Source organism: Mya arenaria, chromosome 11 (genome assembly GCF_026914265.1).
Source record: "Mya arenaria isolate MELC-2E11 chromosome 11, ASM2691426v1".
Lineage (NCBI taxonomy): Eukaryota > Metazoa > Mollusca > Bivalvia > Myida > Myidae > Mya > Mya arenaria.
In genome coordinates this window covers 36866238-37154595 of record NC_069132.1, presented here as the reverse complement: position 1 = coordinate 37154595, position 288358 = coordinate 36866238, and the positions used below count along the sequence as shown (strand labels likewise).

Genomic DNA, 288358 nt, shown 5'->3' with positions numbered 1-288358 from the left:
AGGTTCCATGTACATGTATAGGCTGGACATGTGAGTTTGGTTGGTGGTCACCAGGCTGTACATTGCATTTGTTTGGTGGTCACAAAGATAGTCATATGAGTTTGGCTGGTGGTCACTGTAGTGACTGTACATACTATTTTGGTGCTTACTAAATTAAACATTGTGTGTTTGTGCTTGGGTGCACCAGGCTGGACATTTGAGTTTGGTAATCGGTCACAAGGCTGGACATGCGAGATTGGTTGGTTGTCAAAACAAGACAAATGAGTTTAATTGATGGTCAACAAGCAGCAGATATGTGGTCAACAAGCAGCAGATATGTGTTTGGTTGGTGGTCACTAAGCTGGACATGTAATGTTTCATTGGTGGTCATCATCCTGGAGATGTGACATTGGTAGGTGGTCATCAATTTGGAAATGTGAGTTTGGTTGGTGGTCACCGGGCTGGACATATAGGTTTTGCTGGTGGTCACCAAGCTTGACATATTAATTTGGTGTATGATCACCTGGCTGGAGATGGGAGTTACATTTGTGGTCATCACGCTGGACATGTGAGTTTGGTTGGTAGTCATCTAGCTGGACATGTAAGCTTGGTTGGTGTTTCAGCTAGGCTGAACACTAGAGTTAAGTTGGTGGTCACCAGGCTGACACTTGCGTTTGTTTTATGGTCACCAAGCTGGACACTCAAGTTTGGTTGGTGGTCACCAAGCGGGAGATGTGAATTTGGCTAATAACAACCATGATATAACATGTAACTTATGTTGATGGTCAACAGGCTGGACACTAGAGTTTGGTTGGTAGCCACCAGACTTGAAATCTAATTTTTGTCACTGGACATATAAGTTTCCTACATGTGTCCCATACTATATTTAGACTAATTGAATTATATCATGCCAATAAGATGATTTTTTCAATGCTGAAAATCTTGTTTTATAATCACAAAACAGAAAAAAGAAATAATGAGTGTTTCTTTTTGTTTTACTAAACCATTAATTCAGTTTGAGTAAGGGCAGTGGTTTAGCAGATGTTTTATTCAGAGGTTTTCTAAATGATTCAATCAGAATAAAGCCGGAGATCCCATTGGCAGAGAGATGAGCATTAGCAATATAATAGTAAAGAAGAACATATTCCCCTTAAAGGGGCTAGATACCAGATGAAACAATTGCAAGAAGAAAAGAAAATTGTCAAAATCTTACAGAAAATTGACATTGTTGTGTACAACGCATTGAATCTTACTTACTGATGTATAACATTGCTTATGCCACATGCATCTTTCACATTTTTTGAGCATCTTTCCAATAAGAAATTTATTAGGTTTGTCTACCACGTAAATTCAAGTAAGTTTAAAAATAGGGTCAGTATATTTATCTGTACTCATAAACAGATATGATTTAAACTGGGAAACCATTATGCACTACTTTAAAAAGGAAAACACAGATTGGACAGCAACATGATTGTTGAGTTTATTATTTTAACTATGTAAAGTTATGTATTGGCGTCCTTCTAGCTCCCATTGACAATTCTCGGCTTGTTTTGAGGAAAAACTGTATTTGCCGATTTTTGGACCATCTGGCGTCTAGCCCCTTTAAAATGTGAAAAATACATATGTTACAACACAAGACAACAAGTCTGTAAATTGCTGACAATCCATCGATCTTCATTATGAAAAGCTTGTAAGTGGAATTAAACTGGGCGAGACCAATAAATTACCCATTGATATTTCTAGTCACAAGACTTTCCCCTTTCATCATTGGTAATTCATTAAATATGCATTGCCTTTATATACCCAGGGGTGGACAATTAATTGTGATAATCAAGATTGTTATTGAATTGACACCACAGTTGAGACATCTTAAATTATTTCCAGGAAAAAGGGGAACATTAGTGGAATGGTTGTCGAACTGAAGTATGTCCTGATGGGACGATTACTAAACAAAAGTGCTGTGGCTTTTAGACAGTTGTATATCATTTTGGCATTGAAAAAATCTGGAACAATTTTTCCACTGATAGAGGATTTTCAACCTCAATATATAAAACAATTTAAAAATAAAAAAAAATCTTACAGCTTCATACTAAAAATTACAATGCCAATGCCAAAAATGTGAAAAAGATTGATGTTTTTTTCATAATTATGCACTTTGTTCTGCCTATATTTGAAAATACAGTTCCAGTGCAATTTTTCTCCAAACAACATACAAGAATTAACATGCTGAAGCTCAGTTTGTAAGGTCAGAGTGACTGCACTGCTAGGTGTGTAACACAGTGTTTGCAATAAGGGTTATGGGTTTAAGTACCATTGGTTAGTGTTGTGCCGTTGATCGATTATAATCGACAATTGATCGGAAAAGCCTATGTCGGCGACAATCGATAGTGCGACAATCGATAGTGAAATTTGAACAATCGATTTTAGATACAAGGGACGTTACTGCTACCAACTAATTTTCTTTTTCTTGTTAATGCTAGTTAATGTTGAAATGTTAAGGTGGTACTATGTTCAGTTATCTAAGTCATATTCTTATCAAGTCAGTATGTCACTACAGTACCTTTTTACAATTTTCTTTGTAATTTATCTGCTAAAGGATTTGTTCTCAACTTCTCAGGTTTGTGGTTTAATAGTGACTTTTAAAACATGTTACCGTTTACTTCTTACCATGTTAAAATTAAGTTTTCTCAGTTGTCTGAAAGAAAATGTTCTTGTAAACAAGATTTTTCAATTGTTGGTGTATTTGTTACTGACTGATTATTAAAAAGAAATTGATATCTTTCTTATCTTACACATGTATACAATACTAAATGTTAGACAGAAAATAGAGCATGTGGTCTCGTGTTCTGTAATTATAACTTGTAAACACTAAAAAATAGATGCGTTCAGAAAAAATAATGTAAATTATACAAAGAAATGTATAAACAATATTGTGACGGAACATTGGTGCTTAAAACTGATGCATATACTGTATCTGTATTGCTTAGATATGATGACCAAAGATAATTAAATAACGATTAAATCGATTAATAATCGATCATTTATCGGTTTCATAAACCGATTACTGATAGTATTTTTTCTATCCAATTCCCAACACTACCATTGGTGGCAAGACCAACAGCAAATATATATAACAAGAGCACCACAGTGGATGCCAATGCTTGGCCAACATCAAGACTCTAAAAATACCGTTGTCATGTGTCGTCAGCATGTGTGCAACAACTTGAATCGTAACACAAAAGCCATTCAAACCAATCAATGAAACTTGGTACACATGTTGCCAGCGAGAATCACCCTTTGTTTGAATGAAACAAAAACACTACAGACAAGCATTTGTTTTCGCTCTATGGCGCTCTTCGCAAATACCCTAATAATGAAAAAATACCGCTTTGTTGTCATTTAAAAAGATATTGATTTGCTTTGCCTTATTTGTATTTATATATCTTTTTCAGACTATCTTAATGAAGATGACTATTGTGTTGTGGACCATTATTGTTACCATGATGTATGCAGAGTTGACCATTTGTATGTCGAAGTCCAATTATGCTGAGGTTTGCTTTTACAGGTTTGTTAACTCTAACACCCAAGTTATGCTATTTTATTGTATATGATCAGGGCTTTTTTATATAGTACCCACGGGTCCGACTATCGGACCCATTCCCAAAGTAAAATATAAGAATTTTTTCCCAATCCTCAGAAAAAAATCCCAATCAAAAGTAAAAAATAAAAAAAAAGTTTTGGGGATAATTGAATTCAGAAATCATTCATTTACATCACATTCAGAGATCAGTATGAAATTATCTGTCATGATTTATTGCAATAGATATTTACACACCATGGATTGATATTACAGCCTATATGGGTCTTTTAAAAGGGGAAAGAAACTAATATTAAATAATTTCCTCACTTGCAGGAGACTAGGCAGCTTGTTCTTTTAAAAGTAAAATTTCCCAATTTCTGCATTTTCGTGATGCAAATTTTCCCAAAATGTCTAGGGTCTTTTTCCCAAAATGGGCAGAAAAAGCCCTTAGTTACAACCCTATACAATATAAAAGAAGAAACAAGGCACTAATTATTACGGTAATGTGAAACAAGTATGTTGTAATATTGACTGCTTACTAGCAGGATTGATACAAGTACATGTGTACATTATAATATTGATCCTTTATAATTACTTTAGTGGGTTCAAGTGTAAAAAGTAAGCTTGACTAGCGGGGGGGGGGGGGGGGGGGGGGGGCGGAGAAAGTGAGACAAGTACATTATAACATTGTCAATGACCTTTATTACCCTAGTGCCAGTCGGGTCAATTGGGGTCAAGTGTAAGAAGTATGTTACAAAGATGACCTGTATAACCCCAGTGGGGTCAAGTGTAAGAAGTATGTTATAATATTGACCCTTATTACCCTAGTGGGGTCAATTAAGTATAAGAAGTATGTAATGATATTGACCCTTTTTTTACCCTAGTGGGATCAAGTGTAAGAAGTATGTTATAATATTGACCCTTATTACCCTCAAGTGGGGTCAAGTATAACAAGATGTCATAATATTGACCCTTATTACCCTCAAGTGGGGTCAAGTATAACAAGATGTCATAATATTGACCCTTATTACCCTCAAGTGGGGTCAAGTATAACAAGATGTCATAATATTGACCCTTATTACCCTCAAGTGGGGTCAAGTATAACAAGATGTCATAATATTGACCTTTTACTTATAGTTTAGAAGTGAATTCATCATGATCTATCCTTGTCTGTAACCTTTAGTCAATGTTTAATGCCAACCTATATTGCATCATTAACTTACTATTTCTAAATGTTCTTGGGGCTATGAAGCATTATCATCAGCATTACAAATGCTTTCGAAAGAGACACATAGATGATGGAGTCTACATCGGAAAGGTCAGATAGAAATATCAAATTATTGATGTTAATATGAGACCATGTATACACTGTCTTTTTGCTACACTTACTGAAGGGTTGAGTTGTTTTAACAAAGTAAAATGATACAATGGTGGCACTAAAAAGTTCCTCACTAGCACACTATCATTGTACACTCTATTTCTCTTTTACACTAGGACTTATTTGCCATATATGGCTTGTCTGTTTTGATGTCCATCAACCAAACTCCTTGAGTGGGAATCAAACCTTGGACTCGATGGTGAGAAGGGAGTGCACTGTCAATGCAGTTGCTTGCCGAATAGCTCCAGGAGCTATAACAACTGCCATGAACTTAATGGCCAATGTGGACAAAAGGCATTTAAAGGTACTTAACAATCAATATATATATATATATACAAGTGTCCTTTGTCATACTTTTTGGACGCATTTTGGATTTTAAGAGTCCCAGTGACTGAGGTTTCAGAATTGAAGTGTCCTAGTGTCAGGGCGCTAAAGCGGCCCGGGGGTCAATCCTTAGCCCCCCAGATTCACTAATGTCTTAAGACTGAGTTTGAGATTCTAGACCCAGAAATTTTGTTTTACAAATGCCTCTATAAGAGTAAATATGCTTAAAAATGCTGTACCTGTTACAAATAATCAGTGAGTGTTCTACAATCAATCAAACATCTTTTGTCAAAAAAAGTTATATTAAAGATATTTTGAAAGACTAAAGAATTCAGTTTTCTGAGTATAAATCTCAAACTCAGACTTGAGATGTTAGTGCATACGAACCCTGGTATGGAACGCATGCCTTGGCATTCGTGTAAGGAATTTTATTTTTTTAGGGCAGCTCTTACCAAAAATATTATCTTACCTACCAGAATTTATATTTTTACAGATAAGCATTATATTTTTACAGATAAGCATTAATTTGCAATTTTCTGGTCTAGCTACTGTCTTGAATACAATAACCACAAATCAATATATAGTGAGTGATCAATATTTAAAGAAGTTCTGGTAAGTAGTTATAAAGATATGTCATGATAGTGTTAAATTTTCTGTTATCGTGGAGACATTAATCTGCCAATGTTGGCCCAATTATCCCTTGAGTTTATTCTCCCTGTCATCAAAGTGATAGGGAGGTATTTACCTGTTAATGGGAATTTTATCTGGAAGTAATATCACATGGATGTCTTTCATTTTCTGTAAAAAGTCACTTTTATGTCACTTAGTGCTTAGCTGCTCTGCGTGTGCTTAAACTAATCAAAACAATATCGGCTTATTATTTTGCATTTGTTGGTGCTCTAGTTAAAGCACAGAGCTGTTTGCGCGATCATTCTAAGAAGAAAGGAAAATCATTCTTTTTGTTTGTGGTGTAATGTAAAAAGGTATAATGACTTTTTTGTTAAAAAAAAAAATTACCGGTAAGTCAAAAGTCAATTCAAAATATTTTAGCTTATTTGGTTTTTCAAAAGAAAAGGTCATGGTTTTGTTAAAGCCTTGGTGTTAACGTTGACGATGGTATGGAAATATGTTGACCATGTGGCCATAACCTAAAACCCATACGAAATATTTACATTCGAAAATTTATGTTTTATGCCAAAAAACTCATTTTTCTTATAGTTTTAGTCACACTTTTAGCCACAAAACATTAATTTTCGAACATAATTTTAAAAACTGCAATATTTTGTCACCAGTCTTATATGACTGGTTTCCTGATATTTATGCAAAGATTAGTCCATTCCAAGACAAAAAATAAAAAAGTTGTCAAAATGGTCAATCTGTTAGAGTGTGGCTTTAAATAATTGTTTTGCCATTTTTGGAATGGAAAATAACAACAAATCATTGTTGGCCTTTGCTCTGCCACACTCAACATTTTTGTTGAGTGATATATATAAATAATCAATTAAAATAATATATTATCCAAAGAGAATAGGCTTCAACTTTTTGTTGAGTGATAACAATAAATAAATAGGTTAAATTCATATATTATCCAAAGAGAATAGGCGTTCAACTTTTTCGTTGGGTGATATGAATAAATAATATTTTTTTTAATATATTATCCAAAGAGAATAGGCGTTCAACTTTTTCGTTGGGTGATATAAATAATTAATAATTTTTTTAATATATTATCCAAAGAGAATGAAATATAATCACCTGGCACATTCCCATGATCAGACCGAAAACCTTTTTGTATGTTTAATAAAACAAATGTTGGGAAGTTTTTTGTCCTCCGAAAAACTTTGGCTGTCTGTGGTGTGAAAAGCTTTTCAGATAAGACAACATGTTTATCTAGGATTATCCTGGGATTATCAGAAGAGTTAGTTTCTAATAACCTGCTGCCTGACATGACAGAAGATAATCCCATGAAAGTTTGTAATATTCCAGAGATTTTCAAGCATTTAATCCTCTCAAGAATTATGTGAGAGAATGTTAATTAATTTCTGTTTCATTTTATGGATAAGGCCGCAGGAGTTTAATTATGTTTTTAGTGTCAGTTGCAATTTGAAGTCCTATTTACCAGGTGGGAAAAAACAAACATTTTTTAAGAAAAAAACAAAGACATTATCCTTAATATAGCTTCATTGAGACATTTATAAAAGGTGATCTGAAAAACTGATCACCAGCAATAAAAAAAACTTTCAGAATGAGCTTCACACTAATGCAGGTGCATCAATAACCGAAGGAATTTATTTTTGTTGTTTTTTTGTAAAAAAAATACTTGTTTCAACTTTTATGAGTATATTAGGCCACACCAAATTGATAACTTGTTATCATTTTAGCAAAAAAGAGGAGCGAGCGAAGAGCGAACAAATATATATAGTCATTTAACTCACTTTGCTCACATTTTATTCACTTATTAACTAAACAATGATATTGTAAACAGTAAAAGGATAACATCCAGAGAAAGAATGATAACACTAAAAGATAATTCTATACAAATATTAGTTTTGAGATCAAACAAATGCTATTTGAGATCAAGCAAATGTATTTCTTTAAACTATTTCATAAATGAGAGAACTCAAAACCAGTTTTTTAAACCTTTTTGAAAAGTTTTTTTTTTCAAAATACCCAATGCATGGCTAAGAAAGCCTTACAAGCGCCAAATGTCACAGCCACCTGCCTGCCCAATGGCATATTCAAATCTTTTAACTAGGTTTTCCACTTTTCCTTAGGAAAACTTGGTTAAAGTAATTCTCTATTAAAATACATTGTCATCTCATGCCATGGAAATGACTAGACAAGGTGACTTGAAAAATAACTCACAAAATGAATATAGGCATTTGCAATCAAATATAATCTACAGCAGGGCTTTTTCTATAGTACCCACGGGTCCGACTTTCGGACCCATTCCCAAAGCAAAATATAAGATAGTTTTCCCAATCTTCAGAAAAAAATCCCAATCCAAAAAACAAAAACAAAATTATTTATTTTTTTAGAAATTGTTTTTACCTGCACTGGTTCATTTTCAACATCCTAATAAATTATGTGATGTGAAGTTTTTTTTGGTAATTGAACTCAGAAATCATTGATTTTCATCACATTCAGAGATATGAAATATTATCTGTCATGATTTATTGTAGATATTTACACCCCAAGGATTGATATTTTAGCCATTGTGGGTCTTTAAAAGGGAAAATAAACTAATATTAAATCATTTCCTAATAAAAATAGCAGTTTTAAAGCTGCACTCTTACAGATTGACTGTTTTGACAACTTTTTTTATTTTGGTCAATTGCTGCATACATGTCTACAAACCATTGATATATGACTGCTGATCAAATATTAGATCACAGTTTTTCATATTTCCACTCGAAAATTGCTGTTTTATGGCTAAGAGCGTTACTTTTTTTTTGTGGCAGTTTTCCAAATATTCAAGATCTGTTCTATTGTCAATATCAGCTGATTCTAAGACAAAAAAAATAGGTCAAAACTGTTGATCTGTGAGAGTTGAGCTTTAATAGCTTTTTTTTTTTTGGAATTCTGATTTTTTGTTTGGAGGGCTTAAATATTTACTACCAGCCAGAAGATGATAAACATAGGAATGATTTGGTATGGCCTAATGTTGAATGAAATGAACTATTCCTGCTGATTTCTCTGTAATTTTCTCAGTAATTGTTTATACCAACTCAAGTGTTCAGCGGTAATTATTTTTTATGATGTTTTCAAATATGTTCGCCATATGTTTATAATTATTTTTAGAAAACCATTAATTCATTTTTTATACTTGATCCTTAAACTTAAGACTGGAATCAAAGACTAGATTTTAAAGCTTATGATGTCATGCCTTAGGGAATTCTTTTGTTTTGACATAAGTTTGTTTTTAATTCATGGGGAACTGCAATGTTTTTCAAAGACATGGTTAAAATATCTTCATTAATTATTAGAATATTTTCTAATTTTATTCAATAAATTATTTTAGATAATATATGACTTTGCCAGCATGGGAAAATATCATTATTTATCTTTTGACATATAACAACCGGTAGTGAAATATCTTTTGAAATGAAGTCATAAATAAAAAACAAATGTTAAAAATGTGCTTCCATACTGTACAGGGTGTTTTATGTGTTAAGTGCTGCAAATCATCAAATTAGTATTATTAATATAAACAGAATATTACGTTTGTGGTCATTCCATACAAATTTAATAAATTGTGTTGTTTAATTAAGCTACATTGAATGACCAATTGTATTATATCCACTTTAATACAAATCTTTTCATTTCTGCAGTTCTGTGGAAAAATATATCCATATATACAACAAGAAATGAAAATTATAAAAGAAAATGCATCATTTAATACAAAATTTTACCCAACTTTTTTATTTGATGTTGGATTGAATACTATTAAGCAAAAGTCTATGTGTTTCTAATTATGCATTTGAAAAATGTCTGCCTTCTTCTTATTTTGCTTTCTCCAATTTTCATTATTTGCTAATAATTACACCAATGTATATTTGTATAAGAAACGAAGGCTCAAACTCCTTTTTGAAGTAATCCATGTTAAAACCCTCTTCACCATTTCTTGTATACTTTGTAACAAGAAGCTACCAGAAAAACAGCTGGATATTCTCAATAGACAAAACTTTTATGCTTCACCAAAATTATCTTGAAAAATGGAAATTCAAGTCTGATGTGAAAAAAAATGTGTGTGTGTATTATTATATATGATCTTTGGTGATGATGATATCTTTGAGATCTGGTGCCTAGATTTCTACACTTGGAATCAGTAACTTAAGTCTTGGAGTACAATTTCTCTGATAAATATATTTTAGCTCATTCGTTTTTTAAACCAGAAAAAAAAGCGGTATGTGATAGACATGGTGTCATTGTCAGCATTGTCGATGTTGGCTACGGTGTTGTCGTTGGGAAGAACTTTAAGTGAATAATCTTAGCCATTACTTAAGAAGTAATAGATATTCAAATGAAACTTGTAGACATGTTGCCAAAGACAATATGCGCGATTTTATACATGCCATATTATTGAAAGGCTCACCAAGGGATTTTGTTCGGAATTCCAGGGGATTTGAGTCACATACCAGGGGATTTGAATCACATATCAGGGGATTTGAGTCACATACCAGGGGATTTGAGTCACATATCAGGTGATTTGAGTCACATACCAGGGGATTTGAGTCACATACCAGGGGATTTGAGTCATTGCCATTTAGCGCTTTGGTGCGGGTACCATTTCACCTTTTTAAAAAAAAATTGCAACTTATTGACACTTCTTTAAGTCAATTATATCTTTATGAGACACTGTCATATTGCATAATAAAATTACTCACTTGCATGACAAAATATTTCATAGACATAGGAACTATCAGACAGGGCCAGTTACTCTTGCTTGAATGATTTCTGAGCTATGCCAATTGTTTGACAAAAAAACCAATAACAGGCAAGCATTATGGCAGGCTTATTTGGGACAGGCTGATTATATTAACGTTCTTTGTTGCTTCTTGCTAATTGTTTTTGGACTTTTGGACAGATTTAGTTTCATTACTAGTAATTAACATCATAATGATTATTTAACTTTATCACTTGGAGAAAGTTTGTTTTCTTAAATGAACCTTGTTCAACTCCTTTTAAAAGATTTGCTCGCACAAAAAATGCCATGTTCTTTGCACAATTAAGAGATAATATTAACAACATCAACAATGTAATGTTTAATATGGCCATGGCAACGAAACAGCTCTCATTAAATAGTAAGATTTTAAGTAGACCTAATGTTTGCTTAAAAAACAACAGTACAGGGCTCATTAAATTTGTAGTAAGGCCATGCCAAATTGTTCTTATGTTTTAGCATCAACACAGGGCTGTGTATTGCCAGACAAAAGGCGATCTGGTTCAAATTGCAATCTTTGACTTGCGATTCACGAATCGATTAACGATTCACTTGGTATAAAGCAATACATATTTTGAAAGTAAATGAATAATAAAAGAATAATAAAAGCTTCAGTTTTTTTAGGGTTAACAACATGTAAACTTTCTTCCTGAACACAATACACGCTCAATTAGCTACACTCAATCTCAGCTGCTTAATCGGCTAAATTACATATAATGCAACATCACCTGCAGAAGTCTTTTTTTCATCGAACTCTTTGAATATATTGCGTTGGATTTGATGTTTTTGTTGACAGGGATGCCATGTTGACATTGAATTGCAGACAAAAATAAATGATAGCTGTACGTAAGTTTTGCATTTTATTTTATTATTGTAGATCTTCTCTTTATTATGTCTTTAATGCCCTTTGACTTTTCATTTCTTATTTCTTTATTTGTATTCATTTTAATACATTATATTCCCTTAAAACGTTGACAAGAAGCATTCTCCATTTGAACACCGTACACTGAATTGAATGCTAGCTCTGTATGAAATAACTTCCGGTTGCGTCAGTGTAACTTATTTCGCATATTTCGGATAAACAATGCGTTATGTTTTATTTATTTACAAGTACAATATTTGCTTAATTGAATTAAATAATTTTGTTTTATTCTTTTATTAAATTTTGCACTTGAAACGCGATCCAGCAATCTCAGCATTGGCAAGTATTGGTGTTGAATATTTTGCTTTGACTCACGATTACTCGGGTACTCGGGTAATCATTACAGCCCTAAACCGTTAGTACAAAAACTAGCTATCTTGAACAATAAAACAAACCCCTGAATTTTTGTTATACTAAATGAGTGACATCCAATGCAGAATATATATATATAGAGACACTAGAGCCTCCTTAGTAAATTCTGCTGCCTTTTTAATTGTTAGATAGATTTCTACTGCAAAAAAGAGTTCAAATAAAACTTATTAAAGTGTGTTAATCATGGAAATCACATTGAATGCATCATTTTCTGATATCAAATGCCAAGAATACTAGTACAAAATATGAAGCATGTTGTTTACACTTGTGCTCTGTATTCAGAATTATAGTAAAAAGAATTCTAAAAAAAATCAGCAAGATTGTTGATCATATTAAATGTTTTGCAGGGTTTTTGATTGGGAAGCCAAAAACCCATTCGCCTGTCCACGGATGCTTATCATATGAAGGATTTGATATGGCCTAATACCTGAGTTCTAGTACTATAAGACAGAGCTAGAAAAGCAACAACAAAAGTAAATGAAGCCATTCTCTTTGCCTTGTCAGACACGAGTGTCTTGATACCATAATTACTTGATTAATCTACCCGGTTACCCTTTTGAAAGCTCTGATTCTATCAGACAGCTGTACTATAGCAAAACACCTAAGTACTTGGTGCTTCATTTCATTGCTGTGGAAACAATAGGGAGAACAATTCCGTTCTATCAGGCAGCTGTAATATAGCAAAACACCTGAGTGCTTGGTGCTTCATAGCATTGCAGTGGAAACAATATGGAGAACAATTCCATTCTATCAGACAGCTGTAATATAGCAAAACACCTGAGTACTTGGTGCTTCATATCATTGCTGTGGAAACAATAGGGAGAACAATTCCATTCTATCAGACAGCTGTAATATAGCAAAACACCTGAGTACTTGGTGCTTCATATCATTGCAGTGGAAACAAAAGCTTGAACAATTCCATTCTATCAGACTGCTGTAATATAGCAAAACACCTGAGTGCTTGGTGCTTCATATAATTGCAGTGGAAACAAAAGCTTGAACAATTCCATTCTATCAGACAGCTGTAATTAAGCAAAACATCTGAGTGCTTGGTGCTTCATAGCATTGCGGTGGAAACAATAGGATGAACAATTCCATTCCTTCAGACAGCTTTAATTTAGCAAAACACCTGAATGCTTGGTGCTTCATAGCATTGCGGTGGAAACAATAGGATGAACAATTCCATTCTATCAGACAGCTGTAATATAGCAAAACACCTTAGTGCTTAGTGCTTCATATCATTGCGGTGGAAACAATAGGGAGAAAAATTCCATTCTATCAGACAGCTGTAATAAAGCAAAACACCGGAGTACTTGGTGCTTCATATCATTGCGGTGGAAACAATAGGGAGAACAATTCCATTCTATCAGACAGCTGTAATAAAGCAATACACCTTAGTACTTGATACTTTATTTCATTGCGGTGGAAACAATAGCTTGAACAATTCCATTTTATCAGACAGCTGTAAAATAGCAAAACACCTGAGTACTTGGTGCTTCATATCATTATGGTGGAAACAATAGGGAGAACAATTCCATTATATCAGACAGCTGTAATATAGCAAAACACCTAAGTGCTTGGTGCTCCATATCATTATGGTGGAAACAATAGGGAGAACAATTCCATTAACATCACATTGTAGTAGACTCAATGGCTACAATGGATACATGTTTTAAACTGTTTCATATAACTGCCATCTGCAATTATTATAGTAGAAAAATGATAAAATCAATAATCTTTTCTAACCAAAGAGAGAGCTTACAGTTGACACTTTGTCTGTCTGTCCTTCCATCGGTCTGTCTCTGGAGAATAACTTCAAAGCAACTGATCACATTGAAACATAGGCATAGTGCAATATTCATTGCAGTGCGCTAGAAATATTAACCCTAAGCTTCAGTCATAGCTAAATGATCTCCCCTTGGACTTTTACAGTATGCATTAATAATGAAGCTTGTCAAGACTATAACTCAAAAACAATTAAAGGGATTTAAATGAAACTTGGTATATAGATAGATAGCCATAAGAGAAAGTGCTGTGCACAATAACTCTAATCCTACCGTCCATATTGTTACACTGATCTCCCCTTAACCATATTTGTAGTATTATTTTAAGCACAGGAACCTTAACCCTGTATTTGGTATTTTTATAGTTATTGCCATGTATTTATTTTCTTACTTATTTTTTTTGTTTAAAGTAGTAAATGTCAAAATTTCATAAACATTGATCTATTTGAGGAGAAATGTAGTGCACAGGAACCATAACAATATTTACCTTTGTTCCTTTGAATGCTTTTTTTTTCGTCTTGACACAGTACTGGTTTCAGCCCAGGAAACAGACTTGAGAGTTATTCCTATAAGCGCAGCTTTCATCACAATCAAGCTTAAATAAATAAATATATACTAAATAATATGAATAATTTCAAGACTACTTGACACAAAAACTCTCAATATACATATCTTTGGTAGAAAACAGGGGCAAATGTTCTCACTTCTGTTCCCACAACAATATATTCTTACCTTGATAAATCTACTTGAATCAGATCTATTGTCTTGACAGAATCAAAGAAAAAAAGAACCTGTAGGTATGTGGTAACACTTATCATGATTTATATCAAGATCAGCATTTACATTGTGATAAAAACACACAAAAACTTGCATCTAGCTGTGAGGAGAAATTATTTTTGTGACATATTAATGCTATTATTTACTCATGAATATGTTGTAAGCGTGGGCTCAAGTTTGCTGTGTAAAAGTTCCCCAAAATACTGAGTTTTTTATGAAAATTAATGATTAAGATTATAATCCCTAGATGCCAACTTCTTCGCAATATTGTATGCAAATTGATTGAAAATAAATAATTAAATACTTGTATTGGACACTACATAAACAGATTTTAGAGAGCATCATCTATAATGCATATTGACTTTTTATTGAAAGTCAAGGTCAAAGGTAACAGCTGCTGAACATTGTAAATCTAGTCCTTTTAGTTACTTCAGTGACACCATTTATGGAAGTGACTTGAAATCCTGAGATATACTAAACACAAACTCAGGAATAGTGACCTCAATTTCAAGGTCAATGTAGCAATCACTGGAAATAGTAAAACTCAAGTTCAAGGTAGCAGTAACTGGAAATTGTGTAACTCAAGCTCAAGGTAGTAATTACTGGAAATAATATAATAACCAAAGCTCAAGGTAGCAATTACTGAAAATTGTATAAGTGAAGGTCAAGGTAGCAATCATTGGAAATAGTATAACTGAAGGTCAAGGTAGCAAACACTGGGAATAGTATAACTCAGGATAAAGGTAGCAATCACTGGAAATAGTATAATTGAAGGTCAAGGTAGCAAACACTGGGAATAGTATAACTCAGGATAAAGGTAGCAATCACTGGAAATAGTATAACTGAAGGTCAAGGTAGCAATCACTGGGAATAGTATAACTGAAGGTCAAGGTAGCAGTCACTGGGAATAGTATAACTGAAGGTCAAGGTAGCAAACACTGGGAATAGTATATCTGAAGGTCAACGTAGCAATCACTGGGAATAGTATAACTGAAGGTCAACGTAGCAATCACTGGGAATAGTATAACTGAAGGTCAAAGTAGCAATCACTGGGAATAGTATAACTGAAGGTCAAGGTAGCAATCACTGGGAATAGTATAACTGAAGGTCAAGGTAGCAATCACTGGGAATAGTATAACTGAAAGTCAAGGTAGCAAACACTGGGAATAGTATAACTGAAGGTCAAGGTAGCAATCACTGGGAATAGTATAACTGAAGGTCAACGTAGCAATCGCTGGGAATAGTATAACTGAAGGTCAAGGTAGCAAACACTGGGAATAGTATAACTGAAAGTCAAGGTAGCAATCACTGGGAATAGTATAACTGAAGGTCAAGGTAGCAAACACTGGGAATAGTATAACTGAAGGTCAAGTAGCAATCACTGGGAATAGTATAACTCAGGATAAAGGTAGCAAACACTGGGAATAGTATAACTGAAAGTCAAGGTAGCAATCACTGGGAATAGTATAACTGAAGGTCAAGGTAGCAAACACTGGGAATAGTATAACTGAAGGTCAAGGTAGCAATCACTGGGAATAGTATAACTGAAGGTCAACGTAGCAATCACTGGGAATAGTATAACTGAAGGTCAAGGTAGCAAACACTGGGAATAGTATAACTGAAAGTCAAGGTAGCAATCACTGGGAATAGTATAACTGAAGGTCAAGGTAGCAAACACTGGGAATAGTATAACTGAAGGTCAAGTAGCAATCACTGGGAATAGTATAACTCAGGATAAAGGTAGCAAACACTGGGAATAGTATAACTGAAAGTCAAGGTAGCAATCACTGGGAATAGTATAACTTAAGGTCAAGGTAGCAAACACTGGGAATAGTATAACTGAAGGTCAAGGTAGCAATCACTGGGAATAGTATAACTGAAGGTCAAGGTAGCAATCATTGGAAATAGTATAACTGAAGGTCAAGGTAGCAAACACTGGGAATAGTATAACTCAGGATAAAGGTAGCAAACACTGGGAATAGTATAATTGAAGGTCAACGTAGCAATCACTAGGAATAGTATAACTCAGGATAAAGGTAGCAATCACTGGAAATTGTATAACTCAAGGTCAAGGCAGCAATCATTGGAAATAGTATAACTGAAGGTCAAGGTAGCAATCACTGGAAAAAGTATAACTGAAGGTCAAGGTAGCAATCACTGGGAATAGTATAACCCAGGATAAAGGTAGCAATAACTGGAAATAGTATAACTGAAAGTCAAGGTAGCAATCATTGGAAATAGTATAACTGAAAGTCAAGGTAGCAATCACTGGAAATAGTATAACTCAAGGTCAAGGCAGCAATCATTGGAAATAGTATAACTGAAGGTCAAGGTAGCAATCACTGGAAAAAGTATAACTGAAGGTCAAGGTAGCAATCACTGGGAATAGTATAACCCAGGATAAAGGTAGCAATAACTGGAAATAGTATTACCAAAGTCCAAGTTAGCAATTACAGAAAACAGTATAACCCAAGGTCCAGGTAGCAACTACTGGAAATAGTAAAACCCAAGATAAAGGAAGCGATCACTGAAAGAAGTATAACTGAAGGTCAAGATAGCAGTTACTTGAAAGAGAAAAGCTGAAGGTCAAGGTAGCAATTACTGGAAATAGTATAACTTGAAGTCAAGGTAGGCATAACTGGAAAAATAAGACACATTTCAAGGAATCAATTACTGGAACTGGTATAACCAAAGGTCAAGGTAACAATTACTGGAAATAGAATAACCCAAGATAAAGGTAGCAATCACTGGAAATAGAATAGCTGAAGGTCAAGGTAGCAATTACTTGAAATAGTATAACTGAAGGTCAAGGTAGCAGTTACTGGTAAAAGTATAACTGAAGGTCATAGTAGCAATTACTGGAAATAGTACCACTGAAGGTCAATGTAGCAGTTAATTTAAATAGTAAAGCCCAAGATCAAGAATATAGCAATTATTTGAAATGTTATAACACAGTGGAAGGAATCCATTTCTGGAAATGGTATGAACCTTGGTTCAGTCACAGGAAAAAGTATAACTCAAGTTTAACGTAGCAATATCTGGCAATTGTTAACCAAAAGTCAAGGTAGCAATCACTGGAAATAGTATAACTAAAGGTCATTAATATATAGCAATTACTTGAAATGGTTTAACACAATTAAAGGAATCAAATTTCTGGAAATGGTATGAACCAAGGTATAAAAATAGTATATAAACTGAAGGTCAAGGTAGCAATAACTGGAAATTGTATAACTAAAGGTCAAGGCAGCAATAACTGGAAATTGTATAACTAAAGGTCAAGGCAGCAATAACTGGAAATTGTATAACTAAAGGTCAAGGCAGCAATAACTGGAAATTGTATAACTAAAGGTCAAGGCAGCAATAACTGGAAATTGTATCAGCTGATATGAGTTAATTTATTCATTAATATTTTGTTGGGTAACTTAAATCTTATATTCCCCCTTGTTTTTATTAGAGTTTATTTAAAGACATATTGCATGTAACTTAATTTCTGTTCCAAATTTAGATACACGGAAGGGAGTTATTACAAGCTTTAATTTTGTTCAAGATATCTTTGTACAATATTCTGAAGCCTACGCAGTTTACATGACATGAAAAGCGTGCTAACACTCCATGAAAATTTCAGAATCTCAATAATTGAAATGCATTGTTGATGGGTTAAATGCTTTTAAGAGGGAAATGAAATAAACTGAAATAAACTGTAAGCTTATATTACATTTTGAAATCGATGCGGAATCATAATGATGGTTAAAATGTCTAACTTTATTGTGGGAAAATTCTGTCTGTTTTACTTTTGACTGAAGATAACTGTACTTGTATTTATAATAAGTTTTTGTTTATTTTCAAAATAAATAAAATAAAATATAAGTGGCAATTAAAGATTTCCTCAGGTTAGGCACAGTATTTTTTCCGGTTATGCATCTGAAAACACTTAAATTAAATCTATTTTACTCTTTGATACTGAAATTTCTGAAAAAAGCATACACTTGTAGTATAAAAGCATATTTTGGTTTTAGTGGGGTGCAAATCCACACTGGAATTGTCAAGGAAAAGTAAGAAAACTAACAACAACACCTCACACCCACAAGAACTTATACACAAACATAAGGATAATTGAACCTTAAAGCCTTTTAATGAACGGCGTTACTAATGCTATTCAAAATTGTAGACTTCAAAAGACTGTTGGTGCCTCAACCAAATAGCCCTTAAAATCCTTGTGTTAGTCTTTTAAATTTGTTAAAAATTGGCTGTGCCAGGGGAATGGGGTAAGTTTTATGTATATTTATTTAAGGAAAATCTTTAAAAAATAATTTTCTCCAAAACCATAAGGCCCTATAGAGCTTAATTATTTGGGCATGTAGCATTACCTAGTGGTTCTCTGTCAAATTTGTTCAGACCATACCCCTAAAGGTCAATGTTGGCCTCTCTGGAGGTCACTTGTTTTACAAGGAAAACAATTAAGATTCTTTTCTCCAAAACCACAGTGCCTAGAGCAGACTTGAGTTATCTACTATGTGGTCCTTAACTACAAAAATCAAATTATTTCCATGGCAATGATAACTTCCCCTAGAAACCTTTAACCTCCATAGTAACCGCAAACATCCTTGGCAAATATCTTTTTTAAGTGATATATTCCTTTATTTAGCAGAAGCTTGCATCTATAGCAACCATTCCTTTTTTTATCAACCACAGCTTTTCTTAGTTACCAATGACAACATTGAGAATTGCATTTTCCCCTATAACAATCACATCCCTTAGTAACCATGGACCTCCTTAGCAACCACATACTTCCTTAGCAACCACATTTTGTATAAGCAACCAATTACTTCCTGCCAACCAATGACTAGTCAATAGCTTGCTTCCCTGGTTCATCCAGGTACTCAGGTGATTGATATAAGGCCATATTTGCCCTCTTGTTTTGAGATGTTGCAAATTTTGAGAAAGTTTTATTGGTATTTTTTTCTGTTATAGACTTTAAATGTTTATATATAATGTTAGAACTGTTCTATAATCTGAATCAAATAATTCCAAATAATGCCAGTACTATTGTAAGGTTTAAATGATCATCTCTTTAGGTCTTCGAGTGACATTAATATCAGAGATACGTCTACCTTAAATCTGATACACATTTCAGTAATCCATTTTTATGACAGGTTCCTTTGAGCTTTACTAATTCCTGTTCACATTTATCTTGTATATCATGACAATAAAAGAGTTATAATGGCTGGTCTAGGCTCCATGTTAATAATTAAAAGACTTAGGAATATTTTAGAATTGTGTTAAAAATCCTTTTTTGAAGAGGAAGGATTATAATGTCATATCTGCCAAGGTTGATTTATTTTTAAATCAAAGAATCTTATTTTAAGACTGTCTGTTTTTTCAAAGAAAACAGGTCAAGGTTTTGTCAAAGTCTTGTTCTTGCTGTCAGAATCTGTTTACTCAAAATAAACTCCACAAATATTATCAGAGACAATACATGCCTGTGTTATGCACCAGTCAATTGTAACCACGCCCCCCCCCCCCCAGGTCCGGGGGTATACGGGGGATAGCCGGGGAAATGGGCCGTGTTTTAACCTTTCAGGTGGCCCCGCAGTGCCGGGTAAATGCGGTGGTTTTGTCTTTACGCAAAATATAGCGGGGAATTTGCCTTACCTAGACTCCTTGGGGTGCAGGGGCATTTGGCGGGGATTTAACCATCAGTTCGTTCCCGCAGAGCGGGGATTTTACCTGGGGTTGGCTGGACTTTAAGTCAAAGTCCCCGCTATTCTCCGGACCTGGGGGGGTTGTGATTACAATTGGCTTAAAATAGCTATCAAGTTACACCCTTTTCTCACTTAATAAAAAAGCGTGTGTGAATTCGCACTGCAGTGCTCAAATTTCAGATAACGCCTTTACGCTTGCTTAGTCAAAATGTATAAAGTAATTTAGTGGACCCTTTGCTGGGCTTAACCTGCCCGATCATCCTCGTAGTCTACCGCAGTTCTGCTCTTGCCATTACTATCAAATATCTTTGAAGCCAATTGAGACTGCATTTATCATACTTTGCATATATTTTGTAATTCCGAAGGATCTCTTTTCAAGAATAGATATATTAAAAAAAAAAGTATAAAATAAATGTGAACAGATTAGTACTGTAAGTTTAAGACAATAATGATGATAAAATTAGAACTTGCAAGCCATTTTGACATGATGTCTAATTAGGGTGATATTCCTGCAATATTGTGACACATGATGATGAGGTTTCCGATAAGTGCAAAGATATTCCAACTAAAAGCATACAGCAACTGGTAGTTGCCATGGTAAACATTCCTTGTACAAATGTTGATTATTGCTCGGCAAAAGTATTCAAAAATAAATTGTATTAAGGAATGTGACTGTTATACGGAAACATGTCATTGTCATTATGTAGTCATTGGTAACTTAGAAAAGCTGGTACAGTGCTTGATAAAGCTCGGAAAATAGCTCATTGAGCAAATGTTTTCTTGTTACTTATATTCACCTGCTTTATATAAAAATTCTTGTATCTTGTATTTTGTAGCTTGTATGTTAAGAAAGTGCTTTTCAGAAAGAGTATGATTTGACATGAAATTACTCTAATTAATATACTATATATTTCTTTACAGGGCTGAGAGCCTGAAGTTACATCAATAGTAGACCCCTTGGCATTGGACTGGTTGTACAGGTTTTAGCAAGTAAGGACTGAAAATTGCTGGTCCCCTAGAAGTTGTCTGTTCTATGGTATGCAATAATATGATTAGTCAAAAACCCCTCTTGGCTCGGGAAGGCTTACATACAGTATTAAGAAATTGGTTCTTTCCATCACGCTCCTTGGAGCAAACTAGGAAATCGAGCCAAGGGAGTTTGAGCCAACAGGGTTTGACTTTTTAAAGGGGGCTTATAATTAATGCTCAGGGTCAATTATTTAAGGAAAATTTGTATCTGTTGTACAAATAAAGTTTTTATTTCATCTACCCATTTGAGCAATAATGTAAAATTTTGATTCCTTTTGACCCCATTATAATTTTGTTGGTATCATTTGAAAGTTCATTGCTGGCTGATCACTTATATATAAAATAAATGACTGAAAAGCATTGTAGATAATGTTATCAAAAAGCTTCATGAAAATAACGAAGATCTGTACATTTAAAAAAAATATATATATATTCATATAAAACCAAATTAGTATGGGATAACCAGCAGCCAATTGTAACAAAATTGGTTACTTCTTTTGTCAAAGTTAGCCAAAAAAAATATATTGATTGGTCAATCTTTATCCAAAAAGTAATATTAACCAATCAAATCATTTAAATGTGCAAACTAACCAAAAGGTAACCTGTGGACAACTTAACCAAGTTTTACACAATTTGGGGGAAACCAGAGTACCTAGGGGAAACCCGCTTATCCAGCTTGGTGACCACAAACCAATGTGCACAACCTGGGAATCGAACCCAGGTCACATGGGTGAGAAGCGAGTGCACTTACCATTGCACTAACTGGGCAGCCAATTCCATTGTATATGGCATAAAGTTGCATAGGGCATATGAAAATAAAAAAATATTGAAATTGGCAGAATATAATGAACTAACTAATCAAAATGGCTTCCCTTAAATTTGTCTAAATGAAATTTTCATGTCAGGACCAGGGAGTAAAATTATGCACAAATGACACCAAAAAGTACCATTTATCGACTTTAATTTGCCGATTATTTCTTCGAGGAGGATGCACAAGTTGCACTCCTAAAATACACCCAATCTTATTTCAAATCATACAAAGAAACCGCAACTGTTATGTTAATCTATATTTTAGTGTATGTTATAAGAACTCTGTTGCATTTAAAGGTAATAAAACATTTGTTTAGAATTTAAAAGCTATTAATAAACTATTGGATATTATCAAATGCACTTCAACATTTGTTGGCCATATGATACATTAATTATAACGATTTAGTTATTTTTAATTTCCAGAATTTTTTTTTTTTTAAAACAGCCCATGCATTAATTTAGGTATATCATAATTAATTATTTAAACCACCTTATAGTCAATTAAAAAAAGCCAAACAGACTTGATTCTAATTATATTAATTTCATGTGTATGCTTGCATTATAAACATGCATACCAAATATTCATTAATATGTCGGCCAATCTCGTATACATGCGCTAAAGGGTTAATCAACTAGACACCAGATAATACAATAAGTCCCTTTAAGGCTTGGTATATTCCTCTTCCTTCAAGAAAAGGAATATTTCTAGATTTCATCTACTGCCCAAGCAGTTTTTATTAAACAAAAAGCAATCTTTGTCAAAAAAATGGAAAAAAAAAATCAGGGATAGGAAGCTGATATTTAAACTAACATTAAGCTGGTTGTTTTTATTAAATCCTTCAAAATGTTTTATTTAAATAAAAGAAAGTCACAGTCAGTACGAAAGGCCTATATATATAATCCCGCCCATACTCTTTTAGCAAACAATAAACTTCCCTGAGAATGTTATTCTAAATATTATCATATTCAGCAGAAACAATAAAAGTCTTCAAGCAGTCAATAAAAATCATGTGGTACCAGTTACACCAGATTACATTTGAAAGTTTTAAACTTGTTTCCCCCTGATTCATTTTGTTTTTTATTGAAAACATTCAAACATCATTACCAAGCCAATTGAGCCAGATGGATTTATTGGAGTTTAAACCTTTTCATTGCATGGAATAAAAAACCGAACTTCCTGAAAACGGAGAAATGCAAACTCCCTTCGCAAAAGAACAGAAATATGAAGAAAGAAGTTGATTTGTTTAAATGGAAGCTTGTTCATAGCGGTGAAGATAAAACAGAAGCAATTCTATAGGTTTGAGTACTTGAAAAGTGGCAAGTTATTGATGATTTATGGGGAGAGATACTAAATTAATTTGTTTCATGTCTTTTTAGCTGTGATAGGCATGTGCTTCCTTCCGCCATGTCATGCTTTGATGTGTTTCATTTGGTGCCCCAGTCATAGACAGGTTGAAAGTTGTTTGAAAAGCCCGGAGTTTGATGTTTTGCCTACATCTCTCTCTTTAATATTTAGGCCATGGTCATTTGTCCATTCAGTCATTAGTATTGCTCAAATAACCACATCAATTTTTGTTCTTATTTTACCGCATCAATATTGTCCCTATTTTACTTCATTAATAATGTTCCAATTTAACCAAATCATCATTGTTCTAATTTTACTTCATCAATATTGTTCTTATTTAAATTTATAACCATTTTTCAAATTTTACTTCATTTTTTATTTATTTTTACCTCATTTGTATTGTTCGAATTTAACATAATTATTATTGCTCTTTTAGCCTGAATCAAGGATAAAGATATTCTCACACTAACACTGACTTAAGATAGAGAGGCACATAAAAACATGAGCAAGGAGATAAGTAAGAGGTCTACTGACACTAACACTGACTAAAATGGAAAGGCACATATAAACATGAGCAAGGAGATAAGTAAGAGGTCTTCTGACACTAACACTGACTAAGATGGAAAGGCACATATAAACATGAGCAAGGAGATAAGTAAGAGGTCTACTGACACTAACACTGACTAAAATGGAAAGGCACATATAAACATGAGCAAGGAGATAAGTAAGAGGTCTACTGACACTAACACTGACTAAAATGGAAAGGCACATATAAACATGAGCAAGGAGAAAAGTAAGAGGTCTTCTTACACTAACACTGACTAAGATGGAGAGGCACATATAAACATGAGCAAGGAGATAAGTAAGAAGTCTTTTGACACTAGCACTGACTGAGATTGAGAGGCACATATAAACATGAGCAAGGAGATGAGTAAGAAGTCTTCTAACACAATCACTGACTAAGATGGAGAGGCACATATAAACATGAGCAAGGAGATAAGTAAGAAGTCTTCCAGCACTAGCACTGACTGAGATTGAGAGGCACATATAAACATGAGCAAGGAGATAAGTAAGAGGTCTACTGACACTAACACTGACTTAAGATAGAGAGGCACATAAAAACATGAGGAAGCAGATAAGTAAGAAGTCTACTGACACTAACACTGACTTAAGATAGAGAGGCACATAAAAACATGAGCAAGGAGATAAGTAAGAGGTCTACTGACACTAACACTGACTAAGATGGAGAGGCACATAAAAACATGAGCAAGGAGATAAGTAAGAGGTCTACTGACACTAACACTGACTTAAGATAGAGAGGCACATAAAAACATGAGCAAGGAGATAAGTAAGAGGTCTACTGACACTAACACTGACTTAAGATAGAGAGGCACATAAAAACATGAGCAAGGAGATAAGTAAGAGGTCTACTGACACTAACACTGACTAAAATGGAAAGGCACATATAAACATGAGCAAGGAGATAAGTAAGAGGTCTACTGACACTAACACTGACTAAGATGGAGAGGCACATATAAACATGAGCAAGGAGATAAGTAAGAAGTCTTCTAACACTAGCACTGACTGAGATGGAGAGGCACATATAAACATGAGCAAGGAGATAAGTAAGAGGTCTACTGACACTAACACTGACTAAGATGGAGAGGCACATATAAACATGAGCAAGGAGATAAGTAAGAGGTCTACTGGCACTAACACTGACTGAGATGGAGAGGCACATATAAACATGAGCAAGGAGATGAGTAAGAAGTCTTCTAACCCAATCACTGACTAAGATGGAGAGGCACATATAAACATGAGCAAGGAGATAAGTAAGAGGTCTACTGACACTAACACTGACTAAGATGGAGAGGCACATATAAACATGAGCAAGGAGATAAGTAAGAGGTCTTCTTACACTAACACTTACTTAGATGGAGAGGCACATATAAACATGAGCAAGGAGATAGGTAAGAGGTCTTCTTACACTAACACTTACTTAGATGGAGAGGCACATATAAACATGAGCAAGGAGATAAGTAAGAGGTCTACTGACACTAACACTGACTAAGATGGAGAGGCACATATAAACATGAGCAAGGAGATAAGTAAGAGGTCTTCTTACACTAACACTGACTGAGATGGAGAGGCACATATAAACATGAGCAAGGAGATGAGTAAGAAGTCTACTGACACTAACACTGACTAAGATGGAGAGGCACATATAAACATGAGCAAGGAGATGAGTAAGAAGTCTACTGACACTAACACTGACTAAGATGGAGAGGCACATATAAACATGAGCAAGGAGATAAGTAAGAGGTCTACTGACACTAACACTGACTAAGATGGAAAGGCACATATAAACATGAGCAAGGAGATAAGTAAGAGGTCTACTGACACTAACACTGACTAAGATGGAGAGGCACATATAAACATGAGCAAGGAGATAAGTAAGAGGTCTTCTGACACTAACACTGACTAAGATGGAAAGGCACATATAAACATGAGCAAGGAGATAAGTAAGAGGTCTACTGACACTAACACTGACTAAAATGGAAAGGCACATATAAACATGAGCAAGGAGATAAGTAAGAGGTCTTCTGACACTAACACTGACTAAGATGGAAAGGCACATATAAACATGAGCAAGGAGATAAGTAAGAGGTCTTCTGACACTAACACTGACTAAGATGGAGAGGCACATAAAAACATGAGCAAGGAGATAAGTAAGAGGTCTACTGACACTAACACTGACTAAGATGGAAAGGCACATATAAACATGAGCAAGGAGATAAGTAAGAGGTCTACTGACACTAACACTGACTAAGATGGAGAGGCACATATAAACATGAGCAAGGAGATAAGTAAGAGGTCTACTGACACTAACACTGACTAAGATGGAGAGGCACATAAAAACATGAGCAAGGAGATAAGTAAGAGGTCTACTGACACTAACACTGACTAAAATGGAAAGGCACATATAAGCATGAGCAAGGAGATAAGTAAGAGGTCTACTGACACTAACACTGACTAAAATGGAAAGGCACATATAAACATGAGCAAGGAGATAAGTGAGAGGTCTACTGACACTAACACTGACTAAGATGGAGAGGCACATATAGAAATGAGCAAGGAGAAAAGGGACATAGGTGAAAGGTCTTCTAGCACTGACATCAACTAAGATGGTAAGGTGCCAGGTCATAAAAATACAAAAGTATAAGCAAACAGACATACCTTGCATTGCAATTTATTTCCTTTTTTCTCTCTGATTCAGATATAGTTTCATAATTAACTGCAGGAGACTGTATCTCACTTTCAGCATTTTCATGATATTTTATTGTTTTCTGAGTAAGTTATAGAATACTTCTAATCCCTATTGTCTTTCTCGTGCCAAAAGTGACTTACCTTCAATATAATAGAAGAGTTTATCACTTTTCCTAATCACATGTTTTTTCTAGGAAACAAAACTAAATACCACTCAGGTGTTTTATTGGTGTAATGATGAAGAAATTACCAAACAGGCAGATAGGATTTCTTAGAAACAGTGCGGTCTACTTGAACAAAGAGTTCTGCATAAAACAAAGCACAATAACGAAGCATTGAGGTTTTTGTAAGAGACGGTGCCATAAATATTATGTGCTTTTGGGTGGTTTATAGAGATTTATTAATTAAGCTCACTCGAGGTTCTAAATCGAACGTCAGCGTGCACAAGGCTATAACACAATTTCAACAACATCATTTCTGAAATGATGATGTGTGCATACAAATTGGCGCATCTTTCTTTCTAAGAAAATAAATTCAAATGATTTTAATTCCAATTTTAGGCATATAATAAAAAGAAAAATTGTTTGTTTCAGTGTAAGATAGCAATATATTTCACCAGTCCTCGTGAATACCAAAAGTGAATATTTCACTCATGGCTAAGCACACATGAAATATAAATTTTGGGGCTCACTCGGTGAATATATAACAATCTGACACTGACACAAATAATCATCCTCTATATATTTTGTATCTGTTTATTAGAATCTTTGAAATATTATTGCACGAAAATCAAATGCTTTATGAGATTGTATTTTTGCAAGCCTCCTTGTGTGTCTGCAGACAATTATAAGTAACAGAAATGTAATTGAGGGTGTTTAATGAAGTTGTCAAGCTTTTTGTGAAGGGTTCGGCATTTTTCCTGCATTTCTCCACGGTGATGATATGATTATGACAAAGGTCTATGCAAGACATGTCATCAGAGACAAATTGAAGCATTCTTCCATCATGGCTGCTATGTTTATTGTTTTCACATGGGAGTGTTTCCATGACTCGCAACATTCTATAGTTTCTTTATTTTGTGATAAAAAGTATTTTTTTGAGAAATTATTGGTGCTAAGATGTGAATTCTTGTAAATAATAACTTTGTTGTAGACACTTTGTAATTTGCAGCTCATAATTTTTATATTGCTCATTGTATACTTATTTCTTTATTACCACTTGCTGGGTGATGTTGGGGAGTGTTTATTTGCCTACAGAGGGAAATAGAAATGACTCTGTTCATATGTGGGTGTAAATAGATGAAATGCATACTGTATTTGTATTTTTTGTTGGTGCAATACATGCCCTAAAAAACGCACAGGGGGTATTTTCCTGGTCATTTTCACAAATTCTAGGATATTATGCATATTTAAAACATCAAAAGTTGAGCTTATTTTGCTGTCAGTGATAAATCAGTCAAAACTTAATTACATTGCATTATTCAGAACCCCTTAGCCATTTGTCATAAAAAACAAACTGGGACGTATGCTGGTACATCATTAGAAGTAGTTTGTAAAATCTTAAATAATAATATTAATTAGTTTATTGTAGGGTTTTAACATGTATTTTGTATTACTAAGTTTAAAATGATTGCTGGTAAAGTGTATTTTTTAATAAATATTTAAGATTCCCAAGAGTAAAGTCATGAAGTTTAACTGATATATTGAAATTATTACACGATCTACTTGCAGTGTAAGTTAAATGTAAAGATTTCTGACACCATAAACCGTCCATATACATCCGAGGTCATTTTCGATGGAAAATGGCCAAAGTGTTCTGAATGCCCAATTTACTACACTTAGGTTACACACCACCCTGACTTTTAGTGCAAGAGGGCTAGAAAAATTCAGATTAGCAGGATGGGGGTGGGAGCGGATGCAAATATTGTGGTGGGGGATCTTGGGATGACTGACTCTATTAGGATAAATATGGTATTTGCTTATGATAAAAACTTTCCAATTAAAGACCACATAAACATGGTATTTTTTGCACAAATCCTGTAAACAACTTAAAGAGTTAATGAATATGTCTGTAAACATTTATTGTCTGATTTCCCCAAACAGCCATTTAATATCCTATACATGATCATGACCATTTACTCTCGACAATTTAGATTTTAAAATAACTTACTACAAGACATTAAGAGAGTTTATTTTAGGATTGGTTACGAAGTCCATTTCCATAAATTGACAGTTACTGTATATAAATATCACATGGCTTCAAGTCTAAATAATAAACGTTCAAAATGGGATTCTTCTAATCTCTAAGGATTTGCCATATAAAAATATGTAAACAAAAATCTGTCCACGTTCAATTATATATAGACTATTTTTAGCTTCAAGTGTGACAGTATATATTGTCAACATGAGGGCAATACTGTTACTGGTAGACATGTAATTTTTATTTTATTATTCAGAACTCAACTACAAACAGACCTTTCACCATTACACAACTTTCAAGTTTTATCATTTTTTTCTGTGATTATTTCTGTAGCAATTGAAAGACCTCTTAAATGTAACAAATACAGAATTGATACACAAAAAATGTTTGGAAAAGTTACAAACACTGGGAGTTACTGATTTACAACAAATTTTAACAAGCGCTTTCCACCTCAGACTTGGGAAACCAAAAATGTATATTTATAGACGTGCGAGCTACGTGACAATATCATGTCAACTGGTCAAACCCGTGCTGTCATTGTGTATCAGTATAAAATTGCCCATGATGGGTAAATGAGAATTTAACATGGGCAGGCCACGTGAGGTATAATAATAAAATTTGTGTCCTCTGCATAGTATGGAAGACACAAAGGGTCATTTGCGTCATCATTATCTGTGACTACACAATTAAATTTCCATTCTCAAACAAAAGACATTATATTTCTCAAATCTTTACAAAACCTGCCAGTAAAACTTATTGGAATGATATATGAGTTTGATTACCAGCTAGATTACAATTATCATTCTAGAGTTATGTCCCTTGAATTATCAATGTGATGGGCACTTCCAACAGGCACTTACAACCAATTCCAAATTTGTAACACTCTGAGAAAAAAGTACTTCTACTGTCATTTTTGGTTGTCCGTTTAGTGCAATGGTCAGCATAGACGGTTCTCACCTAGGCGACCCGGGTTCGATTTCCAGCCTGGGCGCATGTGAGTTTGGTTTGTGGGACCATACCGGGCAAGTGGGTTTCCTCCGGGTACTCTGGTTTCCCCCACAACTCAAGACCACACCCTCGTGTAAACTCGTTCCAACGAGAGACATCATTATAATGTTGTAATAATTTGTTTTGCAATTTTTGTAAAATAAATATGTTTAAACTAAACTAAACTAACAGGCACTCGCAACTGATTCAAAATTTGTAACATTCGGAAAAAAAGTGCTTCTACTATCATGTCACTCAGATTAATTGGTTTAGGGCATTAATTATCACTTACTGTATGTAATGCAACAAAATAAATGTTATGGAATTTGGTATGAGCATTTTTTATTCATATAATTATGATATTGTAACAGTTGATTTATTGCTTTGAAGCAATGATATGATAACCTCTCATCTGATAAACTGAAGATGCAGTAATTTCAATACATTTATAGTGGTTTATCAGCCTGTTCACCACATTGACTTGCAGCTATATCAGAACACAATCACAATGGTTATTAGCTCATATTTTACACTGAGCAGGCTTATCAGAATACTGGCTGTTCTATGGGGAATCAGGAGAGAATGGTGATGATAGCATTATTCACTTGGGGTTTTAATAATCACTTATCACCATGATGATCAAATCTTTGATGTTAAGAATAATTTAGAAAGTATGATAAAATCTTTAGTGTAAAAATAAAGATAATTTCACCTTTATTTAATAAATAAATTTCTGGTATTTTGATATGATATTGCACTCGTTGAGTTCTTGAGCCTATAATAGGGTGACCAAAATACTCATTTAAATTCTCAGCCTAATATTTAAAGTTATTTTTATTCTTTAATCGCATACATATAACATGGTGATTTGAGGAAATTGAAATTCCAATTTGGGATTTTGCACCTTTGAGAATGCCAACAATTTGTTTCAGTTTAACTGTATGTCAATTCCATTAATTCAGTACAGTTAAATTGGTCCATGTTCCAAGTGCCTCCGAACCTCTCTGATTGCGTTCTCATTTCTGGGATAATTTGTTTCCAATTTGCAGGTGAAAACAATTCAACAAATGGTTATGGAATGGGTTAATTGAAGTGTAATGATACTATTGATTGACATTTTCGATCTTGAATGAAACTGAGCACTTACTGAAAGAACTAAATGGATTTCCAGCCAAAAATGAGAGGATTTAACACATGTTTCATTTTGCGTATCTGCAATATGTAATGAAAAATCTGCAAATGAGCCTAGCAATCACTTGCAGATTTAGGGGAAGGGAGGGGGACGGGTGTTGTGAATGATTCCAATTAAATCTATTACGTCAGTGAAAAAAATCAAAATGTATTCCATACATTTAAATTACATCAGAATACACGTTTTTTGAGTAAATAGACACAAACATTTTCAGAGTGATTTAAGAACTTTTTTTTTTGGTTCTGTAGAATGAAACATTCGTAACGCCCTCTCAAAGCGAAATCTCAGATTTGTAAAGAAACATTTAGACTATAATTACTACTAAATCTCTGTATTCAGATGAGCTACCGGGTAATGAAATGTTTGGTCCCTGATGAGGGGGTGGGGATGGGGTTGGTGAGTAAGGTTCTGTCTCAAGTAGCATAATTTATGTCTCTAATGCCACACCCTTGATCCCTTCGTAGGATTACACCTTTTTAGACAAATTATCACCAAAAAGTTCATGTCCATATAGGGCAATTATAAATTTGGCAATTTTTAGGGGGTGGTGGTACTGTGGTACTGGTGGCAGGGGCGGGGGAGGGGGGGTCCTAATGCCAAATACTGGATCAATTGCCGGCAATGTTGGATCCCTTGTGACAAGAAACAAAACTGAACTTATTATGTTTAGGGCTATTATAAATTTGCCAATTTTTAGAGGGTGTGAGTGGGGGTTAATTGGGGTTAATGTCCTCTGCCAAATACTTGATCAGTAGCCAGTTAATGTTGAATTCCTTGTGTAAGACAAACAAAACCCAATTTATCATGATTAGGGCTACTAAAAACTTGGCATTTTTAAGGGGGAATAGTGTGAGGGGTTGGTGGGTGTGGGGTAATGTCCTAATGCCAAATACTTGATCAGTATCTGGCAATATTGAATCCCCCTTGTGAGAAACAATTTTTTTTTACTGAAATGATCTTGTTTATAAATTTGACAATTTAAGGGAGTAGGGGATGGGGGGTAATGTCCTGATGCCAAATACTGGATCAGAAGCTGGCAATGTTGAGTCCCTTGTGACAAGGAACAGAACTGATCGCTCTCATGGGTAGTCATCCATTTCAATTGTTCAAAAGTGTCAGAAATATGATTTATTTTGTATGCCTTTCAACAGTATGGCTGGCTGAAAGCAGGAGAAATGGTTTTTGAATCAGCTAGATTACTTTTACACATGTAAATGAATGTTGAAACTGGTTTTCAAAGGCAGAAGTCAATTTTCTGCTGAAATTTTACCTGTAAAGTGAGTGTATTGTTAATTGACTTGATTGAAAGAGAAATGATTGTGCAAAGTGCTCTAACAGATATGGAAATTGTCATGTTTTGGTTGGGTGAGAAGGCAGATGGTGCAAATACTATTGTAGATTTCTGAGAGAAACTTAAGAATTAGTTTGATTAGCTATGGTTTTCATTTGCCAAGTGTTACACATGGTTGATTTTTTTTGTATTATGATTCATCGCTTCAAATTGGCCAATGAGAGTATTTCTTATACTCTTTTTTAGTTATTAGTGAATGTGTTTCAGTCACTTCATATATCGGTTGTCCGGTTAGTGCAGTGCTTAACACCCTTGGCTTTTCAACAAGCCAACGAGAGTGATTTAGTATAAGTTAATTATATAACTGTTTTCACAATTGTTGAAAAGTAAATAAAGCTTACACTTATTCATATATCGGGTCGTTACATCAAATTAAATGATCTTCTTACTCGAGTTTCTATGATAAACTAAAAGATGAGTATAGGATTATCACTATAGTTCATATTTTTCACATAAAACAAATTTATTCCAACATTGATTTTGCTTCCTTGGACTATGATTTTGCTTCCTTGAAATAAATTTGTTTAACTATAGCCCAAACAAAGTACAGATCAGAACATTTATTTACCAGAAGATTATAGACCCATGTGGTGGAATATCATTCTAAATGGCACAAGTACAAAACATGTGTACATATTCATTAATATATATGCAATTTCATACAATACAAACAACAAATAACTTACCAGTAACAAACAATTAGCTAACAGTTAAAACAATTTATATGAATAATATTAGAAGTGACTATAGTTTGTATACACAAATACATTTACACATACATATACATATATATATATAATGATTATGTTGGATATAATGTTATATTTCTAAGTTTGAAAGTCTTTATAATAATATAAATACACTCAGATTTTTTAAAAACAGTTTCATTTTCTGTACTGATCAATCAACCCAAATAATTCATACATACTAAGATTTTGTCTATACTAATTACCAAGGTATATGTCTTGCTCTTAGTTCATTGTACAATGTGCATTCCACAAGAATGCATGTCCTTCATAAGTTCTATCCACGGGAATGCATGTATTCTCTGCAGTAAATTATTGAGAACACGTATGAATCCATGCCATGAGGTAATTATGCAGTTGACTTCATAAAACAGTAACATATTTCAACATCAAATCATTAATACTCCTTACTGTCTGTTGCCATTAACTGACAGACATAAAAGGCCTTAATTAACCAAAAAAAGGAAGAGAAAGAATAACCAATCCTATTATTCAAACCATCTATTTTTTTCCTCAAATAGAACATGAAAGAAATACGTTGCATGCAGTCATTTTTGGTGGAGATCTTGGAGAGTTGGGAGGGGGAGACGTGGAACCCTGGGTTCGCCACATGTCCCAGGATTCATTGCCTCCATCCCAGTGCTTGTACATTATTGATACAACCACTGTATTTGGGCTGATTACATTGCCCAGGGGCTTTTTAGCGATGTCTGCTAATTTCATGATTACCTTGTTCAGTTCTATTGAACTTCTCATTCATAAGATTACTTCTGCTTTCTACAGGCAAGTAAAACCCCTGGGCTCATTTTTATGAGATATCTTAGTCGTAAAACTTACGCTCCTTAAGAGTGCTCATGGACTCAATGAGATATCTTAGTCGTAAACCTTACGCTCCTTAAGAGTGCTCATGGACTCAATGATGTATCTTAGTCGTAAACCTTACGCTCCTTAAGAGTGCTCATGGACTCAATGAGATATCTTAGTCGTAAACCTTACGCTCCTTAAGAGTGCTCATGGACTCAATGAGATATCTTAGTCGTAAACCTTACGCTCCTTAAGAGTGCTCATTGACTCAATGATGTATCTTAGTCGTAAACCTTACGCTCCTTAAGAGTGCTCATGGACTCAATGAGGTATCTAAGTCGTAAACTTTACGCTCCTTAAGAGTGCTCATTGACTCAATGAGATATCTTAGTCGTAAACCTTACGCTCCTTAAGAGTGCTCATGGACTCAATGATGTATCTTAGTCGTGAACCTTACGCTCCTTCAGAGTGCTCATGGACTCAATGAGGTATCTAAGTCGTGAACCTTACGCTCCTTAAGAGTGCTCATGGACTCAATGAGGTATCTTAGTCGTGAACCTTACGCTCCTTCAGAGTGCTCATGGACTTAATGAGGTATCTTAGTCGTAAACCTTACACTCGTTAAGAGTGCTCATGGACTCAATGAGGTATCTAAGTCGTAAACCTTACGCTCCTTAAGGGTGCTCATGGACTCAATGAGGTATCTTAGTCGTAAACCTTACGCTCCTTCAGAGTGCTCATGGACTCAATGAGGTATCTAAGTCGTAAACCTTACGCTCCTTAAGAGTGCTCATGGACTCAGTGAGATATCTTAGTCGTAAACCTTACACTCCTTAAGAGTGCTAATGGACTCAATGAGGTATCTTAGTCGTAAACCTTACACTCCTTAAGAGTGCTCATGGACTCAGTGAGGTATCTAAGTCGTAAACCTTACGCTCCTTAAGAGTGCATATGGACTCAATGAGATATTTTAGTCTTAAATTTACGCTCTTTAAGAGTGCTCATGGACTCAATGAGATATCTTAGTCGTAAACCTTACGCTCCTTAAGAGTGCTCATGGACTCAATGAGATATCTAAGTCGTAAACCTTACACTCCTTAAGAGTGCTCATGGACTCAATGAGATATCTAAGTCAAAACCTTACACTCCTTAAGAGTGCTCATGGATTCAATGAGGTATCTTAGTCGTAAACCTTACACTCCTTAAGAGTGCTCATGGACTCAATGAGGTATCTAAGTCGTAAACCTTACGCTCCTTAAGAGTGCTCATTGACTCAATGAGATATCTTAGTCATAAACCTTACGCTCTTTAAGAGTGCTCATGGACTCAATGAGATATCTTAGTCGTAAACCTTACACTCTTGTAGAGTGCTCATGGACTCAATGAGATATCTTAGTCGTTTTTATTTTTTACACTATTTTTGGATCAGGCCAAGGCCCCAATTCTAAGTCCATAAAAATATTACAGGATCAATCAAATCACACTCATTTCTTTTGGTATAACTTGTGTACTTATAACTTTCATTTTGGAAGAGTTCTAAGGCTTTAAACGGGGTTTTTATGATAATAACTACAAATTGTAATTTATTATGTCATATGGTAAATTTAAGTTTAAATAATTAATTTGGTTTAATTAAATAAAGCAATTAAGCTTCTTTGGCACCTAAGATTTTTCCAGAAATTGGAGCTTAGGTATTCCAACTAAGTTGTCTCGAATCAATATATCTAAAAATGTACAAAAAAATAAAAACAAATTAATAATGTACGAGTTGTTGTCAGCGAAAATGAGTCATATCAACTGTCATATTATCAATTATGGGGGAAAAACAGGATTTATCCATTATGAGATTGGACTGAATTAAAGATGCACTCTTACTCCCAAATAACATGTACCAAAATTAATACACTTGTTTTAATTTTCCTGAAAAGGATGAATTAGTTTTGAAAGCATTATTTATGGCTCTAATGAAGGAAACCATGTTAAATTTGAGAGAAAGGTGTAGAAAACACGGTATTTCTACCTTATGAGACAAAAGTTGATCACTGTAAATCTTTTGGGACCCACCAGTCATTTAATATTTGTGCTTTTTCAGCTTTTGGTTACAATCTGGTTATCAGTAATTCATATTTTCCATTAATTATTATTAGCATTATTAATTTATAATTATTATAGTAAGAAGCTAAAGATTTATCACTCAAAATTTATGTTTGTTATCCATAAAAAAATTATGTATGCATAGATTTTAAAAACGAGTGTCACTTTAAACAATTTATATATAATTATGCAGATTAAAAATAGGGATTATTAAAATATTCTAAAACTGGCAACAATTGCCTGCTTTTAGGACACAATACTTGACACAAAATATGAACTGCAATTTTTCCTCAAAGACCTATTTTTTTCAGTCCATGTCATAATGATAACAGATAGAAAATGGATAAAAAAAGTTTTTAAAGTGGCATGTATTAAGCTGAAATAAGTGGTTAGCAAACAAATCTGACTTTGGTATGCGACCAATAAATTGGCACCACCAGGAAATGTCAAAGATATTACAGTCGGTGTAAATTTGTATTAGAAATCGATTTTCAGCCTTAAAAACAGCATTAGAAATCAGCTAGTCTGATTTTCGAAAAATAATTAAATGGAGTTATTGGCATTACAGACTAAGCCTGGATGTCAGCCGCATCATTGTCTCTGTAAAAAGTATTGGCCATAACTCAAAACCATTCACTCACGATATATCCCTGACGCTTGGTACATATGTTTGCAAGAGGCAATACTCACTTTTACAGCAAGGTCCATAATTTTGGCTTGAATAATTATTGAGTTTATTATTATTATGACCTTTTTCCATAAAAAACAAGAAAAGAACAATGGCTTTTGCTCCGAGGCCCTCTTGCATAGGTAATGAAATTCGTTGGCTCGAACTGGATGTAAAGGACAGTTTTTTTCAGCTGAATGTCAAAATTCCAGCTTGGCTTTAATTTCCCGTAGCTCAAGGTATTTTCGTCAGTCTCTGGGAGATGAAGCCAACAGGGTTCAACTGTTTTACCGATTTAAAAAAAGTATATATGTACATTTTTAAACGTTGCCCAAGATGATTGTGCAATCAGGTTTAATCTAATTTTCAATAAAAATTGAAGTGTATTTTGGGTTTGGGTTTTTAGGACAAAAGTGAAGAAGGTTATATTAAAAATTGCTTTGTCACTCTCATTGGCACAATATTGTGCATGAGTGTTGAATTTCTTGTTTTGTAAGCGAAACTGGAGGAAAAACCCATATGTCCGTCTTCGTGACCACCAACCAAACTCACATATGCCCATACTGGGAATTGAATCTGTGTCACCTAGTATGAAGCGAGTGCGCTAACCACTGTACTAACAGGACAACCTTTAAAGGGGCTGTACTCCGTATGACAAAATAGCGGAAAAAAAGAGAAAATTGTCGAAAACTGATAAAAATTGGCATTAATGTGTACAATGCATTGAAACTTACTAACTGAAGTACCACATAGTTTACAATTTATTTAAGTTTAGCAGTTATTTCATATTTTTCCACTAAAAAAGATTACTGGGTATGTTTACCAGGTAGAATTCATTCCTTATGCGTGATTGGCTAGTCGGTGTTATCACGTGATATTACCGAGGAAGGTGTATAGCTTAATTATGTCATCCAATTAGAGTAAGCCGTAGTGGCTCAGTGGAAACAACGCTGGACTGCAATTTTGGCGACACTGGTTCGAACCTGGTCTCTGACACAATTTTTTTTACATTTTGTTAAGTTTTTTTACAATGATGATATCAAAGCTTAACATATTCTATTAGATAATTGTCCTGAGATTCGTTACCGAAAAAAGCTTTTTTTGGTGCCAATCTGGTGTATAGTCCCTTTAAAGTGTCTATTTCATGTGGACTGTCAAGTCAAAAATTGAATCCACCTACATAAAATCTTAGTCAACATCTAAATAGAAATTTAAAGAAGTTTTATCTCATAAATAAGTACTATGTCATAAATCTTAAATATAGCAGATCCTAACCTTTATTTAAATTGAAAATGTCATTTTTTTCAATTATGGGAAGTTATGGCTTTAGTGTTTTGCAATGTGACATTTCCATAAACTTTTAGTGTTAAATTGATTGCAAAAAAATGTTGATTACTTTTAGGTATACGAAAACACTTAGAACCCCTGGGAGGTAGACGCGGAAGGCCTGAAATTTATTAACTTCACAGTTTTCGCTACAGACTACAGTGAGAATGCATTTTATTTTAATTAAAACATTGAAAAAGACACATCATAGACATTTCAGGTCTAAGTACTCTTTGTTGCACAGACTGAGTAAGTTGTTTTAGAAATGTGGTCCATGGGGATTTTGAAGCCGTTACATAATTCAATTTGCGGCAAAAGTGTTTAAATGGCTTCTGAATGGTTTGGTGAAAAGCATTTATATTGTAGAAACATTCATAAATTATCTGAACATGTTACCAAACACTTCTTAGGCAATAACATTAAAGAACTTGTCTCCATTTAATTGAAAGGACAAGCTATTACGCCTATTAAATTGATTACTTGCAGTTTTGGTTAAGTTTTATAAGTTTTGGTCATTTTCACAAATAGTTAGATTATGGGAAGACAGCTGCATATATTTGTTATTAAACTTGCAAAAGTTGCCAGCCAAGTGTATTATACTTAAATAAATTGTCCACGGGTTATCTTTTGGATTGTGCAAATGATTTGATTGGTCAATAATTATTATTGGATCAATACTGACCAATCACTTATCATTTTTACTTTGAAAACAGCAATGGCTGCTGATGACTAAAAATACATGTATTGAGAACAAGGTTAAATCCATTCTTACCTGGAAGACAAATTGTTGCAGGTCCGTGGTCTAGTGGTAACACTCTTGACTGTTATTCCAGGGGTTGCAGGTTCGAATTCCTGCCCATTAGAAGCACGACTCAAAAATACGTCTTCTTAGAGGGGTCCCGTGTGACAGTGCTAAACAATGGTGTTAAAGAACCAGAGTAGCCTTTAACTAATATTACTTACAATTTTATCAGAGCACCCTCTGGGCCTTGCCCGAGTGCAAGTTTTAATAAACTCAAAACCCCAAGTATTGATTGGCTGCTGCAAGTTACCTTTGGCTTATTTGCACATATTAATAATTTTATTGGATAATAGCAATTTTTAAATAAATATTGACCAATCAATACTCATTAAATGGGCTAACTTTGACTAAATAAAAAAAACCAACCAGTTTTTATATACAAGGCTTCTGAGCGAGCGTAAGTGTTGTTCCTGGGTAGAAACAAATACTTAAATGTCCATTTTGAATGGCCATGAAAAAGTGCCTCTTGTGTATGGGTCATACATGTGATAACCTCCCGGACGTCCGGGATTATCCCGGAAATCGTATCACTGTCACCGAGTCACAGAGGGTGCATGTTTGTCCCGGAAAGTCATAAAAAAAAAACGAAAAAAAAATCTCGGAATCGATTATCTTAATTTTACCAATGTAAGTCAGGTATTTTGCCTGTCCGGGACACTGGTCGTAAAACACAGGACATGTTGACACTAATCCGTTAATTGGTGTATCGTCGAGGTCATCGTCAATCACCCAATAATTTATCTATTGGCCTATTGTTGTGCTTAACGAGTCGGGGAGGGTTCTTGTATACAAAGTCATTGTTTTCATATGGATTTGTTTGGTCTTATGAATGATAGCTTTTAATTGATGAATTGATATTTTTCACACATTTTACCGACAAACGAGCATGACGGTAAGTTCAAAGAAAGTGACAAAATGAGTTAAAAAAACAAAATTAAAACACGGAAAACATCCCATATTCCATTCAAATATCAAAGTCGATACGTCGTTATACTTTAAACAACTTGTTAGTGTATGTTCTTGTTATAAAATAAGACACGTTCGTGATTTTGTATTACTGTATTATTTATTCACATGAATTCATTTACGTTGATATGATTATAAAACGAAATAAAATTGAGACATGTGTGCGGAGGCTTGTAAAGTGTGTAGATGGTCCTGTTAGTGTATGTTCTTCAAATGAAAGACATATTACACATAGAAAATCTATTGTATTATTTATTCATTTTTATTAATTCATGCTGGTATGATTATAAAACGCAATAAAATTGAAATTTTTCAGTTGATCCCTTCTCAAAAAAGTGCGGAAAACGCGCGTTTAACGCGCGTTAAACGTGCAGAAAACGCGCATTAAACGCAGCGGTATTGGCACTGCGTTTTAAGCGTATTTTTGTTACCGAGTGCGTAAAAAGTGAATAAAATTGAGCAGAAAAGCGCACTTAAGCGTATTTTTTCTGCGCTTGAGTGTATTTTAAGTGCGTTTTTTTAACAAAAAAATACACTTAAAACGAACTTACACAAAAAAAACGCACTAAGTGTGTTTAAACCGCGTTTTTTATTGGATAAAATGCGCACTTAAAACGCAGTTGAGTGCGTCTTTTCTGAAAGTGCGTTTTTTACCTCCAAAAAGCGCAGTTAAAACGCACTTAAGTGCGTTTTTTTAGAAAGAATACGCACTTCTTGAAAGTGCGTTTTTAGTTCGCTTTTTGGAGGTAAAAACGCACTTCTAGAAAAGACACACTCAACTGCGTTTTAAGTGCGCATTTTTGGGTTAAAAACGCAGTTAAACGCACTTCAGTAAAGAAGTGCGTTTTGATCCCTAAAAAATGCGCTTAAAATGCACTTCCGTTTTTACTGATTAAAAGTGAATCTTTTGCACCCAAATTTTATGGAAAAAAAAATGCGTTAAAAGTGCATTTTTTCTGCATTAAAAGAGCATTTTTCTGTGTTAAAAAAGAGCACAAATTCACTCAGGTGCATTTTACTTGCATTAAAAGTGTCCATTTTTGTAAAATTAAAAAATGGACACTTTTAATATATTATTTATATATATATATATATATATATATATATATATATAGTTTTAAAACCTCTAAAATATTGGGGCCCTGTTTATATTTACACCCGAATTATTGGGTCCACGGTGTATTTATTGGGGCATACCTCAATATTGGGTCAAAGACCCAACATATAAGGACCCAACATAATTGTTTGTTTTAAATGTATCTGCAGGGTCAAATACGTGATTGCAACCTGTATTCCTAAACACATTTATTGGGTCGCAATTTCACTGTTGGGTCGCCAAATATACACGCACCGTGTTTCGTGTATATTTGTATATTATATGACCCAACAATTCTAAGGGTTTTGCAAGTAATATATATAACATTGTTGGGTCAACTGTTTCCATCTGGTCAGCACTGCACTGCCTGCTGCCTCATTAGTCCAGGTCTAAGATTAAAATGTCCCACCAGTCCTGGTTTGAGAGTTAATTGTCTTACAAGCCTTGGTCTGACAGTTCACTGTCTCACTGGTCAAGGTCTCTATGGTAACATCTGTATGAAAACAATTTATGACCCAACTGTTATTCAGAGTTCTAATGAAATATATAAACTAGAAGCTTCACACACAGAGGCCAACGCTCATCTGTTATTTCCCAAGTCCATAAAGGGGCATAAATTCTGATAAAAAGCATCAGAGTTATGGCCCTTGGTCAGATTGTAGCCCTTGTGATGGTGAACAACTGTGTGAAGTTTCATTGCAGTAGCTTTACTAATGAAGAAGTTATGGCCAAGGTTCAAGTTTTTCACACCTACAATAATGACGAAGACGACGACGACAACGACGACACCAGAGTCATCACAATACCTGGACTTTTTTTCTTCGAAAAACAGACAAGCTAAAAATGTATGATACATTGTTGGGTCACTAATCTCAAATACTAGTGGCAATCTTAGCTCTGAAGGTAACCTTAAGGAGCACACTGGCAACATTGTTTGATAATGGTTTAATTTGTGCCAAGTTGTATCAAAATTTACCTACCTTTGGGGGCAGGAGGTTATTTAACCAAAATAAACATATCAACTAGAAAATGTGTCCATAGGACACAGATGCCCCCACTAGTGTTTTGTCAAAAATGCAGATTTTTCACTAAATCAAGGCCCATAACTCCGTAAAAATACATTTTAGCTGGCTAAAAATACTCAGGTGCACAAGTTGAAACCCTAAATAATACATCCATGCAGTTTTAAGTCACTACCACAAACGCTTTTAGAGTTATGGACGACACAAACTAAAAATGCCGCTTTTTCACTAAATCAAGGCCCATAACTCTGTAAATATAAATTTTGGCCGGATGAAAATACCCAGGTGCACAATTTCATACCCTGAATAATACATCCATGAAGTTTCAAGTCTGTACTACAAACGCTTTTAGAGTTACGGATGACACAAACTAAAAATGCCATTTTTTCACTAAATCAAGGCCCATAACTCCGTAAATATCAATTTTGGCCGGATGAAAATACCCAGGTGCGCAAGTTCCCATCCTGAGTAATACATCCATGAAGTTTCAAGTCTGAACTACTAACGGTTTTTGAGATACACGCGACACAAACTTTTCGGGACGTACAGACGGAATGACGGACGGACAAAGGCAAATCTATATGCCCCCCACTTTTTAAGTGAGGGGGCATAAAAACAACAAACAAACAAATCAAACAAGAACAGAAACGTTGGTCTTAGCTTAAAAGCCTTCACAAACTAGGCAAATTTTCAATGTGGAATCCTTACATTGCACGTAGCACAGAATGTTCAACATCCTTGCATCGCCGCGATTGAGTTGTCCGCGTCCATCAAGATTTTATGTTGCCGCGATAAGTGTTTTCCTCATCGGAAAGTGAAATGCCTTGAAGGCATCACCGATCTGTAGAAAATTTGATAACCTCCGCAACCTTTGGCGGCCTTAATGCTGCATAGGTCTGCGCAATTGTGCAGACTATTGTTATCAATGCATGTACAAGTAAATAATTCAACGTTACAGACCAAAAAAAAGATACTGTATAACCTTCATGCAAATCTTTTAGTAATTTAATAATCGCATGTTCAAAATTTTGTTACGTCCTGTACAAGCATTATTGGGCATGTGTATTAACTATTCTTCATTTGGCGTATATATAAAGCCTTATACCATGACCCACAGGCGATGTGCATCGAAATAAATCGTGTATAATAAGGCCTGAAAATGCATGGGCAAAATTTATCCCTGTGCCTTTACAGAATAAGGATTAAATGGAACAAACCGGGTTTAACCCTCTGATTAGTTAAACTTTTAAAGCATGAATTTGGCATTTTTACTGATGTATCTTTTTTCTGATCTTCATTTAAATGTATTTAATGCATGACAATATAGAAGTTAAGAATTATTTTAATGACACACAAGTATTTTCAAGTCTATGTAAGCATCATGTGTGAGAAGGCCAGTACCAGCAAATGGGTGACCATAAAGCCAACTTCAACAAAGCTCAGATGAGCAAACAGCTAACAAACAATAGAATTTCAGTTTCACCTGGAACCTGATAAAGACTCTCTTCTACAGCTCCTTTCTACAAATAAATGAAGAATACTAAAGATGGCATTTATTCCATAAATTACCTTAGAGCTGTCAACAAAAAAATCATACAATAACCCATTAACCAATGTACCCGTATATGTTTTAATTATGTAGCAGGAAAAAAAATCACTAACCTACTAGCAAAGTAGACCCAGTTGAGACAGATTCAACTTTTGCTTGGACATCAAAGGCATCAGTTAAGAAATAACCTTCACTCCAACTAGGACTATTTTTAAGGATATATACCGGTTTTTAGTTCTGATGCACAGTAAATTAACCATGAGGGACTTGGCTTGAGTGGTTTATTTTCTATGCATCATAAGTCGAAACTGTTGTATATTCTCACAAAAAATTAACATCCCTATGTGGAGCAGATAAGTTTATTACAAGAGGAAAGAACTTATACCTACTTTATTTTTACAGGAAATAGTGATTTTCATGCATTGGTGCATTGCCCATGTTATTTTTTTTTTCAATGTGACATCATTACAAAACATCTATGTCATGCCAATTAATGCTGGAAAAGCTTAACTTGGCATTCATTGAAAAGAACCCATATCAGTTTAACGTTCTGTGGTATCTTTGATGATAAATCAAATTAATTTAAATGAGAGGTGATCTTGATTCTGTCAGAAAAAATAATGTGTTGATAGCATCAAAAACAAGCATGTCAGACTTCAAAAGCGTGGCTGTGTTTGTCCCAGCATATAAAACAATGACTTTACTATGTTTTTAATGTGATCACATCATGTCATGTTAAAATTCTGGTCATTTCACCAGAATATATTTATAATCACTGCAGCAGGCGTCAAGTGCTTGTGTGGCAGCCGTGAAAAGTCTCCCTGTACTTCGTCCTTAGTGCAGTTATACTTACTTTCTGGTCTTTTGGGACCATTCAGTGTAATTTGGTGAATTTGAAATCAGAGTTCCGCTTAACTAGGCTAGGGGGCGTTGGCAGTGTTGCACCTAACATTACTGTCAATGAACAGTCTCAATAAAACAGAGACTGGTGTTTTCACTCTTCCTTTGCATTGTTTGTTTCCGGAAGATCATTTCATATATTAATGGATTAAATTACGGGTACACTATTTTTACCAAAGTGAATATCAACGTCAGCAGGACTTTCCCAGAGAGTTAAAGTATATAATAAAATAAGGTTATATTATAAAGAAATTTTGCAAATTTAAATTGCCACTAAATCTTCAAGCAGAAAACTTAAAACTGTTTAAACAGGACACTTGATGCCACCTGTCTGCTATTAAGGAGAGCCGCGTCAAGGGAAATCCTACCTTATGGTCAAATTTGGTTGCCTTTGGATTTTTACACAGACGAATTCCCAATTTCTTCAGCTTTCAAAAAATGTATACGTGTGTATGTGTTAGAATGCAAAGAATGCTATTGTAGTAAACACAAGATCTGTAAAATAGAAAATAATATCCAATCAAATTATAGTATTATGAGGTTGAAGGTTATATAGGCAGTAAAACATATTCATTTGACGTTGCATTTTTTAAGCAAAATCATTTTTTGTGAAAATTTAAAAAATAAATGTTCAATGGTTCTTTTCTAAATGGGTTTATATAGACAATTGGTGTTGTTTTCAAAAACACCGAATTACAATAACTGATCCCGAAAGACCAGAAAGTAAGTATAACTGCACTGAGGACGATGCATGCATTGTGAAACAACTTGGTACAAATGTTCACCTCAACAAGACAACATGTCATGAAAAAGACCTAGGTTCCTATCTCAAACTTAAATGTCAAAAACAGGCACCTTTTGCAGTGTCTACTTTGTACATCAATACGTGGATTCTGAAATAACTGGATACAAATCATCACCTCATCAAGACAATGTGTTGGGAAAAAGAGACACAGGTTCCTTTCTGAAAGTTCAAGGTCACAACTTGGGGTAAAAGGTCAAAAACGAGCACTTTCTGTCATGTCTGCTCTGTAACTCGGGCATCATTGCATGGATTCTAAGGTAACATCATACTTAAAGGCGTTTGCGGTAGTTACAAATCTCGGCTCTCGCGAGAGTTCGTACTAATGCGTTGTAAATGCAGGTGGCTGCTTAATACAGGCTGAAAGTAATACAGAAAGCTCCTATAGGAGCTTTCTGTATTACTTTCAGTCTGCATTAAGCTGTAAATTGTCTTAAAAAACATTTTAATCATACTTCCGGTTTAGAGAGTGTCCGAGATTTCCCTGTAAATGGTACTAAACCATAGAAAAATGTGCATTTAAAGAGCCAATAAAATCTTAAAACTATCGGTGACCCCTATTTTTTATTTCATATTTCAACAAGTATTTGTATGGTCTTTCAAACTACAAAGTTTAAAAAAAATCTATGTTTTAGAAAAAAAATCGACCTTACTGTAGCAAACGCCTTTAAGTGTGAAAAAGTGCCTTCATGCTAGACCCAGTCCTTTTGGGGCATGTGTCATGTGACTGTGACAGCTCTTGTTAATCATTTCTTTTTATATGCACAAAGAAACTTTGGTTGTATTTTGTTATGGCGCATCTTCTGATTGTCCATCCCTCTGTCTGTTTGTCTGTTAGCCATTCTTGTCCGCTCAATAACTTTAATACTATTCAGCTTAGGGCAACCATGGATTAAAAATTAATGACCCAACAATTCTTACGGTTTTGCAAGTTATATATATACTCAGTTCCAAAAGAAAGTGTGCACTTCGGTTTTTGTTAATTTTATGTATTACTTTTAACAGAAATATTATGATGTTTGGCATCAAAATTGAAAGCAATTTATGCTCAATTGTCTGTGCATTGACAGTGCATTCAATCGACTGCAAAATTGTGTACATTATAAAGGAAGTGTTCGAAATTCGAGACCGATACGTTTAATCAAAATGGAAAAATAAAAAAGTGCACACTTTCTTTTGGAACTGAGTATATATTACATTGTTGGGTCAATTTTTTTATGACCCAACAATTATTCAGAGTTCTCATGGAATATATTAAAAAAAATGTATAATACATTGTCTTTTTGTCTGTTAACCATTCTTGTCCGCTCAATAACTTTAATACTATTCAGCTTAGGGCTACCATGGATTAAAAATTTATGACCCAACAATTCTTAGGGTTTTGCAAGTTATATATGGGCCGTTCCACGCGAAAACCCGCATTATTGACATTTTTGCAAAAACAGAACTAATAAATGGAAAAAGAGTTTTGACTGTTCTCTATAATTTCTGAAAATTTGAATGCATTATTGTGAATAATAAACTAGATAGCCGCTTCAGAACACATATACCCATGCCGTTTTAATAATGACGTTACGAACGTCATAATGTATGTTTTGACGTCACTTATATCTTATTTCTTTTTTTGACGTCAGTTACAGAAAAATGTTATAATTTTCAACACTAAAATATTTTCAGCAGAATTACAATGGTTTAATGATTCTATTCAACTAAAAACACAGAACAACCCGTTTTTTACAGTAATTACAGTGGTACAAAGTTACCAACAGTCAATTTTATAGAATATGGGTGGGTTTAGAACATGGGTAACCATGGCAACAAATATAATATTTAGTGATTTTTTCAAACATGACCAGTTTCTAATTTGATTATTCTGTATAGGACAATTTGTTTCCTGGACATATTAGGACATGAAAAAATTATCATTTTTTAACACTTTTGTGAGGCTATTTACTCAATTTTATTTCGATGTCACTAATGCTGGTTTTTGCATGGAACAGCACATATATATTACATTGTTGGGTCAATTGTTTTATGAACCAACAGTTATTCAGAGTTCTCATGGAATATATAAAAAAATGTATAATACATTGTTGGGTCACCAATCTCAAATACTACCAGTAGCTATCTTATTTCTGAAGGTTACGTTATCGGGCACCAGGGCAACACTTAATTAGGAACCAAATTAATGTCAAGGTCACAGTTATCTGAAATATAGAATGCCTGTGCACTCAAACATTTCTACTCAATAACTTGAATAACTTGATCAATAGGTCAAGGCCACTGATTTTTAATCTAGTCAGTGCCATTAATTGAAACCCATTAAGCTTAGGACTACCTTATGCGGTGTTATAGATGATCATGGTCTGTAGGTGATGCTTATTTTTATACCCCCAGAAACCAAGTTCGAGAAGGGGTATATAGGAGTCGGCACTGTCGTTGTTGTTGTCATCGTCATTATCGTCATGGTTGATGTAGGCATGAACAACTTTAACCTTTGTTCTTGAAGCTACTGCAATGAAACTTCACACAGTTGTTAACAATCACAAGGGCTACAATCTGACCAAGAGCCATAACTCTGTGATGCTTTGTTGTCAGAATTATGTTTATGGACTTAGGAAATAACAGACAAGAGTTGGCCTCTCGTTTTGAATTGTCTCTTCAAGACGATAATGGAGTAATAGCCCATGATAACAAAACCTTGTTGTGTCAGGAGCTGGGGCGGAGGTATTGATAGTTTTAGGGTTTTTTTTATCTGTAGGTTAAATGTCAAGGTCACTGTGTTAGGATTTTGATGAGAGGAAGTTTTCTGGCTAACTTGCGGAAGGTTGATTGTTCTACCCAGATGCTTGATTGATTCATACAATACTAATTAATAGAGTAAGGCAATTGCCATGCACCAGTGAGACCCATTCATAGTCAAATGTTTGACATTTTTAGCTCGTCTGTTTTTCGAAGAAAAAAAGTCGAGTTATTGTGATAGTCTTGGCGTCGTCTGCATCGTCGTTGTCGTCGTCCAAAAATTTTAACCTTACCTCATAACTCAAAAACCGTTCAACATTTTCAAATGAAACTTGGTACACATGTTCCTAGGAATAGTACGCACATCTATACAAGGTCACATAACTCTGGCCTTACTTATTACTCAGTTATTCCCATTTTCGGACATAAAAAACAGACGAGCGTTGGCACCCACTCTGCAGTGCTCTTGTTTATAATACAGTGTAATGCAATTTTCAGAGTTACCAGACATAAACCAGTTGTTAGATGAAAATGAGTCTGATAATGAAGCGTCGGAGGAAAGAGGTAAATAAAGTTTACTCTCCAGTGATTTTATTCATGTGAACTTTTGAGATTGTTCTTTGTCTGAACAATATCTCCACATGTTGGGTAAAGGTGATGAAAAAAGTAAAACGCACACAATTTTGATTTGGATTAGCCTAATCTAGTTACTCAACAAACAGTTATATTTAAAACATGCAAAAATGTTGAGTTTTTTTATAAATTTGATATTTGAAAGGTGCTGATTACATGGAGACCAGATGGAGATTAGAGACTATTTATTTACAACCTTCAGAACTGTTGGAATATGTGTTAAGATTGGTACTGTAGACAGAGACCTTCAACAGAACACTGTAGGGTCAATATGTTTTTTCATCCATTGTCATCTGCTGAAACCCAAAGGATGGGCTGAGCCGTACTCCAACAGATCCTGAGCGATTCAGCAGATGGTAATGGAAAACAACAAGTGTGTTGACCCTGATCGTGTATAAATAAATATAATCAAAATATTGCCAATTCATCATTTAACCTTATAATAGTAACCACTGTTTTCTGACATCATACATTTTGCAGGTTTGCAATGATATCTTTTATTAAAGCACCTTTTTATGCTCATTCAGGTGCAGATTTTTATGCATAACTGTGATTTTATTCAGGTCTTGTTCCCTTCGAGACTGAGACTAGCGAGGCAGTATATTCTCAGACGGAGACTAGCGAGGCAGTTGAAGGTCCTGATCCTATAGAAACTGAGAAAAGCAAGTCGGTTGTTGATCCTGATCCCATAGAGACCGTGGCAGTTGACTCTCAGACCGAGACTAGTGTTGAAACTGATCCTGCAACATCTAGTGGTAAATTGTCTTTATCATTGTCACTATATATTGTCGATCTAATTCCAAAAGGATGTAACTCATTCACAGTTGTAAAGAAGTTATGTCCTTTTGTAATTAGATCGACAAAAAAGAAATATACACTTAGACCCCCCTCCCTGTTCATTTGTTGACCTATATACATTGTATATAGACCTGTGACCTTGACCTACATAAATGAACACTTAAAAATGTGTGACTGTAAGATGCACATACATGCCAAGTACCAGTATGAAGCAGCTATTTTATTCACTCACAACTTAGGTTCACTGTGTAAAACATAATAAGATCAAAACAGGTGACAAATACAGGCTTTCCAGCGTTCCTCTTTTTTCCTACTATTTCTTTTTTTCCCTACCTTTTTGAGATGGCTCCTATTTTTTCCTGCTTTTTCAAAAAAGCTCCTATCCAATTTTTTAGCTCACCTGAGCAAAGCTCACCTAGATCAGAGGTCAAGGTTACATTTTCCTTAAAGGTCAAGCTCATTTGAGATCTATCAAAAAATATTTTTTTACATATAACTTAATATTGATCATAATTATGCAACCACATGCAACAGTAACTTGAAAATTAGAATGTGAGAGGTGTATAAGAATTACAAATTTTGTGTTGTGCGAAACTCTGAAATGGCCTGGGGTACAGCATCAAACTTGACAGAAATATTACCACCATTAGCTGTTGTGCACCTACTATTTTTATACCCCCATCAAACAAAGTTTGAGGGGGGTATACTGGAATCACCCTGTCGGTCGGGCGGACGGTTTGTTTGTCGGGCGGTTTGTTTGTCGGTTGGTCGGTTGGTCTGTCCACAGCTAACATATACAGTTTGTGGAGCGAACTCCTCCTTCAGTTTTTGACGGATTGTAATGATACTTGGTATATATCATCAACATGAATGGTAGATGTGCAAGACGTATTTTTGGTGCATATACCTCAAGACGTTTCAGAGTTATCTGCCCTTGAACTTAGGCTGTTTTCTTGCAACATTGTGCACAATTGTTCAATACGGTAGGTAGTTTGTGGAGCGAACTCCTCCTTCAGTTTTTGACGGATTGCAATGATACTTGGTAAACATCATCAACATGAATGGTAGAAGTGCAAGACATATTTTTGGTGCATATACCCCAAGCCGTTTGATAGTTATCTGCCCTTGAACTTAGGCTGTTTTCTTGCAACATTGTGCACAATTGTTAAATACGGTAGCTAGTTTGTGGAGCGAACTTCTCCTTCAGTTTTTGATGGATTGCAATGATACTTGGTATACATCATCAACATGAATGGTAGAAGTGCAAGACGTAGTTTTAGTGCATATACCCCAAGACGTTTTAGAGTTGTCTGCCCTTGTACTGAGGCATTTTATATAGTGCTTACTTATATGTATCAGATGGCATCTTGGTTTGTGACAAGGAGGCGGATGGGGTATTTGTCACATTCAGTGACTATTCTAGTTTGGATTGTCTCTTAAAGACGATTGCGGAGTTATTGCCAATTATAACTTAGAATTGTATAGGCTTTGTGTAGCCCATTACTCTGAAACAGATTGGGGTGCAGCCATCAAACTTGACGGGAATATTCCTCACCATGAGTTGTTGGTCTCTTAAAGACAATTACAGAGTTATTGACAATTATAACTTAGAATTGTGTATTAAGCTTTGTGTCTTGTGTTACTCCGAAATTGATTGGTGTACGTCAAACATTAAGTTCATTAAAATGTTTAAGACTAAAAAAAATATTGATTTATATTGTACCATGGATTTTCCTACAGTCTTCTGCTAATGATTATGGAGTTACTGCCCCTGATTATTAAATAAAGGAGAGGGGAACAGGGGAGACCTTTTTTAGTGACAGAAAACACCTCTAGTTAGAAACTGCACTGGCTTTGCAATTGCATCACTTGCTCTAATGCACTTCTACTATAAGGAGTAAAATATTTAATGTGTTTATGTGATATATTTATATCTTGCATTGATCAATGTGACAGATTAGTAATTTTTTTCAGGAAAACGGGGGGAAAAGAGACCTTGGACAAAAAGTGCTGAGGAATTTTTGAGAAGAGCTTTCAAAAGTTACCTCACCAGAAAAGCAGCTAGTGTCCACAATACAGACATAATCATGGCTCAAAACACATGTGCCGAATTATCTGAAAGATCAAAGGCTCAAATAAGGTCCAAGTTAAACAACATGAAGTTGGGGAAATCAAAATAATCTCCTGTGTTACAGAGGAACTGGAGAACATGACTGTTCCATCTTTAGATGATGTTTGTGCAACTTTAAAGTGTTGCTTTCTGACAATGAAGCGTAGCTTTAAACGATTTTTTATAGAAAATGATTTTCGTAAGGTGTTTATGTGGTCGTTAATTAATGCTGATGATTCGTGGTTCGATCTGTGAATCGTCATCTCTGACTCGTGGATCGAATCGGATCGCCACTTGACCGGCGATCCACAGCCCTACAAATTGGACAATCATTATGTAATAATTAAAATTGATAATAGAACTATCACTAAAATATTTTGATGCTCTTTTCTGACAATATTGTCAATATTGTCAAACATTCTATTTTATCTAGAAGTCGGAGGCAAAATTACCTATTTATATTTCAAAGTGATATAAACCTTCAAAGCAAATAAATAGGATCCTGATGAAACAACTACAGATGCTGTCTCGACGGGGTCCAAACTATTTACATATCAAATTGGTTACAGGGTTGATTGTTCATACTTCTTTATATCCAGAAGTTCTTTTTACAATATTCAGTTAAAAAAAACTAATGTCTTGCTGTCAGTTTTTGATTGCCTCCAACTGTCCCCACTTTCAGGAAACGACTTAAGCCTCTTGGTGGGCCAATTTGGAAATTGGTTCCTGATCCAATTTTGTTAACAGATCTGATCATCATGTCTACTAGAAGTAAGACATGTTATATCTAAATCCATACATTTTGAAATTTTAAATTCATTCAGCCCTAGTGTCAAAGATAAGCGTGGAATCATACCGATTCGACCCAATAGCTTAATGCATTTTATATATTATATATAACATATTGGGTCTAAAGCCCCAGTAAAATGATGGGTCTGACCCAAGAAGTTGGTGACACTAAAAAGGTACCTATGTCTCAAGATTTTCTGATGTATATTGATATACATAGCATTCCAACAGTCAATCTATACTGTATATAGGACAGTGACGCCTGTATCACTATTATATCTAGTAGGTCCCAATAAATATGGATAGGATTATAGTCCCAATAAGTTGGCGAGTTTAAGTATATATATATATATATATATATATATATATATATATATATATAAATATATTGAACCATAAAAAATAGAACACATTTGAATAAATAAATACTGATTTTGTTTCATTTAAATTTCCTAAACATGAGTTTGTGTTACATATATAAAAAAATATCTCATAATTAATTTAACATGACACCTTATAACTGGACATAATGTATTTACAGTCAGACAAACAAGTACATATTTGTCAAATTTAGCAATAATAAAATAACCTTTTACTTAGTGGCAAAAATAATTGATAGAAAATCATGAAACTGTAAGCTACAAATTGGAAAATGACAGTCTCAAGAATCTTTTGTTATATTTTTGTCAAATCTAGAGATTCCTGACAGCTCTGGAATAAAACAGGGTATCATATTTTAAATAAGTATGTAATGACTGTATTAGTACTTAAATTGATTGACCCAATTTGGCCAGTTTCCAATAACTGGTAAGCCATGTGGAAAATGACAGTTTTATGACCCCTCCAAAAACCAACACTGTAATCATTTGTATAACTTTAAAGGTGCTAGTGTGCATATTTATGGAAACATGGCAATTTCTGCTTAATATGTTAATATTATATTAACATATATAAGGATAAAAACAAGTGCATCCTCATTGAGTTTTAAAACTACATCTACTATCTGGGACCAATAATCCTACTTCCAGCTACTATCTACACCAGCATTGTTATTTATTAAAATATGTGCACTAGATTGAAAGTTGACAAACAAAAGTCTCACAAGTAGTCAAGTGTCATAACAGTGAAATTAACAACTGAAATAAAGAATACATACCATGACCTGAGTGCTTTCACATGTCAGTTTATCACAAATCATCCAATAGTGGTATTGTCATGTTTCTAATCATAGTTCATATTTACCTGATCTAATGATCATTATTTTATTTCACTAATCCCTTTAATATTAATTTGTTTTAATTGGTGTAAATCCATTTATTAATTAAAACATCATCAATATTCTTTTAATGAAATCCCAACAAAATGGCTACCAGTAGCTTTGATTTGAAATTGGCTCCCTAAATGCTGAGATTTAATTGGTCCTTGGTACAATCAGATAAGATCAGGCTTATCATGCATGTTGTAAAATTGGAAAGGAAATGACAAAGAATTTGGTAGCCATTACAAGAAACTTAAGGAATAATAATTCTATAAATGTTGTAATTACATGCAATTGATTCTTGCCTATAAGTAAAATGTGTTCTTTTGATTACACAATAGATAAGAAATTATAATATATTTTTGATTTTTTAAATAATCTTTCTTTTTATTTCATTATTTTATCTTTTTTATTTTGAAGGTATATTGATCAATAATAAAATGCTTATTTACTGGTTGATTTATTCATTCATTCATATTCTTGTATTTATGTGTGTATTTCATAAATGTTATTTTGAGAAGGGAATGATTCACATTAATATTAAAAAAAGTAAAAGATTCACTTCTTAACAAAAAGACGCACTTACAACGCACTTACTGGTGGTCAGAAAAATATCAAAATAAAAGACACACTAAAAACGCACTTATTGGTGGTAAAAAAAGAAACAAAATAAAAGACGCACTTTTCGCTTAAAAGATCCACTTAAAACGCACTCTGCTGAAAACAAAAACCTAAAAGATTCACTTTTAACGCACTTCTGTATAAAAAGCGCACTTATTGACAGAAAAAATACACTTAAACGCACTTCTGTTAGAAAAGACGCACTTATTCACACACAAAACGCACTTCAGTTAACAAAAGATGCAGAAAAAATACACTTATTTAGAAAAGATACACTTATTACGCAGTTATTCATAAAAATACGCAGAATAAATACACTTTTTCAGAAAAACGCAGGAAAAATACACTTTTTAGTGCGTTTTAAGCGCGTTTTGGTAAAAAGTGTATTTTTTTTTGAGAAGGGATGTTCTTGTTCAAACCCACAAATATCACGTCCTGCAGAAACCGCGTGTCTTTCTCCTGACCTGACAAACATGTCTCTATCAAAATTATATGCATCTCCAAACGGAAAAAAGCTCATTGACTGGAAAATCTTCTTGATCGTCTGGAAAATATTGTGTGTCATAAATTGCAAACGTTTTAAATGTGATGAAAAAATAAATATTTTGTAACGCATGTTCTCAAAAGCGCGGGAAAACAGGTGCCCCTATAGTGGTTTATTTCCTGTTTTGATGAAACCGAAAGTAGACTACATATCCTCCTGGTTAGCACTTCATTTAAAGCCTGGGAAAATATCTGGTGGTTTTATTTTTTCAAGTAAATGCAGAAAAAAAAAAAAACATGTCAAGTAAAAAATACGTCTTGACAGTCAAAATAGGTACGTTAAAAACGACTAAAATAGCCCCAGATATGCTCTAGAATGCACCCCAGACGTTCCCCATTTAAAAAAATTCCGGGGGGGGGGGGGGGGGGGGGGGGGGGGGGGAGCATGCCCCCGGACCCCCCTAGTGTGCGTTGACATTACGACGAGTGTCCCGGAATTTACCCAAGAAATTATCACATGTATAGTATGGGTATTGAACCCACAACATCTTGAGTGAGAGGTGGACACCAGTATCACTAAGATTACTCTCACTCACTCTCCAAATACGCAATATGAGAAGCCATTGCTTTAACAAACAGTTGACTACAACAATTTTTTTCTAGTCATTTTAAATTCTTAAGTTTACAAATTAAATTTTCTAGAATGTTGTACAATAATACACTTTTGCTCAAGAACACATTTAGATTGTGGTCATGCGAAAAAAGTTATTATATTGCAAGACCATGGTTCTATACTTAACAGTAAATCATATGATATCACTATTATGACCGGTGAATGATCTCCTCCATGCCCATGCACCACCCAGTTTTTAAAAAACAAACCAATTCTTTTAAACTTGATCTTATATGGTGTGAGTTTTGAAATGTTTAAAGGAAATACCTTCCTAATGGCAAGAACAGTTGAATATCATATTGGTTGGGGTGCAAGTGGGGGTGGGGTATTTGGTCATCCTATGCAAACATTGATTTTGGGGGGAATTTGTCATGCCAAAATAACTGCAGTGTCTTTTGGCATTGTTGCATTATCCAAATTTGTGATAATCAATCTCAATTATAAAGGCCAGATTTTTTCTTTTCAACGATAAATACTTACATGTAAAAAAAAGTACATTAATATCAAAACCTCATGTATCCCACACATCCTTATGTTATGTATATGTCAACGCCTTGCACCAGATCGGCATTGAGTAACGAGCTCGCTGACAGACGAAGATTTACAAATCATGTATGTAGCTGCCGTTGTAAATAGAGTACTAGATATTTAATGGATATGATAACCAGTTCTAAATGTTGAACACGGAAAAAAGTCTAATGGATCACTGCAGGATAGATTAAGATTTATTTTTTTGTGAGTTTTAAAGCATTTGATTGGCAGTTGTGAGAAAATGAGTGTAGAAAATAAACGAGTTCCCATGCATGCACATGAAAACATTCTTACAACATGATGCCTTGCTTGTCAGTTAAAGGCAAAGATCCCTGATTTTACAAGGAATGCGGACAGTCTTGTGGATAAGCTGTCTTTCATCCCATTAAAGCTGCACTCTCACAGATTTTTGTGTAAATATCTGAAGACCAGTGATATAAGACAGCTGACAAAAGATCAGATCGCAGTTTTACATGTTCATATGTTCAAAAATCGATGTTTGATGCATTTTTATTAAGTGTTTGTAATGCTTTTAGCCAAAAACCATTAATTTCCGAATGGATATATGAAAAACTGCGATCTGATCTTTTGTCAGCAGTCTTATATCACTAAAAATTTCCAAATTCCAAGACAATTTTTTTTTTTTTTAAGTTGTTGAAATAGTCAATCTGTGAGAGTGCAGCTTTAAAGGCCCTCATAGTTGATTAATCTAGATATTCTTTTTTAAACAATGATCACAGATTATTGCCATGTTATAAATAGATTTAAGCAGGGCCTAATGAAGTGTGCCACAATTTTGATTACGGAACTTGTGTATCCAACAGTGAAATCTATATCATAATGCACACTGTTAGAGAAATATTATATATAGAAGAAAACCCAGTCTCTGGAAGTATTGCCTTTCAAACTCTAAATGTAGAACTGGCAAGACAAATGGCTATGAAAATAACCAAATTATGTCCACTTTTATCCTGCTTAGCAAATGACACAGTGTGTCTCTTGTCCTTTCAGTTGGAAGCAATTTTTTTTTGTCTAATCCAAATATTTTAAATTTCAGGCTGAGGAAACATGTGACTTAAAAGGGGTTTTCACGTGGGTCACCATGGGTCACAACTGATGTAAACAAACAAGTAAGTGAATAGAAGACTATGCTGTTTTCTGCTTCTTCACATGTGAAATATTTTAGATTTGCTTGTATTTTAATGATGCAATCCTTGGCCAAAATTTCTTCTTGGAATTTTGGAGAACGATGCACCGCTGAAATTTTAGTCTCATGATCTTTCTTTTTTACGAAAGTATGAACAAAGTGTTTTTCTTCAGGGATACCCTTCAGCATTCATAGATGATTTATAAAGTTGAACGTGCCTCTTCTCATGATTTCAAAAACTTAACTAAGTAAAAACAATGTGTTTTTTTTATGGGTGTCCCTCTCATTACTTGTGGGTGTGCCAGACATGCCGTGCTGATGATTACACCCTCTCAGTTACATCACGTTCTGCCCCATTACAGAGACCTCTGTAGATTGCATTTAAAACTGCTCCATCACTTCAGTCATAAACTGTTCCCTGCTGCTGTGTCTTGTGAACCACCGGGTATTGTCAGGACTTTGGCTTTGGAGCCTAATGGAGAAAAAAATGCCATACAATTTTTAGGTTCTTGTCTGTTGTGGTTTTGTGTCGCCTGCAGAGTATGGCAGCATATAAGGATTAGGCCATACCAATTTGTTTTTATGTTAAGCATCAGCCCTATGTATGAAAACCTATCTAGCTATCTTGACCATTTTAACTGTAAGATAGATTTCCGCTGCAAAATGATTTGAAGTAAACCAAGCAAAGCAGTTTTCCTAGGACATGACTTTCTACACATAATGGAAAACCATTTTCGATATACATGTAACATTACTTCCTATACATCATGATAAAGCACTTTTCCTAGAATATGTCTTCTGATACATCATGACAAAGCACTTTTCCTAGAACATGACTACCTAAACATCATGACAAAGCACTTTTCCTATAACATTACTTCCTATACATCATGACAAAGCACTTTTCCTAGAACATGACTTCCTATACATCATGACAAAGCACTTTTCCTTTAACAAGGCTTCCTATCAATCATGACAGAGCACTTTTCATATTTATAACATGACTTCCTATACATCATAACAAAGCACTTTACCTGGAACAATTGACTTCCTTTACATCATGACAAAGCACTTTTCCTAGAAAATGACTTCCTATACATCATGACAAAGCACTTTTCCTAGAACATGACATCCTATACATCATGACAAAGCACTTTTTCTAGAACATGACTTCCTATATATCATGACAAAGCAAAATTCCTAAAAAACATAAAATATGACAAAGCACTTTCCCTATAACATATCTTTTTATGCATCATGACGAAGCACTTTTCCTGGAATGTGACATGACTGCATGGTTATTATGTATATGTAATTGTAATTTGAAGTAAAATATTAATGAAATAATGCACAACTTTTGTAAAACTTAAGCCAATATCATTCTTGTGCATAAATACTGCATTTTAAATGTCTCTTTGAGTGACAAGTGACACGGGAAACTCATTTTTGCATTGAAATGAAATAAGTGGCTCAAATTCCATTGTTAACGTTGCATTTGCTAATGTATTTTCCATGTCACCCTGTCTCGTTATTTACAAGAACTGTTAAGTCACTTTTTTGTACAGAATGCCGCAGTGTCACCAAAGAGTTCTGTGACTTGGCGTCATGGCTTAAAGCTAATCAATCATTGAACATACTGCACTATTCAACCAGAAAATGCTCTTTTATGACCATTTTTCACGATTAAGGAGCCTTGATTTGTTTATTGATGGAAAATTGAGTAGGTAATTCAAGTGGAATGCCATGTCAGTGTCTTTTATAAAGGTAAGATGAATATTTAAGTAGTGGAAGGGTGTATTGATTTATTGCGATGGAAACTTATGTGAGAATATTTGCTTGTCTTTCTTTCAATGAGAATAGATACAGGCAATGTTTTATGATGATGGTATAGTTGACAAAATGTTAGTTTATATTACCTGAAGAATCAATGAAAGATCGAAGTTTATATTACCTGAAGAATCAATGAAAGATCGAGGTCCATATGTATAATGCTTTCAATTGTGTTGCATCTAGACATTAAGGGATAATTTAATTGGAAATATTCTGATTTGCAAATTAGTATGCTGGTGACTTTGAAATATGGAATTGCTTTACTATTCCCCATTCTGTACTTCAACTACTAACGTTTAATACATCGACTTAAAATTATGTGATAAAAATAGATTTGTTCTGACAGATAACCGTTGGCATCATTCTGTATGCTTATATAGCTCATGTTTTTTTTCGGTGATTCATTATAGTATCAAAAGTAAGTTTCACAACATTATAAGATATTGGGCCGATTATTCAAAACAGACGTTGACAACACTGTTAACGTTATTATTGTTAACTTTCAAATCTTTCCTGCTCTGCAAGATTTATTGATAATCTTGTGATCTGCAGTATTTGAAACTTTGGTTTTGTGACCAATGTATCAGCAGTACTTGTTTAATTTAAATATATGAGCACATTATCAACTATTGGACATATAAATGTTAACAACGATTCATTTCTCACATGGTTAACTTTAACATAGTTCTGAACAATTGGCTGATTGTGTATTCTAACTCAACCACATTATGGCATTATAGTACCCACATACTTCTCACAGCACTGTTAAAGTATGACACTTTTGTTACAAATAATATTCTCAAATTTAATGTGAACGGCCACTATATTGTCAATCAAACAGTTAAATATGTCATGTAAAACTTTGATGAATATAATTTTTTTGAGAAATACTGTCATCCCATTGGTTCAAAAATTATTACAACCATAAAAGATCTATATCTTATAACGAATAAATCTGCTCATTTATATAATTGCGATATTTTATTCCAACACTGATCATAATATAGAACAAATTAAATGTTATAGCACATGAATATACAAACGAAGTCAAGGAACGGCTGATAAGAGCTATAATTATAGACAGAGGATTTCATGTGATTCAAATATAGTCACAAAAATTGTTTAAATAATTGCCAGTATTATGTTTTTGTATGTATTAAATTTGGTTTTCTGAGAAAAGGAAGAAACTTTTCGACTTAAATAGACCTTTACAAAGTATACCTGTGTTTAGGGCAACCAGACCCAACCTGGCTTAAACCCTAATCGACCCTAAAAAAAGCATATTTTATTACTTTATGTCTTCACTGTTAACATATAAAGTAGACTTGGACAAGTTGGGGTGGGGGGGGGGGGGGCGTGCTGGTGCCCGGTGTTTAATTACCTCCCTTTAATATATTCATATCGTGATAGCATCATCATTATGGTGTTATTTAAAAAAATGTTATCCATCCAAAAATAATATAATGGTTAATGAGTATAAATTAAACTTTGAAATCATTTCTACCTTGATATCGAACGTGCACTTACACTTAATTGCATCCTTATGATTAATGGCTTAGCTTAACTTATAATTATAAATATCAAAATTATGGCTTCTTCGTGAAGGATGCATTTTCAAAGGCCTTCTGATCTCAAAGCCTGTAAAAAAACAAGTTAAACTACCATCATAGAAGCGGGTGCATCTAAGGCAGTTCCAATCATTCAGATTTCAAAGCAAGGTTTAACTCCTATCATAGGATTCTTTGATTTCATGGGGGCATCTAAGGCTCCTATCATGTGGAGTAAAAGTTAGCTCTATCTATTTCTTAGAGTCCTGCAGTGAGCTGATAAGCATAAATTGATATCAAGTGATAAAGTGCACATAAGTGGTGATACAGCAGGGAAACTGCAGAATGAATGTCCAGGACAATTATTTATTGTTTACAGCCGGAGATAAGGAAGCATTTCATGACTTCTGTGGAGAGGCGTTTCTGATTCTAGCTTGGTCCCGTCCCTTGTGGGTGTTATGATTAAATGTTAATATTAATATGATGGAATGAAAAAAGATTTATCTAAAAGTTTCTCTCACTTTATTTAAGATTAGCATTTGTAGGAATGTTCAAAATTAATGTTCATTCTTGTTTAATAATGGTTCAATTGTGCAGAAACTAAGGATTAAATGCACACAAAAAAATCGAAATTCTTAATACTCTCTTTCGTTTAATTCATGGGTCGTAAAAATGATAATTAAAACCGGTATACAAAAATAACTGTTTTTGACCCTTCGTCACCATAGTCGAAATGCTGCATTATTGTGACAAAGACTTATTCAGTATGCATGTTAAATGATACTGGTATATTTGGTACTGTAAGGGTAAACATCATTATTATAATTATATGAATAATGAAAAATTATAAGAGATTTAAGTTCATAGGAATGGCAATTTACAGCTTGGTCTTCTGACAAAGTGGACAAAATAAGAAAAGATGATCAGCCTGATATAATTCTGAGGGTCAGCCCTGGGTGGTACTCAATGGTTTTAATAGAATTCTGAGATTTGGCACTTTTACTGTAAGGGAACAAAGTAGCTGCCACTTGTGCCCACTTGGGAGTGTTAGACTGTAATCAAAACACGCCAGATTTAATTATTCCATTTAATGATAGAGGAAATGAAATAAAAAAATTGAATAGCAGAATTAAAGATGCCATGTATTATTAGCAAGTACATTTTCTAAAAATCTTTAAATAATTACATATGTAACAAATCACATTTAAATAAACTCTCGGCACAGTGACAACTTTTTAAATGAAAGCTTAATTCAATTTTGTTTTATTTATTTTGAGACTTACAAAAAAATGTACAATTATCTCTGCTCTTCCAACAAAGATGCCTGAAAAAATAGTCTAAGCAACTTCCTATTAAGGAATGAATCTATTTTAGTATTAATTAACTTATTTCCAAAAATGGTTTACCAATTTCTCCATATTCCAGCAGCCTAATTATCAAGTGAGGGAGAGGAGATTTTTTCCCCTCGTAAGCGGGTAAAAGCCATTCTGCGAGCAAGTAACAATTTATCTTCTTTTGTACCTATGGTCACATGCATGTTTTCAGAAGTCGTAAGCAGTAGCAGTAGATGAACGTGCATGCGTACCGTCGCGTTGGCTACCCGGAATATATCACATTATCTACCTAGGTGACACAATCCCTCATGCGTGGGCAACGATGTTTTTTGCCAACAACACGTGGTTGGTAATGTACATGTAGGTCACAAGAGATGGACACAACTTTATACTAAACCATTATTCATTTAGCATTAGCCAGATGCAGTGCCCTTTAGCAGATTATAAAGTTTATTAAAGCAAAATTACACAATAACAATCTTAGATGACGCAAATTATCTCCATACTAGCATAAAGCGAAGCATGCGTGAACCACTGTTTAACCCACTATATAGAACCAATTAATTACTAAATGTGACTTCAGCAGTTGGTTTTATCGGATGAATTCTAAATAATTAAAAAAGCATCCATCCCATGCACAATCCTATTTGGGGAGACATAAGCATTAACACTAATACACCAAAGAAAGTTAAAGTGCAAGTCAGTCAATGTTTCCAGCAGCCTAAAATATTTAAGCTGGCTATATTTTGAAGTAGATGTCTTTAGACTGCAACACCTTACATCACCAAAGAAATTATGTGCCAGTCAAGCAGCATAAAATATTAAAGCTGGCTTAGATTTTTTTAAGTAGACATCTTTAGACTGCAACGGCTGAAATGTCACTTTGTTTTAATGTTTTAAAGAGGTTCTGATGAAGCAATCAACAGTTCCAGACTAATACATTATTCCCTGCTTTTAAAGATGGTTATGGTGCAATTAGGGGCTTTTTGGAGGATTGAAATATGTTCTTTGATGTCAATGTTAAGGATGATATTCCCATAAAATATCTGAACATTATGCTGTCTGTATGTAAAACAATACTTGATTGGTGTTTATTGTGTGCGAGACTTAGTTTTATTTCCAAATCTTGAAGGTTATATTTTCACTTTTGCAGAAAGCACTGTCTCTGTTTAATTAATTAGCAATAGAAGGTTTAGACAAAATTGAAATTTATGGAAACATTTTCACAGAATGAGCTGTATTGCAGCTTATGGGATTTTTTAAGGATTTAAGAATGTTGAAACATTAGGATAAAACATTGGAAATGTAAAGGGGGAACAATAGTCCTGTGCAGCAAGAAAAAAACTGTAACAAACCAGTATTAACTAATAAAGCCATCCAGAAAATCAACAAAAGACACATTAGTTCCTCCTCCCAGGCTCTTCTTTCTCCTCCTCCTCCCCCTCCTTCTCCTTCTCCTTCTCTCCTCCACTTCTCTTCCTCCTCCCCCCTCCCTCTCCTCCTTCCCTCCTTTTCCTCCTCCTCCCCCTCCTTCTCCTCCTCCCCTCCTCTTCCTCCTTCTCCTCCTTCCTCATCATTCTATTTTGTCATTTTTATGGTATTTGCCATTTTTCTTTTTTTGCCAATATGCATAATTTATCATCATCTTTATTTTCTTCTCCTTCTTTTTTGCTGTACTTCTTCTTCACCATTCTTCTTCTTCTTCTTCTTCTTCTTCTTCTTCTTCTTCTTCACACAAAAAACAACTTTGAAGCATTTTGAAGCCAGATTTCTGTGGAAGCAGGGCGCTTTTCAAGTGCTTTTCAAGCATCATGACTAACACAAGTCAACAAACACCTTATTCATGAAAACCCTGGCATTCAATTATATTTTATCAATAAGAGTTGGGGTGACCACCTTCAATCAGTCAGCGTTAACAGGAAGCCATCAAATGTTAATTATGTCGGACAGGAGAAAAGATCATGAAAAGTTACAAAACCTTCAACTTTGCAAAAGAATTGTAGATTCATTCCATTGTTTGCAAAATTATGAAAACACTAGGTTGTTGAACCTTAACTTATGAACAAACAAAATACCAAGAAACACTCGAGCAAGGATTGGGTAGAAGATCGTCTTTCATTCACCGGTAGTAAAATTAAGGATGTTTTGATACAACTCATGAAAGAGTAAGTGTGAAGAGATAAACACTAGATTATGATACAGGTGTGGTGATTCTCAACCATCTGGTTAATGCGGGGCTAAGGGCATGTATACATTTACTAGACAGTTATGTTTAGTCTGGAACCTCCTTTCTGAGGAGCATCATGGATGTGATGTGCAGCAGCAGCACCCCTCGAAGACAAAGGAGTTCCACCTTACATGTAATTAGAATTTCTTGAATATTATTTTTATTATTATTATTATTATTATTATTTATTAATACTCATGTGTAAAACTACAGAAACAAGCTCAGTAGCCAAATGTTTAAACATAAAGCCCTTTATAAATGTTTAAACATAAAGCCCTTTATAATGGCACAGGGTTAACGCCAACGACATACGGAACACAAAAACAAAAAATCGCAAATAAGATTGAGCCTAATCTATTTTTGAAATAATTTTGTTTTTTCTGTACAAATGAAAACAAAATTGGTTTCAGTTTCTTAACATTATGATGAACATAAATATTATTTCTTTTTCACAAATGCAAGTCATTGTGATTGCCAAAAAAATGGAAGGCGACCAGAAACGGAATAGAATAAAAGTTCTCTTCCACCAGGATGGTCATGGTGGTTTGGTTTCAAGATAAGGGGTCATTTTTAGCTCCACTGGCCGAAGGCCATGGAGCTTATGTCATCACAGGTTGTCCGTCGTGAGTGCGTGCGTGCGTGCGTGCGTGCGTAAACTTTTACTTTAAACGACATCTCCTCTGAAACTGATAAGCGGATTTTGACAAAACTTCACAGGAATGTTCCTTTGGTGGTCCTTTACCAAAATTGCTCAAATGGTTCCGGTCCATTGCACAATATGGCCGCCAGAGATAAAAATAGCAAAATCTTTAAACGACATCTCCTCTGAAACGGTTCAGCAGATTTTGATGAAACTTGACAGCGATGTTCCTTCGGTGGTCCTTTATTAAAATTGCTCAAATGGTTCTGGTCCATTGCACAATATGGCCGCCACAGCTAAAAATAGCAAAATCTTTAAACGACATCTCCTCTGAAACGGATAGGCAGATTTTGATGAAACTTGACAGAATTGTTCCTTGGGTGGTCCTTAACCAAAATTGCTCAAATGGTTCCGGTCCGCTGCACAACATGGCTGCCAGGGCAAAAAAATAGAAAAACCTTTAAAGAACATCTTCTCAGAAACCGATGATCAGATTTTGATGAAACTTAATAGAAATGTTCCTTGGATGGTCCTTTATCAAATTTGCTTCAATGGTTTCGGTCCACTGCACAAGATGGCCCCCAGAGGTAAAAATAGAAAAACCTTTAAACGACTTCTCCTCAGAAACCGATGATCGTATTGCAATGAAACTTGACAGAAATGTTACTTGGGTAGTCCTTAACCAAAATAGCCCAAACAGTTCTGGTCTGCTGCACAACATGGGCACCAGAGCTAAGAATAGAAAAAAAACGTTAAACTACATCTTCTCAGAAACCGATTATCAGATTTTGATGAAACTTTATATAAATGTTCATCGGGATGCCCTTTAACCAAAATTACCCAAATGGTTCCGGTCCGCTGCACAACATGGCTGCGAGAGTTAAAAATAGAAAAACCTTTAAGGACTTCTCGTCCGCAGTCTTCACGAAAAACATTTTAACCTAGCATAATGGCATATTTTACTAGTCTGAATGACAATCTAGTAGTCCGACTATTTTGCCACATTATAAAACTGTATGCTTGAGGTAAATACCTATTTCAATTGAGCAGCTTGCAGTTTGAGTAAACATTTCTTTATTATGATGCTCATGCAGTGATAGGGAGTGACATCCTTCTGTTGGGAATAGTGCTCCTTGTTTTTCAGAACCTATGGGTACTATGTAAAAACAAAAGGCATCTTGCTTGAATAGACTGTAATAATATCAACATGGTTAGAAAAGAAATGCCATGCTTTAATAGCTTTGATTACATTTTACTACTGAATTACCTCCCTTTAATAGAAAAAAAAATAATGTCTTAATTTTTCACGTATAGCATCTTTAAATAATTTTTAAACAATAATAATTTATGAGTAAACATATAAGCATAAAGTTCTCACAAAAAGATCAATTTAAAAACCTTACATTTATACATGTTTGGTGCTCCTTTACTCAAATTGCCCAAATCATTTCGGTCCACTGCACAACATGGCAGCCAGAGCTATTAAAGTAAAAAAAATAAATAAATAACTTCTCCTCAAAATTTGATGATTGTATTTCTATGAAACTTGACGAAAATGTTCGTTAGGTGGTCTTTGCTTGAACCTTTTGGCCAGTGGAGCACAGGCACTGATGTGCCTCTTGTTTATACTTGTATCACAAAAAGTAAAAGAAAATCCACATGCATGCAAGGGACAACCCTATTCAATTGCTCAAGTTTCATATTTAGTCACCTTTAATTCGTCGGAAACTTGCTATCTGAAGTCTACAAACTTACTAGTCAAGCTATACAAATGTTCAAGTTTAATATATTATGCTTTTTAAGTCGTCGGAAACTTGCTATCCACTCTACAAACTTTATATGTCAAGCTGTACAAATGCTCAAGTTGGTAAAATATAGCAGGTATTCAGAAACTTGCTATCCACTACAAACTTTATATGTCAAGCTGTACAAATGCTCAAGTTGGTAAAATATGGCAGGTATTCAGAAACTTGCTATCCACTCTACAAACTTTATATGTCAAGCTGTACAAATGCTCAAGTTGGTAAAATATAGCAGGTATTCAGAAACTTGCTATCCACTCTACAAACTTTATATATCAAGCTGTACAAATGCTCAAGTTGGTAAAATATAGCAGGTATTCAGAAACTTGCTATCCACTCTACAAACTTTATATATCAAGCTGTACAAATGCTCAAGTTGGTAAAATATAGCAGGTATTCAGAAACTTGCTATCCACTCTACAAACTTTATATGTCAAGCTGTTCAAATGCTCAAGTTGGTAAAATATAGCAGGTATTCAGAAACTTACTATCCACTCTACAAACTTTATATGTCAAGCTGTACAAATGCTCAAGTTGGTAAAATATAGCAGGTATTCAGAAACTTGCTATCCACTACAAACTTTATATGTCAAGCTGTACAAATGCTCAAGTTGGTAAAATATAGCAGGTATTCAGAAACTTGCTATCCACTACAAACTTTATATGTCAAGCTGTACAAATGCTCAAGTTGGTAAAATATAGCTGGTATTCAGAAACTTGCTATCCAATCTACAAACTTTATATGTCAAGCTGTACAAATGCTCAAGTTGGTAAAATATAGCAGGTATTCAGAAACTTGCTATCCACTACAAACTTTATATGTCAAGCTGTACAAATGCTCAAGTTGGTAAAATATAGCAGGTATTCAGAAACTTACTATCCACTCTACAAACTTTATATGTCAAGCTGTACAAATGCTCAAGTTGGTAAAATATAGCAGGTATTCAGAAACTTGCTATCCACTACAAACTTTATATGTCAAGCTGTACAAATGCTCAAGTTGGTAAAATATAGCAGGTATTCAGAAACTTGCTATCCACTACAAACTTTATATGTCAAGCTGTACAAATGCTCAAGTTGGTAAAATATAGCAGGTATTCAGAAACTTACTATCCACTCTACAAACTTTATATGTCAAGCTGTACAAATGCTCAAGTTGGTAAAATATAGCTGGTATTCAGAAACTTGCTATCCACTCTACAAACTTTATATATCAAGCTGTACAAATGCTCAAGTTGGTAAAATATAGCTGGTATTCAGAAACTTGCTATCCACTCTACAAACTTTATATGTCAAGCTGTACAAATGCTCAAGTTGGTAAAATATAGCAGGTATTCATAAACTTGCTATCCACTCTACAAACTTTATATATCAAGCTGTACAAATGCTCAAGTTGGTAAAATATAGCAGGTATTCAGAAACTTGCTATCCACTACAAACTTTATATATCAAGCTGTACAAATGCTCAAGTTGGTAAAATATAGCAGGTATTCAGAAACTTACTATCCACTACAAACTTTATATATCAAGCTGTACAAATGCTCAAGTTGGTAAAATATAGCAGGTATTCAGAAACTTGCTATCCACTACAAACTTTATATATCAAGCTGTACAAATGCTCAAGTTGGTAAAATATAGCAGGTATTCAGAAACTTACTATCCACTACAAACTTTATATATCAAGCTGTACAAATGCTCAAGTTGGTAAAATATAGCTGGTATTCAGAAACTTGCTATCCACTACAAACTTTATATATCAAGCTGTACAAATGCTCAAGTTGGTAAAATATAGCAGGTATTCAGAAACTTGCTATCCACTCTACAAACTTTATATATCAAGCTGTACAAATGCTCAAGTTGGTAAAATATAGCAGGTATTCATAAACTTGCTATCCACTCTACAAACTTTATATGTCAAGCTGTACAAATGCTTAAGTTGGTAAAATATAGCAGGTATTCAGAAACTTGCTATCCACTCTACAAACTTTATATGTCAAGCTGTACAAATGCTTAAGTTGGTAAAATATAGCAGGTATTCAGAAACTTGCTATCCACTACAAACTTTATATGTCAAGCTGTACAAATGCTCAAGTTGGTAAAATATAGCAGGTATTCAAAAACTTGCTATCCACTCTACAAACTTTATATATCAAGCTGTACAAATGCTCAAGTTGGTAAAATATAGCAGGTATTCAGAAACTTGCTATCCACTCTACAAACTTTATATATCAAGCTGTACCAATGCTCAAGTTGGTAAAATATAGCAGGTATTCAGAAACTTGCTATCCACTCTACAAACTTTATATATCAAGCTGTTCAAATGCTCAAGTTGGTAAAATATAGCAGGTATTCAGAAACTTGCTATCCACTCTACAAACTTTATATATCAAGCTGTACAAATGCTCAAGTTGGTAAAATATAGCAGGTATTCAGAAACTTGCTATCCACTCTACAAACTTTATATATCAAGCTGTTCAAATGCTCAAGTTGGTAAAATATAGCAGGTATTCAGAAACTTGCTATCCACTCTACAAACTTTATATATCAAGCTGTACAAATGCTCAAGTTGGTAAAATATAGCAGGTATTCAGAAACTTGCTATCCACTCTACAAACTTTATATATCAAGCTGTACAAATGCTCAAGTTGGTAAAATATAGCAGGTATTCAGAAACTTGCTATCCACTACAAACTTTATATGTCAAGCTGTACAAATGCTCAAGTTGGTAAAATATAGCAGGTATTCAGAAACTTGCTATCCACTACAAACTTTATATGTCAAGCTGTACAAATGCTCAAGTTCCATATATAGTCACCTTTAAGTCTTCAGAAACTTACAACGTCAAACTTTACAGTTCCTCAAGTTGGTAAAATAAAGCAGATATTCATAAACTTGCTATTCACTCTACAAACTTAAAACATTCAGCTATACAATTGCTCAAGTTGGATAATTGTCAATGTCAGAAACTAAATGCTATCAAGTCTACAAACTTACTAGTCATGCAATACATTATTTATGCTCAAGTTCAATACAAGAAGTGAGAAACTTGCTATCAACTTGCTGCAAACTTAATGCTACTTCAATCTATACAGTTGCTCAAGTTTGATGTAGTATGCCCTTTAAAGCTGCAATCTCACAGATATACCAGTTTTACAACTTTTTTATTTTTTGTCTGGGAAAGAGCAAATTTTTGCGTAAGTATCTGCAAACCAATGAGAAAAGATTGCTGACAAAAGATCAGATTGCAAATTTTCATATTTCCGTTTGAAAATTAATGTGTTATGGCTTAAACCGTTACTAACGGTGTAAGAAAAATGCATAAAACATCAATTTTTGAACTTAAATATAAAAATCTGCACTCTGTGTTTTTTTGTCAGCAATCTTATTTAACTGGTTTCCATCGATTTTCGCAAAAAATGGCTCGTTCCAAGACAAAAATATAAAAAGTTGTCAAAACGTTAAATCTGTGAGAGTGCAGCTTTAAGCTAGCATAATACCTATTTTTTAAGCACTAATGTTTATACACTTGTTCTTTTACAGAACTCAATTGGACTGTTTTGAATGATGAAGCAGGAACAAGCTTGACTTAATTGACAACAAAAAGAGGTGCCGTACTTTCAAGCGCATAACAGTAAGTTCAAGGATAGATGTATGTATTATAACGATATATGTGCTAAAAAAGACTAAACTTATTAAACTACAGCAGAACATTTTAGGACATGAATGTTGCTTTGACTTACTGGTAAGTAATCTTTTTAGACAGCTATTAGCTTCCTGTGTATAAACCCCATACTTGTTTTCTCTTCGCTTCAAGAGGCCAAGACATTATACTGTCATGGTCGAAAGGGCTTAAACCTACATATTCTTGGTGCGTACCACTAGACCACTCTTACTCTCTTTGTGAAGACTTCATACTTCAAAAGTGTGATAGTAATATGCTTTCTGCGAAAAGCTTTGCAATGAAAGCTTTTCTATACAACCATTCACTTCCAAGCAAGCAAAGGTGAATCTGTTGCAGATAAAGTGCTGGAAAATGCATGTGATACAGTCTGCTGACTTTCATTTCTGATATGTGAAATTTGAATTGTTTCCTTATCGTAACAGGCTCGTAATGTTTTAACCAGACACGAAACAGCCTTTCCTTAATTTGTGTGTTGTATTTTTATGTTTTTCTATGAGATTTATATTTATGATAATTGTTTTCCATGTTGTATGTGAAATTTAATTAGGATGTATTTGTTTTGTCATTAAAATAGTGCTATATTCAAATAGTGTATGTGAAATTTGTGAAGAAAGCAGGAAATCTCCATTCCGGGATGGAAACACTCACTCGACACATATGGGAAGATGCCTTGAAGCTGCCTGAGGGCTTATGCTTAGAGACTTTTCTGCTTCAAGTCAAACCCTGTTGGCTCGAATCTGCTTTGCTCGAATTCCTCGTTGGCTCGAACTGATTGTTCAGGACATATTTTGTTTCCACTGAATGTAACCATTCACGCTTTGCTCAAATTTCCCCGAGGGTCAAGGTAAGGACTTTAAATGATATTACAAACAAAACTTTATGACCCATATATATATTAAAAGCATCATTTAAAAATTAAAGGCCACCATGATCATGGAGAGCCATCATAAGTAAAAACTGACTCAGATACAATAGTTGGTGGAATAGCAACATATATGGATTCCACCAATAACATTGATATACGACCATTGATTCATGCTTATTCAAATTGCTTGCCATATTTCATGTTAAATTTGTGAAATTAAAATATCAATGGAAGCAAAAAAAATGTTTGGCACGATAACATTTACAACAGTTTCACTGTTCACCTAGGTTTAGCGTTGCTATCAGTTGTTCGCAGCTAAATTTGTGTTTTATCTTCACCGAAATTTTGACAGTTTGAAGATGCATCATTCTAAGCCTGTACAAAAATACAGATTAACAAGAACATTAATTCTGTAATTGAACAGGAAGCAATGGATTATAGCTGGGGTAATGGAAGATGGAAGCCATCAGGCCTTCAGCGCGAGGAAAAACAAGATGCAACTGCAACATGCCAGAAACGGCATTTCATATCAATGGGTTCATGTTATTGGATACAGAATACAAATATAATGATCGTCTAAAAGTATAACAGTTTTACGTAATTAATTACCGGTACCTGTGCCCTGTGAAGCTCTGGTTGATATCGTTTGGATTTGAGAAAATGACTCATTATTGAATTTGGAATCGTAAAAAGAATTTAGATTATATAAGTGGATGGAAGTTTGTTTAATTATGAGAAAGTTAGTGTTTAAAGAACAAAAATCTAAGCTTCCGTATTCTATTTAATTATCAAATTATCAAAATGAAATTAAGTGGTCTCAATTATCTATCAGAAAGCGGAATTTATGCAGACAAAATTAAGTGCATTTTAATACCGAAGAACCATCATATTCTTACTCAAAAAAGAAAATCTACCAGTACATAGTAATTATCCTAAACCCCCTCTTGATGTTAATATACGAAATTCAAGTTTAATGTATATATATTATAATAGTCATTGGTCTAATGGCAGAATGTACCAAAACCTTCTATATTTAAATGTCACTTGGTACCTTCTTGTGTAAACCAGACTAATTAATTACAGTTTAATTTGATTTCAATGACTGTAAATGTATTTTTACCAACTCTGTGACTCTCAGCATTATCAATATAGAGAGAGGCCAATATTTCCAGGTATTGGAGAGAAACATTGAAATCAGGGGAAGAAAAAGCTACAGATAGTTTAGCCGGTGGAGTCCAGGAAAGTTACATTACATGGAGAATTAACTCACAGCGCGGAGCCCGGGAGAAATATTGGAGAAAGACTGAAGAGCACTGTAGAGAGGAAAAAGCAATGAGAAACTATCTGAGAGAGATGGCGAGTCCTACTAGCCTTCCCGCAGTCGTTCACCATGACTCGGGACTCTGATAGGCCGATCAAGGGATTCATTCATTGCTTGTCGAGGCAAGGTCTTTGGCTGTATGGGTTTTGGTGCTTGTATCAATTTCTCTGAATGATTTGCCTTCATGTAGTGCTGGTATTCAATGCTGTGCCGTTATAAGTGACATTAAATTTTTTGGTGAGTGACAGGAAAAAGTGATATCATATTTATGAAATTTTGTTCAATTGGTGCCGTGGCTGACACCAATTTATTTAATAAATATAATATGAAGTTGAAAATTAATAACTGAAATATTAGTATTGGATTTACAACTTTCTTTTGTACAGTTCAAAGGATACGTTTATTAACGTTGGAAGCAATCCTGTAGTTCAACATTCTTATAGACTGATGCCAATGACAGTGCTGGCTATATGTACAAATGACATTTCTCAGAGGATATTTTGATTGAGTGATGTGAATTAAAATGGTGTAATTAGAAGATAAGGAATGCTACTGGACTACTGTTTTAAATGGTAAGATTAATAGACTCGGAAATTTATTTAATATTTATGTAAATGATAATGTGTGGAAGATTAAAATTTTTACCTTAATAATTTGTCAATAAAATACATTATTTGTAAAATTAATCATACCGAATTAAAACATAATTAATAACAACTACTTCTACTACTAATAAGAACCATAATAATATTTATTATTGTTATTATTATTATTATTAAAAAAATGTATATTAATTATTAAAAATAACAATAAATTAACAAATATCAATAATGACTACTAATAATAATCATCATAATAATAATCATTATTATTATTATCAAAAACTACGGTAAATTTTAGAAATAATAATAGATATGTTACAGAAAATTACAAAAAATGATTAAGATAATGATGTTATGAATAAAAACATCAATAGCTGTATCATGTTTTATTATAGAATTAATGTTAATATCTGTACAAAAATATGTTCCGGCAAAAAATGCTTTGTTTTATGTTTACACTTGAAATAAATCTCTAACGACTTTGATATTTAATTTTTTACTCAGCTAAAATTATCACCGGATTGATGCGCTTGATAAAAATATACAAATCCAGAATAAATTCTTCACATTCAGTAGACAAAAAATTATTTTCAGGGCAAAAATTGTAGATAATCTAATTTTATGCACAATTAAAGGAGAGAAAAAACCCTCACACTCTTGAATTGGTGCAATGAAGGTTATGCTGGGTTTCAATTTTATAACAAATGTCTCTAGAAAAGATAGCAATGTATTTATTCATAAATTAGAAAGGGCTAAGAACAATGTAATTATTTACATGTCAGGGGTAGTTTGCTAGTTTAACAACCATTGCCTCTTGAAAATAAATGTGTTCTTTGAAGTGGGTACAGAAAATAAATCAGAAAATGTGAAAAGAAATGTTAACCCCGTTACAACATCATTATAGCTGTTTGTATTTTAGCATTTTTAGCATTTTTTCTGTTGTACTTTTAAAGAAAAAAATGTTGAAGCATATTTGTCATAGCTTCTATATGCCTTATAGTGCAACACTTTTCTAGTCACTTGAAAAAAACAACCTTGGTATATGTGTGTTCTATTACTCACATATGCATCGATATTTATGTATAAAATGAGTAGATGCAGTCCCATAAAAATTGCTTCAATATTGTTAGAGTTATGCCCCTTGATGGACTTCGAAAAACAGAAGAGCATTGACATCAGCTCATGGTAATAATGCTATCCTTTCTTTTCCATAACAAGTTTCCTTAAGTTTAGTATTGAATGGCAATGAATGTGAATTTCACAAAACACATTTTTCGCTCAAAATAAATATCTTATTCATTTTTTTGTAAAACGTTTGATGCATAATTAATCAGTAGGGCGAAATGACCACAATGGCCTGGTTGTTCATACATACGATGATTCGTCAAATAACGACAATTTAGTAATTTATCGATCAATATTAAAAAAAATAGCAAATGGATGAACAACGGGGCCTGGAATGCCAAGTTGTGAAATATAAAAAAAATGGTAATGGTCTTATTTCTCTTGATTGTAAGCTACACCATGTGATAAATTATGATCTAGGATTAATGTTTTTAAGATTTCCCTTTCTTATGTAGCTGCAATGTAATTATGCTTATAGCACACACACCATAAAACATGTATTATTAAAACATATCTGTGTTTTAGAGGTTTGGGCCTCCATTAGTGTGAATTATTTATCTGAAATTAATTAAATATCAAAGTGATTTTACTGGGTGATGAATTAAATAGATAGTAATATTGACATAGTCGTAAAGCTGAAATAAATGATTAATTATGCAAAGATTATGGTGGAATATAACCTTATCTTTATTGTCATTATTTTGGCTGCATTTTTTCTCTGAATTACCCTTCTCGTTTCTATTAATAATATTACATAAACAAGTGATACACGAATCCAAGCCTGGTTTGCCTATCAAGATAAGTTATAATCTTGAAATCTTGAAATAATTTTCTGCTATACCAAAGATTTAGTGACAGCTAGAAAACCAATTTTTAGGAATCTGTTTGAATCCTGATAAAAGGTCTCAGAGTGTTTTTTTGAACATGAATATGCCTGAGAAAATTCAAATAAAAAAACAAGCAAGAATTATGTATTTATGAAAAGTGAAATTCAATCGTGAAACTAATCTATGTTTATATTAACGTTCTGCCAAGAATCTGGGTGAATAACACTAAGTATTTATATTTCAACAAAAATGCACCATTTAATGGCATGATGTTTATGAATGTAATATTTGTGTGGCAAAAAAATCAGTTCTCTATTCATTTTTATCTTCTCAGACTAGTTTAAACATGGCCAGCAGTTAGGTATGATCGTAAATAACTTAAATGTTAATTGATTGGCTGCTTTTTATGCCATTACAATTATTGACCAATCAAATCATTTTACTTTCAAGATAACTGAAATGATAGTCAAGGAGTGAATATTTTATCCAGTTAAATGGCACTGGCTGCTGGACTATTCAGAGTGTCATTTTTTTATATACTATTCATTGTTTTTTTTATGTCTATGATCAATATTACCAATCAACGCCTAAACAGAATAATTAATGAAATTACTTTTGTTAAATAGATGATGAAGTAAATTGATAGAGATACCAACGCTACAAAGAATTACAGGGTTTTTACTCATTTCTCAGTTTAAAGCCAACATTTTCAAGGTATTGGTATGATTTACACTATGACTGATAATTTGATTAAGAAACAAAGAAGAAGGAATGATAATAAAAGAAATAACGTAACAATAGATTTATTGCTTTGTCAGTTTTCCAAGAACGTTTCTCACAAAGAATTTTGTGTATTACTTAACAAAAACATCAGCTAAGATATAGGGCATAACAAAACAAATGTTTTTTTTCTGATTTTCCGACCTACCCTTATTTTTCCACCCACCCCTATTTATTTTTTAATGCCATTCAAACATTTTTTTCTGACTATTTTTTCCTACTTTTGGATACATGTATTCGGTAGTTTCTTGCTTCGATAAGACACATAAATGTATTGTTTTTTTTATAGAGCAATCTAGTTAATGTTTATTCAGATCAAATGGCAACTATTTTAAAACTGCACTCTCACATATTTACCGTATTGATAATTTTTGTTTAAATTTTTTTGGGGGATGAACCAATTTTTACGTAAATATCTAAAACCAGTGCTGTGACAAAAGATCAGATTGCAGGTTTTCATATTTCCATTTGAAAACTACAGTTTAATGGCTAAATGTGTTACTAAAGCTTTAAGAAAAATGCATAAAACATCTATTTTTTAACATAAATATGAAAACCTACGATCTTATTTCTTGACAGCAGTCTTATATCACTGGTTTCCATGCATTTTCTCAAAAATTTGCTTGTTCCAAGACAAACTCCAAAATAGTTGTCAAAATGTTTTATCTGTGAGAGTGCATCTTTAAGTGTATCAAAGATATTTTGACACAACTAATTTTTTTTTTTTTAAATATATATAACAACCCACTTTCTCTATGTTTCGAAGGCAGTAAGATTGGAACAAAAAAAATTATCTATTTTTTTGCCTAAGTTGTAATATAAACAAGCATTGTAAAAGAAAAACAATACATATTGTATGTCGTTTTTAGTACATTCCATTAGAAAAATAATCTATCATGCAAAATGCATCCTAATAAAAAGTATAAGAACAATTTGGGTTTTACATTAACTAATGATGGGAAACATTATGTGAAGAAAATGAGTTCTTATGCAGATAAAATAATAATGGGGGAAATGTCGGATTGTTAAATTTATATTGTCTTAGCCCCAAGGCTTGGAATTATTATCCCCCCCTCGGCAATAGGCAAAGGGGGAAAATTTATGGTGGGGGTGTGTGTGTTTGTCTGTGTGAGTGCCTGCGTGCGTGCATGTGTGTGTGTGTGAGTGCAGGCAATCTTGTTCAGAGCATTAAACTTGCAAAGTCTTTGAGGTATTGATTCAAACTTAAATTATATACATAAACAGATAGATTGCAATGAGGAGAAGTGCAGTGCACAGGAACCATAACTCTGAGTGTTGCAAAAAAATATTCTGTTATTGCCCTTAAATAACGTCATTCTTTGTTGTTAGGCAAAGTTACTACTGTTCTTGAGTCGGCAGGGGAAATGGCGGTTTGTACTTCTCTTGTTTATTTAATTTAAGTAAGGCAGTTTGTACTTCTTGTTTATTTAATTTAAGTAAACCATTATTCACCATAATCTCATCAAAAAAGCTGTTCTTAGTGACATTGCTTTCAGATAAATGAACCCAAGTCTAAGACACAAAGTACTCCGATTTAGCCTAGCTATTCATGATCTCTTATTTACGCAATTTAATTACATTAGACTGCTTCGTTGTTCTTCGCTATGTATCTTTCCCTCATTGACAACATTTACCATTTGTTTTATTTCTAGTCGTTAACGAGAGAACTGAAAATTCATTGTTAAAAGGTGACAGTGCTACGGGGAACCGTATTAAGGCTGTCTCGTAAACTTGTTTTAGGCTGTAAGAAATTATTTCACTGGTTCCCGCTCTCCTGACCTCAATGATTTGTTAACCCAGACTTTATTTTTAATCCTTTTAGAGTCTTGTGAAAATTTCTCTCTTTCAATGTTTTACAGCCAACCTCAGTGACATTGTACCTAAAATAGTAAATCTGTAATCAGATTTAAGATAACAGGATGAAACCTTATGTGGCGCTGGTAATGTCAATTGTTTAAAGCTGCACTCTTACAGATTGGACATTTTTTTAGTTTTTGTCTAAGAATCAGCTGATTTTGGTATGAATGCATTCAATTCATTCATATAGGATAAATCACCGGAGAACAGATCTCAATTGTTTGGGAAAATGCCAAAAAATTCATTTTTTTTTAAAGCGTTAGTAATGCGTTTTAGCCATAAAACATCAACTTTCAAACGTTATATGACAAACTGCAATCTGATCTTTTGTCAGCAACCTTGCATCACTGGTTTCCAGACATTTACCCAAAATTGGCCCATTCGAAGACAAAAAAAAGAGTTGACAAAACGTTGAATCTGTGAGAGTGCAACTTTAATATTTGTCACTAGAAAAGGCTTCTTGACTTAATTTAGTTCATTTGTACAGAATAAAACACAATCAATCTTTGTTTTTGTGGACATGAAGGCGAAAATCAAATTATTATTATTTAGGCCTTATTGAGACATTATCAGGATATTTTCATTCCCGTTTTAATGGTATTGTGTGCTTGAAATTCTCATGTGTTTAAACTTAATGAAAGAGCCGAACAATTAATGAGTGAGTATGGAAACAAAAAAAATTGTTTGTTTGTTTCTTCAGTTGCAATACATTAATAACAAAATTGTCATGGATGTCGTAATCGGAGGCCAGTACAGAATTTGATGTGTGATGGGTAAATTTAACTTAAGGGGCGCACCTTGGGCCTTGCGCCCCCTTTTCCAGGAACCTGCAAAACAGGCTCTAAGCAGGAGGGCAAGCTGGGTTAAGGGGCTTTCTCCACAAGTATTTCTGCTAATTTTAATCTAAAATGGTGCATTTTGGTGTAATTTATGCATAATTACTCTATCCTATTGACTCGTAATGTTCAGTTCAACAATTTTAAGGGGGCCGTGCTGGGTGTGGCCCCCCCCCGTGGAACTGCTTATGAAAATGGAGATTCGTTTTTATCCGAAGCTTTCTAAATGATTGAATGAGAATCTGTCTGGCGATTGCATTGTCCGAGACATGAGCGTAAACACTAAGCCTTCTAAGATCAACTTATATTAAGATCTAGGAAAAAAAGTGCTAATGTACTCTGATAGGCAGACAATGGTTGACATTCTGTGAGCTGTGAATGATGTTTGTGGAGATTTATTGTCTGAACAAACTCCTTTGTGACCAGTCTGACAAAAAGTTAAGACCAAGGGATTATTGTCACTTACGTTTTTATTGAGTTGTTGAACACAGTTGGCAGGATTTACCTATTAATTCCGCTCGGAACCTTAACTGTCAGAGCCTGATGCAGTCGCTTTTTTGGCTAGGTTAGGAATGTCTAGAGAGATTTTGGTCAGACTTGATGCTGTAAGTGACATAGTTATGTGTCATTAATGTCTGCCGTCAGCCGAGTTTTATTAGACATCAACAAAAGAAAAAGACTTTTGCTATAATCCGAATGCAAGGATGTGAGTGATTGATGAAATGGAATTGTGTTCATATAATGATTTCAAACATTTAAAAAACATTACTTCTGGAATAGGCTTTCTTACTTGTAACACATTTCTCACTTATTAAAGTTCTTGAGCGCTGCAGTGAAGACTTGAAAGTTTACAACGATGACATTTTTTACGACGTTGTTAACTTAAATGAAGTTCTAAACAATTTTCCCATCATCAGCAATTATTTGGCCATAATTGTAATATTCTTGACTTACATCTACGAGAAGTCGATATAACGTCGGCAAAGAACAAAAAAACATATCCATTATTCGCAATCATATAGCTAGCCACCCACCCATAGTGCCGTTAAGGTGTTCAGTGCCATAATTAATGAATGCCTGGAGCTGGATGCACTGCCATACCTAATAAAACCAAGAAATTCAAGATTAATGCAAACATTGCATGACAAACTATCTTAAAGTTGAATGGGGTAGAAAGAGCCACGCTGTTTTGATCAGGAATTGATTGAAGACGGGCATGAGATTACCTGCCTGGGCTCGCCCAATGGAGCCAAGGGTACAATTGTAACTCTTGATGAAAAAGGGCATAGGTCCATGTGACTATTTCAGAACATTCATTAAGGTGGAGAATGAGCTAATTTGTTTGAAAAGTACAAGAAAAGCTACAGAGGGACTCAACCTGTTAACAAATTAATAATGAGCTTCTTTGAAGACTTCAGTGAAGTCATATCAAGAACAGCATCCAATTTCTTGAAACATCTTATGTCCGTTATAACAGGATCAAGCTTAGCACGCTATTTTTGATTTGGTATGAATTGTGTTATATTCTCCTTTTTAAAGAGTTTTTAGGCTTTTAATAAGTAAATCATATTTGAGATAAATATGATAAATTATTTATTGTTTCATAAAAGCATATTTATGTAAGTAATTGCTCAATGGAATAAGATACTTAAGTAAGTTACGATTAAAAAAATTCGAGAAATTGGGGCAGGGGTTCTAGAATTTAGGATTAAAACCTAAAATGCGGATTTAGAGCTTTTAACTGCAGACTTTTTTAATTGTGTTTTGCTCGGACATAAGCATCAAAGCCAGTAGAAAATATGACTTTGGATACTATTTCAAAATGGGGTCTAATAGCCCCTTTAATACCTTGCTTTGATTGACAATGAAACTGCAGCAGCTTATTTAATGAGTACCATGCAGATCAATTTTTTGGAAACCATTTCAAAAGGGGTCCAAGCCCCTTCACCCTGCTTTTATTGACCATGAAAGTGAAGCAGACACTTATTTAGTACCTTGCAGATCAATTTTCAGTCATATTAATTTCAAAATTAACGTATGATATTCTTTGGTTGAATGAAAATGGTGGGTTTCTTTAATAAGTGTAAAAACTGTAGTCAGAATGTTTCTGTGTTTCAAATAGGATAGTTAATAAAGTTCTCCTTGTAGTCAAGTAGCAGTACTTAAAGAAAGTAATTCCGATGAAGTGGCTGATATTGTGGATTGGTCAAACATTTGAAAGAGACTGTCTTCTCTTCTGTGGTCAATTATTAGAAAGTGGCTTTAATCTCTTTCGTTTCTTCATTTGATGTGTTCAGTATAGCTTTGTCACATTTAATTCTGAAAGATGCATTCTTACTCCAAATAAGCAGTACCACAATTAACCCTTTAGCGCATGTATACGAGATAGGCCGACATAGCTCATTACCAGATGTATACGCATTTGGCCGACCGTATCCATTACTGGATGTAAACGCATGGCCCGCATATTTCAATAGGGTCATTTCAATATTTCAATTTTGCATCTTTCTTTTTGTAAACAATATCCCGGATGTTTATAAAATTAAAGTTTAACCTTTTGTGTATTGATTTTCCCTTGAAAATATCGTCTGCTAAATTGAGAAGGTGTTTATACTCCCAATCGCAGGTGTGATATCCCATTGTGACGTAATAAGACCACGAGCTAAGTACTGTATGGAATTTCCCCCAAATTCATTGATGCGTAAATCATTAAATATATTACGTCAGTTCAGTTTACCATTAAAATCAATTGAGATTATATTTACTTAAAGGTAATATTTTGTTTACAAACAAAAGAAACAATTAGTAAATGAGAAAATGATGGGTAAATTTTCTGTGAAGCTTATATAATGTCCATCATAGTTTTGGCTGTAAAATAGGTCATGTGCAAGCGTTTTGTTTGATCTAGATCTTTTTATTCATACCGGAAAATCATTTATCGGCTTTCTTTTTTTGTAAACAATTTTATGAGGGGGTAATAAAGTTAAACAGACACCTTGGACTGGATCTCTCAGCTGGATGACACCGGATATTCCTGACATATGTCTGTGTATTAATACACAAGAACATAAATTGTCGGCTTTTTAATCCAGATGGGTCTTTTTTATGATAGGGGTAATAAAAATTAGATCGATCCCAGCATTTTATTACCCTTTGATTTAATGCAATTATGACATTTCAAAGAAATGTTACAAATCCATCTTGAAAATACATTCACAGCTGAAATAAAATATTTTAATATTTCATCATTGACACCATTTATTAGATAATTTAATTATCTATAAAAAATGAATTCACATAAAAAAGATTTGGACACAATTATTTGGAGTAACATTGATTTTAAGGTCATACTGCTGTATTCATTTTCTCATTTTCAAATATCCAGAAAAGTGCCTATGCAGATGAGGACTGCTTATCAGTAAGATGGCTATTGACTGGGAGGTGTAATCTGGCCACTTGTCTATGTGCTAAAGGGTTAAATCAATAGTTTTAATTTACCTAAAAGGATGAATAAATATTGAAAACAATGGTTCTTATGAAGGATACTGTGTTTAATTTGAAAAAAATGTGCATAAAACAGTATTTCTACCTTATGAGAAGTTAGTAACGGTTTAAGCCATAAAACATTAATTTTCGAACGGAAATATGAAAATCTGCGATCTGATCTTTTGTCAGCAATCGTTTTTCATTGGTTTGCAGATATTTACGCAAAAAATTGCTCTTTCCAAGACCAAAAATAAAGAAGTTGTAAAAATGGTAAATCTGTGAGAGTGCAGCTTTAACCTTTGGTCTTAGTTTTGAAGAACATTTATTCCAGTTCTTGTGTTCTTCATGTTGTCTTTTTGAAACTACTGCTACTTATAACCTGTAAATGTGTTGTTTCTGTAATCCCACCAAGAGATTTTAATGGCAGTCTTAATGTGAGAGAAAACCAAGAATGACAAGAAAAAAGTTGATGCATAGCATCAAGTCAGCGCAATGAAATTAGAAGAAAAACGTGCATGCAGATAACCAAAAATGGTTATTATTTCAATGATAATATTTTGTTTTATGTTGGGTGTACATATGCTCGAAGGACATTATGGTTAATAATATTGTTACAATAGTTTAAGCCCGGAATTAAAGATATTCTGTTTTTTCCCCAAGCTAATCCTCCGTTAAAACTAAATTATAACAAAAATATTAGGGATGCAAACGAATATTCGAATATTCGATCGAACGTTTGGTAGTCGAATGTCAAAATCGGTATTCCAATATTCGACTTTTTTAATTAATTAAAAAATAAACCTTTTTGCTACCACTGTCATGTTGTGTATAATTTTAGTTTCTCTTGAGGTTTACAAACATAAAGGATATTTTAATAGTACCGTGTAACCTTCAACTATTTGATATCAATCGGAACACCTCGGCCTGTATCTATCTCGGAGATGGCCGAGTCGTTATGATTGAGTTGGTATTTAAAATCAAAATTTTTAAAATAATAAGCAGGGCTGTTATAATTTAAGGTTTCATTATCAATTAAAGTGTAAAGTTTTATAAAACAAACTAAACTTCATATTTAATCATGCAACGTGGAAACTATTGAAAGCATTGTTCTGTAATTTATGAACTAGTCCCTAAGTTGGAATATTTCTAAAGTAATATCAAATATAGTCGGCGCCCTTCTGGGCGCCGACTAATGAATTGTCGCCCTCCTGGTGATGCAGAAAACGCAATACTTGGTAACAGTGTAAATCGTCATGGAGACAGATGGCTGTCAGAGATGAAGGGAGAAGTATATTATGAGTCTATATTCAAATTGTTGCACCATTCCCAATATCTTTTATCAAAAGGTTGCCAAAATCCCCAATGTCAATTTCCAACATCTTTCATCAAAAGGTTGCCAAAATCCCCAATGTCGAGCATCAAAGAGCATCAAACGGTTAACCAACTCCCATTGTCTATTGTTAAACGGTTTGTCCCGCACTTAGTCTGTTGCAACTGCAAAACCTCATAAAATAAGGCATTAATAACTTGTTAACAGTATGTCTGATAACAAAAAAACATTAATGTTTTCTCCATTTCCATTTGGTGTGAATTGTTAACAGTCATCAAACAATGCATTAATGTTGTCTAGTCTAAAGCAACTCATGGGTTCAATTTATATTGACCTTGAACTTGGTAGCCCGGTTGTCAATAAGTTTTGGTTGCACCGTCTCAAATACTTAAGGATAGAAATAGAAAAATAGTCAAGTGCCTTGCCACTTTACCACCTTACCCAATGCTTGGCTAGAAAATTTGTTTGTTTTTCATTAAACAACTAGCTGAAATTTCAAGAGCAAAACAATTTTGCCACAGTAATCTTTGCATGTTTTCTTTGGAAATCCTGCCTTAAATAAGTTTTCTTTGAAGCCTTGAACCATCCAGCCATGTGCTGACATTCTAAGGTTTTCACATACACTTATGTGTGACTTGCGTCTCCAGGGACATGAAAGGGCGACAATCTTTTGTCATGACTTGTCAACGTTATGGTGATCTTTCTAGGCAGTTCCGATAAATTATTTACAAATTATGCAACATCAAGGGGGCAAAAAATCTGAGGATTTGGGAGTAGAAGATGAGAAGTATTTCATGGGGAAGAGATTAATAAAATAGGATGCCTTGAAATGCATTATTCATTGTTGAAGAAATTAAAGATCAGCAAAAATGCATGTCTGAATTTTCATTGCCTTAAAATTTCATGACAATCAATTCAATTCAATTTCCTAAATTCTAAAAAATAGATTAGAAATGCAGAGAAGAAATTTTCCAGGACAAAAATAAATTGTGCTATTTCATTATGGCTTGGGAAAATTTGAGTTAATGTATGTATTCTGTGCATAAGTATTTGATTTATTTTACGCGCTTAATTTGTAGAGTGCTAGAGCTCCACTGCCTCCTGACACATTTTTATATTTTCTTCTTGATAAACTATCACATGCAAATGCAGCAATGTTGGCATTATTTGCAGTTGAATGTCAACATCAAAATTATAACAATGTTATCAGGAGAAATGTTAATGTTGCCCAACATGTTGCCAGGAGAAATGCAGGCTATGCCAACAGAAAAAATGCCAACATTGTCTAAAATGCTGATGGAATATGGCAAGAGAATGCTAACATGCTGACAGGAGAATGTCAATATGGACCAAGTCTGACAGGGAAAAAAATGTCAATGTTGCCAAACATTTGTTGACAGAAGAAACGCCAGCAATGCCAACAAGAGAAATGCCAACATTGCCTAACATGCGGCTAGGAGAATGCCAATTTGGACCAAGTGTGACAGGAGACATCCAAGGGTAGTCCAGCAATGCCAACTGGAGAAGTGCCATTTTTGCTCAAGGTGCTGATGGAAGGAATGCCATACTGGCAACAAAAAATACTTACATTTTCCAACATACTGATAGGAGAATGCTAACATGTCCCAAGCTTTGCAGGAACAATGCCACCATTGCACAACATGTCAACAGCAGCAATGCCAAACTGGTAGGATAATGCTAACATTACCAAAACATGAGTTCATGAAAATGCTGACATTACCCACACATGATAACAGAATAATGCTAACATTACCCAAACAGTCCAACAGGATAATACTACCATGGCCCAAACAAGATGACAGGATAATGCTAACATTACCGAAACATGACGACAGGATACTGCTAACATAACCCAAACATGATGACAGAATAATGCTAACATTACTTAACATGATGACATGATAATGCTAACATTATGCAAACATGATACTGCTAGCATTACCCAAACATGCTGACATGATAATGTTAACATTACCTAACATGATGACATGATAATGCTAACATTACTTAAACATGATGACAGAATAATGCTAACATTACCCAAACATGCTGACATGGTAATGCTAACATTACCTAACATGATGACAGTAGATTGCTAACATTGCCTAACATGATAATGCTATGATTACCCAAACATGCTGACATGGTTATGCTACCATGGCCCAAACACGCTGACAGGATAATGCTAACGTTACTTAACATGAAGACATGATAATGCTAACATTACCTAACATGATACTGCTTGCATTACCCAAACATGCTGACATGATAATGTTAACATTACCTAACATGATGACATGATAATGCTAACATTACTTAAACATGATGACAGAATAATGCTTACATTACCCAAACATGCTGACATGATAATGCTTACATTACCTAACATGATGACAGGAGAATACTACCATGGCCCAAACATGCTGACAGGATAATACTTACTTTACCCAAACAGGATTTCATGATAATGTTACATTACCCACAAATGATTACAAAATAATGCTAACATTACCCAAACATGCTGACATGATAATGCTAACATTACCCAAACATTCTAACAGGATAATGCTACTAAGGCCCAAACATGCTTACAGAAAAATGCTAACAATACCCAAACAGGATGACAGGATAATGCTAACATTACCCAAACAGGATGACAGGATAATGCTTACATTACCCAAACATGCTAAGAGGATAATGCTACCAAGGCCCAAACATGCTGACAGAATAATGCTAACATTACCCAAACAGGATGACAGGATAATACTTACATTACCCAAACAGGATGACAGGATAAGGCTTACATTACCCAAACATGCTTAGAGGATAATGCTACCAAGGCCCAAACATGCTGACAGAATAATGCTAACATTACCCAAACAGGATGACAGGATAATGCTTACATTACCCAAACAGAATGACAGAATAATGCTTACATTACCCAAACATGCTGAGAGACTTATGCTACCAAGGCCCAAACACGCTGACAGGATAATGCTAACATTACCCAAACAGGATGACAGGAAAATGCTAACATAGGTTACCCAAACATGCCACAAAAGAACAACAATGGCTTAAGTAGAGACAGGAGAATTTCCAAGGATAGCCCAACATGCATGCTGACTGGAGGAATGGCAACCGAAGGAATGCCAACAATGACCTATCATGCTGGTCTGTTCTCAATGATTGATTTAACATGTTATGCATCACTGCAAAAACCCACCTCCATTATGCCTCACCTTGCCAAAACCATCTAAATAATGACCACTGAACTGGCATTGTTCCTGTCCGCTCAGAGAATTCTTGGCATGAGGATTTGTTCATAATTACTTGTACTCTTCTCCAAAGGAGATGGTCATTATTTCTTATTGTGACTTTCCTTTGAAAATACTATTTGTGTGAAGATGGCCATTAACATTTCTGGTAGTCTAAGAAGGCATCATGATTTATTTTGTTTGAGTAAATAGGATTTGTGGGAATGTTTTTTTTAAATATCTTTGTTAAGAAAAAACAATACAAGTGTATATTGGTGCAGTGCCCACTGTTCTGTCAGTTAATATTTGTCAATAAGTATGAGTTTTACAGCAAAATAAATATGGTTTGCTGTTTCTTGACCATTCTCTGCGGTTCCATTATTATTGCATCAACATGTGGACTATTTTCATGACCCTGGAACCAAAGGCTTTACTTATGTCTCTACAGATTGTAAGGCCAGGCTCCATGATCACAAGTCAAATCTCAATCTCTATCTCAACTCATTTTACCACATCAAAGCATAGTATTTTTCAAAATCTTGAATGTTTTTATACTTTTTGAAAACATATTTTCTAGGGATGCAAACGAATATTCGAATATTCGAATATTCGATCAAACGTTTGGTATTCGAATGGCAAAATCGGTATTCGAATATTCGAAAAAAATGTTGAATAAATAAAATAAAAAAAAACTTTGACCTACAAGGCTGCAATTGTGTATTTAGTTCTTTTGTCATGTTTTTACAATGATTGGCCCCTAATGCTAGAGGTGTGAATGTGATGACAATACATTTAGGGACATATCGCCGGGTACTATAAAAAGTCCCCGTAATTTTACAACTTGCTATTGGACAAGTGACACCAATGCCTTTGCCAATTAAGGATTTAAGGAAACGGCCTTCACACTAATGTGCTGTCTTGGTTGCAGATTAAGCTATGCAACATTGCTCAAATTGCCGTGATACTATGTATGGCATTTGCTACAATAATGCAGATGTATGTGCTGTTAACTGTTTTCCATGTTTCGATGCACTGTTCTTGCTTTGAAATGTTACTGTATAGTATAGCGTTTTAGGATATATTGCCTCTATTGATGTAGAAGAATCAAATTCATAAATGTTTCGTTTTATCATTTTACTAGTTCCCGAGTTGGTTTGGTATATAATGTAGAGGTCTATCCCAGAACGAGACTGCTCGTCCTACGAAAAGACCGTCCATTGGCTCATTACGCCATATGATTAGGAATCCATCTAATTTCACATTGTTTCACAATATGAAGGCAGCGGAATTATTCGATTTTGATTTTTGATTGTTCATAATGAATTACCGTTTTCTATATAAAAATGGGGAATTTCAGAGGCTCATATGGGGAAATCAGGGTCCGCCGCGCGTAGTTGCTACGACAAAGAAGGATCAAAATGAATTGGCTATTACTTAAGCGAATGATAATAATAGTTTAATACAACTTCGAAAAGATGTATTTTGGTTATCGAATATTCGAATATTCGATCGAAAGAATTACCGAATATTCGAATATCAATTTTGCCATTCGTTTGCATCCCTAATATTTTCTCATAGAATGTGTTTTTGAAAGATTTTGATAATATTTCAATGAAAACTTATTCTAGAACGAACAATTTACATGAGTAATTGTTAAAAGGCAATGAATTGTACTCTAGTACATTTTTGGCTGTAGAATATTTTTCCGTTAGAATCTAGACCAAAGGTTTCAATCAACATATTCAATGATAGAATGCAGTTTAAAATGTTTAAAAACATATATATTTTTTCCAAACAATGATGTTATATTGTAAATTGAGTTGAGATGGAGTTTGATATTTGACTTAAGTATTTACATGATATATGGGCCAGGGGTCATGATTTTATATTACTGTTTAAACTTGTTTTTCATTGTTGTGTCATCTGAACCACTTGGCCAACTGAATGACGGATGGCATATTTCATGGTCGAAAGTAAATGTCTTTGGTGCAGTTGTTGTCAACTCGAAATCAGGAGATCACTCGGCAACTGTGTACAACGAAGTGCAAGTTTACAAAACTACTGGTCTCAATGAAACAGGAATACCATCTAATTATTTAATTAAGAGATATTTAAACGCCCTCAAAAACAGATGATAATGTCACAAAACAGACACAGCTTACATAAAATATTTGAAATACGGTGATATATTTATATTGGTGCTACCTTTTTGAACAGGGAGTGAAAATGGAGTTTACAAGGGAGGGAGGGGAGTTCGTCAGAGCGAGGGAGGGTTGGGAATTAGTGTGTGAGAAAGTGGGGAGTTATTCAGAATGAGGGTGGGGAATTTTTCCGAGGGAAGGTGGGGAATTAGTTCGAGTGAGGGTGGGGAGTTAGTCTGTGCAAAAGTGGGGAGTTATTCCAAGTGGGGAAGGGGAGATAGTCTGAGTGAGGGTGGAGAATTAGTTTGTGGGAAAGTGGGGAGTTATTCTGGAAGGGGGAGGATGCTAGTCCAAGTGAGGGTGGGTAGTTAGTCTGAGTGAGGGCTGTGAATTAGCCAAAGTTAGGGTTGGGAATTAGTCCAAGGTAAGGTGGAGAATTAGTCTGAGGGAATGTGGGATTTTAGTCTGAGACTGGGTGGGGAGATAGTCCAAGTGAGGGTGGGGAGTTTATCCGAGGGGGGGGGGGGTAGTCAAGCTTACAAGATTTTAACCTCTTTACTGGTCCTAACATTCATCAATCAGGAAAAGTTTAATATATAGGCCTCACAAGACAAGCACTGTTCAAACTTTGACTCATCTGAAGCACTTGGCTGTATGATGGATGGCATATTTCATGCTCTGGTACAAGTCACATTTCTCTGTTATCTTCTACCATTCCATATGTTTCTGTTTGCCTAGATTCTTCAACAATGCTTGAATTCTCAAAAATCCATTATCAAATCCAGCTGAAGTATAAACAATACTTGAATTTTCCACATAATACTAAAAAACTTCAATATCAAATACATTAAAATCTGTTTTTTAGGAAATGTTTAAACTATGAGCTGTTTTATTCATTATCTTTCCTTTCTATTTAAACAGTCTTTAAAATTGCAAGATGACATACATTGGATGGGGATACATTTATTAGTATTTTGCATTTTTATCTAGCAGATTGTATTCTGCAAAAATCCAGGAGACTTTCTGGATAAAAAAAATCCATACAACATTCCAGATCAAAACACATGACGATATACTCTTTTTATTACATGTATAAAATTACATTGCTGGTTCAAATCACTAAAAAGAGACATTATTTCAAAATAAAAGTTGTTTAAAAGAAAATGTTATTTATTGTTGTTAGTTGTATGTCATAATTTTAACATTGCACAATGATACTTAGTATGACGTGACATTAGCACAGTGGAATACAGCTGTGAGGTGGAATATGGACTACCATCCAAACTCGTTGGGTCGAACTCGCTTTGCTTGAATTCCTCATTTGGCTTAAATTCCTCATTGGCTCAAAATTTATGTAAAGGACTGATTTCTTTATATGAAGGTAAACATTCCCGCTTGACACAAATGTTCCAAGGCAGAAGCTATTTATGCTGATCCCTGGGAGTTCCAGCCAACAGGGTTTGATTGTACTGTGTTACGCGATATTTAATGCGTGTGGATTTATGATGGGTACATAATAAAAGGAGTTAAATATGTCTTGTGCTAAGTAAGCCCTTGTTAAATATTTAAGCAATAATTGCAATTCACTGCCTGTCATATGATAATTTGTTCGGTAGGGACGCCATTCTTACTGTTAATGTCATGTTTCTTTATGTCATGAGAACAATCTGTTAATTATTTATTTTTATGGTCCAATATCGTCTCAATTGAAGCAGCCATGGATATACGGGTTCTTTATGAATTCATCATTTATATAAAAATATAAGGCATAAAATAATAGATCTGTTGAATTATATCTGAAGTGAAAGGTTAATTCATCATGCTAATGTCTGGTTTGGGAATTCACAATCCAGGAATTGTATGTGCTATCTGCCTCTGGTCTCAGGGGCAGTGATAAAATGGCAAAATAAAAAAGGTTTACCGAAAGGTAGAAATGTCCAGCTCTCTAGAATGGAACAATATAAAGAATTTATGTTTTGTTTATCAAGTGATTCTGGCATTTTGAGTGCTTTTCATTGTAGCTTTACTGTGATCAGAGACAGTTTTAGGTTCTAGTTCATTTTTAGCAGTTTGTTGTTGAGTGCGAAGCATTGTAATATTGCAAGTGGTCGGCAGAGTCAGGGTCAGAAAAACAAGATCAACCACTATAAACAATGTAGAATTAGTTTTGAATGGCTTCCAAAGGTATTGTAACTGTATTTAGTAAAAAAAGAGACTTTTGAGTTCATTTTACATTCCAAAGTGTTCAGTTGTTATTGTTGACACTATGGCCGAAAACAACAACAACACTAAAAAGACTTTAAACACACACATAACATAAGTTGAAGGTTAAGGATTATACGAGCTATAATTGTACAATAATAAAACTACAAATAAGGTATTGTAAAAAAAATGATTGTACTATCGATAATCGGTTTCTTGGGTTGAACCGATTATCGATAATCAAACTGGAACCGATTCCCAACACTAATAATTATAACTCTTTTAATGAGTTTTTCAAGTATTGATAATAATCTTGTACTTTTATACTTAAAACAGATTGTTCAAACATTCTAAAATGTCTAGTTTATTTTTCTAAGAAAAAAGGATATGATGAAAGATTTTGGAAGAACTGGATTTATACATTTATCTAATTGTTTGCCATTGTTTATTTGTTATCTCTAAGATCATCTTTAAAAGCATCCTTTAGTATTTCATCCACTTGTTTGAATTGATTAGTTTGCGATATGATATTTTTGTTATTGTAATCCATATGTATGATGTGGTCCCCAATTTCTTGGTCTTGATCAAATGTTCCTATTCTACTAATGATTTATTTTTCCTTACATAAGATGATATAAAACATTTCTTGTCCATTTTCTCAGATGTGTTGATAGAGGGTTGATATAATCCGACATCTAATGTAGGGAAGAGTGTTTTAGAGGAAATCCTGCACCCTACCCTGTAGACATAGTAGGGCATAGTTTCTGGTGCCAGTGATTTGCCTCTGATCAAATGATCAGTTTATTTCTCCTTGTCAGACAAAACATTTAGCAGAGATGGAGAAACAGATATCAGTTTTTGAGCCTTTTAGTGTTTACATCAACATGATTTCTTGATTGATAATGTGGTCTTATTTTGTAATTCCTGAATTATTTGCATTCCCTAAGAAGTTCTTTCCATTTGTTCTCTTTCTTTGATCTGGTTCTCAAATCGTTTCATTTGGATGTGCTGAAATGCCAAAACTTTGTTAATGTCCTGGACCATAAGCATTTAAGAGGTTTTGATTCACATGGAACTTGGTAGGTATGTTAACAATGACAATGTGCTGAAGTCAATTATATAAAACTTGGATAAGTTATCCAGAGGTTTATCTGTCGGCTAGTTTGCACATTAAAATGATTTTATTTGTTGATATTAATTTTTAGATAAATATTGACCAAACAATGAATATTTTGAACAACTTTAACCGAACCAAGGACTTAATTAAAGGTACTCACTCATGTTTTTGGACCAAACATTAGCTTTCCCAATGATGCATCTGAAAACACTTTTTTATCATTATTTTTCCTCTATGATATTGAAATTGCAGAAAAGAAGTATTTTGGATTTAGTGGGATACGAGCCCATGCAGGTAAAGACAAGAAAATTTAGAAAAACAGGCTTTAACCATAAGGCCACCGGGACTTAAACAAAGGTGGTAGATATTTTGACCTCTTAACAATACATAGATAACATCATGTGATAATGTCAGTCAACCAATTACTCAACAACAAAGCTGTAATTAAGTGATTATAAGCGTTGATTACACGCGGTCTTCAAATATGATATATGCGCAAATATCAACATTTGCTGAAGGGTTCCAGCTTATGGTATCATACTAAAAAAGTGCATTTTACAAAAACATGAGTGAGTACCTTTAATAAGATTTATGCAATTGCCTGCATGTTTATAGCTACTCCTATCACTCTGGCTAAACTAGTTATGGAGTTATTACCCTTGATAGGTTGACTGGGACAAAGAGGACAAGCACTCGGCTAGACATCCATGTGCTACGTGCTCTTGTTTTTATCAGGTGTGTTGGTCTTAAATTCTTGTACGTAATTGGAAGTTATTTTAATTCAAGAAATATAAAAATTGTTTTAATTATGATTGCTTCATTTTGATCATGATCTTGAAATTATTTTGAAATGGTTTCAAATCATATAAAAAATGGGTAATCATTTGAGTAAATTTTGGGCGGATAAACCATAAATTTCAATTATTTTAGTAATTTTATCTTGACAAGTGCAAGACCTCTTATTCCTAAGATATCTTCATGTATGTCTGTCAGTGGAAGCAGTAGGAAATTACTGGGAAAAGTGAAAGTTATGCCACAATTTCTAGTAGATCTCGGAGACCCTTTTTTTATACATTTTTGCTTGTCATGTTTACAAAACATTTTCTGTCACATTTAATGGGGGCACAAGAAGTTAACATAAGATAAATTGCTGGTAATTGCTATCATAGTTAGAATCAAGAGAACCGGTGATAAGCCTTGTAAAAACTGCAGCGTTATGTTCCTACTATCGTTCGGGAGTCATGATGTATTTCAGTGATATTGCTAAGCAATGAAAAAAATAACTTCTCCTGGTAAAAGTATTTTTTTCTCCACTTGGAAAATATTTTGGGCATTTGTAAGGCAACTTTAATAACGTTGCATGGGTGTAGCCAGGGGTTTCATTAAATAATAGACAAATGAAAAACTTCATAAAAAACTTGACAATCATGTAAACTTAAGTGAAGGGCTTGAATAAGAAGCCCCTTTGCACAGCTACCAGTGAGTGTGTATAATATTTGTCACATGTGAGCGCCTGGTTACTGTTTAATTTTAAGCAAAGGCAAGTCTTGATACAGTATATAAAATCTCTAGAAAAAGGGGGCAAATCAAATGTTAAGGGTCTTTGGGATATTTCTTTGCCCAAAGAGTAATTATGAAATAGGTCACATGTATTATGTGGGTCTTGTTACTCAAGGTTCAGTGGTTTTGAGGCCCCAATCAGGGGCACTCTTGCTGCGGTTGAGGTAGTTAAGTGGTATATGTGTGAATCTCCTTAATCAAGGTTCAGTGGTTTTGAGGCCCCAATCAGGGGCACTCTTGCTGCGGTTCAGTTAGTTAAGTGGTATATGTGTGAATCTCCTTAATCAAGGTTCAGTGGTTTTGAGGCCCCAATCAGGGGCACTTTTCCTGTGGTGGAGATTGTTAAGTGGTATATGTGTGCGTCTCCTAACTTAAAAGGCAATTCATGTTTGTAGCCCTCATTAGGGGAACTTATTCATGGCTTTTTGAAATGGATGCCTGTGTACTTGTTTTTACCCAGGAAATAGAACTGGGACCGATTCCTATCAGCGTAATTAGCTGTCATCACAATCAGGCTTAAATAAATTAGTATAAACTAAATGAAACAAATGTGCTTAAAAAACACCAGCTTAGCTTTGAGAAAAATATGTTTGGAGCATCTGTGGTGTATTAGAATTTCTATCCTGGCTTATCTATCTTAGATCTAATGGTAGTTTGGCTTATCAAGTCCAATCCACGTTCTTTCTATAAACAATCTGCTCCCAAAGATATGCCACTCTCACCAAATGTAAATTGCATAATTTGATTATATTCACGTAAATTTGTGCACAAAATGAAGATTTATTCAATACAGTGTTTGCTATGAGTTTTATCAAAAACTTGCAACGCTTTAATCTATGCTGGTTTTTGTGTCTTTGATGATTCTTGGAATCTGATCCTTTGAATTATTATATTTTCCAATTATAATTTGTTTAATTAAATGGATTTTGTAAAAAAAGGGCAATATTTTGAGAAAATCGCTTTTAAAGATTAGCTGATTTTCCGAGACCAAACTTGAGATGATATTTTAATGAAAAAGGATTAGATGAATGACATTTTGTCATTTACCAAGGATCAAACATACTTTTCCTTAATTGAAATAAATTACAGCTGTACTCATTAATTATTTTTCCAAGAAAAGTTGGGTTTCTCCCTAATTTGTAATCAAAAGGCTAAGCTTACTTAGTTATTTCCTCTTTAGTGAAAAATACTCTCCGCTGCTAGCATGCTGTTGCTGTTTAATAAATTTACCATCAAGTACTATTGAGCAATAAGATAAAGAAAGATAAAAGAAAATAATATATATTTATTTTTATTTTTTATGGATGCAATTTTGTAGGAATATCTGGATCATTACAGCTTACAGCTTACAGCTGCACTCTCATGGATTGACAGTTTTGACTTTTATGAAAAAAATGTTTCAGAATCAGCTTATTTTGGCATCACTGCCTTCAATTTAGTCATGTAAGATAACTCACAATAGAACAGATCTCAATTGTTTGGAAAACTGCCGAAAATTTCAGTTTTCTTAGAGACTTTAGTAACACTTCTAGCCATAAAACCTTATTTTTTTTTGAAAAACAGCTATCTGATCTTTTGTCAACAGCCTCTGATCTTGTTGGCTTCCACACATGTATGCAAAAACAGGCTTATCCAAGACAAAAATAAAAAAAATCTCAAAACGGCTTATCTGTGAGAGTGCAGCTTTAACTTTTGAATAGTATTCATCAACGGATTCACTTTTGCAACTAAGCATATTTTGCCTTCATTTCATTAGGCAACTCCAGGGTTCTTGAATGCCAAAAATGGTGTCATTTGTTTTAACAATAAAAAATGCACATTTAGCAGATTCAAGTCTTAGACAAGCTTTTTCCATTTACAGCAATAAAAAAAACATTGGCTTACTGGAAAATAGGGGGATCGTATACATCTTTAATGGAAGTCTGACTGGGGATTTAATTAAAGCTGTTTCTCTAATTGTTACTGAAGAGTTTTGGAGTCTTGATAAACTTTCTGCTGAGAATTTCTGAAAGACTGTGGTTTAAATGTTAGTTAGTGTTGACAGTAATTGTATCCTATGTTTGCAGATGTTTTTGGCTGTAAGAAGGGATCGATATATGATTTGATTATGTTGTACCCATATGTATGTGTTGGTGGAGGTGGGATATGGGGGTGGTACTACTTTAAATGCCGAAAATTTTGTCTAAAAATATAAACCCTGTGTTTTGAGAGAGCTGTATTAATAAAATATTCAAAAAAAATAAATATCATTATCCTGTACGTGTGTGTGTGGGGGCAGAGGGAGGGGATTGGGGATGGTACCACTTTAAATGCCTAAAATTTTGTCTAAGATTAATAAACACTGTGTTTTGAGAGAACTGTAATATTCAACTTTCAGCACCAGTTTTACTAAAAAAAAATTCTCCTTGTGTTTATTTATATTTCAAACAAATGAGGACATTATTTGTCAATCTATAATTAATACCATTTCATTTATTGTGTAATATATAACTGTATTAATTAAATATTCAACTTTCAGCACCAATTTTACAAAAAAAAAATCTTCTTGCGTTTATTTATATTTCAAACAAATGAGGAAATTAGTTGTCAATCTATAATTAATTCCATTACATTTATGAGGTATATATATTTTATTCTCTATATTGCATGCATACTAAATTGTGACCTTCATCCTTATATGTCCCTAATGTGATCTGTCCATCCCTGAGGCGCTGACTAATTAATTTAAATTGGGTATGGCATCGCTGTTACATGTGTATGTGCATTAATATGCCCATTACTCGGATCTGGGAATAATTTACTTGGTATATCTGTTTAATTATGTATGTTAGTAGGTTGATCAGCAGTGATGGTGGCTATATTCTGGTAAATTGAGGCAGGAGATGATTACCAGTAACATGCAGTGCTCAGAATCACCATTGCCGTTGTTTTCCTGAGAATTGTACCCAAATTCTCAAACAATAGGACTGTTTATTTTTTTAAGCATTGTAGCAAAGATTTCTTAGAACAGCACCATTGTTTTCTTGAGTATTAAAGGTACCAAAATTTCTTAGAACAGGACTGTTGGTTTCTTGAAAATTGTACCTAAGCAATCTTAGAACAGTGTGTACTCATGTTTTCCTGAAAATTGTAATTACTCACTACCAAAAAAACAGGATCTGAATATTAATGTCAAAGGCAATAACTAAAACATGTTAAAGTTTTAGGATATTGTGGCAATTCTTGTTTTGCATAAAATTAATTTGTAATATAAAATATTAATACAAATATTGCTCCTTTTATGAAGCATACAAATAAGTATTATTCTGATGATCAATTAAACAATTATAATGAAAATTCAATGGAAAAGGTCATCATTGGTGATTATGGATAGTGATTTGGGTAAAATTGATTATTGAAAGTTTATTTTTTGAGCTACCTTTTTAGCCTCATTTCTCTACTTCCAAAACTTGCACCCAATTCCCCACCAATATTGATCGTTCCTTTACGAAACTTTAACTTGTAACTAATTTGATATATCAAAGCTAGATAAATGGGAATAGCACAGCAGACAAATCAGAAAACAAATAAATGATTTGTAGCTTTAAAATATTGAAACTAAAATGAATTGTTATATTATATGGAAATGCATGGTCATATTATTTGGAAATTCATGGTCAAATTATTTGGAAATTCATCCATTGTCAAATTATTTGGAAACTCATGGTCAAATTATATATATAAGAATGGTAAAATTGTATTTAAAAAAAGCAAGGTCAGAAATTATATAGAAAACCATGGTCAAATTACATAGAAAACTATGGTCATACTGAATTTAAATATTTTATTATTAATTGATCATTGATCTGTTCTCAATCTACGATCATGGATCGGATTGAATCCCTGATAGTCAATACTATAATTTGATTTGCTTCCAAAATTACTGATAGATAAATAATTCAAGTTATTTACTTAGAATTTTTTAGAATATACTTAACAGAAACTTCAATTGGACACCTTAACTAAACAGAAAAGTGAATTCCTTACATAAGTTTTCGAGCAAAGCAAATTAACGGCACTTCGAAAAAAGTATCTCTGAATGCCAGTTGATAGTAAAAGCAACACAAATTCATAAGTAAGTTGGTACCATGACTCTAATGCAGTTGGGGAAAGGCCAAGGGCAAGTAATTACCTGTACATAATGGGGAAACAATCAGTGATTAGTGGCCAGCAATTAGCACCAGGCCAGTACCAACAGCCACCAGACAGCCTGACCACTGGGCAGTAATATGATTATCTCTCTAGATGGACTGCATCTCTGCAAGATGTTTTACATGTTTTCTTACATGATAGTATCATTATGTAGGTGTTAATGATATGTTGGAGATTATGGTCTAGAAAAATAGATGGTAAATGCATGAAAGAGGCATAATATGAAGAACAATTTATATTTGTTACTAGTCAGTGTATGTAAGGGGAAAATATAGTGCCATGTAATTTTGAGTGTAAGTTCGGAATTAATTTAAGGCAGAATTTTTTTTTGGAAACTATTAAATAAGCTGTTTTTACCAAGAAAAGTATCTATGCTTCAATACTAACACTTTTTTGGAACAAAAATATGATTTCAAAAATGAATTATAATTGATGTACTGGTATTTCAATAAGAATTCTTCAAATATGAAGATGAAAAATTTTTTAGAAAAAAAAAATCATCTGTGTTAATTAGAATTTTTTGTAACATTTAATTCAATCAAAGACATTGTATGTTTTCAGGCCCATGAATATGTCAGGATGAGAGGGCTTTGACACTAGGATGATGTTTCCACACCAAACGAGCATGTCGTCAACGGCCACCATTCTCTCGGTACTGTTCGTGCTCCTCGTGTACAGTCAGGGCTCAATGCATGTGCCGCAAGGTCACCCAAGTGCATGGCACAGACGACGCGCTCTACTTGTGGATTACGAATTTGAACAACAGCAATTCGAAGATAACGTGAATGCTATTTGTGAAAAGCAAGTTTTGAGTTCGGAGAATACCGCGGACAATTCTACCATTTTCACAATTGATCTCCCTGTAAAAACTAATTTTAAAACTTACAGCAATAAACAGTATAGTTTGCCTCATCCAAGGATTGAGTATGATAATCATACAAAGTTGAATGTGGTGATTGTGCCTCACTCCCATGTTGATGCAGGGTGGCTGCAAACTGTGGAGGAATATTATGTTCACCATGTGAAAGGGATTTTAAATAATATGGTGATCAAACTCGGGAAATATGAGGATATGAGGTTTGTTTGGGCGGAGACTGTGTTTCTTTCAATGTGGTGGAACGATTTGGACGATGATGTTAAACACAAAGTTCGGAAGCTGATAAAACGCGGCCAACTAGAGATCGCTCTTGGAGGATGGGTAATGTCCGATGAAGCGTCAACTCATTACGTGTCCGTGATTGACCAACTGACCGAGGGTCATCAATGGGTCATTGAAAATCTACATGTCACGCCCACAAACAGCTGGGCGATTGACCCCTTTGGTCACTCAGCAACAATGCCGTATCTATGGAAACAGGCTGGTATGGAGAATATGGTCATCCAAAGGGTCCATCAGGCAATAAAGGCCACACTGGCTGGACAAAAGGCACTGGAATTCCACTGGAGGCAGATGTGGGACTATAAGGGTGATACAGATATTTTATGCCATATTATGCCCTACATCTACTATGGTGCCCAGCATAGCTGTGGTCCTAACAGACAAATTTGTGCTATGTATGATTATGGAATACCAAAATCTATCTTTGAACAGACCACTGGGAGAAAAGTGACAGAACAAAATATTGAAACTCAGGCACGATATTTATATGAGCAATATAGATTAAAAGCTGGGTTGTTCAAATATGATACAGTGTTGGTTCCCCTGGGAGATGATTTTAGGTTCGACACAGCCGAGGAATGGGATCTACATTATGTGAATTATAAGAAGATAATGGAGTACATTAATAATAGACCAGACTGGAATATGAATGTTCAGTTCGGGACGCTAAACAATTACTTTAATATTGTGAAAAATAAACAGTTACAAAGTGTAATTTCACATGACAAGAATAGTGCTTTTCCAGTATTGAAAGGTGACTTTTTTCCATATTCTGATTTGGATTCAGAATATTGGACTGGCTATTACTCAACAAGACCTTTTCAGAAGCAGCTTTCGAGGGACGTTGAATCAAGCTTACGTTCAGCAGATATTTTGAGTACGCTTGCTTACACCCAGTGCAAAAAGTTGAAGGTGGAGTTTGAGAGTTATCTCGAAACAATGAGCCAGTTGCAAGAAGTTCGTAGAAGCCTTGGGTTGTTCCTACATCATGATGCAATAACTGGAACCTCAAAACCCCACGTTGTGCAGGATTATGAAAACAAACTCCTGCATGCTTTTAATACTTCACAGGAAGTAATGAATCGAGCAACTCAAAATATTTTAACGAAGTGCAATAATGATGATCCGTATGTTATAAGTACCCACAATTTGCGCAAGGACGCTCATTCTTCACCTAAGCAGTATAAAACTACGATTACCAAGTCAGGCAGTAAAGTCATCTTTTTCAATCCAGTTGCTCAACAGAGAAGTGAACTTGTCAAATTAAGGGTAGACACTGTCAATATTGATATCAGAAATTCCCAGGACCTTAACATTCCATTTCAGATAAATCCAATTTTTCAATCTGCAACGAGAATTCAGAGTTCTGAATTTGAGATAGTTTTCTTGGTGGAACTCCCACCTTTTGCCATTGAATCATACACATTATACAGAGTCGATGCCCCTCAGTACAGCTTTTGGTCCACGGTTGAGACATTCGGAAGTGAAAAACTCTCTTTTTCTAGTGATTTGAAATTTCAGTCAAAAAATTATGCCACCTCAAAAAGTATTTATAAGATTGAAAATGAACTGTTTCAAGCTAATTTTAATGAAAAGGGAATGTTGTCAAGCCTTTATGACAGAGTTCATGAGAAAGAAGTGGAAATGCAAGTTGACTTTCTATCCTATACATCTCAAGCCAGTGGGGCCTACTTATTTTACCCATCAGGAGAGGCTAAGTCGACCTTGAGTGACCTTTCACCTAAGGTCAGGCTAATTAAAGGTCCCTTCATGGAGCAAATACAAGTTGTATATAAACATTTATTCCATGCTGTCACTCTGTTTGACACGCCCACAGTCCAAGGTCAGGGTTTACACGTGCATAACGAGTTAAACATGGCCGCCAAGTCAATGACCAATGAGGAGGTGATAATGAGGATAAGCAGTGGCATTAAAAATGAGCATGGGAGTTTCTACACTGACGAGAATGGATACCAGCTGATCGGCAGACAGACCAGGTTTGATGCTCGTGTAGAAACAAACTATTACCCGGTAACTTCAATGGCTGTTATTGAAGACAGGGAGCGAAGGTTCACAGTTCATTCACAACAGAGCCATGGGGTTGCCAGTCTTAAGCAGGGCTGGATGGAATTCATGCTGGATAGAAATGTGGAGAATGATGATAATCGAGGTTTGGGGGAGGGAGTTACAGACAATAGACCAACAGTCAGTCATTTCATCATACAGCTAGAACAAAAACAAATTAACTCTGGGCAAAAGGAGAATTATAAGTACACCCATCCATCATTATCCGGCCAAGTGATAAACGGCCATCTACAGCAGCCCATTCAGACATTATTCTCAACTGTGAGAAATGATGTGTTCCTTTCTCATTTCTATCCCATCAACGGGTCTTTGCCTTGTGACCACACTGTAGTTAGCTTTAAAACCCTCATCACTTCAGATTTAGACTACAATGGCACAAGCGTGATTCTGCATAGGAAAGGCTTTAGCTGTGATTTTCCCACTGTGGGGCTTCAGTGCCCAGCACAAGGCCATAAGGTCACATTACAAACTCTTTTCCCAGAATTCTCTGTAATTGATGCAAGGGAGACCACTCTAACACATCTTCATACAAAGAGTTATCTATCACTTGATAAATCCATTGACATTCAGTCTAATGAAATTAAATCTTTTGTTGTTACTTTATGACAGTAAGTTGTTGCCAAATTGTTTTAAATGTACCCATTTATTACATATACTTTTTTCTCCTTTTTTGGTATTTATTTGTATTTGTGAAACAAAGCTGATACTTTTCCTCTTTTTTAAGCTAAAGGATCGTTTTACATTATTCTTGTTTTAAATTTTCTTTTAATTCTCTTATTGTTTTGCTTTCTCATTTTACCTTCAAAAGGATTTCTACATGCTTTCAATTAATGTGTATCATTTGTTAACATATTTCAGTTAGAGTTATTTAAATGTATATTAAGTCACATTTAAGTGTATGTATATTGTCCTTTATAAGATTGTACATTTTCTGCCAAATTCCCATAGTCATCTAACTCTATTTGAATTGTTAGATTATTGCTTTTTCTTTTCTTATTTCTTACACAACTGGCAATAATGTAATAATTTAGTGATATATTTACTTGTATATATATTAATATAATCAACAATGCACATGTGTATTTTAACATTTGTGGTTTTACTTTTATTCTAAATATTGACCACAAAATATTCTTAAAGGGGTTCATTCACAGATAAAACATTTTACCTCAAAAAGTGTTTAAATTGGTTTATTATACTTACTTTTATAAACAAAACAAAACAGCAACAGGTAGATCCACATTTGAACATTACTAACATTTTTAAATGAAATTTTAAGGCCAATATTTTATATATTTTTTTCTCAAAAGCTGTAGATTTCTTCGGGAGAGTGGTATAATGTAAGGCTCATCTTAAAAGCAGTAGATTTTAACTACCGCTGGTAGAGTTCACATATCTGGCTTTTCAAAAAAAGGGCATCTTCTGTTACATTTTTCAATAATTACTATCAATAGCAGCATTTTTTTCACATTTCACGACCAATAATAACTATCAATGTATGACCCTATAAAAGGTGAACAAGTCCCTTTAATGTGCTAATATCTTTGTCTGTGTGTGTGTGTGTTGCTGTTACTATCTCGGACATATAAACCACTATAGGTCCATGTTACTATGTACAAACAAATATTTCTATTTCTTGTTAACTGTTCAAGTGTTATCAAGTTGTCTGCCCTTGAAAATCAATGGAAGAAATTTGTGTTGAAGATTATGCTGACTTGGCACTTTGCTCCTCTTAATAGCTAATGCAGTTTTTGTATTGCATGTAGAGAATGGCAGGCGCAGCTTTGACAAGTGCTGTTGACTGCTTTGTTGGTGTCACACCTCAGTTTCTGATCAATAACTTTTGAATAACTGGTGTGAGTCTTCAAACTTGGTATGTACATTAGCCATTGTCAGTACATGCCCTCTATTTTAAGGTCAGTTGGTCAAATGTAATGTTGAGTCCTTTTCTAGAAAAATGATAGGCTGTCTTAACAGGCATCTGATCTGATTCAAGGAATTTTAATTTATTTAATAGAACATAATAATTAAAAAATGGGCTTTGTAAACTTTATGATAAAAATTGGAATGCAAGCGCTTATTTTTAATGATTTATCATGGTACTAATAAACTTATTAGCGATTCGTTTATTGAAACTGTAGTTCAGATGTTTGAATAATGATAGAATTGGGAGCTTTCATCCTAAAATGAATTTTTACCATTTTTGTAGTCAGGTGATTGATGTATACATCATGTGTGTGTATTCCCATGGTACCCAACCATTCCATTTGTGTTATGTCTCGTTAAGGGGATTGTTCGTTTTATGAATTTTCCTGAATTAAAATTCTTGAAAATTATAAATTACAAATAAGCAACATTGAGTGAATGACTCACATTTGTGCATGTTTTAATGAAGGTGTGAATCGCTGTCATTACTTTCTAATCTTTTTATCTCTATCAATTTAACTGTGACATAAGCAGAGATGGGTCTTATGATAGCAATTTTGTAATTATCCTTTTTGCCATCAAATTCATGAGACTATGAGACCCATATCTGCCTGACACATTTCAAATAAAACGCACGGTATGTTTGAGTGCACATGTACTAGGTGAGGAGCAATTCTCTTGTTGAAGTTGTTTCAGTAAAATTAGATGTTTGCATACTTGCGCGGCAATATTTTTCTTCTGGATTCAGAATGTGAATGTTATTTGTACATGTTACTTTGCTACAATGTACATATATGATGTGAATTGTATTGTTGTTTTTGATTTAATTTTATGAAGCATTATTATATGTTGCTTTTTTGATTTTCGAAGATTAATTGAGGTATTGTTATATATTATTGTGTTGTCATAGTTACAGGCGTGCAAATAATCTTCAATATTGGCATTAATTAAAAAGCAGTCAAATATTTATAGTTGACTATTTATACAGTCAAATATTTATACAGTCAGATATTTATACAGTCAAATATTTATTACTGAATTTATGTGATGAAGTTTCACAATTATTATAACGGATTATATATAAAAGTGAGAGTGTGAAATATATGTGAAGCCTGTCTCATCACTCTGACAAATTGTTGTTGAATTATGTCCCTTGGTTAATTGAGAAAAGTTGACAAGCATTGACATGATCTTGCAATATTCCGGCAAATTGTGATTAGTAATGACCCTTGGTTAATTGAGAAAAGTTAACAAGCATTGGTATCCTCGAGCAATGTTCTTGCAAATTGTTGTTAGTAATGTCCCTTGGTTAATTGAGAACAGTTGACAAGCATTAACATCCACTTGCAATATTCTGGCATAATTATTATAAGTTATGCCCCTTGGTAAATTGAGAAAAGTTGACAAGCATTGCCATGCACTTGCAATTGTCGGGCAAATTGTTTTTAAATTATGCCCCTTGGTAAATTGAGAAAAGTTCACTAGCATTGCCATGCCTTTTTTATTTGATGGTATTAAAAATAACAGAAAATAGCCACCCTATAACAGTCAAGTATAAAAAGAAAATATTAGTTCCACTAATATTTTGATAAACTTTATATTAAGTTCTACTAGTCCACCATTTGGTTAAAAAAAAGAAACAAAAAAATCATAAAAATCTGGATGAAAATAAATCAATTTTCACTGAAACAGCACTTAAATAGGTTTTTATGCACATGTCCCACAATCATTAATTGCCAAACACTTTTTGAGGCCCAAATGAAACTCCTTTATTTAAAATAAAACTATTGATTACATTAATCCATTGACAAATTAGACAAAGCTGGATAAAACAATTCATAAGGCTTTGAAAAAGAATTAGTTAATGAGAAATAAATTTTTACAACCAATCCATGGGGACAACATTGCGATTTCACTTTACAAAAATGTTCCAATCCATTCACCTAGCCTTATAGGCATTTAATGTTGTTGTTTATTTTCTTCAAAGAATTAAAGTGACTCTCTTTATTTAATATTATTGTAAACAAATGTCTAACAAACATTAATTTTGAGTGATAAACCTTTAACTACTTACTAAATAATGGATTTATGGAAAATACTAATTACTGATAACAAGATTGTAACCGTGTATTTCATAGCAGAAAACGCTCAAAATTTAATATTAAATGACTGGTGAGTGCTAAAAGATTTACATAATCAACTATCCTCTCATAAGGTAGAAAACGTGTTTTCTGCACCTTTCTTTCAAAATCGACACAGTTTCCTCCATAAGAACCATTGTTTTCGATATTTATTAATCCTTTTCGGTAAATTAAAACAATTGTATAAATTGTGGTAAATCTTATTTGGGAGTAAGAGTGCATCTTTAACCAGTCAGTTTATTGAGGTGTATGAATGTATTGCCTCTCCATGTACTTACGTACAGTGTGTGTATACCACGTGATAAATTGCCTCATAAATACAATAAATTGTTCACTTCCCGGTTAATTGAATTCAACAGACTTCATAGCGCATTCTGATATTTTCATGACATCAATAGACGTAATTGTTCGGTGGTACATATTGTGTTTGGCTTTAATTTGTATATTGCTTTGTTTTACCAATGTGTGACATTTCATGTATGAATAATAAATAAAAATGATGAAACGGAACTCTCTTATGTCATTTTTGAGCTTTGTGATGAATTATGGCTTGCTTTCATCATATTTTCTCCGACGAAAATGGCTTTAGACATGGAAGAACAATATGCCAAACCAACTACCAGTATGGGAATAAAGATGAATTGGATCAGTTAGTTGAATGACATATTTCTCAAATTGAATGCAGACATTTGTGAATACTTTCACAGGTTTTATTTTGGAAACTTTCTATTCAATCAGCCTTTTAAAGTCTTAACAAAAGTTAAAATAAGAAGTAGGTAAGAAGTTAGAGGTACGGTATCAACGAAAATCAAGAAAAAATAAATGTTTCATTAATTTAAGACTTATTATAAGCAGAACTGTAAAAGGAACAAAAATAATACCTTGCAATGCAAATTCATGAACCTAATTGATAATTGTGGCTTGTTGCTATAAAGTTTATGTAGGTTTGCATGCGCCCCCTGGCTGAATTATAACCAAAACTTTATGTTCTTAAATGCTGCAAGGGACTGAATCATTTAATGAATGGAACGCACATCTTTTATCCATAGGTAAAACTTATTTGATGTGTATTTGGCTTGTTTGTACATTTGTGCGTCTCGTTCAGTGTTGTTTCGGCCTTTACCTTATGCCTTGAAGCAGGGTTTGTATTTGTTGTTTGTTTCACTACTGAGCTTGTCCCTGTAGTTTTCATATATTTATTATAAATGACTGCACTTCCAAGGCACAGACTACCCTCATACATATTTTACAACTATAGCTCTAGTTCCACTGGAGTTAATTGATCTCAACATGTGGGTTTATAATACACTCACACTAACATGTTTTTAGTTTCCCTGTGTGGTCTTTAAACTATATGAAATGAAGTAAACCTAGCCAGGGGCGTACCTGCAGCATTTTTAATTGTTTGCATATACCCAAGAGTGGGATTTCGAGATGTGAAAGGTCTTTCATTAGTTTAGACTCAATATGTAATACGAGGGATGAAGCAGGAGGGGTGTCCCCTCATGTAGGATTTTTTTTGAGGAGTACAAACATTATGGAACTATTTTAGGCATTCTCAGCTTAACTACAGATCGCTTTTCTGTAAAAACCCTTGTCTTCCCCATAGTGTGATTGTAATTGAGAAATAATCATTAATTGCCATTAAATTAGGACTGGAGATGAACGTACATAGGGCCATCTACGGGTCATGACCAAGCTGCATACCAAGTATAATGTTCCTGGGTCAAGTATGAAGTTACTGGGTCAAAGCCTAATTTAGTTATTGCAGGGAAAGTGTGACGTAAAAACTGGTGACTGTCAAATTGTTTTTCGCCTGAAGCTCACTGTGACCTTGACCTCATAATGAATAGGGGTCATCTACTAATGAAGACCAACAAGGAAACAAGGTATGAATTTCCTGGGCCCAAGTGTTCTTTAGTTACTCAGTTTAAACGTTTTTTTCACCTTAAGGTCAACCAACCTTGACCTTTGACCTGATCTCAAAATAAATAGGGGCAAGTGTTCTTGCAGTTATTCAGCGAAAACTTTTTTCTCCTCTAGGTCACTGTGACCTTGACCTTTGATCTCAACATCAATAATGGTTATGATCAACCTGCATACCAAGTATAAAATTCCTGGGTCTTATGTGTTCTCAAGTTAATAAACAGAAACAAAGTGTGATGTACAGACTGATGAACTGACTGACCGGGCAAAAACAATGTCTCCCTCATTAATTGGGAGAGACATAATTCTTCATTCATGTGTAATAACAACTTGAACCGGTCAAGTTCCATGTATATTTTACCCTTAGTCTCCTGTTTTGTTCCTGAACCCTGGTACTTGAACTATTGCCATTTTGAAGGGAAAAAAAATATATGTATGCACAGGTGTACTAAAATATGTCTAGGTATGCTCAAGCAGTTATTTTGAGGTTGGATCATTGCAAACCAAATTACCCATACAAAACAATTGTCTAGCTGGGTGACTATAAACAAAACTCACATGTGTCCAGGCCAGGAATCAAACGTGGGGCATCTCGCAGAAAAGCAAGTGCGCTTACCAGGCAAGTATTTAAATGCCAAATTATTTTTAAACTTTATTAAAGGTCTGGCATGATCAAGCGGTTCTATGTTGGAACCAAGGACATTTAAACAAAATACTTGTAGCAGAATTATGTCTCTTGCATATTCTCTTCATGTAATGAACATTTGCATAAAAATGCAATCCCCAGGCTTTCAAGTGACCAATAACAAAAAAGTAGGGATAAAAGTAGGAGGATATTTCTGAAAAAGTAGAGTTAAATAGGGATATTTAGAGAAAAAAAGTAGGTCTAGTAGGGCTCTTTATTTACTATTTTGGATGCAAATAAAGACAACTAAAGCTATTCATCAATTGTGATGTACATGTAGTTGTCGTTGCTTTAAGTGCTTCAAGAGGGATTCAGCCACAGGATGAGGATATGAACCTGGAATGGGTGTCTCTGACTTGTCAATATGCATCACTCATTCTGATCATAGAACGCCTCTTGCAGCACTGGAGATCTACTGCATCAAACTAATTAAACAAAAATACTAGAAATGGCTTCTTATTAAAATAAAGATATAGATTATATCAATCAAGGCATTTAGTAAATACTTTCTATTATTTCTCGAACTATTTTTACAAAAAAGTAGGGATAGTAGGACTTTTTCATGAAAAAGTAGGAGCCTAACAAAAAAATAAGGAAAAGTAGGAAAAGAAGGGCCTGCCTGAAAGCCTGTATCCCTAGAGTAAGCCAAAATGGAAGACTAGAAAGTTTGACAGCGTAATTATTGGCTTGAAATTTTGTCAAAGTTACGATATTAACATCGACAGCAGCTGTTTCAACATAAAACACAATATATTTGCATGAGATTTATTCCCTATTTCAATACAAGCAAAAACAAAAAGTACATTGTATATTGCACATAAATAAATACCGTACACCATACAAAAATCATAGTCCACTTTATAAATCTGCAGTCTAAGCATTTAATTGTTAATTATAAATTGTTACTTAATATGCCAGTCAGACTGGGCTATGTCCCATGGTTGTCAAGTAGGACCAGTATTCATATATCTTTTAAAATTTCTTTTCGCTCAAATTTTGACAGCAATTATCATGCTAGGTACATGAAATAACTACTTCATACTTTCTACAAGAATATTTCGCCTTGTAATTTATTTTAAAAAAACAACTTAGGCCTAAAAAAAAATTATGTCCGTTTCGGGTAACCCGACCCTACCTATAAAAATGCGCCGACCCTAACAATTTTTTTTCAGTTTCTGAGCAAAAAAAATATTCGTTAGCGAATAGAGAGTTACGAAGGGCGGATAAATGCAGATTTTAATCAGAATTATTGTTTATATGATAAAACAAAGTCAGTAATGACAGTAATGTAGGAAAGACTGCCAAGTGCAAGAAAACACTCTGAACTTGCGACAGATTTTGAAAAAAAAAATAATAAAATCCCTACCTACCCTACCTAGAAATTTTGGGAAGGTTACCCTAAACAAACATTTTTTTTTTTTTTGGCCTTATGAGAGTTGAAAATTTGTTGAAATTGACAAGAATTTAAATTCAAAAGTCCAATGACTATAGTTAGGAAACAACAGGGTTTTTATGAATACCGTCCTAGCTATAACAAGATTGACAGGCTAATTTTCAGCATGACTGGTTTTATGTCTAAGTGACCGGTCTCTCTCTGTATGAGTGGACATCTCAGGAGGCCTGTGTATCGAGGGAGCACCAGTCCGATATTTTGCCTGTCTCTATATACTGGTCCCGGCTTACACTCTTACTTGGCAACGTCTCTAGGCTGCCGAACATTGCTCCTGGAAAAAAGAATAAAGATATCTCGTAACACTGTTTAATACAAATTACGTCACTAATGAAAAATGCTCTCATTTTATAATTATACAAAAGGGGACTTAACAAGCAAGTAGAAATGGAGGGCAAGTAGGTTTTAGCTTGGTTTACACTAATTTCGTTTGGCTTGATCATGAAGACAGCTGAAATCTTAGGTGAATCACTCGTGTGTTACATTTCCTGGATAGAAACCAGTATTGTTATCCTTAGTTTCCCTGGTCATACTCCAACCATCAACTGCATGGATGAGAGGTGGATACCTATACCACTAGACCACATCGCTGTGTCATATAATAGGTGTTCATCTCTCACAGAACAGGACCTTTGTTCAATCAAGCTAGTAGAAATAGAAAGCGAGTAGGTTTTAGCTTAGTTTATATGGATTTATTTTAGCTCGATTGTAATGACGACTGAAAGCTTATATGAATCCCGTTTCCTGGGTAGAATCCAGGGCTGGTATTCTTTTAATTTCTAAAACTTTTACGTAATTTCTTTAATTACCGGTAAGTCAATTTCCGTTGTAAAAGTGTTTTGTACATTCATGGAAATGACATATTTTGGATATTATTACGATAAGTTATTATATCATATGATAAGAGAGATACTTAAGTTAGGAAATGACTTAAGAAGTTTTATGAATATCAGCTCAATATTGGCTCTAGTGAGAGGAGGACACTTATACCACTAGACCACCATGATGTGTAGTGGTGAAGTTGCTTGCCTCTCACAAAAGAGGATCTCTGTTTAATCTCCAGCATGAAATCTTTTTCATGACCTTTCAAATAGACTTCAGCTAAGATTATCACATTTTTTACATGTATTGTTTAATGATTTCCATTTAAAGAGCATTAACAATAGTAAGCAAAATTACCAAAACTATCATTTTAACCATCTTAATAATATTCTTTTCAGATTTTTTGAGAATCTAACCATCATACCAGCTGCTACACTGAAAATGGGTTTGAAATTATTTCATCACTTCAAGATCCAATCAATTTCACTTGAAATTAAATTTGGAGTAAATTATACCACATCACACCAAATCATACCTCCCAACCATGCTGTATAATTAGCCTTGCAGGGTGGGACATGGTACTTGAACTTTTTCACAGCCAGGATGTTGGAGTATCTTGGTTCCCGTAACAGCTTTTGTAGCTCCAACTGGACTCTATGCAGGAAACCAGGCAGCTGGCTTGTACCACCAGTAATCACAATATTCTGGGATAATTTCACCCGTGTATCAATTGGACACTGGAAATATTGATGGACATGTGTTTTAAAGTACACAGATGAATATGTGTTTAAAGTCCTTACTTTTTGGTATAATCTAAAGGGTTTATAAGCTTAACAACACCTCCCACAAATCCCTTCATTTGCATGGAGAATGTAATAAACCTTTTTGATTATTGAATAATCATCACATGCTCAACCATAACTAAGATCATCTGAAAAATTTACGGATCTTAAATCCATTTTGCTCTCAATAATTTATGTGCCAAAATTCTTTCAACGTGCCAAACAAAATGCTTCCTTTGTCAATAAACTGTCTCCCCCTCCACAACATCAGACAATTTCTTGCCTTAAACTAATCTAGGAGATATATTAATACAAATTTCATTGCAAACAATTATCAATTGAAACTTCTACTGATAAGTTTGTGTAGGAACAGTGCTATTTTAAATTTTAATCATACAAACATGTTATGTTTTGGTATTACACTTTCATACAAAAATAAACAATCATTGAAAGGAAATGACCACAACGTCATAAATTGTTTAATGAGGGCAGGCAATTTCGTCAGAAGTGACTTAAACATCATACACTGTTTAATCACTTCACTTTGATTCGCCTTTTCGGTATGAGTGCACACACCAACACTAGCTTAAACATATCCTAACTTAGCACAAGGTGTGAGTGCCTAATTTGAATAATTATCCAAGTATTTTTTTCATAAAAAGAGCAAAAGAAGCGGATGCCACTGCTCGTTTTGTGTTTTTCTCAGGGGATTACATGACAGAACAGGGTGATGGGATTATCTACTCATTTGCCCTTTTTCATGTTTCATGTGAATATCTTATATGATTATTACATAAAGGCCAAGATATTTGTTTTGGTACGAGGTCAACACCAAGCCTTTGACATTTCTTAAGGTTTAAGCCAGGTTTTAAAAAAGGGCAGGGTGAGGCAGAAAAGGGACTGGGTGCTGAGGAAGAAAAATGCACATTGTATAGCGCTGTAAATAATTTAAATGTTATGAATATGAATGTTATGAATTTGAAGTGTTAGGAATTGTTGCTTATTGAAGTCATATTAGGTCAACCGCTAAATATGTCAAGTTTATATGCATTTATAATCAGATTATAAGTTTTAATTAAAAAAAAAGAAATACCGGACAGTCTTAAGCATTTAAATCTATGAAGGCAGAAGGGTGCTACCAAAAATGGACAGGGTGCAGCATCATTCCATAACTCTTAAACATACTAACAACAAGTAATATAGTACAAACCTGCACTATAGCATCCAATAGAAGTGTTGAAATGGACTGTAGCTCATTGTCCTGTTCAAACATCACCTCACAAGCGTGTTCCCGCACCTTGCCACTCACATGTAGCGAACTATCTCCATCGAGGGGGTACCACACATCAGGAGGTGGGGCCGGTAACTGCGACAATACAATGTAATATTAATGTATGATTGATCAAACCTCACACATGTTCTCACAGCCAGCCACTAAACATTAAGTGAACTGTTTTCATCGAAGGGGTACCACACGTCTGGGGGTGGGGCAAGGTAACTACAGAACAATACAATGTAATATACATGTTTGATGGATCAAACCTTACACACAGCCTGCCACTAAACATTTAGTGAACTGTCTTTGTCGAGAGGATACCACACGTCTGGGGGTGCATGGGGCATGATAACATAAGGAATAATGCAATGTTATATACATGTTTGATGGATCAAACCTCACAGCCTGCCACTTCACATGTAGCGATCTTTCTCTGTCAAGGGGGTACCACACGTCAGGGGGTGGGACCAATATTTATGTAAACATGTATGATGGATCAAACAACAACATACACTCATGTTAGACCCATTTGAACAATCATTATCATTTATTATTATTATCATAATGACTGACTTTCACCATGTTCACTTATTTGTAGTCTTTACAAATATTGCTCTCATTACCCTTCGAACCCTGCCACTTACATGTAGCAAACTGTCTCTGCTAAGATTGTACCACACTTAGTACCCAGGGCACAATCTTGTTGTCATGAAGTCTGATTGTTGTACTTTAAAGTTGAAATCAAAATTAAGGTCCATTGTCAAACATCTGCAGTGATTTTATGTCTGTAGAAAATTTCATTATCATTTCTCGCCAACAATTTAAATTTGTTACACTCTTTCTTGTTCAAGGGAGCAAATTTTATTTTGGACCTGAAAAAGCTTAAAGATGCACTCTTACTCCGACAAAAGATTTACCACAATTAATACGATTGTTTTAATATTCCAAAACGGATCAATGAATGTCGAAAACAATGGTTCTTATGAGGTAACAAGTTGAATTTGACAGAAATGTGCATAAAACACAGTATTTCGACCTTATGAGACTAGAGTCAATCACAGTTATTCTTTTAGCATTCACCAATCGTTTAATATTTTTGCATTTTCAGCCATGAAGTACACGGGTACAATCTTATTACCAGTATCAGTTATTAATATATTCCACAAATGCATTAAATACATAGTTAAAGGTTTAGCAGTTAAATTTTATGTTTGTTATATATGTGTATGTATTGATTTTGAATAAGAGTGTCACTTTAAGTTATTGATAAACTTATTAAAACTTCTCAATTTCTTAATTAAATTTAAAGAAAAATGTTGTTTTTTTCAATCAATAAAATGATATTCAAATATTATGAAGTTATTATATTGCATGATAAGGAATGAAACCTAATTTAAGAAAATAAATTCAGTTAAGAAAGTTAGATGTTTTAAGAACACAGACCCTGGATCGTACATGTTATTCAAATGTGATAAGTCTGTGCACTTCCATCAAGTCCGCGATTTACTTTCAAATCTACTTGAAAGCGTCCCCCTTGAGACTCACAAATTTCACAATCATGCAAAACATCTGAGAGTCCCAAGTCTATTTTAATGCACATATAACTTCAAAACTATGCATTCCGCTGATTCGCATGTTTAAGAGTAATGGGTCCTCGCGAAAAATTATGTGTCTACGACTCCGGATGCAGAGTAAGATGAATCGCTGTATACTAAATCAATTGTCTGTCTGCAACTTTTAAGTTTTTTTAATAAACAGACGCTGGAAACTTACACTGCTTTCATCCTCCCCTCTCATGGTGACGGCGTGGATTTTCCCAGCCCGATTCAGCTTTGTGACAAAACAACACCGCACTGCAATATTAAAAAGGTAGAGGTTTAGCCTGGTTTTAAAAAGGGCAGGCTGCTTCTAAAAAGGGACAGGATGCCAGGGGAGAAGAATATAGCACGTTGTATAGACTGTGAAGATATTGAACAGTATGAATTTGACAGAAACTGTAAATGAATTGAGTGGAATTTAAAGTAAAATTAGGTTTCAACTGCCAAATATGTAAAATTTGTATGTATTTATAATGTTATTATGTTATTATATGTTTTCATCAAAACGAAAGAAATATTTGACAGTCTCCAGCATTTCATTGAAGGCAGAAGGGTACACATGCTGGTCTCCTTGAGGGCAGAAGGGTGCTACCAAAAAAGGCCAGGTTGCAGCACCCTTCCATTACTCTTCAGTTAAAACTCTAAACTAAAGGTAACATTTAGCCAAATGAAAATACCGAAACACCAAATAAGGTAGTGATGTATACTGTATAGGAACATTTAGTTTATTGATCCTCTAACAGGGATATGCTTGAACTGTGGTGGGGGGGGGGGGTATGTTACTGCACTAATAAGTTATTCAAATCTGTATCTGATGAGCAATGTGCCTGGTGTGTTAATGGGATTTGCAGAGAATTTCTTTGTTTTCCTCTAAACATTAACTTCCAAGATCTGATCTGAGACAAGTAGGCAGAGTTAAACCATGCCATTAGTAGGGTGTTCATATATTACAAGCCATTCACTTATACACTTGCTAGTTATTGAACAATGTCCTTGAAAAAAATGGTATAAAAATATTATTTCATCCATAACCCTCTTGATTGAAATTATACCTGTATAATAATGGTACAGTCAAACCCCATTGGCTCGAACTCGCTTGGCTCGAATCCCTTGTTGGCTCAAACTGGATGTAAAGCACCGACTTCTTTATACTGTAGGTAAGCATTCCCGCTTGGCTGGAATTTTTCAAAGCTTAAGGTATTTTCGCCGATCGCTGGGAGTTCGAGCCAACGCAGTTCAACTGTATACCAATACTCGTGTTGAATTTCAATAACTCAGGTTGTAGGTGCAGTAACTATTTTTTGTATACATTCAAATTTACCTACTGGTATAACAAAAGCATAAAAAAGCTACTAACAGTAACAAATGAAATGAAAACAAAAAACACACAGCAATCAATTTTTGTTCTTCACCATAAATGTACCACATAAATGTGCCTCTTTACTGCTGTATTTTAAATACCTTTTATGTCCTCTAAAATTTCTTCTGTCAATAGCTCTGAAAAGAAAATATAATTAACGTCAGTTTTATCAAAAATTTACATGATTTAATATAAAGAAGGATTGAATTCAAAGGAGGTTTTTCAAAGTAAAACAAGAGTGATACAGAGAGAATCTTCAATGCCCCTGGGCTTTTTTTCTTTTGAAGAAAAGGGCTTTACTCAACAAGTTTTAAAGTCATAGTTATGGACCTTTTTATTCACGTGCGTATTCTTTCTGGCTACATGTGAACAAAGTTTAATTTGAATGCATTCAGTAATGGCCAAGGATCATGTTTTTGCCCGAAGACGCTGACAAGAACACTAAAGCTATCACATTACCTCACCCCTTTTTTATTGGAAAACAGACCAACGTAAAATCTGCAATGTATTTTGTAGTATTGGTTTATCCTTATCATTATAACATAATGTAAGTTGTAATCCTATAAGTATTAACCTGTGTTCACAGCCTTTGAATTATCTTTAAGGTACCGTATTTGCCTGTTTTACCGTATTTGTCTGTTAATGCCAAAAAATATGTTCTTTATGTGATCATTTCTTTTTCTAATTTTTTACTTTAAACAATGCTTAACCAAACTAAAAACATTTTTGGTTTATAGCAAGTGAACAGGGGATTATATTTGACACATACCTTGCAAATCTTTTAAGACAAATACGGTATCTCTAACACAACTAAACCAACTCCAATACTATGGAAATATCTTCACTTTCAGTTTCTCTGAACTAGAATTCGGCCAATCAGATATGTCAACTGTGTGATCATTTGGATATATTAAGAGCTATTACTCTATCTAACTGGTAATCAAACTCAGTCGAAATGCCAATAAATATAGTGCCAAGTAAGAGAGCAGAAAAGATAGTGTGACATCGTGGACGCAGACATTGCCAGACAACTCTGTGATTCACTATGTGTGAGCCCTGGCCCCGATTTCTCGAAACTTCTTAAGCTTAACAGGCTTAAGACGCTTATTTCAATTAGCCAAAATACATACTGAAAATAGATAAGTGAAAAATGGTTTATTCTGATAATCATACAGATTATTCCAAAATAATTTCTAAAAGTTCTTAAAGAAGTGAATATAACACATTTCAAAGAACAACAAAAATAGTGAGATTAGCTTAATCCTGCTATAAGGTACATGTACATAAGAAGTTTCGAGAAATTGGGGCCTGCTAGGCAGGCAACACAAAAAAGACGACTTTGAATATAATTTTTAAGTAGCTTGCTTGCCTACCGGGCTTATCAGTCAGCGGAAACTCCTGTTGACCACACTTCACTCTTCCGTCCTTTAGTAACATCTCCTTGATGCGCCTGCAAGAAACACATTGAGGTCATTTTAATGACACTGTTACTAAGTGGCTTCATGCCACATTAGAGCAAAAAATAAATTACTGGTATTGAAATTAATTCAGAAATATATCATTGTATGGAATATAAATCTTGATCATGTGACCACTCTTAACCAATCAGATTTTATAATTGATGTACAAGGGGAAGTATTAGTTCAAATATCATAGACCAATTATACAGTTATATTATCATACAGAATAAGTTCACTAAGCTGTATTGTTAATATTCTTATCGGTTTTCCCGTTATGGCCAAAATTAAAGTTTGACAATAGCGACAACATCATGACACAAAGCCTATGATAGTATCTAGACTTTTGTTTCACAAAAAATGAATAATAAGCAGCAATATAATTTGCAAGGCGAAAGCGATAAGTTCTATTTAATTTCCATTTAAACAATATGTTTTCATATTTCTTACAAATGCACTCTTACTCCCAAATACCACAACTAATACCGTACATCTTTTTAATTTACCAAAAAGTATGAATAAATATCGAAAACAATGGTTCTTATAAAGGACAACATGTTGAATTTGAAAGAAAGATGCAGAAAACATGACATTTCTACCTCATGAGACAATAGTTGATCACTGTAAATCTTCTAGCATTCACCAGTCATTTAATATTTTTGTGTATTTAGCTATTAAATACACTATTACAATCTTGTTATCAGTAATTAATATTTTCCATTCAAATGCATTATTTAGTAAGTTGCTTGTTTTTCACTCAAAATTTTATTTGTTATAAATGTATATGCATTGATTTTAAATACGAGTGTCACTTTAATACGCTATGAGATATTTATTTATTTGTTTAAAACTTTAGGATTGAACACAAACATACTTGTGGATTGCGCGTCCAGCGAGCGGCAAGGACTGAATGGCCTTCAACACGGGAATTCCTTCATACACCTTTCAATTGGAGGTCAAGGAAGTGAACAAGAGACTCATTGAATAATATAATAATACGTTTTAAGCTCATGAATGTATTCTAATAGAGATACATTTAAGGTTCTTATTATCTTTCATCAATTTATTAGCTACTATTCTCAGCCCCATTGGTAATTATAATCATAAAAAGAAAATGAATTCCGACACTTAAATAAGGCTCTTTAGATATTCCAAATTCTGGGCTAACAGTCATAAACATCAGGTAGCCCAATTGGCCATGAGGAAAATAAATAAATGTTACATGTAATAACATCCTAGACTTAAACAAAGGATACAGGAACAACCAGGGTCTCTGTGTAGCCGACATCCATTACTAGACCGGAGTACACGCCCAGGGTCAGCAGGGACGTTAGATGTCCTGGGGTAAACATCACAGAACCAACCTACAAAACACATGTACATGTTCGTTATGAAATGAAAAAGTAACAGGAAAGACTGCTTTAATTACACTAATATTTGTGATTCTGTAATATCATAAATCTATGAAAAACCTATCACTCCAGTAAGCTGCAAAGATTATTATCTAGATGGCATGGCAAATACAAAACCTCAAGATAATACCGGGTAGTCAAGATTATTTTTAAGGAAAAATGCTCAAAAGCTTACCTCAAAGTGTTTGAAGAGGACTCTGGCAAGAGTTTCCCTGAACACAGCGGGACAAAGCAAAGACTCACATACCACCACACGCCGGTCCTTGGCATTCATCAACAGGTGTCTGTGAAATTAATGTCAAAAGCAATTTTAAAATAACTTATTTATTTAAATTTTAATTCAAGTTAAAAGAGCTGTTTAACAACAAAATAGAGATCTTTTTATCTAGCATTTAAACTTTGAAGCATATGGGTCATAATTTAGAAAAGATTCCTGACTACATTAAAAAAATCATACTTTCTCATTACCTGAAGTAAAGCTGGAAGAGGAAGTCTTTCAAGTTCTCAAACAGTTCATCCTCCTTCTTAAACTCCCACAACGGTCGAATCTGCACAGTAGAATTCAAATAATATAACATGATAACAAATTATGCTAAATTGTCTTGATTCAGCTGGCATTTTATGCTTATTCTTTCTATCAAGCTTGCACATTGTCTGATATTTACAACAACTAACCCATTCTGTTATACTCCATTTATTAGATGAATGGAAGAGAACGCTAGAAATGTGCCAATTGGATATGTCATTTGTTAGAAGCGCTCCCAATTTTTCAACTAAAAGTTGCCTATACCTGGTTTTTACCCAAGTTCCACAAATGTGGCATATTTGAGATACATAATTTTGGAAATTCACTAAAAGGAAATTTCTCACGTTTAAAAAAACATGATCAGACATCAATAATTTCATTTTTGTGTGTAATGTGGACTAACTGCTTGTAACAATGGCAAGATGTCATAAGAAGTTTAAATATGAGTACTTTTGTTCATAAATATGTGAAAATATGACAGCAAATGCTTCATTTTCTGCAGGGCACTCGTAATGCTTGTGAAAATTGGAGAAGTTTAGGTTTAATTTATACATTTCCGTTAAAACAGTATCAGTCAGTTCCTACTTGTTGTTTGTTCATTGTATAAATGAATAAAGTAACTCAATTTAAGCAGAGCTTTTAAAAAAATATGTTCCCTACAAAAATCTGTTTGAGAGACCCTTTAAAAATATGCTCCTAAGTCCTAAAATTTACCTGTCCAGTCTTGTCATCTTTCAGTTGAGATGGAATGATACACCGAGGGCAACTCTCACCAGCTAAACCACATCTGAAAGAAATCAATTATATACTGAAAGCGTAAATGCCAATATGTTAAGCCATAGACTTCTTTGTTGTGATATGGCGAAGAGCAAGGACCTTTATGGGTGTTCGTCCAACATTCTTGGATGCCTTGTGTGTTTTCGCACAATGCTGTAGCCTGAAGTCTCCCTGTGAGTCTAAGACTAAAGCTCATTCTCTTCCAACAAGGTTTATTTTATATCTTATGTTGGAACATCTCTTACTCACATGATTGGCAATGAACGTGTGAATGAAAACCCAGTATTTAAATATCCTGTCTGACGCCAACACCTTGAGAAACTTGTGAAAGGGATTCACAATATTTGTAATGTGTGTGAGTAAGAACCAGCCGCCTGGTTAGCTCATTAGGTTAGAGAGCCGTATTAGTGATGCCCCAGTGGTGGATTTGAGCCCCACACTGGGAGCACTTTTCTCCCCAGGTTTACTTTAATAGTGGCAGTGGTAAAGGGCAGAAGTCAGTGCCCCTATCGGCCTTAAAGGTTAATTATGTATTTCTTTAGACCTTGTGGTCAAGGATAACCTGTGAAAGTGCAAGCACGTATTTCCAATGGGGTCCTTTGTTTATGCTGAAGGGACAGCACGCTGAAGAGTCAGTGGTGGCATACAAGGAAGTCCGGGTGCTATACCCTAGCTCTTTTTCAAAAAGACCCCTTCGTTCTTTTACATGCTAGGTGTAAAGCACCGATACACAGGGTACAACTTTCCTAGGTTAAACCAGTACTGAGTATACAAATTTTCCAAGCACTACCCTTTTAAAGTCGAGCGCCAGGCAAGGCAGCTACTTCTACAAACTTTTAACATCTTTTGGTACAACCTGGCCAGGGATCGAACCCCTGACCTCCCATAGGCCACTAGGCCACGGAGACGGTTATTTGGGGGAGGGGGAGGAGTGTAGTGTGTGTGTGTGTGTGTGTGTGTGTGTAAGAACCAGCCACCCTGTTAGCTCAGTTGGTTTTAGCGCAGTGCTAATGTTCCAGCGGTCGTTGGTTCGAGCCCCACACCGGGCGTACTTTCCCTCCAAGTTTAACTTAATATTTGTCAATTTTGTGCAATGATGTCAGAAATGTCAAATTAGTCATTGTTAAATTGCTGGGATACACCGTTACTTACTTTGTGTATGCAGCACCTATATCAAGAATAACAACATTTTTGTCACTAGAATAGCTAATCCCCTCGTAGAGAGGCATCGTTTTTTGAAAATCAGTAAATTCTGATAAAATGTTGTTTCTTTAATTATTAAGAGTACTCCAGATTGACTAGAAAAAGAAATTGGTAAACCGGTTTTGTTACATTTAGACATGGCTACAACGCAGTGATCTCCCCTGTCAACTCAACTTATAAGTTGTGTAACAGTAGGGATAAATAGTAAAGCTTAATCAATATGTAAACAATAATAATAAAGATCATTCATGATATTTCAAATAATATTCACTGAAACACTTTTTTTTTAATCAGAAATCATTTAAGCCTTTGACAATGTACATGTATATTGAGATTGACACCAGAGAGGAGGATTAAATGTTATTGGTCTAAGATTGACAGTACAGAAATAGTAGTCTATTGCTCACAATCTTCTGCCTTATTCTGTCAAATACAGATCTCGCATGGTGCATTTCTTTATTATGTCATTCAATCAGTCTGTCTGATATATTATGAAGTACATTCAAGCTACATTCTAATGTTTAAGCTATCTTATCATATATTTTGTACCGTGTGTATAATGAGTGTATTTGGGCCTGAATAAACATTTATCAATTCAGTCTCTTGTGTCGATAAAAGTCTGCCGGTGGCTGACCCCAGTCACAGTCATGTGATATTTGATTTTTTTTTTCTTTTTCAAAGGGAGGCAATTAGCCTATCGACCAGCTGGGTATATATGCAAAAAAATATTGCTGTGTATTCATGACCAACACTGGGAACTACATAGAACCGGCAATAAAGGAGGAATTATTTCTAGAGTCATTCTACTTCAATTAAGTAATGTTACCTACGAAGGGAGTCAGTCCTTTTCCCAAACTACATGGGAAGTCATAAGTTCTATAAAAAGATAAATCCATTTATTAAAAAAACAAGTTTAAGAAGCTGAATGATAAAAACAAGCAGAAACATTAATTCAACATTTAATGATAGATCAAAAGGAGACTGTATAACAACTTTATATCATACGACGAGCATTGCACGATGTGGATCAAACAATTGTACGCACACATGCAATTTAATCACAGTGAATGTTGTATGTATATGTTTATAACAAATAATTATTTTCTGTATGAATAGATAATACTTGTAACAATAAATTATCACATTGCAAAATAAAATGAAATTACACAACAAAGTAATTTTAATGGCCTTCTTAACTAAACGTATATAGGATTAAAATGACACTGTGGGGTACTTCAATTTAGATTAGTAATAATAATGATTCCGGAACAAAGTTCAACTTCAAAGTTTATAGGCTTAAGCGGAATATTAATGCCTAAATATGGCCGTTACAGTCATGGTGACAACAATAACATAAATATTTATCTCATTTACCGATATGTGTCATACAGAGTACTTCAAAATATCTACTTATTTATTTCAAAATAAGGGATAATAACAATTAAATAAACATAAATAACACAGAAAGTAGTCATGATTTCTGAACGATTCAAGTACATATTAATAATGAATGATTAAAACAATCAGACAATTCCCATGCCAATGTAAAAGTACTTGCAAAACAAAATAATTTATTATATAAATATAATTTATTATAATTAGACCAATATATTTATAGAATACTAGATTGACACAATAATGAATGAAGAATTTCAATTGAATATATTTTATATTATACGATTCAAAATTTATTTATTAATTTACATGTATATAACAAACATCAATATAATACCATTATTTTCAACAAAAGTCTGAAAGGGGCTGTACACCAGATTGGCACCAAAAAAGGTTTTTTTCTGTAACAAATTTCAGGACAATTATTTAATAGAATGTGTTACGCTTTGATATCATAATTGTAAAACTAGAACTCCGGGAGTCGGATGTGTCGCCTGACGAATTATTTACTGTCAACATTATAGCTGTTAGATTGGCATTTTATTGATTTATAGACAATGATATGTTGCCATTTAACTTTCAAGTGTAGGTGGCATTTGAACTGAAGGTAACAAAGTTAAGCCATAGCTCACCTTGAGCACTTCGTGCTCTGGTGAGCTAAAAAAGTGTGCAAGGTAAAGTTAAACATGAAAATTTACAAAGGGCAATAACTCTAATATGGAAGCAAGAGATACAGTTTTTGTGCACTGCGATCCCCTTCAATAAGATCTATCTATCTCTATAAAGTTTCAAGTTGATAACTCTTATAGTTTTCGAGAAATGCCCCGGACAAAATTTAAGCTTGAAAATTAACAAAGGGCAATAACTCTAAACATATAGATGCAAGAGTTAAAGTTTTTGTCCACTGCACTTTCCCTCAATCAGATATACCTACGGAAATAAGTTTCAGGTTGATAACTCCTATAGTTTACAAGATATGCCACGGACAAAACCTAAGCATGAAAATTAACAAAGGGCAATAACTCTAAAAATATGGCAGCAAGAGTTACGGTTCTTGTGCACTGCACTTGCCCTCAATGAGATCTATCTAGCTATGAAGTTTCAAGTTGATACCTCTTATATTCTTCAAGATATGCCCCGGACAAAACTTGAAGCATGAAAATTAACAAAGGGCAATAACTCTAAACGTATAGATGCAAGAGTTACGGTTTTAGTGCACTGCACTTTCCCTCAATCAGATATATCTACGGAATAAGTTTCAGGTTGATAACTCCTATAGTTTACGAGATATGCCACGGACAAAACCTAAGCAAGAAAATTAACAAAGGGCAATAACTCTAAAAATATGGCAGCAAGAGTAACAGTTCTTGTGCACTGCACTTGCCCTCAATGAGATCTATCTAGCTATGAAGTTTCAAGTTGATACCTCTTATATTCTTCAAGATATGCCCCGGACAAAACTTGAAGCATGAAAATTAACAAAGGGCAATAACTCTAAACGTATAGATGCAAGAGTTACGGTTTTAGTGCACTGCACTTTCCCTCAATCAGATATATCTACGGAATAAGTTTCAGGTTGATAACTCCTATAGTTTACGAGATATGCCACGGACAAAACCTAAGCAAGAAAATTAACAAAGGGCAATAACTCTAAAAATATGGCAGCAAGAGTAACAGTTCTTGTGCACTGCACTTGCCCTCAATGAGATCTATCTAGCTATGAAGTTTCAAGTTGATACCTCTTATATTCTTCAAGATATGCCCCGGACAAAACTTTAAGCATGAAAATTAAGAAAGGGCAATATCTTTAAAACTAAGAAAGCATGAGTTACTGTTATTGTGCACTGCACTTGCCCTCCATGAGATCTATCTACATATGAAGTTTCAAGTTGATAACTCTTATATTCTACAAGATATGCCCCGGACAAAACATTAAGCATGAAAAATAACAAAGGGCAATCACTCTAAAAATATGGAAGCAAAAGTAACAGTTCTTGTGCACTTAGCTATACACCTAACTCGGTAATATCACGTGATAACACCGACTAGCAAATCACGCATAGGGAATGAATTCTACCAGGTAGACATACCCAGTAATCTTTTTTAATGGAAAAATACGAAATAACTGCTAAACTTAAATAAATTGTAAACTAAGTGGTACCAACTTTATGACAGTTTTCGACAATTTTCTTTTTTTCTTGCAAATTGATCATCTGGTGCACAGTTGCTTTGCATGTATCTTGTATATTGTTGAGTGAGTCATGAAAATTTACAAATTTTTAATCAGCAAAATGGATTTCATGTCACAGAATTCTTCATACAGTCACAAGTAAATAATATGAATTTTTTGGTTTAAAACGTATTTCACATAACTCACATAAAAAAACGACAAAAAAAGTGCACAAGTACCCATCACACTGATCACACATTAAAGCCATTATTAAGAAAATGAATCACAACACTTATAGGAACAAGTGCATGTTCAACAACTACAATGACTTTTTATGCTCATAGTTCATATGTTTTTCATCTGAAATGTATATACATTTATAGCAAAAAGTCATCAATTACAAATTTGGGCAACTCCATGTAAATACATAATGCACCAAAATAATAAAAATCTTAACATTATCAAGTTATAAATGAAAACAAGAAAAGAAGTTCAGCAAAATGAGTAATTTCCAATGAAATTACATACCATTCATATCCTTGCTGATAATTTTAGAAGCTGCAAATTTCTGCGAAGTTGAGAAAAAGCTCATAAATAAAATCCCTGATATATGTTGCCAGCAAAATCATATAGGATCAACCTTTGAGGTTAAACAGGGATATTATCAACCTGGCAATTGAAGGGCTGAAACCATAAGGGGTTTGCATGCCCGTCTTGGCCTCTATTGCCATTTGGGGTAAAAAAGTATGAAGCCCTCTGTCCCGGAAGTAAAACTGGAATTTTAGAAACCATTTGAGGGCTCTCATGACTCTCAAATTTGAAGCAAACTGGAGTGTCAATAACTAACCATATACAAACTAAAAACTATATATTTTTTTTTTTAAATATATGATTTTTGTTGAAAATCCGCAAAGTTTTCCGATAAATCACATACCTGTTTAAGCACCTAAGATTTATAACTAAACAATAAATGACATGCAGAATGAATGTGAATACAATGAGTCAATGACAATAGACTAAATGCAAAAAGACATTTATTTTACATAGATTTCCAGTTAATTTATATACCTGTATATTTATTTGACTACCAGTAATTAATAGTGAATGATATATATAATGTATCATCATTGTGAATTTAACAAATGGGAGCCTCACTGTCTGGTCTCTTGTCGGAGGTTGCTTGCAAGAGGCAGTCATCCATTCGTCCATACAACCCTGTGCCCTTACCTATTAACAGCTGCATGTATAATCCCTTTATTAGTCAATTAAAAGGTTAAATAAGCAACCAACTTTGTGATAATTGCTGCAATATTTGACGTTTCATAACACTTACAAACATAAAATGTTTTCATTAATCACCATCAGCATCACCCTCGTCATCATAGTAATCATCTTGGTTTTCCTCATTTCCTTTCAGAACTGCAATTATATAAATGATGTCTTCCAAATAATCAAAACTAGGTAAATCAGGCAACAACTAAATATATAAAACTAGATTGTCCTTAATTTTACCTGGAGTTGGCTGAAAAGCTAAAAGCTACAAGTATCTATAAATAGCATTGTTAACAGTCAGAGTCAGCTTCTAAATGTGACGCTTTTATGTAAGTGAAATAAAATTGTGTTTAACCATTAAGGAAATTATGGAAAAGGGTAAGAGATAAAATTTAAATAAATCTTACTGTTATCTACAAGACTGCTGAGGTCAATGTCCATGTTGTTAAGGTCAAGGTCGGGATGATTCTCAAAATATTCGGATGACGCCTCTTCTGCAGCTTTCATCATCTCTTTCCGGTGGAGGGCTCGCATGTTTGAGTCATCATTGCACCTAATCACACGAGTAAAATAGGAAACAGTTATTATTAATTCAAGGACAAGGTTGTGTTGGTTCTCATGATAGCTTGCCATCAGCACTTCTACCGCTTTCATCATCTCCTGTCGATGGAGTGCAAACATGTTTAAGTCATCATTGCATCTAATCACACATGTCACCACATGTTAATAGGAAACCATTATTATTCATTGAAGGTCAAGGTTGGGCTGGCTCTTAAAATAGCTTGCCTTTGCTCTTCTGCAGCTTCCATCATCTCCTGCCCCTGGAGTGCTAACATGATTGTTTAATAACTGCTCCTAAACACATATGTTAAAAAGGAAACCATTTTTATTCATTGAAGGCTAAGGTTTGGGTGGCTCTCAACTTCTCAAGATAGCTAGCTGTCGGCTTTTCTGTAGCTTCCATCACTTCCTGCCTGTGGACTGCTAACATGTTTCTTTCATCATGGCAACTTAACACACATATTAAATAGGACACTTATTTATTATTCATTAAAGGTCAAGGTTGGGTCGGATCTCAAGATGGCCTGTTTTGGGGGGATTTGTTTTTTGTGTGTGGAGGGACCGATTGTTACTTCAAAATTTTAGCAGTCCGGTCAAGGCCAGGGCAAAACACTTTCAGTCCATGAAGGACTCATATGTTCGTACCATGTTAACCAACAGAAAACATTTAATTTCATACATAATTATCTACTTAATACTTGAGAAGAATATATTTTTATTCCAGGCACATTTGCGGACGGGACCATTTTCTCAGTACAAGTATATTGTTTTAGTTTGAAAAACAATGAATATCTTTATGGTAAATCATAGTGTTGGGAATCGGTTGCAATTTTACTATCGATGATCGGTTCCACTCAAGTAACCGATTATCGATAGTACAATCGGTTTTTAAAATACTGAGTTGTAGTTTTATTCATGTACAGTATTAAACCCTTAATCATTATATGCATATACCTTATGTCTATGATTGAAGTTATTAAGTGTTGTTGTATAAAAAATAGTTCATTTTCTTGCTCATTGAGGCTTTCATCAGCAATTTTGTTAAAGATAACATCTGAACACTTACTAATATTTAAAAAAAAAAAAATTTGATAATGAATTATACCTAAATACTATTGATTGTCGCCAATTTCAGGCTCAACCAATCGATTTTCGATTATAATCGATCATCGGAACATCACTAGGAAAATCATAAGGGAAAGTAGAACGAAACTTACATGGTGCATGTTAAACTGGTACCATGTTGTAGATTGTTTCCTTTGTTTTTATGTATAGATAAACTCGCATATCGGAACAGTTTCAAATAGCTTACCCATGCAATTTTTATTGTGACAATGAATTGCAATGCTATTCACTTATTCGTGTGATAGTTATTGAACGCTCTTGACAACATGGTACAAAACAGTTACTTGATCCAATACCCTACAGATTGGAATTATACAATTCCTGTAACAAGCTTGCATATGTTTTCAAAAACTCTAGTTGTGGATGCACTATTAGTTAATGAAAGAATTAATCTATGTAATGTCGACAATTATTTATGAGGACATACCCCGGACTGTCACTGAAGTGTTCGTAGTCAATGTGAGGTTCCCGACACACGTAGCACATGGTTGTTCCACACTGGCACGTCATCTTGTTACATCCATCCAACTTGTAAAACCTGCAAATTGTCACATTTTGCAGCAATTATTACAACTGCTTCAAGTCATGTCATTCCATTACTTCTTTGTACTTGAAAATACTCCCAAAGTTCATAAAAGATCTTTTAATCTTTAAAGCTGCACTCTCACAGATTTAACGTTTTGACAATTTTTTTATTTTTTGTCTTGGAACGAGCCAATTTTTGCGAAAATCCATGAAAGGCAGTTATATAAGGCTGATGACAAAAAATTAGAACGCAGATTTTTATATACATGTTCAAAAATTTATGTTTTATGCCTATTTCTTAAACCGTTAGTAACGGTTTAAGCCATAAAACATTAATTTTCGAACGGAAATATGAAAATCTGCTATCTGATCTTTTGTCAGCAATATTATATCATTGGTTTGCAGATATTTACGCAAAAATTTGCTCTTTTCAAGACAAAAAATAAAAAAGCTGTAAAAACGGTAAAACTGTGAGAGTGCAGCTTTAAAGGGTACAGGAATTATAGCAAACATTTAAAAATAATGCCCATGCTCCATGAAAAGGCAGCAATTGTAATACACATATATCAGAAGAAGTCAAAAGGTTGAAGCATTATTACCAACAGGTTTAAACATTTTATAACATGCAAAAGTATGGGCAAACTTGGGCTGTTTACTACGATACTTTCGTTAAAATCCTATCTGTGGCTTTCAAGTTATCCTCAAGATGAAGACATAAAGGAGTCCATTACATATTATAGCTCAGACAAGCAGCTATCAAAAAAAAAAATGCAACTAAAATAGTTAAAACACAGTTATGGTTCTTGAACACTGCACTCTTCCTCTATAAGATCTATCTGAAAATGAAGTTTGAAGTAACTTCTTCATATTTTTTTCAGTTATGCTCCGGACATAAATGAGCATAAAAATGGTACCAATGACAGAGTTATGGTTTCTGTGCTCTGCACTTCCACTCAATAAGGTATGTCTGTAAATGAAGTTTAAAGTCAACAACTCATAGACTTTTGAATTTATGCTCTGGACAAAATTTAAGTAAAGAAATGAAAGGTCAATAACATTATAAATACTAAAAACAATGTTATGGTTCTGGTGCACTGCACTTCTCCTCAATAAGATATATTGGTATATGAAGTTTGATGTCATTATCTCATAAACTTTTGGAGTTATGCTCCAGACAAAATGTATTTCTCAAAATGAACGAAGGGCAATAATTTTAAAATACCAAGACAGAGTTATGGTTCATGTGCACTGCACTTCTCTTCAATTACATGCATCTGAATATGCAGTTGAAACTAAATATCTCAAATACTTTTGGAGTAACATTCCTGGCAAAAAAAGTTTGAAAATAAGGCAAAGGGGAGATAATTCATTACATTTGGAAAGTAGGATTAAAGACTTTTAGTGCCGAACTTCCTCTCATTGTCATCTGTCTATACCATATTTCATTTAAATCCCCCAAGTTCTTTCTGAGTTATGTTCTGGACAAGCAGTTTCTTTATTTATGCATACAGTAAAAGTCAAAGGAGGAGATAATTCAGCAATGAAAATGGTAAGATTATGATTTATGTGCACTGCACATGCGCATACTGCCCTCTGTTTATATTTAAAGTTTCACTGAATTCCAATCAAAATACTAAGTTTTTAAGTTACTCTTTAGACAAGTCATTTTGTAACTTAACTTTAAACAATTTGTAACACCCTAACATCACCTTCAAAATATGTTTCACCTTGGAAGCTATTAATAGCTTATTTTCAGCGCAAAAATGATTTACAGTCATATTGTCCTGAAAGCTGCACTCTCACAGATTGATCGTTTTGACAACTTTTTATTCTTTTAAATTGGAATCTGCCAATTTTTGCATTAATGTCTGGAATCCTGTGATTTAAGACTGCTTATAAAATAATGCTTTTAGCCATAAAACACTAGATTTTGAATGTAAATATAAAAACTGCAATCTGATCTTTTGACAGCAGTCTTTTTATCACTGGTTTCCAGACATTGGTCCATTCAAAGACAAAAACAAAAAAAGTTGCCAAATGGTCAATCTGCGAGAGTGCAGCTTTTACATCATTTTCACATATTTCTATTCATAAAGGTTCAGATTAATTAGATTAACATCATTCCAAATTACCTCTTGTGACATTTGGGACAGACACGAAGCATGGACTCGGACACCTTCATCTCAATGAACGTGCGAATACCGGTAACCCCCTGCTTTTCCACCTCGTTACATCGCAGTGGGATGTGGTTTGGTTCCTGGCATAGTCTGGGATAAATAAAAAAACAACACACATGTATACATGACTTCATTACATATTTGCAAAATAACCATTATTGGTTGCAAATGGTAAGACTTCAGCATACAAAACAGGGGTGAGTTAGCTAAAAAAAGCTCAGCTTTTTAAAAGCATAGCTTAAGATAAGCTATATAACTGCCCTTTTCAGAAAGCTGCGCTTATTTTTGGAACGGGTATGTAGGCATAGCGCTTTTGCATAGTTCCACGGTTGGCCTTATTTATCTAAGCAATCACCTGAATCAAAATAGTGCTAGCCACTAATTAATAGAAAAGTTAACCAATTGCAAAGTTGGAGTTGGAAAGCTTGAGATGCTATACGGTAGCACCAATTGTAACCATAGAACTCAATTTATCTAACCGTCTGCTTTTTAAATGCACCTTTGGTTATAAATGGAATAAGTTTTCAGTTTATTTCCAACATTCTTAAAGTTATATTTCTATTTTAAGCCATATAATTTTATTATGTTGGATTGCCATGAATATGCAAAACATAGTTAAACAATAATTAAGGGTCATTAATAATAATAATAATCACCTCCCAAAGTCATCACTCAGGTGCCTTTCTGTGCGAGCCAATTACCCACAGAAAGTCCATGTGATTTTTAACGTTAAAATTTTCTATGCCACAACCTAAATTGTCTTAGCGCTATCTGTGAGGCAGCAACATTCTTGCCTCAGGACCTAGAAAGCGCTCCATGCTAACCTACACTTGCATATGATTTGGTTGTAAAGCGCTTGATGAGAAAAGGGAATAACATGGGGAACAGTTATGGGACTTGCTACACAAGATATCACATGACATGTGAAATGTGTAAGCCAGCATGAAGTTTCTTGTGAATACTTTAAAACTGTTCAAATGTTAAGAGAAACATTGAAGTTTTTACAAACAAAGTCCAAGCACTGAGCAGCAAATTTTATAAAACATTCATATGTTGACCACCGATTTTCATTTGTTTAACTTGCACATCTAAATTATTTGATTGGTTAATAATAATTTAAATTGATGAATATCACCCAATCAACAACCATTTAGGTTAACTTTGACCAAACCAAAGAATTAACCAGTTTTTATATAAATGGCTGTGAATGACTAAAAATAAATGTATTGAAAACAAGGGACAATCCCATATCTTACCTGCAAGACTCTTTAAGGCACTCTGGGTTCAGGCATCTGAACAGTTTATCTTCTGGGTCAGCCATGATTGTTGCGAAGGAGCAGAAGGGGCAGGCAACAAGGTCTGGAATTCCCGCCTGTCGAATCTCTTCCTCCTGAAGCTTGCGAAGGGCCATGGAAAACACAGCGGGGCTTAATACGGACTGTAGCGTACTTAAGGGGAAATCTCCATCACAGGTACCTGAATTGGAAATAATTCCTTGGAACTGATTCATTATTTACAATATTATTTCTTTATTTTTGCGTTATAATTTTTTTCCTTTTATTAAATAAATATACATTTATGGTAAGCTCTTATATGTAGATAATAACACTCATTTATCAAAAATTTACTACCAGTTATAACATTTCATGCCTTTATGCCTCTTTCTTATTGTTAATAAAAAATTTAAAACAATATAAACAGAATTTTATATTTGTTTGTTTTCAAAGGGTTAAGTAAGAATAAAAGACCCTTTTTTACTAGCCTTTTAAACCAAAAAAAAACATCTTTAGATTCTTATCTCATCTGCCCATCTAGTCTGATTCACTTTCCCTGCATATTGTCTCTGACGAAATGTATACCAGGTTCTATTTTAATATCTTAAAACCGATTTTGAGTTATGGCGATGGTAAAAGTTTTTGCACATGACATCAAAACCAACAATGCTGTCAAGGCTATTACAATAACTGAACAATTTTCTTTGAAAAACAGACAAACTAAAATTTATTGTTCTCTGTTGGTACCTGTCAGGCAGACAAATTTCGTCTTGCCCTCTCCTAGAGTAGACTCTGCTGATCTGCGCACACACTCTTGACAAAATATGTGTCCGTCTGCGCATGCTGCCATGTCTTCAAACAAACATTCATCGTCATAGCAACAGCCACATTCTAGCAGCTCCCCGGCTTGTCTGGCTGCGTCAATCTTCATGTTTTTCTGTTCACGAACCTCCCTCAGATGATCTAGAAAAGGAAAAGATGCTGTCTGATAAAGACCTTCACTCAACAAACATTAAACCATTGTGATGCTAATCGTCATTTTTCTTAATATTAGTAACAATTTCCATGTGCATATCTTAATGATTTCTGCACATTAAAGCTGCACTCTAACAGATTGACTGATATGTCAACTTCATCATTTTTTGCATCAGAATCAACTGATTTTGACCTCAGTGTTTTCCAATCAGTCATATAGGATAACACACAATAGAACAGATTTCAATTGATTGAAAAACTGCTGAAAGATTCTTTTTCCTTAATCTTTTCTTAATTTTCTTTTAGCCATACAACATAAATTTTCAAGCCTAGATATTTACAAACTGTGATCTGATCTTATTATCATATAAGTATTATATCACTGGCAAAATTTGGCATCACTGGCAAAATTTGGCTCATTCCAAGACTAAAAATTAAAACATACATGTAGTAAAAACCGGTCAATCTGTGAGAGTGCAGCTTTAAAGCACCTTTGAGGCATCTCCATGTTTGCCTAAATATATTTATCTTGATATTTTCTTCAGTACAACATATTGGGGGGAAGGACATTAGTCAAAGATATTCCGATGATTGATTTTAATCGAAAATTGATGGGTTGGGCCTGAAATCAGTGACAATCGATTGTAAATGGTCATCATCTAACATCGATTCAACCAGCATGTTGGTTTTCGTCCTAAGTCTTGTTATTCGCGTTTGGTTAATGTCTGTCAGTTTTCCCTTTGAGTTCATTTATACTTTTGGAAGTGTTCAGTTGTTATCGTTAACAATACGGCCACAAGCAACAACAACACTAAATAACTTCAAACATACATAACATAAGCATAGAAACTAATCGATAATTATCGATAGTCAAACTTGAACCGATGCCCAACACTACATTCGTCAGAAGGTGAGTTCACTTCAGACAGGATTTTGTTAGGTCCATTAAGACCGCAAAATGACTTAAGATACCAAGAACACCTCAGACCACATAGTTTGAGACAAATATCAATGCTCCGGAGGGTAGAATTAGACAAAATGCAGTTTATCCCATTTGTATGGCAGCCCTGCAACGAACAACCAACCTAGCCACCTCTGTGAGGCAAACACTGATGGATTGAATTATATAACTTACCTTTGATATGCCTCTTGTTTTGACAGAAGAGTACTTCCTGAAAGAATGGTTCGTCCGGGGTGTCTGGGTAGTTCAGGTGCTCCCGTATTGTCATTCGCTGCTTCTTTGACCGACGACCTGGATAATGGTAACAAGGCGTAATATTGTGTTTTTTTAAGAATGAATTGCAAATCTTCAGAGGAGTAGAAAGACTGCAGACAAATATATTTAGAAATCAAACTGGAACCTGAATGAAAGAGCTCTATTTAGAAGGGTTATTATCAATTTCCAAGTTAAATACAACTCAAATTTAAATGATTTTTCATACTTCATATATTTTGATAATAAAGCCAAGAAAACTTTTTTCATCTTAAGCAGAGGGTAGTGGCAAATGTTTAATTCACACAAATATAAAGCAAAATACCACAAATGTGTGTTTTTCGACACGAAGAGAATTTCAACTTTAATAGTCCTAATATCTATAATAAAGATGGGGTCATAATACTAGATTGCCCATAATTTTACCAGGAGTTGGCTGAAAAGCTATATCTATCTCTGCAACGACCGGAGCCAGATGGTGATTTTTCTCTTTCACGACCTTCTTGATGTACCCAGCCTTTAACTGAGGGTACATATTCTTCAGGTAAACCATAACATGATCCTTGTAGTTGTCGGAAACTGGCCTGTCTAGATTTTCAAAGTATGTAAATGGGTCTGAAAATTTAGACAGAAAATCTTGCAAGTCAAACTTCATTTCTGTAATACGTTTCTTTTCTGCATTTTGTCTTTCATGTTCAAGAACATCTTTAAGCTTTGGGTAATCACGTTTTTCCAGTAGCTCTGCTGCAATTTTATGAACTCTTTCCTTATCACTATCCATTGTCACCAGCTTCTCGAACAGAAAGTTTGGATCACAATCTCGGATTATATCTTTTAGTGCTTTGAAATCAAGTTGAAGCCTATCTTCTGCTGTCTGAGGAGCTTTACCTCTGTCATCTGTAACTGTTTCCTTTTCGGAATGCACTGATTCTTGACTATCAGATTTCGTTAACTCATCAATTACAATTTGCACCCTGTTTGGCTCGTAAAAATGTGCTTCAAGGTATGCATACAGTTCATTCTGGTTAACATCAGGTAAAACCTTACGCAGTGTTCTTAAATCTCTGTACAAGGGATTTTTCTTAAAGTCTGGGTCACTTAACAGATCAATTCCATTAACACTTGCACTAACGCTTGAATCTGAAACACTGTTTGAAACGGAATGCTCTGGTGATCTGTTTAGTATTTCTTTCGGTGTAATTGTTTTTAACAACTCTTTCAATACAATATCAATTCTGTCTTTCTTGTCATTTTCTTTCTCAAGCATGTCGTACACATAACTTGGGTCAACATCAGGATGCTTGATAAGTATTTCAGCTACATCTTTAAAAAGTTCATCGCTAGAGCTACTCACAGCTTGGTTTTCCACTGATTCAGAAGTACCTCCCTGCTTAACAATAGTTTCTTCTAAAACTTCATTTGTGACAATGTCGATCCTGTTCTTTGCAGCTCTTCTTTGAAGAATTTTATTATAAACATCATCTTCATCAACATCAGGTATTACACTAGTTATTGTTTTAGCATCTCTTACAACCGATTCAACTTTCGATAAAGATGTACCAGCTGATGTGTCAGCTATATTATTTTCAGCTGAATCATCATTGACTGTATCATGATTAATAGTCACTGATTCAGAGCTGGAAACCTCATTTAGTTGGTCCCCATTTAAACCAATGTCAAGGTCATACTCTAGTGTTCCATTTTCCTGACTTTCAAAACTGTTCTGACAACTGTCAGGCTCTGTTGAATTACTATTATTTTTGGAAAAACGCAACTTTTTTTGAACAGGTTCATCCATTTCTTTTCTCAATAAATGCCTTTTCCTGCAATGACAAAAATTTATTTTATGTAACCAAACAAAGCACTAACAAAAACAAGAGCTGTCATAAGACAGCACACTTGTCTTCACCGCTTTGACTTTGAGGTGAATTCAATAATGATATATGTGCCTGTCAAAAGCAATAAAAACAATCAAACCAGATACTGACACTTGGGAGAGAAGTATAGCCCTCCTTATACTTCGAATAGTTAACAAGGACAATTCTTTCATACAAAACTGAAATTGACAACAGAGAAGATTTCTAAGCTTGTAATATACGTGTACACGAATCGTTTAAAATGATTTATAAAATATATTATGTAAAAGTATATATTAAAATAATCATTACAATAGTTTGCGACTGGGCACATCAAAGCATGTATTTGGATAGGTACTTATTTATGTACATACAGAGTTAAGGATGAATGACCTTAAGTTGTCTTTCACCTTTAAGGGATGTGTGACCATAAAATGTATGACAAATGTTTGAACAACTAATATAAAACTTGACTTCAAGACTTTTAACAGGTTAAACCTATGATAAGTGTACACTGTAAACAGTTTCAAACATTGGTAATAAAATGTTTAACATCGGTCATACAGTCGACTTCCGTTGGCTCGGCCTCGCCTGGCTCGAATTCCTCGTTCGCGCGAACTGGTTGTAAAGGACCGATTTATTTATACTGAAGGTAAGCATTCCCGCTTGGGTGAAATTTTTCGAGGCTCAAGGTATTTTCGCCGGTCGCTGGGAGTTTGAGCCAATAAGGTTCGACTGTACATGTTAAATATGTGGTCTATTATAAGCCAAAATGGCCAAGATATAACCCCGGATATGGACCCAGATTAAAAGATATGGCTCTAATAGACAGACATTACAGTTCAGAAGGAATACCATATGTCTTGACTAGCGGACTTTATGCCTGAGAACTGAGGATCCAATACGGCCCAGAGCGGCTGAGCTGCAAAGACAGATAGTTGTACATCATTTGATTAGTTGTGTCATGGACATTTAAACCATAGGCCTGTAGTTGTATCCATGTATTAATCTGGCTGTACCATAGTCCATATAATGCACCAGTCAAATGTAACCATGGCCCCCAAGGTCCGGGGGTATACCGGGGAAAGCAGGGGAAATGGGCCGTGTTTTTACCTTCCAGGTGGCCCTGTAGTGTCAAGTGAATGCAATGGTTTTCTTTTTCGGCCGAAGATGGGGGGAATGGGCCGTGGCTTTGTAATATTGTTCTTTTAACGGGATTTGTCCGCGTTTAAAGAGATATCGCAAGATAATTAAAAAAAACACAAACACCAAACGTATGCTTTAAATATGTACATTATAATAGGCTTTACCTAGGATGTCCCCGGGTGCAGGGTCATCTGGCAGAGATTTTACCAGCAGTTTGTCGCCGCAAGAAGGGGATTCTACCTGGGATTGGCTTGACCGAAAGTCAAAGTCGCAGGTATTCCCATACCTTGGGGTCCAAGGTTACAATTGACAGGTGCTTAAACAGCCACTTCAGAATCTTTGACAATTTTTTTTGGGGCGACCCTACGCGTTAAGAGAACAAAATGAATGTCCAAATGTTAAAAAATTCCTAAATGCGCATTATTGTGGCTAGCTGTACCAGAGTATTTGCAATGATTCATACTGCCCACTACAATTGAATGTCACACATCACAAATAGGTGACAGATAACTAAGGGGGCGGGTCATTCACATCATTGTCTATACATGTTAAGAGTTTGTGCATATTCCTTCATTGGCTTCAACCTTACCTGCGTTCTCAACTTGTCAAATTACTGTATATATACAATACAGAACTGTACAGATGCAATTGAACAATGTTTCAATGTCAAATGGCATCAAAAGTTGTTCCTGTGGGTGCAAACATGTTATACAATGAGCAAAATTTTGTAAACATTATATTTATAACAGTTTTGATGAGTTTTCACATTTGTTTACAAGTCATTGTGAAACAGAAAACTGCAGGGTTACGAACCAATAATAATTGTACGACAACCCATGTATCTATTAGTGACATTTAACCAGAAGTAATCGATTATTAAAAGTAAAATCGAGTACAGGAATGGCAGCTTCTGCTATGTAAAAGTGAAACTGTTTCTCATAATTTTACGCTAAATATATCAAAATGAGTCTGATTCCAGACATAACTACTGACCAAATTGATGACTGGTTTAAAATTGGTAAGAAGACACCAAAAGTTGTAGGTGTCAGGGCCACAACAGTAGGAGGTAGGAGCCTAGATCCAGAGACTTTACAACCCAAAGAACCGGTTCATCAACATGTTCCTCACTACAAAAGGTAATGTTGAAATAATGACTTAACAGGCTTTGACTTTGCTTTAGTTGTTCAATTGTTTCAGGGATAAAGTTCTATATACCACTGCCCAATTACACTTTCGCATCAAACCGATTAAGAACCAACAAATTGGGTTTCTTGACTAAATAAATATAAAGTATAAAGTATAATATTGATCCTGTAATGCCAGGGATTTTTCTTCCCATTTTGGGAAAAAGACCCTAAGACATTTTGGACAAAAATGTGTCGTGAAAATGCCCAAATTGGGATATTTTACAGTTAAAAGAACAAGCTGTCGAGTCTCCTACAAATGAGGAAATTATTTTATGTTAGTTCTATTTTCCCTTTTACTGATCTCTGAATGTGATAAAAATGATTTCTGAATTCAAATATCCCCAAAACTTTACATCACATAGTTTATAAGGATGTTGAAAATGGTTGAAATTTTCTGAAGATTGGGAAATATATCTTACATTTTGCTTTGATGATGGGTCCAATAGTTGGACCCGTGAGTACTATAGAAAAAGCCCTAAATGCACCAGTCAATTGCAACCACAGCCACACTAGGTCAGGGGTGGGACAGGGGATAGAGGGGGAAATGGGCCGTGTTTTTACCTTTCAGGTGGCCCCGCAGTGCTGAGTGAATGTGTAGGTTTTGTTTTCGCTCCAAAAGTAGCTGGAAATGGTCCTTACCTAGGTTTCCTGGGGTGCGGGGCATTTTTACAATAGGTTGTTTCCGCAGGGCGGGAATTTTACCCGGAACTGTCTGGACCGAAAGTGAAAGTCCTCGCTATACCCAGGACCTGGGGGGGGCTGTGGTTACAATTGACAGTCAGGGTTCTCAACAAGTTTCGATTGAACCGTTTCAAATAGTGAAGTAACCGAACAGCTACTACTTATTGTATATAAAATTCACTTATTTTACGAAATTTGAACCAGCCCAATGGCCATTTGAACCGTCTATGTTGGCCGGCAGTCGGTTCTTATTGACAACACAGATTGACTGGTGCATTATAATGAGCAGTGTTTGGTAAGAACAAGACACCCGTTTTGCTCAATCAGTTATTTAAACATAAAAATTAAATAAGTCCTATGGTTATTTTAAATTAAGTTAAACAGTATATAAAGCCAAACAAAATAGTGAAGGAAGTAATGAATTTATTAATCAAATTGATAATTAAGGTGTTTAAATTTGTCTGAAATATTCGTAAGAAATAATTTCTTACACAGCTGAAATGTTTAAAAGATGTTATGGGCTGACATGTTTTCGAACTTTGTTCAAATGAGTTATTCCATTTCTTTTTCATTACACACATTAAAAAAATTATGTCTGACATAATGTTGGGAAATCGTACCAAATTTTACAATTGATAATTGGAGTTCAAAGACCAATCAGTCAACGACAGTGATCCATACATAATAACATATGTTCAAACACTAAACATTTTGCATTTTGATCTCATCATTTTATTTACCACACAATTCTTTTGCATTTTTGACATGTCTGTTATGTTATTTTAGTTCTGGCATATAGCTAGGAATAAATATATTAATTACTTGTGCTCTGATTATCATATGATAGGATGATAGTGGAGCTGTTTGAAAATCCTTTAGGGGCGGATTCAACATAACCAAGGTGACGCACATAGAGATTGGTCAGTCCTTTATTGGCACCCTTGTTAGCTATATATCTTATAAGATTTGTACATTGATGCTCTTTTCTTCTTGACAGAAAACCAGATTTTCACGGGGGCAGCGGTTATGCCACAGCTTACAGGGAAGCGGAGGAACGAAAACTGATGGGCAGGAAACATTTGGTAAAACAGCTTCATCCCCGTGTTGAGAAAGCTTAACATGTTGTACATACAGAGATCAATGCTTATTCAGTACATGGCCCACATGAATGTTTTTGCTTTCAGTTTAGCTGTTAGCTTAACAAGTTAATGAATCCTTACATACATAAATCAATACTAATTCAGTGAAGTACATGACCCACATGGATGTTGTTGTTTTTTCATTTCATTAAATTGTATTTTCAGGATTGTCTGATAGCCCACATGTTCTTCCTAATGCTATTGCTATTGGACTTACTTATTTCTTGACCTTGGTTCATGTTGTATTTGTATATATTTTTTTATTGTCTGTTATTCAAGGGATAAAAAATGCCGAAGCCTAGTAGTTGGTTTCAAGGGGTTGTCATAGCCTTGTTGTTGTCTTGGGGCTTAAATTGTTTTGTTTTTGTTGATAGGGTGCACCTAGTGACACAATGTCCATGATGTCGTATGACACGATGTCCGTGGTCAGTACACATCTGGAAGACCTGGAGCTTGACACCATCGCAGGGAGTGACCTTCACACGAAGCCTGGGGACCTAGCTCCTGAGAACGCCAATCATGTGTATGGCTCATACAACTTCACCCACGCGTATGATCAGCGCCTTCCTATCACCAAGTTTAAAGAGCAGGTAATGCTGTAATGTTCATGTATAATTGTGTACATGTATTATTTGCTGAAGCGTGGTATGAAACCGAGAGTTTGAGGGTCACATAGCTACTTACAGTGTACTGTAACGATTATACCTCACTGACTTCCCTTTTGTATTTCCTAGTCAACCTCACACTTTAACAATTTTTTTATCATTAATCATATTTTAGTATTTAGGTAAAACTCAAACCAAAATGTTTAAATGTAACTTCTGGTTTAAGATCGCTGGATTTTTGTAGGCAATTTGTGGATCAATTTTTTATGAAGACTAAGTTTTTTAAGAGCTTGTTTGCATTGTAAAATATTCATAAATGATCCACTTTGATTCTAGAATGTGTTTTGGGAGTTTCATCTTTATTAATTTGGATAAATTTAGGGTTTTGAAATAAACTATTTTCTAGTTCAGATAATCGAGAAATATATTTCATGTTTTTGGTCGCTATTGCATATGTTGAGGAGAAATACAGTGGTATTTGATTGATAGTTACATAGCTGCATAAGCTTTTGTTGGCAAACATCATAAGTCGTTCCTTAATTATAAACATATTTGTGAACTGAACTAAATGATAGGGTAAGATGAAGGGGACTCCGATGATGATATGGAGTATTCAGAGTCTGCCGTTGATAGACTTCTTTTTCTGTACAGATGAGAATAAATTGGTACAGAATGATGTCTGTAAAACAAAATGTTTTATGCAAATTTAGATATTTTATGGTCTTTTAGTTTTGGCTAGTGAAATTGGGGTCGGGTTTGTAAAATTTTCTATCTTGTAGCCGGAAGAGACTAGTGAATTCAAATCAAAATTTCATACACTGCTATAGTTTGAGTCTGCATTAGTGAATTCTATTCAAGGAGAAAAACTAAATAAAAAGTTCTGTCATTTATTCATTTTATCATAAATCATTCAATGAAGAAAATGTATCAAAACAACACAGTTCCAATATACGCATAGCCCTTAAAATACATGTATGTTTGTGTCAGTTACATATACATTTGCGGAACCATGTCTCCATTGGCTTTTTACTTTAAAAACTAGTGTAGAGTGGAGGGTTTTCTATTTGACTTAACTTTGACAGAATTTTTTTCAAGTTCATCTTCCGCTCTAACTAAATCCTGAGAAAGATCACTCCAGTCCTTACTCATGCAGTACATTTTCAATTAAAACAAACACTTAAGCGCATCCTGGTGATTGTTTATCAAACATGACTCAGTAGCCTCACAGTCATCATCATTGTAATTATCATCAACATCACCATTGCTTGCATCATCACCTGAACACTTATCCTTTATAGACTGTACAAGGTTCATTTCCCAGTTATGGTCAATGTCATCTTGAACATCAACGTCCAATCATAAGTCTCCCCGAAAATCCAATAAAGAGCATTAACTTAATTAAAACCCCATCATGTATCAAACACTTCCAGGTTTTTCACTCTAACCATGACCTCTATCATAAAGTGGCTAATTAGTTGTTGTAAAGTGGAAGGTGATTATCCTTAAACTGGAAAGGTGTTACAGTGTTTTCAATAAGAACCGGCTGCCAGCCAAAATGGACGGTTCAAATGGCAATAGGGCCGGTTCAAATTTGGAAAACTAAATGAATTTTCAGTAAAATAAGTAGAAGCTGGTCATTTACTTTACTATTTGAGATGGTTCAACCAAAACTTATTGAAAACCCTGGTGTTGTTACCTTCTTTATATTGCGTGTCAGTAGAGGTGTTAACACAATAATGTATACCTGTCATCAAATTGCCTACAGTCCCATTAACGGATCAATTTCACATGTTATTAATTAAAAGGGACTGGATTAAGTGGTCTATTACTGAATAACAGGGTGCTCATTTTTGGGGGGTTTACAATTATTTGATTATAGAGGGAAAAGATTGGTTCTGAAAAAAATCTGTCTCTTGAGCGGGGTGGTCGTGAAAACTGGGTATGGTCACATTTAGGGTTTTTACGGTGCTAATGATAAGACGCTGATTTTTTTTTAAGGGGGGTGGGGTCACTTAATTGAAGATACCCTGAAAGCATGCAAATAGTTCATGCATTTGTAGGAAGTTGTATTTTGTGGACAGAAAGCCATTACTTGTGCCATCTGATTGAAAATAATTGCACATGATGTGTATAATTGAAGCAGTGGTAATTGCCGGCTTATCAGGTGCACAATGCTTGGCCAAAAAAGGGTGAATTGTCGTTGATGTTTTCTCTATATGACCTATGTCTTTAGCTAGTATTGTGGTGTAGTGTCATAGAGTGGTCAAGGCCCTTGTTTCAAAAGTTCAAATTACACAACTTTCAAACAATTTATTTATAAACATGTACAATCATTTACACTCATGCATTAAAAGAGCAAGCAAACCAAACATTTAGATTAGTCAAAGGAAAAAACATTATTGGAAAGTCCAAAATTACAAAAAACAATCAGGTATTAACATTTCATATGTCATGTCTCATGGGTCTAAGGCCTTCTGGTTTATTATAAATAAACTTGGAACTTGAAACTTATGTCAAAAACCTAGCCAGTGATAACAAGTCATATCACAAGAGTGCCGTATGATAACAAATCATATCACAAGAATGCCAGGTGATAACAAATGACATCACAAGTATTACAGGCAATGAATCATCATTTCACAAGCATAGCAGATGATTATATAAGCTAAACATAACAGGTTTTAACATATCATATCACAATAATAATACGTAATAACATTATTATTACAAATTTAATGTAGACAAGAACACATCACAAACATAACAAACAAGCATTACAGAGGCAAATCACAGATATAACAGGTATTTCAAACAACAGTATAACAGGTAATTATGTCTCCCCCTCTCTGGGGGAGACATATTGTTTTTGCCCTGTCCGGTAGTCCGTCAGTCCGTCCGTACGTCACACTTCGTTTCCGATCGATAACTGGAAAACCAGGATCTAGGATCACCAAACTTGGTAGGGAGGTTGGTCGTGAGGTGTAGAGGATCCCTATTGTTTTTGGGGTCACTAGGTCAAAGGTCAAGGTCGCGGCGACCCCCAATATAAAAAACATTTCTGCTCAAAATCTTGAGAACGGTTTGACCTAGGTTCACCAAACTTGGTAGGGAGGTTGGTCATGAGGTGTAGAAGATCCCTATTGTTTTTGGGGTCACTAGGTCAAAGGTCAAGGTCGCGGCGACCCCCAATGTAAAAAACATTTCCGCTCAATATCTTGAGAATGGTTTGACCTAGGTTCACCAAACTTGGTAGGGAGGTTGATCATGAGGTTTAGAAAACTCCTATATTTTGGGGGGTCACAAGGTCAAAGGTCAACGTCGCTGTGACCTCTAATGTAAAAAAATATTTCCGTGCAATATCAGGAGAATGCTTTGATCTAGTTACATTTTATACCAGTTTGATTGATTGGAAGAACTGATAAGATGTCATAGTATAGCCATGGACAGGATTCTGTGTTTATAAAAAAAGGTCTCCTTAAAGCTTCAACTGAATTTATTATGTCTCCCCAATTAATGGGGAGACATATTGTTTTTGCCCTGTCCGTCAGTACATCCGTCACACTTCGTTTCTGCTCAATAACTAAAGAACGCTTGCACTCAGGAACTTTATACTTGGTATGCTAGTTGGTCATGACTAGTAGATGACCCCTATTGATTTTGAGATCAATAGGTCAAAGGTCAAGGTCGCAGTAGATATTCACTATTTAATACAGGTGAATAAACCAAACTTCACTGTTGGTTTGTCTCCTGTCCATAATTACAAATTTCATGTCCATCTTTTTTTTTCTCAGATACGACCACACAATAGGGGAGACAAGCGCTTTTTCAAAAAAGTAATCTCTAGTTACATATCATATCACAAGCATAACAGGTAATTATGTATCCTATCACAAGCATAACAGGTAATTACATATCCTATCACAAGCATAACAGGTAATTACTTATCATATCACAAGCATAACAGGTAATTACTTATCATATCACAAGCATAACAGGTAATTACTTATCATATCACAAGCGTAACAGGTAATTACTTATCATATCACAAGCATAACAGGTAATTACATATTCTATCACAAGCATAACAGGTAATTACTTATCATATCACAAGCATAACAGGTAATTATGTATCCTATCACAAGCATAACAGGTAATTATGTAACCTATCACAAGCATAACAGGTAATTACATATCCTATCACAAGCATAACAGGTAATTACATATCCTATCACAAGCATAACAGGTAATTACATATCCTATCACAAGCATAACAGGTGTTAACAAAACCTATCACAAGCATAACAAGTAATTACATATCCTATCACAAGCATAACAGATAATTACATATCCTATCACAAGCATAACAGGTAATTACATATCCTATCACAAGCATAACAGGTGTTAACAAAACCTATCACAAGCATAACAAGTAATTACATATCCTATCACAAGCATAACAGATAATTACATATCCTATCACAAGCATAACAGATAATTACATATCCTATCACAAGCATAACAGATAATTACATATCATATCACATGCATAACAGATGTGAACATATCTACTAGAGGCCCACAAGCTCGCATTGACAATTTTTGGCCTTCTGAGGAAATACTATATTTAACAATTTTTGGACCATCTGGTGTCTAGCCCCTTTAATGATGTTTTAGCAAAATAGATCTTTGAAGTTGTACGAAACTAGTGTATCAAACTTGAATCAAAGGCGCTTTGTCTGCGAACTGTCATTTGTCCCTACTGCAACTTTTGCTGTTGATGCTGGCATAGCATGACCATTGTTTGACAGAAATCTCCAAAATTTCCGTTTTGCCCTTGCCTAATTGCTTCTGCATATTCTTTCAACCTCTCTTCAGCTTTCTTTTTTAGTCCAATCAAAATAAAATTGTCAATTTCCTCACGCTGTATTCTTTCCTTGGTTTGGGTATGTTTGATCCAGTGTAATGGAAGCTCAACAATTTCCATAAAGTCCTTCCAGTCATTCGGTCCATTGAATGTTTTCAGCTGTACTTCTGGGGTGGAAAGTAGTTTTATCAAACCCTCACTATTATCATCTGGGAAATCGACAAAATCGTAAATCCTGTGGAATGTCCCAATATGGATTGTAAGATTCACAGATATGTTTTTATATCTCATGTCCATTATGGCATCTCTGATATTATTTGCGCATCGGCTACATGGGGAATAACTTAGAAATAACTCTACAGATACTGTCACTGATTGGGTATCATTTGTATGGTTCATTGAAAGATATTCTGCTAGATGCAGAAGAAAAATATACTCAGCATGGCTGAAAATACTCTGAAATGTTCTTACATCTGTTGGGGCAATTATTCGATGCTTTTTCATTATGTCCACTTTGCTGACCAGATATGTTTCGTGAGGCCATGCCACACTGCGATCTCCATAGCTATTGCTGTTTGCAAAATTAGTCTTAAATTTCATTTCTGAAATGTCCTGATTAGCCATTATAAGTTATTATGATACTATTCTCTGTGACTTTGTTTACACTCGTTTTTTGTAGTTTCACATTGAAATATCTTTAATTATAAAACTGGAGTGAATCACTGTTGAGATCCCCACATCGGGCTTGAGCCCACCTGAGAGGCAGACACTATTGAGAGTCGGGCTTGAGCCCACGACTTCTTTGTTGCAAGCTTTGCCTTTAGACCTCTCTAATCCTTACTGAGATCCCCTGAGTCGGGCTTGAGCCCAAGACCTCTTTGTTGCAAGCTTTGCCTTTAGACCTCTCTAATCCTTACTGAGATCCCCTGAGTCGGGCTTGAGCCCAAGACTTCTTTGTTGCAAGCTTTGCCTTTAGACCTCTCTAATCCTTACTGAGATCCCCTGAGTCGGGCTTGAGCCCACGACTTCTTTGTTGCAAGCTTTGCCTTTAGACCTCTCTAATCCTTACTGAGATCCCCTGAGTCGGGCTTGAGCCCAAGACCTCTTTGTTGCAAGCTTTGCCTTTAGACCTCTCTAATCCTTACTGAGATCCCCTGAGTCGGGCTTGAGCCCAAGACTTCTTTGTTGCAAGCTTTGCCTTTAGACCTCTCTAATCCTTAATGAGATCCCCTGAGTCGGGCTTGAGCCCAAGACCTCTTTGTTGCCAGCTTTGCCTTTAGACCTCTCTAATCCTTAATGAGATCCCCTGAGTCGGGCTTGAGCCCAAGACTTCTTTGTTGCGAGCTTTGCCTTTAGACCTCTCTAATCCTTAATGAGATCCCCTGAGTCGGGCTTGAGCCCAAGACTTCTTTGTTGCGAGCTTTGCCTCTAGACCTCTCTAATCCTTAATGAGATCCCCTGAGTCGGGCTTGAGCCCAAGACTTCTTTGTTGCGAGCTTTGCCTCTAGACCTCTCTAATCCTTAATGAGATCCCCTGAGTCGGGCTTGAGCCCACACCTTCTTTGTTGCGAGCTTTGCCTTTAGACCTTTCATTTCCTTATCTTTAACATGAATTATATAATATATATATATTAACATAGAGTTATTAAATGTCCATTGTATAATGATATTCGAAACTCTTTATTGCCATCCTATTATTTACGACATCCTAGCATGCACAAATTTATAGAGTTAATTAACACTAAAAATGAAGGAACATTGAAGAATTTGAGTGGTTTTGTTTACAAAGCTTTTCACATTATGTCAAATAGACATTTTGTAACAGTCTAGTATAAAAGGCACATGTACATATTACTTCCTGGTTTATTATAAATAAAACTTGAAACTTGAAACATATAACTTACAATCCAGTCTCATCTTATATCACATTTCACTGAATATGAATAGTTTCATTTTCAGTTTAAATAAATTCAAGCTTATTCCTCTCGCGTTTATTACTCTCTTGTTTGCAAAGTATGTTATAATATCCTGCTTTCAAAATAAGAGCAAAACATATATCACCAAACAGCAGCTACTCATTTGAACAGAATTTTGTGAATCCAAGCCGAAATTCATTCAGTTTTCAATAGTGTAACTTAAATATTGCTTTTAAGCAAAAAAACAACATGTATTTAAATAGTTGTTAACAATAGCGCTCATTTAAATTTATGATGATGTATAATTATTGTAAAAACCATTTTGTTCTCATTGTGCATGGAACTATATTTGTCTACCACTATGATAATTATGTCTGAAATGTGAACAAATCCTTTGAAGAGAACAACACACCACTATTCCATAATGCTCACTACGCCATTCAGAACTTTAATGAATAATTGTCCTAGGATTTTGAAATAACTTTTAATTTCATGTTATTAAATTCTCAATTTGCAATTAATGACATTCAGATTGAAAAGTCATTAAATATCTGGTTTATAAATTTTTGTTACTGAGATATTGGTGTTTTATCTACGCCTTATCAGAAGTATTTATCTTTAACTGTGTTAGGGCATGTTAGAATTGCACTGTATAGCTTATCACCTTAAAATTATAGCATTTATTGTTTCATCAAACAGGTGATCTAAAAATGCGTACCATTACCATAGTGGTTAAAGGTTATACCTATACAGTCATCTACCATGATAAATAGCCCTGGACACTGAGTATTCAGTAAATTCATACCAAAAACATTCAGTTTACAAGGCTTTTTCTGCCCATTTTGGGTTAAATACTGTAGACACTCTGGGAAAATTTGCATTGCGAATATGCCTTAATTGGAAATTTTAACTGTTAAAAGAACAAGCTTTTCAGACTCCTGCGAATGTGGAAATGAATGTGATGAAAATCAATGATTAATGAATTCAATTATTCCCAAAACTTTACATCACATTGGACCCGTGGGTACTATGGAAAAGGCCCTGTAGTAAAAATTAAAGGTTGACAGTATGTACTTATGAAAATAAAAGGTTTGATAAGGCATCACCATTTACTTTGTGCATGTACAAACTTATAATTGTAATCTTTTTTAGTGGTCTATAAACTATCCACATACACTGTTTATATCTACCGTGTCACCTGATTACATTGAAAATCTTCTAACTGCTGTTTTACTGAAATATATATTTCCAAGGTTGTGGTATATTGCCTTCTTATTGAACAAAATTTAATGTTGACTTATAAACCAGCTAATTGTTTTAAGCTAATATTTTATCTAATGTCCCAGCCTCTGTTTAAATCTGCTGAATCACATGATTAAAGCTTACCAAAGCTGACTGCTGATTTCAAAATTCCTGACACTATCTTATTAGACGAAACATTATTTGGAACACTCAGTCTCATATGCAGTAAGTAAGTATTGTTGGCTGGTTAATATATTCAGTATTATATTATTAAGAAAAAGTTAAGGTGAACTTTTATATCACCCTTTGTGGTCCATTATTAATACCAGATGTACGTAGCCCTGTACAGTTAATGAAATTGTGATTTCCTTGAGCAAACCTGAATACTATATGTTCATATAATTTTAATATTTTCTTTAGCTAGCCTGAATTATATAAATACAAACAGAACAAAGTAGCAGGGTAGGGATATGCTACCTTCTGTCATTGAAATAACCATTCTGATAGTTTTTGCTCACATATTACATGGGGAATAAGGCAGAAGTATTTTCACACATATTGTCAGTACCATTGACCTTGTTGGCTCAAACTCTCAGGGACCAGCAAAAATACCTTGAGCCTTGAAAAATTTGACCTTGGAAGCGAGAATGATTACATTCAGTGTAAAGCAATCTGCCCTTTACCTCCAGTTTGAGCCACGGGTAATTCAAGCCAAGCGAATTTGAGCGAACAAGGTAAGACTGTATATCATATGACTGATTTGTTGAAGTACAGTCAAACCCTGTTGGCTTGAACTTGCTTGGCTTATTTTCCTTGTTGGCTCTTACTTGATGTAAAGGACTCATTTCTTAATATATTGAAGGTAAGCAATCCTGCTTGGCCTGAATTTTCCGAGGCTCAAAGTATTTTCACCGGTCCCTGGGACTTCGAGCCAACGGGGTATGACTGTATGTTGCTCTTGATACTGGAGAAAATACTGTTCTGCATCATTTTTTTGTAAACTAGTCTTTCAAATGGTTTATAATAATGGGAATGTTGTTGGGTTGGCAGGCAGTGATCAAACTGGTGCTTTCTGCTCATTAACTTTAGTTTGGATTAGCATATAATGATGAAACTTGAACTTTGTATGTAGCAAGCACCTGTAGAGACAAACTTTGGGATTGCATATTTGGGTCAAGGTAAATGTTACTGTTACTAAAAATAGAAATGTTAAATAAATACATTTAGTTGAAATTGTGATGTGATGAACCTTGGTATTTGGGAACATTTTATCGGATTGCATTTTGGTTGAGTTGGGACAAGGTCAAGGTCATTGTTTATGTAAAAGCTTTAAAGATCAATATTTTTAGTTAAGAATGGCATATAGTGTAAAAGGGAAGTTCAGAAATAAGCTTATGCAGATGAGGTGGCATTTGTGGTTGTACCAAGAAAGTGAGCGTCAAAGTTCTTTTTATATTTCTGAAGACACCAAAAAACTTCCAGGTGCCATTATTTTGTAATTGCCAAAATGGAAACCTAGTTTTGTTGCATAACATTTCAAGTTAGAATGATGTTACAGGAAAAAAATACTAATATAATAATATCTTCTTTCCCAAGGTGACATTAACCATTGAAAGCAGTCAGGTGACGGTGATTCAAGGCGCGACTGGTTCTGGGAAGACAACACAGGTGGCCCAATACATCCTCGACTACCATGCGCGCCTCAACAAATACTGCAATATCATTGTAACACAGCCTCGTAGGATCGCTGCCATCAGCATCGCGCGTAGGGTGTGCCAGGAACGTGGCTGGGAGCTGGGTACTATTTGTGGTTACCAGGTAAGCTGTAATTTCTGTGTGTTCTTGCTGGTTTTAATTTTGTCTGCTCTCTTTTTAATTCAGTAAAAAAAGTCATAATATTGTCATAGCTTTGAAAAGAATTATTATCCAGATCGTTGTGCAAATACTTCAACATCAGCCAAACATTAGAAATTGCTTAAGAGGCAATTAACATATATATACAGCAAGGCCCATTACTCTAGTATTAGGAACTGTTAAGTTATGTCCCTTTTTCGACTGAAAAAGCAGCAGATGAGTGCTGGCGTTTGGTCTACAACACTTCTGTTTCAGTTTTTGTGGGGTTTAAAATCTGGTTCTACAACACTCTTGTTTCAGTTGTTTGAGGTTTAAAATTTGTGACACCATTACTAAAGGTAGTTTTGATTCCAGGTGGGGTTAAATCGAGTTGCTGGTGATGACACCCGTATCCTCTACTGTACAACTGGAATCCTGCTGAACAAACTCATCAATGATAAAAACATGCAGAAATACACACATGTCATCCTAGATGAGGTATTGACATACATACTGAATGCTCTTATTTTCTGTTCAACGCCAAAAATGAATTGTAACATATACACAGAAAAAGACACAGTTACTTATTCCATTAGTTATTCCATTCATATTTGGTCTGTTCTTTTTAGAAAAAGTAATTTTATTGTTATATTTTAGTTATTATAGTGTTTGTGGTATTGTCAACATCAAAATGGGTCAGTTGTTCAGAATTTCGTTAAAGTTAATAACAAGTTGAACGACACCGTTGTTAACTTCAAAAGGTGAAATATTCTATGATCTGCTCATACTTTTCAATAAGACACGTACAGCTAAAAGATATTCTCAAATCTGGTAAGGAAATCTGCAGATAATAACTGTATCCAGGAAACTCCTAGAGCAATAATGATTTGAACGTTAACAACGATGACTTTAACAATGTTGTTAACTTTATGTTCTGAACGATCGGGCCAATGTGCATGAGCATTAATTAATCGTGGCGATAACTCAAAAACTGTTTGAAAAATTATCATGAAACTTATCACACAAATGAGTTATAGACAGTGCAAAGATGTGTTGCAAGTTTTATAGCAATGGCTAACATATTTGAGGAATGATTTCTGTTAATAAGCTGTGTTAAATTGACAGGCGTCAACATGCGTACTGTTTGTTAATGGTTAAACACCTTTCAAAAATTTGACGCTCTAGATTTTAAGGAAGATTTTCTTTCAAAGGTACATGAAAGAGACCAAGACACAGACTTTTCACTGCTAGTGGTGCGTAAACTACTCCGGACCAACTCGCGTCACACAAGGGTCGTCCTGATGTCAGCCACGTTCGACTCAATGATGTTTGCACAGTACTTTGCCTTGCCCGTTTTGGACAAGCTTGAGCAGGCCCCTGTGGTCGACGTGGAGGGTAAACCATTCAAGGTCCTAGAGTTCTACGCTGATGATCTCAGCACACTGGGTCCTGTGAGTACAGCCACTTGATTTATATTTTCATATCACAATTGACCCAAAGTCAGAATCCACTATTTTGAAACAAAAGTTACTGTTCAGCATTCAGACTTCATTAATGTATAATATCAAATTCAATATTTCAATAACTAACTTATTTTCACCCATAGACCAACATTTGCATTCAAAGTATATTGGTTGTCCATTAAGCACAGTGATTTGCACACATGGATCTCACTAAGGTGTCCTGGTTTTGATTTCGAGGTACATGTGAATTTGGTTTGTGTTCACCGAGCTGTATGATACTATTTTCTTAATGTACTCAAGTTTCCCATACAACACAAGACTGCACTCTATCACAACATCAAGCTATTATCTGAACGTTCTATGGTTTGACTCATCTTCACATTAAGTTAAAGATTTGATTTCAATCTTTGATTTGCCAACCAATACATACAGCATGCTTAATTAGTAACAGTGTGTGTATGTGATAATTGTGTCATAAATGCTACGTCGGAAAGCAATATTTTGCTGTGAATGATGACTTTAAGGAAGATAACTGAAACTACTTCAAGAAACCTTTTCACAAAACGGCCGCCAGATGGAGTACTGTCAAAACATAAGTTTGGAAACAGGTTTGTCGAAGTGTTTGAGGGAACTAATCACCTAATCAAACTCTGGTAAAACTAGAAATGTGTCCATAGGACACGGATGCCCCCACTTCGATTTTTTGTCACAGAAAATAAGCCATAATGATTATTCAGGATAATCTGAGGGCCCTAACTCCTAAATGATTAAAGCGATTTCCATGGCTATCGAACTTGATCAAGATATTATGGTCACAAACATGTGTTAAAAGTTTGGTGAGGATTGGACAAACAGTTTTCAAGAATTAGATCGGAAACAATCTTCGGGACGTATTTTTCAAGTCTTTTTTTGCAAATAAAGGGCCGTAACTCCTAAATGACAAAAGCGATTTCCATGGCTATCGAACTTGATCAAGATATTATGGTCACAATCATGTATGTAAAGTTTGGTGAGGATTGGACACATACTTTTCAAGAATTAGATTGGAAACATATATTTTTGAAGTATTTTTGGCAAAAAAGGGCCGTAACTCCTAAATGACTAAAGCGATTTCCATGACTATCGAACTTGATCAAGATATTATGGTCACAAACATGTGTTTAAAGTTTGGTGAGGATTGGACAAACGGTTTTCAAGAATTAGATCGGAAACAATCTTCGGGAATTTTTGGCAAAAAAGGGCCGTAACTCCTAAATGACCAAAGCGATTTCCATGACTATCGAACTTGATCAAGATATTATGGTCACAAACATGTGTTTAAAGTTTGGTGAGGATTGGACAAACAGTTTTCAAGAATTAGATCGGAAACAATCTTCGGGACGTACGTACGTACGTACGTACGTACGGACAAGGGCAACCCTATATGCCGCCACTTTGTGGGGGCATAAAAACGAAGGTGGGGCTTTTTAAGCAGCATGTACTGCCCTTTGTTTCATTTAGAATGGTGAAGAAAAAGAAAGGTTATCTTTGTTTAAAGACTTCATTTTAAGCAAAATTTTGCCTTCCGACGTAGCATATATGACATAATTTATTATGTGGTATACACACACTGTGTAATAATGTCAAGAGAGTTTGAGGCCAAGTACCTTTAGACTTAGATTCTATTAGAATAGAATAGTTTGGCCATATATCATGGTCTTAATGAACTGATTGTAGAATGATTCATGAGTTTATAGATTTAACCCTTTCCCAAATTAAACAAATCTGCAGCTACAATTGACATTTAAGCTAAAACATGACAAAGCTCAATTACTAAAAATTGATTTCTTGAAAAGAGCTTAAAACATAGTGGCAAAAGGAGTCTCGATTGCTCATTTTGAGCATTTTGAGCAATTTCACCTTTGGTCACAATGTTTGCAAAAGTCAGCTGCTGTAAAGGCATCAGAAAGCATCTATATGTAGGAAATGCTTAATTAAATAACAAGATATCACTGTATTGTGCATCTGGCCCCAATATCTTAATAGTTCTTAAGCCTAACTCACTTTAGTATCTTATTTCATTTTGCAAAATTACTTAAATATTTTGACTTTGTAAAACATTTTGTTTTTCTTATTTATCTTAAATATTATTTCCTTTAAAAGCCTCAAAACTCTTTATCAAGAGAATATAACACAATTCATATACAATCAAAAACAGTGTGCTGAGCGTGATCCTGTTATAAGGGACTTAAGAAGTGAAGAGAAATTTGGGCCTCGATTATGCATATTTATTCCAAAAGAACATGTTAGTATGCAAGACATGTATGTATTCGGAGGTAAAAAAGTATGGCTTGTTTTATATTCATAGTTGCCTGTTCTGGAGGAGAGTGACCCCTCGATGTCGATTGAAGCGAAGAACCTGGCTGTTAAGCTCATTGAACAGTTTGACAAGTTAGAGGAAAAGGAACAGGGGTAGGTGGACTGTGTGTATACAAAGGAGCGGGTTGCTAAATAAAAATTGGACAGAAAGTGTTAGTGGACAAACCCTTAAACAACCAACACATAATTGACTAATGGAGTCGTTTTTCAATCTCAGCTGCCATTTTAACACTTAGTTACTTTCTTTTTTTTAAACATGCTAATTTATTAGTTCTTTTATTTTTTCTGTCAGTTTAAAAAGTGTTGATAAAAATAAAACAATTTTACCCTAAAAAACATGTCATTTTGTGTTTGCCTGTGGCCTGTTTTCGCAGATTGTGTTGGATATATGTGTTTGGTTTTGAAATTTTTTGTTTTGTAGCCTGTCTGTCTTGTTGCTGCCTGACATTACTTCATTAATTTTATTCAGGTTTCTTAAATGTTGACCATTATCAAAACAGGCTTCTCCATGTTTCAGACTCGGAGAAAATGGGTTTGCCCCAATCAGAGGAACAGTTCTGGTGTTCCTCCCTGGTGAGTTTTCGGCCTTGTTTACTCTAATCATAAACCATTTTATGGGCTAGTCTAGTTATGGAAGAAGCAAAGTTGATTTATTGATACAGATTTAATGTTCTTGTTGTCTGTGTAGCATGAGAACAGCACTTCAACATTGGCCATAACTCAAAAGCGTTCAAGATATTCCAATGCAACTTGGTACACAGGTTGCCAGAGATTATACACATTGTAAGGCATAGGAAGGCCCATAACACTGACTTTAATAATTGTTGAGTTATGCTCAGATATGCGTATGAAATAACAGGACAAGCCTTGGTGATCACTCCACTACACTCCTGTTAATAGTCACTCACTAACTGCTGATTTCTATTCTATTTGAGTCCATTTGGTTGATAACATTGTGGGTTGTGGGTACAAACCCCAGCAGGAATGTTCTCTTGACACCAGCTCTACCATAGAAACTGCCTTGAGAGTGATTTAGATCAGTTTTCAGCTGTCTTTATAACAATGGTCAAAATTAGCAGAAACCCGCAAGGTCGTCTGCATTGGTAAAATGAATTCCGGGATTGTTCTCACTCTAGATTTCCTAAAGGAGGGCTTGTTCAATTAATTTCATGCCAGACTTGTAAGGAATCCAACTCATTCATCCAAAAATCTCATTTTGATGACTCGTCATGATGTAGCTGAAATAAATGCGTAAAACTATGCTGTGCACCCTCGTTTTACAGGTCTGGGGGAAATACAAGATATCGAGGAGCTGTTACGGCCTTTGACCTTGAAACACAAGTATGTACAGTTTGGAATTTACCTTTACTACCTATATCAGGCAGTGTTTCTTTCTGGTCAATTTGAGGACGACTTTTGGCCCCATTTCTTATGCAAATTATTTTTTTAACCCAGATATTTAATGAAAAGAAATAACCAATTTGACTACCAAGTACTTTATAAAGAACCAAAATTAGTTGAAACTGCATTTTAGCAAAAAAATAAAAGAAACCCCCAAGAACAAAGTTTTTCACAGAACAATCTTTTTCTATTTCTATAAGCACAGTTTTGTTCATCTTTAGGATGAATGGGAAGTCCTAAATGTTGTCAAAACAACACATTTTCCCCATTGAGAAAGGCTCTGACCCACTTACCAGAATGGTGGAAAAAAAACAGTGACAGGAATTGCCATAGCCCTTGGTTTTGTCATTTTTGTTTTGTTCAGACATATATTCACAAAATCAGTTTGAAACCCCATTACTCTGGCGAAATATTTGTCTTTTAGTAAACTGAAAAACTCAAGTATATGCCTTTTACCGTACGCTGAAAAATAACATGATAACATGAGCATTGGTATCTGCTTTCCAAAAAGTTTGTTTAGCAAATTCATCTGATTCACAAATAGTGAAAATGAAATACAGCTTATACTATAGCTTACCTTTACATCTAGTATATTACTGCTGCCCTTACATATGCCAAACACCCAGCTGTCATTGTAAAAAGAATCAGCTTAAAATGAGTAAAACAGTATAAGCTTGCCTTTACCACGGGTTTAACCTTTACATTCAGTTTGCGACTGCTACCCCTTCACTCCACCATCACCCAGGACGAGCAGACACAGGTGTTTAACAAGCCTGGCGAGGGAATGAGAAAGGTCATCCTCTCTACAAACATTGCCGAGAGCTCTATTACTGTCCCCGACATCAAATATGGTACGCTTTCTTGGTCAAACATTGGTTTACCGTAAATGACTGGGTATAAGACGATAGGGGGTATTAGACGCAGGGAAAAAATCTGTGGAAAGTCCGAGAAAAAAACTTTTAATCTATGTTTTTGGTTAAAAGACGCATAGAAAAAATGTCAAAATCGTCCGGCATTTTCAGCCACCATGTTTGTTGACAGTGACAAAAAAATTTTTTTCGTGAAAATGGCGAAGGTTATCTTTAAAACCATACAACCATACTGTCGAGAATGAAGTTATGTTATGCAAAAAAATATTTTGACAGTGCCCAACTTTGCTTTTTTATATGTAAGTTTGATTATTGTTTAATTCAATTTATTATTTAAAATAATATTGAATACCGTAATTCACGAGAGTTCGGACACCATAAATTAATTATTTTTTTCGCTCTCCGAATACATAGAAAATTATCATTTTTACATTTTATTTACATGTTTGTTTAACCTGCCTTATTTCTTCATGGTTGCTTTTTACCACTTATTAATTTATCCGTAGTAATCAATGGTCATAAACTTATTTATTACGCCTATAAGTGTAAATCCTTCATCAAGTTAATTAAAACACCATTTTATACATGCACTGAACTGAATAAACACATTCTTTCGGCTTCAGATCAAAGAGTCACACTGTGTGACGTCACATAACTTACAGTTATACCCACGAGGATCTCGTGGAGAGCATGGACATTGCTATGCAGGATTAATGTATAACTGTACGATTATTGCTTCATATAGTCTATAAGTGTGGTACAAGTTTGAACATTTATTGGCAGGTCATTTAACAAACATGTCGATGTTTTCTTAATCCCTTGATTGCCCTTGTTGTTTGTTTAATCCTCAAATAAATATATCACACTTCCTTTTAAACAGGCAATAAATCGTTTAGGATGGGTAGTTACTAATTAAATTGTCACAGTGGTGTATACGGTTAATCTAGCCAGGCATTGAAAAGATAAAAATCAATAATCTTCGTCTGTGAAACTTGGTAACTATGAAAGTTAATATTGATGTCCTTTGGGTGTCCGAAAATTAGGTACGCAAAATAAATTATTTTGGGAAATAATTATGGGTGTCCAAATATTTAGAGTGTCCAAACTCTTAGGTGAATTACGGTAACTTTAATCGAAAAACATTTTTGTTGAAATTATAAACGTCTTACGATATACCATATCCCGATCTTCAACTGCCGTTTTAACCCGTATATACTCGATCAATATGACGCGAGTAACATCCCTTTCTACATAAATCTAAACAAACTCTCGGCTTGAAATTGATCTCAGAAAAAAAGTTCAAAAAATTGTTACTGTGTATTATACGCAGGCATTTTTTTGCATCAAAATCTGAGGGAAAAAAGTGCGTCTAATACCCAGTCATTTACGGTAATGATTAATATCAAATCATCAATTTTTTAAAGTACCAGGTAGGGTGTGTGGCTTGGCTTTTTGTCAATTGTGATATGTATTGCAAAGAATTTATAATAGAGGCAGGTACTTGTTAACAAATGTAACCAATCAAAGCAGTATAACTTGGTGAAAACATAGAATGCTTTACCCGGTACTTATGTTGACTACCTATGTATTTCAGTGATTGACTTCTGCCTGACCAAGAACCTGGTCTGTGACTTTGAGACAAACTATACCAGCCTGCAGGTCCACTGGGCCTCCAAGGCCAACTGTACACAGAGGAAAGGTAAATACAGCTATACCAGCCTGCAGGTCCACTGGGCCTCCAAGGCCAACTGTACACAGAGGAAAGGTAAATACAGCTATACCAGCCTGCAGGTCCACTGGGCCTCCAAGGCCAACTGTACACAGAGGAAAGGTAAATACAGCTTGGCTTGACTTGGTAGATACGTTATTTCCACTGGGCCTCCAAGGCCAACTGTACACAGAGGAAAGGTAAATACAGCTTGGCTTGACTTGGTAGATACGTTATTTCCATTGGGCCTCCAAGGCCAACTGTACACAGAGGAAAGGTAAATACAGCTTGGCTTGACTTGGTAGATACGTTATTTCTCAATAATGTATATTGCTGAAAGGTATGTAACTTTGAGACGAGCTACACAAGTCTGAAGGTCCATTGGGCCTCCAAGGTACTCAGAGAAAAGGTAAATAACACAGCATGATTTGGTGAATAAGATGGTTTCAAAAGTGAGCAAGTGTAGAATTGTTATGCTATATTAGCTTGAATATTTTAAAAAAGGGCACCCACATGTAGAAGCTTGGCGGTGTAATGAATGATATCAGACAATCAAGTTACAAAACTCTTGGTTTAATATAAGCCAAATGATAGCCTTTTTTGGAATTAGACATTTTAGTTAAGCTTTTGACACTAGCACCTATAAAACATATCTCTCAGAGGGAAATTGAACGTTTGGTTTAATGTACCATTATATTCAGTTTGATTGATATACTATACTTGTTGCACCTAGGACGAGCTGGTCGTGTCTCCAATGGTCGTGTGTACAGACTTGTGACAAGACACTTCTATGATAACTACTTGCAAGATTATGGCCTTCCTGAGATGCAGGTAAGTAATCTGTGGTTCCAGGGTTTGTATTTAATGTTCTTCAGCATAGGTTTTATTTTTTACATAACTTGTATGCAAAGTCTACGAGAGTGGTAATTGTCTTGGTATCATGTTAAGAGCTGTTTCAATAACGATCTGTATCATGTTTAGGGGCCGTTTCAATGATCATCTTTGTAATGTTAGGGGCCATTTCAATGATGATCTTTATTATGCGTTACTTACGCTTTCAGAAATATGAATTTTTCTGCAGTTTATCAAAAAAATGAAATCTGTTTTATTGTTAATTATCTAATGTGACTGAATTGAAGGCATTGATACCAAAATCAGCCGATTCTGAGACAAATAGTTTAACAAGTGTCAAAACTGACAATCTGGGAGAGTGCAGCTTTAAATTGTCAAGCTGATTACTAAACCTAGTGTTTTTACACCCCAGAGGCAAGCTAATTCTAGTAGTTATGGTTCTCGACCTTGGACAGTCTAAGTCTATTATTTCCTTATCAAACATATCTGTACCTGTGATATCTCATACATTTTTATGGCATACTTGAATCCCACCCATGTTTTTTTATAGAGGTGCCCCATTGACAAGCTGATTCTGCAAGTGAAAGTACTTGACCTAGGAGAGCCCAAGGCAATCCTCGCCCTCGCTCTGTCTCCGCCCAACCTGGACGACATTGAGAGGAATGTTCTCATGCTGAAAGAGGTAGGACGGTTCATTTAGAAAAAGAGGATATCTGGAATTTAGCAGTGCTCAAAATTAGTATAGGCCCGCAAGCCCAGCATGCACTGGTTATAGAATTGTCAGGACAGTTTAGAATCAAGTATCTTTGGAGTCGGTCTTTCACAATATTTGGGCCATATGGTAAGTAAAGAAACTCTGTATGCTTTTTAACACTACAGGTAGAAGCATGGACATGCAATGGGACCCAGATAGGTTAATGTTCATTAGGAGCATGTTAGTGAATCAGATCCATTTTCAATTGAACAATGACTATTAACCCTTTCCCTGATAGATAAGTGACCATATAAGCTACCACTAGTGCATGCCCTTATCTGTAAAATGCTTATCAGTACCTAAAAGGGAGCTGGCCCCTTTCAGTACCCTATCTCCATAGAGGTATTGGAAAATTCAGTAAGAAATTGATACCTGCTCTGCTAAGATCATAATTAGAAGTAGAAGGAATCATTTTATCATTTTGATGTGAGTGTATGATTTTTTGAGCATAAAATTATCTTTGTTATGATATAAATTTTATTTCTGTCAGATGTATAGTTCCATAATATCATTTGTTCAAACATATTTTTTAGCCAATTTCTATCACAAATCTGCACTTACAGGCATGTTTGGCTGTATATAACTGCATATTTGATGAATAATTCCGCCTAATAAGACTGTAAATATTGCTTTTAAAACATTTTAAAAAACAACTGAGCTGTATTATTTTTGGGGTTTCTTACATAATTGACCATGGGTGAAAAAGAAGGAACAAGACTTTAAAACTATAAAAACGTTTACTACAAGTAAATTCACTGCAGATGCATATTGTCATATCACATATAAGTTTATTATTATCCGTGTATTCACAACAAAATACTAACTTTGATTAACAGACGTAAGGGGACATTTTTATTACCGGATTAACATTCCATTTTTGGAAACAGAAGTGACAAATGACATGTGTTTATTCAAGCCAGACTCTTGTTTACTACATCGTAAATCAGCCATTTTGACACATTTCTAAACCATGACAGGTGACGTCATTAGCGCGTGATCAATAGGATATATTTATATGATATTAATTATTGGTAGTTTTAAATAGCTAGTGACGTGTATGGGTATTTTCCATTAAAAAAACGAGACAAGCATGCGTCAAGCATGCGCTGTGAACTTTTAAGGCGTGTTTGACCTCTGTCTCTTTTAGTCGCGACTTTCCGAAAATCTTGAATAGTAACATCATCTTTTTTCATTATTTATATGATTAATTACTGTACGTGCTAACATAAATGTATCAGATTCTATCAGAATAACAAACAATTAACGGCTTTATCAAGAATAGAAGTTGCCAGCGTATTTTTTTCATTTAGGTCGCTTCTGAAACCCAAAGCAGACTACCTGTGTCATTATGACCTCGCCACGTGATATATGGTTTCAGCGAATTTTATTGGTCATTATAAATACGAACAATCTCTTGTACATTATGTTGGTCAAAAATGGGTCAACCATGCGGAAAAGGCACGAGACTGAAAGAAAACATCGATGTTTTAGTGCTGTTGTATGGATTTTACTCATGTCGCGAATGGATTAATTTATTCAACAAGTTTACATAATGACAAGGTTATTTTATTGCATAATTCACTTTATTCTGTATCATTAGTGATATAAGTAACATTTAATAGGCGTTTTTGATCGTTGATGATGTTTATTTTGACAATTGAAAATGAGAGTCGTAGAATCGCGTATCTATCGGGTTATCGATAGAGCGTAGAATAGCGTATGTATGAGGCTATCGATAGAGGAGTAGAAAAGCGTATCTATCAGGCTATCGATAGAGGAGTAGAATGGCGTATGTATCAGGGAAAGGGTTAAATTGCAGATACAAGAGACATTAAAGTGACACTCTTATTAAAAATCAATACATACACATGTATAACAAACATACATTTGGAGTGATTAATCTTTAACTACTTACTAAATAATGGATCTATGGAAAATATTATTTACTGATAAACAGATTGTAACCATGTATTTAATAGCTAAAAACACAAAAAATATTAAATGATTGGTGAATGCTAAAAGATTTACTGTGATTTACTATCCTTTCATAAGATAGAAATACCCTGTTTTCTGCATCTTTCTTTCAAATTTAACTTGGTATCCTTCATAAGAATCATTGTTTTTGATATTTATTCATCCTTTTTGGTACTTGAAAACAATTTTAATAATTGTGGTAAATCTTATTTGGGAGTAAGAGTGCATCTTTAACTTTACCTTTTTCCTTGCTTAAACTCCAGGTTGGAGCATTAACATGCAAGGGTAACCCTCATGACGGTGATCTAACCTTTGTCGGGCGTGTGTTGGCTGAGCTCCCAGTTGACACGCATGTGGGCAAGCTGCTCATGCTGGGTCACGTGTTCGGGCTCCTGGAGGAGTGCCTCATCATTGGGGCCGCTATGTCCCTCAAGAACATCTTCTCCCAGCCATTCAAACTCAGACTAGATGCGTACAAGTAAGGATTAATGGCGGAAAGCGAAACTGTTCTAAATCCTGCCTTTAGTTAGTGTCACTTAAAACCTTTTCACTTTTACTCTCAAGGATAAATATACCTTTATTTATCATATGTTGAGTATACTTCATTAAGTGGAGAACTGCATTTTTACAAACATAAATGCTTTAGCTATTTTACTAAAAATTTAACTTTAACCCTTTCAATAATGTTCTAGGTTGATACTTATAGTATCTGCTTGATAATTGATAGCTATTTTATGATTCATACACTCACCATACATCCTCTTAATTTCTCATATATGTCAGATGAAACTACATTTTCCTTTGCAATTATTTAATTGAAACTATAATGTATATTTTGCAGACATAAGCTGGAGTGGGCAGATGGAAGCCTCAGTGACTCTATCGCCATTGTCAATGCTTTCAAGGTATGTTTTGATTGATCTAGAGGGCCTTTATATTTCTTTCTTAATAAAGATTATGATTATTTAGATTAAATTTTGATTAAAAACAAAATAATATGTAAATAAAACGAATAAATTCGCTGTGAGCTGCACGTCCAGCAGGGCTCCGGTCCTAAAATAGGTCAGTAAACGAACAGGTACCCTGTCTTTTGGCAAATTTGCAAGCATCTGAATGACCCAGCGGGATTATTCATATCGTAGATATTAGTCATTGGCTTCTTTATCAGTAAGGGGTGCATTTAATGAGGGGGTCATAAAGAAAAACATACACCCTGGACTCGATCAATTTACTGGTTTACTTGGAATATATCTGCCATATTTCTGTGTAATATACACTGGAACATCATTCTACGGCTTTTTAGTCCAGAAATAGTCATTTAATGATATGGGGGTTATAAAATTTAGATTGATTCAAGCATTTTTTTTAACCAATTGATTAAATGAAATTATGAAATTTCAAAGTAATGGTCCAAGTCCATCTTCGAAATGCATTCTCGGATGAAATAAAATCATTTAATATTTTATCATTGACACTTATAATTCATTAGATACTTTAATTATCTGTAAAAATATAATCACAAAAAAGATTTGACTACAATTAATACAAGTTATATTGATCGAAAGGTCATACTGGTATATAAATTTGCACTTTTCCAATTTCCCTAAAAAGGGCATAATTACAAATAAGGACTGCGTATCAGAAAACTGACATTTGACTGGGAGGTGTTATCTGGCCTCTTGGCCTTTTTGCTAAAGGGTAAAGTAAGGAATTTGTCTTGATGACACTTAAGAACTTCAGAGAAAACTTGGCAGGGGCTGTTTCCAATAAGCAACTTAGAATGAACTTAAACATTAAGATTAGAAACTAAGAGTTTTGATTGGCCTGTATGTTTAGCTGACCAATAGGCTGAATGAAATCACTGAGGCATGTCAAAGGTAGTATAAGATCAATATTGAATACTAGCCCAGGACTCGATATTCATAAGAAATTATTGCTGTTTTCACAATCAATCTAAACCAAACTTGTATGATATGAAGTGTTTATAATCTTATAAAACAACCTAACGCTTTTGCAGCTGTGGGAGAAGAAGCGTGAGAGGGGTGAGTTCCGGCGAGTTGGTGGCGGGGGGGAGAAGGGCTGGTGTAAGAACCACTTCCTCCAGATCAGCAGGCTTAAGGAGGTAGGATCATGTCAAAGATTAAACTCATGTGCATTCACTTTTAATATACAGTCAAATTCCATTGGCTCGATATCCCAGGGACTAAAGCACATTTCTTTTTTTTATCCAAAAAACAAGACAAAAGGTTATGCACATAATTGGTAAGTATTTTCATTATTTTACATATAATATGTGTAATGTGATATAACATTATTTCATACCCAAAGGAACAATAAACACAATTGCTAAAACCTTAATAATATCCGCCATCTTGTTGTATGAAAATCAAAGTGATATTGAGCCAACAAGCTTCGACTGTACATTTAGCCATTTGCTAAAATAAAAAACTATGTTAACAACATTGTTATAAACTTTAAGAGGTTAACTTTTTTAACATGCTCATTTTTTTAGATAAAACATGTACAATAAAACAGATGTTTTAAACCTTGTTAGAAATAATGCCGATCACAAATGTGTCCAGGTCAATTATGCTTTTAATGTTATCAATGATGTAGTTAACAACATTGTTAACATTAACAAAAATCTGAACATTTGGCCTGAGGGTCTTGTCTTAATGTTAATACTTGGAAATACTTGTATAATGTAAAATTGGTTTTATTGTTCAATTTAATGATTTAATTGTTAGCGTAGTATATACATTTAACTGCTAATAGTTGTGATTTCCCCCCAATGTACAGGTGAGCGAGCTTATCAGAGAGGTTGAAAAGAGACTGAGCAAGTTCAACATCTTAAAGCCCCGACATGAGCCGTACTACAAGGCCAATTTCAGTGATGACCAGGAGAAACTCCTCCTCAAGGTATGTACTCTAGACTGAACAAGTTCAACATCAGTCTTACTACAAGGCCAAGTTTAGTGAAGACCAAAAGAAACTTCTCCTCAAGACCAATATAATTTTGAGCCAATTTAAAAAAAAACATGCTTACTGACAAAGACATGTGGCAAGCTTGCAGGGATCATCAGTAAGGCGGGCATATAGGACACAGCTGTCATATTACATATATAGTATCAGCTAAATGCACCACAGATATGATATCAATTTATTCTATTTTGATGAATAACAATAATTCAGTGTAATATTCATTGTAGGTGGTGTTAGCTGGAGCATTCTACCCGCACTACTTTATCCGCGGAGAAATTGACGAGATGGACTCCCTGAAATCATTGTCAGGACGGGACCCCCTCAACACAGTCATGGTGAGTCCATAAAGTAGTTCTCTACACAGGCATAGTGATCCATGTTGCCTTGGTAAGAGAGTTCTATCCAGACTTCTTTGACCGCAGTGATATTGATGAGATGGACTTCCTAAAATCACTGTTAGGACGTGACCCCCTTAGCACAGTCATGTTGAGTCCATAAAGTAGTTCTCTACACAGGCGTAGTGATCCAGGTTGCCTTGGTAAGAGAGTTCTATCCAGACTTCTTTGACTGCAGTGATATTGATGAAATAGACTCCCTGAAATCTCTGTCGGGTCATGACCCCCTTAACACGGTCATGGTTAGTCCAAAAAGTAGTTCTCTAGGTATGTGTAGTGATCCAGGTTGCCTTGGAAAGAGCTTTTTATCTGCACTTTCTTGACCCCAGTGATATTGATGAAATGGACTCCATGAACTCATTGTCGAAATGTGATTCCCGCAACACAGTCATAATGAGTCAATAAAGTATTTCTCTAGACAGGCGTATTGATCCAGGTTGCTTTGGCGAGAGTGTCTAATCTGCACTACTTTGTCTGGGGAGAGATTGATCAAATGGACTCCCTGAAATCACTGTCTAAAATATGATAAACTCAGCTTAGTCATCGGGAGTCAATAAAGTAGTTCTCTAGATAGGTGTATCCAGGATTGTTGGTAGATGTGTTTAATTCGCACTACTTTTTCCACGGATGGATTGATGATAGACTGGCTAAAATAACTTTCCACATATGCTCCACTCAGCACAGTCATTGTTTGTCAATAAAGAAGTTCTCTAGATATTAGCGTAGTGATCCAGATTGTGTTGATGAGAACCATCTCACTGAAAGACTTTATCCCCTGAGAGATTAACTTCTGCCTGGATGCAACCCCCTGAATGCAGTCATGTAGTGTTGTACCTTCTAAAGCCAAGAAACCACACGTCAATGTTTACATGAAGAAAAATATAAAAATAGTTACGAAAATGAATCGCCACCACCAAAAACCAAGGTGGTCTCTGAAATGATCCACTATGCTAATCACACACAAAAAGAGGGAGCACTTTTACATCTGATATTCACTTAATATCAATTTCTTGAAATTACATATTGTATATCAAGATTAAATCTCTAACTTGATCATGAAAAGCTTCTGTCAGTAATGTTTGTTCATCTTTTCCCTTCTGTATATCCATTGTAAATGTCACTTCTCGTGTAAGGCCTTTCACGAGATTGCTTACCTCCACTCTGGTAAGCCTCTGCAGTCATGTATGGAGTCGCCCTCTCACCAGATGTTGGATAATTGTTGTCTGACAAGCTCTGTTTAGCTATAGGGGATCTCATATAGTTCTCGGAAGGGATATGTTGTGTACCATCTCCCGCGTGTTTTGTTTGGTAGGCAGTATTAGAATCCATGTACCCATTTCCAACAATGCCAGACCCATCATGGTGTGTTAAAACAGCCGAGGTTTGGTAGACATCAGAACTGGTATAAGGCCTATCAGCACTACAGATAGCTTTGTCTGTATATATTTCTGAACCTTTATACACTGGAGTATCCGATGTATATGTAGGATATTCTCCAGGATATTGGTCGGAAGTTGGTGATGTTGGGTAAATATTTGTGTCTGTCTCAACTTGCTCTGCCATAGGTTCTTGATGTGCTGTTTTCCCATTCCTGGTCGTTGTTACTGGGGTTTGGCTTTTATAAGCATGTGATTTCGGGTAAGTTGTGTCACTGGAACTGTCTGACATTCTGCTTCTATACACCGCAGACTGGCAATATTTTCCGCTGTTGGAGTATACTTTGTCCTCAGTGTAAGTTTTTGTGTATGAATTTTTTTGTGCATAGCTGTCAGATTTTGTGTATGAATTATCTTGTGCATAGCTGTCAGAATTTGTGTATGAATTCTCCACTCTATAGTTGTCAGATTTTGTGTATGAATTTCCTTGTCCATATACGTCAGAATTTGTGTATGGATCTCCTCGTCCGTAACTTGCATTGTAAGATCCAGAATTCACATAGTTACCGGGAGTTTGACAGTCAGCCATACCTGGGTACATACATTTTGTAAGTCCATAGCCACCCTGATAACTGCTTGTGTTTTTCATCGCCATGTTTGAGGGCTGGTCCTGTTTGGTACGTTGGAATGGGGAACAGTAAGGCTGTGTTGTGCTTGTATGCTGAGGATACACCTCAGCTCCAGTGTATGGGAAATTTGCTGAACTCCCATTGTATAAGTCCGAACTGACATAAGCCCCGTCACTCATATATTGAATATTTGGCAATTCTTGGAAATCCATTGTTTATTTTATATCCATATGTTTTACTATTTAGATCTGTTAGTTTAACACAATCAACACAAGCCTGCAAGCCCTGCACTGGTAAAATATCTTCAGAGCTTGCTAAAAGTCTGAATTTTATATAGCACTGTTTGTTCAAAATTTTGATGCCAAGCGATAGTATAAGAAATCAGGCTTATTCATCCAAAAGTCTAATTACGATGGCTGCATCATTATGACGTTAGAATAATATCCTGTTTATTTTTCCTGAATCTTTTTAAAGGAGTTTACTCAAAAATCAGGTTTGTTTTTGAATACTTGTTCATTTCTATTTACATCAAAGTTAATTATGCTGTTATTATTCTTTCAAATCCAATGAATGCCCAGGATAATGATAAATATAGCAATAAATGAACTGCTTACAAAACAGTCGCAGTTTGAAATGTACACAACATTTGGTAAATTTGTTTTAAGAGACTGAATAAATATTGAACAATGTTAGCAACTTCATTATTCAAACTAAGTAATCAGGTAGTCTGATAATATTCAATAGGATATGTTACAAACCACTGGATAATGCAGTAGAATAATAGAATATTGGTTGACTTTAAGGTCAAAAGACTGAAGCGGAATGCTTGAATATTGTTGATGAATAATTGACTAGTTTTTAACATTAGACATTCAGATACACAATCTCATCATTACATCAATGTTTGTGATGCACAGGTTTGTATAATTTGATTTCATTGTTTACAGCTAAGTATTGATTCATTTGAAGCTTGGTTAACAATATTGTAATTAATTAAGCTTTGTGGAGTAACATGCTTTTCAACATTTCATAATTTGGACTGAGGATGCAGTTTGTCTGTCTCAGTGGGTAATGCAATTAAAACAAACTTGTATGACACCTTTTAAAGCTCTGCTCTCACAGATTGACAGTTTTGACATCTTTTTTAATATTTGTCTCAGAATCAGCTGATTTTGGCATCAATGCCTTCAAATTCAGTCATATAAGATAACTAATATAAGACCAGATCTCAATTGTTTGGAATTAAAATTGCCAAAAAAAATGCTTTTAGCCATAAAACATAAAGTTTTGGACATAAATTTGAAAAATGGCGATCGGATCCTTTGTAAGCATTCTTAATTCACTGGTTTCCAAACATTTACTCAAAAAATGGTTTATTCCAGGACAAAAAATAAAACACGTTGTTTTTTTTTTGAAGAATAAAGGTCATGTTATTAGCCTTGGTTTTGTTGCCCTGTGCTGTGTTTTTTAAGGTAAGGGACTGCCCCTGAGTCAGGTAGCCCTTTACAAGCAGGTGTTGGAGGATAGATAAATAATATATTGATCAGTAGTTTCATCTAAAGGGATGGCAGGGAACTCAATGAGAGTGTGCTGATAAGTCCTGTGCTGTGTTTTCCAGGTGAAGGGACTGCCCCTTGAACAGGGAGCCCTTTACAACCAGGTGTTGGAGGATAGATACATTACATATTGTACAGTACTTTAATCGAAAGGGATGGCAGGGGACTCAATGATTGTGTACTGATTAACCCTGTGCTGTGTTTTTCAGGTTAAGGGACTGCCCCAGAACCAGGGGGCTCTTTACAAGCAGGTGGTGGAGGATCTCTTCCGCAAGTGTGACCCCAACCCTAGAGCTTACTTCGAGGAAACAAGGTACTGTGTTCTCATTATTATCTCATCCATTATGTGAAGAAAAAAGTTGAGGAATTGTCATAGACATAGCATCGTTGTCATTCGGGCAGTATACAAAGTGTTTAACTTTGTCCATAACTCAAAAACTGTTGAAGATATTCAAACTTGGTACACATAATGCCAGAGACAACATATGCATGTTTTGCAAGACCTATAACTCTGGCTTTAGTTATTGTTGAGTTATGCCCCTTTTTCCTTTTTAAGTTGGCAACCTGGCCAATGTTATTAGTATTATGTCCATATATTGGTTAGAAAGTTTTACCTGCTTTAAGATAATTATAAAGTATACTTTAATATTTAAAGTTGCACTCTCACCGATTGTTTGTCTTGACAACTTTTTTATTTTTTGTCTTTGAATAAGCCAATTATTGTGCAAATGTCTGGAAATTGGTGATATTAGAATGCTGACAAAAGATCAGATGACAGTTTTTCATATTCAAGTTCAAAAATTGATACGTACGCTTTATGAAAAATGAGTTTCAGCAGTTTTTCCTAGAAATTGAGCTTTGTTCTTTTTTTAAATACATAGCATGACTGAATGGAAGTTATTGATGTCGAAATAAGCTAATTCTAAATAATAAAAAAAAACAGCGTAAACTTGTCAAAACTGTCTATCATTGAGATTGCAGCTTTAAAGCATGTGATTTGTGTGAATATTTGGTCCTGTAGTAATGATTATGGTGACATTTCAGGGCCTATATTGAGTTCCACAGGCGAGCAAACAGCCGGTCCAAGGTTCACCCGGGGGTTTACCTGGCACTCAAAATGAAGTAAGTTAATGTGTTTGCTTGAATTTGGCAAAATTATATTTGTGCCATTTTCTAATGCTTATCAAATAAAGCTTCAATAACTTGTCCACAGATTATCTGTTTGGCCTAATTTGCACATTTGTATGATTTGAACTGTGTATTTAATAGCTGAAAACGCACAAATGTTAAATGACTGGTGGGTCCTAAAAGATTGACATTAATAAACTATCATCTCATAAGGTAGAAATACCATGTTTTCTGTACCTTTTTTTCAAATTAAAGACGGTATCTTTTAAAAGAACCATTGTTTTCAATATTTATTCATCCTTTTCTGTAAATTAATTACAAATTGTATTAATTGTGGTACATCTTATTTGTCAAATTGTTCAAACCAAAGAATAAACAGCTTTTTGTACAATAGGCTGCAGTACTATTGTGCTTTTTGAGAGACCAAAACAATGTGTTCCTGGTTCAGCTCAAACCCATTACTCCTTGGGTGAAAGGCAGTACCTATACCACTAGCCCACTTTTACCTCAACTTGTATATAATCTAAACAAGAGGAAGGTGTCTTTGTTTTGTGGCACAAAAAATTGAATTGCATGTAGTATAGAAATCATATTAACTTAATTACTGTATTGTTAGCAATAATTGATGTATTGACATTATTGAATATTTATAGTTTAGGGAATGTTTTAAAAACTTTTGATGATTTTGTCTCGGCTGGGAAGTCCTGATAATTTGGTTTCCTTCAGGCAGCTGCGTATGCCCCTGTTTGTGGACCTGTATAGTAGCGAGGAAGCCCATGCCATGTTAGAGAGACTGGAAGCTGCCCAGGGCCGTGTCGCCCTCCCAGGGTCACTACGTACAAACAGGTACTGGGAAGTCGTTGATTTTCTAGGGGGCTTAATCAAACTGATATTTTCATTGTTTGAAACAGTGAAATATCAATTTTATTTTACTGTTAATCTCTTGAAACCATGGGAAAGCGTATAATAAATGTGATTAGTTATACATTTTTGAATAGTTATAAAATGCAGCAAATTTCATCATAAAAATTCAACTAGAAAGAAAGTTACAATTTGCAGTTTTGATGTTTAAGTTTGAATTCAGACATGAGATTGTAGTTACCATGGCCCCTGGGCCCACTAGCAAAAACAGTCTCAAGTCCAAGTCTAGTCTCAGACTCAGCAAAGCACTTTAGTTATTTAACAAAGATCATCTTTAGTTCATTTGCTTTACAAAAAAAAAAATGTTCATAACTGTACAATTTCAAATAGAAATTCAATCTTAGCAAATTTCATCATCAAACTCAACTAGTAGAAAAGTTACAATGAAATGAATATTTGCAATATTTGCCACTTGAGTCTGAACTCAGACTTGAGACTGTTTATAATCATTAACTCAGACTTGAGACTGTTTGTCATCATGAACTCAGACTTGAGACTGTTTGTAATCATTAACTCAAGACTTGAGACTGTTTGTCATCATGAACTCAGACTTGAGACTGTTTATAATCATTAACTCAGACTTGAGACTGTTTGTCATCATGAACTCAGACTTGAGACTGTTTATAATCATTAACTCAGACTTGAGACTGTTTGTCATCATGAACTCAGACTTAAGACTGTTTGTAATCATTAACTCAAGACTTGAGACTGTTTGTCATCATGAACTCAGACTTGAGACTGTTTATAATCATTAACTCAGACTTGAGACTGTTTGTCATCATGAACTCAGACTTGAGACTGTTTGTAATCATTAACTTAAGACTTGAGACTGTTTGTCATCATGAACTCAGACTTGAGACTGTTTATAATCATTAACTCAGACTTGAGACTGTTTGTTATTATGAACTCAGACTTAAGACTGTTTGTAATCATTAACTCAAGACTTGAGACTGTTTGTAATCATGGTCGATGATACCTTAATTGTGATCCAAGATTGTGAAATGAGCTTTAAAAGAACTCAGTATAATGCCTGACTTATACTCAGTTACCTCAATCCAGACTGACAGGAGCCAATCAGGTTACCCATGAGACGGGCAGTAGCCGGGAAGCGAGCCACGTGCCTCCCCCAGACCCGGAAAAAGAGGTGGTGAGCATCTGTATCACGGAGGTGGTCGAATGTGGGCATTTCTGGGCCCAGTATGGCGCGGACCAGAACTGCATGGCCCTGCACATGGTGCAAAGTTCTCTCAATAGGGACGGCGGGAGCCACCTGAAGGTTGGTCTCGTTCGGCAGAGTTATATAACGCGGATATTACATTGATAGTCATTCAGTATGGAATTTATTATACCCGAAAGGTGGGCATATTAAAATTGCATAGTATGTCTGTCCTTTCTTTATCCATATATTTCTTTGCTTTTACTTCTCTATCTATATGACCTTTGAAACACACTTGAGTACCACTTTCTGGGCATTTGTCACTTACAGTGACCGCTCATGTTTTTATCAATTTTAGCCAACAGGATAACAAGATTTTATATTTAAGGACCATGAATGTGATATAATTTTTATATAAAAAATACTTATGTGATTGTTTACGGCAATACTAAAATTAAGATACGTAAAATGTTGCTATACATGTATATTGTGCACATTTCACCGCTATTCATTTATGATGTAATGTGTCTTCAAATGGAACTGTGAATCCCAGTTATAGCATGGCTGTAAAATAATACATCTTTATATCAGTTACTTTAACTCAAGTTATGTCTTGAAAGTGAAACAGTCACTAATCATTGAGTCGCAACCAAATGTACAAAGCATGAACATCACATTAAGTTTTGTCTCTTATTGCTGTCTACCTATGTTTCAGCCAATGGCAGGAGTTGTGCGTGTTGGCCAGTTTTGCGTGGCCCCATATGCAGACGAAGCTGTGGAGTACTATCGTGCACGTATACAGTCTGTGGAAAACAAGATCGACCCCACGATTGGCTCGTACAGGAGTATGGTTGAGGTAGGATTGAATAGGAGTCATCACACTCACATTTATTACATATAAGGCCTAAAAAAAAAAAATGTCCGTTTTGGGTAACCCGACCCTGCCTATAAAAATGCGCCGACCCTAACTATTTTAACTATTTTTTTCCGTTTCTGAGCAAAAAAAATATTTGTTAGCGAATAGAGAGTTACGAAGGGCGGATAAATGCAGATTTTAATCAGAATTATTGTTTATATGATAAAACAAAGTCAGGCAATGACAGGTAGGAAAGACTGCCATGTGCAGGCAAACACTCTGAACTTACGACAGATTTTGAAAAAAAAAATCACTACCTACCCTACCTAGAAATTTTGGGAAGGTTACCCTAAACAAACAATTTTTTTTTTTGGCCTAATGCATAAAACTGTGTATTTCCAATTACCTTCCTGTTTCATCAAAATGAAGAAATGAGAAAAGTATGTAATGATTCTGCTTTTTCTCAAATATTTGCAAACCTAAATTCCTTCTGAAACTGCAATATAATTATGAAGCTTCCGAATTGGTAGGACACTATTAGACTATTGTCTATAATAGGAAATAACTCCTGTTCAATCAACTGAAATGTGATACAATGTATATGTAAGTGTTCTTTGTTGACTACGGCAACATAATTGATGTCTGGCAACACTTTTGAGGTTGCCATGGAGTGTCAACACTTTTGAGGTTGCCATGGAGTGTCAACACTTTGGAGGTTGCCATGGAGTGTCAACACTTTTGAGGTTGCCATAGAGTGTCAACACTTTGGAGGTTGCCATGGAGTGTCAACACTTTGGAGGTTGCCATAGAGTGTCAACACTTTGGAGGTTGCCATGGAGTGTCAACACTTTTGAGGTTGCCATAGAGTGTCAACACTTTGGAGGTTGCCATGGAGTGTCAACACTTTGGAGGTTGCCATAGAGTGTCAACACTTTGGAGGTTGCCATGGAGTGTCAACACTTTGGAGGTTGCCATGGAGTGTCAACACTTTGGAGGTTGCCATGGTGTGTCAACACTTTGGAGGTTGCCATGGAGTGTCAACACTTTTGAGGTTGCCATAGAGTGTCAACACTTTGGAGGTTGCCATGGAGTGTCAACACTTTGGAGGTTTCCATAGAGTGTCAACACTTTGGAGGTTGCCATGAAGTGTCAACACTTTGGAGGTTTCCATAGAGTGTCAACACTTTGGAGGTTGCCATGGAGTGTCAACACTTTGGAGGTTGCCATGGAGTGTCAACACTTTGGAGGTTGCCATGGAGTGTCAACACTTTGGAGGTTGCCATGGAGTGTCAACACTTTGGAGGTTGCCATAGAGTGTCAACACTTTGGAGGTTGCCATGGTGTGTCAACACTTTGGAGGTTGCCAAGGAGTGGCAACACTTTTGAGGTTGCCAAGGAGTTGAGTTTGCCAAAATGTGGCAACATTATCAAGGTTGCCAAGAAAGAGCTGCTAGAAGTGGCGTTTTTGCTCCTTTAAACACCTCAAAAAGGCTTAAGTAATGTTCAGAATAACTAAATTTATCTTACACTGTACTTGCAGGTATTCTTTGTTGACTATGGCAACTCTATCGAGCTTGCCAAGGAGGAACTGCGAGAATTGCCATCTCCACTCCTTAAAACACCGTTCCAGGTAACACATGGTCTTTCTCTGTCTTTTGTTTCTAGTCTCTTGTTCATTCATGTTGAACATGAAACTTCAGGGACTCATTCACTTTTTTGGACCAAAAAATGTTTTGCAAGGTAATGCCACTGAAAACACTTATATTATAATGTTTTACTCTTTGATACTGAAACTGCAGAAAAAGCATATAATTTAAGTGTGATTAAAAACCTGGCTGTAATGGAAAGTAAACCCACGCTGGTATTGTTAAAAAAAAATGGAAAACTGACACAAAGCACTCGCTTACAAGGACTCATAAATAAGCTGAGGGATAATTTATCTTTAAGCCCTTTCTTGAATCATGTTACCAATGCTATTCAAAATCGTGGTCTTCAAAAACAATATTTGAGCATATATCAACATTTGTTTAAGGGTTCCAGCCTTCAGTGTCTTAGGATTAACACTCGTAATGATTTGCCACACTTTATTTCGTCATAAAAAAATGCATTTTCAAAAATATGAGCAAGTCCCTTTAAAGCAAGATAATGGTGACAATTGTTTCTATGCACAATTCTAATATCTAATAATGCTATATGCCGGCACATAAAATTCTTATTAAAAGTGCCACCTAGATTACCATGCAGGGTGCATGTGCACTTTGTGATTTATTTTCTCGAAAGTGACCAGCTACCATTAGACAAGGTTAAAATCAGATTAAATGTTTAGCCAACATGTTTGATGATAGGTTTTATATTTTGTCATTGTGAATGTAATTAACAAAAGGTAATGATATGGAAGTTGAAGTAATGTGCAAGAAGTATGGTCCATTAACTTCCAAAAAAACTTGATTGTTTGCAGGGGAATACTTCAAATGATTTGTTTCATTTGTTAATGAATATGGTCCAAACTGGCTTAAAAACTTTTAATTGTTTTTTATTTGTTACACTTATATAGGCCTTTGAGTGTAAGTTGGTGCGAGTTCGGCCCTCGGCTGTCCTTTGTCCTGATGGAAAGTGGACGGAAGCAGCCAATCTGTTCTTCAAGAAGCTGGTTCTTAACCAAAGACTCATTGCAAGGGTAAGGGAAAACAAATTCTGTAATTGTATGGCTAAGTGTGAGTATAATTGCTTTTGTTTAAGCTTGTCATGGTGTTGTCGTAGTCTTGGTATTGTTGTCAGCATGCACAAACTTTTAAGATGTTTAAATGAAACTTGGTACACATGTTGCCAGTGGCAATACGCACATATACCGCAGGGCCCATAACTCTGGTTTGAATAATTGTTGAGTTATTCCCCCTAGACATAGCACATACATGAAGCTGTAAGCTACTGGATTTCTCAAAAAGATATTTAAAGAAAGCAAAGCTGGGGCTGTATTCATAAAGCTTCCTAAGTCATTTATTAAGTCAAGTTGATTTCCTAAGATTTTTAAAACCATATTAAAAGAAAAATATAAGTGTTTTTAACATAAAAGTTTGAATATTCAATTAAATCAATGAAAATAAATTATTTTAGACATTATTAGGTTATAGTATAAAATATGACCAGGGAGATAAATGACTTAAGATGTTTTATGAATACCTCAACTTAAGAAAATGACTTAAGATGTTTTATGAATACCTCAACTTAAGAAAATGACTTAAGATGTTTTATGAATACCTCAACTTAAGAAAATGACTTAAGATGTTTTATGAATACCTCAACTTAAGAAAATGACTAAAGATGTTTTATGAATACCTCAACTTAAGAAAATGACTTAAGATGTTTTATGAATACCTCAACTTAAGAAATTGACTTAAGATGTTTTATGAATACCTCAACTTAAGAAAATGACTTAAGATGTTTTATGAATACCTCAACTTAAGAAAATGACTTAAGATGTTTTATGAATACCTGCCCAGGGGATGTATTCATGTCGGTCTTAATTGGATAAAAAGGTGATGTAGCTAATAGGATTGTGTAATAAATATCAGATCTATACAGTGCTAAAGTCAATGACGTATGACCATAAGATTGACATAAGTTGCATATTGTATACCACCCCAGAACTTTTATGCACCAGTCATTTGCAACCACGGCCCCCCCAGGTCCGGGGGTATACTGGGGAAATGGGCCGTGTTTTTACCTTTCAGGTGGCCTCGCAGTGCCAGGTGCAGTGGTTTTGTCGCGCAAAATATATCGGGGGAATAGGCCATACCTAGGCTCCCTGGGGTGCGGGGGCATTTGGCGGGGATTTTACCTTCAGTTCGTGCCCGCAGGGTGGGGATTTTACCCGGGATTGGCTTGACAGAAAGTCAAAGTCCCCGCTATACCCCGGACCTGGGGGGCCGTGGTTACAATTGACTGGTGCATTATTGACTACATTTTAATTTAACAATTGATACATGTACATCAAATATCCAAACTAACAAATGTTACATGATACAAGCTTATTTGTAAGTAGCAAAAAAGTTTCTTACTGGGGACCAACTTATTTCCATGCCTTAACATGAGTTTCTAATCAGATAGTATTGACCTTTCAGCCTTACTCCAGTGTACACAATGTGCTCCGTGTTCAACTGATCCACGTTTTACCCGGAGGGGCACAGTTCCTCACAGGGGAAAGGCTTATCTCTGAAGGGTTTGCTGACGAGGCTGAAGAATCTGCTCTCTCAAAGGTTTGTTGGCTTCTACTGATATATTTATGCTTGATTGTAAAGACAGCTGAAAGCTGATATCATTAAAAAAAAAACGTGTTTACCGTGTTATATTGTGTATATGGACACTTTTATGTCCTGGAATTCAATTTAAAAACCATGCCTGCATCCTACCATCTGAAGTCTTCTGACGTAATGGTATTTCAGCAATTGTATTAAGTTTTGATTTTTTCTTTTAACATACTTTTTGCCCTGCGATCTGTCTATGCTAGCGTCTCGTACACAGTAAAAAATCGTATGAAATAGTTCAATATATGGCCATGCAGTGAAATTTATGATTCTATCTGAAGCAGTAAATAATCCCATTATTGGCCTGCCTGGGATATTGTCACTCAGTGGCATTGTGCTTTTTAAAAATATACAGTGTAGACAGTTCTTACTGTTATAAATAAGATAAAAACGGTTCTCATTGTTCAGTTTAACTTACCATAGGCTTTATTTATCAACAGCAAAGCAATGAGCAGCGTGTAGCAGCATATGTTGAGAGCAAGAATGATTTCAAGAGGGCCGCCACCGGCGGGATGGAGGAGTTCCAGTCAAAACCGACAGAAGGAAACACCCCAGACTGGCTACATCTGCCCCTGGGAGCCACAGGGGGTGGAGACCGGGCGAGGCAGAGAGGGGGACGGGTAAGTGATGTTTTTATTTAATATTAGCTTCTCTGTTATCAGGTCCTGGTAAGCCATTGAGTTGGTGTCAAAAACCAGCAAAAATAACACCTAGGGCAATGATTATGAACAGTCTCAAGTCGAAGTTTAGACTCAGATTCAGAAAAGGACATTTACTTATTTACAAAAAATCATCTTTATTCCTTTTGTTTTACACAAAAACATGCAAATTATTTTACTCTTTCAAATAGTCACAACATTCAGCACATTTTATCATCAAAACTCAACTAGAAAGAATATTTAATACAATAAAATTCAGATTCACAGTTTTGCCATTTGAGTCTGAACTCAGACTTGAGACTTTTCGTAATCATTGCCCCTGGCCATAACTCGAGTTATAAATAAGTGTTATCTGAACACATGAAACTTAGGATACATGTTACTAGTGATGATACACACTTTTATAGCAAGGGCCCTAATTCTTGTTGTAAATATTGTTGAGTTATATTCCTTGATCAAATTAGAAAAAGAAAGACAAGTGAAATTGGCATCTGCTGGCAGTGCAGTTGTATGTTACTGATAACTGCTGTCTGTTAGGAGATGAAGATTTTGTTTTAAATAAAGTCATGATTGACTTCTGTCAGTTAAAATTAGTGGTCTAAATTCTTTCAAGAAATCATGATAAGCGGTAATGGCACTGTATGGTAGATACAATAATTGTATCGTTACCTGAACAAATTCTTTTAGTTTAAAACTTTTATATTTTACAACAATTGTGAAAGAAGTTATTAAAACATTATATAAATTACTTTCATTGGCACAATGTAACGCGAGTGTGTCTTAGTTTTGTGGTGAAAACCGGAGTACAAGAAGGAAACGCAATTGGCCGGGTTGGCTTGGTGACCAAAATACAAACTCACTTGCGCCTAGGTGAGAAACGATTGCACTAACCGGACAACTAAATTGGCTATTTTATGTTCTCAGGTGAATTTGAATGGGCCAGACAATCCATATGCCATGAGGTTCTACAGTCTTAACAATGTCGGCCGACTCAGGTTGGTGTTCATGTTTTATGGAGATTTTAATGGAATTTAATTGTGCTATAGACTTCTAAAATCATCATTGAAAAAGATCAAGCAGTTATGATGTTGCTCGAATCTTAATATATATTTTAAGGAAACTGCGGGGCTGTATTCATAAAAGCATCTTAAGTAATTTCCTCTCTTAAGTCGATTTTGAAATTTTCATAGTCAAATTTTAAGAAACTTATCAGCGTTTTTAACATAAAAGTGTGTGTTTTTTTTCAATAAAGTCAATGAAAATAATATATTGTGGTAATTCTTTAATTTTTTTATTTCATATGACTAATTTTAAAGATATACTAAAATTAAGAAAAATCAGACCTGAAATGGCCTCGTTTACAATGCATTCAAGGCAAAATAGCTTGTTTTTAGCTCTATTGGCCAAAGGCCAGAAGAGCTTATGCGATGGTAATGTGTACGTAGTATGTGCATCCGTGTGGTCGTGCGTTCGTGCGTCTGTAAACAATTGCTTGTGAACACGATACAGTCTTCAGTTTTGATTGTATCTCGATGAAACTTGTACAGTATCTAGATATCCATTAGAGCTGGGTTCCTTTCGAAAACCAGCCAGATCCGCCCATGCATGCCTAGATTATGGCCCTTGATAGTATAAAAAAATGCTATTGTGTATACAATTGGTTGTGAACACGATACAGTCTTCAGTTTTGATTGTATCTCCATGAAACTTGCACAGTATCTAGATATCCATTAGAGCTTGGTTCCTTTCAAAAACCAGCAAGATCCGCCTATGAATGCCTTGATTATGGGCCATGAAAGTTTTAAAGAAATGCTTTCTATTTTTAGCCAGGTCTGCATGAGCGAATTCTATTTTTAGCCGAGACAATTTGCAACTCTAGGATTTTGAGAGACAATTTGCTTTTTGCTTCTGCAGTTGATTTTGTGAATTACTCTGCCTTGTTCTTGTGCCCAAAGACCATTTTTTACCTTTAAGTTCTGTAGTTTGCGCATTCATCTTAACAAAATTGGTTGTGAATGTTTAAGTTATGCACCTGTTGTCATTACTGGCCACACCCAGGGTTCACAGGTTTGGTAAACATAAATCTGGAAAGGTTTGAAAATCTTTTTGTGTGTTCGTGCATCCATCTCAGCACAACCGATTGTGAATGTTTGTTCAAATTGATCAATGTTGTCCTAGGATGCCCTTGACTTTGACCTTTTGACCAACTTTTTTTAACTTTTAAAACTACAGAAATTTTTACTATGAGTACAGTTTTGAAAGCATTTTTTTTTTTTGTCAGATGACTTTTACTTGGCACATATTAAAATAGTTCATGCAACTAATCTGCTTACAATACTTTCTGGGCTCAGATGTTGAACGTGCTACGTTTTCAGGTAACCCAAACACAAAACATAAACTATATGTCTGTTGCCTTTTACCCATACATACATGCTCTGGATTGATATGACCACAAAAGCCATGCCAGTAGAGTATAGGTCCTTTTGGGCCTCTTGTTTGTTAGGTATTTTCTGGGGGCTTATATTTTCTTTTTCTGCATAAAAAATCCTCATGGATTCACCAGGCTGCCAAAATTCTCATATTTGTATATCAGACTCCTTTAAAAAAAATCATTTCAGGATTGACATGCCAACCACTATGAATATTTGATTTTACAAAGGTATTCAGAAAAAGATAATTGAAATTTAACCATAGCCTTTTAGTAGCCTCACAAAAGTGAACATAAAATGAAACCAGCAGGATGAAACACAATATTAAAGATAAAAAAGAAAGACAATATTGAAAGGCTATATTTAATTTGTACCCATAACAGGCCATTTATCATTGATTGTACTAAAATTCATGTTCGGCTTTAATTTTTAACTGAAGACAAAGACGTTTTTTTCATCCTGAGCTATTATCACTAGTGTTGATATATGTTTGCAAAGATCTTTATTGTTCAAACTTTTCACATGGATTGCATATGTGTTAAGCATCTTTTTGTAACATGTGAACAAGAAGAGTTTCAATCTATTATAAAGAGTTTTTTCGTCCTTGTTACCAGGACAACAAAGGTTGAACAGAACAGTGTGAACTCTGTTGCAATTGATGACGAGCCCCATGACCAGCACCAGCGTATGATGATAGCGGGATTTGTCGGACTCAACCCCAATGGTTCAACAGTGGTTGCCCGGGATACGACTATCATGCCCCTCATTCCAGGCCTTCCCGCCATCATCACTCTGATCTTCACCCCTGTGGCCGAGTTAAGGTAAGCTAGAAAATTGAGGCTCTTGATAAGTGATATAAAACCACAAAAATAAAGTAAATCTGGGCAAACAGCTGAAATTGCAGTAATAGTCATTGGAAATCACTGTGTGTGAGATTGTGCAGTATGTTGGGTTATGGGAATGTGAAACTTGCTCTACACTTCTGATAGGGGCCATATATGGTCTTTGGTATGGGACAGATACAGGGGAGTCCCTTCTACCGGACCATGACCTTGAACTTACTTTGGTCATCACTTTCAATCCCAAGAAATGGGCCTGATAGGGGCAATATGTGGGCTAGGGAACAAGGCTGATACAGAAAAACCCCTTCTTCCGAATCATGACCTTGAATTGCCCTTTAACATCACCTTTGACTTATTCTATTGCAGGCCCAACCCCAAGAAAACGCGGATGATAGGGGCCATATGTGGCCTAGGTTTTGAGGCAGATTCAGGGGAGGCACTTCTACCAGACCATGACATTGAATTGCCCTTCGATGTCACCTTCACCAATGAGGACATTTCAGATGTAATGGATACACAATGTTACTTTTCGCCTCTTCCATTCACAACATTTAATTTTAAATTTGTTACCCGAGTGATTCAACATTTTTCTTAGAAAATTAAATTTTTGTAAAATTAAAAAAGTTTATAGAGTGAAAGGACACCTTACTTTAAAAGCAGTGTTGCAATTACTAAGTTTCAAAGGTATCAAACCAGATTCCCTTCACATATTGTATGTAATACTTATCTATGAAATTGTGAACTGCAGATCAATGGTGTGAGATTGGCGATTAACTTTGCGATTGGGAACCAAGACACGGTGTCTTCCTGGGGACTGGAAGCCGTCTTCAATATCCAGGAGAAGGCCAGGTGTCAGATCCTCAAGTGAGTATACATGCATACATGCCATATCCCCCAGCAGGGGGAAAAAATCCCCAGAATTCTGACCTATCCTCAGGTCCCCCGCCAGGGGATCCATATCCCCTGGAATAAAAACTAGCATGAGGTTGACAGTGGAAATTGCCTATAATATTATGAGTGTGAAATTCCATGAAGGACCATGATGACTTAGTCCAAAAGTTATTGTAATTAGAGTGTGTTTCTGTATTATTCTTATATTATAAATGTAGATATTGCTCTAAATTTGGCTGGGTAAAAAAACCCTGGTTTAATATCAAAATCCCTGGAATTCAGACCGAAATCCCCTGGGAAGCCTCTCAGAAATATGGCATGTATATGTACATGGTGTTCATGATTTAGGCTTTCTATCTGTATCTCTATATTTCTTGCCTGCCCTTCAACTAAAGTAGTATGGTATAACTTATATCTAACTTTCAGTAGACCAATAATGCGGTTATATTTTATAAATAAATAAGATGGTTGAATTGTTGAACTGATTAACTGGAAAAACATGCCAAATGATCTTGACAAGTTGTAGTAATTGTTTTGGCGACTACTTAATTACATTAGTTTTAGATGTCTCTAAAGTGATACTTGTATTTAAAAATCAGTGCATACACATGTAGAACAAGCGTAAACTACTAACTAAATAATGCATTTATGTAATTTTTTAATCACTGATAACAAGATTGTAATCGTGTACTTAATAGCTGAAAACTCAAAAATATTAAATGATTGGTGGGTCCTAAAAGATTTACAGTGACTAACTATCATCTCATAAGGTAGAAATACCAAGTTTTCTGCACCTTCCTTACAAACTAAACATCGTAACCATTGTTTTTTTACATTTATTCATCTATTCCTGTAAATAGAAATAATTGTATTAATAGTTGTAAATCCTGTTTGTTAGTTAGAGTGCATCTTTTAAAGCTGCACTCTCACAGATTTAACGTTTTGACAACTTTTTTATTTTTGTCTTGGAACGAGCCAATTTTTGCGAAAATCCATGGAAACTAGTTTTATAATATTGATGACAAAAATTTAGATTGCAGATTTTTTTATTTAAGTTCAAAAATTGATGTTTTATGCATTTTTCTTAAACCGTTGGTAACGGTTTAAGCCATAAAACATTAATTTTCAAACGGAAATATGACAAACTACGATCTGATTTTTTGTCAGCAATCCTATATCATTGGTTTGAAAATGCTTTCGCAAAAATTTGCTTTTTCCAAGACAAAAAAAAAGTTGTAAAAACGGTAAATCTGTGAGAGTGCAGCTTTAAGTAATATGTTTTAACGTCAAGGTTGCTCCAGAGGCGTCGTAAATCATGTGAGGTTGAAATGCCCCAACGCTTGTACTGCTGGAACCAGGTGGACCCAGAGGATGTGTTATCCCACAACATAGACATCGGGGATTGTAACCCTCTACTGCCCCTACACAGCTGCCTTAACATCCTCACGGATGACGATGACAACGACCACTTTATTAGACATATTGAAATGCTTCGAGAAACCGTCAGGAAGTAAGTGGAATATTTATGCTGTTCATTTTAATGGTTATGAATTTGTAATTACAAGTTAACATTTCAGACCTTTGATCAAAGCTTCCTGTTACATAAATGTATATTCTTTGCAATCTCTTGAAAACTTTCAAATATTTTGTTTTTAAGTTTTGATTAATATGTACAGATAGCATATTTTGTCAATCTAGAATGGTTGGAGAAAGATCATGTTAGAATCTTTATGATGTTATTTTTTCTCATGTGTTGTTTTTTTGTGTATTTCCCTAGGAACATCCGAGGGACGTTTATCGACTGCGAACTGTGTCAAGTGCGGTGTCCCAACCCCCAGCTACTGGCCCTACACATGGAGACACAGAAACACAAAACCATGGAACAGAAAATTCTCAGCAGCAGGAAGACTTGAGCATACCTCTTTCGCTTACTGGGGCTGCGTTACCACACTCTGTTCCTACAGCCTTGGCTGAAAAGTCTTCTCTTGGCTTAAAAGTCTTGTGTTACCTGGAAAGAGTCATTATGACCAGAACGTCTTGTTTGACTTTGCTGAATGGTAAATATAAGTTGTGAGAAGGAGCCTATGGAAGACAACAAATTTATGTTTGTTGGGAGAAGAGATTTGAGCAAATTGTATGACCAGTGTTAGTTGTTCAAGTGTTCAGTTGGTTACTAACAAACAGCAGAGAGCTGTTTCTGTTTAGTTCTTCGCCTTAACATTGATTTCACTATCAGCTCTCAATAAGAGCAGTTCTCTTCAAGGAGTTGAAAGGGGCAGCATCACAGATTATGTGTTGGCTAGGATGTTTTTAATCCTCGGCTTTGTTAAATATGAGTTATTCTATACACTATTATGAACAAAAATCAAAGAGATACTTGCAGATTCTTGTTTACACAGAATTTTGTATTTCCAATGTTTAAAACATTTCAAATTTAAACTGCATTACTAATGCTTTTAGGAAAAATACAGCGTTTTTAAAAAGTTGTGGTCTGATTTTAAAGCATTTTGGTCACATTTCACACATTTTCGATGGTTAGCTGTACGAAGCAAGAATGAGGCCCTATAATAAATATATGCTCAAATAATAGGATAAAATTATCTTAAGGAATAATACTATCAATCAATGACTCTCCATCGACGCTCGAGCCGATTGATCCGAGTTGTATTTTTGCACAATTGCACGGGTCGACTCGCTACCCCGCAACAGGGACGAAGGCCCGCGCCCGTACTATTATTTCTGATGGTTTATTTTGGTACATGTACAGTCTGAAATTTCTCCACATGCAGTATTTTTTCACGAGTTTTTTAATTATTGTTTTATGGAGCTGGTTTTAATGTCCAAATTTAGTTTTTTTTAGAAATGTTTGGAAAGTTATATATTTTCCACATCAGTTGCCAAGCGATCTGGCCCCAATTTCATTGCGGCAAATTACTTGCTTAGACTTGATTTTTTTACCAAAACATGGTAATCATAATTTGATTTTATAAATTGCTTTCCGCGCAAAGTCTCAACATTGTCTTCAAAAGGGGTGAATACTTGACTTATATAAAAAAAAAAAGTGAGCTTAGCTTGATTATGTTAAAAAAGGACTTGTTTTCGATGATTTGAGAAATTGGGTATTTGTTCTCTTTGTTTAACTAATAGTGCTATTAGGCTGGCCATATTGTTTTGTTATGTTTTTTTTATCATGTACATATCTTTCATAAAAAAACACATACATACACATGTTTATAAGATATAATCATACCATATTAAAATCATGATCATTAGCATCTCAGGTTTTAAAATCAGTTACCTGTCACTGATGTTTTCAATGCCTCACATTTCAGGGATGTGATTTGTTCACAGATTTCCCCAGATTCTATGGCTCCTGGGACTAAAATTATTAGACATCTGGTTGCTTTTGGTGGTTACTTTGTTTGTTCTTAATATTGGCATTACTAAAATACCAGTTTTGCTTATGCGGAAGGCCGCCTCACCCCCTGAAGTGGGCCTAAACCCATTGCCAACTGGTCAATCACATCCCTGCTAATCAAATCATCCTCATTTGAAGCTGCAACTTCACAGATTGCTTGTTTTTGACAACTGTTTTGGGGGGTTTTTTTGGCTTGAAAACTGCCAATTTTTGGGTAAATGTCTGACAACAAGTGATATTAGAAGGCTGTCTAAAGATTAAATTGCAGTTTTTCTGATTATTTGTCGAAAATTGAAGTTTTATGGCTAATAGCGTTACTAACACTTTATGAAAAAATTTTGGTGGTTTATTGAATACTTGGCATTTGTTTTGGTGTGTGTTATCTTATATTACTACATTGAAGGCATTGATGCCAAAAATCAGCTGATTCTGAGATAAAAAAAAATAAAAATAAAGTCAAACCTGTCAATCTGTGAGAGTGTAGCTTTAAGGATGTACCAGCATCTCAGGTCTTAAAGACAGTTTTATTGCGGGTATGTATCCATATAAAATCACCCTCATTGTACTTATCCATTCATCAATACTTGAATCTAGAGATTTACATGTTTTTCATTTTTTATCCTTTTTTTCATTACATTTTATATCATTGCAAATACATACGTCAGTTAATAAAACTGGATATTTTTGTTTGTTTTTGTTCACAATTTTATTGTTATATTTCTTAATAAATTGTCTTACTTATTTGCAGTTCTTATACTCATTCGAGAAAAAATGAGTGTCATATTCTCAAGAGGTTTGATGGTAATTGCTGGTCTGAACATACATGTATCGGAACACATGCAGGGTATCATATAATATTTGCCATATAACTTTGGAATAGACATTATTTGACTACGTACATTTTGGGATCTTATCCGCATCTGCCTAATCACACTTTTATTTGCTCTCTTAGACTTTTTTTTTAATCCAATCTTAACCAACTTAGTCATAAAGCTCATTTGCAAGACATCTAGACTGATCAAGTCAAATCAACAGCCACATCGCAATATTAACTGCAGATTTATGGCTCTTGAATTATAAAAACTGGCTAACTTGGGCATCTCTTATCCAATCTTTATTTACGAAACTTGGGTACAAAGTTTATGAGCATCCTCAACTTCAACTGTCAGATCACACTATTATCTATCAAAATTTTACCAATTTCACTGTCTTACTTGAGCATTTTTTATCCAATTGTAACCAAACTTGGTGACATTGTTTATGGGAATTATATCTCGACTGAATTCAGGCATCAGCTGGATCACAATATTAACTCTGGAGTCCAAGTTCACTAGTTTAAACGTTATATATTTTACAACAATTGTGAAGAAAGCTATGATAGCACGATGTTGCGCGAAAGTGTTCTACCAGGGGTAAGCATGTGTCGACATGTATAACAGTGGTTTTACTAGGGATAAGCATGTGTCGACATGTATAACAGTGGTTTTACCAGGGGTATGCATGTGTTGACATCGTAAGCATGTGTCAACATGTATAAAGGTGGTTCTACCAGGCATAAGCATGTGTCGACATGTCTAATGGTGGTTCAACCAGGTGTAAGCATGTGTTGACATGTATAACGGTGGTTCTACCAGGCATAAGCATGTGTCAACATGTAGAACGGTGGTTCTACCAGGCATAAGCATGTGTTGACATGTATAACAGTGGTTCTACCAGGCGTTAGTATATGTCGACATCGTAAGCATGTGTCGACATGTATAACCGTGGTTCTACCAGGCGTAAGCACGTGCCGACATGTATAACGGCGGTTCTACCAGGCGTAAGCACGTGCCGACATGTATAACGGCGGTTCTACCAGGCGTAAGAACGTGCCGACATGTATAACGGCGGTTCTACCAGGCGTAAGCACGTGCCTACATGAATAACGGCGGTTCTACCAGGCGTAAGCATGTGCCTACATGAATAACGGCGGTTCTACCAGGCGTAAGCACGTGCCTACATGAATAACGGCGGTTCTACCAGGCGTAAGCACTTGCCTACATGTATAACCGCGGTTCTACCAGGCGTAAGCACGTGTTGACATGTATAACAGTAGTTCTACCAGGCGTAAGCATGTGTCGACATGAACAACAGTGGTTCTTCCAGGCATAAGCATGTGTTGACATGTATAACCGGCCTTAGCAAAGTTGACATATAAACAGTGTTTCTACCAGACATAAGCATGTGGTTACATGTTTAATTGTAGTTCTACAAGTGTAAACATATTAAAATTTGTAAGGCAGGAAACTGACTCAATATTTAAGCTTAAAATTTAAAAAAACAATAGTAATCGGTTTTATGTTTTATTATAGATCCAATTCCTAACAGGTTACTGAAATAAATAAAGAATAAAGCTCTACCAATAAATTGTTTAAAATACATCATGATTACATGTAAACAAAAAAGTACACAAAAAATAATGCAAAAGTTTAACATTTTGCACCAAAAAAACAACAAACAAAACACTAGAAAGTCATGTAAAATATGTAAATGCTCATCACACACCAAAGGCATGCATAATTTATAATGCAATTCAAGACACAAACACCAATATCGGATTACACCATGGCATAATAGTAAACGTTTATCACTGGGTGCTCTAGGCATTAAAAGACAAACAACTGTTGAAGCTAAGGATTTACCAGGGATTTTTGATAACATATATATGTAAATAGGATCTCTGGGTCTTCGTTCAATAACTCACTTATATTTAACTTAATCTAAGAGTAAAATTTGTGTGTTTGGATTAGACTGTATACAGAATTAATAGGCTGAAGTGAATCATGCACTTTAAAGACATGTCTATGGATAAGTTTTATATTGAATACGACCCCTGGCATTACTTATGAATTATTCAAAGATAATGAAACAAAACAAAATTAAAAAACAAAAAACATTTTCAGCTATCATCTCATCTAAGATCCACCTAATGACCTCACTGAACAAAACTATTTTTAAAAGTTTGGTTCAAAGGACTGCTAAGACTTTTTATTTGTAATATCTGACAGTGACTTAATTTCAATCTCTTTAAGATCTTTAATCACTTTACTCGTAGTTGACGAATACATAGTTTTGCTAGTTAACAATTTTTCTAACTCTTTTAATCTCACTGCTTGCTCTTCAAGCTCCACACTTTGTTGGTAAACAGCTTTCTTTAACACGTCCATTTCTTCTTTTTTCCTCTCCGCCTCAGCACGTTGGCTAGGATTTGGAATAGACTCGATGAAAAGATAAATACTTAAAGCACAACAAATCACTACAAGATCATTGATCATTTCTGCTCCAAGTTCTATGGCAGCTTGTTCTGAGAGAGGCTGCACATCCTTAACTTTGCCAAATCCCAGGTTGGCTAGGGAAGATCGGACTGATACTCCATGGTACCCTGAAAAAAAGCAAACCCTTAGATACAGGTCACATGCCAGATTTATTATTTTCCGTTGATTTTTATGTACTCATGATGTGGTAATGTGCTCCAAAAATTGATGTTGAAATGGATTTATGAATGATCCACTGGTAAATATCAAGGTCAGAAAATATCCGGACTTAGCATGGATCGGGTTACACAAAACTAAGTCCGAATATATTCGGACCCCGCATGATTAGGGCTCAAGCTGCACTCTCACAGATTTACCGTTCTGTCAACTTTTTTTATTTTTTGGTTTGGAATGAGCCAGTTTTTGTGTAAATACATGCAAACCAGTGAGAAAAGACTGCTGAGATCAGATAGCAGTTTTTCATATTTCCATCCGAAAATCAATGTTTTATGGCATAAAGCATCAATCTTTGAACTTAAATATAAAAATCTGCAATCTAATTTTTTGTCAGCAGTCTTATAGGACTGGTTTACATGAATGTTCGCATAAATTGGCTCGTTCAAAGACAACAAAGTAAAAAGTTGTCAAAACGTTCAATCTGTGAGAGTGCAGCTTTAATAAGTGATTAGTAATTGTTTCGTGTTGGCACTTTCAATAATTAAATTCATCAAAGTTTTCATGTATCAAAATACTATAAAAATACAAGATTGCATGTAAACTTATGAGTAAGGAATTAAAGCCAAGTAATGAATGAGTTCAATAATCAAGATCAATTAATGAACAGAATGATTTGAATTACCATCTAATTTCTTTTTTATTGCATATAAAATGTAATTGTAAAGTGATATAAATTATTGTTATTTATACAGCTCTCAAATTTTTGAAGCTTTGATTACATCAATTTTTGAACATTTCTTTGCATTTCACCGGCTGACTCAGTCTGACAAGTTAATTAATGCTCATTAGAATATGAAACAAGATTAATCCTTTTAGACTTACAGCCAGCAGACCTAACTAGAATGCTCCGAAATGTCTCATTTTCCTTTGCTTTCGTCTTCACAAAGGCCGCAACATGTCTGCTCATCTGCCTGAGTCCTAAGGCCAACAATTTTGCCAGTGGAAAGGGCATTTTTCTTTGCCCTCATTTGTTTACATTTTAGGAAGAAAACTGAAGTCCTCCAATTGAAAGGAGACAAAATGCACCTTCATTAGAAGAGTACTTTGAGCATTTCTAATTGTGGTTGTCTCCCTTACCCAAAATAATTGAAATAATGCTGATCATCAGAGAATATATCCCAGAACAGTTAAGTGAAAATAGAAAACCTGGCCCAAGCAATATTTTGCTGATAATGCAAGCCTATAGAGACAGTAGATTCCCATTTAGGTGCCATTATTGGTTCTGATGGTGACTGACCGAGGCTGAGGCCGTGAAGGAGGTAATGGAGATGAAGGGATGTTGGGGGAATTCATGGAAAATCAATGGCAGTGCTTGTAGAATTATACTCTAATCAATATCAATCCTGAGCTCCATCACTCTTACGTATTTCTTGTTATCCTCTCAGTGCGTTTTTCAGATTTTCAATCTTTTAAGAATTTTTCCCCATTTCTCTGATAATGCTAATTTCTTCGGAATAATATTTACTTTTTGGCCAGAGATTTTTAGTGACTTTAATTAAAAGAAATGGGATAGCTCCTGAAAACTTTTGTGTTTCTGGAGAAAAGCCGCTGGATTGTCATCGCCATGGCTTTCTTCATATGTAAGTATGATTTAAGAGTTCAATGATTTACGATTGTTATAAATTCTTAATGCTTTCATATAAATTCAGTACTTTAAATTCCTTTGAGAATACATAGCTGTTAGAGAGTTGAGTTCAATAGTGAGCATAAATAATTTCACCATTGCTTGACGATGTGCATGGTTTTCAGTAGCATAGCCAATAAAGTTGATGTTAGAATTTTTAAAATAAAGTTGATGTTAGAATTTTTAATAATTCATCACAAATGACTTTGTTTGAAAGCATGAAATATTGGTAGCAGTCGGTTGGTGGGAGTGTTCAATGTCGGAGTTTAGTTCATAAAAATTCTAGTTCCCTGAAGCAAAGCAAATGAAGACCTTATTAGAATTTTAATTATTGATAGCAAATGTCTTTTTTTGAAAGCTTGAAGTATAAGTAGCAATCGAGTGGTGGGAGTTTAATTAAGCTATCATAAGTGTTCTGCAGGTCAATGAACTATTATTACTTTAATGTTTGCTTCTGATAATTATTTAAGTTTTCAGTTTTATTCCTCTGTTAACCGGGGCCATTTCAATAAATAGAGGATAATTGTTTATTTTAGTGTAAGATCGTAATTTATTTCACCTAGGGAGCACCAAAATTGATGTTTCTCGAGTGGCACAGCCACGAGTGAAATATTCATTTAATGTGTTCACAGGGGAAATTTATTATGATTTTAAACTGAAATAAATAATTTATCTTTTTGTTATATGCATAAAACCATATTCCAAATTTATATTCATTTTCAGAAAAGCACTCCAAATTGTATGCAAAGTAACGTCATTTTGGAAATGACGTGTTTGAAATGTGTCCCCGCGATGTGCCCGCTGTAGCTTTATTTTTACATAAAAACGGGTTTTAATTTCCCAACAGCGAAAATGATCAAATTGATATTATTACTTTTTAAATCAGTTAAATTTCAATTTTATTTCACTGATGAATCTCTTTAAACCACCATATTAAATAAGCATATAGTAAAAGATTTAGTTAGAACTTAGATGATCTTTAATCTGTATAATGTCAAAATAGCAACACATCTATTTTGTTTTTATTTGCTCAATTTTGTCTAATTTATAATACTGACCTAAGTTCAATTCACTGAAATATGTAACAAAACAATTGAACTGTGACACTAAGTTCATTTAAAGTTAAACTAAAAATTGTCTAAGATCTTTTTTGAAACAGAACCCTAAACCTGTTTAAAAAAAATTCAATTAACATTTTTTTTAATAACTGAATAATTTGAGTGATAAATCACTGATGATGAAAAATTCTTGTTTTTTTCCATTTTCAATAAAATTGGGGATTCAAATTTTGCCTAGAAATTCTTTAAGAATTGATAGAAAAGATGGATGTCGTAAACTTTGTTTCTCAAAGATTGCTAAATTTACAACTCTTCCATCAAAAACTGACTGAGGTCCAATTTCTAAAACCTTTTTTTTTTCAAACTTTAAATTTGTGAAATTTATTTTCACATTTGGAAAAAAATGTACATCACAGTTTTAGCATTGGGAAGGCCCCAGTCAGAAAAAAAAATTATACTAATAATTGTCATCATTGTGTATAATGTCACGATGGTTTGAAAGCTATTCATGAAATTATATACGAGTATTTTACTGAATTTGAAAAGAATATCGCAGCGGTATATTTAGGTACAATTATCAACAGTCTATTATTTGAATGCCTCTATACATTGTGAAAACATCTATTGTACACCAGCAATGAATGCACCGCGGTGTATTAAGCTAAAATACCATTGTAAGACCTTACGAAAAAAATTGCTGTCATTAATACGAAAGTTGTATGTTAAATCTAAAACTTTGCTCAAATTTTATGGACTTAAATAGATTTACTTTCTTGGTTAGCTCTTATGTTTGTTTTATAGAAGTAAACATGAAACAGTATGTTTGTAGAGTTAACATCAAAAAGTGTGAAATTTAAGTCAAAATTAGGATACTTTTTTTAAATGACGTGGAGGAAAGACATACATGTAATTTGTCATTATCTTGGAATTAATCGTGACTAGTGATGCACTTGAATGCTACTAGAGTTAGCCGCTCGGGAATAATAATTCTATAAATGATCTCTGTGATAAAATATTAATGAATTCAGTTAAAACAGAAGTTTTCATTTGATAAAGTGGTTTTTTGAATCAATTTAGTTATTGAGTTTGCTATATATAGGCTCATGTTGGTCATGAAGAAGAATTAGTTACCAGAATATGTAAAGCTATCTGTTGATGATTATGACGTAATTTATTTCTAGAGTGAATTATTGTTAATTCCAGGAAAAAAATGGAGTACGATTTCAAAATATTATTGATGAAAGTATTTGTTTACATTTTGTGATGAAGCGAAGATTTTCTGACTATGAAGGTATTATACATGAACATATATTATGAGAACTAATGATAATAAAATTTCATCTTAAGTGAGTGTTCTTAATAAATAGTTATGTCAACAATAAATAATATATTTCTTAGTGTTGGCTTGAATGTCTCAGACGCATGCATGGACCGCAATTTACCCACTTAATGAAACTATTTAATGATTTTATTGAAATTCAGAGGATGTTTTTGTCAGAACCGTTCTAAATGATTAAATCAGAATCTGTCTGGTAATTAGGGGAGACATGGGTGGAAACACTAAGGAAGAATATATCGAAGAAGAGATCATTAATTTACATAACATGTATGAACTAAATTAATGTACGAAACTGTTGTTGGTTAAAATATCATAAAATAGGAATGATTTTACATTGTTTTACATGAGAAAAATACCAGTAACTTAAAAATATAATAGCTTGCATTAAGTGCAAGTTGTTTTGTAAAGAAAAACTTATTTGAAAAACCATAACTTAAATACACATTTTGGTACATTTTGCTAATGATGTTTAATTGGCGTCGGCATCATGCAGTGTTCAAAAACTTTAAACCTTGTTTAAAATCTGGTCAAGTTATTCAAATGAAACTTGGTACACATGTTGCCAGAGACATTAGAAATACACATGTGTATATCAAGGACTTAAATGATGAGTTGAAGTTATTCCTCTTATTTGACAGAAATAAAAACAGAGGAGCATTGGCATTAATATACAGTAGAGCTCTTGTTTTATTTAATTGTTATAGGCAAGACCAAAAAAATTCCAATCAACATTTTTCAAGATGTGCCAGTTAACTATTTCCATTCGACTAAGATGATCGTCGTTTTGTTATTTAATGTATTGTTGTATAAACGTTAAAATATTTGAAAAAGTAATTAAAAATATTCCAAAAATCGCTGCGCCCAACTGGACAATCGAATGAAAGTTATCATTATGATACTGTTTTTTGTTGGAATTTAAAAAAAAATAATAAAAAAATATGAATAAATGTAAGTTATGATTCTGTTTTATTGGAATTTAAAAAAAAATTAAAAAAAATTAAAATAACAAAATAAATTCGAAGTCCAAGTAACAAAAAATCATAAAAACTCTTGCCTTTAAATGTCATTTAGAATAATTTTGTCTTTACCCTTTGCATTAATTTTCAGGGAAAGACTGCATATTCAATATATATATATATATATGTTTCGTTGATTTGTCTGTAAATTGTACGTCTGCATCCGACTTGAGATTGATGCGTTCAAGGAACATCACGACTGCCTCATTAGTACTCATGCAACCACAATTATATAGTTGTTGCTGTGATTTTTTTACTGTTAATGACAGACAAAGTTTGCAGCTTCTGATGTAGAATTCTGTCTCGGCGTAAATAGTTCTCAGGAATGTAGAATTAATCGGTAATAATTATAGGTAGCAGGAGCATGTCTTAGAAATTGCCATCACATGAACTACCCGTACAAAGAGTCCTTATAATACAGTAGTTTGCCATAATATTGCTATATTGCAATTACTATGTTTGATTGAGGCATTGGATTGATTGTTCAGACCTTTGTTAAAGTTAACAATGTTGTTAACATCATCATTGTTAACTTTAAAACCGTTACTGCACTGGAAAATTTAACAGAAACTGTTGTAATCAGCTGTTTTTTTAACAAAATTTGAGACAACTGTTTCAGCTGTGTTTGCTTTTGAAAATATATGAGCAAGCATAAAATATTTCACCTTTTAAAGTTTACAACCATGTTGTTAACAGCGTTGTTAACTTTAACAAAATTTTGAACAATCAACCTAATACTAGTTGTCATTCATCCAATTAAGGGAATATATTTCTTCAATTAAGGAATGAATTGCGGGGTTGATGTCATTATCGGGGTATGAACGCAATTTGGCTGGTCTTAGTGTGTGGAGTCCGAAGGACTCCACGCATACTTTGACCAATCCAATTGTGTTCATATCCCCGATAATTACATCAACCCCGCAATTCATTCCTTATATTTACACCAATAGTTTATTATTTTATTCAAGAAACGTTAAAAAAATACTTCATTTCATTTTGGATTACCTTTCAGTAATCCTTTCTTTCCCATTCTGTAAATAGGATGACCCGACTGTTGCCGGAAACATTTTTTTTTAAAATGACGTCACAATAACGCAGGAAAAGATCAACCACTTGAAATCACTTTTAAATGTAAAATTGAAACACTTTTTGGGAACAAAATGTTTAAAATATATTAACTTAGCACTTTCTAAAATGTTGATTTATATTTTACAGGACCTGTGCTGACACAATACAAACAATAACAAATCAATAGTTTTCATGTAAATTGTTATGCGATGAATTGCGATCCGAAGATGTTGCGTTCATCGATTGATGAACGCAATTGCTGAAAGGCAGTTCATTTAAGGAATGGAAGTTGAGGTGTAAATATTTAATGATATCATATGGTTGAAGAAATCAATGTATTTTCTAAGATATTGAGCTGATTCTTCAGAACTTTGTTAAAGTTAGCAAAATTATATACTACATTGTTGTTAACTTTCAAATGTGAAATATTTGATGATGGGAAACTACAATTAAAGCTGCTCTCTCACAGATTGAACGTTTTGACCTTAAAAATGTTTTTTCTCTTTGAACGAGCCATTATATGCAAAAATTCATGTAAACCAGTGATATAAGACTGCTGACAAAAATAAGATCAGTTCAAAATATGATGTTTTACGCATTTTTCTCAAACCGTAAGTAATGCTTTAAGCAACGCTTTAAGCCATAAAACACGATCTGATCTTTTGTCAGCAGTCTTATATCACTGGTGTGCAGATATGAACGCAAAAATTGGCTCATTCCAAGACAATTTTATTTTTTGTCAAAACAGTCAATCTGTGAGAACTTTATATATGACCAAGCCTTTATCTGAAACAGTTGTCTCAAATATTGCTAGAAATACTGCAAATAACAAGTGCTTCCATTAAACTTCCAGAGCAGTAACGATTTGAAACTTAACGACAATGAAATTAACAATGTTGTTAACTTTAAAAAAGTCCTCAACAATCGGCCCATGCATCTCCTGTAATCCTGTAATGGAATATCTACTATTGCATAAGCATAGATTTCTACGGTGAAATGTCAGAGAACACGCCTCAAACTAAATATTTCATAGAGTCTGTATTGAATATATTGATTCCCTGTCAGACATACTGAAAAACAAACGGTGCTTCCTGTTGTAATTACTGGAGCTTCAATCAATGTAAATAGTTTTAAGAGAACTTATTATTCACCTTACTATTGAGATGATGTAATGAGCAGTCCTGATTTAAATATTAATAAGTAAAGGCAGCTAAAATTCAAAGTCCTAATATTTATATTCGCATTCTATTTTCTGTATTATAAAATTTGCCAACCTTTCATGACCTTTGTAGGCAGAGTTTCGAAAGAAAGACCTGGGTAATGCATATGTAAAACACAAATTTAAAAATCTTGATAATATTTTTGTTAAATGCGAAAATTATTACAACTGAAATCATTATTCCCACAAGAAATAAAAAAAATGAAAAGGGTAAATTGTAAGTATAAGGCTAGCGCGCTTCATGAATTTGCACAACCACGGCAAGCGTTCATACTGCAGGAAAAATAAGAACAAACTCTTAGATATTCATTTGCTGCACATCTCAACAGAGGAAATTAAAGAATCTGTTTTATATGTTGTACTTAAAGCATATTCAAGGTCAAGGCTACTCTACAAGATTTGTGCCTCAATTACACAAATTTGCAGAATTACAAACACCTCAGCAATAATTGTGAATTGTTGAATAATAAAAAAAGGAAAATATAAATAAAATATAAGGTGATACATGACTGTATTTGTAGATTAAAGGTCAAGGTCAAACTATAAAATATCTCCCTAGGCTGTGACTCCTCAACCATGACTGTGTACATGATGCCTCTGAACATTATTTAATAGAATAAGAGAAGCATTTAACTCATACATATTTCATAAGGTTAGTGTATATTTAAGGTCAAGGTCTCAATACAGGACAAAGAAAGGTGTATCAGAAGCCTCATTTACATAAAATAATGAAAGTGTTGAATGTTAGTTGAAGTGATAGAGAAAACAGACCGATTTCAGCTTGGTGCAGGTCAAGGTAACTGGACAAGATTTGTGTCTATGATAATATTGCTGCTTAACTGTGTCTTTGGTTTTGAATCTGTTTAACTGTCTGTTCATATATTAATGTAACTGTTCTGAGATGCCCTAAAAAATTATGATAGTTGCTATAAGGTGTCTTGCGCAAAGGTGGCTGGTAGATCTCTAAACCCAAGGTCAATTTCAGGTGAATAAGATGTTTTTTTGCTGAGTGACTTCAAAACTCAGCCCAACCCTCCAGGTATCATTGTGCGCAAAAACAATGTATACCTAAACCAAAGAAACTACAGACACAAGCCCAGTAGCATGAAACCCTAATTGTCGGCTTAGTGTAAGGCCGTTGTAACTCAATAAGGAAATAAAAGGCATTACTACAAGGTTTGGTTAAACCCTCATCATATATTTAGGATCAAATTAGTAGATTAGTATGTTATGTTATGGCTTGGTGAAATTAGTGTTTAAACATGTTTTCTCCCACCTCATAAGTAGATCCATTAATTTAACCATGCTAGAAATTCTTATCTTGCCCACGGGCGAAGATAAAATGCCCGGATGGAACTTCTTTTAATGGTCACCACAGTGTAATTACCTCCCTTGTTGAAGACTGTTGCCTGTAGCGCATCATGGAAACCTTGTCTTGTGGCAATATTTAGAACGCTAGTTAATTATTTCTTGCTTCAAATGTCACCAGAAAACAGTTTTCACGCACCTTTCAAGAAATAATGCGTCACTCTTTTTAGAACTATTTAAAGACCGATCAGACCATTTACATACTCTGAATCACTGCGCGAATATCCATGACAACCACGAATTATCACATATCTGTACGCAATTATTTTCACTAAGCACAAAAGAGTTCTAGCAAAAAAATACATTTTTACTTAATTTTGTTTTGTATAAGTATCTTCCATGGCCGAGAGTGTAAGATAGGTTCATCCCGACCCTCGCGCAGGGTGTTTCGCGGAAACTTGGTAAACCTCGTTTCCTCAAAACACCCTACGCTCGGGTCGGAATGAACCTATCTTACACTTTCGACCATGGAAGATACTTATAATCTTTTACTTCTTAGAACTTTAATGGTCTTAAATTTCTGCAACAAGAAACTGCTTTGACACTCAATTTTTGTCTGCATGTTGTGCAATTTCCGATTATAGCACATTCATAGGCTTTGCCAATGTGACAGCTTAGCAATGTTTGAGCTAATTTGTCAGAATGTACTTAAACTGATTCCGTGCTTCACGTTTCCTTCCTATTTCCTCATAACAAATTGTTTACTTTTCTAAGAAAAATAGAGATCATGTCATAGCCTTTTTGCTGTTGTCATTGAGGATGGCATCATAATGCAATTTTTGTAACCTTAAACCTTGGGTGTATTGACTCAAATAATTATCAATGATATTCAACTGAAACTTGGTAAACATGCTGTTGCTAAAGACAATATGCATACCGTATGACTTTTTATTATGCCCCCGAAGGTGGGCATATTAAAATTGCACCGTCCGTCCGTCCGTCCGTCCGTCCGTCCGTCCGGCTCTGTAACTTTCCCTTGTATGGACAGATTTTAAAATAACTTGCCACATGTGTTCCACATACCAAGACGACGTGTGGCGTGCAAGACTCGTGTCCCTACCTCAAAGGTCAAGGTCACACTTGGTGTTTATTCACAATGGAGTGCTGCATATAAGGACATAGAGTATAGGTTGTTGTGTCCGGGCTGTAACTTTCTCTTGTATGGACAGATTTTAAAATAACTTGCCATATGTGTACCACATACCAAGATGACGTGTCGCGTGCAAGACCCGTGTCCCTACCTCAAAGGTCAAGGTCACACTTAGTGTTTATTCACAATGGAGTGTTGCATATAAGGACATAGAGTATAGGTTGTCGTGTCCGGGCTGTAACTTTCCCTTGTATGGACAGATTTTAAAATAACTTGCCACATGTGTTCCACATACCAAGACGACGTGTCGCGTGCAAGACCCGTGTCCCTGCCTCAAAGGTCAAGGTCACACATAGTGTTTATTCACAATGGAGTGCTGCATATAATGACATAGAGTATAGGTTGTCGTGTCCGGGCTGTAACTTTCCCTTGTATGGACAGATTTTAAAATAACTTGCCACATGTGTTCCACATACCAAGACGACGTGTCGCGTGCAAGACCCGTGTCCCTACCTCAAAGGTCAAGGTCACACTTAGTGTTTATTCACAATGGAGTGCTACATATAAGGACATAGAGTATAGGTTGTCGTGTCCGGGCTGTAACTTTCCCTTGTATGGACAGATTTTAAAATAACTTGCCAAATGTGTTCCACATACCAAGACGATGTGTCGCGTGCAAGACCCGTGTCTCTACCTCAAAGGTCAAGGTCACACTTAGTGTTTATTCACAATGGAGTGCTGCATATAAGGACATAGAGTATAGGTTGTCGTGTCCGGGCTGTAACTTTCCCTTGTATGGACAGATTTTAAAATAACTTGCCAAATGTGTTCCACATACCAAGACGACGTGTCGCGTGCAAAACCCGTGTCCCTACCTCAAAGGTCAAGGTCACACTTAGTGTTTATTCACAATGGAGTGCTGCATATAAGGACATAGAGTATAGGTTGTCGTGTCCGGGCTGTAACTTTCTCTTGTATGGACAGATTTTAAAATAACTTGCCACATGTGTTCCACGTACCAAGACGACGTGTCGTGTGCAAGAACCGTGTCCCTACCTGAAAGGTCAAGGTCACACTTAGTGTTTATTTACAATGGAGTGCTGCATATAAGGACATAGAGTATAGGTTGTCGTGTCCGGGCTGTAACTTTCCCTTGTATACACGTGTTCCACATACCAAGATGACGTGTCGCGTGCAAGACCCGTGTCCCTACTTTAAAAGTCAAGGTCACACATAGTGTTTATTCACAATGGAGTGCTGCATATAAGGACATAGAGTATAGGTTGTCGTGTCCGGGCTGTAACTTTCTCTTGTATGGACAGATTTTAAAATAACTTGCCACATGTGTTCCACATACCAAGACGACGTGTCGCGTGCAAGACCCGTGTCCCTGCCTCAAAGGTCAAGGTCACACATAGTGTTTATTCCCAATGGAGTGTTGCATATAAGGACATAGAGTATAAGTTGTCGTGTCCGGGCTGTAACTTTCCCTTGTATGGACAGATTTTAAAATAACTTGCCACATGTGTTCCAAATACCAAGACGACGTGTCGCGTGCAAGACCCGTGTCCCTACCTCAAAGGTCAAGGTCACACTTAGTGTTTATTCACAATGGAGTGCTGCATACAAGGACATAGGGTATAGGTTGTCGTGTCCGGGCTGTAACTTTCTCTTGTATGGACAGATTTTAAAATAAGTTGCTACATGTGTTCCACATACTAAGACGACGTGTCCTGTGCAAGACCCGTGTCCCTACCTCTAAGGTGAAAGATACACTAAGTGTTTATTCACAAGGGAATTCTGAATATAAGGACATAACAGTGTAGGTTGTCAAGTATGGGTGGTATTTTTTTATGTTCAGAGGCAATTTAAAATAACTTGCCATATATATTTGACACATAAAGGCAAGATCAACTTTTCATGTACTGACCTTGTTCGTAGGTCAATGTCACATTCGGGGGCATTCGTCACATACTGTGACAGCTCTTGTTTGTATAGCAAGGCCCATAACTCTGGTTTTAACAATTGTAGAATTAAGCCCCTTGTTCTCAATGTTGTAACAACAGAAAAGCTGACTGTACAATGTATATACCTTCTTAACCCTTTACTTCATGTAAACCTAAGCCATTTCAGGCTGCCAGTGTATGGCTTATCAGTTCATATCAGTACCCCTACTTCATAGGAGATTATTGATATTATTGGAATTTTAACCCTCATGTATTACAAACCTATTTTCTTAGTATTTCTTTTGGTTTAATCAATAAGTCATCAATGTAAAGTTTATAGAGAATTAAATTTCCAATCCAGTCATATAAATTTTATTTTGTTATCTAAATTATTTCCGCATGATATTCATAAATAAAAAGAAAAATATGTCAAATTTGATGAAAATTAATTTTTATTACACTTTTATTTATCAAACATAACACAAAATATTATATAAACAACATATTTTTATAATTCATTTAATGCAACCTGAATTGAAACAAAGATGGACAGAATTAAAAAATAATTAACAACAAAGAAGCACGGTATATTTATATATATGAACAAGAAAAAAAAATTGATAAACAGTCACAGTATGTATAACTTTCGGTTATTAAACACTACAATGAACAAATAAAGTTATTATTCAACTACTAAATGAGGCCTGCATGTTGTTGTTTACTAAATTTATATCGTTTATTGCATGTCCAGGTATTGTCATTTGGGTTTGATTTTAAAAATCCTCATTTCTCGTATCCTTGTGTGCGTGACGCCGAGGTCCGAATTCGCCATCTCGATGTCGTACTCAAACTCATTCTAATGGAAGCCAGAATGTTCCGATTCGTCAGACAAACACTGAAATATAAATGACATTATTCAGGAATGTTGTTTTAAACTGAAGTTAACAAGGGCAGAAATTAGCTCTACATTGCATTCTTGTGTATTCGAAAACACGTGTTTCAACAGCTGATCGATGTTAAATTGGGTCATGTCAAAGTTTAACAATAGGGATAGTCCGTATTTTATAACACATTTGTACTTACTTTCAATTTGTAGAAGCAGATGCGCATTTTTATGACCGGATTAGCGAAACAGAAGTGACACATATGTCCCATATAATGATTTATGGCCTTTGTTTATACAAGCCAGATGATTTTTTGTTTATCCAACATGGCCGACATTTTGACACGTTTTCGAACCATGACCTGTGACGTCAGGCGCGTGATCAATAAAATATAGTTGTATTATTGGTAGTTAATTATAACTTGCAGTATTGTGTAAATTTCCACGAGGAAAACGAGACAGGAATGCCCACAAACCTGCGCAGTCAATGTTTTTCGCATCTTTGATACCAGTGACCTTATTTCGCGATTTTCCGAAATTCTTTAAATAGTAACATAGTTTTTTTTTAATGCATTGTATTTATCGATGTTTATACTTCATGAATATGAATTTATAGCGAATAAAAAAGCATCAGGTATGAAAATAAATGCCCCTACATTACTAATACGTAGGATTACGTATCTATGAAGCTATGGATAAAACGTTAAGATCCGTATCTATGAAGCTATGGATAGATAAGTAAAATTGCGTATCTATGAAGTAAAGGGTTAACCAAACACAATCATTAAACAAGAAATCCATATGGTAATGTTAAATGAAGCTTTAAATCATAAGGTCTCAGACAATCTTTTAAACAAGCGTCTCTGTAATCCTGAACGAAAATGTTACAGTAATCAGATTTACTGTAAGATAAGTTTCAGATAAAAGAGTACATCCTGTCTGGTGATGAAAAACCTAATCCCACCATTAAGGGAATGACAGCTAAAGTGAAGAATGTGTTTTTTATGTGACTGCTAATACAAAAGCAAGCTCAAAGCTGAAAAATTATTATTTATGTATTTATAACGTTTTTTTTTCTGAAGGTAAAGCTTTTGTCAAAGCCTTATTACTGTTTCCGTTGGTATGAAAAACCTTTAATCTTGGCCATAACTCAAATTTGTTCGAGGTATTAAAAAAAAACTTTGTTAACATGTTTCCAGCAACACCAAGGACATATTCAGCAAGGACCATTACTCTGGCTTTAATAATTGTTGAGTTCTGTCCCTTGGCAACTAAAAAGTAACACAGAAGCATAATGTGGCATTATATCTGACTATTTTTAAGAGCACAAAAGTCCAGTCGTTAAACAATTATATGTTTAATTTTATTTGAATTTCCCTTAATCCACTAGCTGATTAAGAGGGGGCGCACTCAGCACTCGCCACCTCAGCTGATTTACTTAAGTGTTATTTTAGTGTTCTTGTTATTTTAAATATTAACATCACACTGTTGAATATCACAATTCGTGTGTCTTAAAAGGGCTGGTTTAAACATGTTCATCTCTTACTTCATAGAAATTCGTTCTGGTCTTAGACTTGTGCAACAAGAAACTGCTTTGACAGTCAGTTTTTGTCTGCATGTTGTGTTATTTCCGATTATTGCACATCCAATCTCTCATAGGCTTTGCCAATGTGACAGCTTAGCAATGTTTTACCCTGTTTATCAGTACTCGAACTGATTCTGTGCTGCACGTTTCCTTTTGATTCCCTTATTACAATCTGGTGATGTCAAGTATTTTTCAGAAGTTATTCTATTTTCTTGATCATAATAAGCATTGATTGGCAGTAGATCAGGAAACCATAGATTACTTTATGAATTAGTTATCATTCATATGTTGAATTTTATGAATTGTATCACAAGCTGGCTTAGTTAGCGCTCTGATTAAGTTTCATAAAGTTCAAAATATGAACAATAACAAATTTGCAGTTTGACCTATTTTGTCACATATGCAAATGAGTTTGATCATGTAGACCACAAACAGGAAATATAACAGACTTACAGTATTTTCTTCATATCAGGCATCTGGGCATTTAATGAAAAATATTTTCAAATTTCAAAAGCAAAACAGTGATTACTTTGTTGAAGAAAGAAGGGCAAACTGTTATTATTACTGCATGGCCTGATTACCAGCCAGGGTATATGTCAACAGTCAATTGTAATCATGGCCCACCCTGGTCTATGGGTAAACCGGGGATAGCCGGGGAAATGGGCCGTGTTTTTACCTTCATGGTGGCCCTGCAGTGCCGGGTGAATGGGGTGGGTTTGTCGTCAAGCCAAATATAGCGGGGAATGGGCCTTACAAAGGGTCTTTAGGGTCCCTGGGATGTGCGGGCATTTGGCGGGGATTTTAACATCAGTTTGTTCCCGCAGGGTGGGAATTTTACCAGGGCTTGGCTGGAGCGTGAGTCAAAGTCCCCGCTATCCCCCGGACCTGGTGGGGCCGCAGTTATAATTGACTGGTGCATAAGCATTTAAATAAAACAATAACATCTGAGGTTTTCAATTTTCTCCTAGAATATCAAAGTAATAAAATATAAGGCTTATGATCTCTCTTCTTTGTAATTTAGTTATATCAAAGCTGTCTTTGCAGTTTATTCAAAGCGCCTTTGGAGAAAACATTTTATGTCGTAATTTTTAGAATAATATTTACAGCTTTTATTTCTTGAGAGTTATCAGGATAATAGTCGTAACATCAATTACATTAGATCTGTATAAACGTCTTTTATTATTATTATTTCCTCAAGTCCAATGTTACTTAAAGCTGCACTCTCACAGATATACGATTTTTACAACTTTTTTTATTTTTTGTCTTGGAAAGAGCAAATTTTTGCGTAAATTATCTGCAAACCAATAATAAAAGATAGCTTACAAAAAAATCAGATCACAGATTTTGATATTTCTGTTCGAAAATTAATGTTTTATGGCTTAAACCATTACTAACCGTTACTAACGGTTTAAGAAAAATGCGTAAAACATCAATTTTTGAACTTTATAGAAAAATCTGCCATCTAATTTTTGTCAGCAGTCTGGTTCCCATGGATTTTCGCAAAAATTGGCTCGTTCCAAGACAAAAAATAAAAAAAATTGTCAAAACGTTCAATATGTGAGAGTGCAGCTTTAAAGGTCAATTCATACAAATATGTAGCAAAAAAATGAAACTATGGCACTAAGATAATTTCAAAATTTATGATTTAAATCCAATAACAAATCCGTAAAATCATCGTACTTTACTTTTTATACCAATATTTGAGTAAAAAAAGTAATGATATATGCTCAAATCCACCATTCAGGCTAGAAATTGTTAAAATTTTCTTGGGAGAGTAACCCCCAACACCCCCTGCCAACATTTTAAACTAGTTACCGGTAAGTTTCGGTTCTGAGGAAGGGGCGAATGTTTAAAGGTTGTGACTCTAAGTAACACCCCCTATTATGTCAATTACTGACCTGCCCCTGAAATGGACTTAAAGCTTAATTGGAACAGCCCCCAGACTTTTGGTAATGGTTATTTAAGTCTTGGGTTTAACACTGAGTTTATAAGTTAACAATATCTAGACAAGAGAAAGGGGATTTATGGAAAAGAAAATATTTCCTCACTTAAAATATAGGTCAATATATAGTTTGAATAAGGGCATTTTCAGTAGTGTTGTTTGTTCCAATAATTGATTGTCATAAAAAAAATCAATCATAAGAGGCCAACATAGACGATTATCGAAAATGATTTTGTGAAGTTGTTTATTGAAAGTATATACTTTAAAAGTGTCATTTGATAATTTAAGACCCTTCGACCCCATTTTGGACTTCTTTCAGAATTCAACTTTTGACAAAAAATAACTTTCCCTTTAAAATTTATGAATTTGTTATTAATTTAGATGAATGGCAGTTTACTTGTGTGAAATTATTCATTATCATTCAGGTTTTCAGTCTTTGATAATTGATAGTTAAATTCCCAACACTAATTTTCAGTGAGTCAGGTGAGCTATGGGAAACAAATAGTTTTTGAGGATGGACTCATATTATGATCCTTTTATTACCAGGTATTGCATGGTTTCGTTGCATCAGATCAATTGAAAACTTCTGTTTTTGCTGCATATATATATCCTTACCTGCTGTTTCATTTAGTGACGGTCATGATATAATTTTGTTCTTTAGGAATTGACTGGTCACCAGTTTTCATTCAAACAATTTTGTTGACCAATAAAAGGATTATATTTTGTATTTTGTAAATAAAGATAAGCACATCTGTGCATTATCTAATGGATTAACTGGGAAACCTCCGTGATATAATCTCAACATGTCACAACATTATCCAGTGGATTAACTGGCAAACCTCCAAAATGATCTTGACATGTGGCAATAATTGCTTTGGCCATTTGTCAATTGTTGGACAGTTGTGGAAATATTAAAAACTGCAATAAAAGATGTGCCAAAGTTATCTTAGGAACTAGCATATTTATTCACCAGAATTTCAATATGACAAGGACTTTCGAGTATATGCCAAGTAAGTAAATTAAATATGAGATTCTGTCTTACCTATAATAATTATACATGTGTTACTACTAACTACCTTACTTACTAATTCTTAGTCTAATTTTCAAAAAAAAAATGAGATGATGTCATAGCCTTGGTGCTGTTGTCGTTGCTGTTGACATCATCATGCAAAAAAAATCTGTAACTTTGTAACCAATTCGGTTACAAGATATGCATTTGAAACTTGGTAATAAAGGAAAAAAGTTATAAAATACACCCAAAATGTACCATTTTCAACTAGAAATTGTTTAACCCTATGCATGCTGGGTAAATTGTCGTCTGCTCAAAAATGTCGTCTGGTTTATTCTAAATTTCTTTCAATTTACTTAAAACTTTGGGGATATATTGACTGAGTGGCAAACAGCTTGGAACCTGACCAGGCGCCGAGTTACTCGGCGTCTGGTCTGGTTCCAAGCTGTTTGCAAAGCCTTTAAAATCGCCATCAGCAGCTTAAGGGTTAACCTTTCTGGGGTGAGTACCCCCAAAACGTCCTGCCAACACTTTAAACCAAATAATAATAATCTCAATTCTGAGGGAGGGATGCATTCCAAAAGATTATGCTCCCTCTTATGACAATCCCTGGATCCGCCCCTGAATTTGATATGAACATTTTCACTATTTATAAGTAATTTTGAACTATTTCAGTGCGTAAAAAACAATGTCCTTGGACAAATGACAACGAAAGCAATATAGACTGTACAGTGTAAATACTTTTACAAAACAAAACTACCAAACAGTAAATTCATTTCGTGATGTAAGACAAAACTTATGAATGCATCTCAAACTTTGCAACATAAGTCAGTCCGTAATCCTGAAAGAAATGTTAGAATAATCGGATTTCTATTGACTGAAAGACCAGTAGTTTCAGAGAAGAATATGTCCTGTCTGGTGATAAAAAACCTAATTCCCATCTAAATTGAATGACAGTCGGGAGTGATGAACGTGTTTTATGGGACTGCTTGTACTTTCAAATGGGAAATAACACTGGGAAGCATAAATCCAATTTTTTGTATTCTTATTCTCATCTTAAATGCAAAGCCCGTCTCGTAGGCATATAAAAAAAATGTTTCAGCTTTCCCAACTTTCGTATTTTTTTTCATCCAACTCAAATGTTTTTATAGCCAGAAACCCATTTTTTTACCTTAAAATATGTTGGTTTATATTTTGGTAGATTCTTGCGCAGGATAGACGTGTGTATGTACTGTTTGTTATTAGAGCGGTCTTGTTAACGTTGACACCAACAAACCAGTGACAGTTTTAAGTGTGAAAAATGTTTTTCATAGAATCTCTGTAATTATAAAAGTTGTTATTCCCCAATGAGTTATGTGAATGGGATAAAAAAAACAAGGAAGGTTTTGTTTTACCAAATACTCTGTGAACATGACATATTTTTGTACAAAATTGCATATGAAGTTGTTGTTTTTCTGGCACATGAATTATAGAATAGAACTCGAGTAAAACAGGTTCAACTGACCACAGATGAAACACAAGGTAATGCAAGAATGAACCATAGCCTTATATAGTTTGTATTTTTAATATGACATGAACATTAAATATATAAATCGCCCATTCAAATAGTAGCCTGAAACAAAGCTCACCACAGCAGGAATACATTTTCAACAACAATAGCCTGAAACAAAGCTCACCTGAGCAGGAATATATTTTCAACAACAGTAGCCTGAAACAAAGCTCACCACAGCAGGAATACATTTTCAACAACAGTAGCCTGAAACAAAGCCCACCACAGCAGGAATACATTTTCAAAAACAGTAGCCTGAAACAAAGCTCACCACAGAAGGAATACATTTTCAAAAACAGTAGCCTGAAACAAAGCTCACCACAGAAGGAATACATTTTCAACAACAGTATCCTGAAACAAAGCTTACCACAGCAGGAATACATTTTCAACAACAGTAGCCTGAAACAAAGCTCACCTGAGCAGGAATACATTTTCAAAAACAGTAGCCTGAAACAAAGCTCACCACAGAAGGAATACATTTTCAAAAACAGTAGCCTGAAACAAAGCTCACCACAGAAGGAATACATTTTCAAAAACAGTAGCCTGAAACAAAGCTCACCACAGCAGGAATACATTTTCAAAAACAGTAGCCTGAAACAAAGCTCACCTGAGCAGGAATACATTTTCAAAAACAGTAGCCTGAAACAAAGCTCACCACAGAAGGAATACATTTTCAAAAACAGTAGCCTGAAACAAAGCTCACCACAGCAGGAATACATTTTCAACAACAGTAACCTGAAACAAAGCCCACCAAAGCAGGAATACATTTTCAAAAACAGTAGCCTGAAACAAAGCTCACCTGGGCAGGAATACATTTTCAAAAACAGTAGCCTGAAACAAAGCTCACCACAGAAGGAATACATTTTCAAAAACAGTAGCCTGAAACAAAGCTCACCACAGCAGGAATACATTTTCAACAACAGTAGCCTGAAAAAGCCCACCAAAGCAGGAATACATTTTCAACAACAGTAGCCTGAAACAAAGCTCACCACAGCAGGAATACAATTTCAACAACAGTAGCCTGAAACAAAGCTTACCACAGCAGGAATACATTTCAACAACAGTAGCCTGAAACAAAGCCCACCTAAGCAGGAATACATTTTCAACAACAGTAGCCTGAAACAAAGCTTACCACAGCAGGAATACATTTTCAACAACAGTAGCCTGAAACAAAGCTCACCACAGAAGGAATACATTTTCAACAACAGTAGCCTGAAACAAAGCTCACCTAAGCAGGAATACATTTTCAACAATAGTAGCCTGAAACAAAGCTCACCACAGCAGGAATACATTTTCAAAAAGAGTAGCCTGAAACAAAGCTCACCTGAGCAGGAATAAATTTTCAAAAACAGTAGCCTGAAACAAAGCTCACCACAGAAGGAATACATTTTCAAAAACAGTAGCCTGAAACAAAGCTCACCACAGCAGGAATACATTTTCAACAACAGTAACCTGAAACAAAGCCCACCAAAGCAGGAATACATTTTCAAAAACAGTAGCCTGAAACAAAGCTCACCTGGGCAGGAATACATTTTCAAAAACAGTAGCCTGAAACAAAGCTCACCACAGAAGGAATACATTTTCAAAAACAGTAGCCTGAAACAAAGCTCACCACAGCAGGAATACATTTTCAACAACAGTAGCCTGAAAAAAGCCCACCAAAGCAGGAATACATTTTCAACAACAGTAGCCTGAAACAAAGCTCACCACAGCAGGAATACAATTTCAACAACAGTAGCCTGAAACAAAGCTTACCACAGCAGGAATACATTTCAACAACAGTAGCCTGAAACAAAGCCCACCTAAGCAGGAATACATTTTCAACAACAGTAGCCTGAAACAAAGCTTACCACAGAAGGAATACATTTTCAACAACAGTAGCCTGAAACAAAGCTTACCACAGCAGGAATACATTTTCAACAACAGTAGCCTGAAACAAAGCTCACCTGAGCAGGAATACATTTTCAAAAACAGTAGCCTGAAACAAAGCTCACCACAGAAGGAATACATTTTCAAAAACAGTAGCCTGAAACAAAGCTCACCACAGAAGGAATACATTTTCAAAAACAGTAGCCTGAAACAAAGCTCACCACAGCAGGAATACATTTTCAACAACAGTAACCTGAAACAAAGCCCACCAAAGCAGGAATACATTTTCAAAAACAGTAGCCTGAAACAAAGCTCACCTGAGCAGGAATACATTTTCAAAAACAGTAGCCTGAAACAAAGCTCACCACAGAAGGAATACATTTTCAAAAACAGTAGCCTGAAACAAAGCTCACCACAGCAGGAATACATTTTCAACAACAGTAGCCTGAAACAAAGCCCACCAAAGCAGGAATACATTTTCAACAACAGTAGCCTGAAACAAAGCTCACCACAGCAGGAATACATTTTCAACAACAGTAGCCTGAAACAAAGCTTACCACAGCAGGAATACATTTTCAACAACAGTAGCCTGAAACAAAGCTCACCACAGCAGGAATACATTTTCAACAACAGTAGCCTGAAACAAAGCTCACCACAGCAGGAATACAATTTCAACAACAGTAGCCTGAAACAAAGCTCACCACAGCAGGAATACATTTTCAACAACAGTAGCCTGAAACAAAGCCCACCTGAGCAGGAATTCATTTTCAACAACAGTAGCCTGAAACAAAGCCCACCTGAGCAGGAATTCATTTTCAACAACAGTAGCCTGAAACAAAGCTCATCTGAGCAGGAATTCATTTTCAACAACAGTAGCCTGAAACAAAGCTCACCACAGCAGGAATACATTTTCAAAAAGAGTAGCCTGAAACAAAGCTCACCTGAGCAGGAATTCATTTTCAACAACAGTAGCCTGAAACAAAGCTCATCTGAGCAGGAATTCATTTTCCAAAACAGTAGCCTGAAACAAAGCAAAATTTTATTACAGAATTTGTACATTTTCTGTATATTTCAGAACCACTTACCAAGATTGTAGCCTTCCTGTTAGATGTGAGATGCCAGTTGGTATATATATATCTCTGTGTAACCCATGCTCTGGACACCCACAACAACACAAACAATTCAGGAAACATAGTTTTTATCAGAGATTCCCTGTATATTTCAGTACCCTCCGAGGCTGTTGCGTTCCTTGGTGCTGTTGCAGGATTTCTCCTCGTGTTGCTCATATTCTTCCTTTACCTAAACAAGCAGCTGTGTTTCTCCTCATGTGGCGGGTTCCCATGTGTTGATCAACCGCCTCGGAAAAAGGAGTCCCGGACCAAAGCACTTGGTAAGTGGGAGTAGGGATATTTACGCCATATATTTTTTGTAGAACTGTCCTGCTTTTTAGAGGGGCAAGGGTCTAATTCCCTGTTGACATATAATGGGCACATTTTAGCACTTTCAGTGTAAGAAAATCTAACAGTAATTGCTACCTTAGAGATTTTGTTGAGAAAAGGTGTTGAAACTTTGATGAACAGTATAGAAATAAGATTTTAGATGAAGTTTTAAAGAAAAAAAGCTGCCCGAATGGGTTAATTTTCAAGGTTTTCATGGTTTTGGGTGATAAACACACAAATAATTTAGCGAAGTATCCATTTTAATAGCTTCTCAAATATACAAATATGGAGCAAAATGATTATTGCAAAATATACTATTACATGTAAGACATCCTTGAGCAGTTTGGAAGGTGTACACGTAAAATAGTTTTATTTTGCTGTGAAAAAAAAGTCAATACAGGATATAATTTTTTTTAACTTTTCTGTTCATCACCTTGGAGTGATAATTATGAGATATAAAGGAATTATTTCATGATTGTTATCCAAATTTTTATAACGGTTGCATGGGATTTTTTGAGATAATACATGTTTTTGAAATTGTGAGAAGAGTTTTGGATTTGGCAGACTTGTCTCCCTTGAAAATGTGCAATTCACATATTGCTTACAAATGCTTACAAATGTAACGTGCGAGTTCAAAGACGCAACAGATCCCTTCAGAGAAAAGCATGATAGACCCTTAAGGTTCAGGTCTTATAAATATATATATATCAATGTAATTCGAAAAGAAATATATTGAATTCTAGTAAGATCATTGTTCATATATTTTCGAAGAAAGAAAAACTGAAAGTTTAGATCTAGTTCTAAAATGAACCCGAACTTGGTTGTCCGGTTAGCGCAGTGGTTAGCGCACTCGCTTCTCACCAAGGCGACCCGGGTTCGATTCCGGGCCTGGGCGCATGTGAGTTTGGTTAGTGGTCACCAAGCCGGACAAGTGGGTTTTCTCCGGGTTCTCCGGTTTCCCCCACAACACAAATTAAATAAAGTTTAAACTAACCCGATAATGTTAAAATACTTATGAAAAAGAGGTAATGTTTGTGTAGAAAATCTTTAAAAACTTGCCAGTCATGTATATATTTTTACAATAAGCAGTAGAATGTTCTCACTGTCCAGTGTCCCTGCACTGGACCAGTTCTTTTAACAGCTGGTAAAATTACAATTATGTTTATTTTAATAATATTTTACCTGTATGAAAAAGTGTGCTGAGTGTGGAGATCGAACCTGACAAGCCCATATTAAGAGCAAAAAGCCTTACTTTCAACTGAGCTATCTCGTCAACTAAATGGTGATTTCATCACTAACTACAGTTGTTAACCCATGGCCACTAAACACCAGCTCCACCACTTTACGGTGGCACAAAGAAAATTGGTGCATTTTAAGTACACTTCTTTGCTTACACACACCCTAAGAACATTCTGGCATATGCAAATATAACACTTATGTTTAGTGCTTATGCCAGAACACAACAAACCAAATGAGCACTTCTTAAATAGAAAATATGCATAGAATAATAAAAGAGGTGGGGGCTGTTGCTCTAGTGATGGAGCTGTCGAGTAGTGGTGGCTCTGTAGAGCATGTTTTGCACCCGAAGTAATTAATACTTAAAAGTGGCCGTGTAATCTCGGGTTCTAAAGGAACATGACAAAACATGTGTGTGATTTTAACAACAATTGATGTAGCATTTACATAAATAATTTTGAATTTGTGCAGGCATGATTATGTGGCATCTTCTTGGAACTACCCCCATGATTATTGTTGACAAATTAATTCTTATTGAAAAACACAGGGCAGTGCCAAAAAATACAGAAGCACCTGCCATTTAGTAAGATTTATGCCAGACAGTCAACACCTACTTGCAGAGTAATTTTGCAATGTCTCAGTGGTTGTTTGTTGTTTTATTTGAGTTTATCAAGTTCTGCCTGAGAGCCTATCGGCTGTATTATGGCTTGACGCTGCTGTGACGCCATTATGACTTAAATTGTGTTTAAATGCCATAAGTGACACAAGATAGAAGTGACAGCAATTCGCAGTCAAATCCAGACATTGGAAGACTTGAAGAAATAGAATGAGATGCAAGAGATATAGGTCTCAACCGCTTAAAATGCTACAAACATAGAATATGGGAAATATTTTCCATGCTCTAGATTCTCAATTTGGTTTGCAATTTGATCTAAAATTTCACACTGAATTAAAGCCTTTCTTGAATGGCGCTTCTCTAGAACGTTTGACATAAAACACAACTAATTAATTTGTGTCACTAGGCAATGTTTGGTATTATATGAGACAGATTTGTCTGATCTGGAAATTTAACTCTGAGAACGTTATTAATCCAGAAATAAGTGTTGTAGATTTGTACATGAAAGAAATGAGAAATGCATGCACACAGCGAAATAAATCGTAAGACAAAGTTTAGTTGTAAAAGTGATTTAAGTAAATAAAATAATCACCTTCACAAATTTATGTTCATAAACTGTCGATAGAGAAATGCATATCTATAAAAAAAAAATTCTATATATACTCCCATATCCATCATGATTACTTTGTGAACTTGATGATCGCATGAATGTAGTAAGCATTCCCTGTCAAACCAAAGGTCTTTTTGGCGAGGGATATTGTTTTGGCGTTGGACATGCGTCCTTCATTCCATTCGTCTGTCTGTATGTCAATCTAGAACAATATCTTGGTAGGGATGAGTCGTGAACCACTAAACACTATGAGTGTAATTTTCGCTTAAAAATTGGACAATTCCCTGTTGAATATATAGGAAATTAATTAGTGGTCTGAAACCTCTTTAGTGTATCTTTAAGTAAATACCCCACAAAATATTAATTTTTGTAAACCTGTCAAATAATATAGCACCAGACCAAACACATTTGAGTCTGAATTAAGTCGGATTTTTACATCCACAATATTGAATCGGTCTTGTAATATATTTCTGTTGTGAAAACAGTAAACTTATTAAAGTTTACTGAAAATGTTAAATTTAATTATTTGTGTCAATTTCATTTAATTCACATTTATTGATTACACAAATATTTGAAACAAACACATACATGGTTTAATAGACAATGATATAGCATATAATATTCTGACAGCAACGGTATATAGCACTCTGATGAAGTCTTCATACTTCTCATTGTATGACTTTGAAGGCAATTTTCATTTTGAACCCTTACTCGCTATGGCCAATGTAGTTATCCTCCCAGATTTTATACCAGGTCCTCCACAGAATTGGTTGACTGGAGGAGTGGAACTTTTTAAACATCCGACATTATGAAGTTTATTTTTCTGTGCACAATTTTGGATTGTCATAAAATCAATAAAATCTCCATGTGTTTTACATAAAAAAATCACTTCTGTGAGCAATAAATGTCTCTTTATTCAAGATATAAACAAACAACTTTAATTATTCACACTTATCAATGTCAACCAAAGTATAACAGTTTGTTATTTTGCTAATTAAGCAACATACTGCAAACCATCATAAATTTTTGCACCTTTAGTTTGATCTGAAGTTTGACCTAAAGGACACAGAAAATGTGCGAAATTTGACCAGAGGGACTGAAATATGGTTTCAATATGGTGAAAAATCAAGATGAAAATAGACATCAGTGGAATTTTTTATATAGAAACAGAAGGAATAAATTCGGGACTGGGGATTTTTTTCGACACAACCAGAAAATCGACGTATCAGAGATCAGCATAGTGAGTTTGGACTGTATTAAATATAACATAATTTGCATTGCTTTATGCAACACAGTTTCACTAAAAAGTAGGGATGCAAACGAATATTCGAATATTTGAATATTCGATCGAACGATTAGTATTCAAATGTTAAAATCGGTATTCGAATATTCGATTATTTTTTTCAAAAAATGATGAAATAAACCTTGAGTCTTCAGCGCAGTTGTTGTGTTTAAAATTATACTGTCTTGTTTTTACAACAATACGCATATTAGATGCCCGAGGCGATAACGAGATGACAATCGAGTGTGCGTCATGTGTCAATTAGGGACCGATCATAGGGTACTATAAACAGTGTCCATAATTGTAAAATAACTGGCTATTAGGATGTGACATCAAACAGGTCTAATTGATTTTCTGTTCTTTTAAATGACCATGCCAATTAAGAATTTAAGGACGCGGCCTTCACACCCTTTTGTCAGTTTGCCTGCCAATTAAGCTGAGCAATATTGCTCAAATCGGTGATTGATATAATACGCTGAATGTAGATACCACTTCATTCCTTCAAAATATATGTTCGTAAAACATTCTAAGTTAAATTTATTAGTATTATATATTAGATTTGTATTTCTTAACAACGTAAAAGATGCCAGCCACATCTGAAGTATGTACTTATTTCACGCGCTCTGTTGACAAGAAATCTGTCACGTGCAAACAATGCAGTGTGAGGTTGTCGAACATGGGCACGACGACTAATCTTTGGAATCACGTGAAGGCTAAGCATCTGAGTTCTCAAAGTGAAAGCAGCAAACAGCAATCAATGAAAAAGTTTGCCGTTTCTGGTCTTAAACATGATTTGTGTTCAGAGGAAATTACTAAGAAAGTGGTGAATATGGTGGTGACGGATTACTTGCCCATAAGCATGTCAACGGAGAAGAACGTGTCATACAGTTTATCCTATCGTGACAAGTCTTCTCGACAACACACTCCGTGCATGCGAGGCTGATTCCCATGTCGTCAAGGAAGTTAAGGGTGTTATTGCTGCTGAGCTTCGTCGCCGCTTCCGGCCTTCGAACGAGGCCACCGCCACATCCACCCCAGTCCTTGCGGCTGTATTGGACCCCCGCTACAAGGACCTGGACTTCCTGTCAACGGAACAGCGGGGCTACACGGAAGACGCACTCTAACTATCACTTTTTAAAGATTAAATTGTTATCGAATATTCGATCGAAAGAATTACCGAATATTCGAATATCGGTTTTGCCATTCGTTTGCATCCCTACTAAAAAGCGTTGTTTGACTACCAATCATTTGGGTGAGAATAGGAAAAATACATGCAGATGGGGTAAATCCATAGAACAAAGCATCAATTTAGTTTGGCCTCAAGCTTAATTCCAAAAATAATTGCTTTACAAAGCATTTCTGGCATATTGGACTGAAACAGACATGCAAGAATGTATTTGGAAAACCAATATCATCTTGTTTTTCTTTCATTTTTACATTCGATACTGCACTAGTAGATCCACAGGGTTTGTGGGAGGGGGCGCACCCAGCACAAGCCCCACCCCCCACCCCCAACATAAAATATGCCCAATATGCACCATTTCAGACTAGAAATTGTTAAAAAATTAAGGGGGAATACCTCCAAACATTTTAATCTAATTGAATATCGACTCTGTTGGAAGGGCACAAGTCAAAATATTACGCCCCTAAGTTATGCCCCCTCTTATTTCAAAACCTCAACCCGTCCCTGTAATGGAACAATAGGCTGTAATCGTTTATTGAAATTGAATGCAACTAGGGCAAAAATGGGGCTAGTTTTGTTCAGATCTATTGATTGGTCTTGGTTGTTTGTACAGCTTGGAATTGAACCTGTCATAAACAGTTGTTTTTACAGAGGCGTTTTGAGAGGGTAATGCGTGTTATGTAGAATCTGCTAGAGCCGATGTGACAAGAAAAGTCATGTCTTCTTGGAAGGAATATTCCTTCCTCTAGATATAATTGACTGTCATTTATAATCCATTTAAAAAAAATCATCTTCTCCAGGACATCTCGATGTCGAGAAAATTGTAAATGGCAGATAAGTTAATTATTGGCATCATATTTTGTTAATCATCAAACTTCCTAATCAATTGACATAATACCCTTAAAAAACTAAAAATTTCCTGGAAATTGTTAAAGAGAGATAATTTCATTTTCATTTTGATGCTCTTACGGTCTCTGTGCATTGAAAGTTCCAATATTCTAAGTTGCAGAAAGATGAAATCACGATAAATGATGCAGCAGTTATATGGAATTGGCTATTTGCTATCAATACCAATTTAATTTTGTGCAATTGATCGCAACAGAAGCTTTTAGAATTTAGAATTATTTGTACATCTGTTTTCAGAGCAAGCAGGCTATCAGAAAATATTGATTATTGTCGAAAAAAGATTGCTATCAATTAAAGCCTATGGTTGCTGTTGCGATTCACAATCATCTAGTGTTGCTATTCACAATCGTCTAGTTGTTGTTATTGTTGGAGAAATTACCATAGGTGCCCTTATTTGAGCCCAAAAGATATGCTTTGGATTTGTTGCATACCGTAAATGACTGGTTATAAGACCCACTTTTTTCCCTCAGATTTCGATGTTAAAAAATGCCTGCGTCTTACAAACAGTAACAAGCTTTTGACATTTTCTTTTGAGGTTGATTTAAGACCAAAATTGGCTCTTCAGAGAAATTAGCTAAAGAACATCAAATCACATTATAAATTACCTTTTGGGGCGTGTTAAAGTAAACATAAAAAAATATCTACTTTAAAGTTATGGAAGCCAGAACTGCAGAGAAATAAATGGTGAAAAAACAAGTTTGTGTAGATTTATGCAGAACTTAGGGATGTCACTCCCGTCATATCAATCAAGCTCATACGGGTTAAAACGGAAGTTGTGCACTGTTGAAATATTTTTTGTCAGTGGAATGATAAGGAGCGAAAAACTTGCACTGCCTTTAAGCAGGTTAACAACTGTTTGTTGCATACCTGGTATTTAGTCATCAAATAATGCTGATTCAATGCTTCACTGTGGTCAATAACACTGGGTGTGTAAGATATTTGGACTCCCATTCGGACCTTGCCCATTCAGCGACTGCTTTGATAAGATTGTTAGTGATTTTAGGTTTTTGGAGCTTAGTGCACAGACAGAATGTAACCCAAGAGCTACCCTGGTTCTTAAAAGTGCACCAGTGCATAGCGCTGTCACACAGGTACCTATTTAACATCCCTCGTGGCCTAAGTTTATGTTCTTACTAGTTTGGCTATTTCCGCACTGTACTTTTGTATCCCCGCATTTTATTTCTAACAGAATATAACTGTTTTTAGATCGCTATATTTATCAGATTATAGTGTGGGTCAAAATAATGGAGGCTCTGGATGAAAAGTGATTTAATTATATTCACTCCAGATTTTATCCCAAGAATTTCCATAAATGATTATCAAGCACCAGTGTCCCATCTCCTAATTGAAAGCTCAGCAGGGTTTGTTATCATAATTTGGCATTACCCTGAAGCACCCCTAATTTTTACAATGTATTTTTTATATCACTTTTATGAGATAGGAAACCAAACACTTCAAATACTATGATTTGCATGCTGATCTGTGGGGTATCTATGAATTCTATGACTTAAAGCTGCACTCTCACAGATTGAACGTTTTGACAACTTTCTTATTTTTTGTTTTGGAACAAGCAAATTTATGCGAAAATGCATGTAAACCAGTCATATAAGACTGCTAACCAAAAATTAGATCACAGATTTTTATATTTAAGTTAAAAAATTGATGTTTTATGCATTTTTCTTAAACTGTTAGTAATGCTTTTAGACATAAAACATAATTTTTCGTATGGAAATATGAAATCTGCGATCTGACCTTTTGTCAGCACTCTTTTATCACAGGTTTGTAGATATTTACGCAAAAATTTGCTCATTCCAAGTCAAAAAAATAAAAAGGTTGTAAAAATGGTAATTCTGCTAGAGTGCAACTTTAAATGTGAACTGCCTTAAATTGCAGGATAATGAGATGTTTTTGTTGTAGAATAGATCATTAGAGATATTAACACAGAAAATGGTAATGTGTTGACTAAAACACATTGACTTTAATTATGACTTAAGTTACCTAGACTACCAATAATCAAAACATCCTTAGCCAATATCGGGTTTCATTTAATGAACCTTACATAAGAAATGAACTTGCGAGATGAAAGAAATGTTCATATATCTTAGTATAAATACCGTAAATGACTGGTTATAAGACGATAGGGGGTATTAGACGCAGGGAAAAAAATCTGTGAAAAATCCGAGAAAAAAACTTTTAATCTATGTTTTTGGTTAAAAGACGCATAGAAAAAATGTCAAAATCGTCCGGCACTTTCAGCCACCATGTTTGTTGACAGTGACAAAAAAAAAAAAATTCGTGAAAATGGCGATGGTTATCTTTAAAACCATACAGTCGAGAATGAAGTTATGTTATGCAAAAAATATTTTGACAGTGCCCAACTTTGCTTTTTTATATGTAAGTTTGATTATTGTTTAATTCAATTTATTATTCAAAATAATATTGAATACCGTAATTCACAAGAGTTCGGACACCATAATTATTTTTTTTTTTGCTCTCCGAATACATAGAAAATTATCATTTTTACATCTTATTTACATGTTTGTTTAACCTGCCTTTTTTCTTCATGTTTGCTTTTTACCACTTATTAATTTATCCGTAGTAATCAATGGTCATAAACTTATTTATTACGCCTATAAGTGTAAATCCTTCATGAAGTTAATTAAAACACCATTTTATACATGCACTGAACTGAATAAACACATTCTATCGGCTTCAGATCAAAGAGTCACACTGTGTGACGTAACATAACTTACAGTTATACCCACGAGGATCTCGTGGAGAGCATGGACATTGCTATGCAGGATTAATGTATAACTGTACGATTATTGCTTCATATAGTCTATAAGTGTGGTACAAGTTTGAAAGCTTATTGGCAGATCGTTTTACAAACATGCCATGTCGATGTTTTCTTAATCCCTTGATTGCCCTTGTTGTTTGTTTAATCCTCAAATAAATATATCACACTTCCTTTTCAACAGGCAATAAATCGTTTAGGATGGGTAGTAACTAATTAAATTGTCACAGTGGTGTATACGGTTAGGTAATCTAGCCAGGCATTGTAAAGATAAAAATCAATAATCTTCGTCTGTGAAACTTGGTAACTATGAAAGTTATGATTGATGTCCTTTTGGTGTCTGAAAATTAGGTACGCAAAATAAATTATTTTGGGAAATAATTATGGGTGTCCAAATATTTAGAGTGTCCGAACTCTTAGGTGAATTACGGTAACTTTAATCGAAAAATATTTTTGTTGAAATTATAAACGTCTTACGATATACCGTATCCCGATCTTCAACTGCCGTTTTAAACCGTATATACTCGATCAATATGACGCGAGTAACATCCCTTTCTACATAAATCTAAACAAACTCTCGGCTTGAAATTGACCTCAGAAAAAAAGTTCAAAAAATTGTTACTGGGTATTATACGCAGGCATTTTTTTGCATCAAAATCTGAGGGGAAAAAGTGCGTCTAATACCCAGTCATTTACGGTAGGTCTGACAGTTACTGTTATAAAACTAGCTTAGTGTATTAAAAATTTATCAATTTGCATGACTTATTCTTAGGTAATGACAGACAATTACCGGATACAGTTTGGGGCCACTTAAAATACTTTTTGGATTCAATTTTTATTGCCTGTGTACAGAATTATAAAAAAAATAAAATCATGCTTGTGGTGCCTACAGCCTTTCAACACTTTCAGCGCTTTTATTAATATCTGCCTTAATCAATATATATATCATCCTATGCAAGTGCATTACAGTATGCCATGACACGTGTATCATAAAAATATGATAAATCATGACATAAAATAATTCTGTATAATAAAAAGTTAAGAGGTTTTCAAAGCAAACTATATGTGAATACATTTTTTCATACTTGCGTCTAAAAATACTTTAAAATTTCGCCAACTTAGACCGGCTAAAAAAATCCCCCTGAATACAACCAAAATCCCCCTGAATTTTCAGCCTTTTGAACAAATCCCCCTGAATGGTCTCCAGAAAATATGGCATGTATGCTATGTTAAGGATGCGTTTCGAGGTAGTTGCATCCCTCCTGTGATAGCTCTAGTTAGTAGCAAAAGCTATAATCAAGTTATCTCTGCCATCAGCAATTATAAAGTTTATCAAACAAAGAATCTATTAAAAAATCAAAGCCCACATGCATTTGTTTTCTGGTTCTATATCTTTTTATTGTTCAATTAGTACCAGCGTTTTGATCACGGCAGCTTTTGGAGGCATGCCAATTAGGGGAATATAATTCTAGACCGGTTTTATTTTCTTATTATATAATTTACCTCCCTTGTGTAAGATCTTGCAGAAAATAATGTGTGTGTGTTTTTTTTAATGCTATAAAACATAAAATATTTGTCTAATGTGTTTTTATTTCATAAAAAAAACAGTTAAAAATATGCAAGGTCAGTTTCAAGACATATATGAATTTTTAACCTGATGCCAATGTTCCTGTATGCTGTAACTTTTTTCTCACAATGATTTTGGCAAGAATAACTCTTGACTGGTTTTCTTTACCTTTATCCACAGTGACCTCCCTTGTTAATCTATTTTGTATTTTCTGTCATTTGGTTCCCCCGTATAATATGTCACATACAGACAATAATTTACGTAGAAGTCTCCCATTTTAATAGCGGTAACTACAAGTAATTGCATTGATTTTTGTGAAAATCTGCTTCATATGTCCTATGGCCTCGCCGTTAAACAGTTCCATAATAGATAATGATACGGTGGCACTCAGTGGCACTAGTCCTCGTCAAATACTTTGTCTTGTTTTAATGCCTTTGTGATTTGGAATAACCAATGCTGAAAGCTGGACCAGGTATATTGAGTTGTTTAGCATTATAATATTATATGAAATATTCTGTATGAATTTATTCTTTTAAGTTTAATGTACTTTTTAATATTATTTTCGAAATAGGCACTTACTCAAAAACTGCATGAAGCAATTGATTGAAACTTGGTACATAGATAAATTGCAATGTGACGTTGTGTAACCTGCAAGAATTATAACTTTAGGGCACTTTATTTTAGAGTTATCTCCCCTAATGTTTCATCATGGACCTTGAGAATTAAGCAAATTCAATAAACTTGGTTTCTGTGATTTCTTAATAGTATTATAATAGCTTTTTATAAAAATTTCACCAAATGTATCAACTTTCAAGCCTGCGTTTCATAATGTATAGATCATTGAATACAGTAGAATGTAAAGTTCTTTAGATCTATTTTACTTTAAAGGACATCTTTATATTTGTAGCATTTAAGCTATTGCAGGATGGTTCCAAGTTACCCCCATATATGTCTCCCTAGGGTAATAGGCACAAATATGACTGCCAGAAATGGTCTCATTTTATGGTGGAAATGTCCATTATTCATAACATGTGAATAAAAACGTTTGATGATTCTTGCCTGCACAGTGTTTTTGTCGAGCATTTGTTCATTTCAAGCCTGTCAAAATCTTTTTTGCATTGTACCAGGAGCCCCTAGAGGAATTATTGTTATTAGAGGGGGCACACTGTGTTGGTGCAACTAAAGGTGTGACCCCTCCTTTCCCTGAAGCAGAAAAGAATAGGCCATACAGTCATAAAACACTTATCTTTCCAGGAGCATTTATCTTGCATTCTGCTGACACTTATCCTGCATTTTATCTCAGTGACAATTATCTTTCAGTGACAATTCCTTTGTATTTCTCAGATGAAATATATCTTGTATTTCTCAGATGATTTGCATTTTCCCCCAGAAGCAGTTGTCTTGCATTTCCTGCAGCTGCTGTTAATTTGCATTTTTTCCAGTGACAATTATCTTACATTTTCCTCAGTAGTCTTGCAATTTCATCTGTGTCATTTGCTTGCAATTTCCAAGATGACACCTATCTGGAATTTTATTCAGTGGCAATTATCTTGCTTAATCAACTTAATCAGTGGTTGTTATGTTCTATTTTTTTGGCAGTTATTTTACATTGTATGCAGTGGCAGACATCTTGCATTTGGCTCAGTGGCAGTTATCTTTCTTTTCCTCTCATGATAATAATCTTTAACTTTTCCTGTGGCAGATATTTCGCAATATATATTCAGTTTTAGTAATCTTGAATATTATCCTGTGGCAGTTATCTTGCATGTGTGTCAGTTATCTTGTAAATCCCCCATTGCCAGTTATCTTGTGATGGCAGTTATCTTGCATATCATACAGTTGATGTTACATTGCATGTTCTTCAGTGTCAGTTATCTTATATCTTCTTAAGTTTGCTATGATTTGTATGTTCTCCTGCATAGTGTCCAGTGGCAGTTATCAAGAAGTGGCAGTTATCTTTTGTGTTTTTCAGTGGCAGTTATATTGCATGTTCTCTTATATAGTGACAGGTATCATACATGTTCAGTGGTGGTTTTCTCCTACCTCAGATAAGTAGATCCAATTATTTAACCATGCTAGAAATTCTTATCTTGCCCACGGGCGACGATAAAATGCCCGTATGGAACTCCTTTAAATGGTCACCACATTGTAATTACCTCCCTTGTTGAAGACTGTCGTCTGTAGCATCTTGGAAACCTTGTCTTGTGGCAATATTTAGGACGCTAATTAATTATTTCTCGCTTCAAATGTCACCATAAAACTGTTTGCACGCACCTTTCAAGAAATAATGCTTCATTCTCCTTAGAACCATTTAAAGACCGATTTGACTATTAACATAATCTGAATCACTGTGCGCATATCCATGACAACCACGAATTATCGCATATTCATACGCAATTATTTTTACTAAGCGCAAAAGAGTTCCAGCAAAAAATACATTTTTACTTAATTTTGTTTAATTGAGGTGGGAGAAAAAGCATCTACCATAGCCGCTCGTGTTAGATAGGTTCATCCCGACCTTCGCGCAGGGTGTTTTGCGGACACTCGGTTAACCTCGTTTCCACAAAACACCCTACACTCGGGTTGGAATGAACCTATCTTACACTCTCGGCCATGGAAGATACTTATAATCTTACAGATACTTATAATCTTACATGTCCTTTAGTGGCAGTTATTTAAAACGTTCAGCAGTGGCAGTTCCCGAACTTTTTACAGTGGCCATTTTCTTGCATACCGGACATGTGTTTCCGGTGATGTGGCCAGTGCTGGAAAAACCCATCTTACATACCCCATGTAAGATGAGTCACGCGCAACAACGCGCCACTTCTTATTTCATTTATTGTATGGTTTATGAAAAATATATTATGCCATTTTGATAAAGCGCAATCAAATATATTTGTTTGCAAGACTTTTAATTAAAATTGAAGATAAATTATTGTATATTACGCTATTTTTAGTTATCTAAAATTACTCCGCTCTATGACGTCAGTAAACAACGTCGCACACGCTTTTTGGTGTAATTGTACAAAAGTTCGTTTTCAACGTCATTTTTTCCACAAATTGATAAATATAGATATGCAAGAAAAAATATCAATCATGTTTTTCCGGTCCGGATTGAAAATCCGACCCTTGGGCACGCTGTGTGGCTGGTAACACGGCAAGCCTCGTTACCGGCTAACGCACGTGCCCTCGGGTCGGATTTTTCTATCCGTGCCGGAAACACATGATAGATATTTATAATCTTACATGTTTACTAGTGGCAGTTAACTTACATGTTCTCCAGTGGCAGTTATCTAACATGTTCACCAGAGGCAGTTATCTTACATGTCCTTTAGTGGCAGTTATTTAAAATATTCAGCAGTGGCAGTTCCCAAACTTTTTACAGTGGCACTTATCTTACATGTTCACTAGTGGCAGTTAACTAACATGTTCTCCAGTGGCAGTTATCTAACATGTTCTCCAGTGGCAGTTATCTTACATGTTTACTAGTGGCAGTTAACTTACATGTTCTCCAGTGGCACTTATCTTACATGTTTACTAGTGGCAGTTAACTTACATGTTCTCCAGTGGCAGTTATCTAACATGTTCACCAGAGGCAGTTATCTTACATGTCCTTTAGTGGCAGTTATTTAAAATGTTCAGCAGTGGCAGTTCCCGAACTTTTTACAGTGGCACTTATCTTACATGTTCACTAGTGGCAGTTAACTTACATGTTCTCCAGTGGCAGTTATCTTACATGTTCTCCAGTGGCAGTTATCTAACATGTTCACCAGTGGCAGTTATCTTACATGTTCACCAGTGGCAATTATCTTACATGATCACCAGTGGCAGTTATCTTACATGTTCTCCAGTGGCAGTTATCTAACATGTTCTCCAGTGTCAGTTATCTTACATGTTCACCAGTGGCAATTATCTTACATGATCACCAGTGGCAGTTATCTTACATGTTCTCCAGTGGCAGTTATCTTACATGTTCACCAGTGGCAATTATCTTACATGATCACCAGTGGCAGTTATCTTACATGTTCTCCAGTGGCAGTTATCTAACATGTTCTCCAGTGTCAGTTATCTTACATGTTCACCAGTGGCAATTATCTTACATGATCACCAGTGGCAGTTATCTTACATGTTCTCCAGTGGCAGTTATCTTACATGTTCTCCAGTGGCAGTTATCTTACATGTTTACTTGTGGCAGTTATCTTACATGTTCTCCAGTGGCAGTTATCTTACATGTTCTCCAGTGGCAGTTATCTTACATGTTCTCCAGTGGTAGTTATCTTACATGTTCTCCAGTGGTAGTTATCTTACATGTTCTCCAGTGGCAGTTATCTTACATGTTCTCAAGTGGCACTTATCTTACATGTTTACTTGTGGTAGTTATCTTATTCATTCTCCAGTGGCAGTTAACTTACATTTCCTCAATGGCAGATGTCTTTCAGTTTCACCTGTTGCAGTTTTTTTTCCTTTTCTTAACAGCAGTTATTACACAGTTTCCTGAATATTATTTATTTCACACTGGCTTATATGGTGACATTTATCTTGCGTTTTCTTCAGTGACATTTATTTTGCATATCCCACTGTTGTGACAAAAAAACAACAACAGATTGATTGGTTATTATACAGAAATAAATGTCCATGCATATTATAGCAGAACTGACGGAAATTAACGAAGTAGTCACGCTGATTATCTTCAATAATAAAACTGGCGTAATTTGAATTAATTTCCTGATACTTGTATGGCATGCTAAGGTTTGTGGGTAAATTATTTCCGGTTCCCAACCCATGGTTTATAGATCAGGGATATTACGAATACATGCACATTAACATAAGTGCATGTGAGCCCATACATGTGTATCATAAACTATGTAAAAGACAACTATTTTCATTGGCAGTAAAATAACCAGTTTTTAGCAAAACAGACATACATTTGATTTCTATAAATTCTGCTTAGCTTAAGTTTCCATTTTCAAAACTTTTTAGCTCGACTATTCTAAAGTTTTAGGGCAGGTTAAAGTTTTAGGGCAAGTTGGGATTTTCACTTAAAACTCCAATACCATTCAATCAATTGACTTTATACTTCACACCGTTGTTCAGAACCATCACATAATGAGGTTAGATAACTCCATATTTTCTTTTATACAAATTATGGCCCCTGATTGACTATGGAACTTAGGTTAAAGTTTTAGGGCAGGTTGGGATATTTATTAATAGCTTCTATACCCTTCATTCAATTGACTTAATACTTCACACAATTGTTCAGGACCATCACCCAATGAGGTTACATAACTCCATATCCTTAATACAAGTTATGGCCCCTGATTGACTTAGGATAAAGTTTTAGGCAAGTAAAAGTTAAGGGCAAGTTGGGATTTTAATAAAAAAAAACACTTCTATACAGTTCATTCAAAGCACTTAATAAAATTCAAAATTATTTACCACCATCTTACAACAAGAAACATAACTCCATTTTAACCCTTAATACAAATAATGGCCCTTGATTTTTTTTTTAAATTTCTTTTGAAAAGCATATGTGTAATATAATTCTTAACCACATTTCATTAATGGGAAATCAAGTTATTTGAATGACTTGCGTCATTGTTCAGGCGGGCTGGTGGGAGGGCAGCATCAAAAAGACCTTATGTATCGAATAATTTTAGTTAGGTTTGACATAAAGACACCAAACTTAATATTATATCGTTATTGTATTCACTTCTAAGTCAAAGCGGCGTAGTCGAGCGCGCTGTCTTACGACGGCTCTTGTTTAAAAAAGGAAGAGTAAACAAATAACAAAGCTTCATATTCTTTGTAAAGCAACTATTCTTATTGGTAGTAAAATATGTCTGAACTTGTTTTATGTTAAAATTAGATTTAAACATACATTTGTCTTTGCTTTATTAGCCCGATTTTTCATCGAAAAAATATGGGTTATAGAATGGCAAAAACTGGGCGGGTGGGCTGATGGGCAGGAGGGCTGGCGTTAACAATTTTGCGTTTAAGTTTTCATTTTATGTAATAAAATCAAGAGTTTTTATCCAATGGTAATCAAACTTCATACAATGGTAGAGCATAATGAGAAGAAGTGCAGTGTTCAAGAACCATCACTATATTCTTGCTTATTACTGAGTTATTTCCCTTTGTTACTTTTTTTTGTCCGGAGTATAACTTGAAAAGTACTGGATGGAATTCATTGGAACTTCATACAATGGTAAAGCACAGTGAGAGGAAGTGCAGTGTACAATAACCATAACTCTATTCTTGCTTATTACTGAGTTATTGCCCCTTGTTACTTTTTTTTGTCCGGAGTATAACTTGAAAAGTACTGGATGGAATTCATTGGAACTTCATACAATGGTAAAGCACAGTGAGTGGAAGTGCAGTGTTCAAGAACCATAACTCTTTCTAAACTAATTACTTTTGCCTTTTATTTGTTTTTTTTGCTGTCAATTTTTTTTTCCAGACATTAACTTGCAAACTACTAGATGGAATTTATCAAAACTTCATACAATGGTAAAGCACAATGAGAGGAAGTGAAGAGTACAATAACCATAACTCTATTTCAGCTTATTACAGAGTAACTGCCCTTTGTTACTTTTTTCTTGTCGGAAGCATAACTTGAAAACTATTGGATGGAATTTAATAAAACTTCATACAGTGATAAAACATAATGAGAGGAAGTGAAGTGCACAAGAATCATAACTCTATTTCAGCTTATTACAGAGTTACTGCCCTTTGTTTATTTTTTCTTGTCCGGAGCATAACTTAAAAACTATTGGATGGGATTTAATAAAACTTCATACAGTGATAGATCATAATGAGAGGGAGTGTAATGTACAGGAACCGCAAATCTTTTTCAGCCAATTACAGAGTTATTGCCCTTTGTTGCCTTTTTCTTGTCCGGAGCATAACTTGAAAACTATTAGATGGAATTTAATAAAACTTCATAAAGTGATAGATCATAATGAGAGGGAGTGCAGTGTACAGGAATTGCAATTCTATTTCAGATAATTACAGATACTGCCTTAGGAGAAAAAATTCCACGGCCATAAAAATTCATTAATTTTTGTCAGATCTTTATGAAACTTGCTCAGAATATTTGTCTACTTGTTGTCTTAAACATTTGTGAATATGGGTCACCTCAGATCAAAAACTAGGTCACTAGGTCAAATCTTAGGAAATATTTTCCTGATGTCATAATTTTTTTGATAAAAAATCATGAAACTTTTCATGAAACTTTACATTTTTTTTTCTCCAGGATATCTTAGTCACATTTAAGTTTAATAGATTTTCAAGAAACTTTTACATTTTTTTCACCAGGATATCATAGTCACATTAAAGTATAATAGTATTTGTATGAATGATATCTCCGATAAGAATAAATATGGGTCTTTTTGGTTAAAAATACTAGGTCACTAGCTCAAATCCTCGGTTTGCAAAATTTCATCATCAAATAAAAATCTGGCTTTAATGCGGCGTTGCGCATTGGCGTCTTGTTTTAATTTGTTAAAACTTAATTGTTTTTTTGTTCAGAATGCCCAAAACCAGATGACGCAAAAAATATAAAATATTTGGCATAGCCTTATTTAAATATTTCTAACATATTTCATACCCAGTCTGTTACAGCTAGCATTCCAATATATATTTTGTGTGGTGACTTATTTATGAGAACTGTTGTCATGACACTGTGAGTAAGATTTCTATAATTGCAATAAATTTGATCTCTGTGAGTCCGTAAACTCCAATATAGAATATTTACAATTCAGAGATTATTATTTTTTTATGGAGATGACTTGGTAGCAAGCACTTTTCATGGAAAGAAAAGACGTCATTTTTTACTGAATTGAAGAATGATTTGCACCATACTCATCAGTTACCAGAAACCAAAACTATTCGATTACAAACAATGAGATAATAATCACATAATGTTGTGAATATTTTATATCATTTGGAAGTTAACCAATTGCTGCTGCTCATGTAATATTTATAGTTTGTTGCAAATCCCAAGATTAATCGCACCGTTTTCCTTCATAAATGTATATTTACACCTCAACTTCCATTCCTTAAATGAACTGCCTTTCGGCAATTGCGTTCATCAATTGATGAACGCAACATCTTCGGATATGTTCGGATCGTAATTCATTGCATAACAATATACATGAAAGCTATTGATCTTGTTATTGGTTGTATTATGTCTGCAGGTCCTGTAAAATATAGATAAACATTTTAAAAAGTGTTAGTTTATTATATTTTAAATATATTGGTACCAGAAGTGTTTCAATTTTACGTTTTAAAGTGATTTCAAGTGGTTGATCTTTTCCCGCATTATTGTGACGTCATTTGAAAAAAATATTTCCGGTTATAGTCGGGTCGTTCTATTTACCGAATTGGTAAGAACGGGTTACTGAAAGGTTTTCTTAAATGAAATGAAGTATTTTTTTAACAATTCTTGAATGAAATAATGAACTATTGGTGTAAATATAAGGAATGAATTGCATGGTTGATGTCATTATCGGGGATATGAACGCAATTGGGTTGGTCAAAGTACGCGTGGAGTCCTTGGGACTCCACACACATTGACCAACCCAATTGCGTTCATACCCCGATAATGACATCAACCCCGCAATTCATTCCTTAAATAAACAACAGTTTGAAAAAAAAAAAAACAGAAAATTAATTAAACAAATTCATTGTTTATGCAAGTAAGGATAACAATTATTTATTTATTTAATAATTAATTTAAACAAAAATTAAATGAAAATTTATTAAAAATACTTTGATGAATTACACTTTTGGGGGTATGTTTTTCCCCAACAGCTCCAGTTGCAATGAACATATGAAACTGAACAAAATTTTGAGAAAAAAAAATATTATTAAAGATAGTCAGTGTTGATTTTGAACGTAAAAATCTTTAAAGAGTATTTCCAAACATAGCCTGAACCATAGGTGGTTCTCTCGATTCATTTTACCCTAGATATATTGTAGAGTGTTGATCTATACAATATAATAAATTAAATTACAAAAAATTGGAGAGAAATCCATGTGGCCTGTACTATTAACTAGGTGTCAGGTTTACAAATTCTGTGTTAATGAATAGTTTGTTTTATTGTGTGTGTTTTTTCTAACTTGAAATGTTAGAACAAGACGAATGTTGATGTTCAGGCATCAAAGACGCGGCTGAATGGGGATTGACCCAAATAGATGTCATTATCTCGTTTACGTTGCCATAGTAAACAATAAGCATATATTGCGGACAAAATAAATAATTTCTAAACCTTACGGATGTTGGCAAATCATTATGCAATAAATATCGAGCCTCGTTTATACTTTTGACTATGGTAGAATACAAAGCATTTCCCTCATTCAGTATACAGTCTACATCGACAGCCGTTAATGAGGACATGTGGTTGTGTTCGTAACTAAAAAAAGCCAATAATGCAACCAGAGCCATAGCGGTACATTGCATGCCATTGTATGGAGAAAACAAAGTTTGCCCTTGGTGAAAATGTCCTAAAACACCTCTTACCATAGTGAGTTTTCGCGTTTTCTTTCCCCGCAAAAAGATGGAGGATGATGCTGATTATCGTTGTGTCACGTGAAAATATTGATACCCAATTGGCTCAATAAAGTCATGTGACAATATATACAATTGTTAACATTCCGAATAAACATGGACATAGCCGAACTATGACGGTTTAATCAACCTTCTATATCATAGTAACTCGGTCGTCTCCGGCATGCGTATTTAGACTGGTACCTTGCATTATCACCGATAAAATTATTGGTGTCGGGTCGATCCTTTTCGGCCTACTTTTATTCATTAATGTTTTTTTTTAAATCGTGTGAATTACGCTTTGAAATTTCATTTTATATCAGTTAAATTTAAATTGTGTTAATTTTGTTATTGCGACTTATATTTGTTAGTAAAATCGTGTGAATTAAGCTTTGTACTTCCATTTTATATCACTTAAATTTAAAATAGTCAATTAATGTCGTGTTATGGCACTTATATTTGTTATCAAATGCATAATTTAATTTATTATTCACAATATGCCTGTAAATTCTCACATGCTTATTTACTACCACAGAGTGTATATAAAACGTCATAAAGAAAGCAAATTTCTAAAATAATGAACTCGTATGACCGGCGACCAGTCAATACAAAAACACAGAGAATAACTTTTTTTAATTTCCTGTTTTAAACGTTAGGCTTATTCGTTTTATATGACGTTTTGGAAGTTTTACACGCATCAAAACGATTATTGACGACAAATTTTAAGTAAAGTTGAATAAGAGTTGATACCATTAACAAATCTTATTTTTTTCATAACTAAAATTTATCCGTATACACTTCCCCATTGACAATTGCAAACATGTATCCCTATAGACGGCAACAACAAATACACGGTTTGTGAAACCGATATAAAACCGAAACCAGTTTATTACCAACAAGAACACTCTTAATAGAAATTTGGTAGTTTTGTAACAAGATTTGAATTTTGAGAGGTTTATTAAATGTATTATTAAGGTATAACATGAAAATATCTGATTTTGCTCGAAACAAACCTTCAATGGCTCGGAGGTTTCTAGACGGTCCCTGCGATTTTGAGCCATTGGAATTCGGCTGTATTTATTATTCAACTGCATGATTACCCATTGTTTATTCAACTCTTTCATTGAAATGGTATGATAACTTTTAAGGTAGTGCCTTTGAATTTAGGAGTAAAATAAAAAATCTGCATTTTTTTGTCTTTCAGGGCTGGTTCCATGAAAATTTGTTTTAGAGTGGCCATAACTAAGGAGTATAACCTTTTATCTTGGGCCCCTCCCTCAGAACCGAAATGTATTTGATTTAAAGTCCCCCCCCTCTCCCCCGCTCTGCTAGTTGCTTTAGACCTTGTAGATCTTGAATTCGCACTTGTCCTTTATGTATGGTGTACAAAAAGATTTGCTTTAAATATTTAAAAAGGGTTGTCTAGAACCAAGATTAAACACACTTTGAGCCGTGCATAGGAGTACTCGTAATCAGGTTTTCTGCTTTTTTATGGGACAGGTCTGATGGAAACTGGTGTTAGCACTTTCTGCCCAATAACTGTGTCTGTTCAGTTTTGTATAGACATAATGTACTCAAGGACGCGTTATGTTGTCCCCTTCTTGAAAGCATCAACAACAACTATTTTGGAGCAGTACAAAGTCTTAAATAATTTCACTCAATGCATCTGGGGCTTTTGGACTTGTAGAGCTGCTGTCAATTAAAGTGTGCAAAAGATGATAAAGTGATTGTTAGTCTATGAAAGAATAGTAATCTTACTTAGCACAGGGTAAGGTTTAACGCAGATTGAGTGTGATGTTTTACTACAATGGGGAGGGGGTGGAGGGAAACACCCACTGTCTTAAGTCTCCTAAATCCATGTGGGCCCCAAGGTGGGGGAAAACATTGATAGATGCAGAATGAATGCATAATGTACAAAACTGATCCATACCAATTTTTAGGGTTTATTGTCACTGGCTATATCTCTAAGCTTGCATAAACTTTACATATATTGGACAATTCATGGACCTGGCACATACTGCTCCAAACAATGCAAGGAGATACGTCAGCTTGAATGGAAGTACAACTGATCCATTTTTAGGGTTAATTGCCTCTAGCTCTATCTCTAAGCTGGCATAAACATTACATATATTGGACAACTCATGGACCTGGCACATACTGCTCCCAACAATGCAAGGAGATACGTCAGCTTGAATGGAAGTACAACTGATCCATTTTTAGGGTTAATTGCCACTAGCTCTATCTCTAAGCTGGCATAAACATTACATATATTGGACAATTCATGGACATACTGCTCCCAACAATGCAAGGAGATACATCAGCTTGAATGGAAGTACAACTGATCCATTTTTAGGGTTAATTGCCACTAGCTCTATCTCAAAGCTGGCATAAACATTACATATATTGGACAATTCATGGACATACTGCTCCCATCAATGCAAGGAGATACGTCAGCTTAAATGGAAGTACACTGATCAAGCTTGATTTATTCTAAATGTAGATTTGGTGATTTGATAGATTCTGAATAGTTCTTAATACACTCAAGTTGAAATTGGTCCCTGGAAAGATGCCAAAACAGTGGAAATATTTCCCCCAAATGTGTCTCGATGGTACTTCTGTTTGAATCGAAATAATTTCTAAGCAAAAATTTGCAAGCATTATGCAGGGTAGCTTAAAATGATTATCAGCTATTTTTGCGAGGCAAGAGAAATTCAAGTTTTTCTGAGGAATGTGGCAGAGTAGTTATTATCTTAGAGTCAATGATTGGTATTATTTCCCATAAGCGGTGAGCTTCTACAGTATTACTCAAAATTGGCTAGTAATGGAATTCGGTCATATTAACGTTTGGTGTATTAGCTAGTATTTGTCAAATGTCGACGATAATTTTTACTGTTATGTTTGGTACAATGAACATAGCAGTGTATGAATATAACGTGTTTTCTACTTACGTATTCCACTGAGGTTTGCATTGCTAAAAGGGATTATTCGCCTTACAATACTCAACAATAATTTGAGCATGCTTTCATTGTGATTTTAATGCTGGGTCACGATTTACATAGGAGTTACTATTTCTTCATGTGAATAACAATATGGAATGGATGTTTAAAAGTCTGTTTGTGATTTTTGATGACTTTAAAGGGGAAAAAAAGATTATACCGTAGATGGATCAAGATTTACTTTGAAAAATAAGGTATTGATGGAATAATAAAATATGTATGAACAGTGAAGCGTTGAAAAACAAATTGCTTAGAAAAAAATGTTTTGTAAATGGATATAGATTTACTGTGAAAATTAACATATTGGAATAATAAAAAATGTATGAACATGGAACCTTTGTAATGAATTGTGCTCAGAAAAAAAATGAGGGGTGAAGCATGTAAATTAATGTGTTAAAACTACAGTAGTGCAGTGAATGGATTATGGTTATAAATTCATCAGAGAAAGTTGAGCTAAATTGGTGGATCATTGTATGACATGATTATATTAAAGAAATTTAAACAACAGATACTTCTTAAAAAATAAAAATCAACACTTTTGACTTTTCCAAGATACCGTGTTTTTATGTACGAATGCGTTTTATTTAAATGGTAAAATAAAAACAGAATTATTATTTTTTGAATTGCTATTGACAATTTAGGCGAATCACCAAAGGTACTAGATTAAATAATAGTGATATAAGGAAGGAAACGCCAACATGTTTCGTAAAAAGCTTCTGAAAATTGACGTTTCGCCTAAATACCTGTGCTCATGTTGCTGGTCTGGCAGGGCTAGGAAGAGCAGCGATGCCCCATTACCCAGGGGCATTAAGGATGAGACTGACGGGGGTGGGGCTGCGAAAGATGGGGGTGGGGCTGTTGAGATCCCTCTCATCCCCAGGGTGGTGCAGGCAGGCCAAGAAACCCCCCGTACTTGTGGGGATGGGGAATCTGAAAGTCTGAAAGGTAAACAATATGTTTAGATTAAACATTATATATCTTACAATGATTGCAAAGAAAGTTATGAAAACATATACTAAGTCACTCTCGTTAGCACGATGTTGTGCGAGAGTGGACTTGTGTTGTTGGGGAAAACCCACTTGCACGGCTTGCATGGTGACCATTACAAAACTCACATACACCCAAGCATGGGTATAAAACAATGTGTTTATGTGATATAATATCTTGAATACTGCCTGTTCTAGATGTTCTTTGAAGATGAAGCTTGATTACCCTGAATCTTTATCATCAAGGTTTCTATTCAGCGACACAAACATTGATTTCTGGCATACTCATGTATAATAAAGTAATATATATATTCAATATAACTTTATGAATAGATGTAACATTTAAGAAAACAAATACTATGTAATAGTTAGTGTTTATTTTTGGTCTCCTAAACAATGAAGTTAGCTGGCTTGGCTAAATGCTAACTGTCTTATAGTTTTCAATAGGAAGTTTTAAATAAATGCAGCTTTTACACATTTTTCGAATTTGAAATTTACTGGGGTTGTCAACCAAGTAAAATCAAGTTAGTCTAAAAATAGTGTCTGTATATTTCTCTGTACTCATTACGTGACTTTCACATGCTAAATATACAGACTTGCTGGCTTCCTGAAGAACGGACATTTTGGAAAATTGCTGCGAAGCAACTTACAAGCAGATCTGTCTTCAAACTAGTATATTTACACCTCAACTTCCATTCCTTATATGAACTGCCTTTCGGCAATAGCATTTATCGATCGATGAACGCAACATCTTCGGATATGTTCAGATCGCAATTCATCACATAACAATATACATGAAAACTATTGATCTTGTTAATGTTTGTATTGTGTCAGCAGGTCCCGTAAAATATAAATCAACATTTAGAAAGTGTTAATTTATTTTATTTTAAATGTATTGTTGCCATTAAGTGTTTCAACTTTATGTTTAAAAGTGATTTCAAGTGGTTGATCTTTTCCTGGGTTTTTGTGACGTCATTTGAAAAAATGTTTCCGGTTACAGTCGAGTCATTCTATTTACAGAATAGGTAAGAAAAGATTACTGAAAGAATTTCTTAAATAACATGAAGTATTTTTTAACAATTTTTGAATGAAATAATGAACTATTGTTGTAAATATAAGTAATGAATGCGGGGTTGATGTCATTATTGGGGAAAACGCAATTGCGTTCATACCCCAATAATGACATCAACCCCGCAATTAATTCCTGAGGGAAAAAATTGATCGATGGAAACTTTTGAAAGAGAGGTTAACTCTGAAAATTACAGCGAGTTGCTAAAACTCTTATTGACAGTTTAGTGTGAGAAACAATCACACCTCCAAGCTGTCGGAAAAACCATTCCACACTTTTTTAAAATGGGAAACCATTATGTGCTATTTTAAAATGGGTAAACTCAGCTGGAACAGCGACATGATTAGTCTCGATTGGCCTCATACTAGCTAGCATTAACAAGTCTAGGTTGTTTTGGAGGAAATACTATTCTTGCCAATTTTTGGACCATCTGGTGTCTAGTCCCTGTAAATAATCTCATTAATTTTATGCTCTGCATGCTATACGAACCAAATATTTGTTTTTTATGCAAATAAAGCTCGCAGTAACCTACTGGCCAGTAAAGGGTTCAATATTATAATGCAAAAGACATCAGCAGGTGCAATAGCAAAAACATGAAGGCTGATTCTGTGTTTGCAGGGAGTCAGCTGTGTTTTTACAGTTTCATGTGTAACAGTCCGCTGTAGGCGGCGGTTGTGCGTTCATAATAATGTACGGTCTGCTGTAGACGGCGGATGTGCGTTCATAGTATTACATTCTGTATAGACGGAAGTACGTTCATAGTATATATGTTTACTTGGTTGGTAATATGCAAATTAGCAAAGCCCAGTCTGTGTTGATTGAGAATTTACTGTATATAAAGACCAGTGGACCCCTTCAGGGTTGAGCATGCTTTTCTCTGAAGGGATCTGTTGGGCTTGTTGGCCTCGCATGTTTAAACACATGAAAAGGACCTTCTGCATGTTCATTAGGGTTTGCCCGCCTATAAGGACAATTACATTCTTTCATACCTAAAGAGCAAATGAAGCCCTTTTCTGGCAAATTTTGTATGAATTTTGTTCACCCTTGCTATATATTTATTGTAATTAAAAAAACTCCACATTTATTAGTTTTGCCAATTTCCCAGACGGAACCAATGACTTGCAATACTAAGCTATACACTTATGTCCAATGCCTGAATTGTTTCTTCTCCTGGGCACAATTATGATTATAGAGTGGTTGAAAGGATAATTCTCTGTGGTCACAAGTTAATTAGATGCTGTCCAAATGACCAGAAATTACCATGTATGACTTTTACCATTGAACAAAAACCTTCTTCAAACTTAAGGAAATATGATTGTTCATATTTGTGGGTATTCAGAATTTTAAAATTATTTCAGTTTTAAAATCCAATTATTTTTCAACAGTCCTGATAAACAGGTCTGAGTGATAACTCAACAATGCCTAGACCTATCATCCTCAAACTTAAATTTGAGGCTGGGCATGACCAGTGGATGACCCCTATTGATTTTGGTGTCATAAGGTCTAAAGGTCAAGGTCACTGAACGTGGATGCAAAATATGTCATCAGGTCACAGTGACATCCTTGAACGCAAAAAGCATGTCCGAGTGATAACTTAACAATGCTTGGACCTATGGTCCTCAATCTTGACTTGGAGGTTGGGCGTGACCAGTAGATGAACCTTATTAATTTTGGTGTCATAAGGTCTAAAGGTCAAGGTCACTGAACGTGGATGCAAAATATGTCAGAGTGATACCTAGACCATGCTTAGACCTATGGTGCTCAAATTTTACATCACTATATTTGTTGGGTATTTAGCTTCCTGTTGAACATTCCAGATACTGGCTATTTGACTGCTGTCCTGTTAGAGTTTACCTTTTTAAAAGATGCTACATCTCTCTACTGTTTGCATTTCAATACGCAATATTAGAATGGAAGTAAGAAAGCCAAGTTCATTCAGGCAAATGTGGCATTTGTTAATCACAGAAAATTGTGGCATTTGTCAATTTGTCAGAGGGATTCCACTGGTGTCATCAAATTAGTGAACAAACACATTTACATGTTTGTTTATCCTTATCACTGCTTTTGATTGCCATGTTTTTTGTGCTTATTACATTGGAGAACCATTTGGTAGTAATTTGGCTTCATTTATGACCACTGTTGAAGCCGCTATCTTGTTAATTTTCCATGTTTTATTGTGTTCATTGATTTGATGATAAGAACAACAGGCAGTTGACTTTGTTGATATGAACTGAGAAATCTTTAGCGTAAGAAAATATGATATTTGAGTAAGAGAAATGAATATAAGTTTGCCTTATCCTCATAGCTAAGTAGTAAAACAAATCTTATCTAGTTAACTAGTTATTTTGTTACTTATTAAGTGGAATTCGCAAACCATAACTAGATCAATTAAACCTGTTAGCGCCTGAATATGGAATGCATTTATAGCTAAGTGGTAACACGAATCTTATTACGTTAACCAGGTTTTTTTTTTTTTTTGCCTAAGCGGTAATACAAATCTTATTACATTAACCAGTTAGTATGTTACTTATTAAGTGGAATTCGCAAACCATAACTAGTTAACCTGTTAGTGTTGTACAGCTAAAAAAGGTAATAGGTGGCAGTTCTGGGCACTTTCAAGCCTGTTTTTAATCTTATGATATTTATCTTACCAAAAAGGTAACGCGAATGTTAACTAGATAGCCATGTAATTATCGCAAAAATTAAGTGGTTAACACGAAACAATTCGCGAACTTTAACAGGTTATCTTACGGCAGTTATATGCCACCATACTAATGACATATGTTAAGTTCATTCAATATTTTTTAATAACAAATCAAATGTTTTTTCTCAAAATATCAAAATAACAGATATATGATTTTTTGAGAAATAAAGAAAAACAAATCATGAGTTTTTTCTTCAGTCTTCAGCATGTTTTTCTAATTAGCACAATAAAAGAAATCACATCACATTTCTCAGTATAGTATTTCCTATTATCTCATTTTATAATAGTTTGTCTAAGGTGTCCAGGGAAAACTGTCATGATTTTTTCCGGAATAAGCATTGTAATTGAATCTGGTACACTTGTTTTATTAATGAACTCGAAGAGATGTGTTATTAGACAAATAGTTCTGATGGTATGGATACAATCATCATACTCATTATGGAATTGTTCATATTTCATTAAAATGGAAAACCAGTAAGGTCAATGGAAATGCTTGTTGTTAATGGGTTTGTTTTTTTTGGTTTTTATCCACATGGAATACAAAATGGATTGCCTCAAACGTCTGGGATATGATGTTCCAGGATATGATGGAGGGGCTGGGTGGGGTGCAAGAGGGTATAAATGGAAAATGAGCTCCTCCCCCCCATTTAAAATCTGGAAAAAACTGTTGCCTCCAAACATGATAATAAAGGAGTTTGTTGTATCGCCCCCAACAGTAAAAGATGGTCAAGATATTTACTCTTGATCTAAGTCTCCCTCAATTTGAGGACTGACCATTTTCTTTTGTAATAATGCAATTACTTGTACTATATAAAGCATATTGGTATTGTTTATTTTCAGGAGCCTCATATGCATACAATGATGATGACACGTCTAGTGACAGTGACGATGAGGTTTTAAAGCGATTTAAGTCGTCACAAGAGGCGACAATCAAGCGCTCCTCCAGTCGGTACAGCCATAAAGCGGCTGACAGCCCAACACATGTACCTCACTCGCCTGGTAGACACCCGGTTAATAGAAATGGGTCCTTAGGTAAGCTACAAATTGTATTAGAGCATTGTACGGCCAATTTAGGCCATCGTTTGCAATATGTTTGTTTAAAGTGGCCCAAATGGCTCATCATAAATTCTGGGACTCATTGTTTTAAACTTCCAGCTGTTATTGTAGTTGTATTTGTGTTTTCTTTTGTGTTGTGAGTGCAACCTTATCAAGGTATAATTTATAAAAGGCTTATTATGTAATAGTAAGATGATATGAATTAAAATCTAAATGATTAAGAATAGGCGGAGTGAATGTAGCAAAAGAGCCCTTCTTAATCCTTAATTTTTAATTCAGGTCATCTAACTGACTTAGAAACAACCTCATTGACTTACACATTGTCAACGCAAAATCTGACGTACGGATTGCATTTAGTTGAATTAATTGATTAATTTCACCTTGGTGGGAATAAAACCATCAACCTCTTGGGTGAGAGTCAACCACCTTAAACACAGACCTCTCTCCTCCTTGTGAGGATCAAACCCATAATTTCTTGGTTGAGAGGCCGACACCTTAACCACTAGATCACTCTCAACCTGGTGGAAATTTGACACAAAACCTCTTGCGTAAGAGGCGGTCAGGTTTACCACTAGACCACTCTTACCCTGGTGGGGATTGAACACACAACCTCCGGTGGGAGGCGGTCACCTAAACAACTACTAGACCACTCAACCGGTTGGAAATTGAACACAAAACCTCGTGGGTGAGAGGCGGTCACATTTACCACTAGACCACTCTTACCCTGGTGGGGATTAAACACAGTCTCCTAGGTGGGAGGCGGTCACCTTAACAACTACTAGACCACTCAACCGGTTGGAAATTGAACACAAAACCTCGTGGGTGAGAGGGAGTCACGTTTACCACTAGACCACTCTCACCCTGGTGGGGATTAAACACAGTCTCATAGGGGGGAGGCGGTCACCTTAACAACTACAAGACCACTCAACCGGTTGGAAATTGAACACAAAACCTCGTGGGTGAGAGGGAGTCACGTTTACCACTAGACCACTCTCACCCTGGTGGGGATTAAACACAGTCTCCTAGGTGGGAGACAGTGACACTCAGTCTCTTGGGTTTGCCTGATGTCAACAGAGTTCAGGGGTGAGTTGTATATGCAAGGGTACCAGATGAGAGCCCTCCTTACGTACCTATGCAACAACCTCATTTTGAAAAGTTAACTATAAAGATGGAAAAAGTTAAAAAGGGCAGGAAATGTTAAGCCAAGCCTCAAAGAAGTCTGAGTGATTTTTACTGTTCATCTTAGATACAGATTTCTATTCAAACAATTGGAATCAAAACAGCGCCCTCTGCAATACAGCTTAATTCAAGCCACGGGAGAGGCTGTCTTGTAACATACTGTAGCATAGTCAGGGTCAGATCCAGGATTTGAAGTTAGTGAGGCATAACTTAAGTGGCGTAAGCTTTTGACTTGCGAGCTACCCTCAGAGCCTAAATTGTTTTGGTTAAAAGTGTTGGCTGGGGGTTAAACGGTCCTACCAGTCCAAAAGGGTGCATTTTAGGCATATTTTATTACTTTTTTATTCCTATTTTGAAATAAAAAGTAAACTTGGATTAGCTAGTAGCATATAGAATTTCTTCTGAGATATCTTCTGCACAAGATATCAGTTGTGTGTTGGATTAGTTTCAAACTGCCTTTGTCATCCATTTCTTGACAGAAAATGATTCACAATTATCATTTCCAAGTTAGAGTTATTCATTTCAATTTGAAATAGAAGTAATTAGTTTTAACATGATAGAAACTTGAATGATTGCATATCTGTTGTGATTAAAACATTAATTAAAAATTTGAATAATAGACTGGAAATGTCATTTACATTTAAAGTGGTTTATAAAGTGCACTTTTTATACGCCCGAAGGGTCGTATTATGTTATGGCCTCCATCGTCTGTCCGTCTGTCTGTCCGTCCGTTAGCAATTCCGTGTCCGGGCCACAAATTGGTCACTAATAAAGTCATTTTCAAATAACTTTATACAAAGCATCATTACATTAAAAGGATGTGTCGCGCGCAATTTCCAGGTCCATACCTCAAACACTAGAATCACCATGGGGGGGGGACGTTAGCAATTCCATGTCCAGGCCATAACTGGGTTACTACTAAAGCAATTTTCAAATAACTTTATACAAATCATCTCTACATTAAAAGGATTTGTCAAGCATGCTTTCCAGGTCCGTACCTCAAAGGCTAATTTCACTGGGGGGCGTTAGCAATTCCGTGTCCGAGCCATAACTTTGTAACTAATAAAGCGATTTTCAAATAACTTTATACAAATCATCACTACATTAAAAGGATGTGTCGCGCGCAATTTCCAGGTCCATACCTCAAAGACTAGAATCATCATGGGGGTGTGTTGGCAAATCCGTGTCCGGGCCACAACTTGGTCACTAATAAAGTCATTTTCAAATAACTTTATACAAAGCATCATTACATTAAAAGGATGTGTCGCGAGCAATTTCCAGGTCCATACCTCAAACACTAGAATCACCATGGGGGGGGGGACGTTAGCAATTCCATGTCCAGGCCATAACTGGGTTACTACTAAAGCAATTTTCAAATAACTTTATACAAATCATCTCTACATTAAAAGGATTTGTCAAGCATGCTTTCCAGGTCCGTACCTCAAAGGCTAATTTCACTGGGGGGCGTTAGCAATTCCATGTCCGGGCCATAACTTGGTAACTAATGAAGCGATTTTCAAATAACTTTATACAAATCATCACTACATTAAAAGGATGTGTTGCGCGCAATTTTCAGGTCCATACCTCAAAGACTAGAATCATCATGGGGGTGCGTTAGCAAATCCGTGTCCGGGCCACAACTTGGTCACTAATAAAGTCATTTTCAAATAACTTTATACAAAGCATCATTACATTAAAAGGATGTGTCGCGAGCAATTTCCAGGTCCATACCTCAAACACTAGAATCACCATGGGGGGGGGGACGTTAGCAATTCCATGTCCAGGCCATAACTGGGTTACTACTAAAGCAATTTTCAAATAACTTCATACAAATCATCTCTACATTAAAAGGATTTGTCAAGCATGCTTTCCAGGTCCGTACCTCAAAGGCTAATTTCACTGGGGGGCGTTAGCAATTCCGTTTCAATATTGGAAGTTTAAGCCTTTGTTGTTAATACTTCACACCTAGTAAGCAGTATACTAGTTTATTATGAAATAAAGTGTGGCAAATCATAAGGAGTGTTAAAACAAAAATACTAAAAGCTGGATATCATCTTTGAAGACCACAATTTTTATTAGCGTTTATAACGCTATTGAAAATTAATTACGGCTGTGGTGTTGCATGATTGGTTGATTGACATTATCATTTGATGTCATCAATGTATCATTAACAGGTCAATATATCCACGGGTGGCCATCTGGACTAGCCAGCTGTTTTCTAATTTTTTCTCAACTTTATTGGCGTGGATTTAAACCCACTAAAACCAAAATACTTTTGTATGCTATAACTGTATTTTTTTTTGCAATTTCAATATCAAAGAATAAAATGATGATAAAATAAGTGTTTTCAGATGCATTACTGGGAAAACTAATTTTTGGTCCAAAAACATGAGCGAGTCACTTCAATACATTTGTTCGGATATTTCAACAGTTTACTGTACACATATCAACAGATAGTAATATTGTCTACCGACTATAAAAAGGGCTTCTTTAATACATTAAACTAATGTCCCCAGTAGAACTATGTAGTTGAAAGGTTACGTCCAGGCAAAACAGTTAACGAAATCTTTTATTTTCTTTTTATGTCAGCCATGCATTTATTCTAGGGTGTCACAGTATGAGGGTATAGTGAATCTAGTATCAAATCTTCCCGCAGTCATGATCTTGCAAATACCACAAAACCTACGTTAATTTCCAAGGGTATAATTTATTTCTGCATCTATAATGTCAAACAATTCCCTACTGTTTTCCAAGGCAAGGATTTGACACAGTATCAGACATATTTCCATCACAATATGGCCTTCACATGTGATACATGAGAGAAATATATTCGCTGCTATTGTCATCATGTGGGAACAGATGCACAATGTGGCAGAAATTAATCAAATGGCCATAAAGGTTGTGATCTGTGAATTGGTAAATAGATGGCAAATCATACAAGCACATTTAATAACCTGATTGAGAGAATTCACTCAATGGCATGGAAAATTATATAACTTACTCTTATTATCATTCGGTAAAACTAATCAAATTTATGTTATGGATTTTCCCTCTGGTACCATAAAAATGTTTAATATTTATCAAGAAAATAACTATTTCTCTGGATTGTCTGTTTCAGATAAGTCAAGTCCAGTGCATAGAGACAGAATGACAATAGACAATGAGACAGCAGCCCCTCCTGCAGCCCCTTTTCAGAGGTCTTCCAAACCATCAACCCCCACTACCCCAATATCTCAAACAGGGCCTCGTGTGGGGAAACTTATTGATATGGATTCCCCCAAAAGGGCCTCTATACCTTCCTCCCCAGCTTCCAGTAAGGCTACCAGTGGGGACAGTGGGATGGTAATTCTCCATGGGGACCCCAGCAGTGACAAACAGGTGCTCACACAGGGGGAGGAGTCAGGAACAGGTGAGTGAAAGCTGACCTAGAATTTTGAATTTCTTGATTTCCCATGACGAGCCCAACAGTAACAGTCAGGTGTTCGCTCAGTGGAAGGAAAAAAGGAAAAGGTGAGTGATAGCTGATAGGCTGCCTAGTATTTTGAATTTCTTGATTTCCCATGGTGACCCCTGCAGTGACAATTAAACAGGTGCCCATACAAGGGGTCCGGAGTCTGGAATAGGATGGAGAAAATTGATTGGCTGCCCTGTATTTGAATTTATTTATTCCTTTGGTGAGCCCCACAGTGACAGATAAATGCTCACTCAAGGGGTGGAGTCTGGAAAAGGTGAGTGAAAGCTGATTGGCTGACTTGTATTTAGAATTTCTTGATTTCCCATGGTGAGCCCAGCAGTGACAAAAAGGTGCTCACATGATGGAAGGAGTCTGGAATAGGTGAGTGAAAACGTTTTGTATTTTGAATTTCTTGATTTCACATGGGAGTCCAAAAGTAACAGACAAGTGCTTACACAGGAGCTGATTCAGAAAAAGGCAAGTGAAGGCTAATAGGCTATCTTGTATTTTGAATTCCTTGAAGGTGCTCACAGAAGGGAAGGGGTCTGGAATAGGTGAGTGAAAGCTCATAAGATATCTTGTATTTTGAATTTCTTGATTTCCCATGGTCCAGCAATGATAGACAGGTGGTTACACAGAACAATAGTGTCAGGAATGGTTAAAAGGAAATTGATTGGGTCCCCTGTATTTCAATTTCTTTATCCCCCTGGTGACCCCCCCACAGGTACAGACAGGTGCTTACACAGGCGGAGAAGTCATGAATAGGCTAATAGGCTGTTTTGTATTTGATTTTTTTATCCACCCACCCCACCCCTGGTGAGCCCCATAGTGACAGATGGGTGCTCACTCTGGGGGAGGAGTCAGGAACAGAACTGTAGGAAGAAATGATAAGCTGATCTTTATACCTCTCTGAGATTTCCTACAGTGATATACAGGTGCTTTTTAGTGAAGCGGTTCATAAACACAACTCTGTCAATGCCAGTACCAGTCTTTATGGCCAAGTTTAAGCCTTCTTTAAGTGACCCCCTCCCCCACCCCCAAAAAGCTGGGGTATTGCACAAGATCGTGTATAGATCCTAATCTTGGTTGCTTTCTGATGTGTGTAATCATTGATCCGATCTCAGATCAATAATCAAAGAAAAACCTTGCAACCCTTTACTCTCATATTCCAGGTACTGGTTCCACCCCAGGGGCTGAGTCATTGGCAGGTCAGGGGTCAGTGGTTTCCATGACAACGTCCGTGACAACAGGCTCAGCCAACACACCAGAGGGGGCACAGACGTTTAACAACCAGGCATATGATGGCACCTCTGTACAGGAGAGTGAACAGAATACTGACGTATGTAAATGTCCAGGTTACGAAAGAAAATGTCATATAGCCTCAGTGATGTTTTTGGCGTCCATGTGAAAGGCTTAGCCTTATGCGTAAAAAACCCTGTTTGTTTCCGGTGTGATGACCTACCCTAATTCTAAGTGATGTATAGAGGCTTATATATAGAGAGATTTTTTGGTAAAAGAAAAAACTCAAGAAATAATTTGCCTAATAAAAACAAAAAGATAATTTACAACCAATTATCACAATTTTTGGGGCACAAAACCAGAAACAAACATTATTTTTTTTGACATCTTAACTGTTTTTAAAATTCACTTAAAAACCTTGATTTTTTTAAAGAAGTTATGCAAAAACCTTTAACCTTAGTTATTAGTGCACAAAGTTTCATATAATCAGTATTAATATGCAAATGTATGGCAAGGCCCAGAACTCTGGCTTGATAATTGTCAGGTTATGCTCTGTTCATCATTGTATAAAAAAAGTACACATGTTACCTCGCAGCAGAGCAATATGCATTCAGTAGGAAACTTGGATTTATTATCATAGTTGTTCTGATTATTGATTTCTTTGAGTAGTTTTCAAGAAATGGCATGGACAAAGTGTGTTAAATAAAAATGAATGAAGGGAGATAAATTTGCTTCAAAGTGCCCATGAGTTATATTTCATGTGAGAGCAACAATTTCACATTGCTATCTATCAATGTTCCAAGTTTCATTCAATTCCTTAAAATAGTTTCTAAAGTACATCAGATATCAATAAAAGTTATAATTGTCACGCTTCTCACACAACTGTTGTTGATAATCATTTGATATCAGTGGCTCGTTAGTTTTCATTAAATTTTAATTTTTGCACAATCATAATTAATAGTTTTCCTGTCTGTTAAATGTCATTTCTTTGTTGGCGCTAACCAATATTTCTTAATTTTTCCTTGTAATTTTAGAGGTGTAATAGAATCTTGCTTTTTCTCAGAAAAAGATATTCAGAAAAATATTACTTGTGCATTATGACTAATAATTATCTATTCTATTGTTTTGGGGTTTTTTTTAGGGGAGGGGGGTGTGTGTGTGGGGGGGGGCTATTGAGTTGAATTTATTTTTGTTTTGGGTTGTTGTTGTTTTTTGGGTTTTTTTTGTTGTTGTTTTTTTTTTTTTTTTTGGGGGGGGGGGGGCGGGGATTTTGTGTGTTTGTTCTGATATATAGGGCTTAAATGCCAGTACACTTTTTCAAGGGAGTGAGCATCTGCAGCCCCCTGTTAACCTAGTTTATGCCACAAGTACCAAGCATGATGAAAATCTTTTTTACTGCAATCTATTTCAGGAGCACCTGTTTGACGTCAGCGATCTACAAAATGATATTCCACTCATATCCAAATGCGGAAGTATAGAGGTCACTTTCAGCTACATTTCCCGTAAAGGTCGAATGGAGGTCACCATTCACCAAGCACAGGAAATTCCCGCCAAGGAACGGGGAGGGGCCAATAATACTCAGGTTCGACTTCTTCTACTGCCGACAAAGAAACAGCGGCATAAAACGAAAGTGAAACAGGGTGATAACCCAGGATATGAGGAAACATTTGTGTTCAACAAAATATCAGAAGGTAAAATTTGGTGACTTTTAACATAAATAAATTTGTGTGAACTTTGATTCTGTCTATAGCTTGTGTGTTGTTGTTGTTGTGTTTACCGAGAGAAAAAAAATGTTTGGAATAGTGTCTAGCATTGTGCTGTCAGTTTTGCTGTTCTCATAGTCTGCAAAATCTTTCAAGAAGACCATAGCTGGAAAACCTTTTAAAGCTATGACATGAAACTTGGTATGTGAACATGTTCCCTATGACAATGAGCTATAGATGTGTAGAAAGTTTTATCATTCAGACTGTATAAATTCTTGAGTTATGTCTCAATGAGAAAAGAACGGATGCACGATTTTAGCTATCTGCTTGGGGTTCTTTGTTCATCATATTACGTTTATGTTATAAGCCTTTATTTGAAGTTTGCTCGAATGTTTGGTTCAGTATTTGATTATGGCACTCTCTCCTGCATTAAGTGATAGGATTTCCAACACTTTTTATCATATCAAAAACTTTGCAAATATTTTCAATGTGTTCTTGCATTTCTTGAAATGTGAAACTTCTAGAATTAAACAACATGTCACTTAAAAACAGATGTAATGTTGAGCATTTGACAGTAGCTGATATTTCACGCAATCAAATATTTATAAGATTCTAATATTTGGAATTCAACTAATGCTAGAAAGTTAGAACCCCTGCATAGTACTCCTTAATAAATCATTCAACATTTCAGATAATCATTGGAATCATGCTAGTTTTAATGCAGTCTTTTTCATGTCCCAGGATTTGTTGAAATATTTATAACTTGCAATCTCATGAAAGATTCATGGGTCTAAATCAGGCTGAAAGTTATGGCTTTAAATATGGAGTAGAGCATAATTCCGAAATTATGCAAATTACAGAAATATTATACAATTATTGACTAGTAAGCCACTGAATACTATCCAATATTCACTTGCAGAAAGTCATATTGACCGAGGGGCACTAGTCAATAAGTGTCTCATTATATGATAACTAAGTCGCAAACCCATAAGAATATGAAGAGAACTTATAAAGAACCGAATCAGAAAACATTAAATTTATTAATATGACATTTTATATTTAGGTAATAATTATGAGGAAACTCCAGTGAAATATATATTTTGCTTTGTTGATGGCTATCTGGACCAATGATCGAGAGACTGTCTACTTATAGGTCATATAATAACCACCATTACAATTTTCAGTCTGTACACAGTAAAGAGTATAAATGAGACAAGAGCATGAAAATAAATGGATGATTTCTTTATTTGGTCCTTGTGTTTAATTCAGAGGATGTGTCAAGCTTTGGTGTACGATTCCGTCTATACGGGGTGGAGCGTATGCGACGAGAGCGAATGATCGGGGAGAGCATTATTGGTTTTGCATCTCTCAATCTCGACCAACCTTCCACACACTGGGTCATTCTCGAACCTCGCAGCAATCTCAGCGTATGTCATGTTAAAGATCAGTGTAGATTATAATTTTGGTTGAGTGTAGGTTACATATTGGGGTTTGTGTAGGTTACATATTCAGTTCAATAGATGTTGCATCATATTTGGTTGAATGCATACAGTAAGTTACATTCAGTTGAATGTAGGTTAAATATCAGTTCAGTGAAGGTTACTTATTCAGTTGAGTGTAGGGTTACAAATTCAATTGAGTGTAGGTTACATATTCAATTGAGTGTAGGGTTACATATTCAATTGAGTGTAGGTTACATATTCAGTTGAGTGTAGGGTTACATATTCAATTGAGTGTAGGTTACATATTCAATTGAGTGTAGGTTACATATTCAATTGAGTGTAGGTTACATATTCAATTGAGTGTAGGTTACATATTCAGTTGAGTGTAGGTTACATATTCAGTTGAGTGTAGGTTACATATTCAATTGAGTGTAGGTTACATATTCAGTTGAGTGTAGGTTACATATTCAGTTGAGTGTAGGTTACATATTCAGTTGAGTGTAGGTTACATATTCAATTGAGTGTAGGGTTACATATTCAGTTGAGTGTAGGTTACATATTCAGTTGAGTGTAGGGTTGCATATTCAATTGAGTGTAGGTTACATATTCAGTTGAGTGTAAGGTTACATATTCAGTTGAGTGTAGGTTACATATTCAATTGAGTGTAGATTACATATTCAATTGATTGTAAGTTACATATTAAGTTGAGTGTAGGTTACATATTCAGTTGAGTGTAGGTTACATATTCAGTTGAGTGTAGGGTTACATATTAAGTAGAGTGTAAGTTACATATTCAGTTGAGTGAGGGTTACATATTCAGTTGAGTGTAGGGTTACATATTCAGTTGAGTGTAGGGTACATATTCAGTTGAGTGAGGTTGACATATTCAGTTGAGTGTAGGGTACATATTCAGTTGAGTGTAGGGTACATTTTCAGTTGAGTGTAGGGTTACATATTCAGTTGAGTGTAGGGTACATATTCAGTAGAGTGTAGGGTACATATTCAGTAGAGTGTAGGGCACATATTCAGTTCTGTGTAGGTTTCATATTATATATAGTGTAGCTTACATATTAGGTAGAGTGTAAGTTGAATAAGTTTTTAGTAGGATGAAGGTTACAAGTTCAGTTCAGTGAGGAAAACATAGTGTGCCAAAGAAAGGTAAGGAGTCCATTAAGAGTAGTGTTTGTTTTCAATCAATTGTAGATTATGTAATCAGTTGAGTGTAGTTTACATAGTTTTTTTCCTTTGCTTATGTTGCAGTCTCTGTTATATAGAATTGTTAAAGATGAAATGGAATAAAATGATTTAATACATTTTTGAGTCATAAATTATTCAAGGTAATTGCAGGGTAACTCCCATCACCTGTTTGTTTAAATATGACTCAAATCAGGACCTCCGAGTATAACTTATTCATGAATCTCATTGTTCTTCATATTCTGCATGTGTAAAAGATTACAGAAATAAGATATCTTCATGTAAAACCATTCTATGGATAATTGCTATTGCAGCAAGGAGATTCTAACGCTGATGTTGCGAGTCTGTCTCGAAGTGATGCCTCCTCCACCCAGTCACTACAACATGGGGGCATGCCGGAACTTCTGCTTGGCCTTGCGTATAACGGCACGACGGGGCGACTATCTGTCGAGGTGATTAAGGGCAGTTACTTTAGGAATATGGCCATGAATAGGCCTCCAGGTACGTTATATGGAGGGAAATCTATTAATAGATTCTCATCTGTATTTTAGAAAAATGGGTTGCGGGTAAAATAAATAAAATTTTGTAATTAAAACTATGGTGGCATGTTACTGCCGTGAGGTAACCTGTTCACTTACGCAAATTGTTTTGACATGTTAATCACCTAATTTTCACGATAATCATTGGGTATTTTGTTATCTTAAGGCAGTACTTTTTATTTATATGCCACCATATGAAACAGCATAATATTTTGTGTGTTCATTTAAACTTTGGTGCCTCGCATTTCTACCACTCTCCTGGGCTGCGTTTGTATAAAAAATGTTGGGTCAGGGAAATTCCTTTGAAATTAACAATGATCCATGTTTTTTTTAAGCTTTCTTGATTTTCCAGTCATTTCAAGCAATATTACAGCCTATTTGTGCTGATCTACACATTCATGTCATAAATAATTTATATTGAGATTAGTTTTGGCACTAGACTGTGATCTCCAGGAATTGGGACGTAATGACCCATTTGGTCTTAGTGTCTCTCAGAGGAGAGGGCTTTCACTGAGCAAACACATCTCAATGATTTACTGCTCACTATTGGGGTCTTTATGTACATTGACAAATTTCCTGGCATTTTTACACTTAGCTTTAATGTGGGTAAGAGCGTTTACTGACATTTGTATATATACCAATGATTGATTGTGAGATTTCTTTGATACCCAAGCCACTGATAAAACACGAGATAAAAAAATATCCCCTGAAATGTATAATCATAAATTTCCATTTCAGACACCTACGTAAAGTTGACGCTAATAGCTCCTAATGGAAAGGAGGTCGCCCACAGCAAAACGTCAGTACGTCGAGGACAGCCAAACCCACTGTTTAAGGAAACGTTCATGTTCCAAGTGGCATTGTTTCAGCTTGCCGATGTCACACTTATGGTCTCGGTGTATAACAAGAAATCTATGAAGAAGAAGGAAATGATTGGCTGGTTTGCTCTAGGTACCGAAAATTGCTTTAATTTCACGTGGTTTCAATTTTGCTATATTAACTTAATCCTAACATGCAGTTTGTACATAAAATTATGAAAATAACTTGGGACATTAGGTCCAACTAAATTATGTTTCATTTGATTAATTCAAATTTTTTGTTAACTGCCCAATTCTATTATTTCACCATAAAATTCATCATCTGCAACCACAGTACTTTCGTTACAATTCATACATACTGTGGGACAATTGACTGACAAAACCTCATTTTAATGAATATGCATGAGGCAGGAGAGACAACTCTTCTTCCAATGAATCGCATGTTCCACTCAAACAACACTATTATTGTTCTGAGAAGGCGGACCAGATTCATCTCCAGCTATCGGCAGAATATTTTTCAACCGTAAAGCATCTGGTACTTTGAGAAACCAATGAAACTGCCGCATTAATTATTCATGATTACGAGATTTTCCAACCAAATTGCCCATGGTACACAACCATAGTATAGTGTAGTGTGTATCGGGTGTATCCGACGATGCATAAAGTCTGGGGAAAAAATGGTGCAAATGATAAACATATTTTGATATACTTAAATGCCAAAATTAACCCTACTTTCATGTGAAGCAATGTTGCATTAATTAATTATTTTAGACTTATAATTGTAGAGTTATAACCTTTCTAAACTGAAAAAAAAAAAAAAACAGACAAGCATTTACATTCCCTTGTAGGCACTCTTGTTTTTAAAGAATGTTTAAAGCTTTTATTGAACTTTAACTTTCTATACCTGCAGGCTTGAACAGCTCAGGAGACGAAGAAAGTTCCCACTGGACGGACATGAGAGAAAGCAAGGGAGATCAGATATGTCGCTGGCATGTGTTGCTGGAGTCCTAGTGATCACTTCCCTTTGCCAAGGGTTGGAGATTATCTGCTCATTTGATGCTTGAGTCCTTGTGGTTACCTCCCTTTTCGAAGGGAGATTGGGTCTTATTGATTATCTCCCGTAACCAAGGAAAATACTTGCCTTTGGGCTGAAAAACCTTAGTTGGTTTACCGGTAAATTTACCTGAATTACCGGTACACTGATGTTCCAGAGCAGAGTTGTAGCAACTGTTGTTGAAGAGCTCTTTAATAACGCTCAAGGCCAAGAATCATTAGTGAAAGTAGAAATTATCACATTAAAAAAATATGTGAACAAGGATTACCCTGCTTGAAGTTTATACTCTCACCAGACAGCAAATTCTGTTTTATAAAATGAGCTGGAATCTTTTTTTTTCACTCATTTAAAAAGTAAATATTGTCTTTGAAAGTAGTCTGTGCCATTGACAAGGTTAAAAAATGATCTGCAGCCAATTATAAAATTGGTTAATTCTTTGGTTAGAATAAATTTAGCCAAGTTATTAATAGATTGGTCAATAGTTATCCAAAATGTTTATTTTTAAATGTTTAAATATGGGAATAAGCCAAAAGTTAACCTATGGACAACTTCTTGATCTTATACAATTGTGTACAGGTGTGTGAGTAATTAAGTGACGATAATACCATTGCTTCCAACCTCACATGTTGAAACTTGATCTACATCTAGATTGTGAATATTACTGAAAGTGCTTCTGTGACAGGAATCACTGAAATAACTTTTGTGACAGGAATCACTGAAAGAACTTTTGTGACAGGAATCACTGAAAGAACTTATGTGACTGGAATCACTGAAAGAACTTCTGTGACGGGAATCGCTGAAAGAACTTTTGTGACAGGAATCACTGAATGAACTTCTTTGACAGGAATCCCTGAAAGAACTTCTGCGACTGGAATCACTGAAATAACTTCTGTGACTGGAATCACTGAAATAACTTCTGTGACAGGAATCACTGAAATAATTTTGTGACAGGAATCACTGAAATAATTTTGTGACAGGGATCACGGAATGGACTTCAGTCACAGGAATCACAGAAAAGAATTCAGTGACATAACTTTTTCATTGCTTTTATTTGCAGAGAAAAAATGACCAAGTGCATTTGTAAATGTGCATTTGTTACTGTATGTGTTATAGTCAGTAGGCTTAAAAAATGACTTTGGCTAAACACTACATTGTAGTTTTCCTTTTATATATACATGTACATGTATGTAGTATTTGAGGGGGCAATATACATGTATATTTAGTTACCCTTTACTGATAAGGGGCCGTAAACATCAAGCAACTTCAGTTATTTAATGGAATAATGCCTTTTCTCCATGTTGAATTTTAGAAACAAACAATGTTAATATATATACTAAAAATGTAAAATTAAGCTTTATTCATAATTGCTTATGCATATATTTTGTGAAAAGTAGAGTTTACATGAAATGATCCCACTCAAAAATTTGGAATTTTTCACTATGTTAAAAATATCACACTTAAAAAGTTACTTGGTGAATATTTCCCCAAATAACCATTATACACTACACTGATATGTTATAATAATTGTTATTTATTCAAAGTTTATCATTATGCTGCACAGTGTCACATATTGTTGATTTTGTCATCTATGATATGTATACATGTGAATGTCTCGTATATGTTTAGAAGGTTTAGTTTGTTAATAATTTGTGTCGCATCTGGCTATTTGGTGTTTTCTGGACAAATTGGACATTTTCAGCTTGCCTCTTTTCTGAACGTTGTCATGACCTTGTTGTCGTAGTCTGCTCAAAAACCTTAACCATGGCCATAACTCAAAAGCTGAAATGAAACTTGGTACACATGCTACCAGAGACAATAGGCACAGCATGGTCCATAACTGTGGCATTAATAATTGTTGAATTATTCCCCCTTTTTGAATGAATTAAACAGATGAGAGTTGGTGTCTGCTCTGCAGCGCTCTTGTTAACGAAGAGAAAAGAAAAGAGAAGATATTAAATCGAATCATTACTGCCACTAGATATGTGAATAAGATAATGCATTTTATTATTAGTTTTTTCACTTATGTGTATATGAAATAAATTAACTTAAAGCGTTTATTTCACACAATTAAAACATATGATTGAGACAGTCTTTCAATGTGTTTTTCTCATCTGATGTATTACATTTAATATAAGCAAATCAAATTCTGAACTGGGAAAGATTGTATGACTGAGGGTTGTGTTTATTTTTGTACCTGCACCATTTTATGTCCCAGACATAAAATCTTTCAGAAGAAAAATAAACGCGTAACCAGCCTCCATAAGATTGCCCATAAATAGGAAAAAAAATGCTACTAGCATAAAATATTATTATTTTAATTGAAAAACATACCTTCACATTACAAAAATTTGACTTCATTTCCAAAATCCACAAAAGACCAAATTGCCATATGCGGCTCACGTATATTAAATGTTCATGTTGTTGTGAAGTTTTGGTGACCAAGGGTATATGTCAAACATTCCACATCTTTTTAAACAATAAACATACACATTTGTTTTATTGAGCATTGTTTTGGAGCAGAGGTGACTTCAATAACATGCCCTTATATACTTATATTGATTGCGTAAGTTTCCTATCATTTTATTTGTTCATACACTGCTAACTAAAGACAAAACCTGTATTCATATATTTTATGCTATTAGTGTCATAATTGGCCTGTTCATTATTGATCTATTAGCATGTTTAATCGGGTGTTTCCACCTATTCATAAAGCAAGTCCCGGCTTGGGTTATTTTTACATTGGAAGTGGTTTTGAATTCATCTTAAATTTCTTAGATTATATTACAAGGTACAGTGCTTTGAAAATAGTGACATTTTCAAGACATTATAAGTTACGAGGTTAGTTGGTGACCCGATATTGCATACACAGGGCAAAGGAAACCACATCCTTTATTAATATGCTTTCATGCGCCCCTTATATCCCATATCATGTCACCTAGTAACCCCGTAAAGTATATATCACATCCACAACCTGTTTGCATGTTTAAATATTTCATTTACTAATCGGAATTGGAAAATAGACACCATTTTGGGACATTATAAATTTGATGACCCAATATGGAAAAATATTGTGTCGCCTCGTGACCAGTCCTGGACCAATGGCGATGCGTCATTAATGTAGGATGTGTGATATATATTCATAAACTTTTTACCCTCTTAAATGATTTATTTCGCACATCTGGTGGTCATAAGTTATTGCAATGTGTTCTGTTATACCTACCTATTTATTGAATTGATGATTGAATTGAACCATGAGAAATGCTTGAATGTTAACATGAAGATCGTTATAATGAGTTATTAAAATAAGAATATCATCCTTTGACTTTTCATTTCTTTTCGCTTTTCAATGTATTTGGTGTACCGGGTATGCATTCAAGTCCAACCTTTGGTATTACTGTTTGCAAATGGAATTAGTGTTTAAAGTTTTGAAGCATTGAACGTACCAGAGTTTAGCCCTGTAGTGTGTAGACTGTAGTGTGACCTCAATTATGCCATTATGCTGCTAAATGGATGTGATTAAGGTTTGCACAATGGAATTATTTAGCCGAGTTGCGCATGTATCAGGAAAATTATATTAAAATTTAAGCGCTATACCAACCATCATCATGATCCTAAAAACACTAACCTCGTTTTTCATATTTTTGCCTTGACTAAGTTTTTGTGAAAGCCGACCTTGACTCAACAATCAATAGGCTTATCTACTTACAACCCTGCAAGAGGTGAGTGGTCATGTGGTAACGATGTCCGCCTTTTAACCAAGAGGTTGTTTTTTGCCCCGCCAGGCCCCAATATCACAAAAATACTCAAGTCAAATCTCAACATCAATTTATTTACCATGATAAAGGCATAGTATAATTCAAAATCTTGCATGTTTTATACTTTTGGGAAATTTATTTGCTCATAGAATGTGTTGATAAACAATTTTGTCAATATCTAAAAAAAAACTAATTATAGAGCAAAACATATACCAGGTAACTTGGGTAATTATTAAATACAATGTATTGTACTTAAATATATTTATGGCTTTAGAATATTTTTCCCTTGGAATCTTTACCAAAGGCTTTAATCAACATATTCTTTGAGAGAATGTGCTTAAAAGGGGTAAAAACATATACAATTTTTAAAAAATATTCATGCTATGTGGTAAAATGAGTTGAGACTGAGATTGAGATTTGACTTCAGTTTTTTCTTGATATAGACATCATGTGGCCTCTCCAAAATGTCACTAGTACAGGCTTCTACCCAGGAAATGGACTCCAGTGTGATCGCTTTATAATAAAACTTACAATTTAATAAACAGGATTGGCCAAAGATGTGTGCCAAATGCCCCAAGACTGCATCTTTTTGGACAGACATCCATCATTAGAGCACAAGAGATAATTTTAAAGCATTTATGTCTGCCTAATAGCAAGCCATTTGCATTAAATGTCTGTGGGGAAATTAAAGGTTTATGAGCACCATCCCTTCCAAGTTTGAATATAGTAGGCATAGTTATTGACCTGTTCGAAATGATGTTACAAGAGTTGATGAGTTATAGTTTCCAGTTAAATACGTATATGTCCTCCTGACTGCAGTGATTAGTTAAATGGATAATATAAAGTCAAGTATATGGACACAGCAAGTAAAAAACAGATAGCTGCTCAATTGTCAATTGAAGTGGTCACCAATATGTTAGTATTAAAACAACAATGGTCATTTTCTTGCAAAATCTTTTAAGTAATTAATTATCGTAGAAAAAAGAAACTGTTTTAAAGATGACCATGACTGTGGTCAATCTGTTGACCTAAAAGTCAATAGGAGTCTACAATTGGAAGCTGCAGGTCATGACCAATCTCCCTAAATTTGAGGATCATAGGCCCATGCATTCAGTGAGTCCTTTGACCTATTGATTTCAAAATCAAAAGGGGTTATCACCAACCTCCCTTCTAAATTTGAAGACAGTAGGCCCAAACATACTCTAGTTTTCTATCAGACAACCTTTGGTTTTGAGGTCACTGTTACCTACAGACCTAAAAATTAATAGTGGTTATCTGCTGGTCATGACCAATCTCCTGACCAAGTTTAAGGACGGTAGGCCTAAGAATTCTTTTATCAATTGGACAAGCTTTTTGTATTATTTTTAGGTCACCATGAGGGGTCATGGCCAATCTCCTCACTAGGTTTGAGGACTATAGGCCCGAGAATACTCTACCAATCGGAAAAGCTTTTTGTATTAAATGTCACCATGAGGGGTCATGACCAACCTCCTTACCAAGTTTGAGGACCTTAAGTTAAGGCTCAATAAAGTGTCTCTCGTTATCAATAGAACAAGGTTTGGTCTACAGACTCACCGACTGACCAAGATGTGCAAAGCAATAAACCTCTGCTTCAGAAGAGGGGGGGGGGGGCATAATTTGTATAATCTTACCACCAGTCATCCGACCGGACATCTCCATAATCATCACATTCACAACGCTATATGTTGTCACTACTTCAAAAGGGTGACATGACAAAAAAGTGTGAGCTTAAGTCTTCATCCTTAAAGCTCTTGTCTTAAAATGTAGTAAATAGACACAACATATTTACATAGCATTTTATTCTGAAATAAACCATTCCAAAAATGAAAACTTGTACAAGCAATGAAAATGATCATGTACATCATAACATAATGTTTTTAAACATAATCATCAGATCTTTATTAAAAGGAACATCATACAAATGTAAGTTAACAATGTTTTAAATATCAAAGGGGACAACAAATAAACGGAGCACTTACATCAATAGCAACTGGCCTACAAACATATGACACATTCTCTGTATAAACACTTGTAAGTTATAATTTAACCTTTTTAACATGTTTTTTCTTAAATCAAAAGTTGATCTCCATCCCAAATTATTTATTGGCTTACTCAGACTTTTGTGTCCTAATTCATTTCAATCGCTCAGATCTCTGTTTTAATTTATCTAACTTACTCAGATAACAACTGTTCTAATTTATTTAAATTATTTTGATCTTTGTCCAAATTTGTTTCACTTATACAGATCTCTGTACCAAATTATTTCACTGACTCAAATCCCACCTAGATTATTCTTTTTTACTCAAACTCTGTACAAATTAAGTTCACAAGCTCAAATATCTATCAAAATTTCATTCACAAGCTCAAATCTCTGTTCAAATTTATTTCACTTCCTTAAATATCTGTCCATTTTTTTCACAAGCTCAAATCTCAGTTCAAATTTGTTTTACTTACTCAAATTTCTGTCCAAATTGATTTCACAAGCTCAAATCTCAGCCCAAATTTATTTCTCAAGCTCTAATATCTGTCCAAATTTATTTCACAAACTCAACAAGAGGCACATCAGTGCCTGTGCTCCACTGGCCAAAAGGTTCAAGCAAAGACCACCTAACGAACATTTTCGTCAAGTTTCATAGAAATACAATCATCAATTTTTGAGGAGAAGTTATTTAAAAAAAAAAATTACTTTAATAGCTCTGGCTGCCATGTTGTGCAGTGGACCGAAATGATTTGGGCAATTTGAGTAAAGGAGCACCAAACAAACATTTCTGTCAAGTTTTATCGAAAAAAGTTCATCGGTTTTGACGACAAGTCGTATAAAGTTTTTTTTAATTTTTTAGCTCTGGCAGCCATGGTGTGCAGTGGACTGGAACCATTTAACAAATTTTGGTTAATGACTACCCAAGTAACATTTCTGTCAAGTTTCATTGCAATACGATCATCGGTTTCTGAGGAGAAGTCGTTTAAAGGTTTTTCTATTTTTACCTCTGGGGGCCATCTTGTGCAGTGGACCGAAACCATTGAAGCAAATTTGATAAAGGACCATCCAAGGAACATTTCTGTTAAGTTTCATCAAAATCTGATCATCGGTTTCTGAGAAGATGTTCTTTAAAGGTTTTTCTATTTTTTTGCCCTGGCAGCCATGTTGTGCAGCGGACCGGAACCATTTGAGCAATTTTGGTTAAGGACCACCCAAGGAACAATTCTGTAAAGTTTCATCAAAATCTGCCTATCCGTTTCAGAGGAGATGTCGTTTAAAGATTTTGCTATTTTTAGCTGTGGCGGCCATATTGTGCAATGGACCAGAACCATTTGAGCAATTTTAATAAAGGACCACCCAAGGAACATCGCTGTCAAGTTTCATCAAAATCTGCCGAACCGTTTCAGAGGAGATGTCGTTTAAAGATTTTGCTATTTTTAGCTCTGGCGGCCATATTGTGCAATGGACCGGAACCATTTGAGCAATTTTGGTAAAGGACCACCAAAGGAACATTCCTGTGAAGTTTTGTCAAAATCCGCTTATCAGTTTCAGAGGAGATGTCGTTTAAAGTAAAAGTTTACGCACGCACGCACGCACGCACGCATGCACTCACGACGGACAATCTGTGACGACATAAGCTCCATGGCCTTCGGCCAGTGGAGCTAAAAATCAGTTCAAATTTGTTTTACTTACTTAGATTTCTGTCCGAATTTATTTCACAAGCTCAAATCTTGGTCCTATTATATTATATTTTATTCCATTGCCTCTTTGTTCTTTAATTATTTCAACTACAACCTCGGCATTCTGACTCCAACAATGCAATTTAAGTAATGTTCTTATTAATATCGTGATAAACGAATTGACAGGACAATTAACATTTGAAAGAGATTTGTATCCTCATTTATGAAAGATACCGGTATAAACTATATTTATACAAACAAATAAAATATACATTGATATACCCTACACAACACCCCCTTTTTAAAAGTATTCTAAGTTTAACATCATTTATAATAAAAACATTCAAACTTGAAGGAGTTGTCATTGCATGCTTAAACCATTAATTGAACTGAATTGAAACCCTAGATGCCAGTATCAGTCACTGATGGTGAAAACATATTTTTGGATATAAGGCCAAAACAAAAAAAAGGTTTGGTAAGGGTTACATCCTTTTCAAAAACAGGAAGGGTCAAGGAAGGCTTATTCTTTTTTAATATGGCTTTATATAAGAATGTTATTGTCATAATTGGGAAATGGTGTTAAAGTAATTGTCTGTGTAAAAGTTTAAAGGTTTTAAACTACCATACGTATAAAAACACAAATTCTTTTTTATAACAGACCATAAAAACTCTAGGTTGGTGTCTATTCATAGGTAGCGTCGGGTACCCTGAACCAATTTTTTTTTTTTTAGGCCCAATCATATCAACAAATTTTAAAAAATCAACATGTCTGACTGATACTGCCAAAATTGAACATTTCAAAACAATGTGACCTCAAATATGTTATTTAAATTTTAAAAAAAGGTGCTCATTGTTCTTCAAAAAGAACCTTTTGTTGGAAAAAGTCTGAACTATTGTAATTCATAAACATTGTAATTCATAAACAAAGGAAACACATATTAAAAGGTTATAAAACATTCAAAAATATAAAACCATATAAATATAAAACCAAATTTAAAAACAAACAAAAAACACACAAAAAAACAACACAAAAACATACAGAGTAAACTACAATGTACACAAAAGTATTACCGATAATTAGAAAAAAAACATTAATAATTTAAGTAATACTTTAATAGACCAGAAAAAAAAACAATCTTAGCAGTTGCATTTCAAAAACATAGTTAGGGACAGTGCATATATTATTTACTTTATCACTCAGAATATTGCAACCCTATAATGATGTAGAGAAAATATCCTTATTAGGAATAGACAAAGAGCATGGGGTAAATTTCAGCGCCATTTTCCAGATCTTAAACCTATTTTACAAGGCCAAATTTTTGTCAGCTGGAAAGATGTTGAGGCCAGGCTTTTAAAGAGAGATGAGAAACGAAAAGATATATTATGTTGCCTTAATGATATTTAGAAAAAAAAAAAATTCTAAAAAATGATCTTAGTTGTTTTTCCTGAAATTTCTTTAGTTATGTATATGACTGATGCTGTACGAAGGCAGTAGGGCATGTGAGCGAAATTCCATGAAGCGCTCTAGTTTGGTTATTTACTCATTTGCCCTACTGCGTACATACAGCACAAATGCAAGAAAAAAATTCAATCAATACTTATGTTTACATTTTAAATAATTTTTGTTTACAATTAGAAATTGGTAGTTTCTTCAGAAATGAAGTATTTGTTCTGTTATGACATGTTACTGACAAAATAACTTAGTAAAAAAGAATAGCTGAAATTTGTAACACAGCATATCATTGGTTAAATGACATTGTGTTTATCCAATGAAAGTGCATGGTGAGTTTGATTTGTGGTCACGAAGCCGGACAAGAGGGTTTCCTCCAGGTATTCCGGTTTCCCAAACAACATGAGACCACACTCTCGCATAAAATCATGCCAACTTGAGTTATTTATTATAATGTTGTAATAACTTCTTACACATTCGTTGTAAAATAAATGAGTTTAAACTAATCAAATATTAAAATAAACAATATCATCATAACTCCTTGCACGTTAAACAATATGAATGTCAATTTAACCTCAACAAGGGCTAGTCGTATGTAAAAATTGCAGTTTATAAAGTGTCTCAGGTTTCCTAAATAACTAATTTAAATAATTAGGTTACATTGCCTTTCATTTAAACAAAAGGGCACTGTTAATTTTTTTTAAAAATAAATATGGCTTTTGGTTCTTTAAAATATTGTATCAAATATTGTATCATGGCACATTTACAAAATATAAGAAAAAATATGGCAGTATTGTAGTTATGATAGCACAAATACCTCGACAAACAACGCATTCTTACAAAGCACTCTTAAATATTCACGCACTCTTCACTCAAAACCAGATATAAATAGCAAACGCATAAGTATAATGGTTATAAAAATGAAGTTTAACATATATATATTTTAAGCCTAAAATCTACAATACACATTTAAATATTTTTAACTGACAAACAACAACAACAAACCTATACCAATTGAGACGCAACATACAGAAATGAGTCTTTTTGCAAATATTTAAATTACCAGTTTTGGGTTGAATAATCACATCGAATATGTTATTAATAAAATGAGGTGTAGATTACCGTACTGGTAAAGGTACATTGGAATTTAAAAATATGTGACATCATGGGCCCTGCTATTCTTTTTTTAGTTTTACTTAGGAAACTAAATGACAATACAATTCAAGATCAGTCAAATTTACCCAGGAAGACCTAATATCTTTAGTCATTTCCTTAAAGCTGCACTCTCACAGATTGAACGTTTTGACAACTTTTTTTATTTTTTGTCTTGGAACAAGCCAATTTTTGCCATAATCCATGGAAACCAGTTATATAAGACTGCTGACAAAAAACTAAATCGCAGATTTGTATATTTATGTTAAAAATTGATGTTTCATGCATTTTTTCTTAAACCGCCATTAAACATTAATTTTCGAACTGAAATATGAAAATCTACGATCTGAGTTTTTGTCAGCAATCTTATATCATTGGTTTGCAGATATTTATGCAAAAATTTGCCCTTTCCAAGACAAAATATAAAAAAGTTGTAAAAATGGTAAATCTGTGAGAGTTGCAGCTTGAAGTCATTTTCGGAAGTTAAGCATCTCACTGGTCATAATTTTTGATAAATTAAATTTAATTCTATCTGAAATACTTCATTTTCATTGTTTCTTTTGAATATTAAATATTTTTATGTAAAAATACTATTTTAAAAAATCAACTTAAGTTAAGAAATGACTTTATATGTTTTATGAATACTGGCTCAGCTCTGCATGCCAAAGTTCATTTTCAACAATCAATGCCCTTAAAGTAACCTGAATTTGTGTCCAAAATTACCATAATACAGTATCACAGAAAACAAAGGTCAGAAATAATATTTAAAAAAATTATACTACACACCACTTAGGGTCATATGACATTTTAAGGATCGGCCAGTCAGCCCCTGAAGGTGTATATGGTCCGAGATCCATTCACTTTTGCGGGCTGACTGGCTGGTCCATATAATGCCACTGTGTTATATTTCTTATATTATACCAGACATTCATATTACCATTCAATAGTTTTAAAGCTCTTTTGATGCGTTTTATTGAACAAAGCAAATCATGTAAAACTTGTGCCAATTTTTCGCTGTTGTGAAAATTGCAAGCAGCACTCACCAGTTTTAGGACGTCAGGGGTCCATATAATAATGACGTCAGTGCTATATTATGTTTTTGGCGAGGTCCGGACCAGCCAACAACATGATATGGACGGCTGACGACATAACACAGGATTTTTATTAAAATACACTGATATATGAACCGATCAAATTTATATATACAAAGAAGGGAAACATTTATGCAAGATATAATATTCATGGATAATTCAACATCTGATTATGCTTGAGACATGTTAGGATTTCTGTTTGATGTGAAATATTAAAGGGGCATAGCCTTTCATAGGACACAAAAAAATGACATATTTTAAGGTTGACGCAGACTAATCTTAAAACAATATCAGATAAAGAGAGCATGAAAAATACATGTCAAAGCTAATGGCAGGCTGAAATTTTGAGTGATTGTAGATTCCATGATATTTCAACTTTGTGCATGAAAATTCATACTTCTTTTATTAAATTTTTTGTAGTAGTCTTAAATATTAAACCGTTGTCATCCTATTTTTACCTTAATGAAAGGTTTTCTCATCTTTCGCCATATATGAAAATGTAAAAAGTGTGATAATCATTATCACTAGTTTTAAACACACAACTTGGATAAAAAAAAACAATAAAAAAAAAAAACACAGCACTTACATAAAACCACTTCAATGTTGATAATTATATTGGGCTGATTGTTCATAACTTTGTTGAAGTTAATTATGTTGTTAACAGCAATTATAACTTAAAAATATGAAATAGTTTATGATGTACTGATATTTTTAAATAAAAGAATCACAGCTGACCCAGTTGTCTCATAATATAAAAGAAGTAAATAAACCCCAATCACTAGTGTGGCAATATACTTCCAAAGTAGTAAAAAACTGAAAGTTAACAACTATGGTGTTAACAACTTTGTTAACTTTAACAAAGTACAGGCCCCAATTTCTTGAAACTTCTTAAGCTTAGCAGGCTTAAGTAGCTTATTTCAATAAGACAAAATACATACTTAAATTGAATTTTGATAAAGGAAAAATGGTTTATTGTAATTATTATAATGATAATTCCTATCTCAAGTATATAAACTCTTAAAGAAGTTAATATTATGCAATTTATTGAATACCAAAAATAGTGAGCTTAGCTTAATCCTGTTATAAGGGACTTAAGAAGTTTCAAGAAATCGGGGCCAGAACAATTATCCCAATGTAACATTTCTCTTTTCTGTCAAGTTTTCCAAGGCATGTGCTCACACAATCATGTATCTTATTAGGTAAAAGTATTTACATAAAAAAAACTCACCAACAGCAGCAGAAATAAAATTGGTTAAAATAAACAACACATGGGTGTACATATAAAAATGGTGATGTTAAACTGTACAAGTGAAGCACCATTAACTACAAAGGTGTATGGTGGACAAATGGGACCATGTACATGTGAAGACTTTATAAAATACCACAGTTTGCAAAATTTTAGAAAAGTCTTTCCGTGGCATCATGATGCTCTGAGGGCTGTTCATTAAAAATTCTAGGAATGATTTTTAACATAAGCACTGCAATGTTATAGGATACAAAATTGCTTAAAAATGCATTAAGTATAAGTGTTACAAAACCATTTGGACCTAGACATTTATCCAAGCCTATGAATTTGGTTCTTCAAAAATGGTCTGTGCTTGGAAAATCATTTTGTGCAGAGGGTAGAACATACATTACAAAAAATACTAATTACGATAAAATATATCAACAGGGTTGAATCCAAAAACAACTATCAAAAATGCGTTAAAAGTATGTAAAAGCATATATACATGCATGGAAAAAGAAATATATGGCATGCAAAAGCAGAGACATATCAGAGACATATCTGGTTCAAAGTTAAATAAATGTGGCACACAAAACACAAATCTTATTCCTCGTAAAATGGCAAGAAGACAAGGAGAACACCTCAAAAATCACAGTACCTTATTGTTCAAAATGTATTTCTTCAGGATTAAAATATATATGAAAATCTTTCAGTCCAAATGTCCGGTAAATTCTGCCATCAAAATGTCAGGTAAATTCTGTCATCCGAAGGCCAGATAAATTCTGTCATCTGAAGGCCAGATAAATTCTGTCATCTGAAGGCCAGATAAATTCTGTCATCCAAATGTCACATAAATTCTGCCAACCAAACGCTAGCTTATTTGGACCACCCATATGCCAAGTAAATTCTGCCAAAGCATTTGATGACAGTGTTCAACATTTGCACTGGCATGAAGGATTTTATCTTAATAAAACTGTTCTTGTTAGGTCTAGCAAAATTAATCAATCTCCCTATAATTAACATAGTTAGGATTGTTTCTTTTTTGGTACTTTATAAATATTAAAATGATATCTTAATGTTTTAATACTATGATGAATTGCTGTTAATAAAAATATGGAAAAAACATTAAAGCACATGTACATTAGTACAGCAGAAGAATAGCAACAAAAGGTACCATGAATTTTCTTAAAAAAAATTCTGATAAAATGCACTTAAAATAAGCATTGTGTCTTATATTTTATGAAGTAAACAATTATTTATTGCAAAACAAATGGCTGTTCAAAGGGTAGAAAATATGAAAAGGTTAAATAGTAAAATCTTGTAACAATAAACAAGGCGCCAAATGTCAATAGCTTATTTACCTGACCAATGAAAGGAGTTAACAATGGCGCACAGTTGGATATCCAATCAAACCACTTTAAAACCATAATGGATAATCCAATTAAATCATTTGAAAACCTTAATGGATTATCCAATCAAATCACTTTAAAACCTTAATGGATTATCCAATCAAATCACTTGAAAACCTTATACAATTACATTTAGGCATCCATTATGTTTGGTAAATTATTAAATAACAAGAGGAAAAGTACATGTAAAAATCACAGTCTTTTAAATCTTCATGATTACATCTAAACATGAAAATACTTATGACCAACTTTCAGTCTTAATCGGCGCTTTCTTAAAATCTTATACGGTAATAAAACACACAAAAAACACACTGCCGAGATAACCATCACTGACGAATACGACATGTTCTCTTGCGTATGAAGAATGAGATCGCTACCACCATGACTGACCCCTTTGGCCCCACCAGAAAGAGGGGGGCGGGGCTTAGCGGGTAAAAAATCCTCCTTAAGTTCCTCTTGTCTACGTCTCTCCATTTCTTCATTATCATCGTCATACTCGTAGCCATCATCTTGTTCATCATCGTCATCATCTTTCACTTCATGGAGAGCATGGTTGTCATCGTGTTTATGTTTATCAACCTCCTCCTCATCATACTCTTGACCTTTTGCGCCTTCCCTACCAATATTTCTAGCATGAATATGTGGATGTACATTTTCCTGATCATTATCATCATAACCATCATTATAATCATCAACATCATTGTCATCATCATTGGCATCATAATCATCATTACCATCATCACCAATATTATCATTATTGTCATCTCCGTCACTGTTATCTACCTTAACATCATTTAGATTAAAATTGTTTATATCATCATCTTCATCTTTATCATACTGATAATTTACACCGTTTCTTTTTAAATTCTCATAATCTTTATCCTCATTACCCTCATAATCTTTACCATCCTCATTAACATTCTCATCATTATCTGCATCATCATCAACTTCGTTATTATTATTATTTATGGCAAGATGATTATTATCATCATTCTCATAACCATCATTCTGAACATCATCTATAGGTTTTATAACATTATTTGGTATATTATTTACATTATTAGCAACAATTTTACTATCACCAACACCACCACTGCGTAAAGCTTCATTAAGATCCTTCAACCCAACTTTACCATCCACCAATTTAACATTGCCCTGAGCATGCTTGATAGAACTGTTTCCAGCCATTTTAACAAAGTGCCGTGGATTGCCAGTGAATGGTACAAGTTGCTGTGCAGTTGTTGCGTTGGTTTTATCAGCAATTGTGTCTTGCACCTCCACCTTCTTAGCACTATGATTAGCTGACCTTTGCTGGCGCTTTTTAGAGAATGTGGATTCAGTGTCCTTTTCCACCAGGTAGCGAAGGTAGAGGGCAAGAGCTCCGCTTGCTACTGCCGTTTTGTGGGCCAGGCAGTCACCTTAAATATAAATATGATAAAAAGTCACATGACATTTAAAAGATATATAATAGACCTCTGTTTAAACAAAGCCGAAGATGCAACAATTCCCCCCCCTGATTAAGTGGTCACCTGTCTTAAGCAGCCAATTTGACCTATTCCCAAAGGTGGCCACTTAAAACAGGTTTGATTGTATTGGTTTTACCATTTCAGGGACTAGCATTTCTTTTTTTCTCATTTGTTCACCTCGTTTTTACATGCTACCACTGCTTGAGTGAATCAAAATGGCTTAAAAACATATACCCGGTAATAAGTTAAATGAAATAAGTATCACATAATATTAATCTGCTAAAAAAGTTGTATCAGGGTTTTTCTAATTTCAATGTTTAACATTTTTACGTTAGTATCCTGATAGTACTTTGGTTTATTTAAAATTATTTAAATAAAGTATTGACTTGTTAATACTTAAATAAATCATCACTATAAACCAATCCAATAGTTTATATCTGCAAACTAGCCAAGTAAGATCCTGTGGACAGTTTATAAAAGTTTAACACGATTGGAAACTATTTTACATGAATTAAACTAGTTCATCCTTATAACATAACTGTTAATATATCTTTTCTATCGTTTGTTTTATGAATTAATAATATCTTGATTTATGAACTTGACCAAATCAGCCAAAGTTAACTCACCAGTCATTGTTGCCTCGACCAGCAGTTTTCTCCCTTTGTTCCTGGCCTTGTACCACTCTGCTACACGAACCCCTGGTTTAAGACCCGGGATGACCGCCTTATCCCCTGTCTCCAATCCTGGTTTAAGCCCCATCCCCCTCACTGCCCCTCCTTGACCCCTTGCCCAACCCTTAGGATCAATATTTTGTTGTTCTAATTCGTCCATGTGCGGGTAATCATCCTGACTTTCCACATAATCATCATCAAAGTTTCCCATCAAATCTTCCAAAGATTTGTCCAGTTTAAGGTTCTTTGCAAGTCGCTTCATTTTACCATAGCAACCATTTGGGTGTTGCCAGGAGATGATCTGTTCCAGGTAACTAAGGTCAAGGAACTGGAAGTAGCCGAGACTCGGGCATACAAACACTGAAAGAAAATAAAGCAGAGTGTATAGCATCAGAGATGTCAAAGCGAGTCTGGTCTTTGATTGCAGTTGATCAAGGGACATAACACAAGATACATTTTGAATGTGATTGTCCTTACAAATAATGTTGAAACATCAAAATGTTCAAGCCTCAAATTTAGCACTCGCAAAATGCAGGTGAAAATTGAAAATGCGAGTTTAGTTTTAAGGTACTTGCATAATTTTGAAAGTGCAAAATCTAGGAAAAATAGAGACTCAATTTGCCTACTTTATTTTTCAAGTGAACACACAACATAATGACGTACACACAAGCTTGGTATGTGATAATGCAGGGTTTCCGCCAACTCAAGTCCGATTAACATTAAACATATTTGTGAAAAGGTTTAATGGTTTCTCTTCAGTAATTATTGGTATTTCTCAAGTTTTCCGACAATACAATATCGACGATATCAATCGACTCATGTTTCGTTTCGTTTAGTGCGGGTATTATTTATATTGACACCGTTGACGTCACAGCAAAACGTGTAAAGCACGCTGCATGCTGGAACACAAAAGAGCCCAGAGCAAAGCAACTGCTCGTGGGTGTATTCGTTTTTAAAGCTGCAACAGCTTATATTTTTAAAGCCGGGTCGGCTAAATAATAACTTCAAGGGAATGTAATGTGTATTTTCAGATTTATTTATCTTTTTTCTAAATAAATTAAAAGAATGATAAAATAATCAAAGTTTAATAATAAGCAACACAAAATATAACTTTACACTAAATTAAAGACGGGAAGCGACTCAATTACATACGACGACATAGCATAACCCTTGTTTATAATAACACAGATATCTTAACACGGTTCTCAATTACAATTTAATAATTGGTTAACAAACGGACTCTGGATTAAGAAACAAAATAAAACGACACATGATTTATGTTACCGAAATCAATTAACACTTATTGTTTACTTTGTGTTCATAGATGATTGTAGGGATGAAGGTCGCAATTACGACAGTGGTGTTTTTCACACATTCCCATTTTGATAAAGAATAGGAGCAGTTTGGTTAATTGCACCGTTGATCCTCACCGACACGCCTTCATGCTGTCGTCGATCCTGAATGGCTGATACAAATGTCGTAATAGTCCCGACAGGCCTTCTGGCTGTCAGTCAACCGTTGCAACCGTTGCAATCGCAAAAAAACTGTGTATTGTCAAAACTGATGATTGTTTTGATAAGGATTGTCGCTACGCGGATTAAAGCATGTCGGTATAATTAACGCGTGTCGGTAATTAGCCTTGCCAGCGGAAGGCATGTCGGGCCCGACAAGCCATAAAGGGCTTGCGGAAACCCTGTAATGAGCACATTCTAGACTGGTATTTTGTGTTCAGATTTCAGGTCGCAGGATTTGGCTAAAATTGAATCAACTTTGAGACAGTCTATCATTTTTCAGCCCCCGCACAAATTTGTGAGTACAATTTCTTGTAACAATTCAAGCCCTGAATTTGATCAAGTTGGATATATATATATAAAGCTGCTTAGGACTATTCCATTTGAGCAAACAACACATGAAAGCAAAATATAAGGCAATAGGGTCCAATATGAAAGCACCTCTATGGGGTGGCTTGTATGTTGAAATGGAATAACCCTCGCAAAATTCTAAGAGAAAAACTCAATTCTATACTCAATGTAATGTCTGGCATGAGCTTACTGTTCTATCACAAACCAACTTATGTCGCCACATCGTCACACAACTTACAACACTGCGGCAAACTTACATTGTTCAAGGAAGAGGTCCTGTACGGAGGGTATGACCTGCCTGTTTGGGAACTTGTCAAGCGTTTCCTTGAGTTGTACATAGTTGTTGGTGCACATCTCCTCCCGCAGGTGCTGCAAGTTCCCCCGTCCAACTTCCTTTAACACTGACTCCAGTTTGTCATGGCAACCAGCCTGCAGGGGTAAACAGTGGTGATTTTGTTATATGGGATATCATAACAGTTGGGGTATTGATTGAAATAGTTCACAAGTTCCCCCATCCAACCTCCTTTAGCACTGACTTCAGCCTTTCATGGCAACCAGCCTGCAGGGGTGTACATGGGGGATTTAGTTATATGAGATATCATAACAGTAGGGGTATAGATTAAAAAAGTTCACAAGTTCCCCCATCCAACCTCCTTTAGCACTGACTTCAGCCTTTCATGGCAACCAGCCTGCAGGGGTGTACATGGGAAATGGGTTATATGGAATATTATTACAGTAGGGGTATAGTATAAATAAGTTCACTATAAGTCCCCCCATCCATCATTTAGCGCTGACTACAGGCGGTCATGGCAACCAGCCTGCAGCAGTCCACAGAGGGTTTGGGTAAAGTATGAATAATACTTATGTGAAAAACTTTGATACTTCATTCAATCGATTCACCATAAGTTCCCTGTCCAATCTCATTTAGCATTGACTCTAGGCGGTCATGGCAACCAGCCTGCCGCAGTGTAGAGAGGGTAGGGGTATAGCATGAATAAGTTCTCTATAAGTTCCCTGTCCAATCTCACTTAGCACTGACTACAGGCCGTCATGCCATCCAGCCTGTATAGGGTACAGGGGTACATGAATAGTATGAATAATTTCACCATAATTCCCCCCTGTCCAACCAGCATTAACTCTACTTTGTCATGGCAACAAGTCTGCAGAGGGGCACACAGGGGGATGGGTTGTATATTATTAAGATGCTATAACACTACAGACACAAAGGAATAATTTCATCGCAATTACCACTATCCAATTTCACTTAGCATTTACTCGGGTCTATCGTGGAAACCAGCAAGCAGGAAACAATCAAATATGGGTTGAATGAACTGTTATAAGTATATTACCGATTGCAAATTAACTTAGTGTTTCTATGTTTTCAAGCATTGAATGATCATGGCTAGAACACATCCCTGTTCCACTATGTGAAATTAAATTAATTCCAACCTCTATAGCCTGTGGATCAACTTCACACATCAAAGATACAGACAGCTGCCATCTGCAATATGGCATATACATTTACACATTACCTGGAACAAAATATTAAAGAGGTGGGCTCACATCCCCGAGAAACATCCCTGCGTGTACAGTTGGAAGTGCAGAGTAATAATATCCATCATGTGTTTCCGTTTCGGATAGAAAAATCCGACCCGAGTGCATCTGCGTTGCCAGATAACAAAGCTTGTCAAGTTACCGATTAAGCAGCGTGCCCAAGGGTCGGATTTTTCTATCTGGAACAAAAAAAAAAATGATTAATATTTTTTCTAGCATACCTTAAATTACATTTATTGTGAAAAATTACATAGAAAAGTGCATTTTTGTACTTTTTACTAAAAAGCATGTGCGTTGATGTTTACTGACGTCATCACACAGACGACGACCTTCTGCATTAAAGGTCACTGTGACCTTGACCCGATGACTCCTTAAATTAAAAGGGGTCATCTAGAGGTCAGGCCCAACCCCCTAGTCAAGTTTGAGGGCAATGGGTGCAGGCATTGTCGAGTTATCACTCAAACAACATTTTCGCATTCAAGGTCACTGTGACATTGACCTTTGACCCGATGACTCCTAAAATCTATAGGGGTCATCTACCAGTCAGGCTCAGCCTCCATGTCAAGTTTGATGACCATAGGTCACATAGGCATTGTTGATAAATCACAAGCTTTAAAATCCTTTTACCATTTAAGGTCACTGTGACCTTGACCTTTGACCTGATGGCCCCTAAAATCAATAGGGGTCATCAACTGGTATTCATGTGAAGTTTGATGACCATACGTCCAGGAATTGTTGAGATATCACTTGAACAAGCTTTGGTCTACCGACGGACCAACCCACCTACCGACCGACCGACATGTGCAAAGCAATATACCCCTCTTCTTCCAGGGGGGGTGGGGGGGGGGGGGATAACAAAAAGTATTACGTCACAGCGAGTGACTCATCTGGTATGGAGGGGTGCCAGATGGAATTTTCTGGCACGGCTGAATTCACCGGAAATGCCTATCCGGTGTGCTAGAATGGCATTACAATCATGCTTTGTTACAATGCAGTGATCTTCATTAACACAAGCGCGCAAGCCCTGCATTGGTAAAATGTCTTCAGGGTTTGCTCAAATTCTGAATTTTATATAGCAAGGCTTATTAAAAAAATGTATGCCAAGCACTAGTATAATCATCTAAAAGTCTAATTTCGATGACAGTCAATCAATGTATTTGATTGAAAAGCATATTAAGCTTATTTTATTTCCAAAAAGTGGTATTACACTTGAGAAGCACAGGGGTATGTTGTTAGGATATTTAGTACTGGGTCAGTAGGGGAACTGGGTTGTGAAGGAAATTATTACACTAAGCCACATAATAATAAGGAAATATTCAATTTATTTGTGTGTGTTTGTAAATTGTGCGTTTAATAGGAAATTTAATCTTTATAATTACCGATTCACAAGGTTTGTTCCTTACAAAAGTTTTCTCTCTATACAAAAGAATACAGGCAGCATGACTTGAATGCATGCAGTTTGTAACAAGAGTTCATATCAAAATCAACAAGATACTAGTCTAGATAAAAACAAAATTACATGAATGCAAAATTAATCCAGAGCTTATTGAAAGATATTGAAGCCAAAATAAAAAATACATTCAAATACTAACCATTATTGTAAGAACGAGCTTGGGTGAGTTCCGCGTTTTGCCCATTTTTACACCCTAATTAAACACTCATATGCTTTCATATTAAATTTTGTATATCTGATATATAATTTATCTGATATATATTTTATCTGATATTTATTTTATTTTTAGGAACAAATAATGTTTACACCAGTTCGGTCTGCAAAATGCTGAACATCTACGAGTTTTTAGCTATATTTCATAAGTGCCTATAAAGAGCTTCAGTAAGCACAAAATCTATTTTAATACTGAACACTAGGGTCATTTAAAATTATCACAAGAGACATTACGGAAAAACTAATAATGACTATTTGAAATTTTATCAAGCCCTGAATAATATTAATTATATGTACAGTCGAAACCTGTTGACTCGATATCCCAGGGACTGGCAATAATGCTTCTAATATCGAGTCAAGCAGGCATTAAACAAAGAGTAAAACAAAATCAAAGCCTTTACATCTAGTTTGAGCCAACAAGGAGATCGAGCCAAGAGATATCAAGCCAATGGGTTTTGACTGTACTCAAACTTAGAATGTTAACTGAATAAAGCCCCTGAATATATGAAAAATATTATGTTAGTCGGTTGATAGGTGGGTTTGTATCACTTTCAGTTGCCAGCTTAAAGTCCGTAGCCGTATCTTTAAAGCTGCAGTCTCACAGATTAAAAGTTTTGACATCGTTTCTAGTTTTTGTCTCACAATCAGATGATTTTGGTGCCAATGCCTCCAATTCAATAATGTAAGATAACTCACAATAGAACAGATCTCAACTGATTGGGAAACTTCCGAAAATTTCATTTTTTCATAAAGCGCATGTAACACTTTAAGTCATAAAACATCAACTCTCGAACGTAAATATGAAAAACTGCATCTGACCTTTTAGTCAGCAGTCTTGTCTCACTGGTTTTGACATTTATGCAAAAATTGGCTCATTACAGCAGTCTTGTATCACTGGTTTCTAGATATTTACGCAATAAATGGCTAATTCCAAGTCAAATATAAAGAGTTGTCAAAATGGTCAATCTATGAGAGTGAGCTTTAAACAAGAGATGAGAAATGATACATTCCCAGAGATCAACCCACTAAAACCCACCATACCTTTTCAGCAAGCATTGTCCACAGTATCTGGTGAGTAATACCGTAACCGACCAATCCCGGGGCAGTCATCACGAATGCACAGTCGTTACTGATGTCACATGACTTGCCATGTGTCACGTGGGAACCCATCAGCTCCGTCATACATTTGTCACTCTTCTCCTCGTCCATTACCACTGAAATGAATTCCATACATTGGCAGGGTTAACTGTACGCCCATTAACTTGAGCGAGGTGTCAAAATATGATATTTAGTAGGCTCCAATATCACGAAAATACTTAAGTCAAATCTAAATCTCTATCCCAACTCATTTTACCACATAAGAGCATAGTATTTTCAAAATCTTGCATGTTTTCATACTTTTTGTAAATGAATTTTCTCACAGAACGTGTTACTGAAAGATTTTGACAATATTTCAAAGAAATCTTATTCTAGACAAAACAAGAGCCGTCATAAGACAGCGCTCTCGACAACGCTGCTTTGAATACAATAAAGATGTAATAATACCAAGTGGTCTCTTTATGTCAAACCTAACTAAAATTATTTGATACATAAGGTGACTGATGCTGCCCTCCCACCAGCCCGCCCAAACAATGACGCAAGTTATTCAAATAACTTGAATTCCCATTACGAAAATGTGGTTAAGAATATACAAATATGCCTTTCAAAGGAAATTAAAAAAACAACAACAACAAAATATTCAAGGGCCATAACTTGTAATTAGGCTTAAAACGGAGTTATGTTTCTTGTTGTAAGATGGTGGTAAATAATTTTGAATTTTATTAAGTGCATTTAATGAACGGTATAGATGGTTTTTTTATTAAAATCCCAACTTGCCCTTAACTTTTACTTGCCTAAAACATTAACCTAAGTCAATCAGGGGCCATAACTTGTATTAAGGGTATAGAGTTATGTAACCTCATTGGGTGATGGTCCTGAACAAATGTGTGAAGTGTTAAGTCAATTGAATGAAGGGTATAGAAGTTATTAAACAATATCCCAACCTGCCCTTAAACTTTAACCTAAGTTCCATAGTCAATCAGGGGCCATAATTTTTATAAAAGATAATATGGAGTTATCTAACCTCATTATGTGATGGCTCTGAACATCTGTGTGAAGTATTAAGTCAATTGAATGAATGGTATTGGAGTTTTAAGTGAAAATCCCAACTTGCCCTAAAACTTTAACCTAAGTCAGTCAGGGGCCATAACTTGTATTTAGGATAATATGGAGTTATGTAACCTCATTGTGGGATGGTCCTGAACAACTGTGTGAAGTATTAAGTTAATTGAACAAAGGATATAGAAGTTATTAATAAATATTCCAACCTGCCCTAAAACTTTAACCAAAGTTCCATAGTCAATCAGGGGCCATAATTTTTATAAAAGATAATATGGAGTTATCTAACCTCATTATGTGATGGCTCTGAACATCTGTGTGAAGTATTAAGTCAATTGAATGAATGGTATTGGAGTTTTAAGTGAAAATCCCAACTTGCCCTAAAACTTTAACCTAAGTCAATCAGGGGCCATAACTTGTATTTAGGATAATATGGAGTTATGTAACCTCATTGTGGGATGGTCCTGAACAACTGTGTGAAGTATTAAGTTAATTGAACAAAGGATATAGAAGTTATTAATAAATATTCCAACCTGCCCTAAAACTTTAACCAAAGTTCCATAGTCAATCAGGGGCCATAATCTGTGTAAAGAATAATATGGAGTTATCTAACCTCATCATGTGATGGCCCTGAACAACTGTGTGAAGTATTAAGTCAATTGAATGTAGGGTATTGGACTTATAAGTGAAAATCCCAACTTGCCCTAAAACATTAACCGGACGCCGACGCAGGGGCGAGTAGTATAGCCCACCTATTTTTCGAATAGTCGAGCTAAAAATATACTTGAGTAATTATTAAAATGCAATGAATTCAACTCAAGTACATTTTAGACTATTATCTATTGTATATTTTTCCTTTGGAATCCAGACCAAATGTTATGATGAACATATTCAATGAAAGAATGCGGTTTAAAAAATTGTATTTTTTTTTTTTTTCCAATGAATTTTTGTGTTAAATATGATAAAATGAGTTGAGATTGAGTTTAAGATTTGACTTAAGTATTTTCGTGATATTGGGGCCTTTATTCTTTAATTTGATGAAATTAATTCAGACCAGAACATTCAGAACCAACATTCAGTCAAATAACGATAACAATAATTACAAAAATATAGTTGAACAAGTGAAAATATAATATGCTAGTACCTTATTTAGTTGAATGTGAACCCAGATTTACATAGAAAATAATAATGCCATCATAAAATAATGTCATTATGATATTTCTGATATATATAGCTAGTAAGCCAACCTTTTGATGACATCATAAATGAATAACATTGTTAATTGTGCACAATATATAATATAGCAGATAATCAACCATGTGACCTGTTAGTCAAATCAGTTACGGTAATCATTTAATAAATCATAAGAAGTATTTTCAATAAGAAAACATTACAGAAATAGAAACTATTTTCTCACCTAAAATACTGTATAATAGTGTATTGTATTCTTTTTCAATCTAAAAACTATCAAATTATTATACCATGTAATGTACATGAAAACAGCAAACCTTCTGTTTTGGCCATTTTGTACTCTACAGATGTCCACTTCAAAGTCAGGTTGACCTTTCTGTGGACTGGGTCAAAGTTATCCCACGGACTGCGGACAACAAAGTCCATCTGCCTGTAAATGTAAATGAAAATATCCAAACTTAATAAGTGAAAGGATCATACAAAATTATTCCAAGAAAATATTAAAGTAAATCACACTGCATGGGCGGATTTACAAAATCTTGAGTTGAATTTTTATCTTTTCCTCAAATGACCATTTTCTTCGCTGTTTTTGTTTTCATAAAAAAGCAACAGTTAAACTTATTGCACACTTTTTATTATAATACTTGACTTTGAAGTATAGTGTGTTTTTAATTTATATGCATATAAAAAATGAAAAACAAATTTGGTTAAATAAAACATCCTTTCATTTGAATGGCATGTGTGCCTTATCTATGACGTGGGAATTAATCAACTAATTTTGGAAGAGGGGGAGTAACCAATTTAAAGCAGAGTTTACTTCCCTTGACAATACTAAATCCTGTTCAATTTTAAGGGGAGGCCACTGTGCAGGAGAATTGTTTTATGTTACATATTTTTTGTTTAGAATTTAGCACTGATAGTAAAATTAAGCAAAACCTTATTTATTTGGACACTTGCTGTTGAAATATTTTCATTAATAAATACATTTTACATTTGAAAGGAAACTTCTGATTTTTTTTTTATACTTTAAAAAATAACTATGGGGAATAATACACCTTGACCCAAAACTTTATCTGAAGCTCTAACTTAGTTCCTTCAAGAAATTCAACATTTTAAAAGTTACCACTACAGGTAAAGATATGCCTCTGAGGCCGTTTTCAATATAATTCTTATCCTTATCTATGCCTGAATGATTCCATTCATTTCATTGGTCAATTAATTTTACAGCCCAATCAAAACACTATTACTACTCTTAAATTTAAGTTTAATCGAAGTTGTTTAAACTGAATACTGCTGTGGCAAGTCCATGGTCTAGTGGTAACACATTTGACTGTCAATCCAGTGGTCGCAGGTTCGATTCACAGCCACACCACTAAAGAATTACTAATTCTATTCTGGGAAGGGTGTTAAATGGGGGTCCTGTTTGACAGTGCTTAATACACTAATGCAGGTTAAAGAACCAGGGTAGCTCTAACCAGGGTTACATACTGTCTGTGTATGATGCTCCAAAAACCTAAAATATCGGAACTCGCCGAATGGACAAGGCCCAAATGGGAGTGTAAATAAGCTTACACCCCACCTGAATACCACCCCTGGTCTGATATGTATGCATATGCTTCCTGGTTTTGGATCATTTCAGTCAAATGAGTTAATCATTATAATGCATCTTTGTTTGCATCAGCATAATAATTATTGCTAAAGCAGCAAACATTATCAAATATCCTATTAAAAAACACAGCATGTACTTAAAGATCATTTCTAATTTCCTGCTAAATGGATATTTGGAACAGATTGGAGAAATGTTTTCCTGCCATGAGAGCAAGTATGACAAATTAGTTAGTTGTTAAACTAAGATACTGATACAGCTGCAGATAACTATTTACTTTAAGTGGCACTCTTATTCAAAATCAGTACTAACACATGTATTAAAAACATAAATTTTGAGTGATAAACCTTTAACTACTTAAAAAATAATGCATTAACGGAAAATATGAATTACTGATAACAAGATTGTAACCGTGTATTAAATAGCTGAAAACGCAAAAATATTAAATGATTGGTGAATGCTAAAAGATTTACTATGATCTTCTACTGTCTTATAAGGCAGAAATACCCTGTTTTCTGCACCTCTCTTTCAAATTAAACTCAGTATTCTTCATAAGAACCATTGCTTTTGACATTTATTCATCCTTTTTGGTAAATTAAAACTGTTTTAATTGTGGTATTTCTTATTTGGGAGTAGGAGTGCATATTTTAAGTGTATTGTATGCTCTTATGTAACTTTGGAAAGAGTAATGTAAACCTTGGTTTCATTCAATGAAGTATAATGGCTATTGTTAAAGAATACTGGCACATTGAAATGTAAACATGCATGTATTTTACACACATGTACATGACAGAGCTTGTATCAAATATGGGTCTTAATTGGATCTAAGAACGATGTAGCTAATCCGATTACTTGTTATTAATAACTGACATATAGAGTGAATGAAGTCAATGATGTATGACCCTAAGAACAACTTAAGTTGCATATTGAATTCCGCACAAGGCTTGACCTTAAAAGCAGAACTTAATCAATTAAATACACTGGACAGGGCTTCCCTCCCTTTGCAATTACAAAACACAACACTCGTCAGCATAGAATTTGAAATGATTCTACCATGGTTTAGCTGTATCTTCGATTTGGTAAAAAAATTTTTTTGAAATGGTCGTAAATTGATTGTAGTATCAGAATGCTCTTATAACAACTAAGGAATTAATTGCAGGGCTGATGTCATTATCTGGGTATGAACGCAATTGGGCTGGTCTAAGTGTGTTGAGTCCTGCATATAATATTACTTATAAACACAGATTGCAGAGAAATCCTTTTCAAAATAGCGCAATGCAATATTGTCACATGATAGAAACAGGGATGTAATTTGTCCATGTTTCACCAAAAAAGGTGTATATAAAAAATAAACACTGGTGAACAACATTTGACTTTTACTTTATTTTTTCTTAATTTTGACACACCAGTTTGGTTTAAGTTTGTGATCAAGAGACCCCTCAAAAGGGCTTCTATTAATGGCCAGTCTTGCTTCTTCCCCAAGTGGCCCCAAACCATTCACTGAAATGATTTCAGTCATTCAGCTGCTGTCTTCCCGTAAAATGTAATAAATCAGATTGCAGTATTTCATATTTTACGTACAAAAATTGATGTGTTATGTTGATGTGTTATGGCTAATGATTAAAAATGTATATGAGGTTTTTCAAACATCTGTTCTATTGTGAGTTGTCTTAGGCCTAATAACAAAATATGTCCGTTTCGGGTAACCCAACCCTACCTATAAAAATGCGCCGACACTACAGTGTAACTATATTTTTCCGTTTCTGAGCAAAAAAAAACTTTCGTTAGCGAATAAAGAGTAACGAAGGGCAGATAAATGCAGATTTTAATCAGAATTATTGTTTATATGATAAAACAAAGTCAGGCAATGACAGTAATGTAGGAAAGACTGCTATGTGCAAGAAAACACCCTGAACTTACGACAGATTTTGAAAAAAAATCCCTACCTACCCTACCAAGAAATTTTGGGACGGTTACCCTAAACAAACAATTATTTTTTTTGGCCTTAAGTGAATGAATTGCAGGCATTGATGCCAAATCAGCTGATTCTGAGACAAAAAATAAAGTACTAGTCTAACTGTCAATCTGTGAGAGTGCAGCTTTAATGATCGAATGACAACCAGCTTCATGTTAAGTATGAACACAGATGACAATAGCCAAAGTTCTTAAAAAAATATGAAACATTGAGATATTATTGCAAACCTGAAGTAGTTTTCTCCCTTTTTCTTCACGTGTTCTATGGCTAGCTCGCTAGTGGTTGCAGCCATGTACTTAAGTTTTTTGAGCAGCTGAACTCTGGCCGTGGAGAGATGGGCCAACTTTCCAGCATCATAGCATGATAGAACTGCTGACATGTGACCTGAAAATTATAGACAGATTATTTTTTTGTTGTTCACAGAACTGAAAAAAATATTGTGATCTTACCCTAAAACAAATCGTTTATCTTTTTTAAAATATGGCCCTGGAAAGGATATAAAACAACATGTAAGTGTAGATAATCAGAAAAGAGCACAAAATCATGAAATCCAAATGTGACATAATTATGGGTGCCCGAATTCTTGGAGTGTCCAAACTCTTAAGTGAATTATGGTAATTTCAGAAATGACATCGTTGAAAATGTGTCCTGTGGGGGGTTTATCAGCTGATTATTGTCAAACCTGAAAAATAGCATGGGGTCCCTTTGAGTATGAGGGGACCCGTGCCCAAAGCATGGAATAGGGCTAACATAGGTAGACCTCTTTTGAAATTCTTTCCAAAGTCATTATATTCATTTCAAGGTACTTCCTACTGGTTTTGATGCAGATCTATGAGCAAAAAAAAATCTTTACAACTGTATAATAGTCTGGAATTAAAAGCTCTTGATCTGCATCCTGATTTTAGGATTAATCCTGAAATTTTGAACCTCTGTTTTATTAAAAAAATCAAATTATTCACTATAAGCAACTGGTAGACAATTGAAAAATAATGAATATGTTTAATTACCAAATTAATTTCTTGACATTTGTTACATCCTACATCCTGATTTTCTTATCAGTAGGGTTACATCCTACATCCTGATTTTCTTATCAGTAGGGTTACATCCTACATCCTGATTTTCTTATCGGTAGGGTTACATCCTACATCCTGATTTTCTTATCGGTAGGGTTACATCCTACATCCTGATTTTCTTATCGGTAGGGTTACATCCTACATCCTGATTTTCTTATCGGTAGGGTTACATCCTACATCCTGACTTACTTATCGGTAGGGTTACATCCTACATCCTGATTTTCTTATCGGTAGGGTTACATCCTACATCCTGACTTACTTATCGGTAGGGTTACATCCTACATCCTGACTTACTTATCAGTAGGGTTACATCCTACATCCTGACTTACTTATCGGTAGGGTTACATCCTACATCCTGACTTACTTATCGGTAGGGTTACATCCTACATCCTGATTTTCTTATCGGTAGGGTTACATCCTACATCCTGATTTTCTTATCGGTAGGATTACATCCTACATCCTGATTTTCTTATCGGTAGGATTACATCCTACATCCTGATTTTCTTATCGGTAGGATTACATCCTACATCCTGATTTTCTTATCGGTAGGGTTACATCCTACATCCTGACTTACTTATCGGTAGGGTTACATCCTACATCCTGACTTACTTATCGGTAGGGTTACATCCTACATCCTGACTTACTTATCGGTAGGGTTACATCCTACATCCTGACTTACTTATCGGTAGGGTTACATCCTACATCCTGACTTACTTATCGGTAGGGTTACATCCTACATCCTGACTTTCTTATCGGTAGGGTTACATCCTACATCCTGACTTACTTATCGGTAGGGTTACATCCTACATCCTGACTTTCTTATCGGAAGGGTTACATCCTACATCCTGACTTACTTATCGGTAGGGTTACATCCTACATCCTGACTTACTTATCGGTAGGGTTACATCCTACATCCTGACTTACTTATCGGTAGGGTTACATCCTACATCCTGACTTACTTATCGGTAGGGTTACATCCTACATCCTGACTTACTTATCGGTAGGGTTACATCCTACATCCTGACTTACTTATCGGTAGGGTTACATCCTACATCCTGACTTACTTATCGGTAGGGTTACATCCTACATCCTGACTTACTTATCGGTAGGGTTACATCCTACATCCTGACTTACTTATCGGTAGGGTTACATCCTACATCCTGACTTACTTATCGGTAGGGTTACATCCTACATCCTGACTTACTTATCGGTAGGGTTACATCCTACATCCTGACTTACTTATCGGTAGGGTTACATCCTACATCCTGACTTTCTTATCGGTAGGGTTACATCCTACATCCTGACTTTCTTATCAGTAGGGTTACATCCTACATCCTGATTTTCTTATCAGTAGGGTTACATCCTACATCCTGACTTACTTATCAGTAGGGTTACATCCTACATCCTGACTTACTTATCAGTAGGGTTACATCCTACATCCTGATTTACTTATCAGTAGGATAACATTCTACATCCTGATTTTCTAATATTAAGAAGGTATATTTATTTCTGTATACAATTGTATATACATGAGTAAAACAACCAGTATAAGTTAATAGACCACGACAATTTGACAGGTGAATATGAAAAGGTTCTAAGTGACATTAAATAAAGAAGCAGATAGAACCTCTTTGCTTTCACCGAACTATATTATACACAAACAATACAGGCCTTTTTCTATAGTACCCATGGGTCAGACTATCAGACCCATTCCCAAAGCAAAATATACATTATTTTTCCCAATGTCCTGATCAAATAAAAAAAAAATATATATATATATATTATGACTATTATCTGTCAATTATTTTATTGCATTAAATATTTACACCCAAAGGATTTATATTTCAGCACTTTCAGGTCTTTTGAAAGGAAAAAAACTAATATTTTATAATTTCCTCATTCTCATTTCCCAATTTCGGCATATTTTGCGATGTAAATTTTCCAAAATTGGTCTAAGGTCTTTTTCCAAAAATGGGCAGAAAAAGCCCGGCAATATCACAAAAAAGGATTCATAAAACCAAATTACTTTCATTGTGCACGTCCTTGCGATAAAATGGATTGACATAAGGAAAAAAACTTAGATACAAATGTATATCACAGTTTAACAGAAAGATAATTATTCAAAAAGCAATTATAAGTTATTAATGTATCGTATGATTGCACAGGCAAATGACATAATCAAAACAAAAAATCACAGATTTGTTATGCTGAAGTTGTAAAATTGCAGTGAACAGCGAACTTCAAATTTATACAACCTGTCACAATTTTATCACAAAAGTTGTGTTACAAATTGTTTCTACAATGATGTACTTTAAACAAATCTATCTATGACAAGTACAATAATGTACTTATAATAAATCTATCTTTGACAAGAAAAAAATACTTTAAAAAAAACATACTTTAAAATAATAATGGTCTTTTTCAAATTAAGTCCAACAAGTACGTTTTTACAGAGGAGCTAAAACTTATAGACTTACTCCTTATATCTTGTGGTAACTCTTTATACAACAAGAGATGTTTGTCAAACATTATGCCCCCCCTGAGCGCCATGTTGTCAGGATTATATGGACAATTGAATGAAATATGCATGGACCGAAATGACAGCTGATTTGTCGCTAACATTGTATGCCGTTGAGGCAGTTTTAAGACAATTCAAAGTTTGAGGATAGAGTGTGTTATGACCATGACCTTTGACTCTATGACCTCAAAATCCATAGTAGTCATCAGCTGGTCACCAAAAATCTAAATGTTAAGTTTGAGGGCCATGGGTGCAGGCATTGACAAGTTATCACACAGACAAGCATTTTTCATTCAAGGTCACTGTAACCTTGACCTTTGATCCAATGACCCCTTAAATCATAAGGGGTCATCTACAGGTCAGACACAACTCCCAAGTCAAGTTTGAGGGCCATGGGTGCAGGCATTGTCCAATTATCACTTGAAACATTTTCACATTTAAGGTCACTCACTGTGAACCTGACCTTTGACCCAATGACTCCTAAAATCAATAAGGGTCATCTCCTGGTCAGGCCCAACTTACAAGTCAAGTTTGATGATCATAGATTCAGGCATTGTTAAGATATCACTGGGAGAAGATTTGTTAACTTTTTTGCGTTAAAGGTTACTGTGACCTTGACCTTGGCCTGATGACCCCCAAAGTCAAGAGGGGTCATCTACTGGTCAGGCCCAACCTTCATGTCAAGTTTGATGACCATAGGTCCAGGAATTGTCGAGTTTGCTTTCAAGGTCACTGTGACCTTGACCTCTGACCCCTTAAATCAATAGGGGTCATATACTGGTCAGACCTAACCTCCAAGTCAAGTTTGAGGGCCATGGGCGCAGGCATTGTTGAGTTATCACTCGGGCAACCTTTTATCGTTCAAAGTCACTGTGACCTTGACCTTTGGCCCAATGACCCCCAAAAACAATAGGGGTCATCAACTGGTCAGGCCCAACCTCCAAGTCAAGTTTGAGGGCCATAGGTGCAGGCATTGTCGAGTAATGACACGGACAACCTTTTACCATTCAATGTCACTGTGACCTTGACCTTTGGCCCGATGACCCCCCAAAACAATAGGGGTCATCTACTGGTCAGGCCCAACCTCCAAGTCAAGTTTGAGGGCCATGGGTGTAGGCATTGTCGAGTTATCACATGGACAACCTTTTACCATTCAAGGTCACTGTGACCTTGACCTTTGGCCTGATGACCCCCAAAAACAATAGGGGTCATCTACTGGTCAGGCCCAACCTCCAAGTCAAGTTTGAGGGCCATGGGTGTAGGCATTGTCGAGTTATCACATGGACAACCTTTTACCATTCAAGGTCACTGTGACCTTGACCTTTGGCCCGATGACCCCCAAAAACAAAAGTGGTCATCTACTGGTCAGGCCCAACCTTCAAGTCAATTATGAGGGCCATGGGTGCAGGCATTGTTGAGTTATCACTCGGACAACCTTTTACCATTCAATGTCACTATGACCTTGATCTTTGACCCGATGAGCCCCAAAAACAATAGGGGTCAGCTACTGGTCAGGCCCAACCTCCAAGTCAAGAATGAGGGCCAAGGGTGCAGGCATTGTCGAGTTATCACTCGGACATCCTTTTACCATTCAAGGTCACTGTGACCTTGACCTTTGGCCCAATGACCCCCAAAAACAAACGGGGTCATCTAATGGTCAGGCCCAACTTCCATATCAAGTTTGATGACCATAGGTCTAGGCATTGTTGAGTTATCACTCGGACAAGCTTTAAAATTATTTTACCATTTAAGGTCACTGTGACCTTGACCTTTGACCCGATGAGCCCTAAAATCAATAGGGGTCATCTACTGGTCAGGCCCAACCTTCATGTCAAGTTTGATGACCATACGTCCAGGAATTGTTGAGTTATCATTCGGACAAGCTTTGGTCTACCGACGGACCGACAGACCGACCGACATACCGACATGCCTGTGCAAAGCAATATACCCCTCTTCTTCGAAGGGGGGCATAATGAACAACCACAAAAGGCAAAGGACTTCTTACCAAAACTCTTGACCTTTGGGTAAGAAAGCAACCATAATCTACATGTTCTGCTTTTGAAGTTCTTGACTGGATTCATTTTGATTATAATAATTTATGCTTTCCAGCAGTTTAAAAGGGACTAAACACCAGATGATACAATAGCAAGAAAAAAGATAGTAAAAACTTGCATAAAATTGATATTGTTGAATACAATGCATTAACTCTTACTTACTGTTGTATCACATTGCTAACAACACATGTATCTTTCGCAGTTTTTGTATTTTTCCTAGTATTCAAAATTAACTGGGTCTGTCTAGCAATTAAATCCAAGTAAATTTGAAGATAGCGTTGGTATATTTTAATTTTATCTGTACTAATCACGCAACTTTCACATGCTAAACATACAAACTCTAAACTGGGAAACCATTAAGCGCTATTTTAAGTAACAAAATATTCTTTTAAATTTGTAAAATGATGTTTTACCGGCCTCAAACTACATGAAGCTCATATTGACAATTTTAGGCTTGTTTTGAGACAATGCTGTATTATCCAATTTAAGGACCACTTGGTGTCTAGTCCTAAGATTAGTGAGATATGATTCATTTTATGTCACTGTTTTTAAAAAAGTCTAATAAAATTTAGATATGAGTCAATGTCTTGAAAGTTTAACCTGTTTTACTTTTTAAATCAAACGCCAACAGTTCAATTAAATATTTATTTATACAAGAAGCCCACAGCTCGGACAAAAATCAATGACGCCATTTCTGAAATCACTTCAATGATATGAACAATAGATTTTATGTGCTTTTGAGATTAAATAGAATGAATGCTATTTGTTGTCATTCAATGTCAATGAATTTTTAGCATAAAATAAATAGAAACATTGTTTCTTTGCACTGAAAATATTCAATTTCGGAAGCCCATTTTATGACTGTAAAACACTTCTAAACCTCCTTAAACCCCTGATATGATTGGCTAGATGACTTTCTTTCAAACAGAAGACTTATTCAAGTGATGTTATAACAAGAAAACTTCCAAATGGGCAAAGGTGAAGAGTGGCATACTTCGAAGAGGTGTGCTAGGCCCGGTACTTTTATTACATATATATATTTATATATGAATGACTTTCTAAACCTGGTCTGCCCATCAAAATTGGTCTCAGTTGATTCTTAATATTTTATAACCATTATCCCTGGAAATAACTCGATAAAATTCCACTGCAGGTGAGATTGCATTAAGCTAGTCATTCTAAAATGCCGTCCAGGCTTTTTTTTTAATAATGGTTAGCCTGGACTAACCATCATTAAAAAAAAAGCCTGGACGGCATTTTAGAATGACTAGCATTAAGCTTGCAACATCTGTCAAACGTCTATCAACTTTTATTTAACACAGTTTTTGTAAAACCACACATTTAGAGCAAAAATTCACTAATTGATGGCTACTTTTAAAAACATTATATATGTCAAGTGAGTAGGTTAAATAGATGAATGGACAACATATAAGAAAAAAAACACGAAAATTTGTGACTATCACCTTCCACCACCCGTAATCCGAACAGTCCATCTACGTTCAACTTTCTATAATCTTTCTGATAAAACTTAACCACTTTTTCAATTGATTGCAAAACAGACGACAGGTAATCATCGGTATTTTCTAACTTGGACAAAGGCAAAAACAAAAACAAGGTGATAACTATTGCAGCCGCTGCCATCTTAGGTCAGAGCGCAATAACTATAAAATTCCAGGGAGCAGTCAACAACTCTTAACATGTATAACTAGACTGGTACCCTTCGTTACTTTTTGATAAAAATCTAATCTTTTTGTAGAAAAGAGAATAAGGGTACCAGTCTATGTATAACTTTACTGTCAATCGGAACTCCTCGGCTAGTATCAAGATATGGCTATCTCGAAGCTTGCCGGAGATGGCCGAGTTGTTACGATTGCTTTACAGTATTAATTATTTTGGGAAGCAAACATACTCTATAGGGTCAAAACAAATAACGTAAAAAGGGATTTAAAAATATTTTACTCTTATGCATATAATATATTAACAGTGGAGTGATTGTTCTAGAATCTGTAAAACGAAATCAAGAGCTCATTTTGAATTCTTTCTATATGATGCAAAGGTTCTTATCCCCAATTTCTTTCCCAGAGGTAAGTTTATGTAACTATATGTAACACCTAGAAATTTACCTTGCATCTAGATTTGAAAGCGGAGTATCGTTGAATGACATTACCCTTAAACTGCTTATTATACGCCGATGATATGGCCTTTCTTGCGGAAACCCCAGATGATCTTCAAAACAGCTTAAATCAATAAGGTGAATATTGCTCTCGCCGCGGACTAAGTGTCAAAAATTATAGTTTTTAAGCAGAGAGGCAGAAAATTAAACAGCAAACAATGGTTTTATGCAGGTGTTGCATTAGATCTTGTGAACGTATTTAACTATTTAGACACTGGTGTTTAGTGCAAATGGTACATTCTGTACGAATCAAAGCACTGTAACAGGGCCATGGACACATTGTTATCAAAGACAAATACTTAACTTCTAGTCTTAGGGTTTGTTGAGAGCTCTTTAATTCATTTCTAGCGTCAATTTTGAACTATACAAGTGAAATATGCGTTCATATTAAATCCAAGGAGGTCGAACGCATACAATTGAAGTTTTGTAAACGCATTTTAGATTTTGAATTGTCGTGCAACAATGCCGCTATTTATGGAAAAAAAATGCAACGATATCCATTGTATATAAATATAGTTTCAAATATAAAAAGTATTGTTTTATAGTGGTTAAGAGTAAAAATTGTATTATAAATACTATATATAACTGTTTTGACAAGACTGTATCAATGGTAAATCAAATTGGTTGTCAAAAGTTAAAGTATTATTGTGCAGATATGGCTACGCATATGTGTGGTCATTCTCATTCATTAGAGGTTTGATTATAGTATCACTACTCTGGTGAACGAGAATGATGTATGGTACGATTCCCAATCTATTAATTGTAATTTTTTAATTGTGTAATTCAAGCAACCATTATTTTATGTAGGAATGGCATAGAGATTTAGAAAGTAACATAGTATTATACTTATTATATAAACATATGAAAACGAACTTTGAGTACGAACACTATTTAGACGTTATTAGAATGCAGATAAGAGACGTTTAGTCGATCAGATGATAACTTCTACACATCGTTTAAGAATAGAAACCTGAAAATACGGACGAAACCGTATTGAAAGACATAAACGTGTATGCCAATTGTACAACTCAAATGCCATTGAAGATGAATTCCATATTTTGTTTAAATGAGCACTTTATGTATAACTTAGACAAAGACACAGTAAAACGTTTTATTGGAGAAATCCGTTTTCAAGATGGTTTCACTGCTTAAATCTAAATAAAGAAACACACTAAATAATCTTGTTACCTATATAAGAGATGCATATAAAATTAGAATTAACATATTAAACAACATTTTTTTCTTCTTTGCGTAATATATTCTTAATGTGATGACAAATTAGTATTTGTTTTCTTGTTTTCATATTTATGAACTCATGCATTGCTTTATATTTAAGTATTATTTTGTTGATATGTCATATGTAGAAACTCATACTCATACTCGTGTAATGCGTATTGTTTTACTATTGCATGTATTTTTTATATATGATGAGAAACCGTAATGTTTTGATATTTATGCGAAAAGCTACAGAAACAAGCTCAGTAGCAAAAGTTTATACATTAATAGCTTTTCGCATAAATATAAACCCAGTTTAATGGCACTGGGTAAACGTCAAAGACATAGAACATAAAATCACAAACAAGAAACATGGAAGAACAGCCCAAAACTCCACAAGCAGCATAGTGCATACATACTATAAATATAAAAACTAGGTATGTTTATCA

General features: G+C 34.9%; 7 protein-coding genes across 18 annotated transcripts; 3 read left to right on the top strand and 4 right to left on the bottom strand.

Annotated features, from left to right (window-relative positions):
* The first annotated feature begins 70770 nt into the window (after positions 1-70770).
* On the top strand, positions 70771-105416 carry LOC128208946 (alpha-mannosidase 2x-like). Of its 4 annotated transcripts, XM_052912677.1 has the most exons (4): positions 70771-70903; positions 71349-71460; positions 72097-72817; positions 98157-105416. In XM_052912677.1, the coding sequence occupies exon 4, from the start codon at positions 98197-98199 to the stop codon at positions 101443-101445; it is 3249 nt and encodes a 1082-aa protein (XP_052768637.1). In that variant the 5' UTR covers positions 70771-70903; positions 71349-71460; positions 72097-72817; positions 98157-98196; the 3' UTR covers positions 101446-105416. The 4 variants fall into 4 exon arrangements, with proteins under 4 accessions (XP_052768637.1, XP_052768638.1, XP_052768640.1 ...); XM_052912678.1 differs by lacking the exons at positions 70771-70903; positions 71349-71460 and having other exon boundaries at positions 72044-72817; XM_052912680.1 differs by lacking the exons at positions 70771-70903; positions 71349-71460; positions 72097-72817 and adding an exon at positions 81010-81064.
* Positions 105417-108268: 2852 nt separating this feature from the next.
* LOC128207224 (actin-related protein 10-like) lies at positions 108269-120264 on the bottom strand. The gene is made up of 12 exons (XM_052910033.1): positions 120130-120264; positions 118915-118987; positions 118143-118222; positions 117850-117958; positions 117519-117626; positions 117137-117204; positions 116179-116255; positions 114907-114942; positions 113621-113700; positions 111782-111937; positions 110325-110526; positions 108269-109241 (listed from the first exon to the last, which is right to left on the bottom strand). Exons 1-12 carry the CDS (start codon positions 120204-120206, stop codon positions 109129-109131), a joined length of 1179 nt encoding a protein of 392 aa, XP_052765993.1. The 5' UTR covers positions 120207-120264; the 3' UTR covers positions 108269-109128.
* An 869-nt stretch (positions 120265-121133) lies between these two features.
* LOC128207181 (E3 ubiquitin-protein ligase RNF216-like) lies at positions 121134-136652 on the bottom strand. Its single transcript, XM_052909964.1, has 9 exons — positions 136459-136652; positions 133294-134690; positions 132790-132906; positions 131427-131642; positions 130662-130881; positions 129361-129495; positions 127131-127241; positions 125425-125570; positions 121134-125164 (listed from the first exon to the last, which is right to left on the bottom strand). The coding sequence occupies exons 2-9, from the start codon at positions 134663-134665 to the stop codon at positions 125097-125099; spliced, it is 2385 nt and encodes a 794-aa protein (XP_052765924.1). The 5' UTR covers positions 134666-134690; positions 136459-136652; the 3' UTR covers positions 121134-125096.
* Positions 136653-136770: 118 nt separating this feature from the next.
* On the top strand, positions 136771-185000 carry LOC128208123 (ATP-dependent RNA helicase TDRD9-like). The gene is made up of 33 exons (XM_052911487.1): positions 136771-137005; positions 138735-138819; positions 139251-139466; positions 149100-149321; positions 149712-149834; positions 150548-150787; positions 153147-153250; positions 153675-153730; positions 154441-154498; positions 155267-155409; positions 157022-157126; positions 157869-157966; positions 158538-158669; positions 160979-161193; positions 161557-161620; positions 162733-162837; positions 163515-163634; positions 163925-164032; positions 167863-167966; positions 168698-168775; positions 169508-169627; positions 170762-170978; positions 171574-171714; positions 173255-173344; positions 174269-174391; positions 175836-175970; positions 176459-176638; positions 177602-177672; positions 179721-179927; positions 180315-180453; positions 180697-180812; positions 182131-182349; positions 182617-185000. Exons 1-33 carry the CDS (start codon positions 136833-136835, stop codon positions 182750-182752), a joined length of 4443 nt encoding a protein of 1480 aa, XP_052767447.1. The 5' UTR covers positions 136771-136832; the 3' UTR covers positions 182753-185000.
* A 1586-nt stretch (positions 185001-186586) lies between these two features.
* Positions 186587-188773, bottom strand: LOC128209380 (optic atrophy 3 protein homolog). The gene is made up of 2 exons (XM_052913404.1): positions 188610-188773; positions 186587-187678 (listed from the first exon to the last, which is right to left on the bottom strand). Exons 1-2 carry the CDS (start codon positions 188737-188739, stop codon positions 187275-187277), a joined length of 534 nt encoding a protein of 177 aa, XP_052769364.1. The 5' UTR covers positions 188740-188773; the 3' UTR covers positions 186587-187274.
* Positions 188774-189136: 363 nt separating this feature from the next.
* Positions 189137-254279, top strand: LOC128209759 (synaptotagmin-14-like). 9 transcript variants are annotated; one of them, XM_052913954.1, is made up of 11 exons: positions 191096-191143; positions 204587-204935; positions 209578-209742; positions 238128-238319; positions 242641-242931; positions 244149-244315; positions 245627-245906; positions 247188-247345; positions 248869-249055; positions 249832-250044; positions 250822-254279. In XM_052913954.1, exons 2-11 carry the CDS (start codon positions 204908-204910, stop codon positions 250920-250922), a joined length of 1782 nt encoding a protein of 593 aa, XP_052769914.1. In that variant the 5' UTR covers positions 191096-191143; positions 204587-204907; the 3' UTR covers positions 250923-254279. The 9 variants fall into 9 exon arrangements, with proteins under 9 accessions (XP_052769916.1, XP_052769914.1, XP_052769915.1 ...); XM_052913955.1 differs by having other exon boundaries at positions 191097-191143; positions 204667-204935; XM_052913953.1 differs by having other exon boundaries at positions 191139-191186.
* Positions 254280-256523: 2244 nt separating this feature from the next.
* Positions 256524-286162, bottom strand: LOC128208506 (uncharacterized). Its single transcript, XM_052912068.1, has 7 exons — positions 285985-286162; positions 279104-279260; positions 275613-275725; positions 272989-273161; positions 268985-269156; positions 266821-267225; positions 256524-266146 (listed from the first exon to the last, which is right to left on the bottom strand). The coding sequence occupies exons 1-7, from the start codon at positions 286160-286162 to the stop codon at positions 264951-264953; spliced, it is 2394 nt and encodes a 797-aa protein (XP_052768028.1). The 3' UTR covers positions 256524-264950.
* Between the last annotated feature and the right edge of the window lie 2196 nt (positions 286163-288358).

Coding starts and splice junctions, on each gene's coding strand:
- LOC128208946 (XM_052912677.1), top strand. CDS start 98,197: ATGATGTTTCCACACCAAACGAGCATGTCGTCAACGGCCACCATTCTC.
- LOC128207224 (XM_052910033.1), bottom strand. CDS start 120,206: ATGCCTCTCTACGAGGGGATTAGCTATTCTAGTGACAAAAATGTTGTT. Junction 114,943..116,178: donor TCCGCTGACTGATAAGCCCG/GTAGGCAAGCAA, acceptor TTTTCTTTTCAG/AGCTATTGACAGAAGAAATT. Junction 111,938..113,620: donor GAGGGGAGGATGAAAGCAGT/GTAAGTTTCCAG, acceptor GTATTGTCGCAG/TTACCGGCCCCACCTCCTGA.
- LOC128207181 (XM_052909964.1), bottom strand. CDS start 134,665: ATGGATGAACCTGTTCAAAAAAAGTTGCGTTTTTCCAAAAATAATAGT. Junction 132,907..133,293: donor AGCTTTTCAGCCAACTCCTG/GTAAAATTATGG, acceptor ACCATTATCCAG/GTCGTCGGTCAAAGAAGCAG. Junction 125,165..125,424: donor CAGCAGTCTTGTAGATAACA/GTAAGATTTATT, acceptor ATATAATTGCAG/TTCTGAAAGGAAATGAGGAA.
- LOC128208123 (XM_052911487.1), top strand. CDS start 136,833: ATGAGTCTGATTCCAGACATAACTACTGACCAAATTGATGACTGGTTT. Junction 157,127..157,868: donor CAACTGTACACAGAGGAAAG/GTAAATACAGCT, acceptor TGTTGCACCTAG/GACGAGCTGGTCGTGTCTCC. Junction 173,345..174,268: donor TCCTTAAAACACCGTTCCAG/GTAACACATGGT, acceptor ACACTTATATAG/GCCTTTGAGTGTAAGTTGGT.
- LOC128209380 (XM_052913404.1), bottom strand. CDS start 188,739: ATGCCCTTTCCACTGGCAAAATTGTTGGCCTTAGGACTCAGGCAGATG. Junction 187,679..188,609: donor TCTAGTTAGGTCTGCTGGCT/GTAAGTCTAAAA, acceptor GCTTTTTTTCAG/GGTACCATGGAGTATCAGTC.
- LOC128209759 (XM_052913947.1), top strand. CDS start 191,352: ATGACGTGGAGGAAAGACATACAT. Junction 238,320..242,640: donor TAATAGAAATGGGTCCTTAG/GTAAGCTACAAA, acceptor TGTCTGTTTCAG/ATAAGTCAAGTCCAGTGCAT. Junction 242,932..244,148: donor GGGGGAGGAGTCAGGAACAG/GTGAGTGAAAGC, acceptor CTCATATTCCAG/GTACTGGTTCCACCCCAGGG.
- LOC128208506 (XM_052912068.1), bottom strand. CDS start 286,162: ATGGCAGCGGCTGCAATAGTTATCACCTTGTTTTTGTTTTTGCCTTTG. Junction 279,261..285,984: donor CGGATTACGGGTGGTGGAAG/GTGATAGTCACA, acceptor TATAATTTTCAG/GTCACATGTCAGCAGTTCTA. Junction 275,726..279,103: donor AAGGGAGAAAACTACTTCAG/GTTTGCAATAAT, acceptor TTACATTTACAG/GCAGATGGACTTTGTTGTCC.